The 288,358-nt window shown below is 43.3% G+C and overlaps 2 protein-coding genes across 6 annotated transcripts in view; one reads left to right on the forward strand and one right to left on the reverse strand.

Moving 5' to 3' along the window:
• Positions 1–14,774: 14,774 nt before the first annotated feature.
• Positions 14,775–173,024, forward strand: PDE1B (phosphodiesterase 1B). 3 transcript variants are annotated; one of them, XM_087710634.1, is made up of 16 exons: positions 14,775–15,098; positions 15,942–16,056; positions 141,971–142,084; positions 144,503–144,685; positions 148,866–148,932; positions 150,003–150,119; positions 152,723–152,863; positions 155,397–155,497; positions 156,575–156,700; positions 158,709–158,810; positions 160,482–160,602; positions 161,289–161,370; positions 161,605–161,722; positions 164,679–164,815; positions 166,464–166,581; positions 169,612–173,024. In XM_087710634.1, exons 1-15 carry the CDS (start codon positions 14,981–14,983, stop codon positions 166,556–166,558), a joined length of 1,737 nt encoding a protein of 578 aa, XP_087566760.1. In that variant the 5' UTR covers positions 14,775–14,980; the 3' UTR covers positions 166,559–166,581; positions 169,612–173,024. The 3 variants fall into 3 exon arrangements, with proteins under 3 accessions (XP_087566760.1, XP_087566762.1, XP_087566763.1); XM_087710636.1 differs by lacking the exon at positions 14,775–15,098 and adding an exon at positions 15,483–15,674; XM_087710637.1 differs by lacking the exons at positions 14,775–15,098; positions 15,942–16,056 and adding an exon at positions 102,198–102,422.
• A 3,551-nt stretch (positions 173,025–176,575) lies between these two features.
• PPP1R1A (protein phosphatase 1 regulatory inhibitor subunit 1A) overlaps positions 176,576–288,358 on the reverse strand; it is a 112,257-nt gene continuing 474 nt past the window's right edge. The window contains exons 2-7 of one of the 3 annotated variants that reach the window (XM_087710640.1): positions 233,677–233,737; positions 196,451–196,488; positions 194,665–194,728; positions 191,838–192,044; positions 181,622–181,752; positions 176,576–178,860 (exon numbers count right to left, since the gene is read on the reverse strand). In XM_087710640.1, the coding sequence (XP_087566766.1) occupies positions 181,622–181,752; positions 191,838–192,044; positions 194,665–194,728; positions 196,451–196,488; positions 233,677–233,737 (501 nt within the window). In that variant the 3' untranslated portion in view covers positions 176,576–178,860. Of the gene's footprint in view, positions 178,861–180,891; positions 181,142–181,621; positions 181,753–191,837; positions 192,045–194,664; positions 194,729–196,450; positions 196,489–233,676; positions 233,738–288,358 lie in introns of those variants that run through there. The other 2 variants (XM_087710639.1, XM_087710638.1) reach the window with 2 other exon arrangements.

A 288,358-nucleotide genomic window follows, 5' to 3' on the forward strand; every position in this document is an offset into this window, starting at 1 on the left:
GACTAGATTCTTGTGTTTAGACATGAGCAATACATCTTCTTAACTGGAACTTAACATGTGGTCCTGATTCTTGACAAGTAGCAATAAAGGGCAATTCTCATACTTTCCTACAAACCTTCTGAAAGCATCTGATTGACTAAAATGGGGAAACATCCTGGCCTAAATGGGATTAGGGGTTTGTTCAATTTAGAATACTTTTTGTATTCTTTTATACTTTACTGTTTAGATGTGAGAGCCAATTTGGTTTAGTGATCAAGGCACTAGGCTGGAAACTGGGAGACCGTCAGTTTTTAGGTTTTAGTCCTGCCTTGGGCATGATCCAGTTGAATGACCTTCAGCCAGTGAGTGTCTCTCTCTCTCTCTCTCTCTCTCTCTCTCTCTCTCTCTCTCTCTCTCTCTCTCTCTCTCTCTCTCTCTCTCTCTCTCTCCTCCCTCCCTCCCTCCCTCCCTCCCTCCCTCCCTCCCTCTCTCTCTCTCTCTCCCCTTAGGAAACAAGCAATGACAAAACATTTCTGAAATCTTGCTAAAAATCTTCATGTTCAGTAAGTTGCCAGGGGTTAAGAAGACTGTCTCGGAGGGAGAGAAAGAAAGAAAAAGAAAAGAACCCCCCCCCCAATGTTTCTTAGGAACATAATGAGCTTAGCTCACTTTTCAAAAGCCATTGTATTCCTCCACTTAATTTCCTAAAATCAGAACAGAAGGCTGGTTTACCTGGACAACATGATATAAGATATTTAGAATTCTCTAAATAATTGCCGGAGCATTTAAGGTCTGTTCCTTCTTCTCAAGCGGAAGATCTGACCTGGGATCAGATTCTTCTGCAAATGTAATTTAAGTTTTGCGGCTTGAGCAGAGCTTCTGTATGAAGTGATGTACTCAGTGGGCATTTAACTGCAGCTCACACCTGCTGCCGACTTTGTGTTTGACAGCAATTGAGTTCTTAAAGCCCTGGGCTATTTCAAATTGAGGCTATCATGATCTCGCCAGGATTTTTTTCTTAAGTGAAGTGTGTCTTTGGACCAGTGTTTCTCTTTCCTCCACTGAACTGATTTTTTTTTGGGGGGGGGGAGGGGGTGTCAGGCCCGGAAGCCATCTTTTGCATTGGGCCTTCAGGCCTGATGGGGGGGGGGGATCTCAAAAACATGGATTGGATAACTCTCTCATTTTTCGTTAATATATGACAATGGTTTGAATGAATGCTGCTTGCATAAGGTTGATTTGATTTGTCTTCTGAATTTATAAAAGAAATAAAAGGAGATGGGGGCGGGAGAGAAGAATGTGAACTAAGTGGGTAGTCTCTCAGAAAGCTGCTAGAGTACTAACATGCAGGGAGAGAGAGGGGGAAAAAATCTGTTAATTTTAAGCTTGGTTAAAAGTAGAATGGAGAATGGGGAGAATTGAATAGACCCGTGATGGCAAATCTATGGCACGTGTGCCACGGCTGGCATGCGGAGCCATCTCTGAGGACATAGACCGATTAGATTCCACAGATCTAATAGACCGATTAGATCCCACAGATTAGGCTCCTCCGAATTCCATCCACTGGCCAATGCCGACTGGCGACCACCCGGAGGAGGGCCTTCTCTGTGGCTGCTCCGGCCCTTTGGAACGAGCTCCCCCGTGGAGATTCGAACCCTCACCACCCTCCAGGCCTTCCACAAAACCCTTAAAACCTGGCTGTTCCGACAGGCCTGGGGCTAATGAGCTTTTGTCCCCTCTCGAATGGTATGGTTGTTGAGTGTTTTAAATTGTGGTATTGTTTTGTTCGTGTTCTTTTTTTCCTTATTTGTACCCCCCCCCCCGACTTGGGTTGTGAGCCGCCCTGAGTCCCCTTCGGGGAAAAGGGCGGCATAGAAATATAATAAATTCAATTCAATTCAATTCAATTCGACATGCGAGCCGCTAGATCAGCTGTAGCATGCATGCACACGCTGATGAGCTGATTTTCGGACTTTGAAGAGTTCCAAAGGGCCCGGGAAGGCTGTTTTCGCCTGTCCCAGGCCTCAGGAAAGCCTCCAAAGCCTAGGGAAGGCAAAAAATGGGCCTATCGGGCCTACCGGAAGTTCGGAAATGGGCCAGTTCCAGCATCTGGAAGGTCTCCTGGGGGCCAGGGAAGGCTGTTTTCATCCTCCCCAGGCTTCAGGAGGGTGGGTGGGGAGTGATGCATGCATGCACAGGGGAGGTGAGGCAGTGGGGTGGTGATGAACTGGGGTTGTGAGGGGGGATTGAATTATGGGTATGGGCATGCGCATGGACGCTATCACACACACAAACATGCTTTTGGCACCTGAGCCAAAAAAGGTTAGCCATCACCGGAATAGACTGTATCTCCTAAATTGGGAGGGTAAATAGCATTTTTCTTTGCTCTTTCTCTCCTGGGAATATCAACAAAGCAGTGAAATTAAATATTATTATTTTCTTCCCGTGTCTTTGAAATCTGTCAGCAACTCTAAAACACTTCGGACTGAAGAATTGTTCCTCATCCTCATTGCCAGCATTCCTAATTTTATTCTTAAATGCCGGTAAGAGCAGGAAAAATGTCCAGAGAATTTCCAGCTGAGCAGGTTTCAACTTGCTCCTGTGGCTGTATAACGGCTGCTTGAATGGGAAGAATCAGCATGCAAAGCTTTCTGCAGCTTGGAGCTGTCAGCTTCTGGTCAGTCTTCAGCACTTGACACAGAAGCAGTGACGAGGGGTGGGGGAATAAGAGAGAAAAGTGGCAGGTTCAAGAGAGGGAAAGTTGAAAGCTTTGCTTTTGCTCAGATGATAACGCATCCAGATAGCGTCCAGATTTTCAAATGTTGCTGAGAAGGATGCTTCCCCCCTCCCCTCCCCTCCCATTCCTATTGCTCACCTCCTGCTCATAGCAACAGTGAGGATAGCTGAAGTCTCTTGCCAGCTTCAATAAGTAGAAAAGGTGAGTTATATAAAAGGCTATCTGACCTGCTTTTTAACTGAAAATCGTTGGAGCTAACCACCATGATACAAGGGATCTCTATTTTCTTTTTTAACACCGCCACTTTCAAGCGTCCAATTATCCCCGGTTTCTAAAGAGGAATTGTTCAGCCATTTGAGCCGGTGCTACAGGCAGCATCTCCACTGCCTGATAATGTAGTAGCCGTGTCTCTACTGTGGTTTGCATCTCTAGAAAGAGGGGGACAATCTAGTTGCTTGCTAAAGAAAAATAAGATGGGATTGCATATTTCTTCCTGTTGACCTTTTGTCAATCTCTTCTGGCAATAATGACCCCATGGCTTTCCTAGCCAGACTGCGACCTTTAACGAATACTTGGTGTTAGCTGTCATGGTCACCTCTGATTCTATTTTTTCTTTGTGTCTCTGGACTTTAGCAACTGCTTGCTCAAATCAAATCATTTATGTTGTATTCTCCAAGCACCAGATAACCTTTACATTTGCAATTTGACTTGTGTTCTGCTCTTCTGCTGCCCTTGCTTGCTTTCTCTAGTCAGCTCCATCCATGCCAAGAGGTCCATGCCATGATCTTCCTGACTATTCCCAAGGTGATGATTTAACCAGATGACAGTAGCCTGAAATCATGTCAGAAGCCTCCCTGTCCCCTATAGTAATCCAAATATTAATAGATCAAGGATTGTTGTTGTTGTTAGTTGCGAAGTTGTGTCCGACCCATCGTGACCCAATGGACAATGTTCCCGCAGGCCTTCCTGTCCTCCACCATCCTCTGGAGTCCATTTAAGCTCACACCTACTGCTTCAGTGACTCCATCCAGCCACCTCATTCTTTGTCGTCCCCTTCTTCTTTTGCCTTCAATCGTTCCCAGTAAGTCCTTAAAGGATGCCTGGTTGTAACTCAGAATTTCCCCATCAGAATTTTGTTTTCTCTAACCCAGTACCTACAGTTACCAGTACTTATTAGGTATATGGCCTGCTATTTTGCACAAATTAGCATTCAAGATGACTTCATTGTTTAAAACAAAAGCATAAGATCTAGAATATAAAATTAAAATAAGTAAAATCAAAATTTGATCCACAATCAAATATGTAATGCCTTTATCTAGCTACTGGGAAAGTGGGCGCTAAGAAAGTCTCCCTAGATATTATATAGCATCCCATAAGCTGGGAGCCACACCAGAAAAGGTCTTCTCCAACATATAGGGTAAAAGAGCCTCTGGCAGGTGAGTTTCTTCAAAAGGATTTGCAATTTGATCAAAATCAATTGTCAGATTGATAGAAGAAATAGTCCCTCCAATAGTCAGGTTTTAAACTCTGTTAGGCAGTGCTTCTCAACCATGGCAAATTTTAAGACGTGTGGACTTCAATTCTCAGAATTCCTCAGCCAGCATATTGGCTGGGGGAATTCTGGGAATTGAAGTCCACACATCTTAAAGTTGTTAAGTCGAGGGACTCATGCAATTTATGTACCCTGAATAAATTATCATCAACATTTTGCAGTAGATAATATTCTTTTAAAACCCCTCTGAAGCATAATCTAGACAAGTCATGGATAACCATTACCAAGTCCAACTTTTGCAACTCTAGTCATAATTTGTGAAGGTTCACTTCTTGGTGTACAGTTGCTCAGTTATTTCCTGGTTCTTTGTGATCCAATAGGCATCTGTTGGAAGCTCTTTAAGTTCTTGTAAGTTTCTGTTCTTGCCTCTGCACTATGTGCTTAAAATAATTAAGCCTTAACTTCATTAGTATTGCTTTCAGTGAACAATCTTGTTTCACTTAAATCTAGTACTAAACAATTCATTCTTCTTGCAGTCCAAGGTATTTTCAGCAACTTTCACCACTGCAACTCAAAGGATTCGATTTGTCATTGTTCAGCCTTTTACAGTACAGCTATATGTTACAACTGAGAGAACTATGGCTTTAATAATGTGTGCAATTGTGTGGACAAGTTGTTCACAAATTAGCATTTTCCCTATGTCTGCCATCACCCTTCACAGCACAGTCTTTATTTCATCCTTGTACTTTTATGTCTAGGAAGATAAAGTCTGTTACTACTGTACTTTTAATGACTTTTCCATCCACTGGAATAGCATTGCCTGTTGATATAATCTAGATATACTCTTAGTTGTTTGCTATCTAGCAGAACATTGGAATTTGCATTCTCTTGATCTCTTTTAACCTTCCTTAAGTCTTCCTCTCTTCCAGCATCCAAAGATCTGAGATTGGTGATGGTTTTTCACAGTTCACAAATCCAAAGGCAGCGGAGGATCAAGGAGCACTCAAGGATCACACCTGTGTGTGTGTGCATACAACACTATCCAAAACAGGCCTTGCCTAAAATCCTTGAATCCAATTCCTCCTTACCAACAAACCCTCTATTGTTTCCGGATTTAATTTCAGCTGATTTTTTTTAAATCCAGCTGATTGGTAAAAGGAGGCAGTTGAAATATGATACAGTAATTGGTTTCTTAGAGTTGGCTAGGAAGGGGAAATGGTGATCTAACACTTGGCAATCTTCTCTAATGGTTTCATCTAGCTGTTGAATTAGAAGTGGGGATCAACTGGAACTCTGTGCAACATCAGAAATCTCTGGTCTACATTTCATAGATTACCTATTTTCCTGGCATTTCCTTCTGGTCACAGCCCAACAACAAGGACTGGAAATGCTACAAGCTAGTTGTTCAAGACTCAGCAGAAAGCATATAACCCATAAGGACATCACAGAGGTGGTATTCAGCAGTTTCTGAACAGTTCCAGAGAACCGGTAGTAGAAATTTTGAGTAGTTCAGAGAACCGGTAAATACCACCTCTGACTGGCCCTGCCCCCATCTCTTCTCCGCCTCTTGAGTTCCAGCTGATCGGGAGGGAATGGGGAATTTTTCAGTAACATTCCCCTGCCATGCCCACCAAGCCACATCCACCAAGTCATACCCACTAATCCATGCCACACCCAACAAGCCACGCCCAGAGAACTGTTAGTAAAAAGTTTTAAATCCCACCACTGGGACACCATGATTCACTGTAAAGGAATTGACACATTTGGCAGAGCATTCATATTGTGGGAAGAAATATGTATCTGGTTCAGATCTGAGCTGGGAAAAAGTCACTGGGAACATGGAGGCTGGAGGCTGATTGGAAAGAGGGTCCATTTATTGATGGACAGAACCACCAGGGTTTGTGGTTCTGGTGCAGCTGACTTTCTACAAGATCATCTAATTTCTGTGCAGGTCTTTCACTGAAATGACTAAAACATTTAAAACAGTGTCTCCAGCCCAATCCTAATTGAAATAATCTTAGATAAGCAGCTTCATCTAAAGGAATGGGAAGCTGTGAGACCACCACCTTCTCAATCATCTTGGCCAGGAACATATCAAATGTGGGTTTTTTTATTTTGAAAAGGCAACTGGACTGATTTTTTTAAAGAAAAAAAATATCTGGATGACTGAGAATTTTCATAGACACTTGGTCAGGAACATTTAAAGCTAGTCTCAACACCTTTTAACTGAGCCAAAATAGAACAATGAGTTAAGAATTCTGAGAATTAGTTGAACACATTGGCAAAAAATGATTGGGGAAGCATGATTCAATTATGGAGAAATTACTCTAATTGACTTTTCCCAATGGTAGTGTTGCTTCTTCCACAATAAAGGAAATTGTTAACTAGGTAGCACGACAGGAAGACCAAGCAAGTTTCTCTTTAAAATAAAAATAGTTTGCAAATAACAAAACCAAACCAGCATATCATTGCCTGACATGTATTACCCGACATATAATGGCTGTACATCACCTTATAGAGAGAGTACCAGTGTAAGGGCTGGTGGAAATAGCCAGGAGAAAATTATCCCTTTCAACTTACCTGCCCAGTTTAAAGATAAGAAAAGGTTTCAAGGTTTATTAGCATTTGTATGCCGCCCACTCCCTAGAGACTCTGGGTGGCTTACAGATCAAAAGGGGGACATATAAAAATTAAAAGGAAAACAAACATTAAAATTACACAACATTCATACAGCTTAGAGTGGGGCTGGATAAAATCAACAGCCCCAGGCCTGCCGGAACAGCCAGGTCTTAGTCACTTTACGGAAGGCCGGAAGAGTAGTAAGGGTCCGGATCTCTACGGGGGAGATCGTTCCATAGGGCTGGAGCAGCTACAGAGAAGGCCCTCCCCCGGGGATCTGAAAAGGATCTGAAGGTGCAGAAGGATAGTCCTTCCCCCCCCCCCCCCCGTGTGCCTTTGGAAATCTTATTGAGATTTTACTATATTCTTCTGTAACATGTATAATACATGAGGGTGCTTTCAGGCCCTTGAATATTTAGTCCCCTCTCCTTTCTCTCTCTCTCTCTCTCTCTTTTTCTTAATTCCTGATACAGCTCTGAGCTGGAAACAGACATGGTAGGGCAGCTCTCTTGCTGAAGTGCAATTGTGAGATACAGTATAGAAACAAGCCACCCACCCACGTGTTACATAAACAAGTTACATAAAAGCCCAGCATCAGAAACAATTGACAAAAACTGCAATTTCAAGAAGGAGAAATAACCTGCGGCTCTATTGTCTGCTAATCATTCATTCCTGCACATTAGATGATGAGGACACTGGTGGCGATGACGATGACAACGACAACAACAACAATTTTTAAAGGCAAAGTCATACCAAGCTGAAACCCAATCTTAACACATTCAAAGGCTAAGACATTTGAACATTTTGGGGTCTGATTTCATAAGTTTGTGGAGCTTGAAAGGTTGTCATTAAAATGTTGAGCAGCTGGAAACAAAGCTTTCCTGCGAGATGAATCAGGTATGTTTCTACTTTAAATTTCTATCAAGAATCTAGAAAGAAGATGGCAATTGCAGAAAAACCATGGACGGGGATTGGCTGCAATTACCATCTGCTTTCTAGACTCTTGGTAGAAACTGAAATTTTACGAAGCAGCAATGCTTTTGATATGTTTTTCCTTCTTTCTTAACAGATTTCTGCTTTCTTTAGGTCCATGAATGTGTGTATGATTATTAACCAGCCACAATACTATATAGAAACCTTCCCTGATTTACTTTCAATTTTGTTATGTCCCCATATTCCTAAGTTTGCACGTGGGGCCTAAAACCTCCAAAAATTGTCACATCAGGGGTGGCATTCAGCAGGCTCTGATCAGTTCTGGAGAAGCGGTAGCGGAAATTTTGAGTAGTTTGGAGAAACAGTAAATACCACCTCTGACTGGCCCCGCCCCCATCTATTCTCTGCCTCCCGAGTCCCAGATGATTGGGAGGGAAATGGGGATTTTACAGTATCCTTCCCCTGCCACGCCCACCAAACCATGTCTACCAAGCCACACCACGCCCACCAAGCCACGTCCACAGAACTGGTAGTAAAACATTTTGAACCCCACCACTGCCACCGATGTTAATTTTTAATGAATAGAATAAGAATTATTATGTGTGGAGGTTTAAGGAGTTGTCTTGTTAACTATGTTAACTTAATGTTTATTTAATAAGATGTGTTGATTCAGGATCCACCTAGTTTCTGAAATGCAGAGCCCAAAGGCCATTGTGTGATAAGGGCCCCAAATAGGCTGCTCCCTCCCCATTAAGTCATATTTATTTATTTTATTGATTTATTACATGCATTTGCCATCCATCTCATATTGAAATGACCCTGGGAGGATATATTCTGGAGAGTGAAGTTATATGGTCTATCTGACAACAGATGTAGATCTTTCTTACAGATCCAGCTCTACAGGGGAAGAAAAGGTAAAGGAAATAACAGTTTTGATTTAAAAATAAATTAAATTAGTTACGTCGAGTCTAGTGAAAAGGACTAGGGGTGACATGATAGCAGTGTTCCAATATTTGAGACTGCCACTAAGAAGAAGTGGGGCAACCTAATCCCTAAAATGCCTAAAAGTAGGACAAGAAGCAATGGATGGAAACTAATCAAGGAGAGAAGCAATCTGGAACTAAGGAGAAATTTCCAGACAGTGAGAATGATTAATCAGTGGAACAGCTTGCCTTCAGAAGTTGTGGGTACCCCAACTTCTTTTAATAAGAGAATGGACAGTCATTTGTCCAGGATGCTATAAGTTGTCCTGCCTGAGCATGGGGTTGGACTAGAAGACCTTCAAGATCTCTTCCAACTCTATTATTTCTGTTATTCCTTTCAAGGTGTTTTTGTATCTCTTCATCCCAAACACTAAAGGATTTTAACAGTCATGACTCTAGCTGGGTTTCCCCAACCCCCTTGCCCCAGTCAGTTGAATGCCTATGTAGATTTTATTGTAGAAAATGACAGGACACCCAAGCCAGCTCTTCAGAGAAGGAATAGTTTATTTGCGCAGGTTCATAGCAAAGAATAAATGGCCTGAACACTGAATGAAATTCAGGAACTTCCTTATATAGTGTATCACTTTCAGCTAAAGCCATCTGTTAGTTTTGGAAACACCCCTTAAGATTTGCCCTTGAGTTACAGAAAGTATGTTTACAGGATGTCATAATACATGGGTCAGCTAACGGACATACATAGCATGTATTTTGAGGAACTAACAACGTGTGTCTACCAAACAGATTTACAGCCAAGCCAACAGATGGGCTAAAATAGATGTTTTGCCTCAGCATATTTCATGTACAGACTTCCTTCTAACCCATGTCTAACCGCACTATGTCCTAAAAGCATACCTTGCAATTTCTATATGAACAGTTAAAGCTTAATATCATGAAACCCTAGTTTGGTTCAAGCTTGAGGCCTACCTTGGTTCAGCCTGCCCCCTCAATTTGGTAGACTTAGTGTGTTTTAAGGCTGGAATATGTGCCAACCTGATATTTTGTATATTCTGACCAGCTCTGGGAATGTTTTCAAACTGTTTAATCCAGACGGTTGGAATTTGCTTGCGTTTAACTATACAAGTGCAGGAGCACTGGCAGTCAGTGAGACTTCTTCTTTTTCACAATTATTTAAAACTGGGGTAGGTAACTCATAACTTTCATTTTCCATGCTTATTTTTATAAGCAATTTAACTTCTGCATAACTTCTGTGCCGCCTCCCTTAAACGGTTCCTGGGGGCTCGCATTTTTCATTTGTCTCTCACCTAGTATTGGGCCAAACTGCACCTAGAACAGTCTTAAAGTGTCAAACAAGGATTGTGAGAAAACTCTGACTGACTGCAACATACCAGAATGAAAATGGGTTTGGAATTTATACACTTTGCACTTTAAAATAAACTTCAGCCATATTGTTTAAAAAAATACATATTGGGTTGCAAAGACTGAGATAGCAATGATTTTTTTGTGTCTAGCCTCGTGCTACTCCACCTGTTGTACATGTCTATATTCTGGGGAAAGAATATACTTGCTACAAAAAGGAGCAAGGATAACAGAATGGTTCCATCGGTGGCCATTAATCATTATGGTAGGGAACACAGAAAAGGGATAATCGGGTCGTGGTGAGAAGGAAAGGACTGTCGTCTTTGTCAAGTCCTACTTGGAAATTGTGTTCATCATAGTGGTTCACCAACAAATGCGCGCTCGACAAAAGCGCACTGACGAAACCGTGGCAAGAAAACAGCGAGTTCGAAATCACGCCGACGAATGAGCGCAGAAGCGCACCGACAACAGCACGCCGACAAAAGCGCGCCTTCAACAAAGAACTAATAAACCTAACCCTGAACCTAACCCTGAACCTAACCCTGAACCCAACCCTTACCTTAACTTAAATCGTGCTTCCCTTACCTTAACTTAAATCACGCTTCCCTTACCTTAACTTAAATCGCGCTTTTGTGGGCGCGGTTTTGTCGGTGCGTTGTTGTGGGCGCGTTTATGATGTTGCAGTTTTCTTGCCGCGGTTTTGTTGCCGTGCTTTTGTCGTGTGCGCATTTGTCGGGACACGTATCATAGTGCGAGCAGAGCCAGAAATCATTGCAGAGAGATGTTTAGAGTTTTAACTGAGGGGGAGAAAAGGGATGTCTGTAATTCACAGGGGGGAAAAAAGAAGTATCTAGTTTGTGGCATTTTTCCCAATTCTGTGTGGATACTGGTGAGTCCCAGGTTTTTGAATTTGGCGTCACTCATCTAATGCTCGGAGTGAAAGTTCAGGATCAAATAAAAACTAGTCTTGGATCAATATTGATACCTCTTGTGACAGGTACCCTGAAACTTGTAATATCGATCTGCATTTTTGCCCAACGTAACATTTTTCATTGAAGCCATCGAGACAGCCAACTACCAGAATTTCTTCTGTGTACCTCTAATTATAGGTAGTCCTCAGTTAATGACTGCCTGGTTAGGGACTGTTCGATGTTAGGAGGATGCTGAAAAAGGAAGACCAGTCCTTGAACCTACGATCATTGCAGCATGCCTGAGGTCATGGGCTCACAATTTAAACGCTTTGTAACTAGCACATATTTATGACCATGGGATTACATGCACTTGGGAATTTTCACAGCTGGCTTGCAACAAACAAAATTAATGGAGAAACCAGCAGTAAAACCACAATGTCTCGCTTAACAACAATGGGTGGCTCACTTAATGACCACAGCAAAACTGATGTAAGTCCATCACGGTCATGGGATGTTTTGTTTATCAACTGCATAGCTTAGCAATGGATTGCCAGCCCCAGTTTTAGTCATTAAATGAGGACTACCTGTATATAGCCTCCCATTTTTTCTACTCCTTCCCTTTTCGACAACAATAACAACTCTCTGGGCTGAGAGAAAATGACTGGCCAAAGTCACCCAGCTGGCTTTCATGCCGAAGGTAGGACTAGAACTCATAGCCTCCTGGTTTCTAGTTTCTGCCTTAGCCATAAACTGGCTCTGTAACTCCCCTTGCAGAGTTTACACCAACGGCACCAGGTTATGCAGTCAGCTTCAAAATAAATCTGCACTTCCTTTAGCCCTAATCCAAATATTTATCCATTTATTACACCTATAATCCCACTACATCTGCAGTGTAATGCTGCATACATTTTTGGTCACCATATGTGAGAAATGGGCCTGCAGAGTTGGAAAAGGTACCAAACTGGGTAACAAAGAATATTAGCAGATTGAAGTCGCTTCCTTATGGGAAAAAAAAAAAGAGTACAGTCCTTGACTTACAACAGTTCATGGAGTGACCATTCAAAGTTAGAATGGCACTGAAAAAAAATTGACTTGTGACTGTTTTTCACCCTTACAACCACTGAGCATCCCCATGGTCATGTGATCAAAATTAAGACACTTGGCAACTAACTCATATTTATGACGGTTGAAGTGTGATTCTCTTTTGTGACTTTCTGGCAAGCAGAGTCTTTCTGGGAAGCCAGAGTCACGTGACAACCAGGCTACTAACTTAACAACTGCAGTGATTCACGTAATCACTGTGGCAAGAAAGGTCGTAAAATGAGGCAAAACTCACTGAACAAATGTCTCACTTAGTAACATAAATTTTGGGCTCACTTGTGTTTGTAAGTTGAGGGCTTCCTGTACAGCGCCTGGGGTTACGATGTATACGTAGAAACATGATTGATTGATTGAGTGATAGATTCCACTGAGTCTTTCTCAGCTCTTAGAGACCACATTTTCTCCATAATGATTTGTCCCTAATCCGGTACAGGTAGTTCTCCAGTTAGGAATGTAACGGAGTCTGCCCATTCCATTTGTAACCTGAGGATTCGAGGCAGTGAATCTTGTACCTTGAACGTACACTTTGACAGCCCCTCCAATCCTCCATTTTGGCCTACAAAGTGCAGGCTGAGGCCTGCGCAGACCTAAGTGGAGTTCTGTTTTGGCCAGCAAAGTGCAGGACAAATGTTGCAGAGCCTCTCCGGTTGTTTGTATGGGTGAACAACTATCATGGTGCTGCAAGATTAGTAGTTTCAGGACGTGTTCGTAACCACTAGAGGGTGTTGATTGCATAACTTTGAATGTTCGCTAAGGGAACACTTGTAACTGGGGGATTACCTGTATTTCAGGACGTCCAATGGTACATCCATTGTCACTGTAATTGACTCCATCCCCCTTGATGCTTGTCATCCTCTTCTTCTCTTTCCTTCCACTTTCCCCAGCATTAGAGCCTTTTCCTGAGATCTGGATCTTCATTTAATGTGTCTGAAATAGGGAAATTGGAGCCTGATCATTTGTGAGAACTCTGGGTTGATTTCTTCAACGATCCCGTTGTTGATTTTCTTGGCTTATCAATCAAGTCTTTTGGGTTTCATGGAAAAAGACTTGGAATTTTTTTTGGAACTTTGATCTTATAAATGTTGAAGGTAGCAAGATGCACAAAAATGGAAGGACATTTTGACTTCCACTATGGACGAATAGCTACAGAAGCTGATGGAGTTGGCAGAGATGGTTAAACTGCCCCCCTTTTTTTTAATCAAAGAAAAGAACTTTTGTTGCTACTTGGAAACCGCTGCTGGACTTTGTGCTTCAGGGTGGAAAAAAATGAAACTTTGATTTTGAGTATTAGTGATTAGATTGATTTGTTGTTACAGAAATGGCTAGTTTATATTATTATGGAAAAGTAAAAAGTTGAGGTTCAATGTTAATGCTTTATTCTACTACAAGGAGTCAGAGAGAGAGAGAGAGACAGAAGTCAACACTTTTTTTTATTTCCTCCCTTCTCTCCTCATTTTTCTTTCTCTTCCTCCTCTCCACTGTGTCCTAGACTATTTGTGTTTTTGTATTGATTTCTATAATCTAATAAGATAAAATTAAATTAAACTAAAAAAAAACAGAGTGTTCTCCAACATTAAAGTTTCAAAGCATCAATACTCTCCCTATCCTGCTTCTTCAAAGTCCAACTTTCTCTTCCATAAAGGTGTCACAGGAAGCACCATTATTTGCAAGCTCTTTGTAGGCATCGACACACCATGACATTTGAATCTATTTTCCAAAGATGTTAGTGGCACTGTATATAAAACACAGCTTCCTTAGTACAGGTTGGTGATGACATAGACACATCCCCATGCAGACATGAGGCTGAGGAAAGCTAAGGGGATGTGCTTAGCTCTTAAAGTAAATAATCCTCACTTCTGGACATGTGTTTTAATCGAACTGATGGCAACAATGACAGGCTCTTTGCAGATGCTTAGTGATTTTTTTCCTCCTTACCATCTGGAGCTCAGCTGGGGCTTAAAAATAGCTCAAGTTAAAAAGATTTGGTGGAAGCTACAGATGGCAGTCTCTAGTATGAGACTGTTGAGTTTGACTTCTGCTAACTGCATTGATACGGCTTAGTGTCATTTTACTTGCCAGCAATACAGAAGCGGTTTCTCATTGCCTTCTTTCAAAGGGTTGCTTGTTCCTGAGTCTTGATCTGGTTTGCAACCCAGGCATTTCCTGGTGGTCTCCCATTCAAGAACTAAATAAGCCAGAGACTGTTTTTTTTCTTTAAAGAGCAATTGGGTTGGGCAGGTGCTGCCACCTGCTGAGACTAAAAAAAGTGGAGTTTTTTTCTTCTTCACTTGATTAGAAGTGATGTATATACTGTATATAAAAACTGAAACCATAAAAACTAAATGCTTAGAGATTCAGGACTGATAAAACAGGAAGCCCCTTTGGGTAGAAGGCTGTCATTCAGAGTGATGGAGAAGAAGATCAGGTAGATTGAAGGGGAAATCAGATCAAATAGTTATCCATCTCAAGTACTCTCGGTGGATATGTTCGCTTTCTCCAGAAATGTACGCGCTCCTAAGGAGCAAAACGGAGAAGGGCCGTCCTGCGCATTCCTGAACGGCTCTAGGAAGGTCTTCTTCTGCCTTCGGGCTCCTCTGCACGTGCTCAGAGAATCTGTCGCAACGGGCCGGCTGCTGGCCTTGGAAAACAAACGTCGCTCGCGCGGTGTCAAGCGCCCTGCTCCGAAAACCGGACCAACCAGCAACTGGGTGGCGCTTTGGTTCCTCGCTCGCTCGCTCCCTGCCTGCCCTCCCCTTTCTTCGGCCAGCCTCTCCCTCTAATGTAGCGGCGCAGCAGGCACCGCCGCGTCGCACCTGCCGCAAACAGGGACAAGCCGCCGCCGCCGCCGCCGTGGCGTTGCCCCCTGGCCGAAAGTTGCGCTGCGAGCGATCAAGCTTTAGGCATCCGGATGCGCTCGGAGGAATCAGCAGCACCAGGAGCTACCGCCGCGCCACCTTTGACAGGATCGCTCCGTGTCGGGACGGCGCACCGGGGTCTCCCGCGGCAGAAAGGGCGAGCAGATCCGGGTAACTGGCTAAGCAAGAGCAAGCAGCCAACACTCGGCGGCAAGGCCGGCCCTCGCTCAGACTGTGGATCTGGGCTCGGGGATCGCGGGCAGTCGCTGCGGCAAGGTTGGGGTGGGGGGGGGGTCGGCCGGCGGCCCTGCGCGGGGCCATTTTGGCTTCCATTCCAAGCCCGGGACACTTCTGGGCATCCCCGCAAAGGGAGAGGGTTTGCAGAGGCGGATCTAAACGCGTCTCCGGCGACGAGGAGCAGCGGTGGCCGCGGTTCTTTCCCCCTCCTTCCCCGCGGATCCGCGCGTGGGTGCTGCGGAAGGAGAGGGCTGGATCAGGGAAGCCTGGCTCCCGTGGAGAGGGGGAGAAGAAGAAGGAAGGGGAGGGGGCGCCTCCAAGCCGCCACCCCATTTGAAGGGAGGCCATGATGGGGGAGCGCTCAGACTGGCACTAGGAGCGGCGGGGCGGGGGGATCGGCTGCCAGTCACCCGGCGGAGGATGATTCAGGCCCGATCCCGCCCCTCGCGCCTTTACACCCGCGCCGGCAGCCAGTTCCCGAGACAGAGATGAGCGCCGAGAAATCAGCCGGTAACGCGGCGAAGTAGCGCGCAGGCGGGGTGATTGGAGGGGCGGCAGGGGGCTGGGTGGGTGGGTTGAAGGAGAGGGCGCTTGCGGTCAGGCCGCTCAGCAGGGACGGAGGTGGCGGGGAAGAGGGTGGGTGGCGGGGCTCCCAAGATCACCGTGGGGCGGGAGGTGCGAGCGGGTTCCGTTTGGGGAAGGGGATCGTCATTTCTTTCTCTTTCCTCCCTCTCCCCCCACCCTTTCCTCCATCCCCTCGCCGCTGGCCTTTTAAAGATCCCGAGATGGAACCTCCGCACCTCGAACTGCTGGAGTCCCCGGAGGGCTGTCCCTCCCCTCTGGAGCTCAAGTCTGCCCCCAGTAAGAAGATGTGGGTCAAGCTCCGAGCACTGTGAGTAACCCTATGGCGGCTCTCGGACGATTCAAATCGCTCCGGTTTTCTCTGCGGTTAGTTTTTCCCCCCACCTCTTGCCCCGATCACTTTCCGATCTTCCCTTCCGCTCTTCGGTAGCCTTGGATACTTCTCCAGTTTCTTGCAGTCGGACTTAGCCTGGCAGCTTTGATCGGCGGGCAAGGGTTTGCTACAAGTGTGTGTGTGTGTGTAGTTATGGCAGTGAGAAAGGGTGCTTGGTTTGCAACGTGGTTCCCCTGCCCGACAGAAAAGGGGTCATCCTGTGGTCCCCTGTTGTCCGGTCAACCCGACTCCCTTCTTTGAAGTTCAGTTAAGCTTCCGTGCATCCGAGTGAGTTGATAATGCTGAATTTTGTGCACGGTACTGACATTGGGTATTGCCAGGCTTCACCGCTGGGAGGCTTTTAATTTTTTTTCTCTTCCCTGCCGCAGCAATTAATAGCACTGGCTGAATAGCCTCAAGCTGCTTTGGTGTGGGACTTCCCTCCCCCTTCCATACTCCTGCTGTTGCCAGCCAGCTCTCAGTTGTGTGTGTTGTTGTGGGGTGTGGGGGGAGAGGCTGGTTAGCATGAAACAAGGCATCATGCTGATGGGATGAGTGTGCCTTTAAAAGATGCTTGAAGTCATTTTTGCATCTGAGGATTAAAACCTTGATGTGTGTTCAAACAAAACTTGCCTGCCACTAATTCTGTCATTTAGGGTACACTGTGTGGTGTTAATAATGCAAACCCACCTGCCCCAAAGCTGTATACCTAGTGTATAACACTGTGTTTAAAGTGTATACGACTAAACATAGAAAATCTCTCTCTTTTTGTAATCTGTTTTCAACTCATTACCTCTCACCTGTCTTTTTGTTGTTGTTATGGTTAATTGAAGACTTTAAAGTATTTTAAGGCCTTGGGCAAAGATTGTGCTTAGCTACTGAGCTAAAAAGTCCACAGCGTATGGATTAGAATAGCTGTTTCACTATCTCTGAAAAGTTCCAAGCATGGACCTCAATCTGCATGCACAGTGTGGTATAACAGAGGAGGTACTGAACTACAGATCAGATCAGATCTTGGATGAAAAGCTAAAAGTCTTCAAAGAAAAACAAGAAAGCCCAGTTGCCTGTTGGGGAAAAAAAGCATCTTTGGGACAACTGTGGCCTGGATGACTGAGAATCTCCATAGACATACAGATCAGAGAGTCTTTGCCTGAAATCTTCCTTGCCTTAGAGATGGCTTAGCTAACCTTCTGTCTGTTTAGAGGTTTTCAGTGCTAGTGTTATCATTGTTCCTAATATCTAGAGCAGTGTTTTTCAACCTTGGCAACTTGAAGATGTCTGGACTTCAACTCCCAGAATTCCCCAGCCAGCATTCGCTGGCTGGGGAATTCTGGGAGTTGAAGTCCAGACATCTTCAAGTTGCCAAGGTTGAAAAACACTGATCTAGAGATAACCCAGAGCATTGCATAGTTTAGAGGTGACCTTTACCAGTCCACTCAAGCTAGGAATCCTTTAGCATTTGCCTGGCAAGCAGTCCCTGTTCAGCTCAGTGCAACAGTTCTATGCATCATCACCCCCCCCCTCCCCCAGACCACAAAGAGATCTGGGCCCCTGAAGCAACCTGCTTTTCATATAGAAGGCTTCCCTTTTGATTGATCCAGCACTTAATTTATATCACTGAAACTTGTGGGATGTGCTGTAATCTGCTATTTCCGGACGCAAAATCATTTTAACTTTGCTTCTGAAATCCCCTTCCCACAATCCAACGTTGTTCAGGCATTTTGGATGGCCAGTCCCATCCTTCTCAGCTTGGCTCATCGTTGCTCATAATGGCTAAGTGTGATGGGACTGTAGCGCGATGCATCTGGATAGCTGTGATATTTCCCTGGTTGGAATTGTTAACGTGCTGCCGCTTGCTGGAAACCCATTATTGAAATCATGGAAGTGTAAAGCAAAACGTGACATGAAGGTGTCCTTTCCCCCCACTCTAATCCCTTGCCTTTTTTTTGTTTGTTTCCATTATCTTACCTGTTGTATGCAAACCTGCAGAGATGGCTGGCTAATCTGCAGAGCTCACTAGGTGACCTTGAGCTCTTCGGCATCTCTCAGCCGAAGCTACCTACTGGGGCTGTTGTGAAGATGGACTTCACAACAGCCCCAGTAGTGAAAAAGAAATGGAGAAACGTCATTTAAATCACACTGAGCCCTTTTGAAAATCCAAATGTGACAGTTGAGTTAAAATGAAAAGCAGTGCGCTTGCAGTTTGGATGGCTGAGCCACCCATGTAGTCATTTCTCCGGCTTGGTTTGTATCTTAGCTCTTTAGGAATCTGGTTCTAGCTCAACAGGGCAATTTATCAAGGAGTTCCACAGGAAAAGAAGGCATCCTCTTGCAGGTTGAGTGCCACATATTTAAAATAACCAAAGCACAGATTAACACCTAACTGTGAATAGCTAACACTTTCAAAGGACTGAATGGGACAAATGTGATGTTTTGTCAATAGCTGGCAAATGTAATTAAGTAAAATATTTTAATGTTTAAAAAGAGAAGAAGGCGGCAATGGAATGGTTGGAGTATGAATAGTTGTAAACCTTTGGTGCTTGTTTTTCTGACTTGGAATTCCCCCTCCCCCTGAATTACTGTAGGGAGGCAGTGTGGAACAGTGGTGGGTTACAGAATTACATGCCTCGTAAGGTCAGGATGGGACTGCAGCAAAGTGGGGGAACATCTGCTTTGCCTGTTCTTGGGATGAATCCTTGGCATTTTTAGTTAAAGGGATCTAGTAGCAGATGTTGGAGTAGGATCCTGTTCTGAAATTCTAGAGGATTATAATTAAGTAGAGAAAATCAGAGGCAGAGAATCTGGTGGCCTCCAGATGTTTTATATGTCAGATGCTGTAATCTACATCTGGAGTAGATACTAGGGGCTGACATTAGTGACACTGGCCTCTGTCTCCTAGATGTTGCAGTGAGCGCAATCGATGAACGCTTTGTCCAATATCATCTTGAGAATCATTGGGCTGAATGGCCTCTCCCCATGCTTACAAACTGAAGTAACCCTATAAATATCTAAGTATATCAACTGTAGAGAACCAGTTTGGTATAGTGGTTAAAGTTCCAGTCTAGAAAACGAGGAGATAGTGAGTTCTAGTCCTGCCTTATGTACAAAACTCCCAGGGTGACCTTGGCCAATTCCTCTCTTTCAGTCGTCAACATTGCAGGGACCATTCCAGGCAATCGTCAGGAGTCTGTGATGTTAGATTGGGAATGGCATTGTGATCTCATCATTTCCTCGGTCCTCTTGTCATTGTTAGTCCTTCAGACAACCACCCGATCCCAGATTGCGCTTGTTCCTCAATTATAACCAGGGAAACTGAGAATGGAAAAGCTCACAAGTGCTTTTCTCGACCTCTGTTTTTCCGAGGAACCATATGAAACAGCAAATTGTGAAGATGACACATTCAAGGAACTGGGATTTAATATGGACCTTGTAAAATATCTATGTTTTGGCAAATTTGTATGTGCTGTAGTGAAATGTGTGAATGGATACTATATTTTGTGAACTAATCTTGATTTATTTCTTCCCGTGCTTGTTTTGAGGGAGAAATTGCATGAGGGAGATATTTTATTTCCATGTAAGAATGAATATGTATGTATGTATGTATGTATGTATGTATGTATGTATGTTTGTATGTATGTATGTATGTATGTATGTATGTATGTATGTATGTATGTATATGTGAGTTTACAGTTTTGGTACAGGAGACTTATGAAAAATTTATTTTCATTACATTGTGCTGGGTTTGAATCTGATTAAAATGAGGGGAACTGTGTTCTTTACTTTTTTTTCCTATACCCAGAATTATCCTTCTACCTTCCTCTTGGTTATTCGGTTTTATTTGTTCACATCTTGTGGTTATATTTTCCACAGATATTTCATGCATTGTGTCAAATTGCATTTTCTCCATTTCTGAGTTAGCTGCCCTGTTAGTCACAATGCTTATTCAAATAAGGTATTTTACAAGCGTAGGAAAATCAATACACACTTTATCGTTATTGAGTATTTTACACAGGTCTGCCTTATTTTCTGTAATTTATCCCCCTGACATTTAGAATCTCTCAACATTCGTACTTTTTCCTGGAGGGAAGCTGCTCCAATGTTTTAAATACTTTCCAGTGGCATTTTCTGCTGGGTTATTCTATAGATAAACTTATCAACAAACCATGTCTCTTGATTTTGCAACCTGATTTAAATGTAATTCAAACCGCAGCTAAATCACTGATCTGGGCAAATTTTCCATATGATTTCCTTCTTTGTATATATTTATGCATACATCTTGAGTGGTTAGCTTCTGTACATGTAGCTTTAACTTGCCACTTGTGGATGTAGAACACTGATTGTTGGCCTCCTCATAACATTCATCTGTGTATGATGGAGTCAAGTAGAATATATGCCTTGTAGAATGCTGAAATACATTGCCTGAATTCTATTTATATTGGAACTCAGTCTGTTGTCATTTGTGAGTTTTTCCCACTAGTTTCCTCTAATTTCAACCCCAAGGAACAGGAACTCCATGTTCATTACTATATCTTCCCCTTAATCCCATCCCTCTCGGCTGTAAAAGCATCAGTAGCTTTTCATCAAACCATTTCTTGGTTGAATAAACTTGGAAGGAGGGCTTGAAAGAAGGAAATATTGCAGTCAGTGTCTCAAAATTATAAGGCAACTTAAGGGTCTAACAGTGTGTTAGACATCTTTTAGTTCATGCCTTTCTTTATCTCTTGGTTAGTAGGTATCCTGGGGATGTCTAATTGCAGACCTATAGATGATCAAGCAATATTACAGAAGACCGGGATGGGGAACTGGTGGCTTCCTATATAGATATTACTGCATTTTAGCTTCCAGCACCCATCATAGGTAGGCAATACTGAGACTGTTGGGAGCTTCATATTTCCTCCTTTACGGTAGCTAGAAATCTTGTTGTTTTGGAAACTGAAATATGTGGGCTGAAATTTCACTTTTGTTCAAGGCTTTGGTACTGTTTTGTTACTTAGGGTTCTTTTAAAAAATGGATATGACAGTACTGGATTGCTCTGAAATATTATGAAAGGAATTTTTTGTGTGTGTGTGTTGGGAAATGGAGCTTTGATGATTTCCTAATCATACCTGGCTGTCCATTCAATCTGCATTTGTTTCCTACTGGTCTTGTTTCCTGATCTGCTTCAGACCTGGCAGAGTGAATTTGCTGAAGAATTTATTTATCTGTTTGATTCTAGATGGCTTACTCTACATCATTAAACTGGTTTCATGAAATAAAAACCATAAATAAATACAACACAAACAAAACATTAATGTAAAGTATCATCACCTGATCTGAATGGTTGTGTGTGTGTGTGTGTGTGTGAATATATAAATTAGTATGATAAGGGACCATTGTAATCTTGAGGGCAGAGTATTCCAGAGTGAGGGTGCTACCAAAAAGGTTTGTTTCTGAATTCCAATCCCCTTCATGGATTTGCACCATCCTTTCTTCGCTCAGGCTTAGTCAGTGAGGAGATTCTATTTGGAACAGACAGTCTCAAGGTATCAATGATTGAAGTCAGAAATCTTACAAGGAACTCAGGTTCCATTGTCCATGTCAGTTCTGGGACATTTGTCTTGGAAGAAGACGACCAGTGTTGAAGGCAAATCATGCTGAAGCTATAGCAGCTTCGGATTCAGAGGGCTTTTGCTTGAGTGGGGCTTGGACTGTTTGAATGCCACATATTTGATGGGAAGTTGACTGGCAGCTATGGATGTGCCTTGTGTCCTAACAAGACTTTCCATTGCATTTGTAGCTGTGAAAGAAATTCTGCAGAGGAGAAGACGCGTAAAGAATCCTTCTCCACCACCTTTCCATTGTGGTTTAGCTTTTGATTGGTAGATACTTTTGTAAAGTTTGCACAGGATGGGCAGGTGAGGTCTTTTCAGCATTCCTTTTTAGGATATGTCTGTTACTTCAAGGCTGGGCTTCTTATGTTTCTTACATATATATTTGATCTCATCTTTCTACTCTGTTTTTGAATCCTGTAAACAAAGTAATTTACTACCTATTTTGTGTGTGTTTATGATGTTGTATCTGACGGAGTAGTGTAAGAATGCTCCCAAGATACTGTGTGTGTGCACATCTATACCTGTGTCTTTCATATGTATGTATATGTGTATACATTTTTATTAGTTTGTAAAATTGCATTCAAAGAAAATACAAAAGTAAATAGTAGGAAAAATAGGGAAGGAAAAAGGGAAGAGAAAAGTGAGGGAGAGAAAAGGGGGAAAAGAAAGGAATGGCATTGATTTCGAACTTCTTTTGGCATCAGACCTCAACTTTTTACTTTTACATAGTTTAAACTAGCCATTTCTATAACAAAAAGTCTTTCTAATCGGTAAAACCCAAAACCAAAGTTTCATTTTTTCCCACCTCAAGCACAAAGTCCAGAAGTGATTTCCAAGCTGAAATAAAAGTATTTGTATTTTTCTTCTTTGATCAAAGCAGTCAATTTATACCTGTGTCTTTCTCAATGGAGACTGCAACTGGAGGTTATTCTAGCTACAGCTACTGGCATGAAAAAAATCTGTATCACCACTAGATGACAGCAGATATCTGGTCCTAAAATATCATAACATGTCAGTCTCTATTTTGAGACTGAAGTTTAAAGTTTAAAGTTTAATAACATTTGTATGCTGCCCAATCCCGTAGCACTCCGGGCGGCTAACAATACAAATAAATGAAAAAGAAGAGAAGAAAAGAAAAGATAGATTTAAAAACACACCATGCACTCCGTTCTAAGTGGGGCTGGACCGTATTTTGGGGTCAACAGCCCCAGGCCTGCCGGAACAGCCAGGTTTTAGTGGCTTTACGGAAGGCCGAGAGAGTGGGAAGGGTCCGGATCTCTGCGGAGATATTCTGGATCCTGTTTTTCTTACTTTGGTCATGTGTGGGTTTGGTTATAGGAGGGTGTGGTTCTGACTTAGCATTTTTCATCCCTTATCTCTAGCTTCTATTCTGTATGGTAGGATAGTGATGATTTCACAGATAGATGTGTTAGATATTGTACAAAAGGGAGCAGATTTGTCCAGTTACTCCCATTACCCCATCCCCTCCCCTTGAAGGGAGGAGGATGAAAATTATTCCAGAAATATCAGACAGTTTGGGGGGGGGGAATTAGAGAACAAGCTGAGTTCCTTGTCCAAACATGTATGAGGATTTTAGCAGGGTTAGATGTCAAAAATGAAACTACACATACGGAAATATCACGTAAGGAAATAGCAATTGCACTTAGACTTATATACCGCTTCACAATGCTTTTACAGCCCTCTCCAAGCAATTTACAGAATCAGCCTATTGCCCCCAACAATCTGGGTCCTCAGTTTTATTGACCTCAGAAGGATGGAAGGCTGAGTCAACTTTGAGCCTGGTGAGATTTGAACTGCCAAACTGCAGGCAGCCAGCAGTCAGCAGAAGTAGCCTGCAGTACTGCATTGTAACCACTGTGCCACCACGGCTCATGGGGTTTATAAGGCTATAATTTTCTTTCAATGTAAATCATTATATTGGAACGTTATAGCAGGTGGCAGCACCTAGCCAACTATGGCCCATCTCTAAAAGGTAAACAATGCTGGGCCTGGTTAACACTTGGTTGAGAGAGACCATCAGGCAATTCCAGAATAATAGGCTAGATTGGAAATTGGGAAAAAATAAATATGGAAGAAGATAATGGCGAACGATCTCCATATTTTACCTGTAATCACTGAACTTCTCTCAAACTCTGTAGAATGCTGTCCAAAATGATATAAACTGACTGCACTGGGAGAATATAATCCACCTGCTGGATTTGGGGAATAGCCTTTTCGTCTTAGAGGATCGATCTGTGCTTGAGAAAATATCATTCTACTTGGGTTTTTCCTGTCTTCAAAACCGAGGAGACAAATTAAGTCACTCTCCATTTTCCTAGCCTGCAGCACAGTCTGAATAATTGAACCTGACCTAGGTTTCTGCTGATGCCTTCCATTGCTGTTTCGTTTACGTAATCTAATGGCTGTATGATGCATGTATTTATTTCTTTAAACTGTGTGCGATTGCATCTTTTTGCTGTTCTTGCTTTCCTGTTAATTCCAAACAGCTCATGTATTAGCTCAGCAGTTAGTACATTTTTAAGTTCTGTGTTGGGAGACATTCCTTGCCTGGCTTCCTAATTTCAGTTATTCCTCCTGACAATTGGATGATTGATAGGGATAGAACTGTGCTGGTAGTCCTGCCCAGTGATGTAACCATTTAGGATTCTGGATTGTTGTGGGTGAATGTTAAGAGAACTGAACACTCTAGAACTCTAGAAGGGAACCACTCCAATCTTCTATTTGTTGTCAGTCCTGAATGCCATACATCAGGGGGTCCCCAAACTTGGCAACTTTAAGACTTGTGGACTTCAATTCACAGAATTCTCTATAGAATAGCTATGCTGGCTGGAGAATTCTGTGAGTTGAAGTCCACAAATCTTAAAGTTGCCAAGTTTGAAGATCTCTGCCATACATAATGCTAATGAGGTCTTCCTACATAAACCCACTCCTTTCAGTCTTTGTCTTCTGGACCAAATGGGAGAAGCCATAAAGGAGCAGATGCCACACTTATTTCATAGTGACTTGCATGTGAGAACTGAGTGAAAGCATTACTAGGTAAGTATTATAGACCTTCATGGATCTTGACTGAAATCCTCAGAAGAAAGTCTACGAATACCAAATGATCTTCCTCAACTTCTCTTCCAGAAAAGCCCAGATGGTTTTTATTTTCTTGACTGCCCCATAGGTAGCATCGGCAAAGATCAAGTGACTAGTTCACAATCTCTCCTTTGTCCTTGAGAGCTGAGTGAGGATTTGTATCTGGATCTACTTGAGCTACGCCTGGCTAGTAGCCAATTGCTTCATGGCCATCACACACCACAAGATGAGCAGCACATACATTTGATAAATAAATAAATTAACTTTGCCATTTTCTTCAATCTTCTGGCCTCCAGTTGATTTGGGAAGAGAGGTTCCATTATGGCCTCTTGAGGGCTCTGACTGGTTAAGGCTGTTTTGCTGGTGCTTGGTGGGATGTTCAGAATTTTACTTTATTTTGTCAGAGCTGGAGAAGAGTTGAGCCTGTCAGTAGTTACAGGATGAGGTGATGCTGAGCTGGCTGGAAGACTCTTGTTTGAGGCAATGGGGAGTTAGCTTTAAGATTCATTATCCAGAAATAGGTCTGACAGCTCTTTGACCAAATGAACCCTGGGTTTCAATGAAGTCACAGCATCTCTTTTACAGAGCCAGACGCCATTGTTTCGATCCCAATTCCATGCAGGTAGAATAGCAGAGTTATGCTCAATTGATTCATCCTCTCCCCAGTGGGTGATGGATTTGTGCATTTTCTTCATGTTATGCGAAATAACAGACCCATCAGTGTACGTTTTATGCATTTAAAGGCCTGTTTGAATTGGTTGTAACTATATGCATGATTGGATTGGTTTTTGAAACTCTCTTTGCCTATTAGCCCCTCTGTCCCCTGAACACAGATAGACTTTGAGGCAGCTAGATTCTGTCTTAGTAATTGGGTTTTTCGGGCAGCAATGAGTTTTACATTTAGCAGAAATCAAATTAGACTGGCCAGGTATAATCAGCTGATATGATGTATTGGGATGTGTTTGAAGAACACATCTGAAATTTAGTTTGTAGTATACTTCAGGGATGCATTGTATTTCTTGCTACACTACTGTTGATGGAATCAAGCTAATACACAGCGAACCTATTTGTTACACAGAAGCGGCAGAGCTGGAAACCATAACAGGAAACTTGACACAATATGTTTTTCAGTGTCAAATATCAGGTTTTACAAAATATATCCTACGCATTTTCCCCCAATGGAAATTCTGCTGTAAATTCAGCTAAATTGGGTTTTTCCATTCCCATTTTGACAATTTTCACATTGCACATGTTAATAAATATATTTTCTGTGAGTTGGCCTTGTGGGTTTGAGAAACAATGGTATGAATCCATTTTGCTTGGTCGTGATATCTGTCAACCTGATATCCCATTTACCGCAGTACTGTACAGGGAAAGCCTCTTCCTCTTGTAGAAGGGTCAGTTTGATGGGTAGAGTCTTGGTGAACACATCCCACCTGACAAATGATATAGTAGACCCATTTGCAGCAAAGTCTTGTCAGGTGGTTGGCTTCAGGGAACTGTACAGGTAGTCCTCAACTTACAATCATTCATTTAGTGACAGTTCAAAGTTACAACGGCCCTGAAAAAAAGTAATTTATGATCAGTTTTCACATTTATGACCATTGCAGCATCCTCATGGTCACGTGATCGAAATTTGCTTGGCAACATCCATGTATTTATGACACTTGCACTACTCTGGAGTCATGTGATCTCCATTTGTAACCCAGCCAGCTGACTTCCAAAAAGCAAAGTCAACAGGGGAAGCCAGATCTGCTTTAAAACTGCACGATTCACTTAATAATTGCAGTGATTCACTTCGCAAAAAGGTCATAGAATAGCAACAGCAATAGCAGTTAGACTTAAAGTTAGTACTTTATAGCAGTGCCCCCCCCCCCACCTTTAAGGCATAAAGGACCAGTTCCATGGAGAAAGGTTATTCCTTGGATGGGAGGGCGCATGGTTTTGCATGATGCTTGCATCCCACAGATGGGCCTTCGCTTGATTGCATGGCCTGGGTGCTGGCATGCTGAGGACTAGCGCCTCTGGTTGGGGATCCTTGTTTTATAGCACTCTCAGAGTGGTTTCCCATATTGCCTCCAATAATCCAGGTCCTCATTTTTACCAACCTTGGAAGGATGGAAGGCTGAGCCAACGTTGAGCTCTGTCAGAAATGCATTCTATTGCATTCTAACCACTACACCACCAGGGCCTCTGGTGAGATGCAACTCCTTTAACAACTATCTAGCTTAGCAACAGAAATATTGAACTCAATTGTAGTTGTAAGTTGAGGGCTTTTTGTAGTACAAGAAGTTCAAATTCAGCTACGTAAGCTAGATCAGTACCATGGACAGTTCTTAGTGTCATTTTGGATGTGCCTAATGGCTTGTCCTTGGATAACTATGCACTGCTGCTAACCTGAGAATCTCACGAGGAAGAGTACCAAACAGATTCTATCATGGGAAAGACATAGATCACTTCAGGCGGCATTGAGAGCCTTGTGTCCCTGAAAATGTTAACAGATTTGTTGTAGCAGGAGCTTTTGGGGACAGGAATCCACTCTTTCAGATGGGAAAAATATTATCCTCGGTTAAGCACAGAGAGTTATCTGGGTTATGGGAAAAGATAAGTAAACTGTAGGGCGGAAGAGGCCATGAGATTCCAAAAGATTTACATGTGACATTTCTCTGCAACACTCTGCTGAGTCCAAGATAAGCACATAAGCCATTCTTACTTGCAGTAATTGTCAATAATGCAATCTTCCTGGATTTTTAAAGGGTTAAAGATTTATTACTCTGGAAACATTTGTGGTTCAGTGCATTTTGGCCTCTCAGCAGCATTGAGTGGAGCCAGGTTTGGTTAACCAAACGAAACATCAGTTGCCAGTGATTCATGTGTGTCTGTGTCTGAGTGTGTGCGTGCATTCGTGCGTGTGCACGCACACTTCTCTATAGCTTAGTCCAAGCCAAGAGTGTGACATTGACAGAGTTTGTGAAACTCTGTACAGGTAGTTCTCAATTAACTATGGTAATTGGGACAAGAATTTCCACTGTTATACGATATGTTCATATAGTGTGACATGACTGTGTTTGCTTAATAATGGCACTCCCCATTGTTGTTATCTGAAGATTGCAGATTGTAAAGCAAGTCACACTCGCAAGAAGACCGGTAGGCAAGTAAGTGGATGCTGCCAGAGGTGGTAGAGGATGTGTAATTGGCATAATGTGAGTGCAGTAGGCAGGGGGCAGGTAGGTGCTACTAAGTGGGGGATAATGTCAGTGACTTACTCCACTCTTAGCAACTATCCCTACTGGCTTCTCCATTGACTTTGCTTTAGGACAGAGGTGGCAAACAATGGCCCCTTTATAACATGTGGACTTCAACTCCCAGAATTCCTGAGCCACAAGCCCACAGGTCATAAAAGAGCCATTGTTCCCCACCCCTGCTTTAGGAAAACTGATAGAGAAGGTTGCAAATGGTAATAGCAATAGCACTTAGACTTATATACCACTTCATAGTGCTTTACAGCCCTCTCAAAGCAGTTTACAGAGTCAGCCTATTGCCCCCAACAATCTGGGTCCTCATTTTACCCCCCTTGGAAGGATGGAAGGCTGAGTCAACCTTGAACCTGGTAAGATTCGATCTGCCGAATTGCAAGCCGATGTGTCTGCAGGATGCTGCAACCGTTGTAAGCATGAGCTGGTTGCCAAGTGACCAGATTGTAAGCGTGTGACTGTAGGACTGCTGGGTTAGTTGGATTGCAAAGGACTGGTCATAGGTACCCCTTTGAACAGTCACTGACTGAGTGATTGTTAAATGAGGATTACCTATAGGTTTCTTGGCCCAGTCAACTATTTGTCAACTGCTATTTGTCAAACCTCTCTGGGGGAAGGAACTTGGCAGGCCTGTGAGATTTGTCCTTGATAGTAACAGCAATTTATGATTTGCCTCTGGGTTGGTCAACACTGCAAATAAAGTTATCTAATCCTTCAATATTAATGATGCAGCCAGTAGGCTGACTTCAGAATAAGCCATGGGAGACAGTGGCTGTAATCTTGCAAGAGAAAGATAAGAGGATATTCAAATAGTTTATGTGTTCATAGCAGCAGCATAATAGTTTACCCTGTGTTTAAAAAATTAGTCAGGGATGCCAACCAGCCGCAGGAATAAAAAACCTCCACATTTTCTCTTCCTTTTTTCTGTGTGTGCTTTGGATGAGTTGTTTTGATGCAGTTGTATCTTTGGGATGCAAATGGACAGGCTTCAGGCTTGCAGAACTGCCTTTTATGTTTTTACTAGAAATTAGCCAAGTGGAATCAGGTGCAGAATAAGAGGGTTTGGGGGGGGCGGGACTCATAATTCAGACATAGGATCTAGGTTTTTTAATGACCCTTTTAGCCAATCTAATTTTGTGAGGTTGGTGGGAAAGTGGGAAAAATTATGTGGCTGTTGCTCCAACTTGTGCTAAACAGTTGGTATTGGGGGACCATTGTTTATCTATTGTGTATTAGTGATTGTGATTGAGGGAAAATGCAGTGGCCTAGAGGTGGAGCTCTGGCCTCACAATCAGGAGGTTGTGAGCTCCATCCTAGGTAGTGGCAGATGTAGGGTCTCCTACTTGGGCAAAGGGTTGGACTAGATGACCTGCAAGGTGCCTTGCGACTCTGTTAATCTGATTAGCCATACAAAACCCATGGGAGAATTTGGAACAAATCCTTCCTGAACTGCATCTGATCGAGTTCAGAATTAAGAGAAAGTCTTCCAAATTGCCTCGAGCCATTTTCAAGTCCTCTGGACACTTCAGGAATAATTTGACTATCCACAGATATGCAGAAATTATGCCTTAGAGAAGCCTATATGTTTCATCCTCCAATTTTCTGCAGGTTAATCAACAGTTATAGCATGGTGCAAGAAGTGTGAGTGTTGTGATATTTGGATTCAAAACGCATATATGCTTCCGAAGGCTTTACAGTCAGGCAGGTTTTATGATTACACCGAGTATTAATTTAACACTTTTGGTATGTGTAAGTAGCAGGGTCACAGAATAAAGAACCCAGACAATTGAAGAAGAATGGTATTCATTTTTAAAAAAGAATTATGTCTCATCTTTCTATTCAACCAAATTATGCAAGGAAGCTAGCGTCCAGTTCTTTAAAAAAAAAAAAAAATCATTGCCACTTCCAAGAAAGGGATTGATTATGTGCCATCAAGCCATTTTCAACTTCTATTAATCACTTAGGTATCTTCTTTCCACAAAGATCTGCTCCTAACATGGGCTTTTCAGGTCTTGCAATGGCACATCCATTGTTAGCAGAATGGAGTTCATTCTCTTTTCTGCTGGTTGCCCTCTTCTTCTCTTTCCTTTTATGTTCTCCGGCATTAGAACCTTATCCAGAGAGCTGGGTCTCTGCATAATGCATTTAAAGTAGAATAATTTGAGTTTGCTCAACTTCACATTGTCAGCGTTCCAAGTATCATGTAGAATTAAATCAGAGTCCAAGGCAAAATGATCCCTAAAGTTCCAATTTAATAAAGCAGACATCTTAGCACATCTGTGTTAAATCCCAATTCTGGAAATGACATCCGAATTCCACCCAGTTAAAAGTTCATGATCTTGTCCCCACACCCCAATCCATCACATGGTCCAATCTTCTTCTTCCACGCTGGCGTCTCCACCCAGCTGCTTCCGGTCAGGTGTAAAAGTACGAAGACAAAAGATGACCTCGGCTTCTAGACAAGAATAAAAACAATACATTCCACAATCCTACTCCTGTCTATTCCCCCCTCCCATCAACTATACTAATGAAACAGCATAATGAAATAAGAGAAAGTGTGGCAGGCCAAAATTCTAAAAGGAATATAATTGCAGGCCTGACACATATTTCCTTCTAGGATTGTGCTCCATGACCTTAGTCAAGGATGATGTGCTTTAAATTCAGATGACTCTGTCAGCTGAGTAGAAAATGAAACATAGGAGATACTTTGACGCTGTGTCTCATTCACGATAATTCCCTCACCTTGTGTATCTCCTAGTGACATTTTGCAGGTTAATTTCATGGGGCCACAGGTACAACCTGTATGGAATTGCATTGGTCATACCCTGCTACTTCACAGAATATGTAGGAATACCTCTAAAAGGTATGCATACAAATTGCCTGCACTTAGATGAGTGTAACTGGAAAACTGGGTCTGCAAATTGTATCCAGTTTTAGTCAATAGGCAACTTGGTCATTGCCATGTTTTTATTGGCTAGTGATTAACACTGAAGAGACATCAATGTTCAGTTTGCTCATGACGAGATTCTAATTTGGATTTGAATTGAACTACTTCTCAAAGCAGACTGAGGCAAGTCAGGATGTTTTTCAAATTACTGAAGTCCAAATCAGATCTTGTATAGGTAATCCTTGACTGCAATTGATATTGGAACTTCCATTGATAAGCAAGACAGTTGTTGAGTAACATAACATAACAACAGAATTGGAAGGGACCTTGGAGGTCTTCTAGTCCAACCACCTGCTCAAGCAGGAGATCAAGCAGTATTCTGAGTTGGGGTGTGTGTGTCAATTTTATGATCTTTTTTTGCCAGGGTTGTTAAGTGAATCACCCTGGATGTTAAGTGACTCACACAGTTGTTAAGCGAATCTGGCTTCCCCACTGATTTTGCTTGTTGGAAGCCAGCTGGGAAGGTCACAAATGGCAATTGTGTGACTTTGGAATGCTGCAACTTTCACAAACATATGCCAATTGCGAAGTGCCTGAAATTTGATTCCCCGGCCATGGGGATGCTGCAACAATTGCATAAGTCAATTTTTTCAGTGCTGATATTAGTGATTTTCAGTCACTAAACAAATAGTAAGATGAGAACTACCTATAGTTGCTACGTTTATACTAGTTTCCACCCCGAAATGTGTTAAAATCCAGATTTTCTTCTTCCCAGATATGAAAGATTCTGAACACTCTTACCAGAACGCTTGATTTTTAAGTCGTAGCAGTGCTAGATTCAGGAAATACTTCCTTTTGCTCATACATTTTCACAGTTGCAATAATCAAGAGAATTGGTGATTGCTCCATTGATCAGGATTTATGTTGGAAAGAGAGAGAGGGAAGGAAACTCGCCCAATAATAGCTTCTGCCAAGGGAAAATCCCAGCAATGAAATCCATTGGAAGATTGTTGCATGTGATAAACACCAACAGCAGGGTTTTCTGGTATGTGTGGAGTGTGGATAAGGCTTTAAAGCACTTGTGAGCTTTGCTTTTGATTAGTTTGATCGCTGGAATTTGGGGCCTAGAAATGATCGGAGCCTTTTTCTTTTATTAGTTCTGCTACAAACTTTATACATCACTGATCTGAAAACTGAGCTCAGGTCTATGAAAGGTTATGCCACAATTGATTTTCTTATCCCTTAATAGAATTCATATTGCCACAGCAGAATATGTCAGCTACTTCTCTGGAGTTTAAAAAAGCTGAGATGTCTGGCGCTCATGGCATCATCTGCATTGAAAGTGGGCAGCCATTTTGTGGCCGACTACTCTTAATGATTTTTGAGAGCTGAGGGCCACTATGTGTGAGGAACCATAATGGGCATAGCAATTGGGTTCAACCCCTCCCCCCGAAGGTTTAGGGTGATGTTTGTTTTCTTAACCATAATATGCATATTTTAGATGGCATGCTACAGTTTTCATCTGTTTCCCAGAAAATTATGCCACCAGCTCCTAGCAGTCATGATTAGGAGGGGGTTCTGTGAGTTACAAAAAAGGATTTTTGGGGGCTGCATCCTACTCCGAGGCTGCAAATTTCCTACCCCCAAAGTATACCTATAGGCTAGTCGTTTCCGACTCCGGGGGGGGGGGGGCAGTGCTCATCTCCGTTTCAAAGCCAAAGAGCCAGCACTATCCGAAGATGTCTCCATGGTCATGTGGCCAGCATGACTAAACACTGAAGGCGCATGGAACGCTGTTACCTTCCCACCAAAGTGGTTCCTATTTTTCTACTTGCATTTTTACATGCTTTCAAACTGCTAGGTTGGCAGAAGCTGGGACAAGTAACAGGAACTCACTCTGTTATGCGGCACTAGGGATTTGAACTGCCAACCCGCTGACCTTTCTGATTGACTGTGTCCCGACAAATGCGCGCATGACAAAAGTGCGCCAACAAAACCGCGGCGCTAAAACAGCAACATCATCAACGCGACATCATCAACGCGGTGACAACAGCGTGCCGACAGAAGCACGATTTAAGTTAAGGTAAGGGTTAGGGTTAGGCTTAGGCTTAGGCTTAGGGTTAGGGTTAGGTTTAGGGTTAGGGTTAGGGTTAGGGTTAGGGTTAGGGTTAGGGTTAGGTTTAGGGTTAGGGTTAGGGTTAGGGTTAGGTTTACAGCGCGCTTCTGTCGGCGCGCTGTTGTCGGCGCGCTTCAGCGCTCATTTGTCGGCGCGCTTTAGAACTTGCGGTTTTGTCACCGCGGTTTAGTCGGGCGGGCTTTTGTCGTTCGCCCTTTTGTCGCCCTGATCGACAAGCTCAGCGTCTTAGCCACTGAGCCACCACACCCTTACACCTAGAGGTACACCTGCTTTAAATATAGGATTACTGTGATGCAATGAAGGCTGGGACCCTGGGATCTGTTACCTTCTTAGTCTATGGTGAAGCCTGACTATAGTCTTGAGAACATCATGTTGGATGTTGAGGTTATTGAAAGTCCCAAAGGCTTAGATTCTAATGTCCTTCAGGGCAATAATTCTTGATGAGAAAAACCCACCTGAATTAGGTCACAAGCTGATCTCCATCCAGTCTTCTGTTTCCCCAGGCACCAGGTGACTTCTCAGCAGCCTGTGACCAGGCTATGACATCTTCCCGTGAGTGTTTCCCCATAAAAATATTTCTCTTTCTCTGAGGTTACTACTGTAATATGCACAACCCAATTGTAACGAGACGCTTAGAATGTATGGGGCTAAATTTTCTGAGCCACTTTTGGGTTTGGAGGTCTTTAAGAGGTGAGTTGAGTGTCATAATGCCTTGCGATTGTGGGCTACATTTTAAAAGTATTGTATAAGACTTATGTAAGGTTAGTGAATAAATAAGTGGTACTTGTATGAGCGAGGCAGACAAATTTAGGGATTTCCACGGTGCTGTAGTCATTAGTTACTTGCAAAGACAGGGACAATTTATTGATTGCAGCATATCTGAGAGATAATCTCTTTGAGTATCTTTTGAGGACCCCCCTTTGGTTTCCTTATAATTTATTTAACATGTTGTAACTTTTTGGGGCAATCTTTTCATGTTTAATTTTATTAATGCCTGGCTTACACATCTTGAATTATAATTATTGTCCCAAGAGCAGCAGGTTTAAACAAAAATGAAGACACTTGCTTTTGATGTACAGGTTAGTTTTGAGCTGTAAAATACGGCGTTTTAATGTATGCTCTGCCTAATCTACCCAACGGGAGGGGGAGGGGTTGTCTGATAAATTGACAGTGAAGAATATAATAAACAAATCCCACGTAGTTTGTTTTCTGGGTAGAAAAATGACTGTTAAGTGTGACAAAAATACCCACCCCAGAATGGAATAAAAATAACATTCATATTGATGGCCTTTGTGTTTTCACCTGGAAGGTTGCTTTGGATCCTTTGAACATGGTAAGCACCATGTTACTTTTGTTCCGGTTAATGCGACAAATGGCCTATAGGTGGCAGCATTGGCGAGCCATCTGTCTTGGGGTTGGTATTCCCTTCACTGGATGCTGGAGAAATTGGCACCGAAATTGGAGTGAGGGCTGTGGGGCAGAGGCAAATCGGCCTTGGCATTTAAAATTCACGTCCTCCAAAAGATTGTAAACCCCAGTTGTGTGTCCTGACTCATGTCGCTGTAGGAATTTTGCCATCATTGTGTCTGTTGTTGTTCTTAGTTTTTAGGTGTTGAACTAGCATGTCAAAAGTAGATTTGTCTATCTCCCATAATGCACGAAGTGACCTTGAATAGGGTCTTCTAGCCTGCTTGAGAATTGTTTGAAGACCACGGGAGAAGTTAAAACCGAGAGTCTCTTTGCTTCCCTAATTGATATGCAGCACCTCCTCTTCTCCTGCAGCTGTCCAGCCAGTTTTGGCTTTAGGTTTCTGATGTTTGACCTTCATCTTTTATCTGGCAGATGGGAATGGCTTGTTTGTATTCTTCACCTGTCCTTGCTGAAGGACAGCATCGGGGTGGGCTCTGTTGAAGGGCTAGGTCTTTGCTAGCTTCCTCCTCCTCCTCCTCCTCCTCCTCCTCCTCCTCCTCCTCCTCCTCCTCCTCCTCCTCTTTCTTCTTCTCCTTCTCCTCCTCCTCCTCCTTCTTGTTCGTCTTCTTGTTTTTGTTCTTGTTCTTCTTCTTCTTGTTCTTGTTCTTGTTCTTCTTCTTCTTGTCCTCCTCCTCCTTTTTCTTCTTCTCCTTCTCCTCCTCCTCCACCTCCTCCTCCTTCTTGTTTGTCTTCTTCTTGTTGTTCTTCTTCTTCTTGTCCTCCTCCTCCTCCTCTTCCTCCTCCTCCTCCTCCTCCTCCTCTTTCTTCTTCTCCTTCTCCTCCTCTACCTCCTCCTCCTTCTTGTTTGTCTTCTTCTTGTTGTTCTTCTTCTTCTTGTCCTCCTCCTCCTCCTCCTCCTCCTCCTCCTCCTCCTCTTTCTTCTTCTCCTTCTCCTCCTCCTCCACCACCTCCTCCTTCTTGTTTGTCTTCTTGTTGTTGTTGTTGTTCTTCTTCTTCTTGTCCTCCTCTTCCTCTTCCTCCTCCTCCTCTTTCTTCTTCTCCTTCTCCTCCTCCTCCACCTCCTCCTCCTTCTTGTTTGTCTTCTTGTTGTTGTTGTTGTTCTTCTTCTTCTTCTTCTTCTTGTCCTCCTCCTCCTCCTCTTCCTCCTCCTCCTCTTTCTTCTTCTCCTTCTCCTCCTCCTCCACCACCTCCTCCTTCTTGTTTGTCTTCTTCTTCTTGTTGTCCTCTTCCTCCTTCTCCTCCTCCTCCTCCTCCCCCCTCCTCCTCCCCCCTCCTCCTCCCCCCTCCTCCTCCCCCTCCTCCTTCTTTGAGCAGCATTTGGACAAATAAATAACTTACCCAGAAGTATTTCTGGCATGGGAACAAATACTGAGAGAGGAACTAGATAGAAATGATTTCTGCAGTGCATGCCCAGATTTTGGGTTCTGCAAGTTTCATGGTTGAGTGAGGATGATGTGACTAAATGTTCTGAATTTACTCCAGTGAATGAATGAATGTAAAAGGCTGAAAACAAGACCCTCAGCGAGAAAGTTTCTACTCTTGATATGCTTTTTTTCTGATATGGAGGGAGTTTTGTATGGAGGACCTCATGCACTGCAGGGTCTCTGCTCCTGATTGAATATCCTTAAATGTATAAAACTGAAATAAAATGCTTGGCAATGTTGATACATACAGATGGCTCCCTTCATAGAATTTCCCCTCTCTTGTTCAAGATTTGCTAAACATCACTGATGGTTAATGTGTTTCAAGCAGAGATGAAGCAGTCACTCTGAGTACTGAAGGAGTGTGTTCAGCATCAATGTATTAGCAATGTATGAGTGCTGAAAAGTATATTTAGCCAAATGTCTCCTTTGAATGATTCTATATTTCTGTAACAATACACCGAAACACAGCATGTCTATCTTTCAGGAAGGTGAGACACTATTGGTTTCAAAGCTACTTCTAGATGGATGGACTTTTTTTTCTGAACTTGAGGGTGATGGAAGGACATGACAAGGTGGAGCCATGATGGGGCTTGTTTGGCTTTGCTTTAGCATGTGTGCCAACCTGGCTATTGTATTTTGGCAACTCGGTTTTCTTGCCTAGTGGCAAGTATGAGTTGGGGTTTGTGGAGGACCAGCCTGAACAAATTCTGGTGAAGCTTCCTTGGTGAACATCCACTGAAGTAGAACCAGAACTGGTGCTCCTTTTTCTCTATGGGTGCCAAAGCTTTTATCTTCATAGCAGCAACTTGGTGATATAGATGAGGTTGCAAGGCAGCAACTGGGCATTGAACTCGATGGTTGGTGGAGTCTTGGATCTGGGACACCATGGCCCAAGGTCAGCATTGCATTTCTGCATCTTGGTTCTGTCTGTGAGTCAGAGATTCCTGAGAGGCAATGTTCAGTGGGTATCCAGTAGAAGGGAGGCTAGAAAATGTTACATTGAATAAATAAATACATCTCTTCATCAGACCATGTTCCAATTGTCTGCTTGGCCTGTGAAATGTTAATTGTCTGTCTTTTGTTTTCATTAAGTGCTACTTTAAATTGCTGTGACCCAAAATGAATGAAGTCTTTGCTGCCAATCTCCCCTCCCCATCTCTTCTGTTTTCCCCCCCATACTATCTCCCCAGGAACTGAGTTAATGTCCTAGTAGTTAGAAGATTACCAACAAATCCATCTGAGAGCAATTTTTGTTTTTGTTTGGGTTAGACATTAAAAATAAATAAATAAATAGAAGCAAAAGCAAAAATTGACATAATAAAACAATACATTACATCTCTCCACCCCTAAGAAATAAATAGATAGATAAATACATTTCACATAAATAGGAAGCAAGAAGAGAACAATTTCTTCCCTTTTAATCTTTGCCGGATTGTGTGGGGTTTGCAATAATGCCTTCGCCTTTGAAACGAGAGAAGAATATTTATGTTTTTCTGCATTGTCTGCCTACTAATTCTCCACCAACTACAAAAGAAAGGAGGTATGGGAACAAATCTCTGGGAAAGAGGGCTTAATATCTCTGGCTGCCCAACTGAAGACTAGGAATGGCCAAAGAAAGACAAGGATGTATAATTGGAGGTTGTTTATAACAGTCTGCATGTGGCCTCCCCTGCTTCTTCCCAAAATTATATTACCATAATGCACATCATAACAGAGTAGGAAGGGTCTTCATGTGTCATATAATCTGACTCTCTACTTCGTCATGGCATTTATTGGATTGCCAACTGAGTGTTAGATTTCTGTATAGCCAAAGGGGAAAGTTATTAACTGACAGAGAAAACAAGAGCTACGACTTTAGTTGGTGAAATTAATTCTAGCCTTCCAATTTAATCCAAACTTTAGTGTCACTGCTCTGCTCTTCTACTTTCCTACATGCACCACTAAATGGCTCACAGTCTGAAAAAGCGGCGAGTTTTCACAGAAATGGCTGCTCTTTCTCGTTACTTCTTTATTCAAGCTATTGTTGCTGGTGTGGTAGGGCACAATTTCACATGTTCTAGGTTCAGGCCTTGTGATTTTCCTTTCCTTTTTATAAACATTTTCGTGACCCGTCAAAAGCGCGTTCCACAAAAGCGCGCTCGACGAAATCGTGTATGTGACGTCACCACAACGCAATGAAAAAGATCGAAAAATTGAAATAAAAATTAAATTACAGCAAGCCGATTCACATAAAGGTAAGGGTTAGGTTAAGGGTTAGGGTTAGGGTTAGGTTAAGGGTTAGGATTAGGGTTAGAGCGTTAGCGTTACGTTTAGCGTTAGGTTAAGGGTTAGCGTTAGGTTTTTCATTACGTTAAGGGTTAGGTTAAGGGTTAGGTTTAGGGTTAGGTTTAGGGTTAGGTTTGGGGGGGTTAGGGTAAGGTTTTAGCTTTATTTTTACATTTTTCGATCTTTTTCGTCGCACTGTGATGACGTCACATACGCGCTTTCGTCGACCGCGATTTTGTCGTCCGCGGTTTTGTGGTGGAACCAACATTTTGGCTATAGATAAGCTTGGAGTGAAGCATGTGGAGAGAGGTCCTGTTCTTGAATATTCCTCTGTTTTATATAGATAGTTCTCTACTTACAGCTAAAACTGAGCTCGGAATCTCAGTTGTTGAGTAAAGCGGTTGTTACATGAGAGACCACGTGACTGCTTCACTCAATGACTGCAACCCTGACTCTCCCAGTTATGGTTGTTAAGTGACTGGGCAGATTGTTAAGTAGATTGCCAGGGAGAGAGTCTGGGCCTCCTACCACACCAGAGAGGCCTGGGCCTTCTCCATGCCCCACCAGGGAGAATGATTGCAATAGTGTTGACATTCACTAGTAGCCAGATTTGACATTCATTCTTCTAGCACTTTGGGTGATTTCCCCTCCCTGCATGGAGCAGAGGGAAAATCCCTCTGTGTTCTTGGGGAACAGACTTCAAATCCAACCTCTTCTCCCCTTACAAACTTCCCTGCTGGTTTCCCTATTGCTTTTCTGGGGAAGCCATCTGAGAAGATTGCAAATGGAGATCACATGATCACAAGGCGCTTGGCAATGGTACGAACAAGCTATCTAGTGCTCAAAATGTGGTCATGTGATAGAGAAGCTAAAGCAACTTGTGGCTGGAAGTGATCCAGCCACCCATTCCAAGGCTGTTGTGACTGTGAATGGCTGTTAAACAACCAATCAATAGATGAGAATTATCTGTAGTGCATGTTTTGCTTATTCAGGATGAGTCTCATCATGGTAAATGGCTTTTGGTTTTGAGCAAGGACTAATCGAGTTGTGTGCAAAAATAAAGGCTGTGGGATTTGAAAATTTGAGCACGTATATGGGAACGTTGGTGCACTAGCCCATGTCTCACGCTCTTCTGCTGGTGCTCACAGGCATGGCCTCAGAGCCTTCGTAGATTCCAGCATCTGAAATACTACTTTTTGAAGTGAATTCCAGGAAGTATGGTTCTATTGATGAAAGAAATGTCCTTCTGGGTTCGGCTCCAAGTGGGGAAAAAGACACTGGAGACATGGAGGCTGCTTGGAAAGATGGTTTATTGTGGACAGGACCACATGGCTTGAGCCCTGAACAGAAAAGGTGATCACATGCTTCAATGTTGATGGAGAAGAAGAGAAGGGTTTGAGGGAGGGGCTTGCTAGGCTTTTTATAACCTGTTCAGTCCCACTTCTCTGTTTCCTGTTCCTGTGTAAGAAATGTATTCTGATTGGTTGTCAGACTCCCATAGGACCATGCAGGGGCTACTCTCTAGGCTGTGTTTTGAATCCAGGTTTGGTTGAGTCCTCAAATGCCATGTGGCCAGTTGGGTAAAGGACCATTATCATGCTTTAATCCCATCCCCCTGCAGCTGAAGTGGAGAAGTCTTTATCATGTAAAGTGGACTAGCTTGGCCTTCTTAATGGCCCATTGACAAAGTGGGGATGGGCAGGAAGCTACATGGAGCTACTCTGTCTTTTAAAACATGTTTCTTTCTTTTCACATCCAGAGAAATATTCTGCCTTTTCAATATTTCCTAGGATATTTCATTTTTCTGGGAGAGGGCTGGGTGATAACTTCCTACGCTATTATCAGCCCTTAGGTTCCTTTCTCAAGATGCCTACTCCGGCCTTGATGGAGCACTCTTTGTTGTGTACTAGAAATTTGACTATCAATGCTACAGGTCAGTTCCGGACTACTTGTAGCTCAGAGAAGCTCCTTTGTTTCCTGCAGCATTGTGATATTAGCAGCTTCACTCAAGAGCCCCACGATCCCTCATCAACGCTCTTGCCCTGGAGCTGCTGGCTTCTCACTGTCATTCTTTGATCTTCCCATGCACCCTGCCTGCAATTGATATCGACAGCTTTTTCATATCTTCGAGGCATTTTCACTTTTCCCATTTGTTTTCTGCCCAAAGTCCCAAATCTGTTTGCGTTTTCATTTTTCCCTTTTTTTTGTGAAAGGAGAGGAATACAGCATTTTATAAAATAAAACCTATTTAAACTTTTAAAAGATTACAATTAATACTTTTGGAAGGAACTTTTCGCACTTTTATGGCATTATAGGTGCGTTCAATGATTATACTTATATATTCTGTTTTATCCATGTCCTAACTAAGACACTTTATCCTTTAACTGGGCAAAGCAGTGAATCATACAGCAAAATATTTTTCAACTATGGTATTTCAAAAAGGCTAATTTACAGAATGGGCCCCAAATTTAAGACCCAATGAATTGAAATTTGGCAATTTCATAAAGCATTTGATGACATCGTGTGAAATATCTTAAAACATTTCTCGTGGTCAGCTCCTGGTGTTTCCCTATGCTGTATACAGTTCAACATGGGCTACTTTCAGGGCACGCACGTTTCTGAAGGTCTTCTGAATTTTTTGAGAAATTTTCCAGGACAACAGAAATTCTGCCATTATTGCAGGCATGGAGGAATCTGGTAAGGAAATACAGGTAGTCCTCGACTTACAACAGTTCATTTAGTGATCATTCAGAGTTACAGTGCGCGGCACTGAAAAAAGGGACACACGACCATTTTTCACACTTACGACTTTTGTAGCCTCCCCGTGATCGTGTGATCAAAATTCAGAAGCTTGGCCACTGACTCATACTTATGACCGTTGCTGTGTCCCGAGGTCATGTGATCACCTTTTGCAACCGTCTGAAAAGCAAAGCCAACGGGGAAACCAGATTTACTTAACAACTGTCTTACTAACTTATAAAAGTGCACGCTCACATTGGCGAACCAGTAGTAGATGTCACCCCTGCTTGAAGCCAAGATTGGCTTCAATTGTTCTACCTTCTTTCTCTCGTTTTTGATCTCCTGATGGGTGGCTAAATTGTTCTCATTCGTAGGCAATGGAGGTCTGTACAATTAGTACAGCTAAACCAGTGGTAGTCAACCTGGTCCCTACTGCCCACTAGTGGGCGTTCCAGCTTTCATGGTGGGCGGTAAGGGTTTGCTGTAACTCTGCTTTATAAACTTTATAAAGTAAAGTTGCTTCCCTACTTTATAAATCACCATTACTGTGGAACCGGTGGGCGGTTAGAAAATTTTAATACTACCAGAGATACAAAAGTGGGCGGTAGGTATAAAAAGGTTGACTACCCCTAAGCTAAACAAAGCAATTGTTAAACGAAGCATGCGATTTGGTCATAAAACAAATCTAGCTTTCCCCCATTGACTTTGTTTGTTGGAAGCTTGGCTGGGAAGGTTGCAAATGGTGATCACATGACTCAGCAACCATCATAAATCCATTCCAGTTGTCGAGGTCCCAAATTTTGATCATGTGACCCAGGGGGTGGGTGGGTTCCGACAGGCGCTACTGCCGGTTTGCTCATGGGCAGGCTGTGCGCGCATGCACAAAGCAATTAAAATGGTTCTGCACGTGCGCTGAACTGAAAAACAAGATGGCACCACCTATGGTGCCGCCCAGAGAACCAGTTCGGGGGCGTGGCAGGCCTGTGTCGCTGCCGATTCCAGCGACCCAGGCCGCCAAACCACTACCGGTTTAGCCGAACCGGTAGGAACCCATCACTGATGTGACCTCAGAAGTGCTGAACGGTCATAAGTGTGAGGACTGGTTATACATCATATTTTAAATACCATCGCAATGGTTGCTAAATGAATGGCTGTAAGTTGAGGGGTACCTGTATTGGTAGCAGGACTGAAAATTGTGTGTTGCTGCTGCTGCTGCTGGAAAAAAGGGAAAGGGATCATTGGCACATGCGCACCCTGTGTGTGAAGACAATCTGAGTATCATGGATGGATGGATCATTGACAGTCTGGCACCACAGATGCCTTTCCTTTAAACGTCTGCTTTCTGAATGAAAACATTTTGGCTGTCGTCTTAAAAATCCACTTGATGTTTTAGATGACAGTCTAGTGGCTGCACTGGCTGGCATGACATGCTAAGTTGAGTTAGCCTCATGTTTAATTTGGCTTCAGGGGACTTTAGCATGTGGTGTGAATCCGGCCTTTTTAGTCAATTTACGGTTTAATATATCACACAAATGCCAAAAATTATTTTTACAACCAAGTTAAGCATACATGCACACCAGAGGTGGGTTCCTACCAGTTTGCACCTATTCGGTAGAACCGGTTCGTCAAATCTACCGAACCGGTTAGAAGAGGTTCCACCAGTGGACCCGGAAAGCAGGCCACACCTACAGAAGAGGTTCCAAAATTTTTTGAAACCCACCACTGGCAAGGATCTTGTAACTTGACAGCTTTAAGACTTGCATGCTTCAATGCCAGAGTTTCTGAATAGCTACTTGGACCGACCTAAGTACTAATTCATAATTTCATATCTGGTCACATGGGTGGCAAGCCACTCCCATCTGGTCACATGGGTGGCAAGCCACTCCCACAAAGGAGGCCACACCCACAGAGTAGGTTCTAACAATTTTTGAAACCCACCACTGATGCATACCCATCCTTTGTATGCAGCTCTCTGTGAAATTCATGGTAGAGAGAACCTGTGTGCTAAATAAACCACACATGCTTGGACTTACTTATTCCGCTAAACTTGCAAATAGAACAGAATAGAATAGAATAGAATAGAATAGAATAGAATAGAATAGAAGAGTTGGAAGGGATCTTGGAGCAGAGGTGGATTTCTGCCAGTTTGGCAAACCGGTAGTGGTGGTGGCAGGAGGCCCACGCGTGCACATGGGTGAATTGGTAGTAAAATAAATTGCAACCCACCACTGGCTTGGAGGTCTTCTAGTCCAACCCCCTGTGGACGCAGAACCATTTCAGACAAATGGCTATCCAACATCTTCTTAAAGACTTCCAGTGTTGGGGCATTCACAACTTCTGGAGGTAAGTTGTTCCACTGATTGATTGTTCTAACTGCCAGGAAATTTCTCCTTAGTTCTGAGTTGCTTTTTTCCTTGATTAGTTTCCACCCATTGCTTCTTGTTCTACAATCAGGTGCTTTGGAGAATAATTTGACTCCCTCACCTTTGTGGCAGCCCTTTACATGTTGAAACACTGCTGTCGTATCACCCCTAGTCCTTCTTTTCATTAAACTAGATATCCCCAGAATACCCAGAGATTCCAGCAACCATTCTTTATATGTTTAGCCTCCAGCCCCTTTTTCATTATGTAAACTAATACATTTTCTTTACCGGTCACTATATAACCCTTAAAAATATCTTATGCTTGATATGAATCAATCCTGTATTTGAAGGAATAATAAAATGTGGTTCTTACATTAACCTAAAGTCCAGTATATTTGGTCACTGTATGCTCACAACGCCTGTCGTTATTTTATCTTTTCTTTCTGTCCCTATGAATCACCTACAGAACCTCATGGATTAGCATCAGTGTTTTGCAGATCAAAAGTTAGTAAACAACTTCTCAGTATGTATAGATCACTATGGTTGGATTGATATCATTGTTCTGACCTAGGCTTCCCAAGAGCATAAAACAAACTCTTTGTTCCGACAAAAAACCCTTTTATTAACTTACTGTGAATTCTGCTCGTTCACATCCAGCAAAGTCTTTCAAGGGAGGATTTACAGTCACAGACCTTATCTGGCTTGGAGAGCTGACAGGCCGGTATCTGCAAAACTTGGCAAGGAGTCTTGGAGAGTCACAAACCAATTAAGCGAACTAATTGTATCCTGCAAACTCCACTCCCCTTTCGCTCCTCTTTTATTTCCTCTGGGAGGGGCCATTCATCGTCCACCTGTGGCCTTACTCCCAAGTCGACCCCAGTTCTTTAGCTGTTCCTTTCGTCTGGCAACTCTGTGCATGCGCACACTGGGAATAGGCTCCAGGTATTTGTCTGCCTCACTGATGTCTGACTCTGAAGGCAGCTGATAACCGGCATACGGCTCTTGCCCCCTCTCTGCCTCCGACACAGAGCCCTCATCAGAGCTTTCCCCAGACTCCAGGACTGGCCCATGTTCCTCCCCAAGCTCCTCACTGTCCGAATCTGCTGCCAGCTCCGTTGGCCACTGGCAGGCCACAGCAACCATAACTTAATACAAAACAAGTACAATTTGGCTTACTGTAATGGGTGAAATAAGTCTAGGTTTCCTAAAAGCTGAAAACCATTTGTTGGCTTCAATTAGAGTTATTCCAAGAGAAGAACACTCGGAAGTTACAAAATAAATAAATAAATAACTTGAATGGCAATTTGTGCACTTAAAATCTCACTCCCCACCTCTATTTTCCTTCCTTCTCTATAAACAATAGCAATAGCAATGGCAGTTAGACTTATATACCGCTTCATAGCCCTCTCTAAGCGGTTTACAGAGTCAGCATATTGCCCCCAACAACAATCCGGGTCCTCATTTTACCCACCTCGGAAGGATGGAAGGCTGAGTCAACCTTGAGCCGGTGAGATTTGAACAGCCGAACTGCAGAACTGCAGTCAACTGAAGTAGCCTCCAGTGCTGCATTTAACCACTGCGCCACCTCGGCTCTTGGCACAAAGCCAAGATGGAGACTGATCCCGTTCTGTGATGTAATCAATTGCATTTCTTGCCATGCTGAGAAGGTGTATGGATAGGGTGCCTGTCATAATCTTTAATGAGGATTCCCCATTGACTTGCTTCACTGGGTAAATGAAACCAACCTCAACTCATTTTAAAATTAGAAACGTAGGCGAGCAAACGCTGGAGGATTGTTGTTTGACTCTCACTTTATATTTGGAGGCAATAGAGCTTTGGAGCCTTTTGTGTCACCCATTATTAAATGTATCAGAGGACCCAAGCAGATTTCTGACACTGCAAAGATCAGGGACACGGTGGCTCAGTGGCTAAGACCAGAGGTAGGTTGCAACCGGTTTGCACCGGTTTGGGTAAACTGGTAGTAGCAATCGCAACTGGGTTGCCGAACCAGTAGTGATGGCAGGCTAGCCACGCTCCTGAACCGGTTCCTCGGTTGCCCATGCCATCACCGGCATGGTTTTTAAAAAAAATATTTTATAATGTTCTGCACATGCACAGAACAAGTTACATTTAACTGCGCATGAGCAAGCAATGTGTGGCGGGCACACACATGAGTGAAGCGAACTGGCAATAACGGCAGCAGCAACCCACCTGAGCTAAGATATTGAGCCTGTCGATCAGAAGGGTCGGCAGTTCAGCGGTTCAGATCCCTAACGGAGTCACAGCTTCTGCCAATCTAGCAGTTCGAAAGCATGTAAAAAATGCAAGTAGAAAAATAGGGACCACTTTTGTTGGGAAGGTAACAGTGTTCCGTGCACCTTCGGCGTTTAGTCATGCCGGCCACATGACCACAGAGACGTCTTCGAATAGCGCTGGATCCTCGGCTTTGAAATGCTTTTAGCTTTAGCTTTTATTGAACTTGTATGCCGCCCTATTCCCCGAGGGGACTCAGGGTGGCTAACAAACTAAATAGTGGAAAGGGGAAATACAAAAAACGAAAAGACAGACAAATACAAACAGATTAAAAACTCATCAACAGCCGCAACAATTCGAGTGGGGCTGGGAACTCATCAGCCCCAGGCCTGCCGGAACAGCCAGGTTTTAACGGCTTTGCGGAAAGCCTGAAGGATGGAGATGAGCACCGCCCCCTAGAGTTAGAAACGACTACCACATATGTGCGAGGGTACCTTTACTTTAAAGATCTTTCTCCTAAGCAAAGGGCTAGATTGTTAGATACAATAAACAGAAAGGTTATGTCAAGTTGAATGTTGAATGTTGATTTTATTTATATGCTGCCCTTTTCCCCCGAAGGGGACTCAGGGCGGCTCACAACTCAACCAGGGAAGGGGGGGATACAGACAAAATTAAAAATGACACAAAACAATACATGGTTTAAAACACACAGCAGTCATACCATTCGAGACGGGGGCAACGGTTCTTTAGCCCCAGGCCTGTCGGAACAGCCAGGTTTTAAGGGCTTTGTGGAAGGCCTGGAGGGTGGTGAGGGTTCGAATCTCCACGGGGAGTTCGTTCCAAGGGGTCGGAGCAGCCACAGAGAAGGCTCTCCTCCAGGTAGTCGCCAGTCAACACTGGCCGGCGGATGGAATTCGGAGGAGGCCTAATCTGTGGGATCTAATCGGTCGAGTGGAGGTAATTGGCAGCAGGCGGTCTCTCAAGTTCTTTTGCTGAAATATGTTATTGCTTGGTCAGGCTGGAGATTTATACGCGTGGCACACCAGATGCCTTTGGAAGTCATGCTTGCTTTTTCTCACTGCTTGACACTTGCCGTTCAGATAACCTTTTTAAGATATCAAGTGTCCCAAGCTCCAGGATGCTATTCAGCAGCTCAGTCCTGTTTCTTTTGGATTTTGTGAGTGCAAACCTAGTATGAGTGAATGTGCGCAGAAGTGTGGAGCGTGTGGGTGCATGAGAAAAATCATGTAGCAATCCATTTGAGTTCTTGGCCTGCATTTTCCTTCTTGTACACATTCATCTACAATGGGGGTCACGTGGAATATCTGGAGTACGAGATCCTTAGCCAATTCTTTCTTGCAGCAGGCACCAAACTAAGCCGATAATTGGAAAACAAGAACAGTTGCAGCAAAAAGTTGAGCACACTTGAATTAAAAGAACAGGAAGATCTTTAGTGCTGAAGAGAAAGTGGTGTTGGGAATAGCTTCCTTCTGTGTCCTTGCTATTCTGATTCATTAAATACATGCCATCTTTGTAGCAGCATGAAAGGCAAAATGAATTTGAATTGAATTGAATTGAATTTACTTTATTTGTATGCCGCCCTTTTCCCTGAAAGGGACTCAGGGCGGCTCACAATTCAAGGGAGGGGGAAACAAACAAAGTTACAAAATATAAAGACCATACACAGTTAAAAAACACAACAATCATACCATTCGAAGTGGGGCTGCAAGTCTTTAGCCCCAGGCCTGTCGGAACAGCCAGGTTTTAAGGGCTATGCGGAAGGCCTGGAGGGTGGTGAGGGTACGAATCTCCACGGGGAGTTCGTTCCACAGGGTCAGAGCAGCCACAGAGAAGGCCCTCCTCCGGGTAGTCGCAAGTCGACACTGGGCGCCTGATGGAATTCGGAGGAGGCCTAGTCTGTGGGATCTTATTGGTCTAGTGGAGGTAATTGGCAGTAGGCGGTCTCTCAAGTACCCAGGTCCAATACCATGAAGGGCTTTGTAGGTGACAAAGCCCTTCATGGTACAGTACACCCAACAGGCATATATTCCTCACCCTTAGTTCCAATATTAATTCTGATATTAATTCCAGACTATCTATTATCATTCTGCATCAGGCTTTTCCTCTCTCCTTGAATCAGAAGCCTATCTGATTATTTCTACAATGCTATTTCTTATTTTGATTGGATTTACGCCCTGCCTTTCTATTTATATGTAGTTTCAAAGTGGCTTTTAATTACGTGATTAGGTGGTATCAATTAAGATTATACCTGCCAAAGTGATTAAGAACATGAGCTAAGAAGCTGTTCTTAAGCAAATCTCCCTTTTGCTGGAGACTCAAAACACAAGAGCTCCGGTTCTTTTCTCCTTTTCTTAGAGGGATTTCATTACAGAAATGATGGATTTGGGGTGTTTATAGCTTCTTTAGTATACACCAAACATAGTGGCTAGTTCAAAGCACCCATACCTGTCTGTGAAGGCAGGCCATTTTGCCTGAATCTTTTGATGTGGTTATTCTTCACAGCTCTGTCCAAATATTCCAGTTAGAATTACCCCAGGCATATTTGCCTGAAGATATGTAGCTTTTCACTCCCCCTTCCTCGCTCCTGATGTAGAGATGCCCAGGGATAATCTTGCATGTGGTGTGAAAGTCTATTTAGGAGGGGATCTTTAGATGATCTGTAAGAGCTTCCATGTGACCTAGAACCTGGATAGTCGAGGGTTCGAGATTGCATGGAGGTGCTTTTGTATTTGGCTTCAATATAAAGATGTATCTGCAAAACCTGATATAATCTTATGGGAGAGGCTACATCTGTTGCATGAAACTAGGGCATGAAGTTACACAGATCCCACTTAAGTGTTCAGGCAGATCCTAACCTAGAGGCCTGAAGTTGTTTTTTTCCTCATGCGCTGGGAAAAGTTTCTTTGAAGTGGAATAAGACAGTATTAGGTAAAGTAGAAGTAAAGGTTCCCCGTGCACATATGTGCTAGTCGTTCCCGGGGTGGTGCTCATCTCAGTTTCAAAGCCAAAGAGCCAGCGCTGTCTGAAGACATCTCCGTGGTCATGTGGCCGGCATGACTAAACGCCGAAGGCACATGGAGTGGTTCCTAAGATGGTTCTTATTTTTCTACTTGCATTTTTACCTACTTTTCTAATGTGCATTGAGTTATATATAATTTGATCTGATTGTGGCAGTGGTGGGATTCAGCCAGTCCGCACCTATTCGGGAGAACCGGTTGTTAACTTTCTAAGCAGTTCGGAGAACCAGTTGTTAGAAGAAATCTCCTTTTGTTTTTTTTCCACTTTACAGGGCTAATCCTGTAAGGAAGGCAGGAAGGAAACATTCTGGTGTTGTTTCTAGCCTAATCTTTATTGCCCTGTTTACAGAAACTGCCTCTCCGGTTAACCCTTATTACTTTGTAACAGTGAGTGACGTGAGTGAGTGACATTGAGTTGGCCATGCCCACCCAGTCACATGACCACCGAGCCACACACCCCCAGCTGGTCATTAGGGCAGAGAACCGGTTGTTAAATTATTTGAATCCCACCACTGGATTGTGGGTAGAAATAAATTATGTAAAATGCAAGTGTATATGTGTATGTTTCTCTCTCTCTCTCTCTCTCTCTCTCTCTCTCTCTCTCTCTCTCTCTCTCTCTCTCTCTCTCTCTCTCTCTCTCTCTCTCTCTCTCTCTGTGTGTGTGCTTGATTTCTGTTATTTTCCCTATACAGATAAAACAGTATGCCTGTAGGAGATAACCAGGCTGAGCCTGAGGGAAGGGTCAAACGCATCATTAGTCATGAGTCCTTGCATACTCACAAGAGATCTAAGTCCAGCCACCTTGAATTTCTTTCTTTTCTTAAACTCCCACGAATTTCCCTTGACCATTAGTAGTTCAGATTCTTGTAGAGAGCTTAAGCTTGCAATAAACCTTTATACGCATTTGAACTGCCTGAATCTCCTGCTTTTCCCAGTGCTTAACAATGCCTGGTCAAGCCACGGTGTGGTTGCCTGACTTCTATCAGTATTGGGGGAGGGCAAAGGGAGTTGAGTGATAAAAGCAGTATTATGGTGCGTTATGCAACCCCTGCTTTCTTTGTACTTCTTAGAACTTTGTACACACACCTTAAAGGGGCAAAGCTTGTTGATGCTGATGCTGCCTGCTTTCTTTCACCTAATAGAATTATTGTGTTAGGAACATGAATTTAATGGGCTCATCATGACCTTAACAGCTCCTTGTCTGTCTAAGCTTACAGCAAGAATGGCATTGGAATAAATAATTCACTATTAGCTTTCAAAACATTTTGGGATTATTCCAAATCCATTTACTAAAGGCTGTTTTCTTGAATGCTGAAACCTCCTGGCTGCTGTATGTATGTATTATTTTATTTTATTTTATTATTTCATTCATTCATTCATTCATTCATTCATTCATTCATTCATTCATTCATTCATTCATTCATTCATTTTCCTAATCGTTTTATTGATTTGAGAACTGTAAGCCACCCAGAGTCACTTGGTTGAGTTGGGCATCTGGAGAATAAAGAAATAAAAAAAATCAAGCTTATAGTTTTTGTTCTGACAATGGTCAAAGCTAATGGGTTTTCCAGCATAATCCTCTCCCAGTAAAAAGTAAAAGTTTTCCTGTCTATATTGTCCATCTCTAAAGGATGATGCTCATCTCCGTTTCTTGACCAAGGGACCCAGTGTTGTCCAAAGACAATGTCCATGGTCATGTGACCAACATGGCTATACACAAAAGGCACACCAATGTTGTTTCCTTCCCACCAAAGTGGTGCTGATTAATCTATTTGCATCTGCATGCTTTCGAACTGCTAGATGGGTAGGAGCTGGAGGAACAGGAATGGGAAATCACCCCGGCATTGCACAGAACTCGGGTCTCAAACCCGGGCTTTCAGCTCTCCAGTGTCAGGCTTGGAAGCCATCTTTTACAGTGGACCTCAAGCCTACCACATATTCTACTGTGGGAAACTGGGAGGGGAAATTGTATGGAGCCTGGGAGCTTTGTAGTCAAAATAACATTCCTTCTCAGAGAGTCAAGGTCACCTTACTTCGGCACCTGGAGTGGTGTGACTGGGAGGAATCCCCAATTGGGATGGTGCCTGATTGGCCCATGTGATGGACATATGGGTGCTGGGACAGGGTCTTGAACTTTCAACTGGGGGGGGAGGGACCTGAAAGCTTTCAGATTCAGGTTTTCCCAGATGTGCCAACATGTCTTCTCTAATACATTTGAACTTTAAGGAATCTCTAGCTTGGATTCTTATTTGATTGAGGTTGTTATTTGGAACCCTGACATCCAGCTTACCAGCTCAGTGTCTTTAACTACTGAGCCATCCCGTCCCATCCTCATTCTCTCCCAGTAAGGCAAGATAAAAAGCACCAGGTTTCAAATACTTTTATTAGGCTATGGTAGCCTCCCCTAGTTTCTTTCTCTATTGATTGGAATGAAGCCTCTCACAGTTGAGATCAGCCTGGAGTAGCCTCCTCTAGCCTGGCAATTTCCACATGTGTTAGAAAGACAATTCTCAGGTGATGCAGGAGTTGTATAATCACAATTTATTTCTGTAGACCAGATTTGGAAAAACTCAGGTGTGACTTTTGTAAGTGGGGAATCCTAGACCGAAGGCAAAATTAAATTTCTGTCCAGATAGAATGAACAAACTCTGTCCCTTTGGTCAGGCATTTCTTGTCCCTTTTAAGGTCCTGCTTTTTGTGACACAACTGTTAGCTCTTGCAGGGGGGGAAAGCTGACTTTTATTGCGCTCTCTGGCATGAACCAAAGGTGCTTTTTCAAGAGGCAACTGAATTATCTTTGTTTTTCCTTGAAGACATTTAACTTCTCATCCAAGAAGCTTCTTCAGTTATGTATTCGAAGGGCGTTCATCCCAAAGTGCATAGCTAAACGTCTATGGAGATATGCGCCTACCCAGCAACCAGGCATAGAACCCGTTGCTGAAATTTTTGAAGCCCACTCCTGTAGGGTGATGTTGGGACTAAGTCTTCTTTTCCATTACCTCCTCACAATCGGTGTCCTATTTCCTCAACAGAGTGGGATGGCTTTAGCATTATCTTGAGTCCTAGATTTTCAGATCTCCTCTGAACTGTGTGAAGCACTTGCATTATTTAGTTGTAATTCTAATTAAAAAAAAAACCTTGTGATGTTAACCAGTGTTATTATTTGTCACAACTGAAGCTGGGGGGGAGGGGGCAGCAGCGTGATGAGTTGATTGCCAAGGCAAGGTAGGGAATGAGGGTGTAGCTCTCTCTGAACACATTATGATGCTCGGGCTTTTGATTGCTTTTTCCTGATTACATAACAAAGTAATTGGGTGTCCTTCGTGTGCTGACGCAACCTTTTACCGCTGGTCAGTTTCTCACCCACTTTGTTGCAGTTTCCAGTCCAATATAATCAGTTATTAAAATAGCGATTAATAGGAGCAATTTAATTTGGAGGAGAAAATGCCTAATACACGAGTCAATGAAATCCGGAAGAAAATGTATTCAAGAAAAATTCAGGTAGGTACTGCAGTGAACCTGTGAAACGGGCGTTCCAAATACAGGAGATTATCCATTGTGTTCTTTTCTACAAATTTCTTTTTCATTAGAGGTTTTACAAAGAGCATGAAAACTAACACAAAAATAATAAAGAGCAAAAGCAGAGACAAAAGAAAGAAGAAAGGGGGGGAAAAGCCAATATGCAGAAAGAAAGAACAAAAAAGATGTAGAAAGAAGCTCCTAGTTTTCTTTCAGGGCATATATAAGTAGAGTTACAAAGTTATCTCTTACTACGATTACAAAAAAAAAAAAGCTCACTATTATTAAAGCTCTTCTATTATCCAGAGTTGTTTTTTTTCTTCTAATCATCCAAACCATAAAATATAAAAGCAATTTGTTTCATTTTATGCAAAAAGTTTATAAAAGGTTTCCAGTCAGCCATAGATATAGATATATTTTTTCTCTAGTTAAAGAAGTTAATTTGCAAATTCCATCGTCTTTAACAACATCCCCTTTTGTGGGCATTTCAAACCTTTCCACTTTTAAGCAAATCATAGTCTTTTGTAGCTAATTTCAGAGGATTAAGCTTTAAATTGGCCAAGGTCTGCTAAGCAAGATAAAATATTACCACCACCATTGAACTCTGCACAAAGGAGAGATTCGCAACAATACAAGCCAGAGGACAGGTAGTTCTCTACTTATGACCACAACTGAGCCCAAAATTTATGTTGCTAAGTGAGACAGGCATGGAGTGAGTTTTGCCCCATTTTATGACTTTTATTGCCCCAGATGTTAGGTGAATCACTGCGGTTGTTAAGTTAGTAATACAGTTGTTAAGTGAGTCTGGCTTCCCCGTTGACTTTGCTAGTCGCAAAAGCGGATTACATGACCCAGGGAAACTGCAACCGTCACAAATATGAACCAGTTGCCAAGAGTCCGAAGTTTGAACATGTGACCATGGGGCTGCCGCAACGGAGTGTGAAAAATGGTCATAACTCACTTTTTTCAGTGCCGTTGTAACTTCAAACGATTGCTAAATGGTTGTAAGTCAAGGAGTACCTGTATAAAAAAGTTGTTTACTTGATGATCCCCTATAAAAGCTTCTAGCTTCTTTGCTGGACCAACTTGAAAAAAACAACCCTTTGTATCTTTCTGACCAATGGAGTCTCAATAAGGTAGAGGGAATCTGTGATTTGCTTCTATCAGACTTTCACAGCAGGGATGATAATGTGGGAACCTGGAAGGCCACAGATCCCCTCAGCCAGGGGTGGGCTTCAAAACTTTTAGCAAGGGGTTCTCTGCCCGGTTGCTGGGTGGACGGGGTCTATTCAGCCTCCTGCACCATGGTGGAGGCCCTTTGGAGGACAGAAACAGGTCCATTTCTGGTATTCCCAAACTTTTGGTAGGACTCTTTTTTGCCCTCCCCGAGCTTCTGCGCGCACCCTGCACTTACCTGCATCCAGAACGGGCTCCGTGGAGACTCCTGGGAGGGGAGGGGCGTGGGGGGGGGCAGCCAGGAGTGGGATTTGCAGGTTCTCTGAACTGCATAGAATCTTAGCTAGAGGTTCTTCCGAACCCCTGCGAACCCTCAGTCAAGCTTTACCAGGCCATTCCTTCCTCTCTTTTATCATTTTATCCCACTTTAATTGGCATTTGCTTTCTAAGATGCTGGATGAAAGCCCTCTCAGTAAATCATTTGTGCCTTGATCCAATTAATGAGTAGTGCCAGGGATTAAAGCGTGGTTGTTTTATTACTGTACTTTTGTTGTTGTGAATCGCAGAGGGTCTTTAGCAGATTGCAGTGCCACAGAAGCCAAATAAACAACTCAATGTGCTATAATTGGTGCGCAAAGCCAGCTATGGCCTTTTCCTTTCTCCCTCAGAATTGGAACTGAAAAAAGAAAGTAAGATTGGGTGGGCAAAAGTCACCTAATGCGAAGGGTGGCTTGGGAAGGAGGGATTTATAGGCAGAAACTAGATTTCTGAAAGCATAAATCCCACCTCTTCCCCCAAATCATTGTCACTAGAACAAATGCTCTGGTAATTATTTTTCTCTGGGTGTCTGGCTTGAATAGCCCTGGGGCCAGTTCAGTTCAATTCAATTTATTATGGCCATAGACCAGCTCCCTGGAGGTAGCCTAGCTTTGCTGTCCAAATTCACTTGGAGTTGGAGAGCCAGGCAAGCAAGGCAATAATAAATCTTGATGGGGAATATTATATAGATACTAAGAGGCAGCGAGAACTAAAATTGAAAAGTACTGTGTTTCCCCCAAAATAAGACAGGGTCTTATTTTCTTTTGACCTCCGAAATAAGCACTTGGCCTTATTTTCAGGGGGGTCTTATATTTCAGGTGCAGGAGGTGGTGAGTGTGGTCACTTCCTGGCTGCTGCTGTGTTGCAATATTTTTGGGGAGGGCTTAATTTCAGGGAGGGCTTATTATAGCGCATGCGCTCAAAAGCCCGATTGGGCTTATTATCCAGGGAGGTCTTATTTTCTGGGAAACAAGGTACTAGGCTTCTTTCAAAGATCTTTGCAGTTTGTCTTCTTAGGAGTGTGTGCTACATTATGCATATTCTGAGATACTGCTGATAACTCCTTTGCTTGGAATATTTTTCACTCTGTCACCACAAGCCAACATTTCCATTCGTTCATTTTTATGCTTGGCCCATAGCCGGAAAGCTGGGTGATCTTACTTATCTCCCCAGGACATCCAAGCTTCAGATCCTGCCTGTCCAAGCAGTCCCCTTAGTTTGAATAGCAGGTCTGCTAAACTAAGAAAAATGGAAGATGGTTCCAGAAAAAGTCTGAGGAGAAATAGGCATCCTTCTGAGAAGGGGCAGAAACCCAACACAAGTTAGTTGATATTATTATATACTTTATTCATTAAACAAGAAACTCAGCTAACTGAACATTCAAAAATGCAATATAAATACCATTGACTTATTATATACTTTATTCATTAAACATGAAACTCAGCCAACTGAATATTCAAAAATGCATTACAAATACCAGTGACTGGTACTAATGGTTGATACGGTTTGCTGCCAGCATCCTAGGTATCAACCAAGTACCTTCTTAAAATATAAGATGTTCCGAGTAGCGCAGTTTTTTGCAGTTCCGCTAGTGTTATTGCAGGAAGCTGCAATTGATTGATGTATCTTGTAAAATTCTTGAACATGGTGCCAAGTGCCCCGATGACAATGGGTATCACTGTTACAGTTTTCATCCATAGCTGTGTAATTTCGATGGCCAGGTCGCGATATTTCATTATTTTTTCTAGTTCTTTTTCTTCGACTCTGGCATTTCCAGGAAACAGCAATATCAATAAACTGTACACTTCGCCCCCCTACAACCGTGATATCTGGCACGTTGTGCTCCAAATGATGATCCGTTTGTATTCAAAAATCCCACAAGATCTTCACCTTCTCATTTTCAATAACTTTCTCCACTTTATGTTCCCATGACTTTCTGGATACAGGTAAATAATATTTTTTACATAATGACCAATGGATTAATTTAGCAACTCGGTCATGTCTAGTAGCTTTGTAATCAGTTTGTTCGATTTTGCTGCATTTACATATTAAATGTGAAACACTTTCGACTTTGTTATTGCAAAGTCGGCAGTTTGGGTTGTCAGTGGATTTTTGTATCTTCGCTTTCATGGCATTAGTTCATAGTGGTTGTTCTTGAGTAGCCAGTATTAAACCTTCCGTTTCTTTCTTGATAGTTCCCATCTTAAGCCATGTCCATGTCAAGTTGTCATCACATTTTCCTTCAATGTTTTTCAAGTGCTGTCCATGCAAAGCTTTGGCTTTCCATCTATTTAATCTGTCATCCAGCTGTGCTAGAACGGTAAGATTAGATGATGATTTTATAACAAAGAATTTTTCCTATGGACTTCCTGCATCCTGCTTTGGAAGCTTTAGTAACTGAAGAGAGGGACAAATGCTTTACATGTATTTATAGTGAAAAAGGAGACAAAAGACTGTTTTACAGATTATTAATTTATTTATTTATTTTATTTTATTTATTTGTCTTGTATGCCGCCCACTCCCAGAGGACTCCGGGCGGCTCACAAAAGACAAGGGAAAGGGGGGAACGAGACAAAGACAACATATTAAAAACAAACCAACATTTACAATTTCCGTGGAGGTAGATGCTTCTCAGCTCCCCCCAGCCTGCTGGAACAGCCAGGACTTGGTGGCTTTGCGGAAGACCGGGAGGGTAGTAAGGGTCCGGATCTCAACAGGGAGCTCGTTCCAGAGGGCTGGAGCTGCAACAGAGAAGGCTCTCCCCCGGGGAGTCGCCAGCCGACATTGGCTGGCAGATGGAATCCGGAGGAGACCTAACCTGTGCGATCTAATTGGTCTGAGAGAGGTAATCGGCAGGAGGCGGTCTCTCAGGTACACAGGTCCGATGCCATGTAGGGCTTTATAGGTAGCGACCAGCACCTTGAAGCGGATTCGGAGACCAATAGGTAGCCAGTGCAGCTCGCGGAGGATAGGTGTAACATGGGTGTACCTTGGTGCACCCACAATCGCTCGCGCGGCTGCATTCTGGACTAATTGGAGTCTTCGAACACACTTCAAGGGCAGCCCCATGTAGAGCACATTACAATGAGACAAGTATTTCATTAATAGATGGATTTGTGGGCGATGTTTCTGTACTGTATGCGATACGTAAGAGATTGAGAGATACATTACATTATTTTACTTCCTGATAAAAGTGAGATACAAGGGAAGTAGCAGTAGGTAGAGAAGACACTAATGGACAAAATGTCAATCTTGAAGTTGGACTGGCCGAAGCAATGTTGGAGCTTCACTGCTTCTGCACTGTAGTTGAGGGATTGGGAAGGGGATTAGAGATAGCTGGAGCTGTGTAGTCAAAATAAAATACTTTCTCTTGGGAACCAAGGACATTCTCACACCTGATTGGAAGGGGGAGGAGTGATGTCACCAGACTACCCGATAGAGCCTTGATTGGACCATGTAACTAATTGTTTGGGGTTGAGGGGAATACTTTTACTTTTAATTAGGTGAAAACAAAGGGGCCCCTCAGAGTTGGTTTTCACCAGATATGTGCCAATATGATATTTCCAATAAAGCTATTCTTTGAGGAATCCACCTGCCTTTGAGTTTTGCTTGAAATCTATTTATTACTTGGATCTCTAGTTCCTTTATACCTCTGTTCAGCTTTTGTTCACATTAACTGTTTGAGTATCTTCACTCAGGATGACAATGGCATAGTGAAATCTTTTCCAGCAGATTTATTTTTTCCTTCTCCTTCCTGGTTCCATTCTCTGTTCTGGAAAATTTGCCCCTGCCCATCAACATGTCAAGCTGTAGGTTACATGGTGAAATTCCATGATTTTCTGCATGTAGCTTCTCTGCTTTTAAAAACTCTACTTTGCTGGATCCCAGCCAGCTTTTAAAGTTGATTTAAAAGAAAAAGCATACCTAATGGGACTCAGCTAGAGAATAAGTGAGTTGCCTCCCACGTACCTGCCAAATGAGACTATTTTGGGAAAGAAAAAAATTTATATATATTATAAGCAAGCCTTTAGAACACAATTAAATTAGTTCATTTTGTATAGGAAAGGACAAAAAGAGCATGTGCCCACCATTTCATTTCCTTGCCATCTTTCCAGAGTATGAGCTGATGCTTAAAGAAAAAATGTAGGAGAAATGCAAATCATAATCTTACCTTATAATAGTATGTGCAAAAATCAAAAATCCTCACCCAATCCCCAACCTCTCCCCTCACCCCTCTGTCATGTAAAAAAAAATCATTCTGGCAATTTAAGGCAATATTTAATTATCTTATTAACTTTTTTTTAACCCAGTATAATCTTAAGCCTTAAGGGAGTACTGTGATGGAAAAAAAAAAAGTGGGGGGGGGGAGTAATGTTTAACTTGAATTTTGTCTAGATTTCTATTCTGTCCATGCCTGGCTGATAGGCCCATATTTTACAATTTTAAACGAAAGGAGGGAGAGATGCAGTGGTGGGTTTCAAAAATTTTTCAAACCTACTCTGTGGGTGTGGCCTCCTTTGTGGGAGTGGCTTGCCAGCCATGTGACCTGGTAGGAGTGGCTTGCCTGCCATGTGTTTTCTTTCTCTTTCTCTCTCTCTCTTTCCTTCCTTTTGTCTCTCTGTCCCTTTTTCCTTTTTTTCTTTCATCTCTCCCTCACTTTTTCTTTCTTTTTTCTTTCTTTATTTATTTATTTCTTCCTTTCTTTCTCTCTCTGTGTGAGTCTGTGTGTGTGTGTGTGTCACTGGTGGGTTTCAAAAATTTTTGGAACCTCTTCTGTAGGTGTGGCCTGCTTTCCGGGTCCACTGGTAGAACCTCTTCTAACAGGTTCGGTAGATTTGACGAACCGGTTCTACCGAACTGGTGCGAACTGGTAGGAACCCACCTCTGGAGAGATGTATATTTTTGTGTCAGAGCTCATTATTTAAGTAAACTGTTTTGGGGGAGAACAGAGCTGACATTGCAATCTCGAGGCAAGCAAATTTGAGGCATCGTAAATTGAGATGTACACCTTCAATACTTTGATGACATTCTTTAACTGTTTCTCTAATGGATATGTAGCATAGTCTGGATGATGTAGTTTAGGGATGTTTGATTTATATGGACTTTGAGATACATATGCATATGTCATTTTTAAAAGTCAATTGTCTGTTTTCATGGATGAGGTGATCTGTCTTAATCCAGCTGTTCAAATGAATTGATTAATTTCTAAAGAGAATGGCACACAAATGTTAATATATTCTGGCTGAATTGTGCTTCCTGATCATACCATGTGCATCTATACCCATAAACCCATAAGTAGAGTGTTGTTACTCATTCCCATCAGTTTATGGTGATCTCAACATGTTCGCAAAATAACCTAGCTTCGTGCCCATTTAAGAAATTTTCTTATCATTGTAAGAAATTGTAAGAAATTTAATTTCACCCCATGAAAATAAGTGATTCTAAGATAAAAATTCTGTAGTCTTTCTCATAGTACATATGCAGATCTTAGAATGATAAACCCAGGCTGTGGAATTTTGGTAGTGCTGAAGTCACAATAGTAGTCTCATCGATTTTTGGGTTTGGCTTTCATAAAAAAAGGAATCAAAACTCTGGTCTTCCCATCACCCTGCCTTGGATTGTTGGAAAAAATCCAGCATGTAACTCCTTTTTGAGTGACTTTTGTGCAATTTTAGTTAGTTTTTGATGAATTTTAGTTGGTTTTTGATGAAAATAACGCTTTCTCCTTCACTGAATGGTAGAATTTTGAATTGCATAAGTGTTTCTCAACCTTGGTGACTTTAAGATGTGTAACCTCAACTCCCAGAATTCCCCAGCCAGATTTGCTGGGGTTCTGGGAGTTGCAGCCCACCCATCTTAAAGTTGCCAAGGTTGAAAAAACATTGTTCGTAGGAAATCAGCATCAGATTTGAAAGCTATCCAGATTTCAAAATCTGGATAGCTTTCAAAAACCTGAATCGGGAGGCTCTCACAACAGTCACTCGGGCCCTTGTGACCTCTAGGCTGGAATACTGCAATGTGCTCTACATGGGGCTGCCCTTGAGGAGCATCCGGCGACTTCAGCTAGTGCAGAATGCAGCCGCGCGAGTGATTGCGGGTGCACCCCGATTCACCCGCATAACACCTATCCTCCGCGAGCTGCGCTGGCTACCTGTTGATCTCCGGATGCGCTTCAAGGTGCTATTAATCACCCATAAAGCCCTACATGGCAGTGGATCTGGATACTTGAGAGACCGCCTTCTGCCAATTACATCCCTACGACCGATAAGATCTCATAGATTAGGCCTCCTCCGTATTCCATCGGCCAGCCAGTGTCGGCTGGCAACTACAAGGAGGAGGGCCTTCTCAGCAGTAGCCCCGACCCTTTGGAACGAGCTCCCCGTGGAGATTCGTACCCTCTCCACCGTCCAGGCCTTCCGCATAGCCTTGAAGAACTGGCTCGCCCGTCAGGCCTGGGGATAGGATAGTTACCCGCCCGAATGATGAGTGTTTGTTGTTTGCTATTTTATTACATGTTTTGTCCTACTGTCTGTATTCCCCTTTCCCAGTTTTTGTGTGAGCCGCCCTGAGTCCCCTCAGGGAAAAGGGCGGCCTACAAATTCTAATAAAATTCTAAATTCTAAAATTCTAAATTTCAGGTCTACAGAAGAGACTCTTCTGAAGCTGCTCATACTTCCAGAGATCTTTCTTCTCAATACATTGGTGACAGCTGCTCCTCTGTTGCTTCCAGGCTATGGAATTGCTGTTGACAATTTTTCTGTCTTCTTCAGGAGAGCTGCTAAGACGTATCTGCTCAGCCTTTCATGGTTTGCTATTTTAGCACTGCTTTTTCACTGACGTTTTTGGCTTTTTATGATGAATTGGAAATTTTAGTTGTGGTTAGCCGCATTCATCTTGAATGAATGAATGAATGAGGCTGTAACCCATGAATACAGCAGTCACTTTAATAGGATCTCTGTGCTAATGAACAATTCCAGAAATAATTCGTCTTGGTTCTCCTCTTAGGATTCTGCTTTTCCTTCTCCAAACAGGCCTTCAGCACGCTGCGTGGCATGACAGAAAAAATTATAGCACGACTGGAAGGAAATTGTAGCATGCTGATTTAAGAAAAGTGGAAACCCTCCTATTGATCGTAGTTGCAAATCCTATGTAGACAAACCTGTGAGTAGGTGCTTAGGGATGTTATTTTCTTTTGCTATTCACTGACTGTGGATGGTTCAGTGGCCTTCCTAAAATCTTGCTTGGGGGTTGAGATTTATAACTGTTTGAGGTGGATATACTGTAAATAGACAATTATAGGAGAAACACACTTAAAAAGAATTTGCACACCTTTCAGGGTAACGTATGGAGGAGATGGTGGAAGGACCTGAAGCAAAATGTAGGTTGGACCAACTCCAAAATTAGGTAGACACACATCGACACATTCTTTCCCTTGACACCCCCTTTTTTCTTCCTTCTGGCACATCTTTTCCCTTCTTGTTTCATTGCATTCTTCCCTCACGGCCTTAAGCAGCATGCCACAAAAATGGAACTGTTAGCTCTTATCAAAGGTCTGAGGTGGCTTAAAGCAAAGAAAATTGGTAGTGCATGAGCTGGAGATTGTCCAACCCCTGAGACAAAAAGCTTAGAAATGAACTAGATTTGGGGTTTGGGTTTGTGCTGAGCATCTGCTAAGCAGAAATTCAAAGGGACATTTTGCAGTGGGGGAATTAACAGATGAGGCCACTGCCCTTCTGTCTTTTTCTGCTCCCTGCTTTTCCCTTGCTGTTATCTCTTCCTTCCAGAGCTCTGAAAACATATAAGAAGGTGTTGCAGAAAATGACAGGTTTTAGACTTCTCAGGATACAGGAAAAGTTTATTTGGCAGCCAGGTTCAGAAAGCTAGCCCATGGCTTAGCATTGCAAGTTCTGAACAACCTTCATTATCGAAGCACGCATTCTTATACATTCTCAAAAGCATTGCAACATGGAAATACTTAACACATTTCTTAGTGGTTACCTTGAGGAGAAAGCCTTATAAGGAGATGGGGTCCTACTTCTCCTTTTGTTTATGGAGTACGTGCCATTAACGAACTTTAATTGAACCTTGGACTTTTGACATAGGCTTTTGACATAGACCTTTGACATAGAGACATCTTGTGGTTAGGCACTGGCTTCCTGTTTCTTTTGCAAGCTCCAACTCTGTCTATGTGGCTTTTAATATAGAAGTAAAGGGTCTCTAAGAGGCTGTCCAGCCTGACCCAGTAGGTTTCACACTTAATGTCCAAATCTCACTTTACGTCCGCTTTAAAGGAGATGTTAATGAAGGTTTTTAGATTGCCCCGATGAGTAGAGGGAGAATAAGGCACTTTTGTTAATTTAGCTTTCCTGGATGTCTTTAAATTGAACATAGTCTTATTATTATATACATAAAGTTTAAAATGTTGTTAGCTGGTTGGAGCTTTATTCCAAATATAATGTACAAGTAAAAATTCCAATACATTGCAAAATGTGAGAGGGGGGGGAGGTAAAACATCTCTAGCACTTCTAAGCTGTAACTGTGTCTGTCAGTCTTTTGAAGGATGAGGAGTGATCTAGACATCCTACCTAAGTCTTCAGCTAAGTGTTTGACTTTTCTGCCAGCCAGTTATAATTCTGGCTGTGCAAGCTTTTTGCTTCAAAAATATAAGATGACATTAATACTAATAGATGTTGTCACCCAGGCAAAGCAAACTTGGGGGGGGGGCACTGAATTTTGTGAATGGTGTAAGTTATATATATCTGCAAGTTTCCATAATTTCCTTTTCCTTATGGAGCCTTCAGAAATTGGACCAGATTAATATTACTATTAAAGCCCTTTGGAGAAGAAAGTCACCTTGTTTCATGCTTTATCATGTGAAAGATGGTTCTTGAACATCAGAAGATCTTGACTGCTTGCTCTTTTAAATTTAACAAAAAGAACAATTGCAGGAATTGGGCATGTCTGATTTAATGAAAAGGAGGGGGTGACATGATGGCATTGTTCTAACATCTAAAGGGCTCTCCCACAAAGGAGAGGTGGTCAACCTATTCTCCAAAGCACTTGAAGGCAGGATAAGAATCAATGGATGGAATCTAATCAAGAGAGAAGCAACCTAGAATTAAGGAGAAATTTCCTGGCGGAACCAGTGGTGGGTTCCTACTGGCTCAGCCCAGTTCGGCCAAACTGGTAGTAGTTTAGTGGCCTGGGTCACTGGAACCGGCAGCAACCCAGGCCTGCCATACCCCCGAACTGATTTCCTCATCTTGTTTTTCAGTTTTGTGTGTGGGTGCAGAACAATTTAAGTGGCACTGCGCGTGCGCACATAACATGCACACAAGTGAACCAGCAGTAGTGCCTGCCGGAACCCACCCCTGGACAGAACAATTAATCAGTGGAACGACTTGCCTTCAGAGGTTGTGGGTGCTCCAACACTGGGGTTTTTAAGAAGAGACTAAGCAACCATTTGTCCGAAACGATTTAGGGTTTCCTGCTTGAATGCGGAGGGGGATTGGACTAGAAGACCTCCTAGGTCCCTTCCAATTCTGTTGTTCTGTTCAGAACATGAGCGAGCAAGGAAATGCTAATGTAGATATTTAATTCCATGCCGAATCACCTTGCATGCTGAATCCATGGAATCATGAAGAAGCCCATTCTAGTTTGGAGGCAGTAAAAGTCTCCCAGTCTAACCAATTTTGTGTGTTTCACTTTATGTAGTGTTTGAGCTTGCATGTTCACCTCAAATTCTTAATAGTTCGGGTGGCAATCTGGTGATTCAGATTTGTGCACCTAGAGAATCTGGGAGCGTAAGATACAATGTCAGTAGAAAACTAGAAGCCAGGAATGTACATGGGCTTATTGGTAGCCCTTTGGAAGCAGCATTCTGTGACCCTTGGCCATGCACAAGAATATATCCCTATATATATATGTGTGTGTGTGTGTTTTTTATTTGTGCTGATAAATAAATAAAGGGAGATTAGTATAGATCTATTTCAAGCTATTTAGCTCTCATCAGCTAGCCATACCCTTACTGGGATTTGAACCTGGGCTCTATGACATACTAGGCAGACTTCTTAGCCATTAGGCCACAGGCTCTTATCCTTTATCAGCGAAGCCAGGGTGAAATGTATCTATTAGATTTTTACAACCGCTGGTAAGCCCCAATTATGGGAGGAAGCTAACTGCTTCCATCATCTGTCAATCGGCTATATATATATATATATGTGTGTGTGTGTGTGTGTGTGTGTGTGTGTGTGTGTTTTAATTTATCTGTGCTGATAAATAAATAAAGGGAGACTAGTATAGATCTATTTCAAGCTATTTAGCTCTCATCAGCTAGCCATACCCTTACTGGGATTTGAATATATATATCCCCACCCCATTGGCTCAGCACACAACATTTTCAGCACAACATTTCTCAACATCCCTAGGTTACCTACGTGTGTGTGTGTGTGTGTGTGTGTGTGTGTGTGTGTACGTACGAATGTAGGTAACCTAGGGATTTTGGAAAAATCAACTTGCCTGCTGAAAATGTTGTGTGCCTGAGCCAATGGGGTCATAGATTTCCTGGCAGTCTGCACATGCAAGCTGTTGTGAGGCACGACAGTTACCCTTGTTCCTAATTCTGAATCCCATGGTATCCCCTTCAGATGGGGAATGCCATCTGCTACTGGAACTAAATCCATCTCTCTCCCATGGCCAGACGTCCACAGATCTGCTCCAGAGGTTTGGATATATGTGCAAGCTGGGGGTGGGGAGGTGGGAAGAGCATGAAGGGAGGACCCGGATTGTTGGGGGCAATAGGCTGACTCTGTAAACCGCTTAGAGAGGGCTGAAAGCCCTATGAAGCGGTATATAAGTATAACTGCTATTGCTATTGCTAAGTCCCATTGCACTAGTGGAAATGCTTTTACAAGGGAATATCCTGAGATACAGCCAGTGCGGCAATTTGCAGTAGACTAAAATCTATTTACTGAGTTTCAGTCCAAAAACCTCTACTGGAAATTCTAACCTCACTTGGTACTTGAAAAACTGAAACTACAACTTCTTAAGAAAACAGAAAAACTTCTCCGCATCACTTTTACCTCCTACATATTTCCTAATGAAATTACTTAGTTTTGTGTCCCGCCAACCACCTTCTTGATGTATTTTTTTAGTTTCTATGTGCAGGCAAAGGGATTTATAAAGACAATTAGTATGAATGAGGAAAATTAATTTCTACACATTCATGGAACTGTAAAATGAAAATGAAAGCAGTATGGTAAAAACTATAATGAGGTGCTAATTATTCTGCAGCTGATCTTTTTTTAAAAAAATACTTACACATCTGCAAAGTTTTGAATTGGAGAATGAAAATTGACGTTCTTCATCAATGTCGTTAGATATCACAGCTGTCTTACTGTACAGTTGTATCTCAGTACTCATCCTTAATTGGTTCTGGGAGGCATGATGAATACCCAAAATGATGAATACTAAACACATTTTTCCCATAAGGAACAATGTAGTGATAGCCAACACCAACAAGTTCCAACTTGTGCCCTGAGTACCGAACAAATGATGAGTACCAGGACAACATTTTTTTTCCATTTGTAAAGCTAGATAATTTTAATAAGAATAATTGTTTAAAAGAATTCAAAGCAGCAAGGATTTTTCTCATATTTTTTTAAGCTTCTATAATCCAGATTCCATCAGGCATTCATGTAGAAGATTAATGGTTTTTCCATTTGTTGATCAGAAGCCTTTCCCTTAGGATTTGCAGCAAGGCTGATTGACGTGACAAAGTCCTATCTTCTTTTCAGAGGGATTACATGATCCTTTTCTGCAAGTTCCTTTAGCTTTAATGCATGATCTTGATTCCTTTATCATGTCTGCTTCCCCCAGATCAGAAAGAATCACAAAGGTCAGGAAAAGGAGGACACACCAAGGCTTCATAGTTATGGCGAGTTCAAAGCAACTGCTTAAGTCTTCTCTAGTCCAGTCACCAAATATAGCCTCTACCAGGACAACATTTTCATGTTGAAGTGTGTTGAGTACCAAATTCAATGAGTTTCAGAACAGTTGAGTACCAAGGTACCACTGTACTCCGATATGCTTAACAGTAGTCTTTAATGTAGTTCCTGAAATTCCCATGATATTAGGGTGATCATTAAAAACAAATCATGTACTTATTTAGAAAACTGTTCTGACCCCCCTCCTCTGTCCAGTAACGAAAGCCGAGACACGCTTAATGAGAATGTCTTTTAATAACAAGTCCAGACTCTCGGTGGCTGAAAGCCAAATAAACAAACAGATAAGGACTTTGGCAGCAAGTTTGACAAACCTTGGCAGCAATGCAAACAAACTCTGGCAGCAATCCAGCCTGCCAAGTTTGTTTCTATTTAGTTAAAGCGTTGACTTCTGCAAGAAGGGTGTGGCACAAGCAATCTCTTTTTAGTCTGGAAAGGAGCTTAATGACCATCAGCTGAGCGTAATTACCTCCTGTAATTACATAGTTGTTTTTGACGCTGAGTAGCCCTTCGACGGCATGCATCCCAGAACAACTCACTGTTGATTTCTGGATCACTCTCTCTTGTCTCCTCCCCACTGATCCAAGGCTCAGGCGCCACCTGGTGGCCAACCAGTCTCTCTGCGCCCTTCTCAGAGTTGGAACCCTGTCCAGGGTCCTCCACATCCTCCAGGGCCGACTCATAAGACCCCTCGCTGTCGGAGTCTGGTGGCAGCTCCAACGGCTCCTGCCGGGCCACAACAGAAAACTATACTGAAACCTGTTTAATTGCAACTTAAGAATAGCAAATGGATGGCAACACCCATCACATCTGAGATGATCTTGGAAAAGCTAAGCAGGATTGAATCTGGGTCACATGTAGGTTGAAGGCCACCAGGGCTATTAGCTAATCTAAGAAACTGGAAAGAAAACCTTCTCCCCCAAAGGCAAAGACAAATTGCCTCTACATATGATGTTGTCAAGAAAATCTATTCAGTTGTCTCTATGAAACGGAAAATAACATCAATGGATGTGTGCATATTTGGACCATCCAAATGGGAAATCATCTGTAAAATGACACATGTCTTCAGACAATGCTGGCTGTCTTAGATAGGAAATGGAGATGAGCATTACCCCCTATAGTCAGTCATGACTGGACAGGGGAAACCTTTACTTTTAAATATGTAAGAGACAATTTCTCAGAAATGCTCCAGCAAGGTATGATGGTTAGAATGAATAAAATGTATGTGTTTTTCTCCATTTCAGTACTGTTTCAACTGCTTATGGTAAACAGTCTTGAACTAGGGTTAAAGTCTTTATCCAGTTACTTTGGGAGTCATTGAGCCCATCGAACAGATCTGAAAGGGCAGTTCTGTAAATAAATGTGGGGAAATCTTTACGTTTGTTTAAGCTCTTTGGAGGAAGAGTGAAGCAAATGTATTGAAAAGTTCTTTAGAAGTGTAGTCGGTACAGTAGGAATAATGATTGACTAACCTTCCAGGTACTGAGAACTGCAAGGCTTAAGATACAGAAGGACCTTGACAGACGTGAACATTGGGCCCTATCTAACAAAATGAAATTTGATGATGAAAAAAGAAAGGTTCTACATTTAGGCAACAAAAAACAAATGCACAAGTATAGTATAGGTGGTTCCTGGCTCAATAGTAGTAACTGTGAGAGGGATTTTGGAGTTCTAGTGGACAATCACTTAAATATGAGCCAGTGTGCTGCAGCTGCCAAAAAAGCCAACACAGTCCTAGGCTGCATTAATAGAGGGATAAAATCAAGATCATGTGAAGTGTTAACACCACTTTATAATGCCTTGGTAAGGCCACACTAGGAATACTACATCAAGTTTTGGTCACCACATTATAAAAAAGATGTGGAGAAAACCAACAAAAATGATTAGGGACTGGAGACTAAAACATATAACAAATGGTTGCTGGAATTGGTTATGCGTAGTGTAATGAATTGGTTATGCATAGTTTAATGAAAAGAAGGTCTAGGGGTGACATGATAGCAGTCTTCCAATATCTAAGGGGCTTCCATAAAGAAGAGGGAGTCAATTTATTCTTCAGAGCACCAGAAAGCAGGACAAGAAGCAATGGATGGAAACTAATCAAGGAGCGAAGCAATCTGGAACTAAGGAGAGATTTTCTGACAGAACAATTAATCAGTGGAACTGCTTGCCTTCAGAAGTTGTGAATGCTCCAGCACTGGAGGTTTTGAAGGAGAGATTGGACAACCATTTGTCTGAAATGATAAAGGGTTTCCTGCCTGAGCAGGGGGTTGGACTAGAAGACCTCCAAGGTCCCTTTCAATTCTGTTATTCTATAATCTGTAATTCACATTACCCTTTACTATTGATAATAGTGGGTAGAGGAATTCTGGTTTAGCATCCTTTGAAAGGCAGAGTAGGGTTCTCTTTCTAGGTAAGAAAATCTAGCTAGAGGAAGCTGTGCTTATTAATGTTCATATGGGAGTAATCAGAGATAATGTTTGTGCACATAGAATTAATATGGAGCCTCCCCAAGGTAATTGAAATGTTTTTATTTCTTAAAGATCTAAAAAGCTTTTTGCAAGCGGGTGCTAGTTGATTTAAGACAAACCGAAGAGGTGTTTTCATCCACTTTAGAAAGCTTAATATTCATTACCTCAATTTATTTTTTTCCCTTTTGAAGAAAAAGAAGGAGTCAATCCTGCCTTTGGCATTAAATGATTATCTTTCTGAGCTTGCTAATTGCCTAATACATCTTTCTAAAAGGGCTAATTTATACGGAGCACGTTAGAGCCAAGAAAGAAATATTTTGCCCAATAAGAATTGTACAGAAATTTTTTTAAAAAGCAAAGATAAATTGCTGTGCCTTAACAAGTCATTTCAAGCTGGGCTGAGCACATTTTTACATTTTTACAGGAAAAGGCACGGCTGCTGGGAGGGAGGTAATTGGGGCCATGGGGTTAAATACATTGAGTGGCCATTAGTAACCATCCATCATGTTCAGTTACTGTTCAGAGTAAACTGGGGATTCAGGACTGGATCGAATAAGGACTGGAAATGATTTCCCCTCTGTTTTAGACCTCCTGTTGGCATCTTAAGCTGCTAACCCAGTGGTTCATCTGAGGAATTTTGACCGTCCAAATGTAATAATAGAAGAATTCAGTCAGCAAACTCATATTTGAGCACCTAATAGTTTGATGTTCCATTCTTTTCTATTCCAGGCTGTATTTCTATCAGGGATGGCCATCTCCCAAATCTAGATCTTATTTTGAGTAAAAGGAAAGTTCCATAAAATAGATATTTTAAACTGCAGAACAGATTGCGTTTGTGTTTTCAACCCTCACTTGTGGTGCCAAATGTTATTTCGTTGTTACAGTTAGAGATGCAATCAAAGAAAAAAAAGAAACAGGATAAAAATAATAAAAAAAAGAATTACAAAGATTGTAAAAATTAATGAAAAAATTAAAATGAATTATAAATATACATATTACAATATCTTATGTCAGTTTAAAGTTGTTAAATATTAGAATGTCTATATTAAAACCAGTAATTAGCACTATAATCAGAATGACTTATGTTACAAGTGACAATTTCTGCCTAATATAAGAAATTTGGCAGATTGAATAGAGATCAAATGTTAGTTTTACATTAGGAAAAATAAACTTAATGTGTGCTATGAACTTTTTCATAATTGTATAGTTAAAAATAATTTTCACATTGAATTAAATTCTATTTTGGATTGTTTTCTGAATATTAGTTTAGTTTTTTTAGTTTTATTTGTCATTTATAGGCCGCCCTTTTCCCTGAGGGGACTCAGGGCGGCTTACAATTCGTGGGAAGGAGTGCAAGACAAAACATAAAATATGTGAATAAAATAAAATAAAACAGTAAAACACAACATTCATTCAGCATTTGGGTGGGGCGGATTAGGATCTAATATGAAGTTAGTTTTGACATTGACATATACTCCCATACTTAATTTCCTATCCTTCTATGAAAGTGACTATAATTTCCAATGGAGATGTAAAAAAAAAAATCCTAGCAGTACCAGTACTATCATGCACAAAGCCAGTTGAATATACTTCGTGAGAATATAAAATGTTGTAACAGAAGATATTTATTCCATTTTAAATCATTTTCTAAAATAGTTGGGATTTTCAATCTTATCATCAAATTGAAATCCCACTTCTTCAGCAATTTATAAATAAGCCCCTTTAGTTGATCTGAATTTTGTGTGGTAGCTTTTTCAAATTTAGCCAAATCTCTAAATATTCCACCTTATTTTTTTTTAAAATTCCTTCAGAATTATGCTGTGATTTGTATATCTTTTGGCCAACCTGAAGAAAGGATCTCAAAGGATTTCATCTTTGTCCGATCATAAACAATTAATATTTATTAATCAAATGTATACAGATTGTTATCCCTCCACTGATCAAATTACTTTGTAGATTCTCCTTCATGAAATTAAATGTGTTCCACAATTGTTTGAGTCAAGAGAACATTGTAATCACATAGGCTCTATTTATTTAATAGTGAATGAGCAGATTTTACACATGGAATACATTGCTAGGTACGTTTCTCTATTTGAATGTCATTTTTATTCTTTCAAATTATATCCTGCTTTTCCACACATAGTACAGGTAGTCCTTGACTTACGACCACAATTGAGCCCAAAATTTCTGTTGCTAAGTGAGACATTTGTAAAGTGAATTTTACCCCATTTTACAAGCTTTCTTGACACATTTATTCAGTGAATCACTGTAGTTGTTAAATTAGTAACACACTTGGCTGTCTTTAATCACATGCTGATTGCTGATTGCTCCTCCTGCCTTTGTCCTATCTCAATAAAAGGGGATTCCAGACCCCAATCTTGGTCACCTCATCCCGAGAAGAGCTCGTGTCCGTGTCTTTTCTCAACATTGGCCTCATGAGGCGAACCACGGGAACATCACATTTGGCTTCCCCATTGATTTTGCTTGTCAAGAGGTGATCACATGACCCTGGGACACTGCAACTGTCATAAATATCAACCAGTTGTCAAGCATCTGAATTTGATCATGTGACCATGGGGGATGCGGCAATGGTCATAAGTCACTTTTTTCAGTGCCGTTGTAACTTTAAATGGTTACTAAATGAATTGTTGCAAGTCAAATATTGAAAATGGCTGACAACAGTGGCAATGCACATGCAGCAAAGTGTACAGTTCTACTGCTGAAGTTAGAACTTCCATGCCTTCTTGCATCACTTCTAATAAACACAGAACCATACTGACACCTGTAGAGCATCATGTCTAAAGATAATGGATTACGTGCTTGCAACTGTAAGAATGTCAAGGTAGGGAATTATTTGAGGCAGAATCTTTGCTTTTGTGTTGCTTTTGTGTTTGCACAGCTCTGTAGCGGATGGACCTCCGGGTTTTCTTCACTTCTAAGGCTCTGCGCTGTCTCTTATTATTCCTTGAACGTTTGCTGAATACTAACCACAGAATATATTAGGAAGGCTACACAAGCACCATAAATGTTTAAGACCAATCAGAAATAATAAAGAGTGCCCGTGCCACTCTATTAAACGAAGCTTTCCAATTAAAAACTGCCAGATTCTTTTAGCAGGGGCAAAATAATGAGGCAGAACCACTGTCATCTTTGTTAGCATTTCTGGCCTTTCCATTTGTCTATCTCAAGCATGTAATTGTATGACTTCAGCTGTAGTGACACAGTGGTTAGAATGCAGTACTGCACGCCACTTCTGCTGCCTGCTAGCTGCTTGCAGTTTGATGGTTTGATTCTCAGTGGCTCAAGGTTGACTCAGCCTTCCATCCTTCTGAGGTCAGTAAAATGAGGACCCAGATTGTTGTGGGAAATAGGCTGACTCTGTAAACCACTTAGAGAGGGCTGTAAAGCACTGTGAAGGAGTTTATAAGTCTAAGTGCTGTTGCTATTGCTATTCAACACAGAGATATGAAGTCAGAGTATCTTTTTCCAGTCAGGTGGTCTCCAAAACTCCAGTCTGGAAGAGTTAGGAAAATTGATTGGATGAGGAGAATTGCAATTAAAATACCAGTTTGGAGAAGGTATGGTATGGAGCAACACTAGGAACACTAGGTATGGATCAATCCCTAAAGTATCCTGATCATTGATAGTTTTTAATTAAACCAAAAGGTCAGTTTCTCTGATCAGAATGTATGGATAGCTATCCAGGGTCCTGAAGAATTCCTTGCTTGTTTTCTGATTGATATTGAAACCACCCCTCCTTAATGTGATTCTCTCAAGAGATTTCGGGTTTCAACTTCTATTCAGCTCTGGCGGGAATTGAGACTGAAACACTTTTGATTTAAAATGAATTTTTTACTATGCTTGTGAAGATCAATACTGAATCAAGCATTACAGATGAAATTTAGGAGAGAGGACCATAGCTCTCCTTGGAAGGTCATTTTATAAGTTCTCTGGAGTTCAAAACTGAGTCAGGCATCTTTGAGCCATCTGCCTTTGGAAGCCTACAATTTCTAATAAGTTCTTCTATGCTTCTATTATCTAAGCATAGATAGAATATGTCCCATATCAAAAAGTATTCAGTTTCTTCTTTATCCTTAATAGCAGGTGTTAAATCTATCCATTTCTGCGCAGTCTAATATTTTCTTAATCACATTCCCATCAGACGGGATCTCATCATCTTTCCATTGTTGCAGAGAAGTTTTTTTTCATAGCTGATCCAATTGCTTCTTGTCCTCCCTCCTTGCTCCCCCCTCCTCCTCCTGTGGCACCTGCTTTTCAGGACTAAATTGTAGAGAAATTCTTCCTCCTATTCCCTCTCTCTTTCCAATCTAATTTCCTCTTATGAAAGCAGTTCTAATTTATTGCATGCTGTGCATGCACCTGCAGGGCCCTGGAGAAGAGGGCAGAAGAAATAAGCTGGAACTGATGAAATACATCATAGACTAACTGAACTGAACTGCTTCCTGGAATTCTGGGAGAATAGCTATGGCTAAAGACAACCCCACGGTGAAGCATCATATTTCTATTCTCCTACTGTTGACATTGTGTAGTAACCAGAAAAGCAGGGCTTTTAGGTAAGTGGGATATTTTCATTCCTCAACTACCCATGGGGGAAGCACTGCTTAGATAAGAGTCTAACTTCATGGTAGAGCCCAGTTTTTGCTTAGCTGGTGTCTTCCAAGTGTCTTCCTGTCACCTCAGTCAGCAGATATTGGATGTTTCAGTCCAGCGTGCCTGGACAGCATTGGCTTGAAAAAGACTGGCATTGACCAAGGATTCTATGTCCATACTTACACATGAGTTGCGTGGATAATAATATAAGACAGCTTCCCCCAACCTTTTGGGCACCAGGGACCAGTTTTGTGGAGAGAGGTTTTTCCACGGAGCAGAGGGGCCATGATTTCATGTGTGCCTGCATTCCGCCATGGATGGGGCTTCGCTTGTTTGTGTGGCTCGGTTACTGGCATGCCGTGGACTGGGGGTTGGGGATCCCTAATGTAAGAGATCAACCTGTGCAGATATGGGCCAAAAAATCCAGTGAAAGTGGCTTATCAGGCCTCAAAAAGTATTGGTATAGATTTTCCTGGCTTAACAGCCAGTAATTTGGTTCTGTGTGTGTATGTATGTGTCTCTTTTCTCATGAGCTTTGCATTTTATTTCATAAGGGCAGGAACATTTTTTCCTTACCCAGCTTTTATCTTGTTTTCTCGTAATTGTGTCCATCTATCTTTCCTTTGTCTCCTTCCATCTTCTTTCATCTCCTCAATTTAAGCATCAAGACCAAACCTGGGATTAAGGCAGCTGATTTGTGGCAACTGTTTCCAATCTCTTTTTGGCATCAGCATTAAGTCATGCAAACGGCATATGGTTATTAACTCTACCTTTCAACTTTCTAGACCCAAAAGTGGCAGCCAAGCAAGTGAAATTAGTTGGGGTGGGAAGTCTCAGAAGATTCCACTGTAATGCCATTGTGGATTGATTCTGTGTTTCAGAAAGGCAGAGGAAGTGACAGCCTGGAGCCTCTACATGTCCTTCTTAACAATTATAGGCAGTTCTAACACATGCACCGGAGCACAGAACTCCGGGTCGCTCTGCACGCTGCATATGTTCCTTTGTTCCATAGCCTAGCACAGTTTGTGCCAGCTTGAGTAATATTAGTTTGCGCTGCTGCAATTCCATTTCTATGTCTTCATTGCTAGGAGCATGATTTCCCATATAGTTTTGTTCTTGAGTTCCATGTCCTCTTTCCTTTCTCATTAGTGTGGAAATTAAACTTATGGGAGATCTTTGTGAAAGTGTTGAGGATAATGTGTAGAAGCCAAAATACACACTCTTTCCCTTGCCGTAAGACTCAGGGATGTTTTTACAAGACAGTGGCAATTGTTGAAGTATGGTGGCTCAGGGGCTAAGACGCTGAGCTTGTCGATCAGGAAGGTCGGCAGTTCAGCGGTTCAAATCCCCAGTGCCGCATAATGGATTGAGCTCCTATTACTTGTCCCAGCTTCTGCCATCCTAGCAGTTCGAAAGCATGACCACAGAGACATCTTTGGACAGCGCTGACTCTTCGGTTTGAAACAGAGATGAGCATTGCCCCCAGCAGAACAGAACTTTAATTGCCAGTCTGGGTCGGTAATTAAAAGAAAGTGTACTGGGACTGGCAGCTCCTGTAGGTCCTTGCAGCTGGCTTCTTCTTCCGCAGCTTGTGGTGCAGCCAAGACCACTTGCCGGTCTGCTGAAACGAAAGATAAAGTTTGCTGCCAGTGTCCTAGGAATCAACCAAGTACCTTCTTAAAATATATGTTCCGAGTACCGTAGTTTTTTGCAGTAATAGTATAGTATAGTATAGTATAGTATAGTATAGTGTAGTGTAGTGTAGTGTAGTGTAGTGTAGTGTAGTGTAGTGTAGTGTAGTGTAGTGTAGTGTAGTGTAGTATAGTATAGTATAGTATAGTACTATATACTATATACTATATACTATATACTATATACTATATACTATATACTACATACTACATACTACATACTACATACTACATACTACATACTATATACTATATAGTTATATTTGTGAATATTTGTAAATATATATACTATATTTGTAAATATATATACTATACAATATACAATATACAATATACAATATACAATATACAATATACAATATACAATATACAATATACAATATACAATATGCAATATGCAATATGCAATATGCAATATGCAATATGCAATATGCAATATGCAATATACAATATACAATATGCAATATAATTAATATTTATTATTATTATACAATTGTATCACAGCGGCCAGTTGTTTCGCCGGATTTGGCATTGGTTACTAGTCGGGCCCCACCCAGGGGCCTATATTATTATTATTATTATTATTATTATTATTATTATTATTATTATTATTATTATTATTATTATTATTATTATTATTATTATTATATACTTTCTTCATTAAACATGAAACTCAGCTAACTGAATATTCAAAAATGCATTATAAATACCAGTGACTGGTGCTAATGGTTGATACGATTTGTTGCCAGCGTCCTAGGTATCAACCAAGTACCTTCTTAAAGTATAAGATGTTCCGAGTAGCACAGGTTTTTTTGCATTTCCGCTGGTGTTATTGCAGGAAGTTGCAATTTGTTGATGTATCTTGTAAAATTCTTGGACATGGTGCCAAGTGCCCCGATGACAATGGGTATCACTGCTACATGCTTCATCCATAGCCGTGTAGTTTCGATGGCCAGGTCGCAATATTTCATTATTTTTTCTAGTTCTTTTTCTTTGACTGGCATCTCAAGGAACAGCGATATCAATAACTGTACACTTTGGCCCTCTACAACCATGATATCTGGCGTGTTGTGCTCCAAATGACGATCCATTTGTATTCTAAAGTCCCACAACAACTTCACCTTCTCATTTTCAATAACTTTGATGATGATGATGATGATGATGATGATGATGATGATGATGATGATAATAATAATAATAATAATAATAATAATAATAATAATAATAATTCCAGTGTTCAAATGTTCCAGATGTTTGGGGTTTAATTCTAGTAGCAAGGGACTATAGGTATTTCAATCCAACATAATTGCAGGGTGTCTTGATCTATACCAAACTATTTCTCCATGCCCACATTTTAGGGTACCTCAGGGAGGAGCATGGGGGTGAAGTGCTCAGAGATAGCGATCTGCTCAGTTTCACTTGAATATGGAAGCACCTCCTCCCAGACTACTTGCTGGATACTGCATCTCCATGACCATGTTGCCCTCAACTGCAAGAAAAACCATCAACCTAGTCTCCCCCCCCCCCATTCTGGAATATCAAACTACCTGTAGAGATTGAAAGTTCTATCAGCTGGGAAGCTTGTTCTTTGATGTGATTATATAGATCGCTTGGTGACACAGGGGTTAGAATGCAGTATTGCAGGTTAACTCTGTCCACTGCCAGCATAATCACTGGCTCAAGGTTCACTCAGCCTTCCATTCTTCCGAGGTCAATAACCAGATTGTTGGGGAGAATAGGCTGACTCTGTAAACCACTCAGAGAGGGCTATAGAGCACTGTAAAGCGATATATAAGTGTAAGTGTTATTGCTATTATGTATATGGATGAGTGTGCTGGAGGAGATTGCAAAGCAGGGGAAATGCATAAGACACTTTCATGGAAAGAGAGAAAGAGGAGAGAAAGAGAGAGGAAGAGAGGGAGGGTGGGAGAGAGAGAAGGTGGGTACAGAATGGTAGGTAGGAGAGGGAAGACACTCCATTTAACCGAAAATGTTTCAGGGCAGATAGAATTGACTTCAACCGGGAAAAAGGAATGAAAAATCCAGAGACACAATAGCACCAAGAAGTAGTTTTGACTTCCCTGCTTTGTATTTCAAATCTTATCATTTGATTAAAAATGAGATGAAGAGGTTAGGGGAAAGTTTAAGAGGACAATTACTCTGTAAAAAGAAAGACAGAAGGCACAATTGTATGCCTTTTCTTTTGTGTGTGTGTGTGTGTATGTGTGTGTGTATGTGCGCGTGCACACATGCACATGCGCATGTGTGGTTTCTTGTTTGTCTATTTCTTCTTTTCTCTCTTTGTTCTTGCTTGTTTTCTACATTTTATTTCATTGAAAATTTCTAGTTAAAAATACAGAAAGGCTTAACAATTTTCTATAAGTATATTAACCTGCTATTTCCCTGACACAGGAAAGGAATAATATTATCAAAGAGGCATGTGGTAAATAATGACAGACTGAGGCTTGAACCCCTGGTCTCACCGAGCTGCAGGTTTTGGAGAGGGATGGGTGGTTAGTTTTCCTCTTGCTAGGTGAGAGGGGATGGCAGAGAATCCATCAGATATTACCCTGAAACTACCCTGCAGTAAATTGTGCCAAAGTAACCATACCATCTGGCTTCATTGCTGAGGTGAATTATAGGTGGGCTGCAGAGGTGGGTTCCTACCAGTTCGCACCAGTTCGGTAGAACCGGTTCGTCAAATCTACCAAACCGGTTAGAAGAGGTTCCACCAGTGGCCCCGGAAAGCAGGCCACACCTACAGAAGAGGTTCCAAAAATGTTTGAAACCCACCACAGACAGACAGACAGACAGACAGACAGACAGACAGACAGACAGACAGACTCACACAGAGAGAGAAAGAGAAAGAAAGTAAGAAAGAAATAAAGAAAAAAGAAAAAAGAAAGAAAAAGTGAGAGAGAGATGAAAGAAAAAAAGGAAAAAGGGACAGAGAGACAAAAGGAAGGAAAGAGAGAGAGAGAGAGAAAGAAAGAAAACACATGGCCGGCAAGCCACTCCCACCAGGTCACATGGCCGGTAAGCCACTCCCACAAAAGAGGCCACACCCACAGAGTAGGTTCGATTTTTTTTTGAAACCCACCACTGGTGGGCTATGAGACATTTATTTTGATATACTTCTCTCCAGCTCAGAGATGAGAAAAGTATCTTTCCCCAGAGTTTATCCTGTTGTATTTAGGCTGTAGAAATCTAGACAACTATATTGCCAGGTGGTGCAAAGAATGAGCATGTTCTTTATCTCTTTGCTACCATCTCGTGGTTGTATGGATTTCTTTTTTTTATGCTGATACAATAACCCTACCCAACTAGCTTCATTCATGATGTGTGGACTTCCGAATTCTCATCAATGACTAGGCTAGCTGGGAATTCTGGGAGTTACAATTCTGAAGATGCTCAGATTGGGAGTAGTTGTTCATGTTTAGCCAGTAGCTTCCTGAATTGGAATCTATCTTTGCTTGGCCAGTACACCGGGTGAAATCCTCCCTCCTTTCCTTCCTTCCTTCGTTCCTTTGTTCGTTCCTTCCTTCTCTGTAGATCCATGCCTAAACGGTGGTGTTTCACAGCCAAGACTCCCTGTGCTTGCTTGATTAACAGCCATTCCCAACTATCTGTCCCCTGAATTCACTAGCTCTTTGACTGATGCCCGTCCTCAGAATATTGTTGTCAGGTATGGTGTGAGAGAGATGGGAGTGTTCTGCCAAGTATATGAATTGCCAGGAACTATGCTAGGCAATCAGCATTGTTGTCTCAGCTAAAGCGATGCACAGCTTCTGCTAAAGTTCTAATTACAATGCAAGGGATTTCCCCCCCCAACATTGGCTAGAGTTTTGCACATTCAGACAGCTTTTACCTGGTGACCTTGGCTGAAGTGATGAAGAAAAACAATGGAAAGAGCTTTGAAACCCAGTCCCAGAATTAGTTTTTGAGACTGGAACTTGACAGAGATCTGCAGAAAATCTCCATCGATCTGAGCAGGCAGGTTAAAAGATGCAGATGCCAAAATGGATTGAGCCCTGTGCCCAGAAAATAGCAATAGCAATAGCAGTTAGACTTATATACTGCTTCATAGGGCTTTCAGCCCTCTCTAAGCGGTTTACAGAGTCAGCATATTGCCCCCACAGTCTGGGTCCTCATTTCACCCACCTCGGAAGGATGGATGGCTGAGTCAACCTTGAGCCGGTGAGATTTGAACCGCCGAACTGCAGATAGGAGTCAGCTGAAGTGACCTGCAGTACTGCACTCTAACCACTGCGCCACCTCGGCTCTTATAAAATGATGAAATCATGGCTAATAATCTCGGTGTTATTTTTGTTTTCTGATACAAGCATATTGGTCTGGTCTGAATACACCTGTTCCTTTGTTATTGAAGGAGACTGAGGTGTGAAACAAGAGGCAGCATGGAGCACAGCAGGAAATTCCAAGGTTTCACAAAGCTCAAACAAAAGCATGCTTGTTTTCTCTGTTAATTGGATCAGTTTCCCCGATGTCGTTCATACTATAAACCTATTAAGCCTGCAATCAGCTGTAAGCTTGCAGGAACGATGAGTACTGAATGCATAATTCAGGATGTATTCAGTTGGTCATAAAGGGAGCTGCAGAACAGTTTTCAGGAGTGTTGAAACTTTCTTGGAATAAACCAGAAGATTATTTGGACGTTCACACTTTCTGAATCATGGTTTAGAAAGCTGGGAATGAATGTTAATCCAGATGTTTCTTCTTCTTGCTCCTGCATACTGGCTTTGATGCTGCAGTCATGGTCTGTGGGAGAACTGAAGCTTACGGGATTCAAATTTCATCAACCCTACTAGCATGACCAAATTGGGGTGATAAGATCTGCACTTCCAACAACATCTGAGTGAAGATTTCCCTACCAGTTTGTAGCTATTTAGGTTTTATTTCACTCTTCACATATCGCAGGATAAAAGGTGGCCCAATGCCTGGTCCAAATTGGCTGGGTTCTACACTCATGCCATGCCATGCCAAATACTGCTGTTTAACCCCACTTTGCCAAATACAGTTGGCTTCCCACAGTACCTGAAGTCACATATTTTGTTTGATAATCCAAACACCTTGTGTTAAGTTTATGGCTACCAGATCCATATTGCAAAAACCCCAATGACCAAGAGATGGCAGCAAAGTGGTAAGAGCTCCCTTATTTTGCTAGTCTTTGACCATAGTTTTTGCAGTTCAGTTCTGGGAGCCCTAGCTAAGCCAAACCAGATCCCAAAATGACTTGGCATGCGAAGCCACTCCTTGTTTCTGTAACATGGAAACAGTATCTTTGGGCATCTATAGCTGTTTTTACAAGTGTGGATTTATACGATATTTCTCGCTTACCTGTGCCTAGGAATCTGCGATCTTTCTAATTTAATTTCTTGTTTCAATAATATACACCTCACCGATGAGATTGCTGGTTGTAGTGGCCCGCAATTACATTTAAAATCACTAGTGACATAAAACCAATTAAACGAACAAGCCAACCATATTAGCAGCCTCGGTGAACATCCAGCAGCTGCAGCTCAATTGCCTAATGGAGAGCTGTTTGCAGCATTTCTGACAAACAGTTTCCATTTCCTGCACAATGAAAGGCATGAGGAGTGGGCTGGAGTCCTGAACTGGAACTGCTTCCCGTTTGGGGGACACGGGGGATGTATGGAAGAAGGTAACCCTTTAGGAGCTATAAGTAGAGTTGGCTGGAATGTTTTGGGAGACTTTATACAAGGAGTTTGTTTAGTGCTGCTTTGAGTTCTATTAATTTATGCATTCTATTTATAGCCTCTTAGGAGATCAGAATGGGACACTATAATACCCAGCTGGTCTTCCATCTTCTAAATGGGCTGCATTATGTATTTGGCAATCCCTAAACTTGGTAGAGCTAGAAAAGCTAAGCAGGCTGTGGTTGGTACTTGGATTGAAGACCGGAGAGGTTTTTCTTTTCTTTTTTTTCTTTTAATGCTGGAAATCGTCAAACACTTTCAGTTGCCAAGATAATGTCAGAAGTCATGAGGAGTTAACTCTAGCAAATTGGAGTGTAAACCTGGCCGCCTCTTAAGGATTGATGCATCATCATCTCAAGGCATTGTCTCTCCAGGCTTACCTCTCCTTCATCTGCTGCCTTACTCATCTATCCACTTAATTAATGCCCAGATCAACCTTAACTGATGCCAGCAATGGTCCACCATGGCTCTTGTTTGTAATTTATATTAAATAATACCATTGCTATTGATTTTTTTAACTTGTCTCCTCCTTTTTTGCTGCCAGAGAAGACGCTGGCTGCTGAATAAGACTAAGTGATTCAGCCACTGGGACCCATCATTATTTTTATTTTTTATTTTCTGGATGGCCAGCCTGTGTTAGGTTTCCCAACAGCAGTGCTCTCAGTAATTGCTCTCATTTATAGCTGTGGTCAGAAATCTCCCTCTGTGCCATTAACTGACCACTCTGTTCTAAAGCCAGGTGCCCTTTGCAGAAACAGAATTCCATAGCTTGATTTTTTTTGCAAGATGTTGAATTACTATTATTATTATACAATTGTATCACAGCGGCCAGTTGTTTCGCCGGATTTGGCATTGGTTACTAGTCGGGCCCCACCCAGGGGCCTAGGACGTCGTAACGTATTTTCGTAATATGCGTGCAGATCCAAGCAGTGCGGCTTTTTGCATTTGACTGATGGTGATTTTGTCAATTTTTAACTGTTTTAAATGTAATTCCAGTGCTTTTGGTATAGCACCCAGTGTGCCAATTACGATTGGAATTATCACTGCTGGTTTGTGCCATAGTCGTTGAATTTCGATTTTTAAGTCCTGGTATCTTGCGATTTTTTCATGTTCCTTCTCGGCGACCCTGCTATCACCTGGTATTGCGATGTCTATGATTGTGACCTTATTTTTCTCAACCAGTGTGATGTCTGGTGTATTATGCGCCAGTATTTTGTCGGTTTGTATACGGAAATCCCACAAGATCTTGACCATCTGATTTTCAGTGACTTTTTCAGGCTGATGTTCCCACCAGTTTGTTGCTGTTTTAATATTATAATTTTTGCACAAATTCCAAAGGATCATTTGTGCTACTGAATTGTGCCGCAATTTATAATCAGTCTGCGCGATTTTTTTACAGCAGCTGAGTATGTGATCAACAGTTTCATCAGCTTCTTTGCAAAGTCTGCATTTGGCATCATCATAGGATTTTTCGATTTTGGCTTGATTATTATTATTATTATTATTATTATTATTATTATTATTATTATTATTATCATTATTATCATTATTATCATTATTATCATTATTATCATTATTATCATTATTATTATTCAATTGTATCACAGCGGCCAGTTGTTTCTCCGGATTTGGCATTGGTTACTAGTCGGGCCCCACCCAGGGGCCTAGGACGTCGTAACGTATTTTCGTAATATGCGTGCAGATCCAAGCAGTGCGGCTTTTTGCATTTGACTGATGGTGATTTTGTCAATTTTTAACTGTTTTAAATGTAATTCCAGTGCTTTTGGTATAGCACCCAGTGTGCCAATTACCACTGGAATTATCACTGCTGGTTTGTGCCATAGTTGTTGAATTTCGAATTATTATTATTATTATTATTATTATTATTATTATTATTATTATTATTATGCAAATCCAATGATAAAGGCTGGAGAGAGTAGCCTCACTCTGGAATCTCAGAGTCCGAATATGTAGCCAGAGACCTGGTTCACACATCATCCGGCTAAGCCCTAATGGGATTTGCTTAACTTCAGGATAGCAGATTGTGTGAATCCAGCCAGTGGAGTTTATAAGCCATGGTTTGTGGCTTAGCATGTAGTGGGAAGACAGGTATCAGTCAACCATGATTAAGCCACCTATGGTATAGACACTGGCAAGTATCATATTTTCCAGAGTATAAGATACACGGGAGTATAAGACACACCAAGATTTTGAAGAGGCAAATTTAAAAAAAAAAGTTTTTGCACTCTGGAGACCTCCCCAAAACACCCCATGTTTCACGAAAATTGCTCTGTTTTTTGTCAAAAAAACGCATGCATAGCCTTTAGGAGGCTTGTAGAGTGCTCCTGGGGGCTGGGGGGGGGCACAAATGAGCAAAACATTGCCTGTTTTCTGCTCATTTTTGCCCTCCCCAGCTCCCAGGAGCTCTCTGGAAGCCTCCTAAAGGCTATGCATGGCCATTTTTGCAAAAGGGGTGGGGTTTCAGGAGATTAAAAATGCTGCATTCAGCGTATAAGATGCACCCAGATTTTCACCCTCCTTTTTGAGGGAAAAAGGTGCGTCTTACACTCTGAAAAATACGGTACATCAGAGCCAATAGGTCGGAAGATAAGCATGTCACAAGAGACAAGACAAGAACTATGGTTCCCCTCCACAAGTCTTCAAGAATATGTGTATCTTTCCTCTGGCTCAGGTTATCTGAGGTAACTGTAGCTGATGTCCTTGTCTTCCTGGATGGGAATGTCACCTGCATACCAATCTAAGCTTCTAGACCCTTCTGAGTCATCTCCCTGACATATCCCCTGAATTGCTGTGCACCCAAATGAAGAACAAATTGTAGGAAAGAGGGGCAGGTCCTGTTCTGCCAAATACCCGTCTGTCTGTGTTTCTTGTCCCTCTTGTTGGGCCACAACATTAGCCACGCAGCTACCAAAATTGACAGGGCTGCTGTTCTGTGTCTTCATTCATAGGAAAGGATCTGTGTGCATTCAAGAGTAACATTGCCCCAAGCCACCTCATTCAGGTTTGCATTTAACACTTCCCGTGCTTTTGTAAATATTACAGCCACCATTGTTGCTATGAAGTGTTTGTGGTGTGAAAAGAGATAAATCTCTCTGCCAGCTGGTCTAAAAGTTCTTCAAAATTGTTGCAGTTCTCACTATACAACCAGGTATATTTCTGGATAACCAAGTACTATTCCTTGGAGGGCAGGGAGAACTAATCCAGATTTTCTAGATTGGTGGAACTACAGTTCCCAGGATGCCTCACTGTAGAGCAGGGGTCCTCTACCTGTGCTCCGTGGCCCACTACTGGGCCACAGGCTAATCACCACTGGGCTACATGAGGGGCTGACCTCTGCGCATGGACACAGCCTCACTCACGTGAATGTCATGGGTGCTCGCAGCCCCTCTCATGCAAACCTTGTCACAGGTGCTTGGGGCCTCACTCATGCTAGTATCACAGGTGCTCATGCATGCGCATGGATGTGCACATATGTCAACTCCCCACATTGTCATGGGAGAAAGGAAGGGGGAGTACATTCCACACCTACTATCTGCTGGAGTCGGATCTCAGATTACTGCAGCTTGGGAGGGGTGCATCTTACAGGGGAATGTGACCTATGACACAGAGTGAGGAGAGGGAAGGAACAGGGGTGAAGTTCAGAAGAAAATCAAACAAAGCACAGGCTAAACTGTGAACAAATCTTACCTAATGAAGCTCCTAATAAATCACTGGTTTTTATATTAAACCCTTGGCTTGATGATTATGAATCAATTAGGGCATCTTTAGGAAATTTGACAGACAGTGCTTGCCCCTCTCACAAAATCATCCCCTCCCCCCCACTCCAGGATGCCAACTAGGAAAGGTTAGGGAACTTTTCCATAGAGCATGGTAGTGGATGCTGCTGAGAAATTGCAATTCTGCATTTTCCTATCCTTCTTATGCTGTCATCTATGCAACCTTTACCCTTCAATCCTTTTTTAGCGACGACAGTTGGGATCAGCAACATGGCTGTTAAGTAAAGCAATTGCTAAATGAAATTGTGACTCCCGTTACGATTTTCACAGATTCCAGTTTCATCTGCTTGCCCAGAAGGTCAAGTGTTGCTACAAAATCGATTGCAATTGTACAGAGCGTAATTTGGAGGGTATGTTGGAGGGCTACTTAAAATCTACCCAGTCTGGTCTGGTTCTTGCAAACCAGTGGTTTCATTTTGTTTTATTTTTTGTACTATTTTAAGTGGAGGAGGGCAGTGTTCTTGTGTTGTTATCATTTTTATTAAAACTTTAATAAGATTAAAAGTTAAAAGAAGATTAAAATCTAGAACTAATAAAGTAAGGAAAAGAAAGCATGTGAAAAGAAAGCAAAAAGTACAAGGAAAAAAGTGAAAGAAAAATAGAAGAAAAAGGAGGGAAAGTACTACAAAGGGGCTTTCAATATTCTTCACAGAAGTTATAATACATCAGAGATCAGGTGGGTTTTTTATGACTGTGAATAGGAACTGTTTGTGTCTGTTCAGGTTTCCCCACAAGAACGGGCTTCCTCTCAGCTTGGCCTTTTACGAGGATGTGGTAATCAGCATGCATAGAAAGACAAAGGGGCCATGCGCAGCCCCAGCGAAGGTATCTGATAAGATCACCTCAGAAATGCTGGGGATTTTAAATTGGAGAGGTAGAAGAGGTTCAATGCTGCCTTTTGTAGCTCTTGTTTTGCCAGGAGTCAGTAATCACATCCAGTGGTGGGATTCAAATAATTTAACAACCGGTTCTCTACCCTAATGACCAACTGGGTAGGTGTGGCTCAGTGGTCATGTGATTGGGTGGGCATGACCAACTCAACGTCACTCATGTTGATGGGTGCTTTGCCTTAGCTGTTGCAATGTAATAAGGGTTAACCGGAGAGGCAGTTTCTGTAATCAGGGCAATAAAGATTAGGCTAGAAACAACACCAGAATGTTTCCTTCCTGCCTTCCTTACAGGATTAGCCCTGTAAAGTGGGAAAAAAACAAAAGGAGATTTCTTCCAACAACCGGTTCTCTGAACTGCTTAAAAACTGTTTCTCCCGAATAAGTGCGAACTGGCTGAATCTCACCACTGATCACATCTCTATTTGAGATAGGGCCAGGAATTGAGATCAGTACAGATGGCCCTAAACTGGCACGCCTCCAGTGACTCTTTGAACTTATGATGATGCTGAATGAATGGTACTTGCAACTGGTCTTTCTACTTACTTATTTATCTTGCATATTTCTAAACTGCTCATCTCCCCCCAAAGAAGGGCTCTGGGTGGTGTACAGCGCAATATAACCAATAAATAAAACATAGTACTGGAGATGAAGATAAGACAGACTCATCCCCAACAGCCTGCGCCTGTGTTTAACAGTGAAGGAACACTGGGCAGAGAAAAACATCCTGCAGAAAGCACAGGCTCCAGTTCCACAGTCCTTTCAGCAGTCCTATTTGCATTACGTAGGGGCCCTGAGGACACAGATGTCCAAGTGGACTCAACAACTCTCTAAAAACAATGCAAATGACCAGCTGTCTGCAAGAACTATAAATGCTTCCATTCCCCACTATCTAGTCAGAGCTGAAGAAGCTTCTTGGATCGGAAGCTAATGCTCTTCAAAGAAAAAACAAGAAAGTCCAGTTGCCTTTTGAAAAAGCACCTTTGGGACAACCACGACCTGGATGACTGATAATCTCCCATAGACATAGTACTATATGTCCTTCACAGTATTTTGTAGTTATATGATTGCCATTTGCAACCATCTTCAATAGCATCCTAGTTAATGGGGAAACTGGCAGGAGGTTGCAAACATAACTGCATAGCTACATAACATCTTTGTTTAAAGACCTGTGTTGACGTCGTCGCTTAATAACCTGCAGTAATTCACTTAATGACCGCAAATGGTAGTGCTGGAATTTTCATTGCTAACAACATGGTCACGTGGCATCACATTTTATGACCGTGTCAGCTAATGATGGAAATTTGGGTTCCAATTGCCGTGGTTAAGTGAGGACTGTCTGTAAAGAAGTTAGTGTTGGGGTGAAAGAGAGCTGCTTGGATCCTACTACCTTTTAAAGCTGGGCTCCACAGATTTCTGTGCTGATGCTTCTCTTTGGTGCATCCTTGTTTTATCACTGGATAAAACTCTGTCTGGCTAAGAACAAGCCATTTTAAAATGGATCGAGGAAGCCCTGCTCAGCATCCTCCTCAAATCATTTTGAGACAGAAGCTCCAATGGCCCAGTGTTGTCTCTTGGGAAGCCCGCCCACAAAAGATTGATTGACATGGCGTGGCTGTGCCAGCACTACTGTGCTATTACAAATTCCCACTTGGCTGAACAGGAGAATGGCTCCTAGCTTTTGCCTGTTATCTGTCTCCAGCAGACCCAGGCAGCCAATCCACGTGGCCTTTTCAGTCAAAATCTGCACTTGATTCCAACATCAGTGCTAAAAGTTCTTTTCAGAGACTTCTTTTTCTGGAACTTCAAAGCTAAAGCTGCTTGTTTCTTGGGCAGTTAAGAGCCATTGGGGTGCCTCTCCTAAACAGGGTAGCCAGCCTACAGAACACATGTACCCCATTCCTTTGTTTTTTTGCACTGAGGTATTCTCCAAATTGCACCATTGAAATGTGTCAACCAAACACTGAACATTGAGTAGCACAATTGGTTCTACTGAGAGAGGATTCCAAAACTACAATGAAAACCACAGCAGATCTGGTAATGTTAGAGTTGTTCGTTTTCTTTCAACTATGGATGTGAATTACCATCTACCTGTCTAGGCCTGGAGCAGCTATAACAGCAAAGGGAAGGAGATGACGTGAGCTTGTCGTTGGTTAACAAAGAGGTACTTGTTGCGTTGGGTTCCACCACAAATCCGCGAAGCCCTTCTGCGCGGAGACATAAGCGCGAAGACTAATTTGCGCCGTTCTAAGCGCTAAGGAAAAACACAACCCTACCGCGATGACATAATTGTGGAGGGCAAAATCGCGCATTCCCAAGCACTCACTACCCTAAACCTAACCCTAAACCTAACCCTAACCCTAAACCTAACCCTAAACCTAACCCTAAAACAAGCCCCTAAACCTAATCCTAATGCTTACCTTAAATGAAGTTGGCTTTCTGCCGCGGCGCTGTTTTAAAACGGCCTTATGTTGCCGCGCTGTTGTTGCGGCGGTGATGACGTGCGGTGATGATGTCGCGGCTTCAGCGCCGCGATTTTATCGCCGCGATTTTGACCAGCGCTGTTTTGTCGTGCCACGGTTGCGTTGAGTGTGGCCTAATATCAGTATTGTTAGGATGGGTCACAGTATTGCTCCTTTAGACCATTAACTTTTTATATAAAATGAATCCTTTCGCTTTCTATTTGGAGATCACCCCTCCTCCCAATTTTTCTCTTGTTCTCAGTTAGACTTGGAGTGGCAGTAATGGGAGTGGAACTCTAGAAAACAGAACTTATACCTTAGTTACAGGGAAGTCATTCTGACTATTCTGCTGGTTCTGAACTGAGCTGGTTGCTAAACATATCCTCAGCTCCTATGTACACTTGATTTGTAGGACTGCCTCTGAGAAACATTGGAGGTTTTATGAGTGACTATTGAAGGTGCACCCAAAGGAACTTTTTGAAAGGTAACCGGACTTTCTATGTTTTTTCCTTGAAGACATCTCACTTCTCATCCAAGAAGCGTCTTCGGTTCTGATTTAATGGTGGGGAATAGAAGGATTTATATTCTTTGCAGTCATCCGGTTCTCGACACTTTTCAAGGGAAAAAAAACCCCAAGCCAATTACTAGATGACCTCAAAACCTTTTATTTCCCACCATTAAGTAAGAACTGAAGAAGTTTCTTATATGAGAAGCAAAATGTCTTCAAAGAAAAAATAACATGAATCTTTTGAAAAGCACTTTTGGGACAACCGTGACCTGGATGATTGAGAATCTCCATAGACATTCCAGGTGCAATAAGAGATGTTCTTGTTCTTGTTCTAGAACTTTCAAAGATGAATGTGAAATGTCAGCCTCCCTCTTGTTAAAATGCTGTATGTATTCTACGATGGAGCCTGGGTATAGGAATGTTACTTTCAGGGGTGGGCTTCAAAAATTTTAGCAACGGGTTCTCTGCCCGACTGCTGGGTGGGCACTGCCATGGTGAGTGTGGCCTAGTTGGCCTCCTGCACCATGGCCTATTTTTCACCCTCCCTGGGCTCCACAGGCTTTCCTCGAGCCTCTGGGAGGGCGAAAATGGCCTCATCTGGGCTCTGGAGGCCCTCCAGAAGCAGGAAATGGGCCCATTTCCGGCCTTCCAGAACTTCCGGGAGGCTCATTTTTCATCCTTCCCGGGCTCTGGGGACTCACTGGAGGCTGAAAACGGGCCCATTTCTGGCCTACCGGAGCCTCACGGAGGCCCATTTTTTACCCTCCTGAGCCTCCGCATGGGCCCTGCACTTCCCTGGCATCCAAAACAGGTTATGTGGAGACTCAGGGAAGGGGACGGGTGTGGTGGGCAGGGCCAGCCAGGAGTGGGATTTGGGGGTATACTGAACCATGCAGAATCTTCGCTAGAAGTTCACCCGAACCCAGGCGAAACCGGATCTGCCCACCCCTGGTTACATTTAAACACCAGTTTAACTCCTAGAATATATAGCTAGTGCTAGGGATTTTCTGGAATGGCAGGAGGATAACCACTGTTTTTGACAGTACAGGGTTAAAATGAGCGTTCTGGGATTTTTAGTTTTAATTCTTGTAGGTTTCCACATTAACATGAGTGGGAAGTGCTTGGTGAAAACTCACAAAGAGGGTGGATGAAGTTGAACAAGATTTCCAGTGGCTTGATTTCCGGTTCTTTTCTCCAACTCCGGGAGAAGCCGGGTGAATTATGCAAAATCATCAGTCACATGCAAACCATCAGATCTATACTGAGTTGTTGTGCAATTAGAGCTCTTGGCATTCCAAAAAATTACACCCACAGAAAGCAAATGTACCCAATTGAATTGCACATCTGGTTCTGGCACTGCCCTTGATTTTGGCTGCGTGATGCCGTTAGCTCCCAGTTGTGCTTGAAATCCCGTTAACTAAATAGCATTGCAAGTTTATTGCATGCGGCTGACAATTCTGATTAGTGCTAATAAGGGGGAGCGATGCCAGGGAGCAGTAGACTGGAGGAGCTAGCAGGAAATCACTATAACCCCCCCTTTATTTTCTAATAATCTTTTCATTAGGTTTGAAGCCTTCCTGTGAAATAGCACATTTGATGAGCCACAAGTCATGCCAACCAAAGGGCTCAATCTAAATAAATTAATTTAAAAAAACCCTTTTGTTTGATTTCAGTTTAGAAAGGGACATAGAAGCTTTAAAAGTAAAAATGTTTTTGGTATGATGAGCCATGGTGGCACGGTGGTTAGAATGCAGTACTGCAGGCTACTTCTGCCTGCCTGCTGGTTGCAGCTCAGCAGTTCAATTCTCACCAGCTCAAGGTTGACTTAGCCTTCCATCCTTCTCAGGTGGGTAAAATGAGGAGCCAAAATTGTTGGGGGCAACATGCTGACTCTGCAAACCGCTTAGAGAGGGCTGTAAAAGCACTATGAAGCGGTATATAAGTCTTAAGTACTGTTGCTATTGCTATTATCCATCTCTCATCAGCCCCACACGTGGGGGCATGGTCAAGAAAAATGGGAATGCTAATCTAATGATATCTGGAAGTTTGTGGCTTCTCCCCTCTGATTCTAAAGACTCTAGATTTGATCCCCTTGTAATCTCTCTTCAATCACGAGAAAAATGGAAGAGATCTCTGTCAATTTCCTTTTTATCCTCTAAAAATACCCCTTACAATAGCAATAGCAGTAGACTTATATACCGCTTCATAGGCCTTTCAGGCCTCTCTAAGCGGTTTACAGAGAGTCAGCATATTGCCCCCAACAATCTGGGTCCTCATTTTACCCACCTCGGAAGGATGGAAGGCTGAGTCAACCCTGAGCCGGTGAGATTTGAACCGCTGACCTGCTGATCTAGCAGTAGCCTGCAGTGCTGCATTTAACCACTGCGCCACCTTGGCTCTTAATGACATCTTAGACTTAAGGCACCATTATGAGCTTCACTGTACCTCTATAATCTTATATAGAGGAACCGAGGGCCTGATCCCTTGCTCCTTTCTTTGCTTATAAATGGGATGGAAAAGTTTCATTTGAAAAATTCGGTGGAGTGTTGAGAAGCTGATAGTGCTATAAAATTCACTCTTCCTGCCTTGATTCCCTCTTCCTTTGTGGTTTAAGGCAGTTTTTTCCCCCTTGAGCTGACTGACTTTGGAAATATGAGATGAATAATTCCATACAGTGAAGGATTGAAAATTTTGGCTTAAAAATCATTTTTATCTTGGTTTATGATTCAAGGCAATCACCCACTTCTGCTGGTAATGGATGATCACTCTACAGGGCATATATGGGCTCTTGCTTCAGCTCTTGCTCCCTGTGCAAGGCCCGTTGGGTGATGGGAGGTTCTTGGTTCAGCCCGCAAAGCACTCATTCTGCCAGACGGAAGGAGCAGGAGGGGAGAAGAGGGGTGAGTGTGTAAGAGTTACGTTCAGAAGTTCAGAAAGTGTCCTGTAAACAAACAGCTCATTTGGGGAACTGACACCTTATTCCCTTCAGAATTCTTGGGAAACAAAGTGTAACTTTCAGGGCTGGGATGGTGATATGATGCCGTGACAGAGGAAACCCACCGCATTTCCTGTTCCATATCCCAGCAGCTCAGCTGGGACTCTGAGGTCAGTTTGGTTCATGAGAACTCCCTAGGCAGCCTGGATGGAAATGACCGTCCAGGCTTTTTCAGCAGACAGCTGTTAAGATGTTTGGGGGATGGTATTCGATAGTTGAAAGCTGTTTGGGGGGAAGGCTAAATCGCTAAAAGGCAACCCAAACTTCACATTGGAAATAGTGGTGTCTTCTTCCCCCCCCCCTCCCACCACCACACACAAAAAGGAAATAAAAAGAAAGTGCTGTCAACTTGCCCATTTGCAAGCATATCTCGGGAAAGCTGTTTGCACAGTTCTGTGCTCGTCAACCTCACACTTTTCAAGGAGACTGGAGCTGATGGAACTTTGATGTGATGGAGATCACTCAGCTCTCGATTGAGGGCAACCCCAATGGAGACTGGGGGAAGGGTTCTAGGTTTTACAAGGTTTATCTGGAGAAAGTTTGATCCTGTGCACTTGAGGAAGTGGGCGGGGCTTTTGCAGCTGTTGGCTGAGTTTTGAACTATGCCCACCTTGGTTGGTTAAGGTCACCCAGCAGGAGATTCATGATTGGGTCAGGGTGATGGTTAATAGTTTTCTTGAGGGAGGGTGGTTCTGTCAGCTTTCAGGAGGTGGTGGTGTGCCTCAAGGGGAGTTTGGTTGACCCAGCTAGTCTGGAGAGCTTTCATCCAGGCTCCAAAATCCTTTTGGGGGGATGGTTGTGGAGAAGGTGCAGAGAATCCTGGATGAAGTGGATTATCTAGACTACTTTCAGTCAGGATTCAGGCCAGGTTATGGGTCTGAGATGGCATTGATTGTGCTCTTAAATGATCTCTGGTGAGAGTGGGATGGGGGCATCCTGTGCTTTTCTTGACCTCTTATCTATAACAATAGTTTTACTCGGTGATCATACATATTTATGTTATTTAATATTTTGTTTTTATGAGGTACGCTAGAGTCACTTATTGAGATGGATGACTATAGAAATCAATCAGTGGTAGGATTCAATTTTTTTTACTACCGGGTCTGTGGGCGTAGCACGATGGGCGTGACATCGTGAGTATTGTGGGCGTGGCATGGTGGGTGTGGCATGGTGGGCATGGCAGGGGAAGGATACTGTAAAATGTCCATTTCCTCCCGATCAGCTGGGACTCGGGAGGCAGAGAATAGATGGGGGCAGAGCCAGTCAGAGGTGGTATTTATCGGTTCTCCCAACTACTCAAAATTTCCACTACCGGTTCTCCAGAACTGGTCAGAACCTGCTGAATACCACCTCTGAAATAATCAATCAATCAAACAAAAAAATAGATTTATCATTTCAAACCAAGAGAAATCATACCTTTATACACACACACACACACACACACACACACACACACACACAGTGCCTATCTTTATAACAAAGACAGGTTGTACTTTAATTAGCAATATCTCCTTTTCTTTCTTTCTTTTGAAAGAAGCCAGAAAGGCTGTCAGATTAAGTTTTTTATCAGGGCAAAGGAAGGGAATTGAAGTAGTTCATCAGGATTAGCACCTGGTCAGTGGCTGCCTGAGTCCACAGATTGACAGATTGGTGACTCACTTCCTCTTTTTTGAGCTAGTGCCTTTCTGTGTATCTGTTGGTGCGAAATGTCCTCTTGTACCTACCATCACTATTTTTTTAATGCTCTACTTCTGGCAGCGGCTGGAAACTAACAGCTATGCAGGAGCTGTTTTGGGGAGGGTTGTGCTTGCCTTCCTAACATGAAGAAAAGATGGGGACAATGGAGGAGAAATAGTTCCAGCAAGCAGAGAGATCCACTTTGGCAACTTGCATTCATTTGTCTTGGAGGTGGATTTTATTTTATCAAGGAGTATTAAAAGAAGTAAGATACATCGTCCTCAAGCACATTTTACAGGAGAAGAGGGAAACATAAAAATGTTTGGATCAAATGCAGTAAAAGGTACTTCCAAAGAATCCTTAACTGCGCTAAAAAAAAACCTCCCATTTCTCTTTATTCTCAGAGATCCCTAATCCTTTTTCACAGAAACACAGTTCCCAGGGTCCCTCAGGAGATGCTGTTTATTCATTTATTTCTGGGTTTAAAAAAATACATAAATAAATGATTGCTGTAAACTAGCTTTGGTTAATGGGGAAGATACTCATAATTTCCATGGTGAAATCTATTTTCCCTCCTTTGTGTGCGATTCCAGAAATACTTGCACATGTTTATAACTAGGGCTGAAAAACTATCTCACAAAGATTTAATCTGAAGCATTCTGTACCAAAGAAGGGACAACTAGAAGTTGATTTTATCTTCTAAATGTTCTTTGGGAGCTAGGCTCTAAATCTTGGCTTGATTCAGAAATCTTCTAAGGATCTTAGTAGTTGTGGAGAACACCCTCTGTGCTACACTGAGAAATGTGGGATTGTCACACTCCGGTTAAGTGGGCCTCTGGTGTGTGATTGCCTCCTCCACTGAAGAGATATTAGGTAGCTGTGTACATATCAGCACTGCAGTTAATGCAGTAACTGGTTTTGAAGCTTTCTTTGCTTGGTAATGGTTATAAAATTCTTGGTGAATACTAATTCGGAAGAGCCACACTTGCTGCATTTTCATGCCAGAAGAGAGAAATAATATCTAGGATATAATGTAGATGGCTGTGGTCTTTATCCTCTGTAGGCCTTTTTCACCCAACTAGAAATCTCTATGAACTGGTCTCAAAGGTGTTTTTTCAAGAGGCAAGTGGAGTTTTTGGGTTTTCTTTGAAGATGTTTCACTTCTCATCCAAAAAACTTCTTCAGTTCAGACAAGCAAAACATCTTCAAAGAAAACCCAAAAGTCCAGTTGCCTCTTGAAAAAGCACCTTTGGGACAACCATGGCCTGGATGACTGAGAATCTCCATAGAAATCTATGAAGTGGGGTAGTTTATAAAGGCTTTTTGCTGGCATGGAAATGACAAGTTAGACTGGGGATATTGTACCACCTGTCTTTGCTTCCCAAGTACTCCTCTGACCAAGTTGGTTGTCAAAAGTGGTATTGGAGAACCTCAAGACTTAGCAATAGCAGTTAGACTTATATACTGCTTCAGGGGTTTCAGCTCTCTCTAAGCGGTTTACAGAGTCAGCATTTTGCCCCCAACAACAATCCGGGTCCTCATTTTACCCACCTCGGAAGGATGGAAGGCTGAGTCAACCCTGAGCCGGCGAGATTTGAACAGCCGAACTGCAGAACTGCAGTCAGCTGAAGTAGCCTGCAGTGCTGCATTTAACCACTGCACCACCTCAGCTCGACTTGGGGGTGACTAGAGATCTAGACATTAATTAGATGAATCTAGGAGCAGTGTGTGTGTTTGTACATGATGGAATAGACCAGGGGTGTCAAACTCAATTTCATTGAGGGCCGCATCAGGGCTGTGGTTGACCTCTGGGGGCTGGATGAGTGTGACCAACTGGGAGGCTGTGGTCATCTTGATGCCACTCACTGGGTGTGGCCAACAGGGTGGGCATGGCCAGCTTGACCTCACTCCCCAAACTGCTGGCATGTTTCCTCTTCGCACTGGGTAGACCAGGTCGAAGCTACGCTGGCCTGATGCTTCCTCTTAACACAGGGTAGACCAGACCAAAACAATGCTGGCCCGCTGTTTCCTCTTCACATTGGGGAGGCCAGGTCAAAGCAATGTAGACCGGCCCCTTACATTTTCCAGGATGGCCCTGTGGGCCAGATCTGACCACATCGCGGGCCAGATCTGGCCCTTGGGCCATGTGTTTGACACTCCTGGAGTAGACCCACTGGCAGTAAAGGAGATAATTGACCTGAAACTATCCTATGCTCTGGGCAGATAGCACCTGCAAATGGTATTGGAGGAGAAAGATCTCAACCTTTTTCAGTCTCATTCACATGGAATTGGGGGGGACAAAATTAATTATGGTTATGCTGGTAGCTGGTCATCTAGGGGAAGAGTTTACTTTGTTCAGTCTCTTAGCTGTTTTTGACTCCATGTTTTCTTGGATTGTCTTTAGAGCTGGGGTTGAGGGTGCCATGTTGCACTGTGATGCATCTGATTGCCTGTAATAACATAGGGGTTCTTTAGTTCTCTCTTTGAGGCCACCTCAAAGCCATTGAGGTGACTATTAGCAGTTTTGAAGCTGGGTGTAATATAAATATAATAAATAAATATATATTTTTTTAAAAAACCAGAGGACAGTCTGTTCTATTTTTTCATAGCATCTGGACATGGTGATAAGGTGCATCAATGCCAGTAAACACTAAAATTCATGAAATCATATACTATAATATTTTAGGGATATCTTTATCTTCATTCATCTCTGTATGAATGGAGCTCGGTAATTGTTATCCTTTTTCCCTATCATTCCGTATCTTGTTGTCTCTGTTAATTTTAAGGTAAAGCCACTTGAGACGTGGAAAACATTTCGATGGGATCAAGGATTACAGAGGTGAGGCTTTGATTGCAAATAAGAGGAGTTGTGCCATTTAAGTTAAGGATTTTCTACTTTTTCAAGATTTTGCAGAGGGTGGTTGCTTTTTATTACAGTAAGCCCACTTTACAGCATACTGTAATTTTCAGGTCTTTCTTTCAAAATAGCAGGGAACCACACTCAATTTTTTTTTTTTTACAAATCAGTTGAATTGTTTGAAATGGCCCCAAAGAAGTGCAAAAGATCATATTGGGAACTGCGGGTGGTCTATCTTTAATTCAGCTAAAGTTCCAGTGTGGTGAATGCTTAGTACTTATTTCTCCACCAGAAAATATCTTTGAGAAACGCATTTCCTTTTGGTTTAATTAATTACAGGAGAGAGTTTGTAAATGGAAGGAATTCACTGATTTCCTATTCACTATTCTATGGAACTTGCAGGGATCTTCTCCATTATCTAACCAGGAGTTATGATAAACAGGCAAATGTTTATCAGGGTGATGAGAAATCCATTGAAAAAATACAAGGGCTGCTCAGTAAATAACATCCTACTGGGGCATTAGGATATGCCAGATATTACTCATTCCAGTTCACAAGAAGCAGCAAAGAAAAATAATGCAGCAATAAAAATAGAGCAACAAAGAATGTGAGCTTGCGGAGAACCACTTTTCCTGATACCAACATTCCTCATTTGGACCTCTAGCATGATTAGAAATTCTGGAAATTTTAATCCAGGTCATCTGGAGGGCACCAGGTTGGGGAATGTTGCTGAAAACCACCAAAGAGCACATCAAATCTGATACTATCTGAGCATATTGGAAGCTCAGCATAGTTTTAGAAATGAACATGCAGTTATAGCCAGAGATATTTGGATTCTGTATGATGCTGTTAGTTGCGAAGTTGTGTCTGACCCATCGCGACCCCATGGACAACGTTCCTCTAGACCTTCCTGTCCTCTACCATCCTCTGGAGTCCATTTAAGCTCACGCCTACTGCTTCGGTGACTCCATCCAGCCACCTCATTCTCTGTCGTCCCCTTCTTCTTTTGCCCTCAGCCTTTCCCAGCATTATGACTCTAGTGAGTCCTTCCTTCTCATTAGGTGGCCAAAAAGTATTTCAGTTTCATCTTCAGGTTCTGGCCTTCTAGAGATCAGTCAGGATTGATCTCCTCTAGTTATCGGCTGTGACCAGGGGGGTCTTTGCCCAGGTTCGCCTGGTGCACCAATTGCGACCCTATCTGGACCAGGAGGCACTTCAGATAGTCACTCACACCCTCGTGACCTCAAGACTGGACTACTGTAATGTGCTTTACATGGGGCTGCCCTTGAAAAGTGTTCGAAGACTTCAGCTAGTCCAGAATGCAGCCGCGCGAGCGATTGTGGGTGCACCTAGGTACACCCACATTACACCTATCCTCCGTGAGCTGCACTGGCTGCCCATTGGTCTCCGGACTTGCTTCAAGGTGCTAGTTGTTACTTATAAAGCCCTACATGGCATTGGACCTGAGAGACCGCCTCCTGCCAATTACCTCCCAAAGACCAATTCGATCGCACAGGCTTGGCCTTCTCCAGGTTCCATCTGCCAGCCAATGCCGGCTAGCGACCCCCCGGGGGAGAGCCTTCTCTGTTGCTGCTCTGGCCCTCTGGAACGAGCTCCCAGTGGAGATCCGGACCCTTACTACCCTCCTGGCCTTCCGTAAAGCTACTAAGTCCTGGCTGTTCCGGCAGGCTGGGGGCTGTTAAAGCACCCAGCCCCGTTTTAATTGTGACTGTTCTGGATTGTAAAATTGTTTATATTGTCTTATTTATTCCCTCCCCTGTTTATTGTGAGCCGCCCGGAGTCCTTCGGGAGTGGGCGGCATACAAAACCAATAAACCTCAACCTCTAGGACTGACTGGATTCTGTATAGCTTATTGTATCTCAGGAATACGAAGGTTAGCATGATGTAGTAGTTGGGGATTGGGAGACGCAGATACACGTCTCTATAAGATCAGCAGGGCCCAGTCATTCTCTCTGATAATGTGACCTATTTTACAGGGTAATTGAGACAAAAATTAACAAAATTAGATGGTAGAAAATAACAAGACTGCCTTGAACTCAGGGAGAGAGGGAGGGAGATAAAGAAGGAAAGATCAAACTACATGATAATACAAGTAGAATAAATTTTGCAAAAGGTACCTGAATTGTAGATCAATTTCTTACTGAATAACATGTCTTTAAATAAGTACACATTATTTTCTCTGTGCTCATCTAATTCAGGGATGGTCAGAATTTCAGTTGACATGACTTGAAATGCAGGGATCTTAATTCAATCTATAGGATTGATTTCAAAGGAAGATAATATACATATAATTTGCCTGTAAAATGAAAAGTCATATTAAAGTAATGTCAACTAATATTCCCCACCACCACCCTGTCTGATCTTCCTTTTGATGGATGAGAAGGAGGAGATCATTTTAATTTAGGGTCATTCTCCTTTTGGCTACATATATTCATTAATATGCAGAACTCAAAAGTAACATGGCCCTATCCAGAAGCATTAGCTTCTTTCTGTGAATTTTGGCAAACACATGGAGACTGCATCTTAAGAGGGCCTTCTTGTTCAGTTGGACTGTAGAGATGAATGAATATGGTGTCCTGTGATTGACCTCCATTTTTAAACTTAACATCTGAAAGAGAGACTGTTTAGATAAAGTAGTTCTTTCTATTTACTGTTAGAAATTGTGAGATAATAAACTTTATGCGGTAAACTCAGTTAAGTAGTTATTTCCCTCTTTTGTCATAGAAGGTGCCCAGGGCCTGCTAGAACGTGTAACCTTCCCTTGCTGGTACCTAAACCGAGCAACTCTGAGTAGGAGAGGGGAGAAAGAGATTGCAGGGCTATATAAACCCTGTCCGACAAAAGCAATCCCTTTGTGCGTTAAATTCTGAAGACCCCCCCCCTTCCACTTGGGTTTACTGTGGCAATTGGGAAGGACCTCTGGTGTTGGAATTAATGAGGACAATTTAAATTAACGCAATACTGGGGCCCCTTAGATCTGCTGGCAACACGAGATTTTTTTTAGAAAACACAATAGTTAGGGTTTTCAGTGTGGGATCCCTGCAGGCATTCAAATGGGGCTTCTATAGCAATGCCGCATTGCTATAGAAGTCCCATTTGAAACAAGAATACTGGATTAGACACAATTTTGCTTTGAAGCAGTGGGATCCTGTGTATTCCACTAGCCTGCCCCCCTCCCCCCAAGTCCTGGCCTCTCAATTCTTGTGTATTGTATGCGGTCACTGAAGTTGCACTTCAAGAGAACTGAAATTTGGCTTTCTGTTTTCTGTTCTGGGGAAATGTGATGATAAGATTATGTGGTTCAGATTAACAGCAAAGAATGCACCAGTAGTATGTCTCATAGCATAGCAGTAGTTGTGTAAGTAGGGGGAAGGAGAATGAAAGCCGGCCAGATATTTCCCATCTACTGGCTGGGCTCCTGGTTTTTTTGGTTCCCCAAATTTTTGGGTTCTCTTCCTGTTTTTTTTTTTTCTCTCTCTCTCTACAAAAATCTTACAAGCATATGTAGGAAGGATAGCTTTGTTTACCAGACTGCCCTGGTCAGGAAACAGACATCAGTCATCTCTGTAGAGGTAGATGCTGAGAGACAAGGAAGTGATGGTGGGCAGAAACCTGTGGGCTCCTAAACTAGCCTGCAAGTCATGAAGGACACCATCATTTGACTTGTTTCTTTATGTGTAATGGGAAGGTCTGCAAACTTCTTTTTTTGGAAGCAGGTTATGAGAAGCTAGATGCATCAAGGTCTATGTCCCATGGGAAGCCTTTCATTGCACATATTCAATTTTGTGGAGTCTATTTTTAATTAAAAAAAACATTGAAGGAATATATGAGGATAAGAATCTTTGGGAGTGTGTTTACAGAAAGGACTAGTTCTAGAAGCTCTAGTGATTTTTGCCAACTAGTTAAGGTGGTAGCTTGGGAAGGTCCAACATTCACTTCTGACAATAAAACAGCATTCCCCAACACGGACTTTCAGATATATTGATCTGTCATTCCCAGAAGCAGTTGTCAGCCAGGAAACTCGCCAAAGGGATTCTGGGAATTGTAGTCCAACACATTTTGAAGGTACCATGTGAGGGAATACTGCAGTAGAGCAAATGTGGATCCTTGATGAAACTTCAACTCTCGTTTCATTTTTAACTATGGCAAAAGGACAACTTGCTTGACCCACATTTGCTGATTATGACTGAAGATGAGTGGAATGAAAATGAGGTAATCGGCAGGTTAAACTGACCAAGTATTTCTCCGGTTTTATGGAGTACTAGATGTGAGGTAGTAATAAATCTGGAATGATAAAACTAAGCTTTGAAGGGGCTAAATACAGCAATGTTGGGACTATGATATAGAACAGTGTTGGAAGAAAAATCCAGTCTGGTTCCAAGCTAGGAGAAAGGCACTGGAAATAAAATGGAGGCAGGCTGCAGGAAGGGAAGTCTGTTTATATGGTAGCCAGAAACTAGTGACAGTAGCATGTTTCTGGGGTGACTGACAAAATGGAATTGAGAATAGGTGGGCTTTTATACATTCTTTGAGGCATTGTGATTACAATGCCTGTTCCTATGCAAGAATATGTCCTTTAATATTTTAATGGCTGTTGCCAGATTCCTATGGGCTCATGTAGGGGTCATGGCTGGCTCTACAGGCAAAAGTGGAAATGCAAATCCTAGAGCCGAGGTGGCGCAGTGGTTAAATGCAGCACTGCAGGCTACTTCAGCTGACTGCAGTTCTGCAGTTCGGCTGTTCAAATCTCACTGGCTCAGGGTTGACTCAGCCTTCCATCCTTCCGAGGTGGGTAAAATGAGGACCCGGATTGTTGTTGGGGGCAATATGCTGACTCTGTAAACCACTTAGAGAGGGCTGAAAGCCCTATGAAGCGGTATATAAGTCTAACTGCTATTGCTATTGCTATAGGTATTTGTCTGAGCTAATCTTGTCAACTTTGTCTCCGGGCCAACTGTGTTGCTTATTTGGAGTCTCTTTGCTTATGAACGGATTGGCCCAGTCTTTCTGAATGGATACAAAAGAAAGACCAGCCTCTTCCAGCTTCTGCTTGAGGCTGTTTTCCTATGGCGGGAAGGCTGGGGCTGCTTTCTGCCTTTGTTAAGATTTTTCTCCTCCTTTAGGGAAAATATTTTATCCTGCCTCTTTTTAATATTAAGAATAAAGAATATTTTAATTGAGAGGGGGGAACAATGACAATGGATGGACGCTTCTTACAGTAGGTAGCATGTATCCATGAGCAGAGTCAAGAGTATTTCTCTTGTACTGCGTGTGTGTTTTAAGAAGTAAGGTCTTTTTTTCGTGACCCGTCAAAACCGCGGTCCACTAAAGCGCACCCGATTAAAGCGCATACGTGACGTCATCAGCAGCGCGACAAATACGACCGCGGAGAAAAAAGGGCACTTTACAAAGCGCTTTTAAAGCAAGCCGATTCACATAAAGGTAAGGGTTAGATTTAGGGTTAGGGTTAGGTTTAGGGTTACGTTAAGCGTTAGGGTTAGGTTTAGGGTTAGGTTAAGGGTTAGCGTTAGGTTTAGCGTTAGGTTAAGGGTTAGGTATAGGATTAGGTTTAGGGTTAGGTTAAGGGTTAGGTTTAGGGTTAGGTTTGGGGGGGTTAGGTTTAGATTTACGCGTTAATTTTAAGTTTACCGATCACAGCGTGCTGTTTTCGTCACACTGTGATGACGTCACGTACGCGCTTTCGTCGAGCACGCTTTAGTCTACCGCGGTTTTGTGGTGGAACCCTTCCCCCCCCCCATTTTTTAGCTATGTAAAACTGTTTGGAGGCTTACCAGAGGTGGTATTCTGCTGGTTCGCACCAGTTCAGGCAAACTGTTAGTGGCAGCGGTACTAGGCTCTGCCCACCCACCTTGACATCATCACCTGTAAGTCATCACCCTGATGTCATCATCAGTAGGTCCTGTTCATTCCCAGATGTGCGGCTCCCGCTACCAAGCAGATAGCAAAGATAAGAGGATTTCATGCTTGAGGCTTACCCTACAGTTTCAGGGTTCTTTTTCTTTCAAAAAAAAAGTGAACAGGAGCTGCAGAAGAATGAAGTGTCTGAAAGCAATCAAAGTTTGCCCAATCTTATGAATGAATGTGTGGCAAGTCCAGTTGGTAACTATACAGATCTATCAAAGGCCTGCTTGCAATTGCCGGATTTTGTTCTCAAGCATTCTTTCCCTTCGAATTGTGTGCCTCAGATCTGCTGGGAGAAGTCTGGGACTTTTCTTTTATTCCTTTGGAAAATAAATGCTTACGGGAAAATGGCTGTGGCTGTGCAAACTGCTCATTTTTCTTTTTATGACAGAAAAGTCGAAGCATTTTCAACACACAATTTTCTCCCCTTGGCCTTCAAGCTGTTTTGCCGGGAGAAAGATACGTTGAGATGAACAAAAAAGGCCACCTGAATTTAACCCACTGGCATATCTCGTTCTGCTAAAAAAGAAGCTGATAGCCCCTCAGACCTTTCATTTGTTTCTGGCTGGGTCTAAGTTGTTGTTGTTTTCCTTTCTTTTTTTTGAAAAAAATCAGGGTATTTCCAAAGGCTCCTTTGCTCACTTCTCAACAGAGCCACTGACGCAGCCCGCGTGGCCTCTGTTCAGTAAACGATTCTTTGAGATAAATGATAAATGTTTTCTGACAGGCAAAAATAGCCAGTGGTTGAATCTAGAAGCCTGCCTTTGTATATCCTAGCACATATGTTCACTCCCCTCCCCGCCCCAGTAGTGGCCTTAAATGGTTTCTGTGGGTTTTCCCCTCCGTCTTTGCTGGGTGCTGTTAAACTTCTCTCTCACACAGCTGCTCTCAGTAACTCAAAAGCTTTCGCTCTGTTTGTTCCTGCAAAGTAACAGAACTTTTGCAGTTCTCTTTTCAGTTCTCTTGTGAAAAGAGAACTGCATCCCTTGTGAAGAAGCAAGGGATGTCATTAGCAAATGAGAGATGGACCGGGCCCTGGGTAACTCTACTGTATCCCTCTGGGGTTGAAAGGGGCAAAATCTGAAGCTGTTTATGGATATTGAGACTCTTCTCAATAGCCCATGGAAGAATTTATTCAAATCCAGCGGGTTCACATCCATGGTCCCATCCTAAGGTAAGAAGCGAGTTCCTGCACTTGCAGTTTTTTTCTATGACTAAGTTCTGTCTTCTGAACTATAACTGGAATTTATATGATCAAGTGTTTTCTCTCCTTCTGAGCTTAGATTGGGCTGATTGTTCCAGGGTAGCATTTTGCACCAGGGATCCATTATGAATAGACATAATACATTAATGAAATGGGTTGTAATACATGCCGGCTTTAAACGGTAATAAAACAAAATTGCTTTGTATTTGAAGTGCTTCCAGATTCTTGGTTAAAGTTACTTTGTAAAAGTCATGCATATCGAAGGCACTTAAAAAGAGTGGTTTTGGTAGCTAGGAGACTAATTGCTTTTAGAGATATTGACCATAGTATTATGGATCCTATTTTCTTGCCACAAATTCCTATGGCCTACACCCATTTCTCCAACCTGGCTTCTTTCAATTACAAATCCTATCAGGTTTATTGGAGAGATGGGAATTTAAACAGAATATGTTTGGAACACACCAGGGGTGAAATTCTTTTTTTTTTTAAATTTTTTGAAGATTTTATTAATTTCATGTATACATTTCATATATACACAATTATATGATCTCATAACTGTTATTAATAATATGTGTTTATAACATTTTTTCCCCTACAGTTGACAATATACTTGAAATTGCTTTCTTACCATCCCATAACTCCATCTTATCTTACAACATTCCTACTTCTTCTTCTTCCTTCCTTCCCTCTTTCCTTCCCTCCTTTCTTCTCTCCTACTCTCCTTCCTTCCCTCCTTCCTTCCCTCCTTTCTTCTCTCCTCCTCTCCTTCCTTTCCCCCTTCCTTTCCTCCTTCCTTCCCCCCTTCCTTCTCTCCTACATTCCCTCCTCCCAGGGGTGAAATTCAGCAGGTTCTGACAAGTTCTGGAGAACCAGTAGCGGAGATTTTGAGTAATTCGGAGAACCGGCAAACACCACCTCTGGCTGGGCCCAGAGTGGGGTGGGAATGGAGGTTTTGCAATATCCTTCCCGCAGGAATTGGGGGGGGGGAATGGGGATATTGCAATAACCTTCCCCTGCCATGCCCACCAAGCCACGCCCACAGAACCGGTAGTAAAAAAAATGAATTTCACCGCTGGAACATACCATGTTAGAAAAGGCAGGAATATATCTCAGGGGTTGCCATAAAGAAGAGGGGGGTCAACCTATTCTCCAAAACACTTAAAGGCAGGACAAGAAGCAATGGATGGAAACTAATCAAGGAGAGAAGCAACCTAGAACTAAGGAAAAATTTCCTGACAGTGAGAGCAATTAATCAGTGGAACAACTTGCTTCCAGAAGTTGTGAATGCTCCAACACTGGAGATTTTTAAGAACAGATTGGACAACCATCTATCTGAAATGGTATAGGGTTTCCTGCCTGAGCAGGGGGTTGGACTAGAAGACCTCTAAAGTCACTTCCAACTTTGTTTACTCTGCTATATGGTGGTCTGCTTATCCAACCTATCTCACTGTTCAGAATGAAAGGACAAGACAGGATGCCACATTTTTATGTTTTAGGCAGGAGGAGAAGAAACCAGTTTATCATAGCTGTTGTGGGGAATGGGGAAGAAACAGGGTTTAGGAAGTCGTTGAGAGCAATTTTGAAATCCCAACAGAGATTAAACTCATAATCAACAAAAAAACTCACCATCCCTCATATTCAGCCGACAGTGACTGTATTAATCGCGCGGATTAGCGACTGCCATTATTTAGACCTGGGGGATTCAAACAGGGCCCCTTTTCGGATTAGGCGAACCGGGCGGCTGGCTGTGTGCGCCGTGGCCGGAGCCTTTTCCGGAGGCCCCCCCCCTTATACTTGGCTTGGCTTTTCCATCGATGCCACCTTTTCTAACAGAGCTGTTTTTCTCACCAATGCTGCTCGTTCTATCAACACTGACTTCGTGACCATCGCTGTTCTTTGTCAGCAATATAGCCCCCCCCCACCAGTACTGCTGCTTTTACCGACACTGCCCCCTCTTCCAACGCTGCCCTCTCTACCATCATTGGTCTCAACGTTATTCTTTGAATCGATACTGGTTGCCTGCCACTCTGGACTTTGACTTTGACTGCTTGACTTCCCCTGCCCATACATTCAGAGCTTGTGACCCGGTGTTTCTCGACCTAGACTGTTACCACCACCATTACATTGGCTTTACTCCCAAAAAGAAAGTTCGGACCTGGGCTGCGGGTGGACAGACGGTGACAATGTTGTGTGATTATACCGAACCCCCACAGGACCTTCTGACCAGCAACTCCACAAAAGAAAAGAGGGGTAACAAGACTCTCCCCCGTATAATTTATTCGAAGTGTAATCGGCCCCTAGCCATTTTAATTTCGAACATTAACAGCTAATCCGCCAGCGGAACCCGCACCTGAAATTTTAAACAACTGCGCAATTATTGTAATTTCTTGCTTTTCTTTCATCTTTCTCTTCTTTCTTTGTATGGGATATGCATGAGACTCGTATGAGATGAATGAATGTCCCACTTTTTATATTCATATTGTTGTAAATTTTCTGTGTTTTAATCTTACGTGGGGACTGCTTGAGGGAGTGTATGAGTATGTGTGATTCGGAGGACCTGCCGGGAGTTGCGGGGGCCACGGGGGTGGTTGAGGGGACCAGAGACACGGGAGAGGGTCGGGGTATTGCGGTCGTAACAGGGAGGGGCAGATATGGCGGGGACTTTAGGGCAGGCCATTACCGGGGAAGGAGGGTTCGCTACATTACAGAGATCCCTCCTTCCGGCCCTAGGAGTCCCACTCCAAGACCAGATGGCGCAAGTAGTCAGGACCCTGGTCTCAGGCTGTTGCTGCTAAATGCCAGGTCTGTAGTTCATAAAGCTCCTCTCGTCCAGGACTTAATTTTAGACGAGAGGGCAGACCTGGCATGTATTACTGAGACCTGGCTGGGCCCAGAGGGAGGAGTCCCCCTTGTAGAGCTGTGCCCAGAAGGATTTCAGGTGCTGCATCAGCCGAGAGCCCAGGGAAGGGGTGGGGGTGTGGCCGTTGTTATCCGGGAGTCGTTAGTTCCTCGTAGGGTCCCTGCTCCGGAGATTGTCGGGTGTGAGTCTTTGCTGTTAAAGTTGGACCTCAAGGGTCAAGTGGGTTTGCTGCTAACGTACCTGCCTCCCAACAGCGTTGCAGCGGCCCTCCCCTCGCTCCTCGAGTCGGTAGCCGAGCTGGCAATTGAGTTCCCTAGGTTGATGGTCCTAGGGGACTTTAATTTGCCGTCGCTCGGTGAAAACTCTGATGGGGCGCAGGAGTTCATGGCTTCCATGACAGCCATGGGCTTGACCCAAGTAATTCGGGGCCCAACCCATTCAGCGGGACACATGCTTGACCTCGTATTTCTCTCGGAGCAGTGGATTTATGATCTTGGTCTGAGGGGGAACGACATCATACCCCTGTCGTGGTCAGACCACTGCCTACTGAGGCTCGACTTCCGGAGGCCAAACCCCCACTGTAGGGAGGAGGAGCCGACCAGGTGGTTCCGCCCCAGGCGCCTTATGGAGCCGCTAAGGTTCCAGACAGAGCTTGGGGTTATGCCTGACACTTTCGCCCACAGTCCGGCTGAGACTCTGGCTGCTGCGTGGCACTCGGCAGCGTCGGAGGCCCTCGACCGGATTGCGCCACTGCGGCTCCTCCGAGGCGGCGGATCCCGGAGACCTCCTTGGTTCACCGAGGAGCTCCGGGAGATGAAGCGCCGGAGGAGATGCCTAGAGCACCGTTGGAGGTCCGATAAGTCCGAATCGAACCGAGCAATGGTAACCACCTGCACCAGGGAATACACCAGAGCACTTAGGGCAGAAAAAAGATCACACATAGCCACCCTGGTTGCTTCCGCTGAGTCCCGTCCAGCCGCCCTGTTTAGGATAACCCGCTCCCTGTTGAACAAAAGGGAGGCGGGGGAACCCTTGCAGGGCAGAGCTGAAGAATATGCCCAATTCTTAGCGGATAAAATTGCTCGGTTTCGGTCGGACTTGGACTCCACACCTGCAGTTCCAGCCGAGGCACAGGGGGATCAAGTAGAACAGCTCTGGGTTGAGTTTCAAGAGGTTACCCCCGGGGATGTGGACAAGGCCATGAGAGCTGTAAGTACCTCCACCTGTGTTCTGGATCCGTGTCCCTCATGGCTGGTTACTAACTGCAGTGAGGTGACACGAGGCTGGATCCAGGCGGTAGTAACCGCCTCTCTTCGGGAGGGGAACTTCCCCGCCGCACTGAAAGCGGCGGTGGTGAGACCCCTCCTGAAGAAACCATCCTTGGATCCAGCTGTTCTTAATAGCTATCGTCCAGTCTCCAACCTTCCCTTCCTGGGGAAGGTTGTTGAGAAGGTGGTGGCCTTCCAGCTCCAACGGTCCTTGGAGGAAGCAAACTACCTAGACCCCTTCCAGTCAGGCTTCAGACCCGGTTACAGCACAGAAACCGCTTTGGTCGCATTGATTGATGATCTCTGGAGAGCCAGGGATGAAGGACATTCCTCCATCCTGGTCCTCCTTGACCTCTCAGCGGCTTTCGATACCATCGACCATGGTATCCTTCTGCGACGACTGCGGGAGGTGGGGGTGGGAGGCACCGTGTTACGGTGGTTCTCCTCCTACCTCTCGGACAGGTCGCAGTCGGTGTTAGTGGGGGGGCAGAGGTCGTCCCCTAGGCCCCTAAATTTTGGGGTGCCTCAGGGCTCGGTCTTATCCCCCCTACTATTCAACATCTACATGAAACCGCTGGGAGAGATCATCCGCAGGCACGGGATTAGATACCATCAATATGCGGACGATACTCAATTGTATCTGTCCGCCCCGTGCCAACTCAATGAAGCGGTGGACGTGATGAGCCGGGGCCTTGAGGCCGTTATGGATTGGATGAGGGTTAACAAGCTTGTACTCAACCCGGAAAAGACCGAGTGGCTGTTGTGTTTCCCTCCCAAAGATTTGACTGACATTCCAACACTCAGGCTGGGGGGCCAAATTTTATACCCCTCAGAGAGGGTTCGCAACTTGGGAGTCCTCCTGGATCCACAGCTGACATTCGACCACCACTTAACGGCTGTGACCAGGGGGGCATTTGCCCAGGTTCGCCTGGTGCGCCAGTTGCGACCCTACCTGAATCGGGAGGCTCTCACAACAGTCACTCGGGCCCTTGTGACCTCTAGGCTGGAATATTGCAACGTGCTCTACATGGGGCTGCCCTTGAAGAGCATCCGGCGACTTCAGTTAGTGCAGAACGCAGCCGCGCGAGTGATCGCGGGTGCACCTCGGTTCACCCGCATAACACCTATCCTCCGCGAGCTGCGCTGGCTACCTGTCGATCTCCGGATGCGCTTCAAGGTGCTATTAGTCACCCATAAAGCCCTACATGGCAGTGGATCTGGATACTTGAGAGACCGCCTCCTGCCAATTACATCCCTGCGACCAATAAGATCTCATAGGTTAGGCCTCCTCCGCATTCCATCGGCCAGCCAGTGTCGGCTGGCAACTACAAGGAGGAGGGCCTTCTCAGCAGTAGCCCCGACCCTTTGGAACGAGCTCCCCGTGGAGATTCGTACCCTCTCCACCGTCCAGGCCTTCCGCACAGCCTTGAAGAACTGGCTCGCCCGTCAGGCCTGGGGATAAGGATAGTCACCCCTCCCGAATGATGAGTGTATGTTGTTTATTGTTTTATTATATGTTGTTTCTCAATGTTTGTACTCCCCCTTCCCGGTTTTTATGTGAGCCGCCCTGAGTCCCCTCAGGGAAAAGGGCGGCCTACAAATTCTAATAAAACCTAAAAAACCTAATAAACCTATTCACCTGGGGGATAAGAGAACACACCTTTTCAGCCTGAAGTCCATACTTTTATATGATGCTTTCTCCTCCAAGGACTTAAAGGGCAAGTCCTAGTGACATCATCAATTGGGCAGAGCAGATAATTTAGAGCAGCAGCCTCCAATCTTTGGGGCACCAGGGACCGGTTTCATGGAGAAAGGTTTTTCTGTGAACCAGAGGGGGTGTGGTTTCATATGTTGACTGCATCCCACGAATGGGGCTTCGCTTGTTTGCCTGGCTCAGTTTATGGCTTGCCCTGATTTAGAGCATTTTTTTTTCCAGAACAAAATAAAGGGAGGCAATAAATGAAAAAAAAATAGTTACCGTATATTTTGTGCTGGCATAATCTACTTCCCTTTTTAATTTGCTGGATTAAAACCTAAGCAGGTTGCTGGATATTCCCATTTTCATTTAAATTTTGAGAGTGCAGTCTTGGGATTGGACACTGCAAACTGGGAACCAGAGTGGCGTGTGCAGCCTTTAGGTAGTGATAATCCAATCCTAACTTGAGAGGATCACAGCACACCAAAGCAGGCTCAGACTCCTAAGATTTGATATTAAAAATCTTCCTTTTTAAGATTTGGGGAAAAAATGGCTTGTTATTTTTCCCATCATTTGTCAGCTGTGACCAGGGGAGCTTTTGCCCAGGTTCGCCTGGTGCACCAGTTGCGGCCCTATCTGGACTGGGAGGCACTCCAAATGGTCACTCACGTCCTCGTCACCTCAAGACTCGACTACTGTAACGCGCTCTACATGGGGCTGCCCTTGAAAAGTGTTCGGAGACTACAGTTGGTCCAGAATGCAGCCGCGCAAGCGATACTGGGTGTACCTAGATACACCCATGTTACACCTATCCTCCGTGAGCTGCACTGGCTCCCTATTGGTCTCTGAACACGCTTCAAGGTGCTGGTTATCACCTTTAAAACCCTACATGGCCTAGGACCTGGATATCTCCGTGACCACCTCCTGCCACATACCTCCCAGCGCCCAATAAGATCTCACAGGGTGGGCCTTCCCCGGGTGCCGTTGACTACACAATGCCGTCTGGCGGCTCCTCGGGGGAGAGCCTTCTCTGTAGCTGCCCTGGCCCTATGGAACGATCTACCTCCTGAGATCCGGACCCTCCCCACTCTCTCAGCCTTCCGAAAGTCTATTAAGACCTGGCTGTTCCGGCAGGCCTGGGGCTGCTGATCTTTGACTGAGCTTCAGCCCCACTAAGATTGAGTGCATGTTGTGTCTTTTTTAATTCGCTTTGTCTTGTATTTTAAATTCTTTTAATATTTTTTAAATTGCTTTTATGTAAGCCGCCCGGAGTCCTTCGGGATTGGGCGGCATACAAATCCATTAAAACCTTAAACCTTAAACCAACAAACTAACTTTGCTTTCCCACTGGAATATAGCATTTCTTAGGGAATTAACTGTAAATGTTTATTTTTGATAACAGAATCCCTGTAGTTGCTTGGCAGCTGCCTGTTAAGAGTTTCTATTGACAAATCTGTCCCATTCATCAGGGTTTCTGAAAATGCCATCTTACAGTTTTATTCCTGGGGGCAGAGATTGGCTGTCATTAAAGACTTCATTGTCTGCATCATTTGTGCATTTAAAAAAAAGTTTTTGCAATCTGCCTAGGGAGGACCCTAAATTAATACTGGTGGTGGGAATTGTACAAAAGGCTGATATATTCTATACTTTGGGGGAGTTTCATTTCCCATCAGTCATGTCAGCGTGATCAGGGGTGATGGAGCTGTAGTCCATCAAGATCTGAAAGAATTCCAAGGTCCTCTTTGCTTTATTGCTTCAAGAGAAGACTGTGTACTTGTGGTAGCTAAAAGGTGACAATAGGTTCATTTTTGGCCACTTCTATGAGTTTTAAGGGATGAAGGGTGCTTTAAGCTTCTCATCCAACTCTCTCCATTCCCTCCCTCCTTCCATCTCTATGTCTATGTCTATCTCTGTCTCTGTCTGTCTCTCCACCTCCCTCTCTACCTCTACCTTCATCTCTATCTCCATCCATCCTGATTTATCCTGCCATTATTTTTGTTAACTCAAGGGAGTGTTGGGATCTACTCCTCCCATCTCCTTCCCTCCCCAAAACAACCTTGTGAATGGGTTGAGCCAATGGTGGGATTCCATTTTTTTTACTACCATTCTGTGGGCATGGCTTGGTGGGCGTGGCAAGGGAATGATACTATAAAAATCTCCATTCCCTCCCCATTCCAGGGGAAGGTTACTGCAAAATCTCCATTTCCCTCCCGATCAGCTGGGACTCAGGAGGCAGAGAATAGATGGGGGCGGGGCCAGTCAGAGGTGGTATTTACTGGTTCTCCGAACTACTCAAAATTTCCGCTACTGATTCTCCAGAACTGGTCAGAACCTGCTGAATGCCACCTCTGGGTTGAGCACAGAGAAGGTAACTGGCCCAAATTGTTTCTTAATTCCCCTCTCAAATTCACAGAAATCCCATGTTCCTTGAAAGGGTTTGATGAGTGCAGGAAGGACCCAAAAAATCTGCCCATGACTTTCACTTTAAGATAATGCATGCTTTAAAAATATTCTTATTGATGTATTTGTTTGAATCAAATTACCAGAAAAGAAATACATGAAAAACTACAAGTCTTCGCAGTGTTGGAAATTTAATGATAGGACCAGAAGCATTGAAAACTAGGGGGAGAGGGTACATATATGTTTTAAATGAATTAGATAATGTATCTATTTTTTTTTTGCAAGATGTATCTGAAACTGTAAAATATCAGTGCAGTGTAATTATTTCATCAGATAAATTAAAAGAAATTAATTAAACTTGACAGCAAATATCTAATAAAATGTCAAAAGGACTTACTTCGAGAATGATTGACAGGCAGATCTATATGCAAGTAAGTCCTGTTAAGTCAGCTGAGCTTACTGATGAGTAAGCTTGCACAGGACTATAATCATCCTTTCCTAATCACAAATCATGAAATACTTCAAATAAATGGAATATTGCAAAATGCTATGTATATGAATTGCTTCATAGTTTCTTGCCTCCTGCTCCCGATAAAAAAATATTCTGAAATGGACTGTGGGGAGATGTTAAAATGCTAGGACTCTGCCACCACTTTGCCCTCCGGCTTAGTCTATTTTGTTACATTTCTTCAAAGAAGTGTGAGTTGCTGTAACACTGAAGTTCATGCATAAATTTGGTTTATGTTCTTGGAGCTTTGTCAAAAGGCTATGATGGCTTTGCAAAAAAGCAAGCTAATTTTACATGGGCAGGGATTTCAGCCATTGCTTGGCTGTGTTTTGTTAGCTATATATTCATATAACTCAGGAGTGGACTGCTACAGGTTCGCCTGGGTTCGGGAGAACCTGTAGCTAATGTTATGGCCAGTTCGGAGAACGTCCAAATTCTGCCCCTGGCTGGCCCCTGCCATACTCTAACTACCCTCCCCACCCCTCCCAGGAGTCCCCATGCGGCCCATTTTGGATGCAAGGTGCAGGGCCTGCCTGGAGGCTTAGGAAGGTGGAAACTCCTGAGGGCCAGAAATGGGTTCATTTCCAGCCTCTGGAGGGCCTCCAGAGCCCAGGGGAGGCAGTTTTCACCCTCCCAGAGGCTGAGAAAAGCCTCCGGTGCCTGGAGAAGGCGAAGACGGCCACCCTGCTGTGGTGCAGGAGGCTGACTAGGCCACACCCATCATGGCCATGTCCACCCAGCAACCGGGCAGAGAACCCCTTGCTAAAAATTTTGAAGCTCAGCCCTTTCAGTAGTGGAGCAGCAGAATCCTCCTGAAAAACAGGTGTGAGTCACCACAAATACACAATATGCCTAACTATTTCAAAGGGGCAGACAAATTTCAACTCCAGTTATTGGCTACGCTAATTGGGGATGATGACATTTATGGTCAACAGCATTCAGAAGCACCAGGTTGCTCTGTGGTATTGTTTTGTTTTTATCTTATTTTATATTGACTTACAGATGCCGTTCCCCATCTTGGCTCTCTACATGTACAATAGATGACAAATCTCATTATTCTAGGCAAATATGCCCAGTGACCAGGAGTGATGGATCTTGTAGTCCAGCAATATCTAGGGGTTCTGTGGAAGTTGGGGAAGGTTTCTCTAAATGAACAGGGATCAGTGCCTTGAAATATCTTTGTCCCTTCTCCGCTTGGCTAATGTTTCACATTTTGCCTGTTTAGGATGGCAGAAAAACACATCATAAAACAACCTGTCAAAAAAAGAGAGAGTTCTGGAACATATCATCTCAAAGTGTGCAAACAGAAAGCTAGTTGTCAAAGAGACGCTTGTGCGTTTGGCTTTCTCTCTGGTCCTCTAGATCAGTGTTTCTCAACCTTGGCAACTTGAAGATGTCCGGACTTCAACTCCCAGAATTCCCCAGCCAGCATTCGCTGGCTGGGGAATTCTGGGAGTTGAAGTCCGGACATCTTCAAGTTGCCAAGGTTGAAAAACACTGCTCTAGATTCTGCCTGTAAGATCCTTCCTCCTTTTTTGAGGAAGGACCCAAGCATCTCAATTCTTTCCTTGCTCTTGATTTAAATCAACTCCCAGCAGGGTTGGAATTTTCTTCCCATACTAAAACAGAATGAATAGAACACAAATCAAGGACTTTTTATAGGATCTTGAAACTATTGTAAAGGGTTTTGTGGCTTTTGTCAGCCCTCCCAAGTAAACCAAACAGGATGCATGACTAGATAAACTAATTCTACTTTATTGTAAGGCTACGTTAATTGCACCGTGCAAATATGAAAGTACAGACTTCCCACTGCCACTTTTAATTGCTTGATCCATTAGGGCGGGTCCTTCTTAAGTTTCTTTTTTTTAAAGCCATGAACCCATTAGGGCAGTGGTCAGCAACCTCCGGTTTTGGAGCCGCATGTGGCTTTTTCATCCCTCTGCTGCAGCTCCCTGTCGCTGGTCAGCATCACAATTTTGAAAGGAGCTTCCAGGGTTTTTTTTTGGGGGGGGGGGTAGAAGCACCAGGAGAAGACTCTATGGCAAGGGGCAGGTTTTTGGGTTGGCTCCACAATTGATGGACATTTGGTTACAATAGGGAGAGGAAAAAGGATGCCGGGCTAGGAGGAGACTCTACAGTAGGGGAACCGGACTTCCGGTCAGCTCCAGAATTGAATGGGGGCTTCCAGTTAGGACCTTTGTGGCTCCCGGTGTTTTCTTTTCTGTGGGAATTGGGTCCAAATGGCTCTTTCAGTGTTTAAGGTTGCCAACCCCTGCAGTAGGGACTTCTGCCTCTTTGTCTGCTTGATTCCTAGGCAGCATCACTTCCCCTGCCCCCCCCCCCCAAGGTCACCCACACATTCTATTACAGGTTTGGGATTTCTGCAGGTGAGGATTCTTGTCTGAAACTTTATCCTGTGGAAAACTGAACAGAGTAGGTATCGGCTCTAAGGAGAGAAAAACCGAGGTAGCATCTTATAAACTTTTTGACCTCAGGTCTCTGGTAGAACAATATAGCGGATCAACTCGTGACTGGGGCCCACATGAAGAGACTGCTACCAAAAGATGACAAATGCAGGGACCCTGGTGGGCGTGGGGAGGAATGAGCGGGCTCATTATGAACACAAAGCAAACACTCTTTCTTATGGCAAGCATGCTTGCTGGATCCGTGCTCAGAGCCAGCTTTTCAGTAGTTACCTAGTAACACGACGGGGAGGGAATATGAATCACCATGGCAACATTTCAAATGTGGGACTTAGCAATGCATGTGGGGTCACTTTCCCATCTTTCTTCCATATTCAGTATCCCTAGGAATGGACAGGTCCTCCTTTTGTGGGCGAGGAAAGAGATGTAGACAACAGACACTTAACAGAGTATGTGGCTTTCTTTTTAATCACGAATGCAATTTCTATCTTTTAGTCCCAGGATGCTGCCAAAATCCCCTGGGAGCAAGAGAGAAGCACGGACAGATCTCTCTGGTTCTGATCCATTTTGGGGGACGGGGGACAATGTCATTGCTTTCCCAGTTCCTCATTTTTATCCTTACACCCTAACCCTTGCAATCTCAAATGCAGTGGCCTGCACAGTTTTGTGCAGGCCCTGGTGTGCACATGTATCACCTCTCCTGCAGGAGCTGCATTGGTTGCTGATTTGCTTCTGGGGGCAATTCAAGGTGCTGGTTGTCACCTTTAAAGCCCTTCATGGCTTGGGACCAGGTTATCTGAGGGACCGTCTCTTGCCGGTCACATCTACCTGACCCATCAGCGCATGAAAGCAGGGAAGGTTGTAGGTCCCATCCCCTAGGAACATACACCTGGTGGGACCCAGAAGAAGGGCCTTCTCCGTGATGGCTCCCTCTCTCTGGAACATCATCCCCCCCAGAGATTAGAACGGTCCCCACTCTAGCACTCTTCCAGAAGGCGCTGAGGACCTGGTTCCGTCATCGGGCCTGGGGAACCAAAAGCGGGATGGAGCCCATTAAATGGCTCGTGTGATCCGCTGTTGCTAGGGAGGGAGGGGGCGGGGGGGGGTGATTTTATTACATTCATTTATTTGATGTTTTTATTAGTTTTTCTATTTTTAGATGTGGTTTTTTATATTCTGTAAGCCATCTTGAGTTGGCCTGGGCGAATAGGTGGCAATATAAATTTAATAATAAATAAATAAAATAAAATAAAAAATAAACCCCTACACTGAGGTTCCAAGTTCCAGGTTATATTAATGAAGGCAATGACACCTGATGTGGATTCCAGGGCTGCTTTAAAGTAATGAACAAAAGGGCCAATGTTACCAGTCCACCTGTTTAAAGATAGCTATAAAGTAGCTGAACTCAGCGGTCTGTCTTTATTGTACCTTTAAGTGATGATCAGTTAAAGTTGCCCAAGATACTTAATAGTTATTAATACCTCTAGTCCAGCACTGGTTCCCCTAAAGTGGGCAGCTGAGCAACACTTTCATGGACAGGTCATTAAAACCTCCCCCTTTTGTTTGGCGTCATTATCAAGTAATAAAAAGAAAAGTTGCCCTGTCGTTAATGCCAGCTTCTATGAATAGATTCAATAAATCTATTTCATGTTTTCAAGATGTGACCCTAGATTTTTATTATACAATAAATGCCATTACTTGCTGCTTCAGAATATTCTCTGCCTTATGCATTAAGGCTGAAATCTTGTACCTTCCTATTTAAGAGGGAGCCTCATTAAACACAGTGGGATTTACTTTGGAAGTGATATGATGATTGAGTTGCAATATGCCATCTTCTAGATCAGGGGTCTCCAACCTTGGCAACTTTAGGACTTGTGGATTTCAACTCCCAGAGTTCCCCAGCCACCCCTATTCTAGATAGGATTGAGGCTGCAACTTCCAGAATCCCCATTTGTTACGGGAAGCTGGCAAAGCCAAAATCTGATTTGGCATGCTGAGAACCGTAGTCTCATCATATTTGGAGAAACCAGTTGGGGATGATTGGGTATTTAGAGCTTGTTTTCTGTTCTTCCCAAGCCAACTAAATGGTGGAAAGAAATTATGCAAAAAAGCTCAGACCTCTGTTTGCCAGTTCTGTTCTATTATGTTCTGAAAATGGAACAGAACAGGGCCAAGTGGAGTTAGGTAAATGCATGTGGGCCTGATGGTGAATTGGCAAAAAAAAGAGAGTTAAAAATGGACTGGGTCTAGCCAAAAATAAAAATAAAAATTCTCCCTATGGGAGCGATGTCCTTAAGCACTGGCTCAGAATGCCAATGATTGCTCCATTCTCTATCTTCTAGTCCTTTGACCCAGGACAGATATGTTACTACAGAGAATTCTACAAAACCACCCTTTGCTTCTTAGTGCCCACAAATGGGGGAAAGCAGAAAAACACATGGCTATGACACATATTCACTTATCTGATCCTTCCACAAACCCAAAGAGACATCATGTCTCTATACATCCTGATTAGACCCTTGGAGAAAGTGAAAGTATATGAACAAAAGCTGGTGGAACATTTGGAGGGGGGTAAGAACACATATATAGACAAGCAACGCATATGCACACATGCTGATTAACTCCGGGGGGCAGTGAGGACAGAGGGAGTGCATACCTACGATCAAGGGCATGCAAATACAAAGCAGGAGAGTAGAAATATTCAGAGGTCGAAACACATAGATATCCTCCAACAGGCAACATATTGCTGGATATAGAGTCAGTTTGGTGTAACGATGAAAAAAGATGGTGGCCTAGAAACCAGAAGATTCTTCAGTGTGTAAGCCATCTGGATAACTTTGGGTCAGTCATTGTATTTCTGGTCAACCCACTTCACAAGGTTGTTGTTAGGAGGAAGAAAGACTATCAGGTATGTTTGCAGGCATATATATATATATATATATATATATATATATATATATATATATATATATATATATATATATATATATATATATATATATATATATATATATATATATATATATATATATATATATATATATATATATATACACATACATACATACATACATACATACATACATACATACATACATACATACATACATACATATATATATATATATATATATATATATATACATATATATATATATATATATATAAAGGCAGGATAAAATGCGAGATATGACCTGAGATGGATTGGAAATAATTCCAAACACTGCAGGTTTCCTTTACCTAGTTCTTTTCTTTTTTCATTGGTACCACTGGGGTGGTTGGGTGCTCCAGGTATAGTTCCCAGGGGAGGCTGTACCATAAATTGGGTTACTTACTCAACTTCTTTGTATTCTTATGGAATAGGCTAATCTTTTCCTGTGCAAAAGAATTGTATGGACAGTTCCCCGGATTGATTCAGTTTATGCAAGTACATCATTCTTCCCCGGGGGATTCGTAGTAAAGAAATGCAAACTTCATGACAAAGTCACTTAGATGATATGGGCGGCTATACAAATCGAAATGCTGATGATGCTGATGATGCTGATGATGCTGATGATGCTGATGATGCTGATGATGCTGATGATGCTGATAATAATAATAATAATAATAATAATAATAATAATAATAATAATAATAATAATAATAAACAAACCACAAACCAGCAGTGATAATTCCAGTGGTAATTGGCACACTGGGTGCTATTCCAAAAGCACTGGAATTACATTTAAAACAGTTAAAAATTGACAAAATCACCATCAGTCAAATGCAAAAAGCCGCACTGCTTGGATCTGCACGCATATTACGAAAATACGTTACGACGTCCTAGGCCCCTGGGTGGGGCCCGACTAGTAACCAATGCCAAATCCGGCGAAACAACTGGCCGCTGTGATACAATTGTATAATAATATTGCATACAAAGCCAGAATTGTGAAGATAGCAATAGCTAGTAACAAATCCTGCCTATGCAAAGAAGCTGAAAAATTAGTGGACCATCTAGTTAACTGCTGTAAGATGATTGTACAGACCGACTATAAACCATGACATGACAAAGTAGCAGCAACGGGGAAAAGAAATGCCATTTGCCTCCAAGCAAAAATACTTGTTGGGGGGGGGGGGCACAAAAGAAACTCAACACTTCTACTCCTAATTGGATTCCCTGCAAACTTTTATTATTAGAAATTTTTGCCTAATGTTCCCTTAGAATTCCATGTTTTGTGACATAAGAGTGAAAGAGAACAGGGCATTACTAGTCTTGAAGGGCATACGGGCTAATAGTTTTATCTGGAGTGGAGAATTTATATTTCCCCAAATGCTTTTCTAACATTTTTCTCCCACACAAACGTTTTTCAATCCCCAGCAGTCCTAAGCAACCTGGCCAAAGCTGAAGGATTCGGCAACATCTGGTATGTTTCAGGCTGCTTAGTTTTCTCTAGAGTAAAAGAAAAGGAGGGAGAAATACTTTGAAACCTGCAAGCTTCTGCTAATATAACTTTAAAATAAAGATGGAGCTGGTATCCCTGGTTGTGTTTCTTGTCAAGACTACCTCACTGGGCTAACAAAAATCTGACAGGGTGAGTGAGCATGTTCTGTCCTCCCTAAATGCCATTTGAGGGACCTGGGAGGTTTGCTTACTCTGTTGCGGTGCCTGACCTATTAATCCCTCTGAGATTCAGATGGCTCTTTCCCCATGCTCTTTAAAAACAGTCTCTTTCCAGAAGTGGAGAGATGAAGGGAGGAGAGGAAGGGAGAAAGGCTGAGGGAAGAGGAGAAGGAAGGAGACAGAAGAAGAGGGAAGCAGAGAGGGGAAAGGAGACAGGGAAGTGGAGGGGAGAGGAGGAATAGGAGAAAGGGAAGGAGAGGGAAGTGGAGAAGAGGAGAGGGGAGAGAAGGAGAGGAAAAAGGAGGGGAGGGGAGGAATAGGAGAAAGGGAAGGAGAGGGAAGTGGAGAAGAGGAGAGGGGAGAGAAGGAGAGGAAAAAGGAGAGGGAAGTGGAGGGGAGGGGAGGAATAGGAGAAAAGGAAGGAGAGGGAAGTGGAGAAGAGGAGAGGGGAGAGAAGGAGAGGAAAAAGGAGAGGGAAGTGGAGGAGAGAGGAGGAATAGGAGAAAGGGAAGGAGAGGGAAGTGGAGAAGAGGAGAGGGAAGAGAGGAAAAAGGAAAGGGAAGTGAAGAGGAGGGGAAGGAAGGAGGGAAGGAAGGAAGGACAGGGAAGTGGAGGGGAGAAGGGAAGAGAGGGAAGGAACGAGATGGACTGTCATTGTAAACTTAAATATGTGATGTATTTATAAAGGAATGTGTATAATAGAAACATTTTTTTAAGAAAACACCAGTCTCTTTCTCTAGGCATTGGTCTAGGTCAGGCTATTGGTAAAACCTTTTTTGTGAAGGCAAAGAAAATTATTGTGGTTGACCTGGTATTTTTATTCTTACTGGTTATTTTTTGCTGTCTTAATTTGATATCGGCCTCTTAGACTCAAGTATAAAGACCACCTGTGATTGCATTCTCAACCATTGGTAATCTCATTTCATTTATTTATTTCATTAAATTTATCATCGCTGCCCACATCAGCAGACACTGAGAACTTTACAAAATCTAATACTAAATTGAATAAAAACATAGGCCAAACAACAACCCAGTCTAAAAAGAGCCATTAAAAGACAGCAAGGCAACGTTCCTCCTCCCCCCCGCAATGTATTAATCTCAATTTCTCCCCTCCTGTCAACAGCTGGAAATGACCACAGAGGAAGGAGGTCCTCTGTAACGTTCCCGTGGTTCGCCCATGAGGCCAATGTTGAGAAAAGACAGGAGACAACCTTTCTCGGGATGGAGCGACGACCCAGATTGGGGGTCTGGTAGCCCCTTTTATTGAGATAGGACAAAGGCAGGAGGAGCAATAGCATGTGGGTAAAGACAGCCTGTAAAAGTACAATTTCTAATCTACTGCTCAGTCTATATATGGTCAAATCCTGGACGTCAATGGTAGGGCACATCTCAGAATGTTATGTTATGCACTATCAGGATGTTATGGCGTTCTAGGAGTTTGTTTTCTCCTGTGTGATTCAGCGTGGCTCTGCAACTATCTTACAACAGTCCTCTCCACTCCATGCTTTGTAGCTGATCCAGAAGGATCCTGTGGTTGATAGTATGAAAAGCCTCTGTGAGATCAAGAAGGATGGATGCACCATCCTCTCCTCAGCTCCATAAAAGACATTGACAAGGTGTGACCAGCCCTGCCTCTATATGATAGCCCAGTCTGAAATCAGACTGAAATGGGTTCAGTATGTACTAGTCAGTGGTGGGATTCAGCCAGTTCGCACCTATTCGGGAGAACCGGTTGCTAACTTTCTATAGCAATAGCAATAGCAGTAGACTTATATACCGCTTCATAGGCCTTTCAGGCCTCTCTAAGCGGTTTACAGAGAGTCAGCATATTGCCCCCAACAATCTGGGTCCTCATTTTACCCACCTCGGAAGGATGGAAGGCTGAGTCAACCCTGAGCCGGTGAGATTTGAACCGCTGACCTGCTGATCTAGCAGTAGCCTGCAGTGCTGCATTTAACCACTGCGCCACCTTGGCTGCTTTCTAAGCAGTTTGGAGAACCGGTTGTTGGAAGAAATCTCCTTTTGTTTTTCCCCCACTTTACAGGGCTAATCCTGCAAGGAAGGCAGGAAAGAGACAATCTGGTGTTGTTTCTAGTCTAACCTTTATTGCCCTGATTACAGAAATTGCTTCTCTTGTTTGTTTGTTTGTTTGTCAGTACAAGGAAACAAGTATGAAAACATGAAAAAATGGCACAAATAAATGAATAAGCAAAAGACAGCCATAAACAAATAAAAAGAATACATATAAATGGGACAATAGAAAAGGGCGGTAGGCACGCTGCTGCGCTTATGCACGCCCTCTATGGTTAACCCTTATTACATTATAACAGCTATGGTGAAGCGCCCATTGACGTGAGTGACGTTGAGTTGGCCACGCCCACCCAGTCACATGATCACCAAGCCATGCCTACCCAGCTGGTCATTAGGGTAGAGAACCGGTTGTTGAATTATTTGAATCCCACCACTGGTACTAGCACAGCTTACAACTTACAACAATTCATTTAGTGACTATTCAGAATTACAATGGAAGTGACTTGTGATTGGTTTTCACACTTACAATCATTACAGCATCATCTGATCAAAATTCAGAGACTCGACAACTAACTCATACTTACGACCATTGCCGCGTCCCAACGTCACGTGACCCCCCCCTTTTCTGACCTTCTGCCAAGCAAAGTCAATGGGGAAGCCAGATTCACTTATGTGACTAACTTAACATTGGCAGTGATTCGCTTAACAACTGTGGCAAGAAAGATGGTAAAATGAGGCAAAGCTCATTTAACAACTGTCTTGCTAAGCCACAGAAATTTTGGACTCATTGGGGTCGTAAGTTGAGGACTACCTGTAGAGCATAATAGCTCAGAAAGCGGACTAAGAGTCTCCAGTTTAAATTTTCCTCTTTACATTCGTTCTTCTCTCATACACAGCCCAAGTGGCCCTAGGGGGATTGTAGGAGTGGCATGCTTTACACAAGATTTGTAAGGCAATTCCCTGTATTGCGGATACTCAGCAAAGCTTTTGCATAAATGTATAAAAAAACACTATAAACTTTAACAGCAAAAATAGTGGATGGCTGCAGATTTGATTCAGAATTATGGCAAAGACCCTGTACGGACTCTGTACTGGTTTTATCCCAGTAATCCTGGAACAAAGTGTGGCTGCTTTAATGTAATTTAATGTCTTAATGTACTTGCACTCCTATGTTTCCTACAGCATCTCTTCCAAACCAAATCTAGCATATCACACAGCTCTATGAATAACTGCACTTCTCAGATGTTATCAACAGCACAACCTTGTGCAGGCCTATTAAAAAGAATTCCCCTCGAACTTCCTCTGTAGGAGCGATGGATAACCAGGTACCCTCTCGTGGATTTGGCCTCCTCCCAATCAGCACTATTGGCAAGAGGTTGCAAATATTTGAAAGGCATCTCTGCTGCCAGGGGCAGATTGGGCTGGGTTAAAGTCTCTAAGCTGTAGGAAGATGTAGGAAGCTGCAGGCCTCCTTTTGGCAGGTGCTAACAGAGGCTATGCGTAACAACTGAACATGACAAGGTGCGTAATAAATCTTTGATAGGGTGGAGAACCGAAAGTTCAAATGCAGAAGAAACAAAGCATATCCTAATGAGAATCATGTCAGCTGTATGGAAGGACTTAATTTATGGGGACTTAATTAAGGAGAAAATCTGACATTGGAGAAGCGTTTTCACCCAGTTGGCTTTTATGCCTAAGGAAGCACTAGAATTCAGTCTCCTGGTTCCTAGGCTAGAAACTAAGTAAAAAAAAAAAAGGTGTATGTTCCACATTTCTGAATGCTTGCATTTAAAACTGATTCCTGGCAGGTAAACAACACCGCAGGCACTCCAGAACTGAGCCTAAAATTTCGGTTGTGAAGGGAAACATTTGTTCTGTGAGTTTTGCCCCATTTTATAATCTTTCTTGCCACAGTTGTTGAGTGAATGGCTGCAGTTTTTAAGTTAGTAACAAGTCTTTCAAGGGAAGATTAACAGTCACAGATCTTACCTGGCTTGGAGAGCTGACAGGCGGTTATCTGCAAAACTTGGCAAGGAGTCTCAGAGAGTCACGAACCAATTAAGCGAACTAATTGTCTCCTGAAAACTCCACTCCCCTTTCGTTCCTCTTTTATTTCCTCTGGGAGGGGCATTCATCGTCCACCTCTGGCTTTACTCCCAAGTTGGCCCCTGTTCTTTAGCTGTTCCCTTCATCTAGCAACTCTGCACATGCACACACTGGGAACAGACTCCAGCTGTCTGTCTGCCTCACTGATGTCTGACTCTGAAGGCAGCTGATAACTGGCATACAGCTCTGGCCCCCTCTCTGCCTCCGACACAGATCCCTCATCAGAGCCTTCCCCAGACTCCAGGACTGGCCCATGTTCCTCCCCAACCTCCTCACTGTCCGAATCTGCTACCAGGTCTGCTAGCTGAGGTGGCGCAGTGGTTAGAGTGCTGTACTGCAGCCACTTCAGTTGATTGTTATCTGCAGTTCGGCGGTTCAAATCTCACTGGCTCAGGGTTGACTCAGCCTTCCATCCTTCCGAGGTGGGTAAAATGAGGACCCAGACTGTGGGGGCGATATGCTGACTCTGTAAACTGCTTAGAGAGGGCTGAAAGCCCTATGAAGAGGTTTATAAGTCTAACTGCTATTGCTATTGCTATAGCTGCTGGCAGACCACAACAACTGGCTGGGAAAGCGAGAAGGACCTTGGGTGGTCTGTGCATTGGGAGACATCTTCCTCCTGAATGGAGCCTGTCTCCTTGACTTTGCCCTTGCTGTCAGCTCTGAAACACTCTAAACACTTGCTGTGTTTTTCGTCCCCTTTGGCAGCATCACGGCTTGCCTTCCACCTTCCTGGGCTAATTGAAAAGATAGCAAATCCAGATTGCAGCCTTGCTGTGTAAATTGCTCAGGATGGGAGGCTGAGTTGACAGCCAGCAAGGGAGATGCTCTGGCCGACGAATCAATCATGAGTCTGCGAAGCTGGAAAGTGCAGCTGTGGGTGACGTTGCCCAAGCCACCTCACCCAGTCTGTCCAAGGTAATTATTATTCCCATTAAAAAAACAGGCTGTGAATGCATGATGCATGTTCAGAGTCTGTATTTTTGATGCCATAATCCGAGTTGTCAGCAGCAGCACTCTGCTTTGGAAACAGAACTAAAGAATAAATGATACCCTCTCCTTAATGATGATTACCTATGGAGCCTCTAGAGTGTTAAGTGAGGAAGCCAAAAAAAGTAGTCATGGGAGTTGCGCTTTTAGATAATGGGCAAAATTCAGAATTGTTGGATGTATTTAGTAAAATAAAACTTAGCTTTTTTCTGGATTTCTTCCCCTTCCGCCCTGATTTCTTTACATAATTTTAGGTGAACATTTGCTCTTGTTCTGTGGAGGTGTTCTTACCAACAGGGGACCTTTATTTATTTCTATTTCATTTCATTTCTTCCGAGTCATTCAAAGTAGAGTTCATGGTTTTACTTGCCATTTGATTCTCACTCCAAGAAAGAAATGGACAAAGATGAGAGAGAGGTCAGCCAGAGAACGTCATGGCTCAGAGGGGATTAGAAACTTTATTGGTCAGAGATGGATAGCAATAGCACTTAGACTTAGATACAGCTTTACATTGCTTTACACTCCTCTCTAAGTCGTTTATAGAGACAGCATATTGCCTCCAACAATTTGAGTCCTCATTTTACCCACCTTGGAAGGATGGAATGCTCAATCAATCTTAAAAGTAATAACATTGTGCTCATGCATGTAACAGAAAGAAATAAAGTTGAAGAGTTTAGAACCCTGGACAGATGGATGGATGGATGAATGGATGGATGATTGGATGGTTGGTTGGTTGGTTGGTTGATTGATTGGATGGTTGGTTGGTCAGGGCACAGCTGTAAGGAAGATAAGGTTTACAATAGATCAACAAGAGATTTCAACCTGAATAAAAATAATGGAAAAAGCAACTTTTTCCCTGTCCTTCATTGCTGATTTTAGTGATGACAAGAGGGAAAATAAACAAAGGTACATATATGCATGTATAAACAAGTTATGTTCTAGCTTTGTGTTAAGCAGATATCTAAATATATTTTCGTCAGTGGTTTTTCTTGTACAATTTATTACTTGTTTATATATTTTTCCATTGCCCACCTAGGGTTTTTTTTTTAACCTCACTTGGTTGTGGACATTAAGCTCACAGTTAAGAAAAAAGCAAACTCTCCAGTCCTCAATTTTGCTTCTCTCTGTTAGTGTGTTCTGACCTAGGTTTCCTGAGAAAGCATAAATCACAATCTTAGTCCCAATAACCCTCTTTTATTTATACGGCTGTGAATTATGGTCATTCACAGCCTGCAAGGCTTCACAAACAGTCTGTGAAGATTCCGACAGATGTCCGCTTGAGTTGCCACAGACTTTCAGGAGAATGATGATAAGCACCTATCTTATCTCCCTTGAAATGCTGCCAGACCTAATTGCCAAATTAGTTTTGTAAAGTCAAACTGAGCACAGTCAAACGGAACTTTTCAAAACTTGAACCAACCAGATGAACAAATTGTTTCCTGCAAAGGCTCATGTCCCGTTTGTTCCTCTTTGATGTTTTATGGGAGGGGCCAATCATCTGCAAGTCTTACTCCCGAGCTGACCCTGTTTTCTTAATTGTTCTTGCCTTCTGGCAGCTCTGTGCATGCACACACTGGGAACAGTCTCCCTCTGTTCTTCTGCCTCGCTGATGTCAGACTCCGGAGGCAGCACATACAGTAACTACCAGATGCTTTGGCCCCCTCTCTATCTCCAATGCAGAGCCCTCATCCAAGCCTTCCCCAGACTCCAGGACTGCCCCATGTTCCTCCCCAATCTCCTCACTATCCGACTTTGCAGGCCGCTGGCGGACCACAACACAGTGTTTCAACTAGGGCTATGTGGACTTGTTGAAATACCCATTGCTTCTCTCTTTTATACGTGCCTAATGCTATCTCAGTGTTCTTGTAAGGATGAAGGAGTGTATGTGTTTGGGTTTGTGTATATGTATCTACACAAGTAGAAGATCTGGCACACTAACACAAGCATTTTGGAGGAAGTGTAGGATATACAAAACATAATGTGCTGGAAGAAACTTCAAAATATAGTCAGTGCCTATCAAGATTCATAGGCTTTCTCTTTTTATTAGAGAAAAACAATAACAATAGTGAAATAAACTCATCTTACAACAATTAAGGTCTGGCCAAATCTGGCCCTAGATTCTGTCTGAGGTTTACTTTCCCAATAAGCAACCAAGTTGGAAGATCATTTAAAAGCAGTTTATTTGGGATAAAATGGGATCTCTTTATGAAAAAGAGAACGCCGATCCCTATGTTTCACTCCTTTGTATATAGTTAACAAAGAAGATGCAAGAGGAAAGTTGATTGAACAGGATAAAAAGAACCTCCCATTTTCATAGGAAATCAGTTTACATGTAGTCAAACATGTTACATATTTGCATCCCATAATATCACACATGTTCATTAAAATGAGGTCCCTTGAGATCAGAAGAGGCATAAATTGTAAGGAACAAGGTTGTTTGAAGTTCATGAAAGAGATAAACCAGACCCCAATTTGTAGTAACATACCTTTTCATACCTGGAGCTAGTCTCCAGCCTGTTTACCACTTTAGGAATGTTAAAAGCTAATAAACCTGAACATCATTTTAAAAGAGAGAAAATAAATCAAATTAAAATACAAAGTAACTAGATTAGTTAGCAAGTTACAAAATCCATGCCATGTGCCTCTCAAGACTGAAGCTAGTGTAGGATGGGTTCCTATCGGTTTGGGTGAACCGGTAGTGGTTTGGCGGCCTGGCAGCCACACACTGGAACCAGTTCCCCAGTTGGCGCCATTGGCGCCACCATCTTGTTTTTCAGTTCTGTGCATGCGCAGAACAATTTTAATTACACTGTGCATGTGTGCAAAGCACGCACACGAGTGAACCGGCAGTAATGCCTGCTGGAACCCACCCCTGATATGGACCCATGCTCACATAACAGGTTGTATTAATACAAAGTCACTTTCTGGCTCTTGTGGTTACCTTAGTGAGCAGTGGTAGGATCAGGGGTGGGTTTCAACCGGTTCGCGGCGGTCCCCGCGAACTGGTTGGTCGGCGAACCTGGAAATAAGTAACTTCCGGGAACAGCGAAGGGCCCACCGACCCGCCCGCGCTCCTTACCGGTCTTTGAAGGCTTCTGCGCTTCCACGCAGGCGCATGGCACATACAGTGCCTGCGCGATTCTCCGTGAGCAGCTGGATGGCACATACAGCGCCTGCACGAGTCTCCGTGAGCAGCTGGAGCATCGTGCAAGCGCTAAGATGCATGCGTGAACTGCACGCGTGCACGAGGACGCCACCGGCCCCATTCCAACCGAACCAGTTGGAACGGGATTAGCAACCCGCCCCTGGGTAGGATCATACTGGTTTAACAACCGATTCAGTGATCACGCACTTTGCACACATAGGCGCGCAGTTTTGAGAAAACTTACCTTCTGCATTACTGCTGGGGAGGAAAACAGCTGAGATGGGGCAATCCACTCTGCTATGTGACTCAGCTGAGAGGATATAGGTCAGTAAAACGAAAGGAACTGATCATCGGAGTGAACTGGTTCACTCCCAAACTGGTCCGAACCGGTAGAATCCCACCCCTGGTAGTGAGGATGAAGATGAAGTCTCTCTCCTTCGTGATGAAGAGCGTAGTATCGCTGGGTGGTTTACTATTACTGTTCACTACTTTACTCATTGTTGCATCCAGTTCCTAAAATTGGCAGAGTGAAGGGTTGTGCTGGGTTAGACTGTTAGCTCAAGGAAGAGGGATGTGCTATTTCTTTCATTCTTCCTGTATAGAAAAAAAAAACCTAGCATGTAGTGGCGGAACGTTTAGTCAGCTAGCCCGTGACCCGTCAAAAGCGCGGAGGACAAAATCGCCCTCGACGAAAGCGCGCATGTGACGTCATCACAGCGCGACGAAAAAAATTAAAAATTGAAATAAAATTAAAATTAAAGCAAGCCGATTCACATAAAGGTAAGGGTTAGGTTAAGGGTTAGGGTTAGGGTTAGGTTAAGGGTTAGGGTCAGGTTTAGAGTGTTAGCGTTAGGTTTAGCGTTAGGTTAAGGGTTAGCATTAGGTTTTTCGTTACGTTAACGGTTAGGTTTAGGGTTAGATTTAGGGTTAGGTTAAGGGTTAGGTTTAGGGTTAGGTTTAGGGTTAGGTTTGGGGGGGTTAGGGTAAGGTTTTAGCTTTATTTTTACATTTTTCGATCACAGCGCGATGTTTTCGTCGCGCTGTGATGACGTCAAATGCGCGCTTTCGTCGAGCGCGATTTTGTCCTCCGCGATTTTGTGGTGGAACCAGCTAGCCACCTCCTTCATAAGGAGTTTTTGATTTGGTCTTTTCCCCAATCCCCATTCAGCATAAAGCATGGAATCTTTTATCTACATGGAGCCTAAAGTAACCCCCAATCCAGGAAAAATCTCTGCTCTTTACCCTGGATGGATCATTACCTATCGCATCGAAGGTTGTCATCAGGTTGATATGATAATGGTCCCACTTCACCAAAGACTTTTTTGGAATTTACAGGTCGATTCATTCCAAGGTCCTCCTCTCGTGTTACTTTCATTTTTAAAGATTCATCTGCTTCCGTAGGGAAGCTTACGTAATCAAAAGGGGCAAGGAGGGTTAATGTAGGGCTTGTAATGACTTGGTCTTTGACAGCCTTCACTCCCTTCGTTTCCACTGGACTGCAATTTATGTGCTCTAATGCCCTTGATTTCCCAGCCTCTCTGCTCTCTCTCTGACTGGTTTCCACCTCGATGCCTATAATGGATGAGCTTGTCTGCCTTGAACGAATTTGCCACTTTTAATCTCTTTTAATTAGGTTTTTTTAGAAAAATATGGAATGTCTTTAAGATGGAATATTTTTAATATGCAAACTATTAAATATATTGTGCAAGGTTGCCCATAACGTGCGTTCTCTGGTTCCTTAGAAGATCTGCATGAAGTAATGCCAGGAGAGCTTAAATTGGACATCCAGTTATGAGGCCACTGCCATAACCCCGTGAAAGTAATTATATGGATGGTGTGCATTGGTTTACTTCTCTTCTGTCATGTTATGCTGAGTAAATAAATACGGAAGAATAAAAAACCCTATCTGATATTTAAGACAGAGAAAAGAAAAAAGCAAAGACGCAAAGAGGAAAAAAAAGCCAAAAGTACAGAAGGAAAAAAGAAAGAAAAGGAAATAGCTTCCAAATTGCTTTTGCAATAGATGTAAGGATACATTTACCTGTACTTCTGGCTTTAAGTGTACAATATAACATTTGTTTTTTCTGCTATTATATTCTACTCATCAGACGGATGTATCATATTTTCATTTTTCCCCCTTTTTTATGCAGAAAGTCCAAAAAGGGTTTCCAATCAGCATTAAAATGCATAAATGTCTCTTCTCTAATCAAAGCTATCAATTTCTCCATCTGAGCTTCACCATCCATTCCTCCATTGTAGGTAATATCAGGTCCTTCGAGTTTTTGTGTATATAAAATGTCGCTGCTACTTATCAAATTTAGAAACCAAGTTGTGGAATTCCCCCCCCCCCCCGCTCCAATTTTAGTCTCAAAAGGAGCATCTCTGTTTTCATGCATAGATTAATATTTAAAATCTTGTGAATTAATATGGGTATTTGAATCCACTTTTAAGCTTTCTACATGTAACAAGCATGGTAAAAAGTCCCCTCTTGTTGCTCACATTTCCAACATAAATTTGAAGTACTTTTATAGATTTTAGAAAGCTCTCGCAATCTAACCATAAAACTTCTGTCTTTGCACTTGACTCATGGCTAACAGGTGCCCGGAGATCAAGTGGGTTGATTTCAGGCTTCCTCCTTTGTCTGGAGGAAGTTTGCCATCCAGCAGTGACAGCTAGGCTGTAGTGTTGTCTCTGCTCTTCTGAAACATACCAAGTTGCTATTAACCCTCACTGGAAGCCACATTGCTACGTGCTGTTTAATACGCAGAAGGCCCTGGGGTGGCATTAGGGGTTTCTTGGTCATATCTCAGCTGGCAGTTCATTGGGAATGTCTCATCTTGTTTTCCTTTCCTCCAGATTGGTTGCTTCAGCTGGGAAGTGACTCAGAGCCAGTTGGCTTCACAAAGAGGAGAGAAAACTTCTCCCAGTGCTGTGCTAGGGCATATCTGCAGGTGTGCTTGGATGGGATGCAAACTGGTCTAGTTCAAAACAAGGATGTGAATGTGCAACATCTGCATGTAAATACAGAAGCTTTTCCACTTGGCAACTTGAAGACTTGTGGACTTCAGCTCCACAAGTTGGCTGGTTGAGGAATTCTGGGAGTTGAAGTCCACAGGTCTTCCAAGTTGTCTCAAGTTGAGATCCCTGCCCTAAGTTATCGAGGAGTGCTCTTCATCTCTTGTCCTCTTGAATGAGGAAAAGAGCCCAAGCCACAGTTATGATGGTGATGAAAAAGTAACTTTATGACCAGTCCTTACATTTACCACCTTTGCAGGTCTGTAAAGCAAAGGAAAGCTAGAGAAAGATGATTAGCACAATTATGGTTCACGTAGCAACACAATCAAGTTGCTAGTCCCAACTGTGATCACCAAGTTACCAAGTTACCTGTTTGGGTGTGTGTTTGTGTGTGTGTGTGTGTGTGTTTATGTATATGTATACATTTAGTGTCACAACCCCTGGTAAGCCCCAATTATGGGAGGAAGCTAACTGCTTCCATTATATGTCTATCGGCTCGTCACAAGAGACCATCACGACAGAAGCCCAATATTTTTACTGTTGCCTTTGTTACATTTGTGTTGTATTTGTGCTGATAAATAATGTATATGTATATGTATATGTATATATGTGTGTGTATATATATATATATATATATATGTGTGTGTGTGTGTGTGTGTGTGTATATATATATATGTATGTGTGTGTGTGTGTGTGTGTGTGTGTTATATTTATGCTGATAAATAAATATAACAAATGTAACAAAAAGGCAACAGTAAAAAAATATTGGGTTTCTCCCTGGATGGTCTCTTGTGACGAGCCGAAGGACAGAGAATGGAAGTGTGACCTTCCTCCCATATTTGGGCATACCAGGGGTTGTGACTTTATATATATATATTCTCAGTAAGGGTATGGCTAGCTGATGAGAGCTAAATAGCTTGAAATAGATCTATACTAGTCTCCCTTTATTTATTTATCAGCACAAATATAACATATATATATATATATATATATATATATATATATATATATATATATATATATATATATATATATATGTGTGTGTGTGTGTGTGTGTGTGTGTGTGTGTGTGTGTGTGTGTGTGTGTGTGTTTATTTTTTTATTTTTATATATATATATGTGTGTGTGTGTGTGTATACACACATACATGTACATACACACACACACACGTAACTTGGGACTATATACATATATGTTATTTTTTTTTAAAAAAATCCTGTTCTTTTTCAAGGACTCAAAAGTGGTTTTCTGTACCCAATTGTATTCACAACAATCTTTTGAGGTGGGCCTCACTAACACTATGCATTATGTTGAAGGAGGATTTGAATACCAAGGCTATGAAATAGGCCAAACCAGAACATCTCCTGCAAAAACTGGATGTGAGAGGCCTCTAGAGATTGAATGCAATGAACGGTCACCTCAAAAGTTCTGCAAAAGGCTTTACTTTTAGTTGCTGTGTTTGCCAGCATGAGTTTTAATAGCCTCGGGTATTCTCAGAATGTTGTATCACTCCTCCCCCCTCCAACATGCAAACACATCTGTCCATCCCTGTTCTGTATCTTGAGTCTCTTGGGGTGTTGCCATGGCGATAGAATATGGGTAGCAAAGTCCAGAAGAGCTCATGGAATCCTTGCACTAAAACTCAGCAGTCTGGAATTAAATGCCACTGAAGAACGATTCTCGTTTGGTTCCTGGCTGGATTGCAATTGTGGGGATGGGAATGGAAGCTTGCAGGCATCAGGACTGATATTCCCTCCATATTGTCCCTGGAATTTTTTTTTGCAAAGCTACCTTCTCCTTCCCCACCTTCAGGTGTTTGTCTCATAGGGCCAGACGATGGTAAATCAGGTTTTTGTTTCGTTACATCCATCCTGCCGTTCATTATGTGAAAAAGCAGACTTCCCCTGGCATCCATTTTGTGAAAGTACCTGCAACATGATTCCAAAATTCCATACTGAACGCAAAAATGTTGCCTTCCTCTACTTTGGCCTCTGAAAGACAAGAAGATCATTTGAAAGCTAAAGTAAACTAGTCTCATTTATTTTCTCCATTTTTTCACCCTTCTTGGCTTAGTCTGCAGCATAAAGTCTGCAACTCTGGAACATTAGTTAGGGTCTTCCTCTATTTCTGTAGCCCAGGATAGGGGCTTTGAAGAAACAAATAAACAAAGGCCCACATTTCTTTTTACAACACAGGCTGTGTGTAAATCCTCCAGAAGAGGTGGTTTGAAAGAACAGATATGGTATCAAGACAGCTGGGAAGAGGGGAAAAATACCTCATAGGTTAAAACTCACATACATTCCAATATACAAAACTTCAGCTTGATGGAGGCTAAAGATTCATTAATTGGTGAGAGAAATGTTTGTAACAGGTGTGGGTGTGCACATGTGTGATAGAAAACGGGGGATGGTGGAGGAGGAAAATTATATATCTATTGCAAGAAACAAAGCAGCCATTTAATTCAAGGGTGAATAAACAGAAATTAGTCTAGTGCTCCCTGGCCATTTTCCATACCAATCCGTTGTAGGGAGCAACTGATAAAGAGTATCTAAGCAATGCCTGGTTTTTCCTGATAAGTTTTTTTTAAAGGTATAAATATGTGTTTGGGCTGAACCATTTCACAGTAAAGGTAAAGATAAAGGTTCCCCTCGCACATACAGTATGTGTTAGCCGTTCCCAACTCTAGGGGGAGATGCCCATCTCTGCTTCAAAGCAGAAGAGCCAGCGCTGATGTCCGTGGTCATGTGGCCGGCATGACTAAATGCCGAAGGCGCACGGAACCAAAGATGGTTCCATTTTTTCTACTTTTACATGCTTTCGAACTGTTAGGTTGGCAGAAGCTGGGACAAGTAACGGGAGCTCATTCCGTTATGTGGTGCTAGGTATTCGAACCGCAGACCTTTTTGATCAACAAGCTCAGTGACTTAGCCACTGAGCCACCGCGTCCCTTTTCAGAGTACAGATGCATAAAAATTAGCACAAGAGGCAAAAAGTTAAACTAGATTCCCCTCTGCGCCTAGTTTTTTTTTTAATAGAGGATTTTTTTTTTAGTTATAGTAAATTATGTGAACTGCCACTTTCTGTGAAAAGGAGTATAGTCCAGAGATGAGATTCTGCTTTAAAGAGAGCAATGACTGTGATTTGTTGTAGAATACATTATTATTTGTTAAGCCTTTTAAAACGATTATATCCTTAGAGTATCAACTGTATAAGGAATTGCTACTTCCAAACATACAATCTGTTATCATAAAAAGCAAGACTTATGAAAGCATAACAGGAAATGCAACTGATTAGATCTGTACTGTAATCAGCTGAAACTCTTGTTATACTTTCATACGTCTTCATTTTTTTCCCCTCTAATTACACCCGGTGGTTTTCCTGGCTTGATTATAAGATCAATAATTTTAAAAACTAGCAGAAAAGAAAAGAGAGAGATACATCAGCATTCAAAAAACCAGTTGATTTCATGCAAAATGGTAATTGGAAGTCAGCGTTCTGTTATTGAATCGTTTTCCATACTGAGATGGGTGACATATAAATGTAATAAATAAATAAATTGTAGATTTAGATGAAAAGTTTGTTGGATTGCAATATCCAGCTTCTTCATTGTGAGCCATCCAGTTATGGTTACTGAGAATTTACACACTACCTCTTGTGTGTCCAGCCTAATATAGTGCATCAGGGTATTCAAATATATGCATCAATTTTAAGAAGAGCAATGGACTGGCACTGGGGAGACCCAGTTTAAGCCCATCCTCAGCTATGGAAGCTTACTGGGATGTCTTTGAGCCAGTCATATTGTCTTAGTCCAGGGGTCGGCAATCTTAAACACTCAAAGAGTCACAAAGGTACTAAACGGAAGCCCCCCGTTCAATTCTGGAGCCAACCAGAAGTCCTGTTCCCCCACTGTAAAGTCTCCTCCTAGCACAGAATACTTTTTCGTCCACCTGTCCTAACCAAAAGCCCTATCAATTGTGGAGCTGACTGGAAAACCCTTCCCTTGCCATAGAGTCTCCTCCTAGTGCGCTGTGCTTTCCCTCCTTCCCAACTGGAAGCTCCTCTCAAAATTGTGGTGTCGACCGCCGATAGGGAGCCACAGCAGAGGGATGAAAAAGCCACATGCAGCTCCAGAGCTGCGGGTTGCTGACATCTGTCTTAGTCCACCCTACCTCGTTGGTTGCTGTTTCTGTTGTAGGAAAAAAATGGGAGGACCTTTACATTTTGAGCTCCTGAACAACACAGGTAGGTAAAAGATATGCAACCCAACTAGACAAATTTATGCCGAAACACATATATATTTTTTTTGTTTGGGGTGCAGACTTGTTTAAAGGTGAATATTCTGTATTATGCTGCAAATGGTTAAACTTTAACGTTCTATAAAGGCTGCTTTGGCTGCTTTCAACTCTCTAGATTATCAGATAATGTTCTACATGGTGTTTGTTTTTCTCTCTTTAAATAATACCCCCCTTCCCCCCACCAAATTCCCCTGATGGTGATAAGATGATTGTTTTAAGAACAGTACATTTTCTGGCCAACTTCTAAGCAACGTGGCACCCATGGGGTGAAGATATACATTTTATCATTAAGTGGTAGGTTTACTAGTAGGTTTATTGGATTTATATGCCGCCCTTCTCCCAAGGACTCAGGGTGGCGTACAACATAAAAGAAAACACATATTACAAAAATTAAAAGGGACATTAAATAAAGTGTCCAAAAAAACCCCCAATTGATATTTAGAATAAAAATTTTAAAATTAAATTAAAATTAATTAAGTGGTGCTCCCAAAATAACATGTTCCCAAGCAGAAAATTTTTCTTCATCAATAGAGACAACTGAAATGTCTCCCTCAACTGCTATATATTGTTTACTACTGAAGCTTTCTCTCTAGAAGATGACAAGTGGAGACCAATAGATGGGACCAAATGGTCTTTATTAAATTGGGAGGAGGGCAAGGGTGGGATTCTACCAATTTGGGAGAACCGGTAGCTCCGATGATCAGCTGGGAGCAAACCACTTCACCCTGATGATCAGATGGGCCCACCCGCCCGCCTGCGCTATTTTCCTACCTTGGTCTTCTTAGCTGATTTGTGTGGCAGAGCAGATTGCCGCGTGAATCATCTGCGTTACTCATCCAAAGAAACCCAGAAGTGAAGATTTGTTTAAATAGTGCATGTGCGAGCGCAAATCACGCAATCACCAAACCAGGAGGATCCCACCACTGGAGGAGGGGGCCTTGGCGGAATATAGGGGGAGAAATGTCTAGGGTTGCATGTGGCCTATTGGCTATGGGTTGGACACCCCTGGCTTAGGCAGTGAAAGGCACCATGTGGAAGGCCCCAAATCTTGCAGGAGAAAACTAGGCATCATATGCCCTGCCCTGGACTTCCATCCCCACATTCTATGGACCTTGCTATCAGAGTTAGAAGAGCAGGTCATCCCATTGTCGATGTTCCCATCTGTCATTTTCAGAGAATGACAACTGAAATAACATCCTGAGATAGCCTTCTATAAAAGGAAAATGTCTGTAAGAGATCATCGGGGTGGGTGGGGGAGGAGGCTATTTTTTTTCCAGTTGACAGACAAAGCCACAGCTTTCTAAGTTGACGTGCACAAGTACAATGCTTTGAAAAGAAAGCTGCCATAGCCACAAAAATTGCAAACTGTTCCAGACCACAAGATTACAACCTCTATCACTGCAGCACAATATATGTTAGACTGATTTAGCCAAATGTGGACAAGAGCAATCATTACTGAGCAACAAAAAGAAGCAAGGATGATGACAATCCATGAGATGTTTATTTAAAAAAAAACATTTTCCCCTGGTTAATGACCAACTATTATCTTTCAAGACAGTAGAATCAGCCATTCATTTCTTTTATGTAGACATGTATTTCAGCATGAAGACCAGCAACAAAATGCTTAGAGATCATGTTTTCTGAGTTATTTACCAAATACAATAAAAGCAAATATATAAATAGTAGCAAACAAATAATATGTACAACCAGAATGGAGGGAACTTTGGTTCTTCCCCAGTAATGGTTGCTAAACTGTAATTCCAGAGGAATAAGAGGCAAATATTTTGCGTGATAGAAAGAGAAAGAGATTGGAGCACCACCACCACCCCACCTTAATATTAGAAGGATACTTTTTCAAGAGGTAACTGGACTTTCTTATTTTTCTTTGAAAATGTTTCACTTCTCATCTAAGAAGCTTCTTCAGCTCTGACTGGATGGTAGAGAATGGAAGGATTTCTATTCTTCGCAGACAAGCTGGTTATTTGCATTCTTTTAAAGAGTTGTTGAGGTCACTTGGAGATTTCTCTGGGTCCTCAGGGTGACCTGAGTAGTGCAAATGGTTATGGAGCCTTCTTGGAACTGCTGAAAGGACTGTTGTGGATCTGTGCAGGATGTTCATTGTGGAACAGAGTCACAGGCTGTTGGGGATGAGTCCTTGTTGTCTGTATCTCAAATTAAAGCACAAATAGTTCATGTAGTCTGCCATTTTTCTGGAAATCCATTCAAATTCCACACCATTCACAAGGTGTTCATCTCAAAATGCATAGCTAAATGTCCTTTGGGACAGCCATGACCTGTATGACTGAGAATCTCCATAGACCCCACTCCTTAATAGTTCTCAGAGTACACGGTAGATGTAGATAGGAGACTGCTTCATTTTGGCAAGATTCAGTCTGTAGGTGTGGAACAATAAGTCAGCTTGGAAGAATCACCACATGTCTTCCTTGGGTTTGGGGCCTGACATTATCAGTGTTTACAGATGACAGGCTGATTAGGTATTCCTCAGAGTAGTAATCTCAACACCATGTGAAAGACACCTGTTTGGGGAAGGTGTCTTAATAGATGATGGCATTTTTTCTTGTTTCCCGTTATCGGGCACGCAGGCCCTGCTGCTTTTACATCTAGTGATTTAATTTCTTTGGCATTTGAAGCTCAGTAGATGTTGAATAATTTGGTGGCATGAGTGCTGTCTTTGTGTTGTTATTTAATGGTAATTGAATTTTCAAAGACAGCACACTATACCACGCATATTGAAAGTAGGTTTTCACAATATACTCTTCCCATCAAACTTAATGCCATCCCACCTAGTGCCCCTGTGGATTATCTATACACAAGCAAGCAACCATAAAATGAAACATAATCCTAGAGAGAGAGAGAGAGAGAGTAAAAATTGTCTGCTCTGAGCTAATGAAAGTCTAATCTAGCTTCTCATTGGAAACCCATTCTAGTCTTTCTCTGTTCTGGTTTAAGGACAGCGTTCAATTTCCTGTGCAATGTTCATGCTAGATAGAGCCAAGGTGGCGCAGTGGTTAAATGCAGCACTGCAGGCTACTTCAGCTGACTGCAGTTCTGCAGTTCAGCTGTTCAAATCTCACTGGCTCAGGGTTGACTCAACCTTCCATCCTTCTGAGGTGGGTAAAATGAGGACCCAGATTGTTGTTGGGGGCAATATGCTGACTCTGTAAACCGCTTAGAGAGGTCTGAAAGCCCTATGAAGCGGTATATAAGTCTAACTGCTATTGCTATTGCTATTGCTATGCTCAATCATGTTGAGTTTATTGATTTTGGTTTACTGTAGGAGATCGTGTTTAAATTAAGCTATGGTCAAATATAAGGAAAAATGCAGGTTTCTTACACTGTGATAAGGAAATGCTTGACATTGCCATGGTTGGGAGAAATTGGAACGGCAGTCCTAATAGATTTGGGGTTTCTTTGGGATAAGACCAAGCTGGAGATTTGAGATGACTTTATAACAGTGCCCATGTTTAAAAATGTCTATACAGAGCAGCAGGAGTAGGCAAAGTACATGAGCCCCCTTTTAAAGGCCTTTTAGGGATCTAGAGCAGACGTAATTTAAATCTGAGATATATTTTGCACCAAGATTATCCAGAGTTCGAAAGTGATTTGGAAAAATTAATTTGACTGTTGTACCAGCACAGCCTTTCTTGGCTACACACTGCAAGAGCCTGAGAAAAGATGCTCCTGCTTTAAGCTTAAGTGATTCATAGCACAAGGGTTACTTCGGGTCCCCCGAAGAAAGGACAGCTGCTTTCATGAAGACCTTATTCGAGGTCCAAAAACATGTCTTCCAAATCATCTTTAAGGTCTGTCCAATCCTACTTTATATCAACAAAATCTCCCTCAAGCCGAGATTTGCCTCTGTGGACTACATAAAGCCACCTTTGTGATCTTCTTGACAACTACATGTAACTGACTACTGTTATGTTCTAGGGCGCAGGGGTCTCCAAGCTTGGCAACTTTAAGCCTGGCGGATTTCAACTCCCAGAATTCCCCAGCCGGCTGGCTGGGGAATTCTGGGAGTTGAAGTCCACCAGGCTTAAAGTTGCCAAGCTTGGAGACCCCTGTTCTAGGGTGTTTTTTCAACTTCCCCTACAAACCTAGTTTTTTTTTTCCTGATAGATACCCCCCCACACACACACCCAATTCCAATACTAACCAGATCTTAATCCAGATCCTGCTTAGCTTTTTTTTTCCCCCAGGTCAACTAAGGCTATGTAAGTGCTGCCACCTTTGGTGACTTCCGTTACATAGCATTAAAAAAGAAAAGCATGAGCGTCTCACCCACACTAAAATCTAGAGGGAGAAAAACATGAAAATTCCTACTGCAGTCTTCAGCCCACTCAAAAAAACATTAAGCTCAATCTCCCGGGCTCTCAAAGTTTGCCTCCCGTTGACTGGAGCATCCTCCATCACCTTTGAGGCCCCCAGAGAGCATCCTTCATATTCCCTGCCCCAACATTTCACCCCCTTCCCCATTCTATCTATTACTAGCTAAACCTCCCTTCTCTTTCTGCTACTTCTCTCCCTTTTTGTAATCCAGGCACAGGAAAACTCCTGCTGTGTGGATGCGTTTTGTTTTCATTCTCCCTTCTACTCTATGGTGCCGCCCTTTCTCCAGCAAAGGGGTGGAAATCTCTCCGAAATGAGAGATTTTCCAAGGACGGGGAGATCCATCGCCTGTCATTAGCTAGTTTAGTTTATTGGTTTTGTAGTTTATTGGTTTTGTATGCCGCCCACTCCCGAAGGACTCCGGGTGGCTTACAATAAGAAGGGAAGGGGGATAAATAAGACATAACAACAATTTAAAATACAACAACATTCACAATTAAAGTGGGGCTGGATACTTCAACAGCCCCAGGCCTGCCGGAACAGCTAGGACTTAGTAGCTTTACGGAAGGCCGGGAGGGTAGTAAGGGTCCGGATCTCCACGGGGAGGTCGTTCCAGAGGGCCGGAGCTGCAACAGAGAAGGCCCTCCCCCAGGGGTTCTCCAGCCGGCATTGGCTGGCAGATGGAATCGGAGATCCGCCTAGTCTGTGCGATCGAATCGGTCTTTGGGAGGTAATTGGCAGGAGGTGGTCTCTCAGGTAACCAGGTCCGATGCCATGCAGGGCTTTAAAAGTAACGACTAGCACCTTGAAGCGTGTCCAGAGACCAATGGGCAGCCAGTGCAGCTCGCGGAGGATAGGTATAACGTGGGTGTTCCTAGGTACTCCCACAATCGCTCGCGCGGCTGCATTCTGGGCTAACTGAAGTCTTCGAACACTCTTCAAGGGCAGCCCCATGTAGAGCGCCTTACAGTAATCCAGTCAACAGCTCCCACTGTTGATACTTCATCTGGCACCAGATTGATTTAGGCAAGGAAAAAAATAGATGGAAGCCTTATTCCCCACTGATGGTAAAAGGAAAGATTGGGGAAGGGTGATGAGGCCATGAAAAATTCTTTGAGCGTCCGGCAGTGGATTATGAAACACGCTGAGCTGTTACTGGAAATGGCAGCCCTGTTGCAAGATTGATCTTTCCTGTAACATGTAGCTGATACGATTGTTTTGTCATCATCCTGTTCTGCTTCCGTTTCTCCAGCATAGAACATAGGCTTCCATAAGGAAATGCCTTGAATTGTTCTGTGTTTTTTACAGTAGTGGGATTCAAACCATTTAACAAACCGGTTCTCAGCCCTAATGATTTCTTCCAGCAATCAGTTCACCAAACTGCTCAGGAAGTTAACAGCTGGTTCTCCCAAAGAGATGCGAGCTGGCTGAATCCCACCACTGTTTTTTTCAGCAGCAGTCCCTAAACTGAGTCTCCAGTAGTGTTGGGCCATGCTAGCTGGGAATCCTGGGAACTGTAATACTCTGAAGGATGTTGGATAAGGAAAGCTCCAAGTTCAAAGAGAGGACTCGACTCAAAGCTTCTTGTTTTACTGGCTTCTTTTGTATTGCTGTTGACATGCTGTTTTTGTCCCCAAGAAATAGAATAGAATAGAATTCTTTATTGGCGAAGTGTGATTGGACACACAAGGAATTGGTCTTTGGTGCATATGCTCTCAGTGTAGGTAAAGAAAAATAAAATAGAATACATTCATCAAGACTCATAAGATGTGTGTGCACTTCCCATTTCCTTCAAAAGACACTCGTGTGTTAATGATGTGCTCCTCTGGTTTTGGCGGAAAGATTAAGTGGTGTTTGTTGTTTTCCTGTCAGTGTCTTTCATGCATTACAATAGGACTGATTAATTGGAAGTGAAACATTACAGACGAAGCGCTTGGCTGAGCTTGATGGCCTGTTATTAACTAGCAGCACACGGATAACTGGCCAGAACTACGTGACCTAACCTATCTTTTGCTTTGGCTAGGCTGTTGATATAAGCGCTTTCTCGGCACAGAACAGGTAGGATCATCGTGCTATGAGAGAAATACAATCGGTGGAACAAGTTACAGGAGGGGCATTCAGATGAGAATCAAATCCACTTTTCTTGTTCCCTTTTGAAAGAACTTCTGTGGTTTGAAAAGTTGAAAATCGGAAGAAATGCATAACTAGAAGAAAGGGGGAATGGGAGTTTCTCTAAATGTGTGAGTAAAGCAGACCCCATGTCAGGATTCCAAGTAATAGGTCTCTAGCAAAGAGAACTCCGAGGCAGGTAGATAGCAGACAATAGCTTTATTGGATATGTCATATTGGCACAGGCTGGTGAAAACCGACTCTGAATGTTCCAGCGGTTTTTTAGGAAAAGTTTTCCCCCTTCCCCAAACAATCAGTCACATGGTCAAATCGAGGAGCCATCTGGTTGCTTGGTAACTTTACTCTTCCTCTCTCCAACCACCTGTGGGAATGTCCTTGGTTTCCAGGAGAAAAGTATTGTGTTTTGGCTACAAAACCCTAGCTATCTATATTCCCCCCTCCCTATCCCTCAGCTCCAATGTGGCAACATTGAAGCCTCAAAATGGCCACAGTCATGTCAGCTTCAGGGTTGACACCCCAAAGGTGTCATAGGTGTGAAAGAGCACTTGCAGATTAATCCTATTCTATTTGTTATAAAGGGGTCTTGTTGACAAATAGGTTTGGCCCTTTGCAGGCCTTCTGAGTGTCTTGGGTAGAAGTCATCTTCAAGGCAGGCTGCAGGCTTGTTCGAACTAGTTGAATAAGATAAATTGCCTCCTTTATATAAATATGTAGAACTGTCCATGTCAAACTGAAGAATTTTGGAAGACTCTTGAAAGGTTATTTTGTCCAGTCCCTGAAGATTAGTGTGGAATAGGGCTGTGCTTTGGGATTTAAAGGTGAGAGGATGATCCTGGGGAAAGATGTATTTAGTTTCAAAGAGTCGTAGGCAAGAGCTAAAAGCACTTGCTCACGTGTTCTGAAGCGCCTTTTAGCTTTTGAGACCAAAGCACTGCACAGCACTAATACAGAACTTAAATTCCTGCTTTGCTGTTATACAACCAGCCAATCTCTGTCTAAAGATCTCCAGGGAAAAGATAGCATACCATCGCCAAGTCTGTTCCATTGTCAAATGGCTTTCCAAAGGTTTTTTTACCCCCTAGAGCTGAATTCTGCTTCCTGCCTTAACATTCAGTTGAAATCACGCCTAATCTTTGCTTCCACCTTTACTGTATAGTACAGCAGAAGACCGGCCTGTTCCATATTTTTTTTATTAATAACATAAAATACAAAAAATGCAAAGAAAAAAGAAGGAAAGATAGGGGAGGGAAAAGGGAAGGGAAAAGTGTAAAAAAAAGGGGGGGGGGAGAAAAAGTGTTGACTTCAACTCCCTTTGGTGCAGTAGAATAAGATAATAACATCAAACCTCAACTTTTTACTTTTGCATAGTAGTACAAACTAGCCATTTCTATAACAACAAACCTATCTAATCAGTAAAACCCAAAATAAAATTGTGATTATTTATTTATTTATTTTATTTATTTATTTGTCTTGTATGCCGCCCACTCCCGGAGGACTCCGAGCGGCTCACAAAAGACAAGGGAAAAGGGGGAACAAGACAAAGACAACTATGGTATATCTATGATTCCTTGCTGGTTGGTTCTTTCTTGAGAAGGTGGGATTGCGATGAGAGATGCTTTATGGCAGATGGCGCAAGGAAAGAAGTTTTGCCTAGTCTACTTATTCCCTTCCTCTTCATTTTTTCTTCTTCTTGCATTGCAGGTTGCGGTATATGGTGAAACAGCTGGAGACAGGAGAGGTGAATCTTGTGGAGCTGAAGAAGAATTTGGAATATACAGCTTCTTTGCTTGAAGCAGTTTATATTGATGAGACCAGGTGAGGATGGAAAGGTTGGGAAGCCTTGTGGGTGTCTATCTGGTCCAACGTAATTCCCCCTCCTCCCCCAAAGTCAAAATGAGTGCCCCTGGATAAGCTGCCCATCACATCCCTGAGAATTGCTCAAAATTCTGGAAATCGGTCCGTACACCTGAAGAGCATCCAGCATGAGGAAAGCTGGGATAAACTGAATTATGGGAAGTCCCTAGGGCAACAACTGTCAGGGTTCCAAGTAACACCCCCAACAAAATAAGATGCCGAGTTTCCTCAAAGTTCCATTTTATTAGAAATGTCATAGTGGCACATCTGGGAACACCTGAATCTGAAAGCTTCCAGGTTTTCCCCACCCAAAAGAAGGTTCAAGCCCCTGCCCAGCACCCACATGCCCATCACATGATCCAATCAGGTATCATCCAAGCCAGGAGTTACTTCCCAGCCACCTCATTGCAGCTGCAGGGCCAGTTGACCTTGACTTTCTGAGAAAGAATGTTGTTATGGCTACATATCACTGACACTCTGTATAATCCCCCCCACTGATTTTCCCATAATAGAAAATGTGGCAGGCCTGAAGTCCAAAAGGTAAAAGATGGCTTCCAGGTCTGACAACAACACTGCTTTGGCAGTAATTTGAAGATAGTGGCTGGTGTCATGCTTGGATGTGGGCAGAAACCCTGCTGAGTTTTACCAGCTCTGAAAGCCTTATTGAGTGGATCTTGCTGTGAATTACAGTTCATGTTGGCACTTAGAAGGGATGTGGTTCCCCCTAGTGGCAGCCTAACATATGAAGAATTCATCAACCTTGTATGCATTGAATCCAGAGAGTGAGTCAAGTACTATATACGCTGTTATCTAAAAAATCAGAGCTGGGGACCAGTATCAGTAGTGGCTGTTCTATAGTTGTACGCTCTGCTGGCAGCTGGCTCACAACCATAGAGCGTATACCCAGAGGGGCCACTGCCAGAAGACTTGGTTTGGAAGCCGCCGAAGAAGCGGTGGCAGCGGAAGTGCCCTGGCTCTGCGGGGAGAGCTGGGCCAGGGCATCTTGAGGCTGGGAGGCACGAGAGTGGAACAGCCGCTCGCGCAACCCCCCCTCTCCAGCTGTGCAGAGCGCCGTTCCCTGGCATTTTGAAGGCGCCAAGCTGTGGGAGCTGGGCGGTGGCGAACAGGCACTCACGCGGCTTGGCAATACCCCTAGGTCAGTGAATGGTGCTGTGCCAGGCTGGAAAGGAGGTTTGCCGGGTGGCTGCTTGTGAGTGTGGTCGCTTCATGGCTGCTGTGTTGCGCTGCTACGACAGGGCCACATAGCCATTTGCCCATGAGGCTGTGCCCGGCTCTTTGGGAGCCTGCTCGGAAGAGAGCAGCCACCAGGCAACCCCAAAACAATAAACCCTCCCCTCATAATAAGGCCCAAGCCATGTTTTGTGGGTAAAAAGAAAATAAGACCCTGTCTTATTTTCAGGGAAACACGGTAGGTAGAGGCAGATGTAGGGTTTCCTGCTTGGCCAGGAGGCTGGACTCAGTGGTGGGTTGCCAATTTATTAATTACCAGTTTGGGCACACTCGCAAGCAATGCTTCTGCACATGCACAGAAATGTCCGGGCAGATAGGCGGAGCCTCCTGCTGTCACTACTACCGGTTCGCCCAATCCAGGCCGAACCGGGAGCAACCCACCTCTGGTTGGACTACGTGACCTGCAAGGTTCCTTCCAACTCTGTTAAACTGTTACTCACCTTAAAGCAGCTCTTGCACTTTCAGGGTGGAAACCCTGAAGGAGAAACCTACTACTTTAGTACTGGTGTAGTTGAAATCCTCCCTTTGGAGACTAGAATGGCCCCAACCCTGTTAGCCTTTTGCAAGGCCTTTAAAAACTGGCTATGTTCCCAAACCTGGGTTGTTGAATGCACCAAGGGCCCCGTTTCCTGGCTATATTGATAACAGGCCAAATATCGTGCTCTTGTGTGAATGTTGATTTGGATGTTTTAATGTTTCCTACTGGTTTTATTGTTTTAAAATGTTTTTCACGTTTTTAATTGTAAGGCATGTTCTGAATTGTAAGCCACCCAAAGTCATTGACTGAGATGGGTAGCTATAGAAATTGAATGTATGAATGAATGAATGAATGAATGAATGAATGAATGAACAAATAAGTATGACTTAAGGCAATGTTATGGAGACTTGGGTTAAACATCTCATCATTTTATTTTTTCAAAATTCTTTTTAACATTTAAAAGATGATCCATCAGTGTTGAAAACCAGGCTAAGTGCCAGTGTTACTTGTTCGGTTGGCTTATTTTTTTAATTTGCAGGGCTGGGGGGAAGCAATGTAATTGCAGCTTTTGTCTCCTATTGTGACGCACGTTGCCTTGAATTGCTGATCATCTGCCCTTCCTCTCCCCACTGGCCCCATTCCTGTTTCAGGAAGATTCTGGACACGGAAGATGAACTCCAAGAGATCAAATCTGATGCCGTACCTTCTGAAGTACGAGACTGGCTGGCCTCCACTTTCACCCAGCAGACCCGGGCCAAGGGGCGCCGTTCAGAGGAGAAACCCAAGTTTCGCAGCATTGTGCATGCTGTTCAAGCTGGCATCTTTGTGGAAAGGTTTGGTTCTTCTTGATGCTCCCTGGACCGCCTGGGATTAGGACAGAATAGGGTGTAAAGGATGAGGGATAATTCCTGTGGGATTGAATAAGGAGCGTTTCACATGGGATGACAAGAAAATACTTCGTTCTATGATAGCTTTTCTCAGCTGAGAACCCCATCGCTGATTTCCTTGTCCTGCAGCTTAGCAGGCCTCCTATTGGCATGGTCAGGCATGCTGGTTAGGGGTAGTGGATGTGTAGCCTCATTAGGAGGGCAACAGGATGGAGCAAAGGGAGTTAAATAGAAAAGGTGGATCTGACTTAGTTCTGGGGAATCTGCAGAGGGGAATGGTATCTTAGTTCTCTTGCGGCCCACCAGTGGCCAGCATAGCTGGCAGCAGATTCAGACACTGAGAAGGTTGGGGAGGAACATGGGCCAGTCCTGGAGTCTGAGGAAGGCTCTGATGGGGCTCTCTGTCAGAGGCAGAGAGGGGGCCAGAGCCGTATGCCAGTTATCAGCTGCCTTCAGAGTCAGACATCAGTGAGGCAGACAAACAGCTGCAGCCTGTTCCCAGGGTGTGCATGCGCAGAGTTGCCAGACGAAGGGAACAGCTAAAGAACAGGGGTCGACTTGGTAGTAAGGCCACAGGTGGACAATAAATGGCCCCTCCCAGAGGAAATAAAAGAGGAGCGAAAGGGGAGTGGAGTTTGCAGGAGACAATTAGTTCGCTCAATTGCCTTGTGACTCTCCAAGACTCCTTGCCAAGTTTTGCAGATATTGGCCTGTCAGCTCTCCAAGCCAGATAAGGTCTGTGATTGTAAATCCTCCCTTGAAAGACTTTGCTGGATGTGAATGAGCAGAATTCACTGTAAATTAATAAAAGGGTTTTTTTTCTCGGGGCAAGTAGTTTGCTTCATGCTCTTGGGAAGCCTCGGTCAGAACAAGTTCTAGTTTATGAAAGGGGACTGGGATAATGAAAAGGAGCGAGAGGAAAGGAAGCAATAGATAAAAATGCACATAATAATGATGAAAATTGAAATTGAAAATTATTACACAGGTAGTCCTCAACTTACAATGGTTCGTTTAGTGGCTGTTCAAAGTTACCATGGCACTGACAAATGTGACTTATGACCGTTTTCACACTTACAACCTTTGCAACATCCCCATGATCATGTGATCAAAATTCAGACGTTTGGCAACCGGTTCATATTTCTGACGGCTGCAGGGTCTCAGGGTCACGTGATCCACCTTTTGCGACCTTCTGACAAGCAAAGTCAATGGGAAAATCAGATTCACCTAACAGCCAGTTGACAAGCTAACCTATCAACTGCAATGATTCACTTAATAACCAAGGCAAGAAATGTCGTAAAATGGGGCAAAACTCACTTTTAAAATGACTCACTTAACAACAGAAATGTTGGCCTCGATTATGGTCGGTAAGTCGAGGACTATCTGTAGTATGAAATATAGTAAATTATACGAAAGTATACGCAAGAGATAAAATATTAAATTTTGCACACCATTACAGCAGCGAGAATAGCATGCACACAATGTTGGAAAAGTGATATCAATGCCGACAGACTATTTGGCAATCCAAAAGATTCTGGATTGTGCAGAAATGGATATTCACATTGCATACAGTTTGGGAAAACTGGTATCAATGGATAAATAATAGGAGCATCAAATGTACAGCTTAGAAACATAGATCTATAGATATAGGAACAATTAAGAATATATATTAAATGTATTTGAATAGTAAATAGTTATGTTAGTACTGTCAAAAAGGATTGTAATGTATATAAAACTATTGTTTTTTTTAAACATTTATTTTTATTTTTAAACAAACAAACACAAACAAACATAAAACGTAAAAACCATCCTCCAGTTACATACAGTGTGTCGATTGGTTACAAAACTTCTGTGCCTCCTCACCACAGTCATCACTTACAGTTTATATAAAATCTCATATTATCAATCCTTTATATATGCATACAATTATTATCATTATTAAACATTTATTTAGCTACCACCATTATCATTTCCTTTTATGTGAGATATTCTAAGTTTAGAATAAATTTACATTATGGCATTTCATCATATCATCCTAAAACCATCCAGTAATATTACATCTTTAAATTGTATTCTATATAAAATTGTTTATCTTTGGTTACAGAACTTTTGTGCATCCTCTCCATAGTCCTCACTTACAATTTATATAAAATTTCATGTTATCAATCTAGTATGTGTGCGTGTACATACATACATACATACATACATACATACATACATACACATACACACATACACATACATACATTATTATCATTGTTAATCATTTATTTGACTATAACTATTATTACGTCATTTTATGCATAATATTTTGTTTAACTAAATTAAAATTAATTTTTATTATAGCATTTCATTACATCATCCTGTATCCATCCAATAGTAGTGCAATCTTATATCTCTTGCCATTTGTAGTATTTGTGTTCTAATTGCTTTCTTGGTAGATCTTGTATGTACTTCTCTTGGCAACTTGTTTTTCACTGCATATCTTGTAAAGACTCGAAACCCCTCGTCTTTTCCTTCCATCAACTTCCCTTTGGTTATCGCCGATGCTTCTGCCAGAATTTCTGTCATTGATTCTGCCAAATTTTCTCCCTTTTCTTCTTGTATATTCTGGAATCTGAGGTAAAATTCTGATCTATCGCTCTCCCATTCCATGCTCAATCTACTGTCAATGTTTCCAATTTTCTTATCTATTTGTTCATCTTTTCTTTCAATTTTTTGAAATCTGTCCTCGTATTTCATCATTGTTTGGTGAATATTCTCAATTTTTTCATCTATTCTTCCTGTTCTTTGTTCAATATTATCCATTCTCTTTTCAATGATCTCTGTTCTTACTTGTATTTTTTGAATTTCTTGCATAATCATTGTAATGCCACTTCCTTTTCTTTTTCATGCTGTGACATCATTTATATTGGTCTTTTCCTCCAGATAGTAAACAACTGCCACTATATAGAATCCAAGGCTTTTTTATTAAGTTCCAAGCAAGTTCACTGCAATCTTTTCTCTTTCAAGTCAAGCTTTCTTTTCACTCCAGTCCAGCTACTGATAGTATCTCAGAGAAGCACCTGTATAAACAATCCGTGCTCATTCCGCTATCATTTTCAATAAACAAGCTCAGAGACCTTGAAATGTAAATCAAGTGTTCAAAGGAAGAAAAGAAAAACAATGTCTCCAAGCCTCTAAGTGGCAGTGTTACTTTTTTTCCTCTACTTTTGCTTCCCGCTTTATATTCCAAACTTAAGGGAAAAAAAGAAAAATTCTTAAAAAGAAAATGCAATAGAGCATTGGAAAAAGAAAAAGAAAGTCTTAATCAGTAAGTATTGAAAAAAAGGGAGAAATAGAAGAAAAAAAACCCAGTCCCATTTGAAAAATAAGAAGCATTTGTAAAGATTCCATCAATAAAAAGATTTTTAAAAATTACACACTAGGTTTGACTCAGGCTCAATCTCACCGCTTAACCTCTTCTGTCTTCAATTTTAACTTTACTTTTTATCTTTTGGGGTATTCTCTTATCTAATAGTAAAATTTATCTCACCAATTCAACACACTCTCTCTCCTGCATTTCCTTCCATTTTGGAGCTGTCCCAGCCTCAGCAGCTTTGATGGCTGCTTCTCTATCGCTGGAAAAAAGGGCTTCTCCCGGATCAATCAGGGATTGTGCGATATCCCTGGGATCAGCAGGATGTGCCCTTCTCTATCACCGTCTCTACGGGACGGTTTAGGTCCAAAAGGACTGTCCAGCGGCAGAGATATCGACAGCGAACTTGGAGCTTCAAGATCGCATGTCATATCGTCGCGACATCATCCCTGTCTCTTATACAAAACTATTGTTAAAGGTATTTGTATTTAATGTTTTAAATTCTCAATAAAGTCCCCCCCCCCCAAAAAAAAGTAAATTAGAGTGAGCCACATGAGTCTGGGGAATCTGTGCATGGGTCTGGAATGCTACTAGGCTATTGATACTTAGTATCTCTGGAAAAGAGGCTCCAGTTCGACATGTCTAAATGTATTGCCTTGCCTGGAGAAAGCTGAATGCTCCTTGCATGCTTGATGGGATTTGGAAACTATTTCTAATTGCAAGTAAGCCAGATCTCCCAGGGACTGTCTGACTATGTCCTCTACTGCACAGGATGTTCCGTCGGACGTACACAGCAGTGGGACCCAATTATTCTCAATCGGTCATCAACTGCCTGAAGGTAACAACTCTTTGCCTTTTAACAAATACTATGCTACCTGTGTAAGTCTCTGCTGGATGTAATGAGCCTTTACACTATAGTAATAATTCCTATTTTTTGCATGGGTGGTTTTTCTCCTGCTTGAGAGGAGGCTTCTGTCAGTTGCCCCACCCAATTCTCAAGGCCACTTTTGCCCATCACCTCAAGCCACCCATGGGCTCAATATTTATGACTCACACTTTTCTAGCTATTCCGCTCTGTGTTGTGGTCTGCCAGCAGCTAGCAGACCTGGTAGCAGATTCAGACAGTGAGGAGGTTGGAGAGGAACAAGGGCCAGTCCTGAGTCTGGAGAAGGATCTGATGAGGGATCTGTGTTGGAGGCAGAGAGGGGGCCAGAGTCCTATACCAGTTATCAGCTGCCTTTTGAGAGACATCAATGAGACAGACAAACTGCTAGAGCCTGTTCTCTGTGTGCATGCGCAGAGTTGCCAGATGAAGGGAGCAGCTAAAGAACAGGATTTGACTTGGGAGTAAGGCCAGAGGTGGAGAATGAATGGCCCCTCCCAGAGGAAATAAAAGAGGAGTGAAAGGGGAGTGGAATTTGCAGGAGACAACTAATTTACTCAATTGCACAAACCAAGACTCCTTGCCAAGTTTTGCAGTTATCGGCCTGTCAGCTCTCCAAGCCAGATAAAGTCTGTGACTTTGCTGGATGTGAATGAACAGAATTCACAGTAAATTAATAAAAAGGGTTTTTGTCGGGACCAAGAGTTTGCTTCATATTCTTTCGAACTGCTAGGTTGGCAGAAACTGGGACAAGTAATGTGAGTTCACTCCGTTACGCGGCCCTAGGGATTTGAACCGCCGAACTGCCGACAAGCTCAGTGTCTTAGCCACTGAGCCACCACATCCCTTGGTTCACATTAAGTTCCATATAATAGTCCTTTTTTAAAAAAAACCTTTTCTTTTTGCGCCTTGTCCCAATTTTCCCCCTTCCTACACCAGATGTAAGTCCTTTGCTTAGTAGTTTCAGCAGATTTGACCCTCCTCTCCTGTTCCGTCTCTCACTCTGCCTCTGTTTTCCTTCCTAGAGTCTTGACCTCTGGTTTTTCGATGTCTTTGCACTGAACAGGGTGAGCGAAGACCATGCCTTGCGCACAATTGTCTTTGAACTGCTCACCCGCCACAATCTCAACAGCCGCTTCAAGGTAAGAAACGAATGGGATTAATTCATCATTCCAAATTGTGAGAAGTTAGGGCAGCATTATAATGCTGCTTTTAGAGTAGAAGAGAGGGTGCACTTTTTTGTGTGTGAGGGTCCTATTTTTATAGGGTCGATCAGTTGGGAGGGTCTGCAGGTGAAAGGCTGAAGCCAGAGTGGTCTGTGATCAGATCCAAAGTCCAAAAGTGGGTGGGGTCCTTTCTCTTCTTTCCCCCCTTCCCCTCCCCCCCAACCTGAGCACTTAACAGAATAACAGAGTTGGAAGGGACCTTGAAGGTCTTCTAGTCCCTGCTCAAGCAGGGAACCCTATACGTTTCAAATAAATAGTTGCCCAATCTCTTCTTGGAAAACCTCTAGTGATGGGGCACTTTGGGTAAAGGTTTACTGAAAGCAGGCTGAGGACCAGATGCTACCCCTTCTTCTTTTAATTTGCCAAATTTCCAACAGAGTCAAAAAGATAAAGACTCCCTTGAATCACATATGGCCCCTTTGCTGATCTCTCCAGAAGTGATTTTTTAGGAAGTAGATTTGATCCCACTTAACTTTTCTGGGTTTTTGTTTTTTTTAATATCAGCCAAAGTTGGCCAGATGCTGCAACTTAATGGGACACCCGCAAAGTAATAATTTCTTGCATTAAAACACAACAGAAGTGTAATATGTTGTTTAAATTACCAGGGCTTTTTTTGTGGGGGTGGGGAGGAGGCAGAGGTGGGTTCCTACTAGTTCGCACCTATTCGGTAGAACCAGTTCGTCAAATCTACCGAACCGGTTAGAAGAGGTTCCACCAGTGGACCCGGAAAGCAGGCCACACCTACAGAAGAGGTTCCAAATTTTTTTGAAACCCACCACTGGTCCTTGGATATGATTATTCTACACTATCATGCTCATATTTCTAAAACTCAGTGCCTCTGTGAAAGGTAAGGATGACTACTGCGTTTGTGGTGCAATCAGAACATTGCGTGTGTTGAAGTGGTTTTAACGCAAACCAAAGATGCCTTTTAAAAAATAAGTTTACATCATATTCTTATGCATGCCAGTGCTGTGTGTGAGGTAATTTAAGGTGGTTCTGACAAGTGTCGTCGGCATCTTCATATCCGGTCACATGGGTGGTAAGCCACTCCCATCCGGTCACATGGGCGGCAAGCCACTCCCACAAAAGAGGCCACATCCACAGAGTAGGTTTGAACAGTTTTTGAAACCCACCACTGGGAGGAGGTTACAATAATGGAAACCTGGTTGAAGGTTATACCTAAACACTCCTCATCCTTCATGGGCCAAGCCAGTGGCATACAAATATGGGAGTGATAATACAAAAGCTCAGCAGGCGACCAGCTGCTTCTCCTGCGTCAAATAGTTCAACATTTTCCAGATGAGGTGTTGCTTTGATGAGAGAGAATGCTGATATTCATGATAAGGCTACTGTCGTCTAGCTCTACCTTCAAAACTTCCATTTTTAACAAATGCAGAGCCATAATTTGACTTGCCAGTATGTACCACCTAGGTCACTTTGGCCTTTTCAACAAACCATTATGAGAACACACTGTGACTGATTCCGATCCCAATCACCAGTTGCTGACTGGAGAATTCTGGGAGTTGAAGTCCACACATCTTAAACTTGCCAACTAGATCAGCCATAGATCATATATACCAGTGGTGGGATTCAGCCAGTTCGCACCTATTCGGGAGAACCGGTTGGTAACTTTCTAAGTAGTTCAGAGAACCGATAGTTGGAAGAAATTTCCTTTTGTTTTTCCCCCACTTTACAGGGCTAATCCTGTAAGGAAGGCAGGAAGGAAACATTCTAGTGTTGTTTCTAGCCTAATCTTTATTGACCTGCTTACAGAAACTGCCTCTCCGATTAACCCTCATTACATTGTAACAGCTAAGGCGAAGCGCCCATCGACCCAAGTGACCTTGATTTGGCCATGCCCACCCAAGTCACATGACCACCAAGCCCACCTACCCAGATGGTCATTAGGGCAGAGAACCGGTTGTTAAATTATTTGAATCCCACCACTGATATATACTAAAAGGAGAATCCAGTCTGCACAGAAGCCAAGGTATGGAAAAAGGTTTTGTGCTCAGTCTCCAGAATCTCCAAATTGGACTGGGAAAAACTCCTGTCTGGAATTCTGGACAGCCACCACTACTTAGGCAGATTACATTTCAGACTTGTTAGACTACAACCCCCATCATCTCAAGCCAGACTTCCCATGCTGACTGAGGAGTTATAATCCAACATAATTAGAAGACATGTTTGAAAAGACTAATACAGGTGGCACCAAACTAGATAGCAATAGCACTTATACACCGCTTCACAGTGCTTCACAGCCCTCTCTAAGTAGTTTACAGAGTCAGCCTATGCCCCCTTCCCAATCTGGGTCCTCATTTGACCGACCTCAGGAGCTGAGTCAACCTTCAGCTAGTCAGGATCGAACTGCTGGCAGTCGACAGAATTAGCCTGCAATACTGCATTGTAACCACCGTGGCTTTTCAGATGGACCATCTACCAGACTCAGTAGAAGACATCTAGGCTTGCCACTGTTTCCAGATCTTGCCTAAGGTTACCTTGTCTTTGTTGTTTTTCAGATCCCCACGGTGTACCTCATGACTTTCCTGGATGCACTGGAGGCTGGTTATGGGAAATATAAGAACCCTTATCACAATCAGATACATGCTGCTGATGTTACCCAGACTGTACATTGCTTCCTGCTTCGCACCGGCATGGTGGTAAGGTTAACCTGTAGACTGAGTGCTTCAAGTGATTGTCCCATTGGTTCACCCTCCAGCTGGGAAGTGTTGTTGATATTGCATGCTTAGAAAATTAATTCTGCTTTTTGGGTCTGAAGAAACTTCCAAATCTTGGGTTTTAGTACCTGCCTCTCTGCTATGTTGTCATGAATTACTGTACCTAGGACTAATATCAGCAGGGGTGGGTTTCTCGCCCCGTTCCAACCAGTTCGGTTGGAACGGGGCCAGCGACGTCCTCGTGCACGCGCGCAGTGCACGCATGCGTACTAGCGTCTGTGCAATGCTCCAGCTGCTCCTGGAGGATCGCACAGGTGCTGTATGCGTCCTGTGCATGCGTGGAAGCGCAGAACGTGTCAAAAGCGGGTAAGAAATGTGGGCGAGCGGGTGGACACTTCGGCGTTCCCGGAAGTTACTTAGTTCCGGGTTCGCCGACCAACCGGTTCGCGGGGAACGCCGCAAACCGCCTGAAACCCACCCCTGAATATCAGGAATGCAATTATGTGACCTGCATGCTGTTTTTCTCCCAAATTATTCTTGATCAAACTGAAAGACCATACACAAAATCAACAGTGCCCTCTAGTGGTCTCTCCGGTTTCGCATTAAGCCAGGAATTGGGAAAACTGATGGCAGTCAGCAAATGTTTGAAAAGTGAGTTGTGTGGCTGCCCTCCCCCAGATTGAGAATGTCTTTAAAAATAGGGAATTAAGCAAAAAAAAAATCTACAGGTTATATTACAAGATCAATACACAGTTGTAATTAAAATATAAAATCAACTCAAGTAAAAAAAAACCAAACAAACCCCAAAGTAAATCAGTAACCTGACCTGCTAAAATGCATTCCAGCAAATAAAAGATCTTGAAAATGAAATCTCTCTGAAAAGGGAAGTTCCCATGGCAGGAAGCAACACATTCCAACTAGGGCAAGGCAGAAGGAAGTACTTTTCCCAATATTTTTAAAACCAGGACCAACTTATTTGGGAAAACACAGCCCTTAGATTAGGATGCTTCTCTTTGGGCTTTGAAGGACATAGCCAGCAGTTGGATCTGCATGGGAATGATGCTGACTGAAAATGTTGGTAGTCGTATTCCCAGCACACCTAGAAATCATTATCTTTGAGAGGTTGCAGGAATTGGGTATGTCTAGTTTAATGAGAAGGACGAGAGGTAGCATGATAGCAGTGTTCCAATATCTCAGGGGCTGCCACAAAGAAGAAGGAGTCAACCTATTCTTCAAAATGCCTGAAAGCAGGACAAGTAGCAATGGATGGAAACTAATCAAGGAGAGAAGCAACCTAGAACTAAAGAAGAATTTCCTGACAGTGAGAACAATTAATTAGTGGAACGGTTTGCCTTTGGAAGTTGTGGGAGCTCCATCCCTGGAGGTTTTAAAGAAGAGATTGCACAGCCATTTGTCTGAAATGGTATACGTTTCCTGCCTGAGCAGGGGGTTGGACTAGAAGACCTCCAAGGTCCCGTCCAACTCTTTTATTCTGTTAAATATCAGATAACGGAAATTTTCTTTGGAATGAGACAAAACCACATTTGTGGCAGAAATCCTAAAATGAGAAATGGAATATGTCTTATGTGGTAGCAAATTTATGTTTATATCTGTATATCTTATTTTGCACATATTCAGCAATACATGTGCACGAAAGGACAGTAAGATGGGTGTTGTGGCCCAGCAGGAGCCGTTGGAGCTGCCACCAGACTCTGACAGAGAGGGGCCCAATGAGTCGGCTCTGGAGGATGTGGAGAACCCTGGACAGGGTTCTGACCCCGGGCAGGGCGCAGAGAGGCTGGTTGGCCACCAGGAGGCACCTGAGCCTTGGACCAGTGGGGAAGAGACAAGGGAGAGTGAGCTGGAGGCCAGTAGTGAGTTGTTCCTGGATGCACGCCATCGAAGAGCTACTAGGCGTCAGGAACAATTACGCAATTACAGGAGGTAATTGCACTCAGCTGGTGGTCATTAGGCTCCTCTCCAGACTATAAAAAGCTACTTGTGCACATGTCCATCTTTGCAGAAATCAACACAGAATCGAATGTCGGAGAACTTTGTAGGAGCTTGGCAGGCTGGATTGCTGCCAAGCCTTATCTGTGTTTATTGCTGCCCAAGCTTGTCTGTGCTGGGTTGCTGTCAAGGACATGTTTGTCTGTTAATTAAATGCTGTAATTTATCTCTGGCTCGGAGTGTGCTTTGGTGTGGAATGTGGGGGGTCAGGACAGATGGGTATCTATCTCTGCCTTTTTGCCACTTCTCTTCTTGCCACGTGAAGTGCAATTGTTATAGTGTCCGTTTCCGGGAAAGTAGGTTTTAAGTCAAAATTTATTCCACAGATAGGACAGCAACTGATCTAGAAAGGCTATGGAATCAGGAAGTTTTGGTCATAGGGATGACCTTCTAGCATAGAACTTGTCCTCCATTTGTGGTGGCAAAGTTCTGGAGTTGTTCCCAGACATCACCCTTTCACTCCCAAAGATGCTGACCGTCTCTCCTGCTTCTTCTTCCTCTGCAGCACTGCCTGACAGAGATTGAGGCCCTGGCCATTATCTTTGCAGCTGCAATCCATGACTATGAGCACACGGGTACCACCAACAGCTTCCACATCCAGACCAAGTAAGTAAAGAGGTTGTATGTATGGATGTTCCATTGTTAAACTTACACTGTTGTTTTAGGGGGAAGAAGAGCTCTGAAAGACTTTTGGAACATACAATAACAAAGTCAACTGTGTTAGTTACATGAGGCCTCCATGGCCTCTTTGTGCTAGGTAATTAAAGATACACCCAGGGGTGGGCTGCTACAGGTTTGCCTGGGTTCGGGAGAACCCCTAGCTAACATTATGGCCGGTTCGGAGAACTTCCAAATCCCACTCCTGGCTGGCCCCGCCCACCCCTCCCCTCCCAGGAGTCTCTACGTGGCCCGTTTTGGATGCGAGGAAAGTGCAGGGCCCGCCCGGAGGCTTGGTGAGGTGGATAAAAAGGCCTCCTGGAAGCTCCAGAAGGCCAGAAATGGAGCCTGTTGGGAGGGCACTTTTCGCCCTCCCATGAGCTCGAGGAAAGCCTCCAGAGCCTGGGGAAGGTCAAAACAGCCTCCCCGCCATGATGCAAGAAGCTGGTTCGGCCACGCCCACCCAGCAACAGGGCAGAGAACGCATTGCTGACATTTTTGAAGCCCACCTCTGGATAAACCAGTGTAAGCCATTGTAGGCAGGTAATCCTTGACTTACAACAGTTCATTTAGTGACAGTTCAAAGTTACAACGGGATTGAAAAAAGTGTGCATTTTTCACACTTATGACCGTTGCAGTTATCCCTATGGTCATGTGGATGTGTGGCAAGTGGCTCATATTTATGACGCATGCAGTGTCATCACGGGGTCACATGATCAGCTTCTGCAACCTTCTGACAAGCAAAGTCGATGGGGGAAGCCAGAATCAGTGAACAACCGGGGTGACTAACGTAACAATTTGAGTGATTCCCTCAACAACCGTGGCAAGAAAAGTCTTAAAAGTCCTCTTAACAAATGTTTCGCTTAACAACAGAAATGCGGGGCCCAATTGTGGTCATAAGTCGAGGACTGCCTGTATTTGGAGTTGAGCAAAATGCTGAAAAGTTCACCAGTTCCTCAGAACAACAAGATCCTTCGTCCCTGCCCTTGACGCTTACGTTTGCTTCATGGTTTCCCTCCTTTTCAGGTCAGATACAGCCATTTTGTACAATGACCGGTCTGTTCTGGAGAATCACCACATCAGCGCCATCTTCCGCATGATGCAGGATGACGAGATGAACATACTTATTAACCTGACCAAGGATGAATTTGTGTGAGCCCTCATCCTCCCTTCCTCTGCTGAACCATGTTCTCAGGAAAACCAGCACTGTGGTGGTGGTGGTGGGGGCATGCTTGCACTGACGAATGCTTCAAAGCAGGGGGGGGGGGGTTCCGGGCATTGTGGAGTAGGGCAGAAAACAACCAATGGATGGTGAACTTTGTGGCTAAGTGGAACACGATGGCCTCTTCCTGCAAAATGCTGTGCGTTTATACATAGTTGTGAGAAAGGGCGGCCATTAAGCTGAGCTTCCTCCTCTACTTAAGCAGGCTTGGGTTTATGATCACGTTAACTGCTCCTACGTGGGACTCTTTCTAATTGCCTTTAATCAGTTCCATCTGATATCCATTTATTTTTGGATCTCTCCAGTTTGGGGTGTCAGGTCTTTTCTTACCGAGGATGATTGAAGGAGAGACAGATCCTAGCGTCTAAAAACCAGCGACTTGTACGTAACAGAGTTTGCTTAGATGGCAGCAGAATTTTTTTTTTAAAAAAATAGGCATGATTCTAGACATTTTGAAGCTAAAATGACTCTAAACATACCAAACCTTCCTAGGCAATGCGTTTGTAGTGTTTAGATTCTAAACTTCAGAAGTTCTCAGTTGTTGCTCAGACATTTTGTGGTATGAGGATAAGATAAGACCTCATCTATCCTTGGTTTTTGTAACTGGCCTACTAGCAAAAGGTAGCAAATTGTCTTCTTGCATGATGTAAGGAATTCTGTGTGTGTGTGTGTTTGTGTGTGTGTGTATGTGAGAGAGAGGGGGGGGAGGGAGGGAGAGAGAGATGCTCAGGGAGTCTTGCAATGACTAATAAGCAGTGATGACAATTCATCCCATAGTTGATTGCTCTGTGGCTTGCTCTGTAGCTCTCCTATTTTTCATACCTCTTTTCACTCTTGAGAGATTGAACAAGAGCCTCATTACCATACCAGCACCTCCCACTTGGCTTGATTGACAGCTTCAGCCTTCACACTATATTTCTGCCTGATGTCCAGGTTTGAAACTATGTCCAGATTCAAGACAATATACAAACCAAATATTCTCCACTTAGGCCCATATCTGTTACAATATTCCCTCAGCCTAGTTGAAAGGGCCTACAAGGTTTTGTAAATAATAATTATTATGATAAATTGTCTAATTTTCTTGAAGTTAGCTCCCCTTTCTCTTTCCACCTTTGAGAATCCACTTTTTTGTGGCTTGAACAATACATCTTTAGATTTGATGAAATATAAGATTTGAGGGGGGGAGGAAGGGAGGGGAGGCAGGAAACAGAGCAAATATCCTCTCTCATGTACATGTAATACACTCATTGTGGTGAAGTTTGCATTAGAATTTATACAGATTTTCGAATTAGAATTTTCCGGGATGCATACATTTTTTTGTGTTGTTTGTGTGATTCTAGAAGCATGGTGAAATTAAGCTTTTAAATTCTACTGAATTATTTTTAAGCTCTGCTGCTCAACCACAAAGATGATTACTTATTAAATCCATTCCTAGGCAGGAGGGAAAAATGAAATAAAAGTTGGCAGACTCCTTCTGATAAACATATTACAACTGCGGAGGACTTGCTGGGAAGATAGGATTTCCAAAGATTTCCTGCAGCAAAGCAGTCAGCGTGAAGATATATTATCTTTGGGAATACACTGAATGGACGGAAAGTGTTTGTATGTCTCTAATGGAATTTGAATCTTTCCAGCCCCCCCCCCCTTCCTGGAAAAAAAGGTTAAAGACATGACTGTCATTATCAAACACAATTTGTGTAACAATGTTATTTGATGTTCAAGCGTTTTTGATATTTGTGTCATCTTGGTGCAGAATGTTTCTTCTGGGATTGCAGAGTTTCAACTCAAATGTGATCAATCATGGCAACTGAATGGATAGATTTCTCTCCACCCCCATTCCTACGGGTTTATCTGCAGAATGTATTTGTGTGGGAGTTGAATCACATAAGGAAGAATGTGTTTGATGGCGGCTGTGTTTCTTTATTTCATGGGGTGCAGGGAGCTCCGGTTGCTGGTGATTGAAATGGTTCTGGCGACAGACATGTCCTGTCACTTCCAGCAAGTCAAGTCCATGAAAACTTCCCTGCAGCAGCTGGAACGGTAAATGGCAGAAGGAGGGCTGTGTGCGCACGTGCATGTACGGTATTTTTAAAAAAATGATAGAATGACCTCTGGATATGTAATAGAAAAAATGGATTTGAAAGCATAAGAAACATTGAAAGTTGGCAGATACATATGAAATCTGCAGACATTAAAAAGCTCTTTAGATAACCTCAGGGAGCTTTCTAGTGATGACGCTGATAATTACTGTAAGTCAATTCAGGCTGAGGGGAGGACAATGCTACCTTTACAGAGATAGATGATAGATAGATAGATAGATAGATAGATAGATAGATAGATAGATAGATAGATAGATAGATAGATAGATAGATAGATGATAGATAGATGGATGATAGAGTTAGATATGAGAAAGAGCAAGAGAGAGATATGATAGCTAAATAGATAGATCAATAGATATAGATATACGTGAGAGCCTGTGGCTTAGTGGCTAATGTAACTGCCTAATATGTAACAAAGCCCAGGTTCGATTCCCAGTAAGGGTATGGCTAGCTGATGAGAGCTAAATAACTTGAAATAGATCTATACTAGTCTCCCTTTATTTATTTATCAGCACATATGCAACATACACACACACACACACACACACACACACACAGAGAGATAGATGATAGATAGATAGATAGATAGATAGATAGATAGATAGATAGATAGATAGATAGATAGATAGATAGATAGGCAGGCAGGCAGGCAGGCAGGCAGGCAGGCAGGCAGGCAGACAGACAGACAGACAGACAGATAGATAGACAGAGATGATAGAGAGAGATGATAGAGAGAGAAGATAGAGTTAGATATGAGATAGAGCGAGAGATATGATAGCTAAATAGATAGATCAATAAATAGAGATGTATGTATGTATGTATGTATGTATGTATGTATATACACACACATACACACAGATAGATGATAGATACACAGATGATAGATAGATAGATAGATAGATAGATAGATAGATAGATAGATAGATAGATAGATAGATAGATAGATAGATAGATAAAGAGATGCAGATAGACAGACAGAGAGACAGACCAGAGAGAAGATGGATGGATGGATGGATGGGTGGGTGGGTGGGTGGGTGGGTAGGTAGGTAGGTAGGTAGATAGATAGAGATAGATAGATAGATAGATAGATAGATAGATAGATAGATAGATAGATAGATAGATAGATAGATAGATAGATAATTGAAGATGAAACAGTGGGTGGAACAAGACTTTCTGAGCTGCATGTGGAAACACTTGTCTGAGTAATAAACGGTTCTTTGAGGTTGCCCAGGTTCCTTCCTGGCTACTTCTGGCATGAACAGAGGGCATGGAGAAAAGTCAAGGTCTTCACATGTAAGTGTGGAGCACAAAATAAGAAGTGGCAAAAGTTTCTCCTGTTGCCTAAGGAGTATAGCTGGATGTTTTAAAATCAGCTACAAAACACCAGAGGTCTCTGGGACAAGGATGTACATAAGTAGTGGTAATTCTGCTTCTTGATGGGATGGGTGTTGATACTTGCTAAATCAGGCTTCTATAGAGCAGCAAAGGTGAGAGCCTAGCATAGCAAACGGGGCTGCCTGTCCCAATTGGGACACTGTGCCTTTGCAGGTACATTACGCCAGGGGCAAGATCTGACTCCATTCTTGCTATTCTTGTACTGCTGCTTCCCCAGGATTGACAAATCAAAAGCCCTCTCCTTGTTGCTGCATGCAGCTGATATCAGCCACCCCACCAAACAGTGGCCAGTGCACTGCCGATGGACCAAAGCTCTCATGGAAGAGTTCTTCCGCCAGGTATGCCTGGGGTTCTTCCATCAATGGGGTTATAATGTTGGTGCTCGGATGCCAGGTAGGACTGATGAAATCACGCTCACCTTTCTGGTAGTCACAAACATTTGCTTGTTGAAACAAAGCCATAGTTGTCAGGTATGAGCCACGGTGGTGCAGTGGTTAGAGTGCAGTACTGCAGGCTACTTCTGCTGATCACCGGCTGCCAGCAGTTTGACAGTTCGAATCTCACCAGGCTCAAGATTGACTCAGCCTTCCATCCTTCTGAGGTGGGTAAAATGAGGACCCAGATTGTTGAGGGCAAGTTGCTGGTTCTGTAAACCGCTTAGAGAGGGCTATAAAGGACTGTGAAACGGTATCTAAGTCTCAGTGCTAAGTGCTATTGCTACTGCACTGAATCTATAGAGCTTTCAGTGAAAGATTATATTCCATGCCTGAACTGTGGCTGAGTTTGCACTGCATGTTTTTACACCTGGTTAACCAATTAGCCCATTTTCTGGATTTATACATCATACACTGAATTGTGAAGCACTCCCGAGACTGGGTTGTATGACTTTTGCGCCATAGTCATGCAAATTGAAACTAGCCAAGTTTTTTAACACTTCCCTTGAATATAACTGATCGGGTTACATATGCCGTGTCTCAACCACCACATTACAAGACTTGGTTCTTATCTGACTTGTTTTTTATAGGGAGACAAGGAAGCTGAGCTGGGATTGCCCTTCTCCCCATTGTGTGATCGCACGTCCACCCTGGTGGCCCAGTCACAGATTGGTGAGTGGTAAAAAAATCAACAACCCCAGACTGTATGCCACGGTGGAGCTCTCCTTGACCGCCTCTTCCTTTCCTCCCTCAATGTAGTGGAGATGCTCATGAATCCTCCACTCCCTTGATTTATTTTCTCCTGCCGCAGGGACAGCAGAGCGAACTGTCCTCATTGCACTCTGTGCAATAACCCTTCAGAAGAAATCTCACGGGCTTGTCCCTAACATTCTTTTCCTTCTACAGGTTTCATTGACTTTATTGTGGAACCCACTTTCCAAGTTCTGACAGACGTAGCGGAGAAAATGGTCATCCCCTTAGTGGAAGAAGGTTCCAAGAATAAATCGACCAGCCAGCAGAGCAGGTTTGCATTTACTGGTAGGGATGGGGAATTGTGGCACACAGGGAGATGTAGCCATGGCGGCCGGAGTGAACCTCTTTGGCATTGTTTATTGCGGTGTTTCTTAATCCCGGCCACTTCCTGATGTGTGGACTTCAACTCCCAGAATTCCTCAGCTGGCATGGCTGCCTGGAGAATTCTGGGAGTTGAAGTCCACACATCTTGAAGTTGCTGATGTTGAGGAACACTGCTTTTTGGCATGAATTTTTCCTAGGATTTTGTCCTGCTTTTCCAACATTCGAACTCACTCATCTGACCTCCCTAGTCTAGATCAGCAGGTGGAAGATTGCTTTTCAGTCTTGTTCACAATTCTCGCAAAAATATATATATTACTGTCTCTTAAGAATAACTGTTTTCTCTGGGTCCCTGAGGGCATTCCGACTGGTCTAGCCTTTGAAAACATGATTATTTTTATTATACTGTCTAGTACATTGTGATGTTTGGAGTCAGGCAGCATCAAATAAATGCCTAAAGAAACTGCTCTGCCTCAGCCCAGCTGTAAGAGTCAGTATTTTCTCCAGCAGGAAGGATAGCTTCATCCTCCAGTTAGGAGCTGATCCTGCCTATAGACAGCCACACATGGTCTTTCGCAAGCCCCTTCTTTCGGTGCCTGAAAAGAAGCAGAAAATAACAACAATAACCTTGGAGAGGATTCGATAGGTGGATTAAAAATGCCAAATCCAGTCTAGACATCTGGCTGGCTGTGTGACGAACTATAATAATGACAAGCCATAATATGTCAATTGGATAATAAATCAATTGCAAACGGCAGCTGTGCTTGGAACAGCTCACATTCCGCAACGGCACCTTTGGTTTTATAAAACAGCCACAGCCTCTGCAAGTCCTTGGGGAAGATTAGATAGTTGGATAGAAATGCCAGATTGAGTCTGAACATCTGGATGACTGTGATCAGTCATAGTAATAGTACAATTTGATGGTCTATATAGTCATACACTCCTTCCCCCTTTCCTTCCTCCCTAAATGGATTGGAGAAGGCACGGATCCTTCGCAGCTACCCACTTCCCTACCTATCTGGTGGTCTAGAACAACTTGCTGCAGTCAACTCACCATGGCCATCTTGCCACAGCCAACCCAGCATGGCCCTCTAACCATAGCAATCTCACCCATGGCCAGTTCACCACAGGACAACCCGCTGTGGGACAATCCAAGCAGGATAACTCAATGCAGTAAATGTTATCTGCCACTGTTTTTTCTACATGACCTCCATTTTTGTCAATGGAAATAACGTTGAAGAAACAGTGGTGAATAACTTTTATTGCATTGAGTTATCCCATGTGGAATTGTCCCACGGCAAGTTGTCCTGTGGTGAGATGACCAGGCTGAGTCCGAGGGAGGGGTCAAGCACGTCATTAATCTCGAGTCCATAACCACAAGGGATTTAAGTCCAGCCTACCTTGAATTCCATTGACTTTTATTTACTGCCAATTTGCTTTGATTGTTAGTAGTTCAGATTTTTATAGAGTGCGCTAGAATGTAATTAACCTGGATTCACTTGAACCATCTTGGCTCCTGGATTCCTGGGCTTCAGAGGTGGCGTACAAATTTAATAAATGCATTTGTATGGCTGGTGCAATGTATCTCTAGGTGAAAAGCAGAGTGTACATCATTGCCCAGGGTCAATAGGGAATAGCAGTAATGAATCCTGTGGGAGAATACCTTTAAGGTTTGCTCTCTGGTGGTGAGTCCAGGGCCTCGAGGCCTATTTTCCTCACATATGCTGCCTGTTGATCAGAGCAAAAGATGAGGGCCAAAGGGATTGCAAGCAGCCTGTGAGATCAGGTGGAAACCCCAATTTCCCAGGATGCCAAAGCCTAGCTGGCAGCCATATCAGGCTTTGCATGAATATGCCCTGTAGGATCACAACAAGCAGTAGAGGTTCTTCTGCTGCCTTGTACAGCCCTGACCTGCCCAGTGGAGACCAAGGAAGAAATATTCAGGGCATGTTTCCCAGGCAAAGAATATATTCCTCCCACCCCCCTTGTTAAGGTCAGATGATGCCATTCAATATGATAAAACGTTTTCTTATTGGACTGTTGTTGTTTTTCCCTTTAAAAGAGCAAAGGAATCTTCTCTCACTTTGTTTGAAAATGTGACTTTTGGAAGTCTGACAAAGATACAGTTCAAAATGGAATCTTCAATGTAAAAAATGGAAGCGCAATAGTTATAGAGACGTATCATATAGGGCAGTGTTGGTGAACCTTTTTGGCACCGTGTGCCGAAATGGGAGTGCACACATGCATGCGGGGGAGCAGCAGAAACCAGAAGAGCAGTTCCCTGGCACGCATGCGTTGCCAGTCACCTGGTCTTCCGGTTTCTGGCATGCATGCGTGCATGAAGACCAGTTGGCTGGCCCATGTATGCATGCCAGGAAACTGCTCTTCCGGTTTCTGGTGCTCCCTGGCACGTATGTGCATGCCAGAACCCAGAAAAGCAACAGGCGATGGCTGGCATGCCCAGAGAGATGGCCCTGTGGGCCACTTCCGGTAGACATGCCATAGGTTCACCATCACAGGTATAGGGGTCATCGTCATTGAATTTACTGAATGGGTGAGGAAACGTGGTCAAATGAGGAATGGAATGGGCTGGCTGGATGGCTGGATGTCAGATTCTACATCCCCACTGCCCATCCAAAAGTGTTTCATGCATTGAAAGCAGGTGTTTTAAGGTGAGAATGCGTCTCCAAACTCATACTGTAGAAAAGTACGTAACCAGGCAGTCCCTTAAAAGTACATTGCTAGAGAGCTGTAAGAGAGAGATGTATGGATGACAAGGCGTGAAGTGGAAGAGCTCAAGAGGAGCCAGCACAGGGAAGAGAGAAGGGGAAATGTCCACAGTTGCTCCTTGCTGCCTTCATTCAGGGGATGTGCAATGTGTTCTGACCGTATCTCACTGCCCACAGTTCCACCTGGCGCCAGACTTCTGTAGATGAGCATGCTGAGCTGGGGGACATCAACGCTGACATCAAAAGCTTCCGTTCCACCTGGAGCAAGTACATCCAAGAGAACAAGCAGAAGTGGAAGGAACGAGCTGCCAGTGGTATGGGAATGCTGATGGATTGAGGGAGTTTTGGAGAAATTCTCCCATTCAGGTCCCCTTCAGGGCCTTCTGTCCATTCCTTAAGGCAGTGGTCTCCAACCTTGGCAACTTTAAGACCTGTGGACTTCAACTCCCAGAGTTCCTCAGCCAACAAAGCTGGCTGAGGAACTCTGGGAGTTGAAGTCCACAAGTCTTAAAGTTGCTAACGTTGAAGACCACTGCCTTAAGGTGTTAAGAAAAAGAAAGAAAAGGATAAGTTTTAGATGTCAACATGATGATTAGCCCTGGTTTCTGACTTGTTGATCTCTACACACATCCCCTATCTATAGGCTGCTTGTTCTTTCACATATTTTTTTGAATTAAATTTAAAAAAAAAATTCTCACAAGATGGGACTTCAAAGTTCCATTCCAGAAGAGCGAGACCTCCAAGTTCTTCCTGCCATGCTCTTCTGCGTATTAAAGCAGAAGGCTGGATAGCTCAAGGCATAGACCTTCCCGCCATCCCATTGTTGGGGGCGGGGGGCGGGGGGGAGTTTGTGTGGCAGCCCTCAAATAACTGAAAAATCATCGGCAGTTTCTCTCTGGTCTGAAGCAGGAAATACAAGATAATCAGCATTAGCTGAATATTGTTTTAAAATAAATATCAGTAATCCTAATCTAACCCTAAAGATAGGAGACATAGTCCATTTGGTACCATCACTGGCCTACTATAACCTCCAGTCTTCTCCCTCATTTCCCCCCAAGTGTTGTATATGATTGCAAAATAGCTGCCTATTCCTTTTTTCCTTGGGAACCATTGCTGTGGCTGGCTTTCTTATAAATTCCTGCAGTGTCCCTCTGCCAGCCTCTTCAGTGTCACCTGATCTTCCAAGGGGATTCTCTGTCTGTCCAGATCAATGGATAGATAGATCTAGAGCTGGATCTAAGGGTAGATTGATCTAGATCTGTGTGCAGATAGATCTAGAATTATGAGTAGATAAATGTATATGGAGACTTTCACCACAAAACCGCGGTAGAATAAAGCGCGCTCGACGAAAGCGCGTACGTGACGTCATCACAGCGCGACGAAAACATCGCGCTGTGAGCGGTAAATTTAAAATTAAAGCGAAAACCTTACCCTAACCCCCCCAAACCTAACCCTAACCCTAACCCTAACCCTTAACCTAACCCTAAACCTAACCCTTAACCTAACGCTAAACCTAACGCTAACCCTTAACCTAACCCTAACCCTAACGCTTAACGTAACCCTAACCCTTAAGCTAACCCTAACCCTAACCCTAACCCTAAACCTAACCCTTACCTTTATGTGAATCGGCTTGCTTTAATTTAATTTTAATTTTATTTATTTTTAATTTTTTTCGTCGCGCTGCTGATGACGTCACGTACGCGCTTTAATCGGGCGCGCTTTAGTCTACCGCGGTTTTGACGGGTCACGCTTTCAACCATCCAGGTCATGGTTGTCCCAAATATGCTTTTTAAAGAGGCAATTGGACTTCTTTCTTTTTTCTTTGAATATGTTTCGTTTCTCATCTAAGAAGCTTCTTCAGCTCTCTTGAGTAGGCAGATCTAGATCTAGGTTGAACTGCATCTAAATCTGTAGGAAGATCTAGATCTCTCTCTCTAACCTGGTGATCCCCTCTCGGTCTAGGAATCACCAACCAGACATCTATTGATGAGCTCTCACCTTGTGAGGAGGCCAGCACACCTGAAAACCGGCACAATCAGAACGGCAATGTGGAATAGCGCTGCGTATAGGAGGAGCAAGGTAAGGGCTTCCCAGCTCTTGCTAAAGTGCTGGTAGTCTCTGCTGAAAAGCAGGGAATCAGGAAGACCCTATATTGAGTCTCTGATTCTTATTCCCATTCAGATTTCCTTCTCCTTAAGAGTCTTAAACTTTTTTCTCATGGAGAAGGGTTATTTTGTGTGTGGTATGTGTGTGATACTGGACTCTTCCTTATTTATTGATTTATTTAAACCCCTGTATAGCTATCCATTTTAGACCAAACTCTGAGCAGCTCCCAATCAAAATTAAAACAATATAACTTTCAGGTCCAAAGAACCAAGAACGCCATATGGAGTTACTTTTGAGTAGTTCCTTTATTGCTGTTGACTTACAAACAGAATCTTGCCAGACTAAAGCAGTCACTATAGATCTACTCTCTGATTTTCCGGGGCAGAGTCTGACCTTGCTCTTTCCTGCTCACTAAGCATGCCAGGTTCTGCAGTCTTGAAAAGATCATCTCCCTCCTGCGACTCCAGACAATATCCCACCACAATGACATATCACAGCACAACATAACACAACAATACAACATAACACAACACACAATATATAACATTCCTTCCACCCAACCTTATCTAAGGCATTTACATAGCAGGCAGCTAATAACAGGTAGCAAGCCAGCAACTTGGGAGATAAAATTTCATGCCACTGGAAAGACCATTCCTCAAGATACATATTGCCAAAAGTATTCGCTCACCTGCCTTTACTCGCATATGAACTTATTGTAAGAGACATCCCATTCCTAATCCATAGGGTTCAATATGACGTCGGTCCACCCTTTGCAGCTATAACAGCTTCAACTCTTCTGGGAAGGCTGTCCACAAGGTTCAGGAGTGTGTTTATGGGAATTTTTGACCATTCTTCCAGAAGCACATTTGTGAGGTCACACACTGATGTTGGACGAGTTTACGTGGCCTACCACTTCGTGGCTGAGTTGCTGTCGTTCCCAAACACTTCCATGTTCTTATAATACAGCTGACTGTTTACTGTGGAATATTTAGGAGCGAGGAAATTTCACGACTGGATTTGTTGCACAGATGGTATCCTATCACAGTTCCACGCTGGAATTCACTGAGCTCCTGAGAGCGACCCATTCTTTCACAAATGTTTGTAAAAACAGTCTGCATGCCTAGGTACTTGATTTTATACACTTCTGGCCATGGAAGTGATTGGAACACCTGATTCTGATTATTTGATGGGTGAGCGAATACTTTTGGCAATATAGTGTACCATCTACTGTACATTCTCACTGGATCGCTGATTGGCTTCATTATGCTTTATCTTCGGGGATACTTCTGCCCTTAGCTCACTTTCAGTGCCACTTGTGAACCTAACATTGTTGCAAGAGTAGTGGGAATAGTGGGAGTCCATCAAAACTGGATTATCTGTGGGCAGCACACACAATGCCGGTCAATCTCGCAATGGCCCAGGAAAAGATCTAAGGCTCCAACAAATCCTTAAATGCTTCAAAAAATGAGACAAGGATATAAAATTGTGCCTGTGTGCTGATCATGTTATGAAAGCTATACAGTGTATAGCAGGGGTGTCAAACTCAATTTCATTGAGGGCTGCATCAGGGTCGTGTTTGACCTTGGTGGGCTGGGGCTGTATGCCTGGCCAGCTCAACGTCACTCATTGAGGCTGCATTTTTGGCTGTGACGGCTATCTGCAGGCCTCTGCCAGCAAAAATGGAGCTCCGTTTTCACTGGTAGAGACACTGTGGGCCAGTCATTCACGGTTTCCTTGCAGATCTCACAAGCTGGATCTAAGTACCCTGTGGGCCGGATCCAGCCTGCAGGCCTTGAGTTTGACAAGCCTGGTGTATAGAATCTAGCTTGGAAGTGTAGGGTTATGATGGCGCCTAAGGTCTACAGCAGTGTTTCTCAACCTTGGCAACTTGAAGATGTCCGGACTTCAACTCCCAGAATTCCCCAGCCAGCATTCAATTCTGGGAGTTGAAGTCCAGACATCTTCAAGTTGCCAAGGTTGAGAAACACTGGTCTACAGTGACTTGGCCTAGCCCCTCCATCTGGGCTCTTACCAATGATTGTGGAGGATGAGAGAAACCTCCCACTTTGGGCTCACTGATCAAAAGGCTCCCTTGTCTAACCTTATCTTTCCTCAGCTTGTTAAGGAAGGCTGCTCCAGAAAGACACAGACATGAGACACAGGCATAAGGCCGCTTCTCTCTCTCTCTCTCTCTCTCTCTCTCTCTCTCTCTCTCTCTCCTCCCTCCCTCTCCCTCCAGCTTTAATTCTGTTTCTATTTTTTAAAGATTTTTTTACTACTACGATTTTTTATTAAACAAAAACACAAGGAAAAAAAACATCTTTCATTACATCTTGTAGAAAGCGTGTCAATTGGTTACAGATACATTTTGTGCGTTTCTTCCACAATCATTACATATACTTCATGGAAATTGAGCTGTACACTTTAGAGTTTATGTATTTTACTATCACAGTACCACAATTTTCATTTAATTACAATTACTTAAATGTGTTTTTATCTAAAATCATTTACATTGGAAGAGCCGAGGTGGCGCAGTGGTTAAATGCAGCACTGCAGGCTACTTCAGCTGACTGCAGTTCGGCTGTTCAAATCTCACCGGCTCAGGGTTGACTCAGCCTTCCATCCTTCCGAGGTGGGTAAAATGAGGACCCGGATTGTTGTTGGGGGCAATATGCTGACTCTGTAAACCGCTTAGAGAGGGCTGAAAGCCCTATGAAGCGGTATATAAGTCGAACTGCTATTGCTATTGCTATAAGACACAACCACCTACTGGCTTACTTTCGCAATCTCAATGAGTCTACCATAACTTTATATCTTTATAACATATTCTAAAAGAAAGTCTCTTCCCTCTCTTCCCCCCCGCCCAACTCACAAATTAACGCTTCTGTCCAATTTGCTTTTACTAGTACAACACACCTGTATATATTATTAATACACTACAATAATAACAAGGAAATGTTAATGGATAATATTTAATTCTGTTTCTATTTTTTAACTGGCAGGTTTTTCAACACAGTTTACTCCAAAGTCTTCGATACCATCGACTCAGCACCATCCGCACAGGGAGGGGGCCCCTCCCCAGCTCGAGAAGGGTGTGACATGAATGCGACCATCAATACTACTAGTAATAATATTAATACTGATAAATGCAAGTGTTACCGAGTCAACGATGTCGACATCACACAGTACACACTGCCTGCCCCCATCCCTGAGTTGCAGAGAGAATGAAAGAGAGACCCTCCCTCCCCGTCCCGTCCCATTCTCCCCCTCCCCCTGTATAACGTCCTCCCATCCCTGAGTGCAAGTGGGCAAAAAGGCCATGTGTAGCGCTGGGACTGGTCACCCGAACAATTCCCTCTCGTGCCCAACAGCCCAGGAAAGGCTTTTCACTGCCAACCAGCCAAGCGACTGCCAAGGCAACTTGTCACCACTTTCTGCCCCCCCTCCCTTTTTAAACAAAGAATGGCAGTGGTTGTACTGTAGGTGAAGAGTATGAAGAGGGTATTTCTTTTAAAAAAAACTGAGCATGGCAGGCATGTGTGGGTCTGAGGGTGGGGACTCTCATCCCTGCACGATGGCCTCTGGAGTAGGCTTCAAGTGTCTGGATCCCAGCAATCCTCCACCCCTAATGAAATTCTCCCCATAGGGAAACATCCTGCTGTCTCTCTCTTGTCATCCAGCCTCTTGCATGGGCAAAGGTCATTCCTGGGCTCTTTTGAAGACATCCAATTTTCGACTGCTGTTGCTTTAACTCAAAGCGACTCAGATCTCAAAGGCATCGCCTCTCCCTCCTTTCAGGCAACAGCTTATATACTGTGCCCAGACGCTGAACCTCACCTGCTGTCCCCGCCCCCAATCATTAAATGTTGCCCTCTCCCAACCAGCCACTCCAGGATTTCAGAGAGATAAGCAAGTGAAGGTATTCTCTGAAGCAGCTGCTCTTCAGCCCTGGTCGTGTTTCCTTTTCCTCTTCATCGACTCAATCCCTGCTATTGGGAATTTGCAGTATGGAGGCCAGGACGCTTTGGGCCAGCAACAGATTTTGCAACTGTTAGGACTTGACAAGCAGAAAGTTCACAGTATCTCAGTTCAGCCTTCCCCAACCTGGTGCTCTCCAAATGGGTTGCTCTACAGCTTTGTTCATGTTTATTTGGGATGGCCATCTAGAATTGACAGGGAAGGCGAGGGAGAGGTGGGTGGTGGGAGAGAGAGAGGAGGCTGGCTGGGGAATTAAGTGAATTTTAGTCCAACTCATTTAGAAGGCCCTCAGTTGAGGACCCGCCGGGATAGTGTGTCCTTTGAGACATTACTCTGATCTGTGTGCATCAGGATTTCAACATCTGTTTTTTCCCCACTGAGATTGTGGGTTTAGATAAGGGGTGGGCTCCTGCCAGTTCTAACCTCTTCTATAGAAGAGGTTCCACAAATCTACAGTGCTGTTTAGAACCGGTTCCAGCTTCCTCCGCCCCGCCCATCCACACATCATCAAGATGAAGAGCGAGAAGAGGAATTCTGGGAGTTGAAGTCCACAAGTCTTAAAGCTGTCAAGTTTGAACACCCAAGGTTTTTTCTAAAAGGTTAGGGGTGCAAAGGTCTTGTAACTTGACAACTTTAAGACTTGCACACTTCAATGCCAGAGTTCCTGAGCCAACATGACTGGAGGAGGAATTCTGGGAGTTGAAGTCCACAAGTCTTAAAGCTGTCAGGTTTGAACACCCCGGGTTTTTTTTTCTAAAGGGTTAGGGGTGCAAGGGTCTTGTAACTTGACAGCTTTAAGACTTGCGTGCTTCAAATGCCAGAGTTTCTGAGCCAACATTTTGGTTGCTAAGCAAGAGCGTTGTTAACTGAGTTTCACCACATTTTACAAGTTGGCCACTCCCACCCAGTCACATGGCCAGCAAGCCACTCCCACAAAGCAGGCCACACCCATAGAAGAAGTTCTAAAAAAATTTGAAACCCACCGCTGGTTTAGATGCTCCTTCGACAGAAAGGCTGTATGTGGAGGTTCTCAGTCATGCAGTTTATGGTTGTCCCATGTGTCTTAGAGCACAATTATCACAGGGCAACTGTGAGAAATCTTAGGCATATAATAAGTTCACGAAAAGATGTAGAGCAGCTCAAGAGGACCCTGAGGAATTCACAAAAATCTCCCCAAATCAGACTCTCAATCCATTAAAAAAAAAACCACTAGGATACAAGTGGAGAGAATGTATTCTATGTGCAGGGATATTTATCTTCTTAACTGGGGAGAACAGGATTGATATGATTGGGTGCTAAGTGCAGGCACAAGAGGTTAGTTCTAGGTGTGTTGTCCCAGATGCTTTTACTGAACGCAGAGGCTGATGTTAGATGGTCCTTCCCAAATGTTGGCTTTTTCATTGTGAACTGTGTAAAAAAGGCGAACTAGTTATCCTCTATGAAAAATCAATTGGTTGGGCCAACATGGCCAATGGCCTCTTTAACGTTTCTTTAGCTACGGAGCTCAGAGCATCAAGCCAGCAGGATAAGACTTATCTTATTGCATTTGGCTGCCTAGTTCAGGCATTGCAAGAAGAAAGGGGAAGAGAGGATAAGTGGGTTTTATTTTTTCAGATTAGCCTCAGGGTGGGAACAGCATATTTGGATAAGCTCCAGAGGAGGAAGTTCTATACCGAGATGGCTGAATAACACGAAAAGCCACCATTTAAGTACAGTATACATAAGTAAAAGTAGAGTATCGTTACAGTGACCGTGATGGGAATGAATATCTTGTCCATTTCTTCAAAAGGAACGTCACTCTCCCTGACTCTGCAGTTAGGCCAACAACACAACTAATAGATTCAGGCCTCAGTTCCCCCCTCCCTCGCTTTTCATCCAAGTAGATTCTTCTTTTGAAATGGAGATGTAGCTGAAAATTTGCCCTATACGTATTTCTTCTTCGGTTATGCCACCTAACCTAACATTGTGAATGTTTTCCTAGAGACCAACATGGTTGAACAAGGATCATAGTGAATTGGAGCTATAGTATCTTTGACCCGATTTGGCTAGTTCTCCAAGTGTTCAACTCGGGCAAAACTTCCTGTTTGCATTGCCATCTTCCTTGTCCTCTTCCTTCAGTCCCACAACTTTGTAAATATCTCTTTGTCAAAAAACATTTGGTCCTTGGAACTCTGTATGTATTTGTACCTCGGACATAATTTTTTCTACCATGCAGTAACTTTTTTTTTTCTTTTTTTGGTTGTCGTTCTGTTTCTTGAAGTCAGATTCTTATTATAACACAGCTCCATATTCCAATGCAGAATTCCAAATTATGCGCATGTAAAAGCAACTTTAAAAAGAAGAAACAAATAAACAGCAAAAATAAAATAAAAGGAGGGGGAAAATCAAACAAGCATTCTGACTCCTGATTTGTTTTATCAGAAATTTCATAGAAAAGGGAGGTGGGGGGTCAACCCTTAAAAAAAAAAACGCTTGTCAGTACAATACTTTAGCTCTTAAGCAAATAGTCGTGCAAGTTTGAACAGCTACACGCATTTTCTAATTTTTGCTTTAAAATCTGCACTAAGATTCTCATTTATATACATAGTTTCTTTCAAGTGTTTTTAAAAATATGCTTGAGCATAGAATTCGATTCCAACATTTAGCAATTTAGTGGGAAAGTATCTGAGTTGCCATAGACATGTAATAATTTCATATAATTGTAGAGATTAAGAGAGATATTAGCAAGAGACATTTGCTGGAGTACATATGCAGGTGAAAAGAAGGCTTATAATACTAATTAATATGCTAATTTGGTGTGAAGCAGCAAAGTCAGGATCTTTAGGTAAATTGCTGAAATAAGATTCCAGTCTTAATAAGAAAAGTTGCCAATATTACTGTGATATTGTATGCTATGCAACAGGCTTTGAAAATAGAACTGCCAGGGCAATGCAAAATGAGTAGGGAATAAGCAATAAAGTAGCACGCTGAGCAAAACCTTCCACAAAATTTGATATGGATAAAAGATGGAATTTTCTTTTTTTTTCTCCCTTGCAAAGTGAACTGAGTGGAGAGTAAAGGATTTCAAAAATGTAGGCAGGCCTATAATGTGGAATAAATATCAAAAGGAATATGGTGACACTAGTGAGCATATCAGGCCCAAACCAAGAATGGCACAGAACAATCCAATCAAACTTCACTTCTTTATGTGCTTACACCATACAACCAGAAGCTTTCCAGAGAAAACCTATATTATTATAGTTCTAATGAATATACTCTTAGAAATTCCAGGGAGTGGCTCTGCTAAATCTCTTTGGTTTCCAGTTCAGATCCAGGGTATATTGTCTCTTGTGTCCCTTCCTTGGAATGTGCTCCCTTTTTTCTGGGAAATTTATGCTTCACTGTAGTCCATCATGCCATTTCTCCCTTCATAGACCCAATCCATCCGGGCATGCTGTGCAAGCTGCCCAGTGTGTTCTCTATTGTGTGCCTGATTCCTCTCATGTAATCCTTTCCTCTCCAATCTTTCTTCTTAGCGGGAGAGAAAGAGAGAAGGGGGGGATTAAACACTTCAGGTACAGGAAAGATTATCTATAGAAATCACTTGTCATTTTTCTCCCCCTCCTTTGCCGAATAGAGAGATTGGAGAGGAAGGGATTACAAGAGAGCAGGTAGGCACCCAATGGGAAATAAACGGAACTGTTTGTGAAATATGCTCGGAGCTGCTGGCACCACAGCATTGGTTTCATTGTGTATTCACCATTCTGTGCCTACTTGCTCTCTTGTAATTCTTTGCTCTGGAATGAATGTAAATACAAACATTAAATCCCTTCTTGGAAATTATTCTCTAATTCTTAAGGGAAGTTGCAGTGAAATTGTTAGGAGGCAAATAAAAGATAAAGGCATGAAACCAGTTGATCAGTTACAGGCAGTAGTTGCACCTACCCAGGCACTGTACCAGATTGAGCAACTTCTGGTTTGCTCATAGGGTCAGTTTAAGCCCTCCGGAGGCTTCAGGGACCTTCAGGAGGCTTCCCTGAAGCCTCTGGAGGACTAAAAACCACCTTATGCACTCATAGGGTCCTTTTTATTCCTCCGGAAGCTTCAGGGAAGCCTCCTGAAGGTCTCTAAAGCCTCCAGAGGGCTTAAACCGACGCTACAAGCAAACCGGAAGTGACTTCCGGTTTGCTCGTAGGGTCATTTTTTGCCCTTTGGAGGCTTCAGGGAAGCCTCCTGAAGGTCCCTGAAGCCTCCAGGGGGTGGGGGAGGCTGTTTTTGCCTTCCCCAGGCATCTATAAAACCTCTGGAGGCTGGAGAGCAGAGGTGGGTTCCTACCAGTTCGCACCTATTCGGTAGAACCGGTTCGTCAAATCTACTGAACCGGTTAGAAGAGGTTCCACCAGTGGACCCGGAAAGCAGGCCACACCTACAGAAGAGGTTCCACAATTTTTTGAAACCCACCACTGCTGGAGAGGGCAAAAAAAGCACAGAAAAATGGGGGGGGGGTCGCACCTCTCATGCGTGCATGCGCACTGGGGGGGGGCGTGCGTTGCATTATGGGTGCGGCATGCCCACGCACGACCCCCCTGCGCTCCCCCCTTCTGGCACGAAAGCCAAAAAAAGGTTTGCCATTGCTGTCCTATATCAAATGGCGGTCCAGTATCTTCTTGAAAACCTTCAGTGGTGAAGCACTCACAATTTTCGGAGGTAAGCTATTCCAATTTTTCCTACATAGTGCTTCTGGTCTCAATTGTTGCTAAACGAGGATTACCTGTAACTTTTCTGAGAATGGATTACACATTTTTAATACCACCTCCACAAAATTACAAGGATCTTTTGGCTAAGACCGTGTGTATCCCTGACCCTCCAGACACTACAAGTTCCATCTGTCCCAGTCATCATAACCAGAGCTGTAAATTCAAAGCTCAGAAATATGTGAACTGCAATTGTGATTGCCCAGGTTTAAATCTTCCTTGAAGCCATTGGGTAAGATCACCCTGCTTTATTTGAGGGTGGAGAGGGCTATATTAATTAAATTGCCTTGAAAAGAGAATGTGAAGTCTTCTCATCCTCTTCCTGTTCCATGATCCAGAACGCCACACCCAGCCCTGTCCTTATAGCTTTTATAGCCCAATCCAGTGGTGGGTTGCTCTTGCCCTCGCTACCGGTACGCTGATCCTGGTCTGTTCGTGTACGAGCCTGACGTGCCCTGTGTACGCATGAGCAATCCACCGCCCTTGCGACACCCAGCTGCTTGTTGGGGCACCCGCAGCCACCGCACGCTGTGCACGCGTGCACAGTGTACCTTTTGGCATAAATACAGCTAGAGCACAGGTGGGCTTTCAGCTGCTTCGGACCACTACTGGCATGGCCATACCGGTCAGGACCGGCAGCAACCCACCACTGGCCCAATCCCATATATGTTTTTCAGGAAGCAACTGAAAATTCATTGAATATGTCGATGTCTCTTATAGGAAAGTATACACAGGATTACAGCCTCAGCTGAACTTGGAGTTGTAGGAGCAAATCAGTAGGGGATGCTGAACAACCATCCAGGTTGAAATCATCCAGAGGGTAGCTGCTACAGTATATGCACTTCTTAAGCTTCAAGATGGCAATAGGGAATTTTGTATTTCCAATAGCTGGATGTAAAGTTGGATATATCACGAGCAGACAACTGCAAGCGGTGATCAATAGACAGATCCCTCAGATGGAGCTTTCAAATGCTTTTCGTTGTACATTTTTCAGTTCTTGCAGCCTGAGTTTAGTGTCAGCTTCCTCTTAGACGTGTGTGCTCTTTGTAAGGAATCCTCTGACCACAGAAGGATTTCACTTCCTTTGTGATCAGGGCAGAACCAGTAGTATCAATATTAGGGACCAGGAACCAGTCTTGTAAGTCAAGAGAAAGGGTTACCAACGGTATTCCGAATGATGCTGCCGCACCCATGTGGGTTTAAACACTACACAAACCGCACTGGCAAAACCAGTGATTAAGGACTCAACAAACCAAGCAAAGATGACCCATTTAATAAAGAAGCAGGATTCACAGGTGGGGGAGTGAGGGTGCAGAGTCCAGCATTGTAGTCCAGATACGTAAAACCAATTCAGAGATACAGCAATGTAGGACTTAGGACACTCCCAAGCAGGCAGTTTGCTCTGAACTTTCACACGGTTCTCGATTGCAGCCACCTCATCATCTGGGGGGGTAGGATTATGTTGCGAATAATAATATAAGGAAAGCCCCCCCCCCTCCCCAAACGTCATTGACCAACTATATGTAGTCTACTTCTCATCTAGGCTAAGTTCAACTAGTTCCCTTATTAAGACATGGCAGCCTTGAATGTATTTCGTATTTGAATGGATTATGTAGCCCTTCAGATGCTGTCAAACTACAATTTCCAGCAGTACAACTAAAGGGGAAGAGGAAGGCTGCAAACTGTAGTTCAATATCATTAGAAGGGCTGTTGGTTTTTCACTTTTAAAAGTTTAAAACACTGGTAGTACATCTAAAAGGAGAAAGGGGGAAATGGGCAGCTATTGTGAACACTCCTGATCCTATTTTTTTTTCCTTAAAAAAAATGTATCCCAGTAGTCATAATCTTGTAATACTTGCATGGCAACTCTTGGAGGTTTTGCACATACGTGCAACAGAGGCCTGTAGGTGTGACAGCAGAAATGCTGGTTTGTTCTCAGAAGGCACTGCTGGATGGTACTGTTGGTGTACCTCCACTAGAAGGGGAATTGAGAGGTGTCAGAAAGGATCAGAGCTGCCCAGTTTTCCTTACCTAATAAGGAGGCAGGATTCAGCAGAACCGGAACCAAGAGATGGGCTTGAAGACAGCTAAAGGAGCCCTGCCACAGAACACCAGAAGAGAAAATTCTCTTATCCAGGTCCAAGTTGGTAACTGTGTGGCCCACCTGTGAGTATACTGGGGCCGTGCAGAGCTTCCAAAGTGGGCTTGGCTCTTTTCGATGGAAGGTTTAACACCATGCATCCCGAAGCAACGTTGTCCCATCTCCAAATCCTTTTGCTTCCCATCGCTTTGCTAACAGTTCCAGGAGTCACAAGTGCATTCTGCCCACGTGACACGCACATGCAGACGCTCCCAGACTCTTCTACTCATCTTCCAGCTATTGGAGTGGCCAGAGGAGGCTTTGAGGTGAGGCACAGCGCCATGACAAGAATCACATTGTCTCTTCACCCGACTAGATGAAAAGTGTTGCTTTTGTGGCGTGAAGCACAGCTGCACGCAGGCCTAGTGCATGCAGTCCATCCTGTTTGCCACCCTAAATCTTCTGTACCCATTCTTGCTGCCTTGCGATGCATGCTCAGAGGGAGCTATAAGAGTCCCCAGCATACATAAACGCTATGCTAGAGCAGAAAGCAATACACGGTTCAGAAAACAATAGACAGCTATCAAAATATCATAGAGTGTAGAAAACAAGGCCTAGAGAAACCTCTCTCGGACCAGATTTTTGGCCACATACGACTGCAAACCTGGGGAGATGAAATCTCAAGCAACTTTGGAGGGCGATAGCTTTGGACAGAAAAACTGGCCAAAGGAGTAAAACATTACAGAAAATTCTCCTACTTCTATTCAATGGCAGAGGAGAGAAAAGATGAATTGGCGTTTGAGCCATCATGTTGGCAAGGAGAAACTTCTAATGATTGTCTACAGAACAACACAAAGAATGGCCCATCAGGAGGTAGAATTCCTGGTTTTTTTCCCACGCATACACAGAGTGGGCCAGAGGCAGGGGAACGCACAGCAGGAAATCCAGTCAGGGCCTCACCTTTGGAGTCTACAGTAGTCCAGCTCTAGGCTTAAGCTCTCCCTCCCATCTTTTTCGCCTTCACATATGCTAGGTTACCAATTTCATTACCTCCGTCCAGTGTGGCTCGGAGTGATAGGGGTCATAATCCAACCAGGCAGAGAATTTTCTGAAGGCCTTTATCAGCCTCACATCTGTTGTTTGGGAGATCTAGGCCGCCATTCGGGGCCAAATGCAGAGGCTTTTCCATCTCTGATCAAAATCGACCTAGTGCTCTAGGCTAAATCCCTACTACTGGCCACAAAACTCAAAACAGTGAAAAAGTGTTTTTTTTTTTCACTTAAAAAAAATAAGATGGGACCATTACAAATATATGACTTAGTCATTGAAATCTTTTTTAAAAACTTGCAATCATTTGAAAAGGAAGGGAGGGAGGGAGGGAGGGAAGGAGAGCTGTGGTATTCCTCAGGTATGCATGAGCCCTGTGTCCAGCTGTAACTCTGTGCCTCCAGCAGAGAATCACCTATAAAGGAAAAGATAAAAAACGAGAGAGAGAGAGAGAGGAGAGAGAGAGAGAGAGAGAGAGAGAGACAGAGACAGAGTTATAGACACACTCTTTGCAACAAAACCATGGGGATTTACTGAAAAGGGAGGGGCCATTTTCAGGATGCCACATTCCAAGCCAAGCCATGTTTCTAGATAAGACTTCTCCTTGTTCCTTGGGCTGACCAAAAGGTATGACCAAAGTCTCCCTTGGCTTGTGTAAGCTGTGTACAATCTGTTCCCCCATTAGTAGACTGTGAAACAGAAAGGAGGGATAGATGGACACAGAGATGGAAGCTCCTACTGCTCCAACAAACAGATATGGAGAAGAAAGTCTTCTTCTGCCCGTGGCCCACCCTCTCCACTAACCCCCCTCTCAATAACCAACTGTACGCATATATTTAAAATTCTCAGTTGCTGCCTTGAGAGAGGAATCGATCCAGGGATTCAGCCAGTTCGGATAGGTTCGTGCGAACCGGTAGTTCCGATGATCAATTGGCCCCACCCGCCCGCCTTTGTTTGAAACAGAGCTGATAGGCGCAGCAGAGTGGATTGCTGCGGCTCAGCTGTTTTACTCACTGGGGCTGCAGTACAAGGTAAGTTTTACAGCTGTTTTGAAATGAACTGTGTGTGCTCAGCGAACCGGTTGTTACACCGGTTGAATCACACCACTGAATCGATCCCCTTCCTCAGAGAGGAATCCAGTGACTAGGCATACCCAGTAAGAGTCAGTCTCTTGTTCCTGTCCCCCAAGAAATCAGAGAGTTGCTCTGAGTGTCATGGGCATTTTTGAGCCAGCCTTATTGCTGCTCCCTTGGATTTGGGGAGAGTTTTATGAGATGTATGCGGCTTTAGGCTGGATATCAGTTTGGAAGGGCTCTATGAAGGCCTAGCCTCCTTGGAAGCCTGCTTCTCTAAACCAGTGGTGCAGGGGTGGGTTTCAACCGGTTCGCGGTGGTCCCTGCGAACCGGTTGGTCGGCGAACCCGGAAGTAAGTAACTTCTGGGAATGGTGAAGGGTGCACCCGCCCACCCGCGCTCCTTACCCGTTTTTGACGAGTTCTGCGCTTCCACGCATGTGCAGGATGCATACAGCGCCTGCGCGATCCTCCAGGAGCAGCTGGAGCATCGCACAGACGCTAGTACGCATGTGTGTGCCGCGCACGTGCACGAGGACGCCGCCGGCCCCGTTCCAACCAAATCGGTTGGAACGGGGCGAGAAACCCACCCCTGCAGTGGTGAGATTCAAATAATTCAACAACTGGTTCTCTGCCCTAATGACCAGGTGGGTAGGCGTGGCTCAGTGGTTATGTGTCTGGGTGGGCGTGGCCAACTCAACATCACTCAGGTCAATGGGTGCTTCGCCTTAGCTGTTACAATGCAATAAGGGTTAACCAGAGAGGCAGTTTCTGTAAACAGGGCAGTAAAGATTAGGCTAGAAACAACACCTGAATGTTTCCTTCCTGCCTTCCTTACAGGATTAGCCCTGTAAAGTGGGGGGGGGGAAGCAAAATAAGATTTCTTCCAACAAGCGGTTCTCCAAAGTGCTTAGAAAGTTAACAATTGGTTCTCCTGAATAGGTATGAACTGGCTGAATCGCAGCACTGCTCTAAACCCTACCTCCATCTGAGAAATAAGCGACCTCAGTGACTGGGTGGGCTGGCCAACTTGACATTGCTTCTTTGCCTAAGAGATAGCCTATCTCTTTTGCCCCCTCTGGACTAATGAGTTAAAGAGCTGTCTCTAGACATTCATTTCAGTAAGATTTTTAGAAACCTGCAGTTGAAAGTTCTTCATGTCGCCTTACTGTGAAGGCCCAATTTCATTGGAATTTAATCCCAAGCATCTCTCTCTCTCTCTCTCTCTCTCTCTCTCCCCTCCCTCCCTCCCTCTCTCTCTCTCTCACACACACAATTTAAGCAAATTGTCTTGTTTTGGAGACTTTAGAATCACAGGCTAGAAGGTGCCTTGGAGGTCTTATAGTTCAACCTGCTGCTCAAGGCAGAAGACCTCATATATACGCACGTTCACAGACATCCTGGCTTTGGCTTCAAAAACAACACACTTCCTCCTCCCGCTGCCGCAGGTGGGAAGCCCAATAGAAAGTGCCTGGTCTTGGCACAAAGCCCTCCATGATGGAGCCCTCCCCGGGGAGCAAAGCAAGAACTTACTGATCCGTCCCGAGGGCGAGTTCCAGAGTGGTGATGGTGGCAGTGCTTTGGGCAGGCAGCCTCAGGGGAGGAATTAGCCGGGCTGCATGGTCTGGGCAAGCGAGAGAAGAGAGTACCTAGGCGCAGGCATGACTCTAGTCACTGGCCAAGGCGGGTGAGGTGAGATAGGGCAGGGTGGGGCGAAGTGGGGCAGAGCTGAGCGGGTGGGGCCAGCCAGTGGTGGCATTTGCCAGTTCGCCAAACTGCGCAGAATCTTAACAACCAGTTTGCCTAAATCGGTCTGAACCGGCAGCAACCCACCTCTGGATACAAGTCAAGCCTAACTGATTGATTATTGATTGGTAATATGACTCTGTGCCATCAAGTGACTCATAGTCAAAAATCCATGGATTATCTCCATGATCAAGTCATGAGTTTGGGATGTCCTGTGCCTCAAAATTTGGCTGGCCAACCTGCAATTATTTTGTTCACATAGAAGTAATCCTTTGTTCAACAATATCAAGCACAGTTTGGTGAAATGTCTGAATGCAACCCCACCCTCAACCACCTCCACCCAAATAGGTGGTTATACCTACTCCTTGGGCAGCCTGTCCTTCTCCACGGAGTTCTCCGGTGATATATGAATCCCTTGCTTTTCTGAGCACAAGTAAGACCTCGTTTTGTCAGAGCTCGCTGCACCGCACGCTTCTGTGACTCTTCCCTCTGTTCAAAACAAAAAGAAATTGCATATATATATCTCCATGGGGAGATCAGCAGAAAAGGGCAGGAAGGGGGGGATTTTTTCATTCATTCATAGGGGATCAGGAGGAGGGGAGAAACTGGGAAATGGCAATCTTGGTAGATAACACGAAAAGATATAGAATTCAAAGAAAAGGGCGGGGGGGGGGGGCAAGACAAGACAAGAAAGCTGTCAAGTTCCTGGGAAATCTCTCCAAAACTAGGTCACTGAGAAAAGAAATGCCAAATGAGATGCACTGTTAATAAGCAGGCACTGTTGTGCATAATATCCTGGGTAGGAATGTATACATGGGTTCCAGATGGCTTGTAGCTGTTGGAAGGGGATTGGGTAGACAGCAATTAAAACCCATCAACTAGCGGGCCGTGACCATCAATCCCCATCCCTAAAATTGAGGAGGCAGCCCTACAAGTAACTGGAGACAAACCAAAACAAATCAATCCACACCAGCTCGTGGATGCTCAGACTTTGGACGGGATGCACCCTCTTCGTTTATGTCAATGAATGGAGGAGATTTCAGGTGAGAGCACTTTTGTGAGGCTGCCCGCTGACCCCCCACCCATTCCCCCCCCCAAAAAAGCAAGAAGAATCTGGGAGCACTCCAAGAGTGTAAATACTAGCAAAACAAATCAGAAAAGCCTCCCCATGCTTCTAATTAAACCTACCGTGTAACATTATTTATTTAAAGTATCTAGATGTTGCCTTTCAGAATAAAGGTGGCTTACAAGAGATAACTAGGTCTGCATACATTAGCAGAATAATTGACTTCCCATACTCAGCAGGGAGGTCAGAGTCCCAAATAATTCAGTGTTACGGTTTCTTTCGGGAGAAAATGCTTCAGTGGATAGAGCTTTCCAATTTTGAAAAGAAAGAGCAGAGAGTTAAATGTGGTTTTTTAAAAAAAATTAAATTGAGCATGGAAGGAGTCACTTTTTAGAATAGAGATTTTGATCTGAGCTGTCTTTCTTTTTAGGTGTGTATAATACTAGTATTATACTATTATACTAGTACAATACTAGTGGTGACCTGAACATTTATACACTCATTTGTGCCTCTTTCTGCCTGTCAGACTTCTCTGTCCCCTTCTAGTTTATCAAATCCTTGGATGGGGAAACAAAACTGACTGCAGTGGTGGGATTCAAATTTTTTTACTACCGGTTCTGTGGGCATGGCGTGGTGGGCGTGGCAGGGGAGGATACTGCAAAATCCCCATTTCCTCCCCACCCCACTAACCTGCTTTGCAGCTTCATTCTCCTGTGCAGAACAACAGGTGAAGACCCAGCTGATCAGTTGAGACGCGATCAGCTGGGACAAGAGGCAGAGAATAGAGGGTGTGGCCAGCCAGAGGTGGTATTTGCCTGTTCTCCCAACTACTCAAAATTTCCTCTACTGGCTGAATACCACCTCTGAAACAGAGGGAAGAGTTGGGGGAGGATTTGAGGCTAAGTGTCCTTTAAGTATACCTGTTTTGGGGGTGACTTTGCAATATTGATAGCTGCAAATATCAGGGAGTGAGGTTTTTTATGCATTTATCAGGACTGCTGTGCCAAAATAGCAATGATGCCAATCAGCACGGGGAAAGAAAACAAGAAAACTAAGACACGTTTCTGTAAGCAAGAAGATAAATGGCTGCAGCTTGTATTTTTATACCATGAATAGTATTCGAGAAAGGGAAGAAACTTTCCTGTTTTCTGCCTCTGCCAATGCAACAGAAAATCTTGCTAAGAGCGTATAAGCTATAAAATTGCTTCCCTTCTTTCTCTCCGGGCGCCTCATACTAAGAGCCAAGGTGGCGCAGTGGTTAAAAGCAGCACTGCAGGCTACTGCTAGATCAGCAGGTCAGCGGTTCAAATCTCACCGGCTCAGGGTTGACTCAGCCTTCCATCCTTCCGAGGTGGGTAAAATGAGGACCCAGATTGTTGGGGGCAATATGCTGACTCTCTGTAAACTGCTTAGAGAGGCCTGAAAGGCCTATGAAGCGGTATATAAGTCTACTGCTATTGCTATTGTCTACTACTGCTAAGAGCTGTTGTTTAATTAGCCATTTCCTTTGAAGTAGTTCTCCTTAGGTACTGCTGCAGATATCTCTTTTCCCTGACAGTTCTCTGGGATCAGCAGTGGGACCTGAAGAATAGGGGAGAGCTCCTCAGGATCTCTCATCAGCCACGTCCATCAGCTTACTCTTCCACCCAACCCATCTTGCATCTATGCCAGTGATGGCAAACCTTTTCAGCACTGAGTGTCCAAACCGGAATGCGTGTGCGCGCCAGAGCACCTACAAACCAAAGACCAGCTGGTCAGTGCGCATGTGAGTGCCGGCCAGCTGATCTTCGGGTTTCCAGCATGTGCATGCGCCATGGCTAGCTGGTCTTCATGCACGCTGGAGCGCATGCACCACTGGCCAGCTCGTCTTTTGGGTTTCTGGCGCTCCTGAAGAGCAGTTGGCGATGGCGTGCGTCCCCACAGAGAGGGCTTTGCCTGCGTGCCATAGGTTTGCCATTATGGATCTAGGCAAATTGTTGTTAGAAGAGAGACACAGATATGTACCAGCTACCTGCATGGAGGTTAGTCCTGCAGGAGAATCCTCACGTTCATTCTAGTCTCAGATGGGGAAAGTCCACTTATTGAGGCACCATATTAAGTGGAACAAGTTTGAAGAAAAAAATGCTGTGGGAAGGCCACGCAGCTTGCTCTCCGTTTGTGAAAATTTGGGATAGGGGCTGCAGATGAAAGAATTTGGCGTTCTGAATAAAGAACAGTGCACTGATCTGATTCTACATGGGGCTACCCTTGAAAAGCATTCGGAGGCTGCAGCTAGTCCAGAATGCGGCTGCGCGAGCGATATTGGGTGTACCGAGGCACACCCATGTTACACTTGTCCTCTGCGAGCTGCACTGGCTGCCAATTGGTCTCCGGATGAAATTCAAGGTGTTGGTTATTACCTTTAAAGCCCTACATGGCTTAGGGCCAGCATACCTGCGAGACCGGCTACTGCCGCATACCTCCCAGCGGCCGGTAAGATCCCACAGATTGGGCCTCCTTCGGACGCCCTCAGCCAGACAATGTCGGCTGGCAGGCCCCCCGGAGGAGAGCCTTCTCTGTGGCTGCTCCGACCCTTTGGAATCAGCTACCCCCAGAGATCCGGACCTTACCCACTCTCATGGCCTTCAGGAAAGCTGTAAAAACCTGGCTATTCCGGCAGGCCTGGGGCTGTTGACCTCATTGTTGAGGTCCAGCCCCGATTAGAACGAATGCATGTGTTGTGATTTTAAATCTGTCCTTTTCTTATTTTTTTTTTCTTCCCCTTCTTCTTTTTGTAAGCCGCCCGGAGTCCTTCGGGATTGGGCGGCATATAAATTTTAATAATAAATAATAAATAAATAAATATGGACGAAGTAATGGAAGCAGACCTGGAAGCTATGGAAGAGCTGAACTAGGAGGGATTCTTTTTTCTAAAAAAACCCACCACTTTAAAATAAGAGAAGAAAAACAAGAAAATTGGTGGCAGACGAGGTGCAACTATTGACGTATCTGCAGTAAACCTCTATAATTATTTCTTTGAGTTGCTCTGGAAGCAACTCCATAAGGGACAAATGCTAGGGTTTTTATTTTTAAGTGAATGGTAACATCTCTGAACCTCTTTCATGCTCTGGCAAGATAGCCACGTGCTAATTTATTTTTGTGTTTTCTTTTACTGTGTGCAGCTAATAGATTCTGACCCAGATTGTGTCCTGCAGAGCCAGCCCTATTTTTTTTCCTGCCTCAAGCAAATCAACATTTTGCACTCTCTGCCTTATGTCTCGTAGCCTAACTGCAGAATACTGTCACATTAAATTACAGGAATCAACACGATTACTTCTTTCTTATTTGCATGTCTGACTTTGTATTTGGATGTGCAGTCTTTTAAAATCTAGATTAAATCTTTCTGCCACGTTTTTTGGCAAACATCATTCATATCAATTAGATTCACTATGCTGCCCATTCATACACATGGTTGTGTGTGTGTGGGGGGGGGGAATCCATCTTTCCTACCACTCTTTAAACTCTCTTCATTACATTTGCAATTCAGCCATCCAGAATCTGCTGAGTACTTAAATTAAAATGGTCTGTCTAAAACTTTGATGACAGCCAGTTAAGTGTAGTGGTTAAGGCTCCAGGCTAGAAAACGAAAGGCTGTGAGTTCTAGTCCTGCCTTAGACATCGAGCCTTGGGCCAGTCACTCCCTTTGAGCCCTGGAAAGCAGGCAAGGGCAAACAATGTTTGAAAAAACTTTGTGAAGAAAACTGCAGAGACCTGTCCAGGCACTGACCAGGAGTCAAGACTAATTCAAAGGGACAAATAATAATAATTAAAAAGAGCTTCTGGTTTACCTGGAGGTGCAGAGGAAAAATGCATTGGCCTCAGTATATCCAGCAACCTACCCACCTACCTACTCATCCACTGGAGTGAGATTACTGCAATCTGGTGCGATCAAAGTGCTGGATGGATCCAGGCTCAAATCCCCACTTAGCCATGAATCCCATTTAATGAGTTGGGAACAGTCCCTCAATCCCTTTTAGCTAACCCAACTCACAGCGTCATTTGTGACAATAAACCTGAACGGGAAGGAAGTGCGATGTATATTTCCTGGAGAAAAAGGAGAACATAAATGCAAGCCCTCATCCATGAATGAATGAAGAAAACAAGCCAACAAATAAGAACTTGGCTTGCCGTACACTCTCCTTTACTCATGCACATACCCACCAGAGGTGGGTTCCTACCAGTTCGCACCTATTCGGTAGAACCGGTTCGTCAAATCTACCGAACCGGTTAGAAGAGGTTCCACCAGTGGACCCGGAAAGCAGGCCACACCTACAGAAGAGGTTCCAAAACTTTTTGGAACCCACCATGGCCACACACACAAACAGACAGACAGACTGACACAGAGAGAGAGAGAAAGAGAAAGAAAGGAAGAAATAAATAAAGAAATAAAGAAAAAAGAAAGAAAAAGAGTGAGAGCAATAGCAATAGCAATAGCAGTAGACTTATATACCGCTTCATAGGCCTTTGAGGCCTCTCTAAGCGGTTTACAGAGAGTCAGCATATTGCCCCCAACAATCTGGGTCCTCATTTTACCCACCTCGGAAGGATGGAAGGCTGAGTCAACCCTGAGCCGGTGAGATTTGAACCGCTGACCTGCTGATCTAGCAGTAGCCTGCAGTGCTGCATTTAACCACTGGGCCACCTTGGGATGAGAGAGAGATGAAAGAAAAAAAGAAAAAAGGGACAGAGAGAAAAAAGGAAGGAAAGAGAGAGAGAGAGAGAGAGAGAGAGAGAGAGAGAGAGAGAGAGAGAGAGAGAGAGAGAGAAAACACATGGCTGGCAAGCCACTCCCGCAAAGGAGGCCACGCCCACAGAGTAGGTTCCAAAAAATTATCAAAACCCACCACTGATACCCACTCTTCAATGCTGAAAGCCCATTTCATAGAGTCAAATGGTCACACACCAATCAATGTTTTTGCTCGGATAGGTGTTTCTATATTTGAATTGTGGGTGACACAAAAAAAATACAATGGCTCCTGATTACAGCCGATGAAATGCAGGAAAAGATTGTGTGTCCACAAACTGCTAACTTCCTGCCAATAGTGTCCTTTCTTCAAAGATGTGGCTCTCTTAAAAGATGGACAAATAACTGGGGCACAGGCACCCTTACTTTACTGATGCACTGGAAAGTTACTTAGCCTAGGACTGGATAAGCCCAGACTGTACTCTTTCAGTGACTGATATTTCTCCCTGAACTGCAACTTCCTTCCCCTCTGAAAGGTCAAAGGACATGCTCTCCTGGTGGCTCAGTGATTAACGTATAGTATTGCAGGCAAAATCTGCCCACAGCCTAGAGCCATGATGGCAACCTATGGCACGCGTGCCAGAAGTGGCACACAGAGCCATCTCTCCAGGAACACCAGCCATCACCCGTTGTTCTTTTGGGTTCCAGTGCTCATGTGCATGCCGGCCACCTGGTCTTCACATGCGTGGGAGCACTGGAAACCGGAAGAACAGCTCCCTGGCTTGTATCAGTGTGCTGGGAAGCTGAGTTTCCGGTTTCCGGCTTATGCGCCAGCCAGCTGGTCTTCACGCTGGCGGTGGTGGTGGTACTGGAAACCAGAAGATCAGCTCCCTGGCGCACATGCATGTGCTGGGAAGCTGAGTTTCTGGTTTCTGGTATGCATATGCGTGCCAGTGAGCTGGCCAGCACGCGCACCAGAAACCGGAAGACCAGCGTGCATGTGCATGCTGGAAACTCAGCTTCCTGGTGCGTGTATGCACGCTGAGGAACTGCTTTTCTGGTTTCTAGCGCTCCGGGGAGCTGCTCTTTCGGTTTCCACCCACGCATGCTCCTGGTTTGCCAACACTGGCCTTGATCCTGATGGGACTCAAGGTTGACTCAGCCTTCTATTCTTCCAAGGTCGGTACCAAGAGGCCCAGATTGTTGGGGACAATATGCAAATAATGCTTACATTGTAAATCACCCAAAGAGTACTGTAGTGTAAAGCCCTCTGGGGAGGTATATAAACTTAAATGCTATTGGTATGGTGTTGCTATTTCTGCTGCGATCGTTCGATGCTCATTATCCAGGGACACCATATTGTAGAGCCAGCTCGTGCTGTGAGAATTTGCTAAGGGATTTCAGGCTGATTAAAAAAGAACATTCTGAATGCATTATTTATGGGGATAGCAACGGATCAAAATCTCTCCCCTCCTGGATGCAACCGTGCAAGACACCTGGGGCAAGGGAAGAGCTTGGAATGGCTTAATTTTACTCTCAAACACAGGTACTCCTCCTCAACTTATGGCCACAGTGGACCCTGACTTTTCTGTTGTTGACATTGGCTAAGTGCATCTTGCCCAGCCGAGGTGGCACAGTGGTTAGAGTGCAGTACTGCAGCCATTTCAGCTGACTGTTAGCTGCAGTTCAGGGGTTCAAATCTCACCGGCTCAGCCTTCCACCCTTCTGAGGTGGGTAAAATGAGGACCCAGACTGTGGGGGTGATATGCTGACTCTGTAAACCGCTGAAAGAGGGCTGAAAGCCCTATGAAGCGGTATATAAGTCTAACTGCTATTGCTACTGCTATTTTCTGACCTTTCCTGCCATTGTTATTAAGTGAATCACTGCAGTTGTTAAATCAGCAACCCGGTTGTTAAGAGAATCTGGCTTCCCCATTGACTTTGCTTCACAGAAGGTCACCAAAAGGGGATCATGTGACTTTGGGACCCAGCAACGGTCATAAAGTATGAATCAGTTGCCCAAGCGTCTGAATTTTGATTGCATGATCATGGGGATGCTGCAACGGTCGTCACTATGAAAAATGGCCAGCCACGACTTTTTTTCAGTGTACCACGTTGTAACTTTGAACCGCCACTAAATGAACTGTTGTAAATGGACTCAACCTGTAGTTGAGTCGGGCCAAAACCAACTTGGCTGTCACATTAGCCTTTGGCCACTAGAGGCCGCTGTTTCCCTGACTTATTAAGCAAAAGTAGGTTGTAACAGGCATCTCACAGAATCCAGAGCGCTTTGGCATAGGTGAGAGTGTGTGTTTCTGCCACCTGCGCAGCTGATCAAAGGGATCTGCAGCAATACTGTTTTAACATGCATCTTGATGAAACATTGGCTTATATCAGTGGTGGAGAAATTGCGGCTCTCCCAGGCTGCGGAGCTACAATGCGTAACAACAACAGCCTGCTTGGCCCTGAGGGAACGAAGCCAGAAGTTCCAAATTGGAACCCGTCTTCTGTGCATTGTGTCAAAATGCAGAGCCAAGGTCATGTTCCTTCAATGGCTGAGCTGGAGTCTACAGGCAGGAAAGGCCTATTTTCTCAGCTTTGGGAAGGATAAGGTCAGGGGTGGGTTTCAATTTTTTTTACTACTGGTTCTGTGGGCGTGGCTAGGCGGGGGACATGTGACTGGGTGGGTGTGGACAACTTGATGTCACTCGTGCAGTCAGTCACATCACCCCTCAAGCCACACCCACCAAAACGGTGGTGAAAATTTTTGGGACTCCGATGGAAGGAAAGTGGGGGGGGGGGGAAGGAGGGGAAAAACTCCCAAAAAATAAACCACCGGGAGGATTTAGGGTGTAGAAAAGCCATAAGTTACCTAGAAGGAATTGAAGCATTCAACTTTGCAGCCTGGAGGCCACACCTGTGTTTATAAGCACGGTGGGTGAGTGTGGTGGGGGGAGAGGAAGAACAACGGAAAGGGTGGGAGATAGGAAAAAATGCAAGTGGAGGCGCTGGATTGTGCAAAGAGGGCAGGAGGGAGGAAAGTTCACCTGATCCTGGCTTGGGACAAGGGAGGGGGGAGGAGGAACCGGCTGCCACCCCCCGAAACACTCCACGTCGTGGCAGGGGCTGTGGGAAATCACAGAGCCCGAATGTCAAAACTCCCTACTTCACTGATAGACAAGCGCTTCTCAAGCCGAACCAGTCCGAACCAGTAGGAACCCACCTCTGGAAAAGATACACATCAGGCGTGGGTTACAGCTGCTGCTACTGCCGGTTTGCTCAGGGACGCGGTGCAGCACGCCCATGCACTTTGCACACACGCTTGATGCCCGCTACACACGCATGTGCAGTACTGAAAAAATGCTTCTGCGCATGCAAAGAAGCAAAAAACAAGATGGCCTACCTACTCAGACAAACCGGGCTGAACCAGTAGGAACCCACCTCTAGTATACATAATAATTTAGGTCACCACTGGAAACTGAAGAAATCTGAACACTGTGACCTCCTAGAATGAGCTTTGAACAGATCAATTATTTTCTGGCCCTGCGCTAACTTGCCACGCATATATGAATGGATCTAGTGTATCCTGCCTTGGATTGGCAATTTTTAAAAATCTGCAACAAACTTCTATTTAGACACCCAGAAGCACATCATAGACAAGTACAGACACGTACATATGCATTTAGAAATCTATCTAACACAGCATACATTTCCTTTGAAATAGGTACAGCTTTGAAGAGCATTTTCTCCTCTGAGCCAAAATGGGCAGGGCGATATTCAAAGAAGTGCAAATTTTGAAGAATGTGCTTGGTCCAATGTGTGTGTCAGTATGGGCAACCTGGATCAAAGCATGAAATTAGCCAAGATCAAATCCTGCTCTGCATTCTTATTGTCCCACTGGTGTTGTTAAGTCCTTTTTCTTTTTTTCTTTTTACTTCTCTTGATTGTGGTCCTTCATTTCCGAAGGAAAAAAAAAATAAATCAAAGCCTGAACCTGGGACTGATCCTTCCTCCCAGAGCTGGTGGCTTGGAAGGGCCTTTGGTACTTATAATATTAGGGCATAAATAAAAAGAGCATGCACTGGGTAAACGAAACAAACAAACCAAAAACCAAAAAAAATACATATTTTCCAAAAGCAGTATGCCTCAGGGACTGTTTTATTAAATACTAGCCAATAACCCAGCATTGCCTGGGTATTTATTTATAGGGGGGAAATATCCAGACCAAACGTAATTTCTAATATTGGATATTTCCCCTTGCCAGAGGGAGCCCCCTTGTGGAACATTGTGAAGCCATTACCGTGGCAACTTGTACTGTAGAAGCCATTTTACAGCAGTACAGTAGAAGTCATTTGAAAGCACAACAGGCTGTATCTTAACAGAATACACCCCCCCCCGAGGGGTTTTAGGGGTGTCTTACCCCCACAGTATTTGTTTCCAGAGAGTAAGTCATCTGTTTACCAAGTTTGGTTGAAATTGCTCGAGGCAGTCAAGAGTTATCTCTTTCCTTCTCTGTGGAAAATGAACTTCCCTCATGAAAGAAGAGTGAATTCAAGGGAGTTTCTAAAGGCCAGGCCTGTTGGGAACTGTGATTCAGTAACATCTGGAGAACTTCAACTTTCTTACTAGGCTTGCACTATCTCCTTTGAAGAAAGCACATGTCTGGTCAGGTTGGGCTCAAGACACGAAGCAATTTAGCCAGGCTTCCTTCTTCATTGGAAGTGGGTACAAGTGAGATGCTCCAAGGAGGCCTAGCTCACCCTACATGGATAGGATCATACTCACGTTCTTCAAGACCAGAGTGTGGTTTTTCCTGGGATTCCAGCTGGGCATGGGCTTGAGCCAAAGGGCAACTTTCGGGACTGTGGGTCGGTTCTACGTTGGCATGAGGGCAGCAGCTTGGACTGTGTGACTCCTGTACTTCAGCACTGTCTTCTTCCTCTTCATCTCTCTGCTGCTTGCAAAGATGGTGTTCGACCATCAGCTGGAGCTCTGAAAAATAGGGAAGGGCAGAATTCACGAAAACTCTGATCTCGGGATAACTTGATTCTTATGGAAATGTTTCCTTTTTCAAAGTCTCTGCTGAAAACCGCAAATTGTTCTCGTGCATTAAGGAACGTATCTATTAGTTAATCTTACCCAGTTTAAGTGGACTGCAGTTTTAACAGGATAACAGAGTTGGACGGGACCTTGGTGGGGTCTTCTAGTCCAATCCCCAGCTCGAACAGGAAACCCTACACTGTTTCAGACAAATGGTTATCCAATCACTTCTTTAAAACCTCCAGTGCTGGAAAACCCATTACTTCTGGAGGCAAACAATTCCACAATTGGTTAATTGTTCTCACCGTAGGGAAATTTCTTCTTAGTTCTAGGTTGTGTCTCTCCTTGATTAGTTTCCATCCATTGCCTCTTGTTCTACTTTCAGACGCTTTGGAGAATTGGTTGACCCTCTCTTTCCTTAGATATTGGAATTTATGCAAATCAGCCATAAATGCCTTTGATGGCTAGAGAGTATGGGAAATTGGGCCATACTTATGGTAAACAGGTCCCCCAAGATAGCTACTCACCAATGATTTGGAAACCACTATAGGTGGAATGCATTATTAGGAGAGGATTATTTTATTGACACTCCCCCATTTACCCAAAAATGACCTCCTCAGGTAATAAGGCCAATCGGGCTTTTGAGCTCATGTACTAAGATAAGCCCTCCCTGAAAATATTGCAACACAGCAGCAGCCATGAAATGACCAAGCTTGCCACCTCCTGCACCTCAAAAATAATAAGACCTCCCCGAAAATAAGGCCATGTGCTTATTTCGGAGATCAAAAGAAGATAAGACCCTGTCTTATTTTGGGGGAAACACAGTCTTTAGCAGTTAGCAATAGCAGTTAGACTTATATTCCGCTTCATAGGGCTTTCAGCCCTCTCTAAGCTGTTTACAGAGTCAGCATATTGCCTCCAACAACAATCCGGGTCCTCATTTTACCCACCTCGGAAGGATGGAAGGCTGAGTCAACCTTGAGCCGGTGAGATTTGAACAGCCGAACTGCAGTCAGTTGAAGTATTCTGCAGTGCTGCATTTAACCACTGTGCCACCTCGGCTCTTTGCTCCTTTCCACACTCTTACCACCTAGGCTTCAGACTAAAAGTACAGTATTCCTGATAGGCATTCACTGGTTGACCTTGAAACCTGAATGCCAACGGTAACTCTTGTATCTGTGTCCTGGATTGTGAATTTCCCCCTTTTCTTGAATTCACACGTTCTATTTTAGATAATTCTGGCAGGTTTTTAATGCTGATCTCTGCACTCCTCTGCAGTGGCTGCTGCAGTCCCACCCCAGCCTGACAATTGCATCCTGCATTATATGAGGCACTGCAACACTTCGGAAAAGACTAAGCAGGAGAAAGCTGGTAATTGGAGAGAATGCAGAGGACCAATACAAAGAGACAAAATGCTTTAATGCAAAATTAATGAAAAATGATCCTGGCAGGGATTAGTGGGGGATGTGTGAAAAGTTACAGGGGAGGTAGGCGGAGGGAACAGAGGGGGGGGGAGAAGAGAGGGAAAGACCTTACAAAACCATGGAAAGACTAAAGGAATCTTAGCACTGACTGACAAGTTCTGAATACGGCAAGCTAATGGGGAATACATTATATACAAGCTGGTGACACTCGTCCAAAAATAAACCCTATGCTCTTTTAACGAGTATCACAGGATGCGATGTCTAGTTTAGCACACGTAGCAAAAAAAGAAGATGTCTGTATACCTTTAAAAAAACACAATCAGCCTGTGAACCTTTTAGCAACAAGATGTTATTTCAAGTTCTGTTCTACAGAGACCTGCCAAGCATTTGACTTACTACTCACCTCACCCTCACTTCATGTTTGGAGAATTGAATAGGGCAGCGATGGCTAACGTTTTTGTCATCCTGTGCAGAAAGCGCGCACCACACCCATAATGCAATACGCACATGACCCTCCCCCCACTCCACGCCCCCTGTGCATGCGTGCACGCCAATCGCCGTGCCCCGTTTTGAGCCTACCAGGACTTCCTGAAGCCTCCTGGGACCAAAAACGGTGTGTGGGACCAAAAACGGTGTGTGTGTGTGGGGGGGGTGCACTGCAACCCCCTGCATGACCCCTCTGACCCCATGCATGCACACACATCTCTGACATGCGCCCCACTCCCCGCGCGTGTGTGGCAGAGTCCTGAAAATCAGCTGGCCGGCAGGAGGCGCATGTGCATGCGCAATGGAGCTGAGGTGGGGTGATGGTTCTCGTGCCTGCAGAGAGGGCTCCGCATGCCACCTTTGGCACACTTGCCATAGGCTCGCCATCATGGGGAGAGGGGAGAGGTCAGATTGTGATTTGGACATACAAGAAAGCTGAGCGGGAAGAAAACCCACCAAAGTTTTGTGAGACTACCTTTCCAAATGTATCCCCTTCTTTCTCCCTATCGTTTCAAGAAGGGCAAGGGAACTGCGGGACATAACAGTGAGCCCTTTTGAGGCCGAGAAAGCAGTGAACTCTCTTGTTGCTGCTTCCTAGGCACTGTAGTTACCATGATGGATTCCATCCTTCAATACAGCCACATGGCTTCTGGACCTGTTACCTTTCATGGTGGGAGTGGTGCGGGAGACCTTCTTCCTTTGCCTTGGAGACATTGACAGTCCTGGCTGCAAAGAGAAGGAAGAGAAAGTCCTAAGAGATACAAAATGCCAAAATTCAGGTGCAATGTATAATCTTCCAGCCATGTGTTGCATCTTAGCTCTGGCTACTTGCAGAAGGAACCAAGAATGAATGAAGAAAAAAAGTCCTTGAAGACCTGGAGTTCCAGCTTCTTCTTTGTGATGGGCACATAATCTGGTGATTACCATTTTCTTGGCTCATGCCTTTGCTTGACAAGCTAGAACCAGCCCAAGCCCTCTTAGCTTGTATTCCCTTTTTTCAAGTTTATGATCTGCAGAGGTCTATAATTCTCCCCATTCCCATGGAACAATGGGGAAAAAACATAAGAGCAGGGGTGAAATTCAACCGGATCAGACCAGCTCAGGTGAACCGATAGGGATGATATGAATCATTTCGCCGAACTGGTAAAAATCACCCCTGGTTGGCCCTGCCCACACCCGCCCAGTCGCCTGCTCAGTCACGTGCTTGCTGCTCGCTCAGACCTTTCAGTCGCTCAACCCGCCCACCCAATCCAAACGTTTCTCCCACCATTCACAGCGGAGCTGCTGCAACCTGTCCCTTTGAGGTAGTCTCGGGGAGGGAAGGGGCCGGGTGGAACCATAAAGGGAGCAGCAGCTCCACTGTGAATGGAGGGAGAAAAGTTCGGCTTCTCTTTGCCACAGCATTCACTATGAGCCCTTCTCGTGCTCATACACCAGTGGTGGGTTGCAGGCGGTACGCCCTGGTATGTGTGTACCGGTGCCTGCTGGAAACAGCAGCCACCGTACTGGAACGGTGCTTTGGAGGGCCCACCCACCCGCCCTTGTTCCTTACTTGTATTTGAAGGAGACAGGCCATTTGCGCACGCACGGGCAGCATACGGCACCTGCACAATGCTTTGCCGAGCAGCAGGAGCATAATAGGCGGTGGGTGTGCATGCATGCACAGCGCGTGTGCCCATGGTGCACGCCTGGCTTCTGTTGCAGTGTACCAGTTGCAGCGGGAGCCAAAATCCACTACTGTCATACACACATTTTTCCTACCGGGTTCTGTGGGCGTGCTTGGTAGGGGAGGGGAAGGGTCATGTGACTGAGTGGGCATGGGCGTGAGTGACATTGACTTGGCCACGCCCACTCAGTCACAGGAAAACCCCCACCCCCACCCCCAAGCTTTGCCCACAGAACCAGTAGGGAAAAAATCTGAATGTCACCCCTGGAAAGAGTATAAGGTTTTTGTCTAGTTTGAGCTCTTGTCCTTTCAGAATCAGACATGGAGATCACTTCAGAAATACAATTGAGGCTACAAGATCAAGGTTGGGAAAATCTAGAAAACCACAGAGAGGCAGCAAAGGGCTAGATTTCCTGTACTTCTTTGCTGCCAGCTAGTGTTCACTGGGAGACTTTAAGTAGCCGTAAAATTAATTCCATCTTTTCCCATTATTAAAGCTTATTAATTTGAGCAATGACAGTAAAACACGTTTCACTCCAATGAAGGCTTTGTGTGTGGCACTCTAGGAACTAGTGCTCCGGTCTTCCTGGCATGCTGAAATTTCATCTTTCACTTTTAGTTCTTAGTAAACATTTTTTTAATGGGAAGCATGGACATTCATATAGGAAATGTATCCCCCCCCCTCCTTCCATCATCATCCTGAATAGTTTTCATGTATCACAATATTATTGTGCTAAATGCATAAACTGACTCTATTGTTCCAAGTCTGAGAAAGTGCATACCTTCAGAAGCGGGTTGGGAATCCGGTCTTCATCGATTTCTAGGGTGAAAAAATAGGGACAGAGAAGGAAAAGTTAGGAAGAAGAATACGTTAAAGGCATGGTAAAGCCAACACACCAAATCTTAGAACTCCAGGCTACTTTTGCAATAGAAATATCTTTTCACTGTCTCCCTGGATTTTATTGATTTGTATTCCATTTTTATTACTTCTACAAATAGTTCAAGGTGGCAAATATATCCTCCTGTTTCCCCCACAACCACCACCATGTGAGGTGAGTTTGGCTGGGAGAGAGGTCACCCAGAGCTGACTTTCACAGCTACGGCAGAACTAGAACTTACAATCTCTTGGTTTCTAGCCTGATGGGCAATGCACTTGTTGTTACAGTAGAGAGGAGACAGAGGCTGTTCCCATATGTGACTCAAGAAGTGCATGAAAGAACTAGCTGCAACTTCTGCACTTCTCCTTTGTGCTTCTCTCTGCGTCACCTGGGGTCCTTCAATGCGCTGGACCACCCATCCCGTTGATTAATCATTAAGCATCATTACTAAGATTTGGCAATGCTGGAGAATTCACTGGTTAACTTAGGTAGCTGTATTTTTTTGGGGGGGGGGGCAGTTTTCATATATTTCTATTATTATTAGGGTTGATCACCCAGTCAGCCAGATGTTTCGACTGGATTTGGCATTTTTGTCATCTTTTGAGTCTGCCTGTCTGATTAGCTCTTTCTGTGCAATTTTTAAGATAAATAAGAAATATCATTGGGGGAGGGGAAACACCTCTGGAATGGTATAAAGGTGAAGAGTAAGGCTATTCTGTATCCTGAATCTGTGGCTACAGTAAGCAAGGAGAGACCATCAAGGATAGACCATGCGCTAACGACCCCCCCATCTGTACATTCGTGTGCGATCCCCATGCATGTGAGGCGGGATTTTCACCCTCCCCGGGATCCGGAGGCTTTCCTGAAGCCCAGGGAGGGCAAAAATGGCCCTCCCCCGGCAGCTGGGGAAGGGGCTCGTGCATGCGCAGGTGGGGAGGTCGCTCATGAGCACACATGTAGGTGGGCACGCACGCGCGATAGTGCGCACACACTCAGTTTTGACACACCTTTAGAAAAAGGCTCGCCATCACTGATCTAGAGTCTTAAAGCTACCACCAGCCAAAGAGCCTTTCTATGGTCCAGCCCTCTCCCAGAAAAATGAAATATCCTAGGAAATATTGAAAAGGCAGAATATTTCTCTGGATGTGAAAAGAAAGAAACATGTTTTAAAAGACAGAATAGTTGCCTGTAGCTTTCTGCCCATCCCCAGTTAATGGGCCATTGAGATGGCCTGGCTAGCTCACTTTACATAATAAAGACTTCACCAGCAGCTACAGAAAGGCATGATAATATACTCAACTGACCACAAGGCACCTGAGAACTCATCACAGCCTAGAGAGTAGCCCCCTGCATGGCCCCATAGGAGTCTGACAACCAATTAGAATACATTTCTTACACAGGAACAGGAAACAGAGAGGTGGGACTAAACAGGGTATAAAAAGCCTAGCAAGCCCCTTCCTCAGCCCTTCTCTTCTTCTCCACCAACATAGAAGCATGTGATCACCTTTTCTGTTCAGGGCTCAAGCCATGTGGCCCTGTCCAACAATAAACCATCATTCCAAGCAGCCTCCATGTCTCCAGTGTCTTTTTCCCCACTTGGAGCTGAACCCAGAAGGACATTTCTTTCAACAGTCCTTAAGGCCCCTCCTGACCAGGACAGCTGAAAGCTGATGGCCATCCTTCCTGCCACTTGGAGACAGATGTCAGCTGCTCTGTAAGGGAATGGGACAATTTGACACAGCCTACTCGCCATGGCCAACTCGCTGCGGGAAACAACTTGCTGCGGTATAATTTAACAATTATATTTGATCATTTAAAATAAATTAAAAAACATATTTTAATTTTTGCCATTCACATTTCATTCCGCCCCTCCTTTTTGATTTTGAATAATGATTTTATCCCACCATTTCTTTGTTATTAGTGTCGCTTTTGTCCAGCAGGGAGTTGCTCTATGGCAGTGTTTCTCAACCTTGGCCACTTGAAGATGTCTGGACTTCAACTCCCAGAATTCCCCAGCCAGTATTCGCTGGCTGGGGAATTCTGGGAGTTGAAGTCCAGACATCTTCAAGTAGCCAAGGTTGAGAAACACTGCTCTATGGCGAGAGGGTCGTGGCAAGTTGTCCTGCAGCGAGTTGGCTGAGATGGTTGTGTCAAGTTGGCCACGGTGAGTTGGCCGTCGCGAATTGTCGCAGACCTCTTCTGTAAGCCCTCAAATAGGCACACGCCACTTTTAAGACAACTCCAAGAATCTCCTCCTAACCCTAAGCCTTGCCTATGTGTATTTGATGTTGTTCCTCTTTGCAGCCCTCAGTCCCTATGAAATGCCAACTGTGGCTGTTGCCCACCCCAACTTAACAATAACGAAGTAACCCGACCATCTTGATGCTTGCCCCATCTCAGTAGACCGTTGCCCAAAAGCTAGAGTAAAACAAGCAGGTTTTCCAGAAGCTTCAATGGCAATGGCAGTTATGGCAGTTAGACTTATATACCGCTTCATAGGGCTTTCAGCCCTCTCTAAGCGGTTTACAGAGTCAGCATATTGCCCCCAACAACAATCCGGGTCCTCATTTTACCCACCTCGGAAGGATGGAAGGCTGAGTCAACCCTGAGCCGGTGAGATTTGAACCGCCGAACTGCAGAACTGCAGTCAGCTGAAGTAGCCTGCAGTGCTGCATTTAACCACTGCGCCACCTCGGCTCTAAAGGATTAAAAAGGGATTCAAGGATTAAAAAGGGAGCAAAACTTCAATTCTGGCCCACCAATGAGTAGCTAATCCTATCCACCTGCTCAACTGCAGCCCGTGATCTTTTCCCCCCCGGGGATCTCAAAGTTGGCTTGGCTCACGAAGGGCTGGATGGGGCAGCAGGTGTCATGGGATGTATCTACCAAGCCCTGGTTAGATGCTGCCTGGAAAAACACCTGAGGCTATTTCCCACAATCTCGCCGCTTAAGCACCGGCCTCTGCAATTTGCTGGATCCCTGCCGGGAGCCTGTGATTTTATTTGTCAAAGTGCCTGTCGTGCTTGATTACGCTGCGCTTTTGAGATTTTTAGGATGACTTATGCCGACTGCGGAATAGCATTGCTGGCAGCACCTCCACGCTTGAGTCATTTATTACATTATGATGGAGTTTTATTATTGTTTTATTAGTTGTCAGCTCTGTTATGGGTAAGGTGGGCCAACTGGCCCTACAGAAATTGAGCATGTGAAGCTTTCCATGGTGATAAACCTTTTTATTGCCAATAGAACAAACGGCAATTTGAGGTACAGCAGTAAAGAGCCTTGGCTAAATTGTTAGCTCTTCCCGGGAGGAGACCTCGAGAACAATGGGGCAATCTAGTTTCTGCAGGTAGCTGAATGCTATGCTTTTTTATTTTAACTAGCTGATCACCTTTTCCTCCCTTCTTTTTACAACCAAGCTGGTATTACTGGCCTGCCTGTTTCAGCCAGCAGGGCAGACGAACGGGAAGTATAGCCTGAATGTTAACTCAAAAGACCAAAGAGCAATGAGTGAAGTCGAGTGGGATAAAAGGAGGCAAAGGTAAATGTTCCACTCGCACATATGTGCTAGTCGTTCACGATTCTAGCGGGCGGTGCTCATCTCCGTTTCAAAGCCGAAGAGCCAGCGCTGTCTGAAGACGTCTCCGTGGTCAGGTGGCCGGCATGATTAAACACCAAAGGCATACAGAACTCTGTTACCTTCCCACCAAAGGTGGTCCTTATTTTCCTATTTGCAATTTTACACTCTTTCGAACTGTTAGGTTGGCAGAAGCTGGGACAAGTAATGGGAGCTCAATCCGTTATGCGGCGCTAGGGATTCAAACCGCCGACTTTCTGATCCACAAGCTCAGCGTCATTTGCAAAGATATTTAAAGGTCACTTGACATGGCCCAACTCACTGCGGCAAATTCACTACAGCCAACTTGCCACGGGACAACTTGCCACGGCCACTTCACTGAGGAATAATTCACCATGGGACAAAAGTTACATTAGTATCAAAGAAATGGTGCTATATTCATTAAATAAAGGATGCAAAAGGAAGGACAAAATGAAATGTGAATGACGAAAATTAAAATAAATTTTAAATTATTTTAAATAATTAAATTCAATTGTTGGATTGTCTGGCGGTGAGATGTCCCATGGTCAGTTGGGCATTGCAAGTTGTCCCATCCCATCCCTCGGCTTCTCTTTCAATTGTTGCCTCTTGTTATTGAACTACTTCTATACCATATCTTACCTTTCAATGGCTAAATTAAAATTAAGCGTGAGCCCTGGTAAATTGAATTGAATTGAATTTATTATATTTCTATGCCGCCCTTTTCCCAGAAGGGACTCAGGGCGGTTCACAACCCAAGTCAGGGGGGGGGGGATAGGGGATACAAATAGGGGGGAAAAAAGACATAGACAAACAATACCACAATTTTAAAAACAACTCAACAGGCACACCATTCGAGCGGGGACAGGAACTCATCAGCCCCAGGCCTGTCGGAACAGCCAGGTTTTAAGGGCTTTGCGGAAAGCCTGGAGGGTGGTGAAGGTCCGAATCTCCACGGGGAGCTCGTTCCAGAGGGCCGGAGCAGCCACAGAGAAGGCCCTCCTCTGGGTGGTCGCCAGTCGGCATTGGCCAGTGGATGGAATTCGGAGGAGGCCTAATCTGTGGGATCTAATGGGTCTTTGGGAGGTAATTGGCAGCAGGCGGTCTCTCAAGTACCCAGGTCCAATACCATGAAGTGACGACTAGCACCTTGAAGCGTATCCGGAGACCAATAGGCAGCCAGTGCAGCTCGCGGAGGATAGGTGTAACGTGGGTGTACCGAGGTGCACCCACAACCGCTCGCGCGGCTGCATTCTGGACAAGCTGAAGTCTCCGAATGCTCTTCAAGGGCTGCCCCATGTAGAGTAAAAGGAGAGGCAAAGTCAAAGGCTAAGAGGGGAGGGAAGCAAATCAAGTTATTTATTATTTGTTTGATTTACAGTTTGCCTTTTATTCCAGGAGCTCAAAGTGACATATAAAAAAACTCTCTCCTCCCATTTTGCCTCTTACAACAACCCTGTAAGGAAGGCTGGGTGAAGCAAAACCAATTTGCCTAACGTTGCCCCCTGGAGGAGGATGGATTTGAACCAGGCTCTCTCAAGCCTGAGGTCAGCACTTGAGAATGGCTATAACAGTCTGCTTCTCTTTACAGGTAGACTTGGAGTACAGTGATTCTCATGTTTAGAATATTGGATTGGAGTTTAGCAAGCTCGCGTTTGAGACCCATGTGCTGCTGTGGGCTGGGTGAGCTCCCATCCTTTGGACCAGCTCCTGCTGGGGGCAGGAAAGGAGACCCAACTGTGCGTCCCCAGGGAAACGGTGAGGTCGCTGGCTAATCCTTCCAACCCGGGAGCCTCTCAAGGCTTCTGACACAATTGTGATGCCATACAGGTAGCCCTCAAGTTATGACCTGCAACCGTCACAACTAATGACAGTTATTAAGTGGGTCATCATGTGATCAGACCTGATATTACAACTTTTTGTAGAGGTCATAAATGTTCACTAGGGGGTGGTTTTTGCCAGAAACTGGCAGCAAATGTCAGTTTCTGGCAAAATGATCATAAATCATAGTCGTAGGATGCTGCTGCAGATAGCTGTGTAAGCGGGCTGGTTGCCGAGCACTCAAAATGCAATCATGTGGGAGGATGCTGGATCTTCAAAGGTGGGTCATATAAGTAGCATTTTTGGGGGTGTCTCCCCAATTTGAATGGTCGCTAAGCAACCAGTCATAAGTCAAGGACATGCGGAACCTTGATCGGGTGAAACTAATCACCTCCAGATTGAAATATTTTGACCCGATTTGTTGCTGAAAGATTATTTGAAATTTCAAAACCTACCCAGAACTCTTCACAAAATGGGCATTTCGAAGGCCCTTCCTCCACCGGGGCTGCTCTGGGCTGGCACCATGCCTCAGTATTAATAACCTTGCTGGCCTCAGGCAGCCAAACCAGCCATTGCACGAATTGGCAGCTGAACTAAAGCTAAGAGGGTCTTGGAGGTGGACCAGGAGGTGGACCAGGTGATAATTGGCAGGATGTCTGGCCAATCTCCACCTCCCAACTGTGACATCCTTGGAGCTCCGGGGTCTCCTTCTACCAGGCTTTTTTGCAGGCAGACCAGCTTCTTTTTCTTTTTCTCTCCCCCCCCCCCTACTGCAAGACCAAATGTGGGGATGAAGCAAGGACAGGGGGGGGGGTGTCTCTCACTCGGAGGACAACTTTTTCACCCGTCTTTTAGAAAGCTGGAGAAAGTGCTGGTGAGCTCAGGAATCGCCTCCAACTTTGGTTGGAGAAATGCTCCAAATTGTGAAAAGGAAACAGAGGTTAATGTTTACCAGAACTCACTGGAGTTTAAATGTCCAGGTTTAAATCCCAGGGTTCAATAATCCCTGTGAGGAAGCAACAAATATTTTTGAACCTTTCTCAGGTCCATGCAACTGAATGAACCTGATCTGGTGGTTGGGGACAATATGCTGATTGTTTAAGCTGCTTAGAGCAGGGGTGAGCAGCTACGGGTTCGCCCGAGTTTGGGAGAACCCGTAACTAAAGTTATGGCTGTTTCGGAGAACCTCAAAATTCCACCCCTGGCTGGCCCCTCCCACCCCGCCCCTCCCAGGAGTCTCCAAGCAGCTCGTTTTGGATGTAAAGTAAGTGCATGGCTTGCGCAGAGGCTCGAAGAGGGGAAAAAATGGGCCTCCCGGAAGTTCCGGAAACGGGCCTCCAGAGCCCGGGGTAGACCGTTTTCGCCATCCCAGAGGCAAGCCTCTGGAGCCTGGGGAAGGCGTAAACCAGAGGTGGGTTCCTACCAGTTCGCACCTATTCGGTAGAACCGGTTCGTCAAATCTACCGGACCGGTTAGAAGAAGTTCCACCAGTGGACCCGGAAAGCAGGCCACACCTACAGAAGAGGTTCCAAAATTTTTTGAAACCCACCACTGCTAAAGGGTTAGGGGTGCAAGGATCTTGTAACTTGACAGCTTTAAGACTTGCATGCTTCAATGCCAGAGTTCCTGAGCCAACGTGACTGGAGGAGGAATTCTGGGAGTTGAAGTCCACAAGTCTTAAAGCTGTCAGGTTTGAAGACCCCTAGTTTTTTTTTTTCTAAAGGGTTAGGGGTGCAAGGATCTTGCAACTTGACAGCTTTAAGACTTGCATGCTTCAATGCCAGAGTTTCTGAATAGCTACTTGGACCGATCTAAGTACTAATTCATAAATTCATATCCGGTCACATGGGCGGCAAGCCACTCCCATCCAGTCACATGTGTGGCAAGCCACTCCCACAAAGGAGGCCACACCCACAGAGTAGGTTCAAACAATTTTTGAAACCCACCACTGGCGTAAACGCATGCCCCAGCCTAATCAGGAAGGTGATTAGGCCACACCCACCATGGCCACGCCCACCCAGCGATTGGGCAGAGAACCCATTGCTGAAATTTTTGAAGCCCACCCGTGGCTTAGAGAGGCAGGAAAGCACAGGGAAGTGGTATATAAGTTTAAGTGCTATTGCTATTGTTACCTGGGCAGTCAAAATTTGGATGATTACAATACTGCAGCAGAGGGTTGCTGTCTGTATCTCTTTGTGATCATCTGGTGGTCTTGCAGGCCCAGATCTGGAAGCCCCAACCATGTTCTCAAAATGTTGGCGACAAAATTAAGCCTCTTGTATTAGACCTCGTTTGACTGTCGTAGGAGTTTGCACAATTCCCTCTCCCACGTAATATACCTAATCAGGTTTCGATTTGACTAGGCAACCCCTGACCTCTTGGCTCATTGCTCCAGAGATATTCCCTTATCTAAGCAGAGGAACAAATTAACCACAGACGGGTATTGAAACAACAACAGTGAGAACAGGGGCGGGTTCTAATTTCCTGCCCATTTCCCCATCGACTTTGCTGTGGAAAGTTGGCAGGCAGTGCTGGAAATTAGGATCATGTGACCACTGTTAAAAAGGAAAAAGCAGTATCTCAGGATGGCATGGCAGTGGCCACAACTTTGCCAACGCAGCTGGTCTAAACATCGTTGGAATTTCAATCTTGTGGGAGTAATGGTTTTGGGACACGTTAGTGTTAACTTAGCATATTTGAAGTATACCTGGATCTAAAAATTGTCACCTTCACTCAGTTGAAGGTGACAAACAGACAAGGGAGTTGCAGTAGTACATAAATAGTATGCAGTAGACTTCTTTTGTTGCATTATTCATTCATTCGTTTTTTTTAAAAAAAGCTCTTCTTTCTTCTTATTATGTTTTTTCCCCAAACCACTGCAGGAAGAAGCAGAGTTTCTTGATAAACTAGGCAGCTACCATTTTATTTATCCACAATACTTGAAAACAGGCATTATCTAATTGCAGCTGCCACAGAATAGTATCTCTCCAGGGACAGATTGTTACAATTTATAATTGTGCTCCCAATTAAATAATGTAAAACAGACTGAAATCATAGGAACTTCAGGGGCATCTGCAGTTGTGTGTGTGTGAGAGAGAGGAGGGGAGGGAGAGGGAGAATATGTGAGAAAGAGAAAAAGAAAGAGATAAATAATGTATGTGAGAGAATGTGTGTGTTTATGTGAAAGAGAGAGAAAGAGAAAAATATGTTTGTAAGAGAGAGAGGAAGAGAAAGAGAAATAATATGTTTGTGTGTGAGAGAGAGAATGTGTGAGAGAAAGAGAAAGAAAGAGAAATAATGTTTGTTTGTGTGTGAGAGAGAAATGTGCGTGTGAAAGAGAGAAAGAATATCTGTGGGGGAGGGAGAAAGAAAGAGAAAGAATGTGTATGTGTGTGTGAAAGAGAGAGAGAGAGAAATAATGTGTATGTGAAAAAGAGAGAAAAATGTGTATGGGATAGAAAAAATGTGTGTGTGAGAGAGGGGGGGAGAAAGGGAGGGAGGGAGAAATGTGTTTGTGAAAGAGAGAGAAAGAATATGTATGTGGGAGGGAGGGAGAAAGAAAGAATATGTGTGAGAGAGAGAGAGAGAAAAAGAAAGAAATAATGTGTGTGTGAAAGAGAAAAATGTGTACGGAATAGAAAAAATTGTGTGTATATGTGTGTGTGTAAGAGAGAGAGGGAGAGAGAGAGAGAGGGAGGGAGGGAGGGAGAGAGGGAGGGAGGGAGAGAGAGGGAGAGAAAGTCAAGACAAAGTTTCTGACTGTCCGATCAAAATCCCACCCTTTTTTATGTGCATTATAAAAGGGTGGGGATTTGATCTTATGTGCCTTGCGTATGGACTCATAAAATGGGTAGGACTTTTAAGTTTGCAATCACAATTGCTACATTGATTATTTTGACACACAGACACCCCGCGAATACCCTGATGGACATTGAAGGAACTGTATGTACATAAAATGACGGTTGCTGAAAAGATCTTCATAGCTGTCCATTTTATTTGTTTGCTACAAGAACAGCAAAAAAAATTACGACTATATTTCATATTCCAAAAACTCCCTTAAAGCTCAATGTCAAGATAAATATCACACTTGTACAGGGAGAAGTGGGACAAAGCTTCTGAAAGCTATTTCACTTGTCCTTGGTGACATCAACCCACAGACAACTTGACTGATTATGAATCACCACGATGTCATCTTGTTTAACATCATGATCTGATATGAAGATGTGACTCTTCCCAGGAAGATGATGACCTAGGTTTGTTTTTTTAAGAAAAGAAAAACTGAGCCAAAGAAACAGACCAAGGTCCAAACAATATCGGACCTGCCTTTAAAACAAGAATACGCTTTTGTTGTTTAAAGGGATGGTGGTGATGGTTGAGAAGTTTTCCTCCTAAAAAGTCTTCCTTCTGCTCTGAAAAGCTAAGCAACAAACACCGAAACACAACCTGACATATTCTACACTGTCTAAAAGGTACGTAATTTGGAGCATCTCTTGTCACCCAGGAAACATACCAGGATGTTACCATGGGAACTAGAATTCTGCCGGACTGCCAGGCTCCCCGCTTCTTGACTCTTCCAAAAGCAGCAAGTAGTTCCTAGCTCCCAATGCCACTTTTAAGTTAATCAGCCTAATGGACAATATGCTAAATTAATAGAAAGGTTGGGACTTGGGGGCAAGAAGGAGAACTGAGAAGACTATCTTCAAGTGGAATCTTTGGGAGCTGCAATCACCCATTTTAACAATAAGCAAAACACACGTTAACAATCAAGCCCTGTAAGATTTAAAAAAAAAACAGTTCAAAGTCAGCAACCGCTTCAGATTTTCAGATTTCAGATTTAGTTTATTTGTATGCCGCCCTTCTCCGGGAGGGACTCAGGGCAGCGAACAACTCCGAAGGGGAAAAGGGGACACAAACACAATACACATAATTAAAATACACAAGAGTCATACAGCCCTACAAGTCGAGAGGGGAGGGGAACTCATCAACCCCAGGCCTGCCGGCACAGCCAGGTTTTGACGGCTTTCCGGAAGGCCTGGAGAGAGGTGAGGGTCCGAATCTCTGCGGGGAGTTCTTTCCAAAGGGCCGGAGCTGCTACAGAGAAGGCCCTCCCCTGGGTGGTAGCCAGATGGCATTGGCTGGTAGACGGAACCCGGAGGAGGCCGACCCTGTGCGATCTAATGGGTCTTTGGGAGGTAATTGGCAGCAGGCGGTCTCTCAAGTACCCAGGTCCAATACCATGAAGGGCTTTATAAGTTACGACTAGCACTTTGAAGCGAATCCGGAGACTGATCGGTAGCCAGTGCAGCTCGCGGAGGATAGGTGTAACGTGGGTGTACCAAGGTGCACCCACAATCGCTCACGCGGCTGCATTCTAGACGAGTTGTAGTCTCCGAATACTCTTCAAAGGCTGCCCCATGTAGAGCAAATTCAGTATATTGTGACACTGTCCCCCTGACCACATTCTTCTGTGACCTTCAACCAAGCATGGTAGAACATCAGTTTTTCCTTTTGGCAACTTACGTGGATGCATTCATCCTTGGAGGTTTTTTTTATAGGGGGTAAGGGGACAAGGTGGAAGTAGTCTTCCATTTCTTTCATCCAAGGGGTTTGTTTTGACTCCCCAACCTAGTCTACAGTTTTGGAGTCTCCTGATTTTCTCCTTAGCTTTTTTTTTTTTTTTAAGCAGTCAAGTTTGGCTAGGTGCTGCCACCTGCTAGCGCAATAACATCTTTAAAAAGTCTACTAAAACTTGCCATGGGTAACAGAAGAAGCACCTGTGGGCCAAGTTGGAAACAAACAAAGGGAAATACAGTTCACACACCTTCTTCAAAAAAAAAATGTCTGTGGAGATTCTCAGCCATCCAGGTTGTCTCAAAGGTGCTTTTTCAAAAGTCAACTGGATGGCTTTGTTTTCTTTTTGTCCTGATGAAGAAGAAAATGACATTTTGTTTCTCATCCAAGAAGCTTTATTAGTTCTGGCAGGATGGTGAGGTGATGAAAGGATCATATTGTTTTGAAGTAAACTGGTCATTAGCCAGAACTGATGAAGCTTCTTGGATGAACTACTACTACTACTACTACTACTACTACTACTACTACTACTACTACTTCTTCTTCTTCTTCTTCTTCTTCTTCTCCTTCTCCTCCTCCTCCTCCTCCTCCTCCTTCTTCTGAGGTGGCGCAGTGGTTAGGGTGCAGTACTGCAGGCCACTTCAGCTGATTGTTATCTGCAGTTCAGTGGTTCTAATTTCACCGGCTCAAGCTTGACTCAGCCTTCCATCCTTCCGAGGTAGGTGAAATGGGGACCCAGACTGTGGGGGCAATATGCTGACTCTGTAAACCGCTTAGAGAGGGCTGAAAGCCCTATGAAGTGGTATATAAGTCTTACTGCTATTGCTATTGCTATTGCTATTCTTCTTCTTCTTCTTCTTCTTCTTCTTCTTCTTCTTCTTCTTCTTCTTCTTCTTCTTCTTCTTCTCCTCCTCCTCCTCCTCCTCCTCCTCCTCCTCCTCCTCCTCCCCCCCCCACCTCAGGGGACCTTCTTTTAAAAAGTAAATAGAAGGCAAAGATCAGAGTGGGGGGACATGCACTAGTCCTAGATTTATAGATAACTGTATGCGGAATGATGATCTTTCTGGTATCCTGCCTGCTCATTTATAGATTTAGTACAGGAACAAGAAACAGAGGGTGGGGTTGGGATCTTTTAAGTACGGAGAGATTCCAACAGGTTTAATCCTGCCTCTTTGGATACTCCACATCTTTTTTCAATACTTCTTCTTTTGAACACCAGATCCTCAGATCGTGTTTAGTTGAACAGTAACAATGATGATCAGTGCGTAAAAAGATCTAGTAGGAGCCCCTATACCCACATTTCAGGGAATCTCCCTTCTTTATTTGTTATATTTCAGGTACAGTACATGTGTTTGGGTTGGGGGTGGATGCTCCTGTAAGTTTTAATACTTCAATGTTTATAAAAAAAAAACATTGTTTTTTTAAAATTGTAGATCTGCTCTGAGAAGGACAGGTCAGAGAGAAGACATTTGCTGACCTTACAAGGAGCAGCAATTTTGTATTTTTTAATGCATTTTTATCCTGCCTTTATTATTTCAACTAATACCGCAAGGTGGCAAACATGACTACTATTCCTTCCTCCTATTTTTCCCCTAAAACATCAACCATATGAGGTGGGCTGGGCTGAGAAGAGACTGATTGGCCCCAAAACACCCAGCTAGTTTTTGATGTCTAAGGCAGGAGTAGAATAAATTTCTGCAGATTTGTCTCCCCCTCCCTCTCTTTCTTTTAATGCAACTAACCTGCTATTCCTTGGGCAAAGGAGGGAAAAAAACACATATGCATGTGTGTGACTACATATACACACACATACAGACACATGTGATAATAATGGGAGGTCTTGCAAACAGTTCCGTCCTGCCTTGATTTTTATTCTTCCAAGGAATAATCAGGAATCTGATTTCAGCTTTAGGTTATTGCTTAAGCTGAAAAAGTGACCTATTGCTCTTCCATCTCCCCCTGTCTGAGACCCACCTTTATAGCATGGGAAATGTGATGCGGGCAAAGGCGCGGGGGGGTGGAGGGGAGCAGTGGAAGAGAAAGTCTGGAATGGCTCTCAAATGATCTCTGCTCCATTTAAAGATCAAATACAAGTGCCTGCTGGCAGAAGGAGGCGGGGTGTGTATCAGGCGGTAAGTTAAAAAAAGAAAAGGAGGGGAAAAAAACCCCACTCGCTGAAACTCTAATTGGAGTATGATACCGAGGCCTGTGTTGTTTGCAGGTGGGAGCCGCAATGTTGTTGTGTGCCCCCCCCCCCCCGGCAGCCTGTTGTGTGCAGTACAAAGACTTGGGATTCAGATGCGTGACAGATAGATTGCCCAGCAGGCATAACCTAAATGGTAGTTGGGTTTTGGATACGGCCTCAGTCAACCCTTGTTCTCAAAAGGGCATTTCTTCTAGGATGAAAAATACTGTTTATAGCTGTTTGTTAGGCAGCCCTGCACTTAAATGATTAAAATCAGGACAATTCAATTTTCAAAATGCGCATACAAGACTGGTGCTGGCTCCGTTCAATGCTGTTGCCAGTGACATGCTCTGTAAATGAATGGCTCAGAATCGGCACCTGTATTTCCTCTCGGAGTTTTGGGGTAGCTGGTTATGCTAGTGGATGACTCACAACCATGAGGAAGGTCTACATGGAGATTCTCAGTCATCCAGGACATGGTTGTCCCAAAGGTTTTTTTTTTTTTTCAAGAGGCAACTGGAAAAGAGCTTGAAAAAGAGGGGTCAAAGAGGCCATCTATGTCAAAACTGAACATCCTTCTCTCAACAGAGGGGGAGGGATACAACATCATCTATCTCCAGTCTACAACATAGTCCCTCCAGCAGTTCCAAGAAGGCTCCACACCCATTTCCACCACTCAGGGGACCCTGAGGACACAGATAAACCTCCGTGTGACCTTAAAGACCCACTAAAAGGATGCAAATGACCAGCTGTCTGCAAGGATTATAAATCCTTCCATTCTGCACCATCCAGTCGGAGCTGAAGAAGCTTCTTGGATGAGAAGCGAAATGTCTTCAAAGGAAAACCATAAAGTCCAGTTGCCTCTTGAAAATAGCACCTCTGGGACAACCATGAAAAATGAAAATAAATGTATTCTGACCAGATGCATTGTCTCAAGAAGCATACAGGTAGTTACCGCAACTTACTAACTAAACTTCGTTTAGTTCATTGTTTCTCAACCTTGGCAACTTGAAGACATCCGGACTTCAACTCCCAGAATTCCCCAGCCAGCATTGCTGGCTGGGGAATTCTGGGAGTTGAAGTCCAGACATCTTCAAGTTGCCAAGGTTGAGAAACACTGGTTTAGTGATTGTTTGTAGTTACAACGGCTCTGAAAAAAAGTGACTTGTGACAATTTTTCACACTTTACGACTGCTGCATGTCGCCATGGTGATGTGATCAAAATTCAGATGCTGGATCACTGACTCATATTTATGATGGTTGCAGTGTCCTGGGGTCATGAGATCCCCTTTTCTGACCTTCCGACAAGCAAAGTCAATGGGGAAGTCAGATTCACTTAAAAACCGTGCTACTAACTTAACAACTGAAGTGGTTCACTTTCACAACTCAGGAGAGAAAGGCCGTAAAATGGGACAAAACTCACTTAAAATGGTCGTAAAATGGGACAAAGCAAATGTTTTGCTTAGCAACAGAAATGTTGGCCTCAATTGTGGTTGTAAGCTGAGGACTATCTGTACTGCCTGGTAGGACTAGGAATGAGAAAAACATGGAATACTTATCTAGTCCACTAACAATGACCTTCTCAGCTAATCCAAGCTGGAACAGATGTTACAAAAAAGAACAGCTATCAAAGGCTTTGAAAATCTTGGAAGGATGCTCAAGGCTCTAGAGCAGTGACAGCAAACTTTTCGGCACTGAGTGCCAAAACTGGAATACGCGTGTGCCAGAACCCAAAAACCAGAAAACCAGCTGGCTGGTACGCATGCCGGACAGCTGGTCTTCCGCTTTCCAGGGTGTGGATGCACGCCGTCCAGCTGGTCTTCCGCTTTCCAATGCACAGATACACACCATCCAGCTGGTCTTCCGCTTTCCAGTGTGTGGATGCACGCCGTCCAGCTGGTCTTCTGCTTTCCAGTGCACAGATACACACCATCCAGCTGGTCTTCTGCTTTCCAGTATGTGGATGCACATGGTCCAGCTGGTCTTCCACTTTCCAGTGTGTGGATGCACACGGTCCAGCTGGTCTTCCGCTTTCCAGTGCACAGATACACACCATCCAGCTGGTCTTCCGCTTTCCAGTGTGTGGATGCACGCCGTCCAGCTGGTCTTCTGCTTTCCAGTGCACAGATACACACCATCCAGCTGGTCTTCTGCTTTCCAGTATGTGGATGCACATGGTCCAGCTGGTCTTCCACTTTCCAGTGTGTGGATGCACACGGTCCAGCTGGTCTTCCGCTTTCCAGTGCACAAATGCACGCTGTCCAGCTGGTCTTCCGCTTTCCAGAGCACAAATGCATGCCGTCCAGCTGGTCTTCTGCTTTCCTGTGTGTGGATGCACACTGTCCAACTGGTCTTCCGCTTTCCAGTGCACAAATGCACGCCGTCCAGCTGGTCTTCCACTTTCCAGTGCACAAATGTACGCCGTCCAGCTGGTCTTTCGCTTTCCAGTGTGTGGATGCACGCTGTCCAGCTGGTTTTCTGCTTTCCAGTGCACAAATGCATGCCGTCCAGCTGGTCTTCCGCTTTCCAGTGTGTGGATGCACGCCATCCAGCTGGTCTTCTGCTTTCCAGTGCACAGATACACACCATCCAGCTGGTCTTCTGCTTTCCAGTGTGTGGATGCACAAGGTCCAGCTGGTCTTCCGCTTTCCAGTGCACAAATGCATGCTGTCCAGCTGGTCTACCGCTTTCCAGTGCACAAATGCATGCCGTCCAGCTGGTCTTCTGCTTTCCTGTGTGTGGATGCACACTGTCCAACTGGTCTTCCGCTTTCCAGTGCAGAAATGCATGCCGTCCAGCTGGTCTTCTGCTTTCCTGTGTGTGGATGCACACTGTCCAACTGGTCTTCCGCTTTCCAGTGCACAAATGCACGCCGTCCAGCTGGTCTTCCACTTTCCAGTGCACAAATGTACGCCGTCCAGCTGGTCTTTCGCTTTCCAGTGTGTGGATGCACGCTGTCCAGCTGGTTTTCTGCTTTCCAGTGCACAAATGCATGCCGTCCAGCTGGTCTTCTGCTTTCCAGGGTGTGGATACACGCCGTACAGCTGGTCTTCCACTTTCCAGTGCACAAATGCATGCTGTCCAGTTAGTCTTCCGCTTTCCAGGGTGTGGATGCACACCGTCCAGCTGGTCTTCCGTTTTCCAGTGCACAGATACACACCATCCAGCTGGTCTCCACTTTCCAGTGTGTGGATGCACGCCGTCCAGCTGGTTTTCTGCTTTCCAGTGCACAAATGCCATCCAGTCGGTCTTCTGCTTTCCAGGATGTGGATACACGCCGTCCAGCTGGTCTTCCGCTTTCCAGTGCGCAAATCCACACCGTCCAGCTAGTCTTCTGCTTTCCAGCGTGCGCATGCATGCTGGCAAGCTGGTCTGCATGTGCCAGAGCATCAGAAACTGAAACTGCATGCACACACTGTCCAGCTGTTTACGATGCACGCAGGCACGTGCCGTGCTGGTCTTCAGATTTTTGGCGCTCCGGCACATGCAAAGACCAGTTGGCTGGCACGGATGCATGCAGTGGAAACCTGAGAGGGCTCTGTATGCCACCTCCAGCACATGTGCCATAGGTTCGCCATCACAGCTCTAGAGATTTAGATTCTGTTCTTGTCCAACCTTCCACTACATGCAAGACGACAAGAAAAGGAAGTTGAATATTTCAGGCCAGTGCCTGGCTATGTAGCACAGGTGGTCCTCGATTTACAACAGTTCATTTAGTGACCGTTCAAAGTTACAATGCCACTGAAAAAAGTGACTTGCAACCATTTTTTTCACACATATGACCTTTGTAGCTCAATGAAAAATCAGGAATGGATCAGGAGGTTCATGGTATTGTCTTTACATTAATATTAAAATTATGGGAAATAACTATGAGTTTCATACAGGAAGACAAATATGATTCAATAGTTATAATAAGGACCTGGTGAGATGACATCGTATTCACTGGAATATGATCATTAAGGATATACCGTATATACTCGAGTATAGGCCGACCCGAATATAAGCCGAGGCACCTAATTTTACCACAAAAAACTGGAAAAGTTATTGACTCGAGTATAAGCCTAGGGTGGGAAATGCAGCAGCTACCGGTAAATTTCAAAAATAAAAATAGATACCAATAATGTTTTTGAATATTTATTTCAAAGAAAAACAGTAAACTAGCGGTGTATTCAATGAAATACTTCACTCACCTCATGATGCTGATGTCCCGCTGTGATGATGATGTCCCGTGCAGCCGCGGGAGTGATGTCCCGCCTCCTATGACACACGGCACAGTGATTCCTATCATTGGATCACTGTACCAGAGGGGGTGGGACATCGCTATGTGGCTGCTTGCCATAACAAGGAGGAGGTGGGACATCGTTGCAGAGCGGCAGGAGGGGGAGGAAGGGGAATCGTAAGACAGCCCTGCATTACATTAGAACGTGAGGAGGGGGGATGGTGCGGTGCGCGCTGCGCAGCAAACTGACACAGAGGGAGGGGAAACTCACAGGGGCACTGGGCCATTCACGAGTGTCACCCAGCGGCATGGCCCCGCCCCTTTTTCTCCTCCATTTCAGGCAAATTTTTCACTGACTCGAGTATAAGCCGAGGCGGCTTTTTTCAGCCCAAAAAGTGGGCTGAAAAACTAGGCTTATACTCGAGTATATACAGTAGTTCTGTTCTGACCCCCCTCGTCCCATACCAACACACACTCTGAGCCAAAGATAAGTTACGGCATTTAATTAACAGACAGACAGGTCCTTGGCAGCAAGCCGGCACAGACAAGCTTGGGCAGCAATCCAGCACAGATAAGCCGTGGCAGCAATCCAGCCTGCCAAGCTCACAATCATGTTCTCCAACATTAGTTCCTGTGTTGACTTCTGCAAAAGGGCGTGTGCACAAGCATTCCTTTTATAGTCTGGAGAGGAGCCTAATTACCACCAGCTGAGTGCAATTACCTCCTGTAATTGTGTAATTGTTCCTTGCGCTAATTAGCTCTCCGGTGCCGGGCATCTAGGAACAACTCCCTTGGCTCCTCCCCACTGCTGACATCCAGATCACACTCCCTTGTCTCCTCCCCACTGGTCCAAGGCTCAGGCGCCTCCTGGTGCCAACCAGCCTCTCTGCGCCCTGCTCGGAGTCGGAACCCTGTCCAGGGTCCTCCACATCCTCCAAAGTCAACTCATAGGGCCCCTCGCTGTCAGAGTCTGGTGGCAGCTCCAACGGCTCCTGCTGGGCCCCAACAAGTTCCTTCCAAAGGAGCAATGGCAATGGAAAGCTAGGAGGATTGTTATGTTACTGCATGTTAAAAGCATCTTTTCCAGCCCAGAAATTCAGATGAATGAAACTTGCAATGTTGTAAATAGTTTCTGTATTAAAATAACTAGAAAAGCAAACAAAAGCACTAGTGTGTTACTAGTGTGAACTCTCACCCAGGCAGCCAAGAAAACGGAGCTATGCTTTCCAAACACAAAACTATGCCTTCCAAAACACATAATTCAGATCTCTCAAAGAGACATAAAAGGAATAGTGGAGGAAAATGTCATTCCATCAGCTTTTGAGAAACAGTCTCTGCCAAGCATGGTCCTTCCAAGGAAGTCATGATTTCCCTTGTTAACCACTTTCTCCAGCTGGCTGGAGTAAGGCAGAAGGAATCAGCTCTAGTAGATTTGATACTAATCAAAAGGAAAGACTTAATTAAATCAGTAGATGCTAAGAAGAACGCTGGACAAAAGGACAGTGCATTGTTGGAGTTCTTCCTTTCTTAAAAGAAAAGGAAAACTGAATACAGACAAATGCATATTTTTGATATCGAACAAGTAGATTTTAAATCAACTCAGAGCAGTGATCAGTAAGATCCTCATAGGGGTGTCAAACTCAATTTCATTGAGGGCCACATCAGGGCTGTGTTTGATCTTGGGGGGTCAGGGTGGGTGTGGCCAGGGTGGGTGTGGCTAGGGTAGGCATGGTCAGCTCGAGGTCACTCGTGCTGGGGGTGCCTGTGGTGGCCCGAGCGTTCTGCTAGCGAAAATGGGCTCCCAAGTTCCGTTTCGGCTATGACGGCCTCCTGCAACCCTCTGCCAGTGAAAACGGAGGCCTTCCTGAGTTCCATTTTTGTTGGCAGAGGCACTGTGGGCCAGTCCTTTGCTGTTTCCAGGGTGGTTCCATGGGCCAGAACTAAGCATCCTGTGGGCCGGATCTGGCTCCTGGGCCTTGAGTTTGACATGCCTGCCATAGAAGGAGAGGCTGATGAGAAAAGGAACTGGATGAGATCTTCTAAAGAAGGAAACAGAAAGCCAAAAATTGGGGGGGGGGGGGGGAATAACAGAGGAAGTTAACATGGCTACATTAAAACTTAGTGAAGATCTGAACAGAAGAATAAATAAGTAAAAAAATATATAAAAATGCTAAGGTGACAAGACAGCCAATGCTTAGAATTAGTAAACACCTCCTCACCAGCAATCAATACCCAGAGGTGCAGAAATTAACACTTAGACCAGGAATCAAGAAGTAACCAATTAAGTTACTATCAACAGCAGACAAACAAGCTAAAAGTAAACAACAGATTAAGCAAGGAACTACCAACATCACCCCCATCAAAACTGACAAAGTAAACCACTAGCATATAAAAATAAGAGCAAACCACTCTTTGAGGGGGTTGCAGTGGTGGGATTCATTTTTTTTTACTACCAGTTATGTGGGCGTGGCTTGGTGTGCATGGCATGGCTTGGTGGGCGTGGCAGGGGAAGGATACTGTAAAATCTCAATTCCCTCCCCATTCCAGGGGAAGGTTACTGCAAAATCCCCATTTCCCTCCCGATCAGCTGGGACTCAGGAAGTAGAGAATAGATGGGGGCAGGGCCAGGCAGTGATGGTATTTACTGGTTCTCCGAACTACTCAAAATTTCCGCTACCGGTTCTCCAGAACTAGTCAGAACCTGCTGAATGCCACCTCTGGGTCGTTGGAGATGAGCTTGCTTGTTTTCTCACAGATGGTTCATTACTCAAACTAGGTAACACCATGTCAACCCTGAGTTACAAATATTTTCCTTTATTAAAACCACTCTCTATTAGCACTGGTGATGTTATCTAGTTTGGTAATAAAATCTCCGCAAGAAAACCACCAAACTCAGAGAGCACTAAGGAGCCCACAACTTAGAATTGGTCAATTTGCTAGAGTTTGACACATGGTGAAGGAATAGCTCTTCACCTTGAATGATTTTAAAAAAAATTAAGGCCAAATGAAGTACATTTTAGCATTCTAAAGATATAGGCTGATCCTTTGGCTGAACTTTTATCAGGGGTAGGTTTCTCGCCCCGTTCCAACCAGTTCGGTTGGAACGGGGCCGGTGGCATCCTCGTGCACGGTGCACGCATGCATACTAGCGTCTGCGCGACGCTCCAGCTGCTCCTGGAGGATCGCGCAGGCGCTGTATGCGTCCTGCGCATGCGTGGAAGCGCAGAACTCGTCAAAACCGGGTAAGGACCGCGGGCGGGTGCACCCTTCGCCGTTCCCGGAAGTTACTTACTTCCGGGTTTGCCGACCAACCGGTTCGCAGGGACCACCGCGAACCGGTTGAAACCCACCCCTGACTTTTATGTATTATTTCTGAGAAACTTTGGGAGAACTGGTAAAATAGATGACTAGAAAAGAGCATATATTATTCCTATTTGTAAAAAGGGAAAAGAGATGACCCAGTAAGCTTCAAACCAAATAGACAATGATACCAGGGAAGGGTGTACAATAGGTCTCTTTAGGGAGCATCTTAAAATAATAAGTTAATAAACAGCAGAAAGCAAGAAATTGTTAAGAATAAATTCTGCTGATTACCTTTATCTCATCGTTTGATCAGCCAGCATCACTAATAGACATAATTCAAAAATTGTATTCAAATGATGCACATTACAGATAATACTCAACTTATGACTGGTTGCTTAGCAACTGTTCAAAGTTATAATGGACCCTGAAAAAGTAATGTGCGACTCACATTCAATGGCTATAGATCCCAAAGTCACAGAACCTTATTTTGTGTGCTTGGCAACCAACCTACATTTATTATCATCCTATCATCATGTCATTATAATTTATGATGTTCTTGCTGGAAATCGGCATTTACTTCCAGTTTCCAGCAAAAAATCCACCCCATAGTGAAAACTGGTTTACTTAAAAGCCACAGGGTTCACATAAAGACCACTGCAAAAAAGTTTGTAAAATGGGTCAGTCGTGATGACCCACATAATGATCGTCACAATTTGATTGTAATTATGGGCTCAATCACAGCTGTTATTTAAGGACCCCCCTGTAATGCTTTCTCATTTCATATATCAAGATATATTGTTTAGTGCCACAAAAATCAGTGCTGAGTCTTTTGGTCTTCAGTATGTTCCTTAATGATTTGGATGGAAAGGTAAAGGTGAATACTATCAAGCTTTCAGGTGACATAACATTAGGAAACATAAATTAATACTCTAAAAGGGTTCTAGGCCAATGTTGGCAAACCTTTTCGGCACCAAGTGCATGCTTGCGTGGGGGAGTGGGGGAGAGGGGAAATGCCAGAAACCGGAAGAGCAGCTCCCCGGGGCCCACATGCGAGAGTGCCAGAAATTGGAAGAGCAGTTCCCCAGCGTGCATGCGCGCGCTGGGAAGCTGAGCTTCTGGTTGCCGGCATGCACATGTGCATCGGTTACCTGGTCTTCCGGTTTCTGATGTGCATGCATGCACGAAGACCCAGAAGAGCAACGGGCAACAGCTGGTGTGCCTGGAGAAATGGCTCTGCGTGCCATTTCTGGCAGTGTGTCATAGGTTTTGCCATCACGGTTCTAGGCCCTTCACTTGAGCAAGAATTCACAGAAATGTGAACATATCTTCAGAGAAAGGATCAGGGCAGTAGCAACTAAATCCCATGAAGGGGGACTAAAGGATCTGGATATAACACAATAACAGAGTCAGAAGGGACCTTGGAGATCTTCTACTTGAACCCCCTACTCAAGCAGGAAATCTTTTACGTTTATCCTTGTTTGAAGATGATCAAAAGCAACATAAAAGCAAAAATATGTCCAAAATGTGTCTTTAAAAAAGAAGACTGAAACCTATTCTCTCAGAGGGCAAGACGCCAAATAACAGATTTAAATTCAGATAACTCCCCAATAGATACTTGGCTGTAACACTAAAAAAAATTGACATGGGTGCATCTAATATGAGCTGGAGATTGCCAACTCAGCAACCTTAACCACTATGCTGGATTTAGATCACCTTTAACCATTAAACTGAGATTAGATGTACAAGATGCCAACTCCCCACCACTGTTTCCGGATATACTGTAGCTCCCAACATGACAGTGGTGGGTTTCAAAAAATTTTCGAACCTACTCTGTGGGTGTGGCCTCCTTTGTGGGAGTGGCTTGCCGGCCATGTGACCTGGTGGGAGTGGCTTACCGGCCATGTGTTCTCGTTCTCTCTCTCTCTCTCTCCTTCCTTTTGTCTCTCTGTCCCTTTTTCCTTTTTTTCTTTCATCTCTCTCTCTTTTTCTTTCTTTCTTTTTTTATTTCTTTCTTCCTTTCTTTCTCTTTCTCTCGCTGTGTGAGTGTGTGTGTGTGTGTGTCAGTGGTGGGTTTCAAAATTTTTTGGAACCTCTTCTGTAGGTGTGGCCTGCTTTTTGGATCTACTGGTGGAACCTCTTCTAACCGGTTCGGTAGATTTGACCAACCGGTTCTACCGAACTGGTGCGAACTGGTAGGAACCCCCCTCTGCAACATGAGAAACTTAAGGTGACTTGAAAATAGATTTTTAGATTCTTATCATTCTGACAGATTGACAGAAGTATGACGTCAGGTATCTTAGCCCACACTTTGATGCTAAAGTTAGAGCTTTCTTGTCATCTAACAATTGCAGATTTCGCCCAAAAGCTCTTTCCGCTTTTCAGCCACTATCATTCCTCCTCACGATGGGTTCCCATTCCCAGGGCTGGGAATGATGGTAATTTTTAAACCTACAGTTCTGGAGGGTGCTTGTTTGGGAAAAGATGATCTGTGATGTCGAAAACTACCAAAAGAAGCAACCAAGATTCCCCTTCCCCTTATAAACTCCAGAATTGTACCACCTAGTGTGATTGTTATCTTACCCCATAGCCACAGATTTTCGGGAGACCAGAGCCTTCAGAAATGATTAAAACCGCTAGACTGCTACATGCTCAGCTAGTTTTTCTAGGTAAGGAAATGACAGAGAGATCACTTCAGTTAAAAGATTAAATGCCCAGATCTAAATGCAACCTGGAATCAAACCACTGGGGAAAGGTAGGTGTGAGCAGGTGGCGGAGGAATTATTCTGCAGTCTGAGCATCAAGCGATTTACTTATCATGCTGGCACTGTTCCAAAATTCCATTTGAAAGTCAGAGCTGTCTGAGGATAAAAATATATCTACAGTCAGGTTTCCTCTTAGGAGAGATATTTTTTTTTAATCCATTAGTCTTAACTTTACTCCCACCTCTTCTCTTCTATGCTGCATAATTGCAGGTGTCTTCCTTTGGCAAGGGGTTTGGAATCTTGTGGAATCAAAAGGCGCAAATGGGCCATAAAGCAGATCAACGGCCCCCAACATTTTAGGGATCGGGGACTGGTTCCATGGAGAGAGGTTTTTCTGCAGATCGGAGGTTACAACGGTACTGGAAATAGTGACATGACTATTTTTCCCATTTACGACCATTGCCGCATTCCCATGATCACTTGATCAAAATTCAGATGCTTGGCAACTGATTCATGGTTATGACTATATGCAGTGTCCCAGGGTTATGTGATCACTTTTTGCAACCTTCCGACAAGCAAAGTCAATGTGGAAGTCAGATTCACTTAACAGCTGTGTTACTAACTTAACAACTACAGTGATTCATTTAACATCCATGGCAACGTAAGGTCGTAAAATGGCACAAAATTCATTTAACAACTGTCTCAGCAACAAAGGTTTTGGCTCAATTGTAGTCGTAAATCAAGGACTACCTGTATTAGAATGTACATTACAGTGATTGGTTTTACTTCAGAGCACGAGAGATAATTTAGCCCCGGTGGCATAGTGGTCAGAATGCAGCATTACAGGCTAATTCTACCCACTGTCAGGAGTTCGATTCTGACTGGCTCAAGGTTGACTCAAACTTCCATCCTTATGAGATCGGTAAAATGGGGACCCAGATTATTGGGGGCAATACGCTGACTCTTTAAACTGCTTAGAAAATGTTGTAAAGCAGGGGTGTCGAACACGATTTCATTGAGGGCCACATCAGGATTGTGTTTGACTGGGGGGCGGGGTGGGGGGCCAGGTGAGGTGTGACCAGCTCAATGTCGTTCGGCCAGCCCGAGCTTCGTTTTAGGCTGTGATGGCCTCCTGCAGCCCTCTGCTAGTAATAACAGAGCTCGGGGAGACTGTGTGCGGTCTGCCTGGACTCCATTTTCAGCTGCAACAGCCTCCTGCAGCCCTCTGCCAGCGAAAATGGAGCACGCACACCCTCCCAAGCTCCATTTTTGCTGGCAGAGGGCTGCAGGAGGCTGTTGCGGCTGAAAACTGACCCACTGAGGGTTGCGTGTGCCCTCCTGAATTCTGTTTTTGCTGGCAGAGACACTGTTTGCCGGTCCTTTCCTGTTTTCAGGGCGGCCCTGCAGGCCATATCTAAGCACTCCATGGGCCAGATCCAGTCCATGGGCCTTGAGTTTGACACCCCTGCTGTAAAGCATTATGAAGCAGTATATAAATGCTATTGCTATTGTTTATTAAGCAAGGGTCAGAGATGGGTAGGAAACTTATTTCAGCAGGAATCAGCTTCAGGTGGTATCCAGAACACTGCAATCCCATAATGAAGGGGAGACAGAATTGAGGAGACTGTAGCCCCATCGACTTTCTCCACTCTCTCCTTGTTACTTCTCATCTATCCACGGAAGTTCTTGCTCCTTCCTAATAAAATACATCTGCAACTGCAGTGACTGGAAGACAGAAGATTTCCATGCAAGGAGATTTGAGAGAGGAAGGGAGGGAGACAGATTAAAGATTCTTTTCCATTGTGTTTCTGAAAGGATATTAGGGTGACTAAAGAAAGGGAACAATTATTGTAAAATAAGCGGAACTCACCTGTCAGCTCTAGGGAATAAAGCTTAGCCATGGGATAAAAGGATGTTAATTTATGCAGTCGGAAGGATGGTTTTTTTTGTTTTTTTTTTAAAGTTGAATAGCAATAACTTCTGCTGAATGCAAACCCTTTGAGCCCATTTTTCCTTCCAGTATGGAAAGGCAACTATGGACACAATCTAAGCTGGGCTGATGATCCATCAGCAATGCAAATGATTTTTTCCCTTATTGACATTTCCATTTTCTCTCCTGGAGCTTTTGAAGGAATGGCTACCCCCGCTTTCTTCGAAGCTGAATTCTAATATGTCAGTTGCCAAGTGTCCAAATTTTGATCACGTGACTGTGGGGATGCTTCAATGGTCGTAAGTGTGAAAAATTGGTCACAAGTCCCTTTTTTTACTGCTGTCCTAACTTTGAATGGTTACTAAATGAACTGTTGTAAATCGAGGACCACCTGTGTTACATAACTTAAAAGCCGTAAGGATATATCACAAGCCTTGTCTCATTTAGACCAGTGGCCCTCAACCTTTTGGGCACCAAGGAGCGGTCCCAGACGGGGCATGGTTTTGCATGCTGCCTGCATCCCGATTCCCACGGATGGGGCTTCGCTTGCTTGCGTGGCCCGGTTGCTGGCATGCCATGGATTGCTGCTGATCCATGGACCAGGTTTTGGGGACCCCTGATGTAGGTTACTGTGTACCCAAGACAAGCTGCACATGATAACTTGTCCCTTGAAAAGACCATAGGGGAAACCCTAAGCCCCTCAGTCATATTGAGAATGCGAGTGTAAGTGCTTCTTTAGTGAGGCACTGATTAACTGCACACACACTCTAGTTGACAATATTTTCTAGGAATTGAAAAAGTATATGCTCACAGGATAGAGGATTAAAAAAAAAAACCAAAGAAGGAAATTACATAAGATGCTGAAATTAGATAGTTTTAATGAGATGGGTTTCTTGTGATCTTTAATGAGATGTAATGAGATTTATAACCCTTTGTTGTAAATCTTTTATCTTTTTAAGGTTGGCAGAATTGAGATGCTCTCTTTTTTCCTTTGCTGTAATGTTTAAATGTTCTTTCCAGAGTTTCAGAGAGCTTCCTTCGCTTCTGCTGTTGACTCCAAGCACATTAGGAAAGGGTGAAGAGCATTCATTTCTGTGCTGCAGCTTTGATTTACATGGCTATTATAACACTAGTAACAGTACACATCTTTTTACTTATAAATATGAGCAAGAAATAGCAATAGTAGTAGACTTATATACCGCTTCATAGGGCTTTCAGCCCTCTCTAAGCGGTTTACAGAGAGTCAGCATATTGCCCCCAACAATCCGGGTCCTCATTTTACCCACCTCGGAAGGATGGAAGGCTGAGTCAACCCTGAGCCGGTGAGATTTGAACCGCTGAACTGTTGATCTAGCAGTAGCCTGCAGTGCTGCATTTAACCACTGCGCCACCTCGGCTCAGTGGTTTCTCCTTTCTATGACTCTTAAAAGAAAAGATGGTTAGGATTTTCTTTTGTGCATTAGTGGGATGACAAAAACATATATTAGAGTTTTCCTTGTAGGAGAATTTTTTTTAAAATGTTGCTTTATACGCTTTGGACATACATACACAATCTGAATGCATGTATGAATCATGTTGAGGACAGTCGTAAAATGGATCACCCATTATGATCTTTTTTATGGTGGGCATTACGTGAATGCAGTCCCTGTAAAATGACTACTCACTCTTTAAGTGTTCATTGGTCCCTAGGTTAAGTGTTATTAATTGTTCAGCATGAGTTGGTTTTGCTGAAAACCAGAAACATAGTAAAATGAGGTCATCTGATGTTGGGATGCTACCATTGGCTGTGAATGCAGGCTGGTTGCCAAGTTCCCAAAATGCAGTCATGTTACTCATGTATGTGTGTGTAGGGGTGGGTGGGGGCTGGCTATTGGAACTTCGTAATCAGGTCGTAAGTATCCTGGAGAGGTCCAGCATAAATTTCAACGGTCCCCAAGCAACTGGTCATTGGTCAAGGATTACCCGTATATAACACTGTTCTGCCCCCCACCTTGTTCGTTCAGAAACGAAAGCCAAACAAAGCTTGCAAAGGAATGTCTTTATCAGTCCCGGCTCAAGCTGGCTGCGAGCCCAAAATAAACAGATAAAAGGTTCTGGCAAAAAGTCTTCACTCCAACTAATACCAAACAGAATTACATAAATCAAGACACTTATCTAAATGCTTTCTCAATGGTTACACACGAACGGAGAACGTTGACTTCTGCAACCAGGGCGTGGCACCATCAGTCTTTTTATCCACAGAAGACCCTAACGAGCAACAGCTGCTTGTTATCACCTCCTATGAGTCCTCAATTGTTCCTTATGTCAGTCAGCTCTTCTCCTACGTGCATCCTGAAACAACTCACAGGAGGGTTCTTTGTCAGCCTCTCTTGTCTCCTCCCCACTGATCCAAGACTCAGTCATTACCTGGGGACCAACTAGTCTCTCTGGGCCCTGCTCGGAGTCAGACCCCTGTCCAGAGCCCTCCGCCTCGTCCAAGCATGACACATAGGGCCCCTCGCTGTCAGAGTCTGATAGCAACTCCAAAGGCTCCAGCCGAGCCACAACACAACACTATACACATTTGTTCCTGTAGTCTTAGTGTATGAGCCTTTCAGTCAGTATTGAGTCTGGGCAAATACATGGCCGTACAATTTTCTTGGCAAAATTTCAAATGGTTTGCCATTACCTTTTTCCTAAGGCTGAAAGAGAATGACTGGCCCAAAGTCATGCCACATATTTCATGCCTATGTGAGTGCTAAGAATTCACCATTTCCCAAATTTAGTTTTCTATGTTCTAATTCTATTATAGTCTTCTATTCTATTCTATCCTAGTCTTCTAGAATTCTTGTCTTCTTTCTTTAAGCGTACACTAAACTCGTTCTATTTTGTAGCATTTACATGTATATTATTAAAACATCTTTAAGAATGCCAAAATATATCGCCTTATTTCTTATTTGATTCTCATGAAGGATTATAGATGGACCTTTGATGGAGCAGCTCAGTTCATGGGGCTACTTAATTATATTGCAGAAGCAAACAGGTCATCCCAATTCACCTCAGGAAAAAAAAAAATTGGATGGCCTTGAATTGCTTTGGTACTTTCTTGGTACCACTCCTCCTTTTGTACCATAAGGTCCTCCAATAGGAGGAGGCCAGGGACGTGCAGTCAGGGGAGGCAGGGGAGGTAGAGCCTCACTACTGTCATCATGAAAAGAAAAAAAATGTAAAAGGAAAAAGGCTGAGGTAGTTGCTGCCAGAGTCACCATGGATGACTCTGCTTAGTGCTTAACTGTTTAAAAAAGCCTCTAAAAAAGTGCCCTTTACAGGAAGCGGCAGGAGAAAAAGGTTCCTCATCTAGTCTGACTTTATGATCACTCGAGCAGAGCTAAGCAAGGGTTAAAAGCCAAAAAATTCCTGACGTAGATGAGGCACGTTGTTCTCCTGCCTCCTGTAGAGGGCGTTTTTTTTAGAGGCTTTTTTAAACAGTTAAGCAGAGTCATCCACACGGTGACTCTGGTAGCAACTAACTGACCTCAGCTCTTGCCTTTTTCCTTTTACATATTTTTTTTCTTTTCATGATGGCAGGCAAGAGCAGAGTTGAAATCCTCTCTGAAACAGCTGGAAAAGGTACGTGGTCGGAGGGAGGGGGACGAATTCAAACTTCATCCTCCTGGTGCAACTTTGTGTGTGTGTGTGTGTGTGTGTGTGTGTGTGTGTGTGTGTGTTTGAGAGAGGGAGGAAGGAGGAAAAAGGGGAAGGGAGAAGAAAAAGAAAAAGAAAGAAGGAAACTTATTTAGCAAAGGAGAAAAACAAATGCTGTCGCTTTAAATCAGAATTGAGCATGCCTGGCTGTGGAATTCTGGGAGTTGAAGTCCACAAGTCTAAAAAAATTGCTGCCTCACCAGCCATAAAACTCACCGCATGTCACTGGAGGAGACCAATGGCCCTACTCCAATATGTCCCAAGGTGCTTTTCAAAAAGCCACTGGGCGTCATTGTTTTTTTCCCTTTGAAAACATTTTGTTTCTCATCCAAGAAGCTTCTTCAGTTCTCTGAAGAATTGAAGAAACTTCTTGAATTCTCATTCTCAGCTAAAGGTTTTCAAGGGAAAAAAAAAAAACCAAGGAAATCCAGTTGCCTTTAAAAAGCATCTTTGGGACAATCATGACCTGGATGACTGAGAATCTCCATAGACACTCCTAAAGGTAAAGGAAAAGGTTTCCCTGCACTTGTGTGCTAGTCGTTCCCGGCTCTAGGGGGCGGTGCTCAGCTCCATTTCAAAGCCAAAGAGCCAGCGCTGTCCTAAGATATCTCCGTGGTGGTGTGGCTGGCATGACTAAATGCCAAAGGCACACGGAGCACTGTTACCTTCGCACCAAAGTAATCCCTATTTTTCTACTTGGATTTTTTAGGTGCTTTCGAACTGATAGGTTGACAGAAGCTGGGACAAGTAACAGGAGCTCATGCCATTATGTGGCATTAGGGATTCGAACTGCTGAACTGTCGACTTTCTGATCAACAAGCTCAGCCTCTTATCCACTGAGCCACTGCATCCCCTTAGACACTCCTACTCCACTATTAACTTTCCTCTGGAGCTGGTGAGCGGTTGGGGAAGTCCAGCAGCACAAAAATAGCTTTTCTAGCCTGTTCTCCTTCTTAGTCCACACGTGCCATGTGAAACGACTCTTCCTGCTTGTCACTGACTCTCTCAGCCACTTGGCATCTGGGAAGCAACGTCAAAGAGCTTAGTGGTACAAAAGGAGCTTTTCTGACTGCTTGTTTCTCTCAAGCACGTGAGCGAGTCTAAGGATTTCCAGGAGCCCTAGGAAGCCCCTTTTGTACCATAAGAGGCTGTCTTTTCCTGTGCCCACCGTGTGATTGCCAGCAAGCCACACTGAAGCTGCCATCTGCGAGACACCTTGGCATCTGCTGAGGGCTCTGGCTAACTGCCTCTGGCTTGGGTATTTTGGATTCCCTACCACAATCTACACTGATACTGCCCAGCTTAGCTTCCAAGGAAGTGCTTTGTTCCAGGTTGAATCTAACTGGTACTTCGATTAAGTGTATGTGAGGTTTATGTACTCCTGAAGGACTAATTCAATCTGAAACTCATTGAGTCAGAAAATACAGAGCCAATTTCAAGAGCACGGGGATTTCCCTCTCCCTTTTCTGTTTCTTTACACGTAGTAATTCTCACACATTCGGAAGAGCATTATCACAAATGCAGCCTAGAAGTGGTGGACACACCAAGGGAATTAAAGATCCTTCTATTGCATCTTTGTCCCATAAAGTATATTCTTTACCCATCTATTCCTCTCAAGCAAGTCTAATGAATATGTATCAGGTAAATAATTGCCCGATCCCAGATAATTAAGATAATTACTTGTTGCATTCAGCCGATAAGAATAGAAGAAGCTCTAGAGAACCAAGAAATTTGTAGGAGAATATCTTACAGGAGGTTTTTTGGAAAATTAGCTTTTTCATGGTGGGAGCTGCTAAACATAACAATTCCTGTCATGTTGAAACAAAAGATTTCTTCTTCCCCCTTCACCCAAACTCCTTCCAGTTTTATCCTTACCCTTTCTCAAATCTTTCCTCCCATTGTGACTATCCTTTCCTTGCACTCCCTCTCTATTCAATTGTCTTCTTCTGTTGTTCTGTTCCTATTGAAAAAGGGAGAAGAATAGGTGTGTGTGTACACATGTGTCTCTGCATGTGAGAATGGTTTGCCTGAGAGAAGATTGGAGACACATCCAGGTCAGCATAAATTAATTTTATAAATGGGGTAAGTTGTTGTTCAAAATTGTTATTTTTCATTAATATTTTTAATTCATCAATCTACCTGTCTGTCCCTCCCCCTCTCTTACAGTATTAATTATCTGGCCCTACCCTTTTTTTTGTCTTGGGACGCAGTGGCTCAGTGGCTTAGAATCTGAGCATGTCGATCAGAAGGTCGGCAGTTCAGCGGTTCGAATCCCTAGTGCTGCATAACAGAGTGAGCTCCCGTTACTTGTCCCAGCTTCTGCCAACCTAGCAGTTCAAAAGCATGTAAAAATGCAAGTAGAAAAACTAGGAACCACCTTTGATGGGAAGATAACAGCGTTCTGTGCGCCTTTGGCGTTTAGTCATGCCAATCACATGACTACGGAGACGTCTTCGGACAGCATTGGCTTTTTGGCTTTGAAATGAAGATGAGCACTGCCCCCTAGAGTTGGGAATGAATAGTACATATATGCAAGAGGAACATTTATCTTTACCCTTTTTTGAAGTGTCACATTAGACAGATGCATAGAAATACAAATATATTTGTTTAAAGGAAATATAGTTTTTGGTGCAGGTAATCTTCAGGATCACTTTCAGCTAGTTGCCAATCCCAGGATGACAAAGTAGGGAAGCCAGGATGACAAAGTAGGGAAGCCAAATGCTATACAGCAACGGAGCCTGCGTTTCTGATATTTTCCTATCTACTGATGTTGGAGGATAGTCTTATATTTAGAGTTATCTTTCCATGGATAATACTGATTTCCAAAAGAAGCTAATGGGATTTGATAGTTCATTGAACAGAATTGCTAATTTCCTACTTTGGTGCACCAATCATTGGAGACAAGCTGCAATCCACTCTGCCGCACTAATTAGCTTAGAGGATATAGGTAAGTAAAGCGCAGGGGTGGGTGGGCGGGCCATCTAATCATCGGAGTGAACTGGTTCACTCTCAGCTCATCGTCGGAGCTATCAGTTCAGCCGAACCAGTCCGAACTGGCTGAATCCCACTCCTGCTCTACTAACAGTGAAACCTTGTGGCACAGTTTTACTTGAACAAGTAAACAAGTCTTATTTATGAATTCGTGGAAAATAATTATTACTTAGATACTGAGTTCTTCTAAATTGTGGGATTAAAGTGTAAATATCTCTTAGCTCTTAAAATCTCAACATTTTTTGAAGCATCTTAATTTTACTTTTGGAGATCAACACGCCTTGAATTCCTAGGCATTTTCTAGGAATATTTTGCCAATGTGCCCATCTGCTATGAAAGGTTCCTAAATGTTCAGACAGATGGAGAGAGATGTACAGGTCATTAAAAGGCAGGCAATTACAGGGGCTGCAAGTCTTTTAAAGGGCCGATGCATCTGTTCGAGATTGACCGGACAGGAAAATGAGTGTCCAGATACTGAGGACATTTTCTTGCAATAATTTCCTTAAATTGGGAGCAGGATGGGTAATCATGTTTGGCTGTATCATTAAGCAACCATCAAACGAAGGATTTTCATGCAACTCATTTTATAAACCAAACCATGGGCAGAAATAATCAGAAACTGAGAGGACCTCTTTGCTGATACCACAGACAGAGAAAAGAAAATCTCATCAGCTGGAGAAGAGATGTTGCAAAAATAAAAGCTACAACCAATGTTGCGTCATGCCCATAGGTTGGATGGACTAGGATTAAAATGGCACGGGTGAGCAAGGATGATCCAGAGACAAAAGAACTAGGCCCAAACTGTCCTGGTAAACTCCCCCCCCCCCTACAATTGATTCTCTAACTGAAACATTGGCAAATTGGGAAGGTGGGTGGGTGGGGGGTTTGCTGAAAAATGTACTTAGGTGAATATTCACTACTTTTCCAATCTCAACAAATCGCTAAGGTCCCTTCTTTGCTATTTCTCTTTCCAACTCTCTTCAAATTTACATTAATGAAACCTGTCAGTCAATTAAAAATCCAAATAGGCATGACATAAATTCCATTTGCTGCATTGCCAATCTTAGTTTCAGAAAGATGGCCCTGGAGGGGGGAAAAAAGAGGAAAAGTAAGGATAAGAGAACTCCCATCTCCGACCTATTTTTTTTCCCTAATCTATAAGCCTGAGGGTAGATCTTATCATTTTTATAACCAGTTTTTTTAAATAACTAAACTTTCATAACATAGAACAGAACAGAACAGAATTCTTTACTGGCCAAGTGTGATTGGACACACAAGGAATTTGTCTTTGGTGCAGATGTTCTCAGTGCACATAAAAGAAAAGATACATTCGTCACAGATCATAAGGTACAATACTGAATGATAGTCATAGGGTACAAATAAGCAATCATATCATACTCAGAAACAATCAATATAAATCGTAAGGATACAAGCAACAAAGTTACAGTCATAGTCATAAATGGGAGGATTAACAAATTAATTAACAAATTGAGACCCCAATAAAACTTAACTTCCAGCTAGCTACTGACCAACTACCCAGTGCCTGCTCTACCAACATCCTGGCTCCAATGCCCGGTGGGAGAAATCCACCATCACAGCTTTCCTGAAGGCCAGCTGGGTAGGGGACCATCCATATTCCCAGGGTGTTCTTTAAGGCATGTACTAAGACCAAAAAAAGGGCACATTTCCAAGACCCCACCAGATGACACTGCTTCATTGAAGAGACATGAAACATGTCCATCCTGCTACTTTGAGCAATACAGACAGAAAACTTCAGGAATAGCCAGTTTTGCTAACAACCAGGGCATTAACGTTGTCAGCCAGCACCTACTCAGAACCTTATTGTGAGGCAGTGCATCTCAAACAGCAGTGCTGTTACATGGATGCATTGAGGTGTGCGCACTTCTGCCTATACTACTGTATTGTGGACCAGCTGCAACTTCTGAATACTCTTCAAGGGCTGCCCCATGTAAAGCATGTTACAACAGTCCATTTGGGAGGTGACTCTACATCTTTAGAGTTCCCTCATAGTGCATTGGTGAGGCGGGAGGGGGGCACTGTGGCTTCCTCACACTCCAATCTCAGGAGAGATTGCCTTCTCAGGATGTCACAGGTTGGCTGGACTATTCTCAGGCATTGTGTCCCCCGGCTGGGAAACTATGCTGTTGGCTGCAGACATCAAGATAGCTAAACAATTAGTGTGTCGTCTCCTCACTCTTTGTTCTCTTGTCCAATTGTTCATATCCTCCATTGCCCATTCAGATATCTGGTAATACAGATTAATAGAGTTGAAAGGGACCTTGTAGGTCATCTAGTCCAACCCCCCCATCCAAGCAGGAGACCCTTCACCATTTCTGACCGGTCTCTTTTGAAAGCTTCCAGTGATGAAGCTCCCACAACTTCTAAAAGGCAACTTTTGATCCATTGGCTAATTGTTCTCACTGTTAGAAAAGTTCTTATTTCCAGGTGGAATCTCTCCTTGTTCAATTTCCATCCATTACTTCTTGTCTGGCCTTCAGGTGCTTTGGAAATTAGCTTGACCCACTCCTCTCTGTGGCAGCCCCTCCAATATTAGAACACTGCTATCATGTCTCCCCTGGTCCTTCTCTTCACTAGACTAGCCATGCCCAGTTCCTGGTAATCCCAAACCAGAGGTTGCATCTCTCCTTTTCCTAGCCCCATAACTCAATCCCTTTCTTTGTTCAAAAATGATCAAGAGTCTCAGATAAAATGAAAGGGTTGGAGAAAATTTGTCTCTGTACCTGACCTGGAGCATGAATTTTGTACTTGTGAAGATGTAGCGATCTCAGATGAATAAATGTGTACCTCGTGTTTGGGAGGAAATCCTGACAGTTTGGAATAACATAAATACAAGCTGACTTCACAACAACCTCGTTTAAGCCATTTACCAATATCAGCATCCTGGCTTTCTTTTCATCCTAGATCCCACCAAAAGCAGGATATGTGAAATTCAAACCATTTTGCACACTAAACCAAAATAGCATGGGTGGGGAATGCTGAGCAAAATAGATTAGTTTCCAAATTGGGATACATTTATAAAAACAATTTGCCCTAAATACTTGACTTAATGTTTGTTTTCTAACAGACTCTGAATGTTAACTCTTTTGGTGTCATTCCGGGCAAATACCAAGGTTACCAAAATGTGGGGCTTATCCTCCGCCCGTATCGCCATAGTATCCTTTCCTGCAGACCCACTTCTCTGTATACTATAGGGCAGCAGACCCTCCCTCCATAACCGGCACATACAATCTTCTACAATACCTAGGAATGATGTTGTCAACTACTCCACAATGTTGTGGGAGATTTATGTTTAAAAAACATGGCTTGCAACCACACATTGTCTGGTTAAAACATCCCGGAGAAACAAACCCCAACACAGATATCACAGAAATCCTGTTTCTCTTGAGCTGCTCCACATCAGCCAAATTAGAGGGGACAATCTGTGCTGCTTGCAAAAGCACCTGTTAAAGAGACGGATTTCAGGACTCGGCCTTTTAGGTAGTAGGTGGAATTTGTTATAATGGAGAAAATAATTCCAATAGTAAATAGATTGGATTACAATTCCCACCATTTCTAGATTCTGGTCACAGTGCATGGATATCAGAGTCTCACCCACGTAAGGTGCTACAGTTTTGTTACTCTTAGGTTTGGACTGAAGACAATCTATGAATCTTGTCAAGTGTTTTGAAAGTTGTATTGGGGTGGATGGGTGTCAAAGGCCTTGTCCATGATAAAAGTTACATTTTCTTATACCCACGTGTGTTTTTATTCATTACTTCAATCTCTTCTTCTTATCCCTCTTATTCAAACTTAAATCCGATAATTTGAATTTATTCACTGAAAACCAGGAGCAGTACAGGAAGGGAATGGGAAGCTGGTCAAATGCCCCCCCCACTCCCAGTCTCAATTGTGCATTCATGAACTAAAGCAGGACTGAACAGCCATTATTTACCATCAATCATTCTCTGTTGTCTATTTTTTGCACTGCAAAAAGCAATAGAAAAAACCCTGATCGACAGCAAAGGTTTCAGCAAAAAATTATTTTTTGGAGTAGAAATACCTGACTGGCTCTTAATCCTTAGAGAGTTTCAGCAATAGCAGAAATAGTCTCTTGAAACAATCAGAATGGATGGTATTATGTGAAGCCTCCATATATATCTCTTTCCTCAGAGGTCAGATAAGATGCCTCCATAGTACAATAATGAGCAACATTTTAAGGACAGGTATGGGCAAGAGAGGTGGCCAGCCAGATGTTGATCATGGTCATCTAGATGTTACTAGTTCTAGATTTTGAGATATTACAGGTTGACCTCAATTTACAACCACAATTGACCCAAAAAATCTTGTTGCTGTGAAAGTGTTATTAAGTGAATTCTCCCCCATTTTACAACCTTTCTTGCTGCAGTTAAGTGAATCACATGGTTGATAAGTGAATCTGGCATCCCCATTGGCTTGGCATGTCAGAAGGTTGCAAAGTGGGGGGAATCACATGCCCATTGGACATTGCAACCGTCATAAATATGAGCCAGTTGCCAAAAATCTGAATTTTGATCACATGACTATGGGGATGTTGCAATGGTCATAAGAATGGTCATAAGTGCAAAAAATGGTCATTGGTTACTTTTTTCTGTGCCGTTGTAACTTCGAATGGCACTAAAATGGTTGTAAGTTGAGGACTATGCTGTTTCCCTGAAAATAAGACCTCCCCAGATAATAAGCCCACCCCAAAAATATTGCAACACAGCAGCAGCCATGAGATGACCATGCTTGCCACCTCCTGCACCTCAGAAATAATAAGACCTCCCCGAAAATAAGGCCAAGTGCTTATTTCAAGGGTCAAAAAAAATAAGACCTTGTCTTATTTTCGGGGAAAGACAGTACCTGTATTAGCTCTAGGTATTGAGCAATATTGGCTGCAGCTGCTGAAAAGATATTTCAGTAATACCTGGAGGGCTACAGGTCTCTCCCATCCCTGATTCAAAGCCTTTGCCGTCTCCCGTACAACTATTCTAATTCTTTCCAGGACCTACGGAATAGCAGCAGGCGATTCCAGGGAATCAGAGGGGGGGGGCAATTTGCATTTAATCAAGTCATGCATCTGCTCTCACCGGGTGATGATTGGTCGCTGCTCAAGACCAACGTGGCAGGAGTTGGACGACGCCTTCGGATCTGTAGGCAAAGAGAGATTAATTACAGTAACTGCTTGTAAGGAACTTATTCCAAATGTCCAAAAAACCGCAGGCAGAAGAGAGAGACTGTTATTTCTCAGCAACTCCAAAGGCAGTTCATTATGATAGATGGCACACTAGAGATAGGCAACACCACCAATGCTTTTGCAGAGATGTTTTTTAGACTGTCATTTAAACAAAACACATCAAAGGTAAAGTACTATGAGAATGGAGTTATCTCTGACTGGGAATCTGATGGACGTGTTGAACCGCTATTTCATTATTCCTGTCCATAAAGGCAATAGGGATGGAAAATAGACATCAAAGACATCTGGGTAACCATATGCCCCACCCGTTTTGCTGGTGGCGTTCTTTTCCAATTATTTGACAGTGGAGTAGAAAAAGCTTAATAGAACTATCATCACCACGGAGGACCACAAATATAATTAAACAGAATCATTTTGAGCAAACTAGGTTGGACAAAATAATCCTTTCTCACAAAGGTGAGATTTAATCCTTGGGAACATGATATTATCCCTTTGAGATAGTCCAGGCAGGGAAGCAGATCACGAGTTATCAATACTACTTTTATTGTAAATTTACAGTAACAGCAACCTGCAATTCTGAAAGCACTTTACTTTCCAAAGCTCTAAGGGAGGGTTGCTTCTGAGATGTTTTCTTCACCCTCATTTGGGACTCAGATTTTTCTTATCTGACTATTGCCTAGGCCTGTTTTGGTGAACCTATGGCACAAGTGCCAGAGGTGGCACACAGAGCCCTCTGTATGGGCAAATGCACCATCGCCAGCTGCTCTTCTGGTTTCTGGCACGCACATGCGCGAGGGTCAGCTGGTCTGCGCATGCACCGAAAATCTAAAGACCAGCTGGCAGTGCACATGCATGCATTGATCACCTGATTTTTGGATTTCCGGTGCAGCGCACATGTGCGCATGGACACACATACACACACACACATTCCAGTTTGGCCACCTGGTGCCAAAAAAGTTCGCCATCCCTGGCCTAGGCTGTGGTTCTTCCTCCTTTCTCCCAAGGTTATTTTTGCCTCCATCACAAAACATTTACATTTCAACACTTCTTCTTAGATTACAACTACCTCCAATCTTCAGACAGCCCAGCGGTGCTGTCACCCTCATATCCCTTAAGGAAGACCCCATGTTTGAAGCCCTTCTTCCTCTCACTCAATTCAGCCACCTTGGGGGTGATGAAGCAGGAGGTGTATCAGTTGCCGTTATTGAGATAATACCTCTGATTGAGCTGAAGAAAAAAGTTCTGGATAGAATAGCTAAGAACTCCCTAGTTAAGCAAATTGTGAGTATCGGGCAGTGATGACCATAGCATGACCATGCTTTCTTCAAAAATAAAGAATGTTACTTTTTCGTAATTAATTTTCTGTCTTGCGGAATTACTGGAGAAAAGGTGCTGCTAAGAATCCCTCTGACCAGTTTCTAACACATCCCAGTTGTGTTAAAGTTTGTCTAGTCTGTGTGTGGCTGGGACCCTCTCCAACGTCCTTCAAGGACTAGGGAAAAGCATCTCTTTCGATTCCAACCTGAGAAATCAGTAAATGTGCTTTGCACTTCTTTCCAATTTTAAGTGCTTTCAGCTCGATATTGTTTAAATCCGTAACCGCTGCGTTTAGCTGTTATTTTAAGCCTCGGGTTTCTAGCTGCTGTGAATCATTTTGGTTTATTATTGGGTGTGTTTGCTGTATTGGATATACTACATTTTTTTAAAAAATAAACACAGAGCATTTCATTAACATCAATGGCCATCCATGGAATATATCCACACACACCCAGCCATAACTGGGACAGCAGAAATCCTTTTTGATAGTGGCCCCGCTTCTACCATATTCCCAGGGTGACCTTTTTTATATTTCAAACATCTATGCAGATATTTTGATTTGATCTTTTCTTAAAGCGCTGTGGCTGAGGCTACATTGATGCTATGCCCCAAATGTACTACTGGACTGAAATGTTTATTGTTTCATGGTTTGTTCACTGTGTATATTTTTAGCCTCCACCGTTTCCTTTTTTAGGAAGCTGCTGCACAGACATTCGGTGCAGTCTTACCTGCAACCAAATATCCGAAGGAGGATGGCAGAGGAAGGAGGGGAGGGGGACGATGAAGTCTTTGCTGCCAAAAAGCCGCCCATCTTTTATGGGATGCGTGATCCACAGGCAGGGATGGTATAAAAATATGGGGCATACATGCAATTAATTGATGAAATATTCATAGCTCCATCCCTCTCCCCCTCCTCCTATTTCCCACATAGCCACATCTATTTTTCATGCAGCTCTCTTCATCTCAACCAGACTAACTGCAGAAAACCTCATGCCAAAAATATAGTTCATCCTGCTTTCAGTCTTCAACTAGTCCCGTTTTTCTCGCTGGGGAGGCTGATGGGCTGAAATTGAGGTGAGACAGTTTCCACTTGGGTTTCACTGCTGCTGCTTTTGGGTGGGGGGGCATAAAGGCTTCCATATTCCAATGGAAAGGGGTGCCTAACTTCTCCCATTTTGAAGCTATGGGTGCTTAAGGGTCTTCTAAGTTGAGGCGGGGAACTATGGCCCCTATGACTTGTGGACTTCGACTCCCAGAATTCCTGAGCTAGCCATGCTCAGGAATTCTGGGAGTTGAAGTCCGCAAATCATAAAGGGGCCATACTCCCCCACCCCTGCTCTAAGCTTTTCCAAACATTAGGCTTCAACTGGTTATGGACCCTTACCCAGAGCAATGATCTTAAGTTCTTCCTGAAAACAAAAAAAGGACTGGTAATTGGAGTATAAGCTACTAGAGTTATATGACCTGCATGTCCTCCAAGCCAAAGGATCCCTCCCTGTTTGATCATGGAAAACTGAACAACAGATGTCAGGGTGACATTCATTTCCCCCCTCCCTTCTGTGGGTACAGCAGGTTGTCCTTACTATTGGCAGAAAATAGCTATTTGGCACTGGAAAGGAAGCAAAAGAATCAAATGGCAGCCAACACAGGGGAGATCCTTCCCGGGGCAGCTTTTCCATTAAGGAAGGATTTCCAGCTGGCAGGAGGTGCTTATTACCATATTTTTGGGGAGGGGGACAGGCTCCCCCCACTAGGGGCTCAGCACACGTAGAGCAGCCTCTGTTGTGTAATGATGTTTGGACAGATTTTGTTTAGGTAGCTGCTGCCTTTGGAGGGATCCCCAGCCGCCAGCTGTTATCCTCATTGTTAACAGGCAGTGGGTGATGCTTTCAGCTAGATTATGCTAGCCACTAGAGTCCCTTGGTACAGAGTAGAACAACGGCTCCAGGGGTGGGTTTCTCGCCCCGTTCCAACCGGTTCGCTTGGAACGGTGCCGGCGGCGTCCTCGTGCACGCATGCGTACTAGCGTCTGCGTGACGCTCCAGCTGCTCCTGGAGGATTGCGCAGGCGCTGTATACATCCTGCGCATGTGTAGAAGCGCAGAACTCGTCAAAACTGGGTAAGGACCACGGGCGGGCGGGCGCACCCTTCGCCATTCCCGGAAGTTACTTACTTCCGGGTTCGCCGACTAACCGGTTCGCAGGGACCGCCACGAACCGGTTGAAACCCACCCCTGAACGGCTCCTATTCGGAAGAGCCACTGCTCATGCTCCCATGCAGGGACCTTGTTGGGCTGTACCCCTGAAAGCCTTAGTTAAAAATGCAGATATCAGTTAAAAATGCAGGTGTTAATTAAAGATAAAGCCAAAAAGAAATACTATTCTGTCATACCCTATTGCAGGGGTGTCAAACTCAATTTCATTGAGGACCACATCAGGGTTGTGTTTGACCTCAGAGGGGGGCAGGGGGGGAATGGCAGGGATGGGATGGGTTTGGCCCGGGTGGCCGTGACCAGCTCAATGTCACTCGTCAAGGCTGTTTTTGCCCGCGACGGCCTCTGGCAGCCCTCTGCCAGCAGAAACAGAGCCTGGGAAGGCCGCACGCAGCCTGCCTGGGCTTCATTTTTGGCTATCATGGCCTCCTCAGGGTCCACTTTTGCTGGCAGAGGGCTGCAGGAGGCTGTTGTGGCTGAAAACGGAGCCTGGGAGAGCCACGCATGGCCGTCCCGAGCTCCGTTTTCACTCGCAGAGGCACCACGGGCTGGTACTTCCCTATTTCCGGGGTGACCCTGTGAGCTAAATCTAAGCCATATTCAGAATTTGGAGAGTCCGGGTAAGCAAATGTCTCACGTTTCTGCAATATAGAGATAGGAGAGCTGTCCCTACTTTAGAGGGTTGTTGTTGTAACAATACAGAGGATCTTTTGAATTTAATCTGCTGCTATGTCTCACGTTAAGACTGAGATGGGGCGCCATAGGGAGAATGAAAGAAAATGCACTCACAGGGACTTCCATGCCTCTTGTTCCTGTCCTGGGCACCACTCTCAAAAAGATTCCTCCAAATGATCAAGAAAATTTTTGAATAGTGAATCACTGAATTGTAAGGAGATTGCCCGGAGAGAGGGGGAAAAAAGAGCACTGACTTTGCTCTACTTAGATTAGTTCTGATTCAAGCTAGTCTCTGCATAAAGGAAAATACATGGGGTTGGGGGATGGGGGAGAACGATTAATTATAGGCAAATGCACATCAACAAAAAGGGATTTGGGGAAGCCAAACTGTCCTGCTTTGCTGAGCTTCTCCATCAACATCCCTCATGACCCAAACCTCTCTTACGTTTATGTCTTCAATGTGTACATTTTGTTTATGCATGTAAGAGTGAGAACAACAATTCCTTTTAAACTTTTGCTTTCAGTGACTACACAGGACCAGCCAAGGTTAGTGAGAAGAGGCCCTGAACACCCAAAAGCTCTATCATTTTATTATTAGGCCTGTAAGCAGACTGATCAATCAAGCTAAAGCTTTGCCAATCCATTACACTGAAAAGGGGGCATCTTTAATTGTTATTGTAAGCTTATCCAAAGTTTAATCGCAGTTTTAATCATCCTCCCTGAACTGATTGAAAATCAAGGTACCATTATGAGACTATCCCCTAACTTAAATAGCATGATCTTATAGTTATAGTTATAGTTTATTGGTCTTGTATGCCACCCACTCCCGAAGGACTCCAGGCGCCTTACAATAAAAAGGGGAAGGGAATAAATAGACAAAACAACAATTTAAAATACACAACATTCATAGTTACCGTGGGGCTGGATACTTCAACAGCCCCCCGGCCTGCCAGAGCAGCCAGGACTTAGCGGCTTTGCGGAAGGCCGGGAGGGTAGTAAGGGTCCGGATCTCCACGGGGAGATCGTTCCAGAGGGCTGGAGCTGCAACAGAGAAGGCTCTCCCCCGGGGGGTCGCCAGCCGACATTGGCTGGCAGATGGGATTCGGAGAAGGCCTAGTCTGTGCGATCGGTCTTTGGGAGGTAATTGGCAGGAGGCGGTCTCTCAGGTACCCAGGTCCGATGCCATGTAGGGCTATATAAGTAACGACTAGCACCTTGAAGCGAGTCCAGAGACTAATGGGTAGCCAGTGCAGCTCGCGGAGGATAGGTGTAACGTGGGTGTACCTGGGTGCACCCACAATCGCTCGCACGGCTGCGTTCTGGACTAGCTGAAGTCTTCGAACACTCTTCAAGGGCAGCCCCATGTAGAGCCATCTTGAAGAACCTCCCCCCGGAAAAAAAATCTAGAGTTACCTGAAACCCTTTCTGTACATTATTCTCTCATAGTGAGATGCTTCCTGGTGGTCCCATAAGGATTACAGCTGATATTTTTACAAAATTATTTGTGCTATTGTGTAACACATATCTTACAGGTGTCAATGTTTCTTGTAATTGAATCAGAATGGTTAAGGGCTGATTTTTTTTTTTAAATAGATAGATGAGGCATTTTTTTTTACATTGATGTTTTTTTACATTCATTATATTCATGTAATTGGACGGTTTTATTAATTACACGAACCTCTTTGAAAATTCAAACTGGAGCATGAAAGAAATAGAAAAAAGAACCACGCTTTGTAAAATGTGAGATGGAAGATAAAAGAGATAAATGAAAAGAGAGAGAATTAAATCAAAAGTGGGCTCTTCAAATATCAAGCACAATAAACTAGATGATTGAAGGGGTGAAGGGCTATTGCCAACAGTTTGCAAGGACAACCAGAGAAAGAAAGACAAGAGAGGAATTTAATGGGTTAATTGTGATTACAGAAAACCCTCTCCACCTCTCAGCCATGTGGAGTTCAGAGGTTGATAGGCATGCCTCCTGCAGTACCAAATGTTGAAGTAGATTCATATGAGCAGAGAAAAGCAATTAGATAGCTTGGAATGGTGGTGAGCTATTTAGTGCCTGGCTAGGCAGCAACCAGCATTTTCCACTAGTATTTGAAACCTAGGAGCCAGTGAAGGAGTTGCAAAAAAAAAAAAAAAGGGAAGTCACCTGTTTGATTAACTAGTGCCAATCGTAACATGAGCTGCTGACTCTTTCAAAGCCAGCTAGTGTTAGGGTTAACTTTCAAAAAAAGAAGAAAGAAAGAAATAGCAATAGCAGTTAGACTTATATACCGCTTCATAGGGCTTTCAGCCCTCTCTAAGGGGTTTACAGAGTCAGCATATTGCCCCCAACAATCCGGGTCCTCATTTTACCCACCTCGGAAGGATGGAAGGCTGAGTCAACCTTGAGCCGGTGAGATTTGAACCGCCAAACTGCAGATAGCAGTCAGCTGAAGTGGCCTGCAGTACTGCACTCTACCCACTGCGCCACCTCGGCTCTAAAAGAAAAAGATTGCAATAGCCTAGCATGCAATAACCAAATGTCCGAACGCCCATGTTCAGAATGAATGAAAAATTACCAGTCATAAGTCAGCCTGGTAGAATGTGTCAGGAGGAGCTCAGGCGTGGGTCAGGGGAAAATGGGTGTAGCACAGAGGTGGTATTCAGCAGGTTCTGACCAGTTCTGGAGAACTGGTAGCCGAAATTTTGAGTAGTTCGGAGAACTGATAAATACCACTTCTGACTGGCCCCGCCCCCATCTATTCTCTGCCTCCTGAGTCCCAACTGATTGGGAGGAAAGGGGGATTTTGCAGTGACCTTCCCTTGCCACGTCCACCAAGCCACACCCACCAAGCCACGCCCACCGAACCGGTAGTAAAACTTTTTGAATCCCACCACTGGCCTAGCAAGCAGAAAAAAAGTTTAGCTATTCTTTACTTTTTAATTCACCAGTTGTTTCTCTTTCCCCATCTACCACTCCAGACCTAACATTGCTATTAACATTGCTCAGCTTCGTTTTAACCTATTTAAAAATCAGCAGCAGCTGAATTGCAGATGCTGCACAAACATTCTAAGGCCATGAACTAAGAGATCTTCAAAGCGATGGCTGTATGTAGCATGCGACAGACATACTAGCAATCTTGCAGTACTTTGAGGGCTAACAGGTTGCTTATGATAGAACTGGAGACATTAATGAGCCGTAAGGTGGTGCAGTGGTTAGGGTGCAGTACTGCAGGCCACTTCAGCTGACTGTTATCTGCAGTTCAGCGGTTCAACTCTCACCGGCTCAAGGTTGACTCAGCCTTCCATCCTTCCGAGGTGGGTGAAATGAGGACCCAGACTGTGGGGGCGATATGCTGACTCTGTAAACCGCTTAGAGAGGGCTGAAAGCCCTATGAAGCGGTATATAAATCTAACTGCTATTGCTATTGCTATTATTATTTTTTGGTTTAAATAAAAACAGTTAGGACCTACCTTTCCCAGGGATAACTAAATTTGCACAAAATCTCTCCTAATCTCCACGAAACCTGACTCTCTAAGAGCATGCCATAAAGCAGAGGTGTCAAACTCGCTGTGTTAGATTGTCATCACATATTATTTTGTGATGTTCGCCCCATTCGCGGAGCTGGAGTGGGCCTGGCCTGCATGTGACACATCTGGCCTGCGGACCGCCAGTTTGGCACCCCTATGCCTAAAGTGTGAAATAAGTGCTAGGCTTGTAGATGAATGGGGACCAAGCTTGCTCTATGCAAGTCCTAAAGTTATTAGCAAGTTGAGATTGGGAGGCTACACTTAGCTTAGCTTCTGAAGTTGTCTCTGATGCAGGAGGGGGTGCACAGGTAAACCCACCAGTGGCTGGCCAGGTTAGGTGGTCTTAATAGAATGGACCTTATAAATTCATATTAGCTTGGCTTTTCATTCTAGTGCCCTGGAGTCCCATAGTTGACTTTTAGCTGGAGTGAACTTTCTCCCCAAACTTCCTCATAAGTATTAAAAATAGGGCTGAACAGTGTGGCAAGACCCTGTAAAGGGGGGCACAGGAAGCCAGACGTGGGCGAGAGATAGAACAGAGGTAAAAAAACTGCTGACAGCTTAAGACATTATAGGAACTGCTCTTTCTTGTATTTTTCCTATGTACTTCTCTGTAACCTTCCAAATGAACTTCTGCTTTTCGAAATGTCATGCTTGTCTCGTGTATGGAAACGCCTTGAGAATGCACTGTGTGGAACACGGCATAAAAGTAGGATCCTGGGCAGAGCCCAGGCAGTTCAGATTTTGGTGTGTGAACACGCTGAACTCGATGCATCCAATAAACCTGTTTCTCTCACCTTCGTGGTTTCAAGTCCTGGTCTTTCGTAACCATCATTAGTAATCCATAGGCAGGCATCTGTATTTTTATCTCCGTAACTGAGTAACATGTTGTGTTTATATTTTGCTCTGAGTACGTGTATATGCGGACTGGGAAGCACAAGGTGGTTTACATATGTTCTGCTCAGGGACACGTGAGCAGCAGGAAGGAATTTGGAAGGGGAGCTTTGAATAAATTGAAGAGAGCAGTCAGCTACCCATCTGCCTTTTCCATTGGGATGCAATGGGGGGAATTATTTTGCTCAGCAGATCCTGGGCAGACCTGGTCCATTTTTGAATTTGATTTTTCTTTTTCCTTATTCTTTTGCCACACCGACATTGGGCCTGTTCTGTTCAATTTTCAGAGAATTAGTATACCGACAGATATAGAAAGAGAGCCCCGAGCCTCTTTACATAATCTCTTTGCCACATTCTGTTGGGTTGGAAAGAGTAAAGTGCATGCACTGGAGAGCTGTATGTCCTTTGGAGAATATTACAAAAAGGGAAATGGAATTTAAGAAGGCAGAGATGCGGTGTGGAGCCAAGCCAACAAAATATCACTGGCTGGGTTCCCAGATCAGAATAAAGCATAGGATGGATTCACACAATATGCTTAAGCAGGTTGGTGAGTTTATCCAATGGGAGGAGGGCTGATTACATAATGAATTGACCCATATTTTAACTGGATGACCTGGGTTCACAAAATAATAATAATAACAATTAAGCTGCCAAAAAGAGAAAGAAATTACAAGTGAACAAACAAAACTTTACCAAAATTAACCAAATGGTGTGCAAATGCAGATGCTACCTTTGTGTCTGAACTGGTGCAGTATCTTGGGTGATCTCAGCTTTAAGATGGTTTGTCTAATTTGAACTTTAGGCTTGCATGAATGGCAAGCCCGTGGCAGATAGTTCATCCCTTTAATGGGAACCCAGCCAACACTGAAGCTGCAGTGGCATCAAAATTAAGTAACGACATCATCGGATGCAAACAATGCATGTCGTTTGTGCAATGACATCTCAACAAATGTGAGATCAGTTGCTCTCTACCAGCTATTACATCTTCCAGCCAATTACGGCTTATATAATGTCTCTAACCCAATCACTATAAGTCTTGCACCTGTAATTTTTCAGGACTGGGTCATTGTGGACAGCCAATACATGTTCATCTAGATGTCCCCAAGTCCATAGTCTCTATCAATGCTGGCTAGCTGCCAGGGCTACTGAACGCTGTAATTTTGGAGCAAGACAGGTTGCTTCCTCCTGAGTCCTTTGCAGCAGGATGAAATACATAGCCCTGAAACAGGAGCTCAGATTGCTGAAGTTCCTCCAGCATCTCCCTGCTGGCTCCAGGCTGCACTTGATACGATCAGAGAGTTAAATACACTGAAGTGCTTAATGTCTACGTTGTACACACTCGCTCTTTCTTTCTGTGTAGAGAGCAGCATGGAGTTAAGTGCTGTTAAGCATTAAATGATTAATTAATTATGCCCTCCCTCGCCCCTCCTCTCTCCCCCTCCCCCCCTCTTTCTCATGCTTTGGAGATGAAGCGTACTATGTTAGAGCTATTAATAATGCCTCTGCATTCAGGGAAGCTGGCAAATGGGGGAATCTGGATCTCCAGCTAATGCAGGAGATTATAAATAAGTGCAGTCATTCCCCGAGCGTCCGAATTTATAGCATGTAATTAGCCCATATGTTTTGTGAAGAATCAATATTTCAGCTCAAAAGTCCAGATTTCCTTTTTCTTTTTAAAAGTGAATGAACAGCTGCACGAGATATTATTAGTAGCAGGGGAGGAGGGGAGGGAGGATGAGACTGATCAAGTATTGGGCGAACTTCATCTCTCCATGATCATTAGTGATGACACCTAGTTACGTTTTTGAAAAAAAAAGGGGGAATCACAACCCCAAAAAGCATGCTCGAAGGGCTGTTGCCCCTGATAACTAGTACTTTTCCCCTCCCTTGAGCGATAAGGAATCTTGTCTCTTTGTCTCTCTCAAGAAAGGCACCTATTTGCAAAGCAGCAACGGAACTATTTATTTGAACTCAGAACTAGGCTTAATACATCTCTTTTATTTGAACACTCCTCTATCAGCAATAGATCGATTGAGAATTCTCTGGCTGAACTGCACAATAATATTAGACTAGACTAAAATGGGATGGCTTGGTCTAGATAGATAGATAGACTATCTATCTAGACCAGGGGTCCCCAAAACCCCATTTGTGGACCGGTGTTGATCCATAGCATGCCAGCAACTGGGCCACACAAACAAGTGAAGCCCCATTCACAGGATGCAGGCCACACAGAAATCACGCCTCCCCGGGTCCGTTGGAAAAAGCTTTCTCCGTGGAACTTGTCCTGGTATCCAAAAGGTTGGGGGCTACTGATGTAGACCATACCAAGACATCAACTTACACGAAGGCTGAAATTCTGGGGTGTTTTTTTTTATTTTTAGCAGTTTGATGTAGTTGTTAAGGCAGGCTAAAAACCAGGGGAACTGTGAGTTCTAGTTGTGCCTGAGAGACAAAGCTAGCTGGGTGACCTTAGGGTTAGTCACTTTTTTTCAGACCTAGGAAGAAAACAATGGCAATCCACTTCTGAAAAACCTTGCCAAGAAACCTGCAGAAATTGCTCAAGCTGTTTCTGGGAACTGGACATGATTAAATGGATTGTGGGGGGTAACAGAATTTTTACAAGTATTTCACTCACCCATATACTAGTACGAATTAGGGAAGTTCAGCTTGAGTTTTTTGCATGTTTCCTTCATCTTTCAAAGCGTAGTTTTGCCCCTTGTCACCTTGGCAAAGGATTTGATCTCTCTCTCTCTCTCAAGGTCACCTTTCTCAGTCTGCATAGTTGGTGTCTTAGAATCTAAAGCTTTGAAGAAACTCCAACATCCGCTCAGTATGTTCTGCAAATCAGGTTGCCACAATAATCCACGGTATGGTTTATTTTTCCAGTCTGAAAACACTTTCCCCCCTCCATTGCCTTTACTTTCCTGAGAACTTGGGAGGGTTTCTTCTGAAATGCTTTCTCCACTCCATCCCTCCTTTGGACTCAGATTTCTGTTATCAGACCATTGTCTAGATTGTACCTCTTCTTCCTGCCTCCCAAGGTTATTCTGGCAGTCCATTACATCAGGCTAGGCTAGCGGCCACCCCACTTTTCTCAACCCGTGGGCCCCCTTGAACAACAGCTGCCAGCAATTACTTCTGGCAAAGCCAATGGGATAATGGGAACTACACAAAACGTATCAAGAAAATATTTTTGGGGAAGGCAAGACTATCTACCCCTTTCTGGTTTTAGTGGATCCATCCAAGGTGTATGTTTTACTAGCAATTCCTATATGCCTTTAAAAATGGCTAGCACAAAATGATAATGGGTCCTGTAGAAGATGACCAGGTGGTGAAGGCGAGGTCAAACAAGTCATCAATTTGAAATTCTTACACAATCATAAGAGATCTAAGTCCCCCCCCCCCCTGGTGAATTCTGGTGACTCTTATCTAGCACCAATTTGCCTTGACCATTAGTAGACCAGATTCTTGAACCTAGGTAGCATATAATAAACATTTAGTCCTTTGAACTCAACTCTTGTTCCTGGTTACTTGAGCCTGACAGGTACCAGACACTGATGATAATTATGTGAAACCAAAAAATTCAATAGATTTTGAGACTATACAGCCTTTTCAACAAGAAATAAAATTTTAGAAATGATTTCATTACATTTATGTTGTTGGAGGTGCAGTGTAATTATTGCTTTATTTAAATATATTGTTCCATTTTGATGAGACACAATTACATACCTTAACTGAAGTTTAATATTTTCAATTCCAGGCAAACAAAATTGACTTAAAGTCCAAAGATTTACTATTCGGCATCAGAAAGATAAACACATGACTCCAACTATTCAGTTGTTTGCAAAATTGATTAATATACTGTAGATCAGCAATGGATGATCATAATGAATCATGGTTTCACTGTAGGCTTTTGCTTTTTTTTTCAGCTTTGTTACTGTTCTTCTATAATTATGTGTATTCTTTTTCTTTGTATTTAGTTAATAAAAAAGTACTTAAAAAAGATAATTCTGTAAAATGGGAAAATGCTAATTACACAATGGAAAGTCTCAGCAACCTGGAGTGCGACTGTGTTTGACCCTTGGCTTTCCTGCAACACTAATGACATGGTTCAGAATTGTGTTGGAAATACAAAACACAAGGGAAATAGTCTGATGTTTATGAAAAATTGAGCAATTAGCCAAATACAAGGGCATGAGAATAGTCAGAAAAATAATCTCTCTTAAAAAAACCAATTCTGTTAAAAATGAAACTTTGAAGACTTTGTCTGAGATTGGGCTTTGGGCCATTAGTTCACTTAAACCAATTCCTTTTATTTAGCTGGGATACCAAATATTTCTCCAGTGGTGCTCATCGCTACCTCTCTCTCTCTATCCCATGCTCAACAACCAGCCTGGCAGCCAATACATGCAACTGCATAGGTAAGAATGCACAATGCCAAGCCCCCAAATGTGAAGAGGCATCAAACCATCCACACGTTTTCTTTCTCCATGGCACTTCCTACCAAGGCCTAATTGCTGTTCACACCACAATGATCCGGAGTAAAAAGTAAAGGTGCCTTCAAGCCAGGTTTAATACTTGGGACAGTCACCTCTCTTTTAGAACAAGAATAGTTGACACAATTTTCTTATGGGCCTCTCATGGCCTCGTTTTCATCTTCCAGAGAAGAGTACAAAGGCGGAAAGCTGGGACTAGGGGCTGCAACTGCGTTTTAGCATCTTGATGTGTTCTTATGTAGATGAAGGAGAAATTCACCGGATTTCCATTAAAAACAACTTATTCATTCCACTCTCCTGAGAATTGTTTTACAATCTTTCTTGTAAGTGCATATGAATGAACCTAATGCCCAAAGTGCAATGCTAAAGAAAAAAAATACATGGGAAATAAACTAGGACACAACAAAAAGAATACATGTTTGGAGAAATGCATGGCTGGGCTTATAATTTGGAAACTGATCTACCGCCAGAATAAAGCAAACATTATGAAAACTATATGGAATGTCTTGTTTTCTTCCAATGCTCCTGTCTTCCATTATTCTTCAATCTCACTCTCACATCCTACCTTGCTAGTTTGTCCTGGGACTCTGGCTTTGGTCTGGAGGCTCCCAGCTTATTATTGAATGTGGTTACTTGCCCTGACAACAGACAAGAGCATTGATCTCCATAGCAGAGGTGGTATTCAGCAGGTTCTGACCAGTTCTGGAGAACTGGTAGCAGAAATTTTGAGTAGTTCTGAGAACCGGTAAATGCCACCTCTGACTGGCCCCACCCTCATCTATTCTCTGCCCCCCGAGTCCCAGCTGATCGGGAAGAAATGGGGATTTTGCAGTCTCCTTCCCTTGGAGTGGGAAGGGAATGGAGATTTTACAGTATCCTTCCCCTGCCACGCCCATCAAGCCATGCCACCCCACACCATGCCCACCAAGCCACGCCCACCGAACTGGTAGTAAAAAAAATTGAATCCCACCACCGCTCCATGTAATGTTTAAGTTGAACCCTCCACCCTCAGTATTAGGGACCACAACTAGATTTTAGGCACAATTAACATTCTCTGAAGTGGGACCAACATGAGTGTAATCCTCCAACCAGTTTATGAAATTTGTTGCTTGTGAATACCAGCTGGCTCTTGGGTCCCCCAAGGGCAGGATTTCCTTCATCAGTATACGGCTAGGAAAACAATTTATTAGTTATACTGAGTCCGTCAGAGTCTTTTGAAAATTAAAAATTTAGAGAAGATAGCAAGGACTTTGATTTCATTGGATCTCTTTATGGCACAGAATTCCTTTCGATTCTATTTCAGCAAGTCATCAGGAATAGATCGGGAAGACAAGTCATAGGTAGCACTCCAGCTCAGTAAAATTGCACTATATTTTGTTGACAACATTGTAACGGAATTGGTGCATATTACCCTCTTCTCTGGCAATGCCCAGTTAGTATATTTGGCTTGTAAAGAAATTAAGAAACTCACTCAACAAGCTTTTATAATGAGCCCTGCTGTTGGTTTTATTGTTCACGTTTTTAATGTTGTATAAATTTTTCAAATAAAAGTCAGGGTAGCATAAGAAATTAATTCACTTCCTGTTGTTAACTGCCAAACCAAATAACACAAAAACTGGAGAATTAAAATTCATGTTTCATTGGGAAAGAAGTATTTAAAAGTAAGGGAAGTTACTCTGATTTTAAAATTGGCACAACACACACACACACACACACACACACACACACACACACACAAACAAAATCTGAAACCTCCCACAATTAAGACTAAATGTAATCATCCATTTATTAGTTACAGTATATTAACATTCCCTAAAATGTTGCCTTTGCAAGTAGGGTATATGCCTGAATAGAAACACTGTGCACTGTTTTCTCTTCACATCACAAAGATTCAGCTATATTGTATTCATTTTTGTCCGTGCATTCCCATTTCTCCTTGGTTTTTTTTCTCCTTTTCTTCAGTTACTTTTGATTCTCTTGTGTATTTATTGTTATTTTAAATTCTGTATTTTTGTCATTTGTTCAAACAAAAACAATTAAAGTGAGATTAGTTTAGCAAGCATTGGCCAAACTATAGTAGAAAGCAAGAATAAAGCAAATACAGAAAAGTAGTATCTGTATAGATTTAGATCTAAGTTCTGTTTTAGCCATGAAAGCCAACTGGATGACCTTGGGCCAGTCACTGTCCCTCAGCCCAACCTACATTACAGGGTTGTTATGGTGGGGGAAATAGAAGGAGGAAGGTGTATTGGATATGTTCACTGTCTTGAGTTATGTCAGGGTAATGATGATTTAATAGCTGACCAGCTGCTGTAAGGCTGTAAACCGGGATGATAAAATGGGAATGAGTCAGCAGGGTTACTGCCACTTTAAGAAGCTGTATATATAAGGGAGGCCATGTGAGGGTGTCTCTCTCTCTTGGTGTATTATCTGCATTGTAGTTCTCTGTGTAGAGTAGAAGATTGATTAATTGCCTAGTGTTTGCCTGAAATGTATATGTATGTATGTATAAGTCCTGTATATAAATCACTGTTTGAATGACAAAACCTCTGTGTAATGTATTTTGCCTCTGGGTTGTCTCAAAATAGTAGTCATGCTGTGCATACTCTGACAAGTTATTTGTAAAAATAATAAAGGCAGGACAAAATTTAAAAAAATAAAAAATAAAAATGCCCAGGAGGATGTGTGGCCTCCAACCTTTGGGGCACCAGGGATTGGTCCCATGGAGAGAGATTTTTTCCGTAGACCAGAAAGGTGTGTGGTTTCATGTGCTGCAGGCATTGCTTTCTTGTGTGGCCCAGTTTCCGGCATGCCATGGCCTGGGGTTGGGGACCCCTATTCTAAATGATGATTCCATCAAAGCTGTTGACAAACAATGTGCCATACCTCATTCCCCACAGAGGGGCTTTGTGCCCTTGCCTGCCCTTACAGGAAGCATCGAAAGACTGCCTTCAAAATCTGTGCCTCACCAGCCAGGTAAGCTACTGAGATCTTCACTAGCTGAGTCTTCTTCCCCCAATCATTTTAAATAATTGAAGCTTCATAGTTTTTGGCCCAATGCAAGAACACAGAGTAGGAAAGACAAGGCAAGGCTCTTTCCATTCATGCTATAGGGAAATGATGGCGAACCTATGGCATGTGTGCCGGAAGTGGCACACAGAGCCATCTCTCCAGGCACACCAGCCCTCGCCCGTTGCTCTTCCGGATTCTGGCATGCACATGCGCACTGGCCAGGTGGTCTCGGATGTGGGACCACTGGAAACCAGAAGAGCAGCTCCCTGACATGCATGCGTGCACCGGGAAGCTGAACTTCCGGTTTCTAGCGCACACGTGTGCATCAGCCAGCTGGTCTTCATGCAGGCATGCATGACAGAAACTGGAAGCTCAGTTTCCTGGTGCACATGCTGCTCTTCTGGTTTCTGGTGCTCTCCCGCACATGCGTGTGCGCTCCCATTTTGGCACTTTGGTTTGCCAACACTGGCATAGGGCCTGGTTAGCTGGATAGTGGTCTTTCTCCAAGTGTTTCTGCCCACTTACTACGATTGAGCAGAGTATTGCACTCAAGGTGCCTTCTATTAAAAGTAGTGGAAGGCAACCCCCTACAATTTAGTAATATATTTTGTAAGTTGCCCAGAATCCACTGGAATGGGTGGCTATATTAAATAAAAATGCAGTGCAATGCAATGCAATGTCGCTTCCAGCTTAGGTTGACTCTACATACTAAGGACTTGGCCATATTTTCAGATGGAAGACGCAACCTCTTAGTTAGGCTGGATTGGATCTCCCACAGAAGAGCTCAAACACCACAAGTCAAAGCTATCACAAATGCCATTAAAGATTTATTTTATTTTTTTTAAAAAACCCTCTTTCTGGCACATCAAAGAACTACTGGAACTAGAGGGTAAACTTAACAGTCCAATTGGATTGCTGTAACACGCTCTACATGGGGCTGCCCCTGAAGAGTGTTCAAAGACTACAGCTGGTCCAGAACGCAGCCGCGCAAGCGATATGGGGTGTATCTAGATACACCCATATTACACCTATCCTCCGCAAGCTGCACTGGCTTTCTATTGGTCTCCGGACGCGCTTCAAAGTGCTAGTCGTTACTTTTAAAGCCCTTCATGGTTTAGGACCTGGCTACCTGAGAGACCGCCTCCTGCCACTTACCTCCCAATGACCAACAAGATCGCACAGGTTGGGCCTCCTCTGGGTGCCGTCAACCGGACAATGCCGGCTGACGACTCCCCGGGAGAGGGCCTTCTCTGTTGCTGCGCCGGCCCTGTGGAACGATCTACCTGCAGAGATCCGGACCCTTACCACTCTCCCGGCCTTCCGTAAAGCCGTCAAGACCTGGCTGTTCCGGCATGCCTGGGGCTGTTGATTGATATCCAGCCCCGCTTAGATGGAATGGGTGATGTGAATTTTAATACTGTATTTTTTTTTATTCCTATTTTTTAAATTTTAAATGTTTCTTATCTGTTGTGAGCCACCCAGAGTCCCTATGGGAGTGGGCGGCATACAAATTCTAATAAACTTGAAACAACAGGCTACAATCCTATATAAACCCCCCAAAGAGACTCCCAGAACGTAAGGTATTTTACATTTTCCCTTTTCCTGATACGGGAAAGCAGCCCCAAAGGAGGAAACGTGCTGAGAAGTCACAGACCCTGCTTTAGCTTTTGATACGGCTCTTAACCAACGAATAAACTATATACCCACACTAAAGCTGACAGATGTGCACTGCCTTTGTATGTATTTGTGAACGTGTGTGGGAACTTCAAGGAAGTGCTTTCCTGCCAGGAGAATGATTGAAGGATCCTCTCAAAGTGCCTTCTCCAAGCTGAGCAGTGCTCCTCAAAGCCTCAGATCAGAATGGCAGCTCGGCTTGACAATAGGGGGGTGTTCTGTCCACGTGCCAGTCAATCAAGTCAGACTGACCTTCTTTTGACGAAGTACAGCGGGGAACCCCATTCATGTGAAGTGCCTGGTCAAGGTGGGGCAACGTGCTCCCGTGGGGGAAGCATCTCACCAAAGTGTAATTGGTACAAAATGCAAAACCCACTGCCTGTTAACTGTCCAACCAACAGTCTCATTTAACCCCTGCGGGTTCTGCATTGTTGACTAATAGGCTTTTGTGTACAATTTGAAGCACTATGTATTGATCTGAAAAGCCCTTCATGGCTTGACACCTGCAGTGCTTTCTGCCTCAAGCAAACCCTTCCTATTTGGTGCACTTTTCCCAGCTAGGCATGTTCAGGTTCCTCCTCTGCAGGAAATTCAGGTGTTCTTCTGAAAGAGCGCCTACTCTTTGGAGGAACCTTCCACTAAAGATCTGGATACCATCTTCACTCCTTTGGCCTTTGTATATAGTACCTATTTATTTTTTAAAATTGTTTTTAATTTTTAAATCGTTTCAACTTCTACCCTCAAAGCGAGGCTAAAGGACACTGAACACCAGAATAACTAGGCACAAGGACAGTTTTCCCACGAATGCCATCACTCTGTTAAACAACTAATCCGCACAACACTGTCAAATTATCTACTAAGACTGCATTACTATTATTCTTCTCTTCCTTCCAAGTACCTAGCTCTTCCCACTTATTATTATAACCATGTTCCTTGTATCTTTAAAATTTATTTATTTGTTTTATTTGTTTCCTAGTATAATGTCAGGCCTGCAGCCATATTTTCTTTCGGGTCTTTGGCCTGCCGTACTTTCAATTATTCTGCTATGCATTTTCTATTGTGGGGAAATGGGAGGGGGGATTATAAGGAGTCACATACTACGTAGCCATAACAAAATTATTTCTAGAAAGCCAAGGTCATCTTTTGTCTCTGCACCTCTGCACCTGACCAGAACCGGATGGGTGGAAGCTGCCAGTATGGCAGGGGAAGATTGGACCATGTGATTGACTTGTGGGTGTGGGGACAAGATCTTGAACTTTCAACTGGGTGGGGAAAACTGGGAAGCCTTCAGATTCGAGTTTTCCCAGATGTGCCAACATGGCTCTGTTAATAAATTGGAACTTTGAGCAATACTTTGCCTTGGACTCTGATTTACTTTTGGAAGATATTTGGGACCCTAACATATAATTTGATTGATTATTAGTAACCTATGACTATCACTAAGTGTTGTATCTTATGATTCTTGATGAATGTATTCTATTTTATTCTCCTTATGTACACTGAGAACATATGCACCAAAGACAAATTCCTTATGCGTCCAATCACACTTGGCCAATAAATAATTCTATTCTATTCTATTCTATTCTATTCTATTCTATTCTATTCTATTCACACACACACACACACACACACACAGAGAGAGAGAGAGAGAGATTGATTATTTATTAATTTTAAAGTTATGTGCTTGGATTATTTTTCCATTTTATGGATTCCATTTTCCATTGCCATGCATCCTTAAGAAATATAGTGGGATAAAGCCATTAAGGGGGGGGGGGGGAATGCAGATCACAGCCAGACTAGCATCTCTTATCAGTGTATTACAAGTCATTCAGATGGATTATCTGGAATCTATTAATAAACCACACTTTTTTCTTCTTTGGAATAGCTCCTATGCCCATGTCCATTAAAAAAAAACATTGGCCTTTTGCACTCATCAGTCTGCTAACTCCTTGTAGAGTAGCCCAAGGTCAAGAGATGAGATATGATATTGGATTTCAATCTGATCTGGAAGAGAATCTGGGGGGGAAAAAACCCAGTCTACCAGGCTGCCTTAGGTTAGCTTTTCTTTCTCAAGCATTTTCTACTATGTTTCCTAAAGACAACCCCACTCAGCACATTTTGAGAGTGTTAGATTGTGAAGGCACACTTTTTATAAAAGCAGGTGAGATGGCTATCCTACTGTTGTTGAGTATGAATAAGTGACCCGTTGTATATAGATGAAGCCTTTCTCCTCTTTTTATTTTCATAGGCATTTCTTGCTCTTCTCAGAGAGACATCTAGGGAGTTTCCAGTTCTTAATAGCCCTGTGCATTTCCTGGATCAGCAGGGATCTGAGTCCAATCTTCAAATGGGGACAAATATTATGAACAGCAACAACAACAACAACAGTGCTTCAAAATGTTGGAAGCCATTTGTCATCTGAAATAATGCTACTTCCTGTGACTTCTCATAAGCCTGGCAGTAACAGTTGAGTAGTAAATCTACTATTGGGCCTCAGCACAATCTTAGGAACTTTGCTGTGGTGACTATACTTATGGCAAGGAAAATGATCATTTTAAGATTTCCCAAAATAAGGTTTCGTCAAAGGCCATTAAAAACAATTGCTCCAACCTGGTTTTCAGTTACTGCCATTAAGCAAATGTCTTGCTTTCATGGGATAAAAAACTGGTAATCTTGATGGAGGACAAAGTTGTCATCTTCTTGACAACAGCATGAAAGTAATTTGCCATTACCATCCTCTGGAATGTTTCTTTGATTTCCAAGTTTAGCTTTTAGCCTTGTTTAGGGTGGGATTTTTTAGGCGGGGGGGAGATCAGCCATTGTTGGTGAAATACTGCTGCCTGTTAGTTGAGCCTTCTCTTCCCACTCATTCCCTCCTTTCCTTCTAATGTTAAGCAGGCCTTCAAAATGCTACCATACTATGTCAAATAACAGGATGATCATATGAAAGGAATGTGAAAAATCCCCCTCTGGTTTAAAATATAGTAGCTCCAGAAATTGGATCATCTCTTTCACTGGACATTCCTACAAAGATGATCACATGAAGACAATGATCTATCTCATAAGCCTATTGTAGGAAGTTATTACCCAGCCCTCTCCCAGAAAAATGAAATATCCTAGGAAATATCGAAAAGGCAGAATATATTTCCCTGGATGTGAAAAGGGATGAAGAAACATGTTTTAAAGACAAAGTAACTCCCTGAAGCTTCCTGCCCATCCCCCTTTGCCATTGCCCAAGCCAGTCCCTTTATATAATAAAGATTCTCCCCTTCAGCTCCAGGGGGATGGGATTAAGGCATGATTAGCCTTCGCCCACTCACCACATGGCATCTGAGAACTCAACCAAACCTGGATTCAAAACACAACCTAGAGAATTGCCCCTGCATGGCCCCATGGGAGTCTGACAATCAATCAGAATACAAGCTCAAGATCAAAGGCCAGAGGGGGCATAAAACCAGGGACTCAGCATCTCAGCCCTCCCTTCTCTTCTTCTCCCTTCTCTTCTTCTCCACCAACATTGAAGCAACCTTTTCTGTTCAGGACTCAAGCCATGTGGTCCTGTCCACCATTAAACCATCTTTCCAAGCAGCCTCCATGTCTCCAGTGTCTTTTTCCTCACTTGGAGCCGAACCCAGAAGGACATTTCTTTCATCACTATCAAATGTCATTTCTTATAAACGCTCAACAGCCTGAGGCAGTTAAGACCTGATATGTTACAGGCTCCCAAACTGTGGTTCTGGTGATGCTGTTCTCAAGGGCTCTTCAATCCAAGCCTAACTAAATCCCAAGAGATGTCGAAGTTGACTCTCCATAGACTGCCGGGTCAACCTCCCCATATTATAAGATGTATCTGGATTCAAATCCCATATCACAGCCCTTTTTTATTTTCATTGACAGGTATTAATTATCCTCTCAAAATTGCATGCAAAGCCTCACATTTTGTTGCCCTCTGTTTTTGATGTCCTACATAAAGAAGGGGAGGTCCTCTATCTGTTGCCTATGCATGTTTCCAGGTTTTGGAATCCAATAAAATATTTCTAGCAACCCAATGTGCTGTTTCCTGGGAATCATTTGGCAGGGAGTAGTCAACCTCTACTATCCAGAAAGAGAGAGATGGCCAGCTCAGCCTTCTACAGAATTGTAGTCATTGTGCCAAACACATTGAAATTCTGGACCATTGTAACCCAGATTTGTTTTAAAGTACATATGTGTGAACAACGTGGTTCTGCAGAAGAGGTCTACTTTGTACAGACTGCTTTTGGGCATTCTGCTATTGCTTACAGATTGAGGGCTCCTTTCAGAGGTCTCAATTCAATGCAGGATTTAATACAGGTGTCCCAATCCCCAGTCTGTGGACTGCCAGCGAGCTGCAGCATGCCAGAAATTGGGCCATGCAAACAAGTGAAGTAGGCAGCATGCAAACCCACGAATGGAAACGAATGGAAAATATCTGAATATGGCAAAAATTAATTGTGCTTGCAAGATTTAGTGTAGCCAGAATGTTGATGAGGATTTTTGGAATTACCCAGATTAGCTAAGAGTGGTGTGGTCTGCAAAAGATAAAATTCTTAATGACCTGAATAATCACAATGGTTGTGGGTAAACTTGCTTTTATTAGCAGGAATGTTTCAAAGGAAATAGTGAATAGTGTCAGCGTTAATTCTTTGCGAGATAATAGATAACTAATGTGACAGATAACTGTTGGGTAAGGAATGATGACTCATCAGTTGACATGTTGTAAGTATCGTACTTTCCAAGTTCTTAAGATTAGGCGAATTTTGCAATTTTGAATGAAAATTAGAATGTCCAGATTTCTTTCTTCCTTTTTTTCCCTATTGATGTGAATAGAGCACATTGCATTGCAACAGGCTACTTTATACCAAAGGTTGATCGTTGAAATCTATCCAAAGTGAAGGTACAACTAACACACATGAAATTTATACTTTTGATAATTTTCAGATAAAGATTGTGCTGTTTCCTGACATCCGGCATGATTCTGAGAATTTCTGCACTACAGTGACTCATTTCCCCCCCCCCCCCACTTCAGACGTTCTTAAATCTGTATCTGAATGAATTAACCTACCGGGTCAAGGATCGTTTTGCACATACTTAAGAGATGCCCTTTTACACCCACACTCATTTGCACAGCTATGCCAATGACAAGAATAAAGGGGGGGGGAACAGATGTGAAGAAGCATCCTGCAATTTTCCTCAGGAAAAGATGAGGAGGAGGAAGGAGAGAAAACATAGCAGGAAAAGTGTGATTTCCCCAAAGCTCATGGCACAATCAATCTGTCAACTTTTAAAAGGTGCTTCAAAACACACGCTGGTTTGGTGACACAAACTAAAATTGCTACCTGTCAGGCATTTAGAGACCATTTGTAAATTTCACAGGGGTTTCTCGGCATGGCTGCCCATCGGTGGGCACTGAGGAGAAATGGCGTTGGGGTGTAAGCATTGCCGGACGTGCCACGAATGCCTCACACCCCAAGCATCACTTGGAGATCCTGATCCAAGCTCCCCTGAGCTGTCAATGCCTCTCTCCACTAAAGCATATAAACAATGAGTGAAGAGAGAAGAGGCGAGACACCCTCCTCCGCTTGTTTTGTATTCTCGACAAAGGCAACGTGCAGCGAACGAAATGACACATCTAGGGCACTTGGGAAGGGGATTGAGAAAGCCTTCAGAAGCAACTGTCAGTGCTCTGCCTCCAAAAACTATCACCAGAGAAGAGGTCAAATCTCTTCCTACTCTTCAAAGGCTGTGTATAAAAGCAATCAAAAATGTGCCATTTCACAGCATTTCAGTTCATTTTTTTACACTTACCCGAAAAATAGCAATAGCAATAGCAGTTAGACTTATATACCACTTCATAGGGCTTTCAGCCCTCTCTAAGTGGATTACAGAGTCAGCATATTGCCCCCAACAACAATCCGGGTCCTCATTTTACCCACCTCGGAAGGATGGAAGGCTGAGTCAACCCTGAGCCGGTGAGATTTGAACAGCCGAACTGCAGAACTGCAGTCAGCTGAAGTAGCCTGCAGTGCTGCATTTTAACCACTGCACCACCTCGGCTCCCTAATGAATTCAAAGACGATAATAAGAATAAATAAGCAAGACTGTCCTGTACAGAAATATCCCACAGCATGGGATCACACACACACACACAACACACACAAGCATCATGGTCGCATGATTGCATTTTGGGTGCTTGGCAATCGGCTCCCCTTTATGGCCATTTACAGTGTCTTGTGATCACATGACTGGAATTTTCAGCATTTCATTTTTACATTTCCCTTTGATAGCAATAGCAGTTAGACGTATATACCGCTTCATAGGGCTTTCAGCCCTCTCTAAGCGGTTTACAGAGTCAGCAAATTGCCCCCACAGTCTGGGTCCTCATTTTACCCACCTTGGAAGGATGGAAGGCTGAGTCAACCTTGAGCCAGTGAGATTTGAACCGCTGAACTGCAGATAACAGTCAGCTGAAGTGGCCTGCAGTACTGCACCCTAACCACTGCGCCACCTCGGCTCTTATGATTTCCACTTTCCAGTATAAAACACCCATGGAAAAAAGATGGGTTGGCTTAATGGCTGCAGTGTCCACTTAACCACTGCATTTGCTTAACAATCACTGTAAAAAAGTCTGTAAAATTGGGTGTGGCCACACAGTGATTTGCTTAATGATCACAACTTAGGATCATAATTCTGGGCTCAATGACAGGTGTAACTTGAAGACTACCTGTAAAGACTAGTACAGGTAGTCTTCAATATACAACAGTTTGCTTAGCGGCCAAAGTTACGACATGTATATATCATTAAGCTATATCCATTTTCATTTCATTATTGTTATTATAGTTAATTATTTGTTAACAAATAAACATTTAATAACAATCTAAAACAATCTAAGAATTATTACATTCCTACTTATTGATCACCAAATCAACTATTTTTTTATTATCAACTTTCATTATCAACTTGTATCTTTCTAGTAACAAAACAGTCTTATCTCTCTTGCCAATTGTGGTGTCAGTCTTCTTTTTATCTCCTTTATAAGGTTTTTATAAACTTCTCTCTGCACTTTGTTGCTTGAAGGATCTCTCAAGTAATCTCGATGCCCTCCAGCTGTTACTAAAATTAGCTTGTCTTTGGTTGTCAATCATGCTTCTGAAAGAATTTCTCCTCTTAAATCCATCATCATTACCATTTCTTTTTCTTCTGTATCTTGGAATCTGGGGTAGGGCTCCAGTTCATCGAATTCCCTTTTCCATATTCCCTTCTTTCCACTTTCACCCACATTAGTTCCAGTAATAAATTCATCAATTGTCTTGTCTTTATCTTCTATGTCTTCATTCTCCCCTTTAATTTTGGGGGCTCCAACCCCTTCATCTTTTGCTGTGAGGAAGACTAGTCTTTCCAACTTCTTCTCAATTCTTCCATACCTCACCAGATGGACTCACTTTCTCTTTTCACTTCCTTCCTTCTGGAGCCGTCCCGACTTCATCAGCCTGGGGCCACCTGTTTACCACCGGCTTGAAGTGCTTCCCTTGGGTCAATCAGGGACTTTGTGACGTCCCTGAGACCAGCAAGGCTTCGTCTTCCTGATCACCATCTCTGTGGGACGGTTTAGGTCCCAATGGTCTGTCCCGCGGCAAAAGTATCAACAGCGGTCTCGGAGTGTCGAGACAGCACGTTGTAACATCACGATGTTGGCTCCTCCTTTTACCAGCTCTTCATCTTTGAAAGGAGAAGATCACCACCCCCTAGAGTCGGGAACTACTAGCACATATGTGCGAGGGGAACCTCTACCTTACCTTTACCTTGCCTTTACCTTACTCCAGCCCATCAACCTACATTGGGAAGGAATTGAGGGAATTACCATTCAGAGTAGGAGAAGGGCCCATCTTTGATTTGAAAAATAGCTGGAATCCAAAACACATTCCATCATGTTCACTATTTGGATAGCTGGATAAAGGGAGGATGGAAAGTAAACAAAATGCTGACCCTAGGCAGCTTATCACAGTAGGGTTGTTGTGTGACCATAATGGAGGGGAGATATTTATTCATGCAGGCTATTTAAATAGATGGCCACCTTGGACAACAAATTCTGGCAGGCAGGAAGAGGTCCACAGGGAAACACATAATTTGCCAGAGCCACCTAAACTTGCTGCTTGCATTTAGGTATGTTGGATGACATAAATTTATTGCTAGTCTTAAAACAACCCTGTTTTTGTATATGAAAGGAACTATCATAGTTCGTATCTTAAAAAACAAATGATCTCTGAACTGATAAATTAAGTAGGGCCAACAAGTTGATTGAAGCCTTTTCTGTCCCTAGAATATTACGACTTGATAAAATTCAGATTTATCTAAGCGGTTGCAAAACAGCTGCTACTTGCCCTTGGGAAATTGGGCACTTGCAAAATGGCTAATGTTTCCTTATGATCCATATAAACAAAATGTCTTTCAAAAATTGGCAGGGGTTTCTTACACTTGGCAGCACCAATGTGTGCTAACACGCATTACCTCCATACCAAAGATTATATGTAGAGACATAAAGAGCTGAGTCAGGCAGACTGATCTGGCCCACCTCACCCAAGATTGTCAACTCTGATTAGCAGCTCTCTCTCCCCAGCTTTGCTTCTAGCCTTGGTCCTGTAAGTGGAAACTGCTTAGCTAGAGAAGACAGAGATGTGCTGTGCTGTCAAGCGCCACTATTCCCTGTTGGCAAGGATCTTAAAAATCACTAGGAGGAAAACAGAGCTAATGGCAGGCAACTCAATATTTATTTTAGATGAGGGTTTTTCAAGAGCCCTCTGTGTTTAACCAAATGTCAATCTCTGTGTTAGTTCTAAAGATGTGCCTGCTTTCAGCACTGAACACATAGAGCCTTCTGACACCTGAAATGCTGATCTACATGTTATCTAAGTCTGAAGATGAACATCTATCCACCCACCCATCCAGGCATATACAGTGAGAGTTTGTGTATACAGGCATACAACAAAACAATATTTTTGAGCACAGGATGGGGGAAGCAAAGAGCTAAATAGGGCACTGGAGGCTCATCCTCTAAATAAATAAATAAAAACATGTTTACTTCCTGTGTACATGAATTGCCAGATGTAGGATTTTACTGCAGTCCCCAACTGCTTTCTGTCTCTTCAATCCTTTGAAGGTACAGTGACTTGCTTTTCTTTAATCTCTCTCCCTCACTCCATAATCTTCAGGATGCTGAAAACTGAGACAGTTCTGAAATGCTGCTTCTCTTTTCACTTCTCATGAGCAAAGGGTGAATTAGGAGGCACAGGCTGAACATTGGCAATATTACTCTACTGAGCTTGACTTCAGGAAAAGCCGTACAGCAATAATCTATCTATGGAATTTGTGGGCTCCTGAAAATCGTGGAAAGTTTTTAAGAAGATGGCCAGCCACCACCCAGGGAATGCTTTAATTCCCTTTTCTGCATGCTGTAAAAAGGTTGGATTACATGAGCTTTATGGCCCTTTCCAATTCTACAATACTGTGATGGTTTCTAAGCAAAAAATGCTGGTGGGAGTGGGAGTGCTTACTAGCCGAACCACGCCATTTCCTTGTCTTCAAAATATAACCCTCTTTCCTAATCTGCTATCTCTTAGTCATGTGGGGACTGCAATTAATACCTATTTAATACTTATTTTTAAAAAAACAGAGTCATGAAATCAGGGTATGGAGAAATTATACAGAAATTGTGTTAACTAATCCATTAATGAAACAGGAAAAATTGTCAGCAATACTCCTAGGGTGGAAAGGACCCAGGAGATGTTCTTTGTCCCCAGGTCCAACAACATTGCTGGCATTCAACTGCCTACAGCTTCTTTCTCTCCCTCACTGTGGCCCACTCTTATTTTCTCTTTCTTCCTCCTTGGCATGTTCTTTCTGTACCCCTTATTTTTTCCCACTCGACACATATTTAGATTCAGATGCCCCAGAGGCAAAGCTATGGTTATAGCCAGCATTCTCTTTTCTTTGGAGGGGAGAAAGAGGAAAGAGACAGGGAAAAAAAATTTAAAAAAGGAAAGGAGAGGGAATAGAATAGAATGGAATAGAATAGGATGTTGAATTGGAAAATGCTGGACTGTGGCTCCCTAGCCTTATGTCGACATCACAAAAATGTATCCCAGTTTAATCATAATGTAAATCAGCCTTCCCAGCATAGCATCTTCCGCTGTCTAATGCCATGCTACCCACATCAACCAGAGCAGTTACTCCGGAAGCTACTCATTTGGGAAGGATAAAGGACATCTTTCTGGGAGCAAAAAATAAAATAAAATGCTATCGCCCTGTCAAGCTTTTCATAGCTACTCCGACATGCTGTTTCCCATCCTAAACACATCTAGAGAAAAGATGATTATAGAGGCTTAATCACCATGTTTTTCTAGTCCAGGATGGGGGGGGAATAAAATGCAGAGATGAAAAAGTTGCCCTTGTTCTCCATCTCTTCAGTTCTCTCTCTTTACTGAGCTGTATTTTGGAGCAGCATGGAACTGTTTGGCAACAGGATGTCCTCCTACTGCCGGTCTCCGCTGTTATTTTTAGACCCATTTCCGACATTGATCGGCAATTATCACAATGGCCAATCATCACAACAGGGGCGCCAGAATGAACTGGCTAGAGTTCAATTTGTGCATGCACCGATGTTGGCCGAAGAACAAGAATTAAGAGCCACTTCACCTCCCTCCCAGAACGTACCTGAAATTAACAAATTAAGCAAAACTAGGCCGAAAGTCAGCTGGTTGGCACAACCACCCAAGTTGGGCCACTATTTTAGAATTACAAGGCAACTGGGAACCAAACACAGATGCTACAAAAGTAGATGCTACAGCCCCCACGTTTAAGTGTTTAGCCACATTTAATCAATGTTTTAGTATAATCATTACCAGAAGCGTAATAAACCAGATATAAAGAAAGGGGAAAAAAACCCTTAAATTCTCAGTTGCTTCCCACTTCCAAACAAGTCAGGCTAATTAAACCTTTTTCAGGAGCTTGATTCATATAGAATGCCAAACCTTAAACTGGATTAACAAAACATCACATAAAAGGCTGTGCCCAAACAAATAAACCATGCTAAGACAATGGGACTCAAAAGACTCACTGGAGAAGAGCCTAACGCTGGGAAAGATTGAGGGCAAAAGAAGAAGGGGACGACAGAGAATGAGGTGGCTGGATGGAGTCACCCAAGCAGTAGGTGTGAGCTTAAATGGACTCTGGGGGATGGTAGAGGACAGGAAGGCCTGGAGGAATGTTGCCCATGGGGTCGTGATGGAGCAGACACAACTTTGCAACTAACAACAATAAGACAATGGGCTGGCTTCCCACAGCATACCAAAGACCTCAATGCCCAGGCTATTCTGAGCCCAGTCTGAAAACTGTGAGAATCTATTCACAGTGTCAGCAACCACAAGACCTTTGGAAATCTGCTGACAAAAGTATCCCTGTGCTTTGGTTCCTTACAACTTTAAGCTGTCAAAATCTGTGCCGAATGGACAGTCAAGCTTGAGCTTATAGGAACTGGTGAATTATCTGGTGAAAACACAAGATCATTATGTTCTGATCTGGATAGTTGCATAGGAAATATCCATTTGGTACATTCATTTAAGCATATTGCTCAAATGAAATTATCCTGCAATGAAAGCCAGGGGAATAAAAGAACAATTGCATATCTATATCACACTAAGATAGTGTGAGGTGGATAGTGTGAGGTAGAGCCTAGGTGGCGCAGTGGTTAAATGCAGCACTGCAGGCTACTGCTAGATCAGCAGGTCAGCGGTTCAAATCTCACCGGCTCAGGGTTGACTCAGCCTTCTATCCTTCCGAGGTGGGTAAAATGAGGACCCAGATTGTTGGGGGCAATATGCTGACTCTCTGTAAACCGCTTAGAGAGGCCTGAAAGGCCTATGAAGCGGTATATAAGTCTACTGCTACTGCTATTGCTATAGTATGAAGAGGAAAAGATACTTCAGAAAACACAAAGGAGAGTACCTGTATAGCACGTATTAGCAATTCGTTAAACCAAACATGTCTTTTCCTGGAATTGTGTTGCAGTTGCAAAGTGCACCTGCATAATCTTAAGAAAAGGCACAGCTGCCTTAAGAACTTGCAGATAGCTGTTTGGTGTTTGGTCCCTATGATCTCCAACATAGCTTTCCTTTTTCATATCTGAAGGACTGCATAACCTTGCTTCTCACATTACAACACTGACATCAGTGCTTGCCATTATAGGATGCAGCAATATTCGGTGAGCATACTTCATTTGGGCAAAGCATTTTCTATAGAATCCAATCTGGGTCGCTGGCTGGGACCAAAGGGTTATTCTTCTGAGCTTTCGGACTTATGCTGGAGCCCATCCTCAGGGAACTTCTCTCCACACCAGAATATGAGTTTTAAATAAAGTACAAGTAGTCCTCCGGTTACAATCACAATTGAGCCCAAAATTTCATCACTGAAGTTTTCATTTCCAAAAATTCATCACCGAAATTTTCATTTTCAAAATTTCATCACTGCTATGTAGAGAGAAAGAAAACTATCACAGAAAAAAATGTAAGTTTCTGGTGCTTTTTCTTCCAATATCAGCTAAATAAAAATAATGAGTTTTCATTGTTTAGTATGGTATGTGACAGACTGTGTGTTTGTGTGTGTGTGTGTGTGTGTGTATGTATGTATGTATGTATGTGTGTATATGTATATGTGTATATGTATGTATATATGTGTATGTATGTATATATATATATATATATATATATATATGTGTGTGTGTGTGTGTGTGTGTGTGTATGTGTATGTGTATGTGCATGTGCATGTGTGTGTGTGTATATATGTGTGTGTGTGTGTGTGGTGTGTGTGTATATATATGTATATATATATGTATATGTATATGTATGTGCATGTGTGTGTGTGTATATATATGTGTGTGTGTGTGGTGTGTGTGTATATATATGTATATATATATGTATATGTATATGTATATGTATATGTATATGTATATGTATATGTATATGTATATGTATATGTATATAAGGTTTTGTTGATCCATCACTGATCCTTCGGGATTAACATTGATCCTTTCCAGAGTCAGCTATTACAATTACACTATTTGTAATTGTAATTAGTAAATAATGATTTACTACCAGTAGGCATCTCCCAATGAAAAGTGATGTGGAGAATTTATTAGCAGCCGCTAAATCCATATTGCAGCTGTCCTTCCTATCTTATCTCCTGTGCTGACTGGCTGCTTTCAGGTAACATGGATGTGAACACAGATCAAGAGGAATCCTGTTTTTGTCATTTGGCTCCCTAGCAACTCTTGTTGCACTAAATTCCATTGTTTCCCCTGGAATCTTATTTGGACAGGTAATATGGAATTCAGAGCCTTAGATTGGTCCATTCCATGAGGAAAGTACAGGTAGTCCTCAACTTACAACCACAATTGAGCCCAACATTTCTATTGCTAAGTGAAACATTTAAGTGAATTTTGCCCCATTTTACGATCTTTCTTGCTAGAGTTGTTAAGTGAATCACTGCAGTGATGAAGTTAGCAACAGGGCTGTTAAGGGAATCTGACTTCCCCATACATACGTTCTGAAGCCTCCGGAGGGCTTAAACCAACCCTACGAGCAAACCGGAAGTCCGTTTCCAAACTTCTAGTTTGCCCAAAGGGCCAGTTTTTTGCGCTCTGGAGGGCGGGGGAGGCTCGCCCTCCCCAGGATTCTATAAAGCCTCTGGAGCCTGGGGAGGGCAAAAAATGGCTTTAAAAAAGGCTGAACTCAGCTGGCCAGCTGACAAGGCAACACCTTGTATGCCCTGACAAATGGCTCTGCGTTCCACCTGTGGCACACATAGGTTCGCCATCCCGGGTCTAAGGTCTCCACCCACAGAAAAGTTTGCCTGATGCTGCTTCATAGGATCTGTTTCTCTAGTCTTGTCCCCCTTTGTAATAGAGATAACAAGTCCTTGGGACCTTTCTATACATACTCTGTGATTAGTTAACGAATACAAAGCTGAATTACTCTAAATGTATAGAGGGTGAATTGCCAGGGCATTTCTGCATGAATCTATATTCTGGATTTGCCTGCTGCCATACCTCCTGTTCTCACACACTCCTGATCCTTTGTAATATTTTGAAAAGGGCTCAGTCGTTGACTTAATTCTAGCCATGGAAATGGAAGCTGTGTAGAAAATGTCAGGAAACTGCCCATTTCTCAGATGAGGAAAAGATTACAAGGTTTGTGAGATTGTCTTGTGAGTTTCTTGCTTGATCTCTCGGGACCCTGTTATTTCCCTCAACATTAAAAGCAAATAAGCTCTGAAGTGCTCCCAAATGAAAGAAAACATCCCAAAGTATCAGCCTGCGGTTAAGAGGATCCACCCCCTGCTGCCTCAGCAAGATTAAGGGACAGTTTAATGCAATCCTCCTCAGGCAGCCCATTTCATAAGCCTTCTTGCATTCTGAACACAAGACTCAAGAAGCACACCAAACATTGTCCTTCTTTTTAACAATTTACTTTAATGGCCAGATTCCATGCTAAGACACAACCACTTAAAACCCATCCAAGCTCTTTAACATTGATTCTGGCATTATGTATCTTATTTATTAACATAACAAAACTAATCCCTTGATCCCTGAGAGAGCTTCTCTCCCCTCCCACTCAGGAATCCTCTTGCCAAAATTTCACACTCTCTGTGATTCCTTGTCGGCACTCTCAAACCCACCCCAAAAGATCAGTCCCTCTATTATTTTACCTTTAAGCATCTTACCCGCATTAGCTGGCTAAAATTTTTTCTCCTGCTTCTCCTCAATATCCTTTAAGAACTACATGAGCCGTGGTGGCGCAGTGGTTAGAATGCAGTATTGCAGGCTAATATTGCTGACTGCCAGCAGTTCAATCTAACCGACTCAAGGTGGACTCAGCCTTCCATCCTTCCGAGGTGGGTAAAATGAGGACCCAAATTGTTGGGGGTAAATATGCTGACTCTGTAAACTGCTTAGAGAGGGCTGTAACACACTGTGAAGTGGTATATAAGTCTAAATGCTATTGGACATAATTTCTGTTGCTTTAAGGACAATTTCATCTACTTTCAAATCCTTCTCTAGTTCATTTTTTAATACCCCAACCTTCACTATCTGATCCGTCTCATAATAAAACTGCCAATTTTGGTTCTGCAACCCAACAAGACAGACACAGACTTCAGAGGATAATTAGAACTGCAGAAAAAAAACAATTGCTACCAACCTGCCTTTCATTGAGGACTTGTATATTGCATGAGTCAAAAAGAGGGCTGTGAAAATTTGCAGACCCCTCGCATCCTGGACATAAGTTGTTTCAATTTCTATCCTCAAAACGACACTATACAGCACTGCACTCCAAGACAACTAGACACAAGAACAGTTTTTCCCCGAACGTCATCACTCTGCTAAACAAATAATTCCCTCACCACTGTCAAGCTATTCACTAAGGCTACATTATGATTACTATTAGTCTTCTCATCATTTGTATCACCAATCTCCTCCCTATGTACCCTATGACTATTATTTAGAATTGTACCTTATGATTCTTGACAAATGTATCTTGTCTTTTTATGTACACTGAGAGGATATGCAGCAAAGACAAATTCCTTGTGTGTCCAATGACACTTGGCCAATAAAGAATTCTATTCTATTCTATTCTACTCTATTCTAAAATCGAGCTGGAGTCCTGCAGACTTCATGGTATTCATGATTCTGCCCCATGTTTAATTTTTCATGACCAGCTAAGGTCTAGATAAAATCTCCAGCATAGAATTACTCAGTGTAAGAGAAGTTTATCTCAGATATGGAAAGCCTTCTTTCAAAGGAGTGCTGCATCTGAAATTTAAACAATCCCTTACCATATGGACAAGCAAGAAAACGAATGAATCATTGAACAAAGCAGTCCAGAGTTCTCACTCAAGGCACAAATGACGAGGCACAAAGTATTCTACTTCCAACATATTATGTGAAGAAGCAGCTCTCTGGAGAAAGGTCTGTTATACTGGGAAAGGTTGAAGGAAAGAGAAGAAGAGGTGACCTGCCACAGGGTGGGAAAATTTAGTTACTGTGGTGATGAGTGCAATGCTGGAAGTCTTGAAGGACCAGATTAAGACAGATCAGGGATAGATCTTCATGGAAAAATTTAATTTACCTGGTGGCTGAGAGCTGACACTGGCCCATAATCAGTCAATGTGTAGATGGAGAATTAATTCAGAAATAAATGGAGCAGTATTTCTAAAGTGCTTCCTTAATTTTCTAAAACCTTGATGCCCTCCCAAAGTGTTGAAGCTTATTCTTTCATCTTCCATCCTTAAATAGCTATTGTCATCCAAGAATGGAAGATGAAAGGAATAAGACTCTTAGAAATCTGGGTGAAAGGAATAAGACTCCTAGAGGTCTGGAGAGCACCAGGATGGAGGATACTTTCTGAAAGTACAGTTTTTCTGGTATAAGTCAAAAGGTTTCCATTAGAGATAGAAGGTTGCCTCTGCTAATAGTAGGTTTTATGAAATAATTGATAACGGCTTCAGAGGCTATTGTGGGAACCAGCTGCTTCCGCTTTCTGCCCAAATTCTCAACTTGCTTAAGAAATATTTCTAGTTCTTCAGCAATTTCAGGTTTTTCCAGCTCCAGGAAGATAATTTTGGATGGGAAGTCACCCGAAAGCCCGAGGCCTAAGACTAGACCTGGACCTTCAAAACATCCAGAAGAAGGCACTGGCTAATCAATCTGTATTATTGCCAAGAAAACTATTTAGATGTCTCAATTAAATCATCTGGAATTGTAATCTCTTATAGTGCAATCATGGGGATCAGACTGTAGACTAACTATGCCATTCAATTAAGGGAAAGGCATTATATGGGTCATCTGTACTTTTCATCCATGGTTGTACTGAGTATGCTAAAAGATCTGAACAATGTCCTCTGGTGATCTTGACTCAATTCGACACCCCTGTTGTTCTCTGTTCTTTAAAAAACAACAAATAAGCCCAAAAGTGTTCATGGAATCCAAGTACCACAATCAGCAGTCACCCAGAGTTTCCTGAGTACAGCAGGTAATGATGAACCCAGCTGTTTGCAGCACATTCCTTAGAGATATTCAGATGCCCTTCCTTCTTCCATGTGATTCAGAGCAAACAACATAGCAGGAGGGGATGGTACATAACGGTCCCAGATCCTGCTGGAGAAGGCAGCACTCCCTCGCCTAGCCATATCTGAAATCAGCTGGAGAAGGGCACATGAGCCGAGAGAAATATTGAAACAGATGTGTCGAAGCTTCCCCTTGGTGCTACAGAAAATAGTATATGCACGGTTGCAAACAATGTTTGGAAACGAAGCTGTGCCCAGTGGGATTTCATCCTGTGCCTGACTTAACTCCCTCCTCCTTCCTCTCTACCCTTCAGTTTCTGTCAACAATTCTGCCATTCTCTCAAACGGCTATAAGAACAACATACTATGAAGTTTCAGTGAGGTTCGCTTTGAAAAGAAATAAATCCCAGCAGGGGAGATGTCTAGAAGCCTTTTCTTTGTACACCATCTTTGCGTAATGCCACACACACTATTTGGACTGTTGGCCATTTTCATTTAAATATATATATTTATATTTAGACTTGAGAGGAAGGAGTTAAGAATTCATTCTACCCTTCCTCCACTCTTAGGCCTCTATACTTGGTTCTCCCCTTGCCTAGTTTTTCCTGTCAAAAATCCTGAAAAATTGATGAGTTATCTAAATTACCCAGTGATCTTAATTCTGCCAAATGAATTCCACATTCAAACTCGGGAGGGAGGCTATTATTGGCCTCCAAATATTGGATTCAGTCCCAGCCTCACTGGATTAGGAGCAATGGCAAGATAATTGATTCCCAAACTCACTTTGAGCAGGATTCATATTTTAGGAAAGAGTCAGATCAACTGAAAAAGATTCTGAGAGGCACCAAGAATGATTAGGAGAAACTGAGGCAGCTGTATTCTTAACCTTTCAGTTTCTGGTTATGTTTTAAATTTTTGTTAGTTGCCTTCAATGCATGCCAGAACAAAAACTTGAGATATAAATCCAATCCCATCAGAACAGATGAAATCAATAACTGAATATCAGAGTTAGAAGGGACTACTTGTGCTACTGCATTCAACCCCATACTCAGTGTAGGAATGAAAACAAAAGCATTTAGAGACACATGAGTCCCCAACTCCCATAAGAACACCTTTAAAAAAGGCAGGGTGGATTTTATTTAAATCAAGATGATTTAAATCACAATTTAAAGCGTGACTTAAATCACTAGTAAGAAGGCTTGTTTTAAATTAAGTCAATTTAAATCATAATTTTTAAAGAGCAACTTTAAATGTCATCTCTGTACCATAGCAGTTACTCCTCTAATCCACTATTGACTCACTCACGGTCCCAATGTTGCAGAATATACAGCCTCATGCTATATAACTAAGCTCCATTTTATGCTGAATAAACTAAATTATTAATGTATCTTAAATAGAAAACTATCTTTAGATAGATTTTTACTCCAAAAGCATTTTATTAAAATAAATTTGATAAAAATAAAAAAAATCCGATTTAAATAAAAATAAATCTGATTATTTTTTTAAAAAATCATTGATTTTTATCCAACCTGAAAAAAGGGCAATTTTCCACCTCTCCGGGCTACTGGTTCCCTCATCCTGTGTATTTCTACCCTACGAGATGGTCCAGATCAGGAAACAGATTCCACAAAAAGAGTACAACTATATTTTATTGATACAGGCTATAGTAACAGAATCTCACAAGTCTGACTTGCAGAAAGATAGTCTGAATCTCTTTCTAAGACTTTCCTTTTGCTCTGTACTCAGAACATACTTATTTATGTGTTGTTATTTTAACAGTTTCTGGATAGTTACTCCAAGGTCATCTCCATGGTTCCGACAGCGTGTGATATGCATGTGCAGATATATCCATACCCTTCAAATACTTAAAAGGATGTAAATTGAAAAAGGTTAACACCTTATTCTATCATCCCTCAGGACAAGATGTTGAATAATGAATTGAAGTCATTGGGGGGGGGGGGGAATGCAACTTCAATGGCGGGAGACCTTAACCAAAAGAGCAGTTCATCAGTGGAATTGGTGAATGAAGAAGGTGACAGATTTTACTGGGAGAGGTCAGATTGCTATTTACTAAGAATGCTTTAATTTGGATTCCTCCATGGAACTAAAGATTGGACTTGCAGACTTCAATGGTCCAAACCAGGGGTCCTCAAACTATGGCCCGTGGGCTGCATACGGCCCGTCGAACTCATTAATCCAGCCTGTGCAGGACCATAAGAATGCCCTGTCCACATCGCTCTGCCCACAAGTCGCCCCCCATATTTCGGCCAAGTGCAGGACTTACCTTTTTTTTTAAAAAAGTAATCTTTATTGGTTATACATTTTTTAAAGAGTAAAACATACAAATACAATTTTAAACATACAACCCCCCCCCCGTGGTGACAGTCATTCACAGCCCAACTTTTTTTTCCCCCTTCCTCATTGTTTAGTCTCTAAGCAGCATCTTCTCGTTACAAAATTCAGGGATCTATTACAATACCCATGTTCACTTTTAGTTCCCATTGTTAACAACTGCTACTTAACATTCCCCGTTTTAAGTCCCTGCTGTTCTCCTTGTTGCCCACCTATACCATAGATTCCAACTAAGATAATGTTCCGTTTCTCCTTTGTCCCTCAGCCAACCTGTCATTCTGTCCATTTCTGCACATTCACAGATCTTTTTAATTATGGCATCGTCCGACGGTATGGTAGTAGATTTCCAAAATTGTGCATAGGTTATTCTTGCGGCCACAATTATATGTAGGCTCAAATGCCATATAGATTTACTCATGTTTTCTGGTTTTATGCTTAGTAAAAAATTCTCGGGTTTCCATTCCATGCTTGCCCCGGTAACCTCTTTTAGCCATTTTTGAATCCTTCTCCAGTATTTCGTGGCCTCAATACAAGACCACCAAATATGGTAGAATGTGCCATCCCTTCTTCCGCATTTCCAACACAGTGGAGATAACCCAGGAAAGATTTTGGCTAACCTCATTGGGGGGAAGTGCCATCTATAAACCATCTTGTATATGTTTTCTTTAAATGCTGTAGATATTGTAAGTTTAATAGTCTTACTCCATAGGTCCCACCATTTGCCCATTTCAATCTCATAGCCAAAGTTTCTCTCCCATGCTATTAGAAGGCTTTTATCCATCTCTTCTTTAGCATCTTGACAGGTCAAAAATTGATAAATCTTCGATAACATTTTCTTATCTCCGCCAAACAAAATCTTATCTAGCCCCTGAGGGGTTGGGTAGAGGGAGGGAGGGAGGGAGGGAGGGAGGGAGGGAGGGAGAGAGAGAGAGAGAGAGAGAGAGAGAGAGAGAGAGAGAGAGAGAGAGAGAGACTTGTTGATTGTAAGCTCCTTGGGGCTGAGAAGAATTGCTGCAAAATTGAGTTTCCTGAAGTGGACCACTAGACTCCTAAACTACTGAAGAAATGTTGTAGTAAAAAGAAAAGTCAACTAAAAGAGCAACATGCAAACAAAAACAAATAAAACACCTGACCTCCTAGCCATGCTCACCCAGCCAGTCTGCCCCCCCCCCCAAAGTCTAAGGGACCATGAATTGTCCCCCTGTTTAAAAAGTTCGAGGACCCCTGGTCTACACCATGATTTTTCATGAGGAAAGCAGACCTGTACAACATTTTTTTCTGGGGTGGGGAGGGGGGGGAGAGAGGGCTTCCACTTAATTCATTGAATGTAGCACAGGCCATAAGGAAAAGAATGCAGCCACGAGAAAGCCTAAAATGGTTTTTATTTCATTACAGTGTAGCTGCGATTAAAACTACATTAATGAAGTACAGCGAACACGATTGCTTTCCCACATTTTTAATTCTGATATATTAAATTCTAGTATTCAGGAGCACATTTGGCTATAACCAAGGTTTTTCTGGCAATGGAACCACAGGCCCGATGCCTTTGTTGCTGTCAGACGATTAAACAACCTCATCGGCACCGTATCTCTATAGGAGAAATTTGCAGTTTTGGCTCCTCTCCTGAATATTTAGGCCAATTAACCCTGGAAAAGGCCAAATCAATAGTAAAAGTGGGAAAGAGGGACACTGATTGTCAAAATGAAATCACCGGGTGCCCCTGAATTCTACCACTAAATGTTAGAGAGTCACAAGCTCTCTAGTGAGGGGTATCTATACAATTTAATCTTAAGCAAATGTAGATGGATCTTTTCCAGATACAATTTTGATGTCAACCCATCAACTCTACTGATGGGAAGATGGGACACTTATTTTTCAGAGACTTTGCTTTAGTGACTGCAGGCAGGTAGAAACTCTCAACCATGAACTTATATGGTGCCCTTTTAATGCTGCCTTATCATGTACGTTGATTAGCCCAATCATCCAAACACAAGGGCCGTACAGATAAGTTTTATGTTTATTATTTTTTTTAGGTATGCTAACCCCACACTCACGTACTGGGTGGCCAAATATCTTCAGCAAGTTATACAATTCCACAAAATGTTTAATTAGTTGCATTGTTTTATTGCCCTATTCCCCCGCCCCTTTCCTATTAGCAAATTCTTGTGTTAAACTCTTACTCTTTTTTACTGTAACTTTTTCATGGTAAGTCTGGTCAAAGATCGCAATAAAGAAAAAGGGCTTGGATTTTACAGGAAACTTAACTTTCCCCTGTCTGGCACCATTTTATTTGCAGAATAATTCCTCTGAAATGCCCTTCAAGATTTGAGTAGATTTATATGGAGCAGGAGAAGAGCAATGTATATAGGTTGATCAAAAAGATAATTCTTCTACACTGGGTATTGTTCAAGAAACCAGATATTATATTATGCATGGAAGACACTACCTAAGGATATTGCTGACTGAGAGAAAAACCTTCAGGAAATTGTGTTTTGCGTGGGAATCAAAGATAATAATGGCATTGAAGCCCTAGAAGTGACAGCATCTGGCAGCATTTAAAATTCAGTCTTTTCCCAACTGATCTCTAGAAGCACCCAGAGGAAGATATTTTTATAGCATGACCCATTCAGAAGACCCTAAGTGAATTATAACAGACTAAAAATATAAAATAGTGCAAAACAACATGCAAACCTCCTTCAAGATGGACACTGGTTAGTAATTAGTGTTAAAAACTTAATGAATTAGGACTATTCTGAGGAAGAGGGATCTGCAATCTGTGTCTGTGTCTGTATGTGTATGTGTGTGTGTGTGTGTGTGTGTGTGTGATGTATAACATATAATTGCCCCCAACAACCTGGGTCCTCATTTTACCGAAGGCTGGAAGGCTGCATCAACCAGCTGGAAGCTGGTGAGAATCGAACTCCTGGCAGTGATATGAATTAGCCTGCAATACTACATTCTAACCACTGTGAGACCACAGCTCCTACTGAAAAGGCTACCATTGAGAGCACTTGAACCTAATTTTCATTAGTGGTTGATGGGAAACCCTTCTTAAGGAGGGAAATACCAGATGGGCAGGTCTGATCCTGGCACTCAGGTGCCTGATGTATTATGGTACTGTGCTATATAGGGTAGGTAATTTGCAGAAGTGAATGTTGGTGTATGCATCTGTGGGAGCAGGCGTAGCAGGGAGAAGATTCAACAAAGGAGTCATTTATGGATGAATGTGAAACAGTCAAAATATTTACAAGATAATCAGGTTCAAACTTTATCTTCTTTACTGAAAGCGGCAAGATTTAATCTGGTGAGACTAACTTGTTCTGTTGAGGGGAACAGCTCAGATCTCTTAATTTATTGCATCTATTAACAGCCTTGAGCCATATCCTCTGACACCATTTCACTCAAAGGAGTAAATAAATGGCATAGTTTTCACTATTCAATACCTAGTAGACACACTTGCCAAGGAATCAATTTCTGACATTTATAGTATCTTCATAGCATTGTCCTGTCCTCATTACTATTATTTTGACACAGTCATGATGGGATGATTGTAGAAAATGCTATAAATTGTTAGTGGGAGATAGAGCAAGATTGCAAAAAGCTTCCTACAGAATAACAGAGGTGGAAGAGACCTTGAGGATCTAGTTTGACCCCCTGCTCTATCAGGAAACCCTATACCAGCAATGGCGAAGCTTTTTTGGCTCGCGTGCCATAAGGGGGGAACGCAGGGGGGGTCATGTGTGGCCGTGCTACATTCATAATGCACCGCACGACCCCCCAGTGCGCATGCACGCAAGAGGCTCTCCCCCCATTTTTTGCATGCTTTTTTGCCCTCCCCAAGCTCCAGAGTCTTTATAGGAGCCTGAGGAGGGTGAAAACACCCTCCCCTGTCCCTACCGGAGGCTTCATGGACCTTCAGAAGGCTTCCCTGAAGCCTCCGGAGGACTAAAAGTGATCCTACGAGCAAACCGGAAGTGATTCCGGTTTGCTCGTAGGGCCGTTTTTAGTCCTTGGGAGGCTTCAGGGACTTTCAGGAGGCTTACCTGAAGCCTCCGAGGGACTAAAAAGATCCTACGAGCAAACTGGAAGTGATTCCGGTTTGCTCGTAGGGCCGTTTTAGTCCTACAGAGGCTTCAGGGAAATCTCCTGAAGGTCCCCGAAGCCTCCAGAGGGGTTAAGCCAAACCTATGAGCAAACTGGAAGTGATTTCTGGTTTGCTCGTAGGGTCGTTTTTAGTCCTCCGGAGGCTTCGGGGAAGCCTCCTGAAGGTCCCTGGAGCCTCCGGAGGGCTAAAACTGACCCTACGAGCAAACCGGAAGTCCCTTCCCAAACTTCTGGTTTGCCCATAGGGCTGTTTTTTATGCTCTGGAGGCTTCAGGGAAGTCTTGGGGGGGGAGGCTCTTTTCGCCCTCCCCAGTCTCCTATAAAGCCTCTGGAGACTGGGGAGGGCGAAAAATTGCTTTTAAAAAGGCTGAACTGAACATGCGCACGCCGGCCAGCTGACAGGGCAACGCCTCGCGTGTCATAGGTTTGCCGTCCCGGTCCTATACCATTTCAGATAAATGATTGTCCAATCTCTTCTTGAAGACCTCTAGTTTGGAGCACCCACAACATCTGAAGCCAAGTCATTCCACTTGATCAATTGATCTATTTGTCAGGAAATTTCTCTTTAGTTGTAGATTGGTTCTACATTCATTGCCAATTAGCCACAACATAGTCCTTTGTCTGAAATCACTCCGTTTTGTAACAATACTGCTAAAACAAAGGGGAATACAGAATCCCACAGAAGGATGGAAACAGGCTAAAACGATGAGGAAACACTGTAAAAAAAACTGTACATAAAAAGAAGGGATCCTGTTATCTCCCAGATGAACTGGACTACACTAACTATAAGACCTATAGTTTTAGCATGCTGCTTGAGCTTGATGGGAATTGAAATCCAGAATGCTGGATAGGTCACTGACTTTAGTCATAGCACTTATACACCATTTCATAGGGTTTTACAGCCCTCTGTAAGCAGTTTACAGAGTCAGTATATTGCCCCAACCATCTGGGTCTTTATTTTACCAGGATGGAAGGCTGAGTTAGCCTTGAGCCGGTGAGGATTGAACTGCTAGCAGTTGGTGGAGTTAGCCTGCAATACTGCACTCTAACCACTGCACTGTCACGGCTTTAATTCTAAACTGTAAACTAAACGGTAAACTAGCACTGGAGATGATGTTTTGTTATTTTATTTAAAATGTATTTTTAAAAAAATGAAAATTAATGCATTCAAACAATTTTAAGATGCTAAGCACCTGTTACTCATATCAGATTTTTGTATTCATTGGCTACGGCACAGCAAAGTGTTCCACGGTTATAATTCTTACTGAACAGCTGGGTCAAATCTGTATGCACATTTCCTTCTTATATATTTTATAAAGGCTAGAAACTTGGTTTATTTTAAAAATTACGGCAATTGAAAAGAGCAGAGGCTTAAGAAGTAGCAGGGAAAATAGCAACATTCTCCAATTCCTGCCTTAGCACTCAGATTCAGCAGCTAATGGAAAGAGAAGATTTTATTTTTTATTTTCTTTTTGGAACTTTATTTCTAGTGGAATATACACAATTCATGGAAGATAAACCAGGAAGGTTATATTGAGACATGATTGTCAGTTTTGTCTGTGACATTCGTCCCCCCCACCCCCCACTCTCTTATTGCATGGATTAATGTCACCACTGCTATTATTAACTTTTGGCACTTAGATGGCTTTCTATAGATTTTAAGAGTTCTATTTAATGGGATGCAGAAAGAATGAGTTTCATTAGGTGTTTTGGGAATTACCTTCAACCCCTCCCCACACTCCCGCCAAAACTGCCCTTTGAAATCTTCAGTTTTTGCTGTAGTTGGTTAAATATGTTTACAACCATTGGAAACTGGGTTTAATACACCGCCTTGTCCTTTTGCTCTCAAGAGATCGCATGGCCCTGAAATATGATTATCCCCTGCTATTTCAGCCTGGCAGAAAGGGCTGCCAGTTATTTCGCAACAGTTGGGTCTCTTCCTTCTTAAAGCATAGTGCACTGCCGGCCAGCAGTGTACCGAATCCAATTTCCTAGAGATTATAAATAAATAGTTTCCATTTTATCTCACTTCCAGATATAATGATTAAGAATTAAGCATCACAAAAATGCTGCATCGATGCTGCATTCTGGATATCTATCTATTTATTTCCTTTTACTTCTTTTCATACACAGAGTGGATCGTGATGGAAAAACAGTAAACAATCACATACTTACCAGATAAAATCTACTCATTTGTCCTTGGCTGATGAACTGGAAATATCATCTACACAGATTGTCACCAATGATAAAGCTTCCTTTTTTGACTATGGCGATTCTCAGTCATCCAGGTCATGGTTGTCCCAAAGGTGCTTTCTCAAGAGGCAAATGGAGTTCTTCCAGCTGCCTCTTGAAAAAGCAGCTTTGGGACTTCCTTTTTTGAGGACAATAAAACTTATATATTTTTAAAGCTTGCCTTCAGAACAATGGTGGTATTCAAACTTTTTTACTTCTGGTTCTGTGGGCGTGGCATGGCTTAGTGGGTGTGGCACCCCACTCCAGGGGAAGGGTACTGCAAAATCCCCATTTCCTCCCGATCAGCTGGGACTCGGGAGGCAGAGAATAGTTGGGGGTGGGGCCAATCAGAGGTATTTGCCAGTTCTCTAAACTACTCAAAATTTTTGCTACCGGTTCTCCAGAACTGATCAGAACCTGCTGAATACCCCCTCTGCTTCAGAAGTTGTAGATCCTTCATCACTGGAGGATTTTAAGAAAAGACTAGGCAGACTGTAATAGTATAGGCCAGGGCCTCCTACCTGAGCAGGGGGTAGGACTAGAAGACCTTCAAGGCTCCTTCCAGCTCTATTCTGATTGAAATGCATCTACCTAAGCCCACCAGAGTGGGGAGGCAGCGTATGTTACAGGTCCCCTCTCTTAAGGACCAAGAAGAAGGGCCTTCACTCTGGAACACCAATCCTGCAGAGATAAGATTGGCTCCCACCTTAATGTTCTTTCAAAATGTCTTGGAAACATGGGTTTGTTACAGGGGTGAAATCCAGCAGGTTCTGGAGAACCGGTAGCGAAAATTTTGAGTAGTTTAGAGAACTGGCAAATCCCACCTCTGGCTGGCTCCAGAGTGGGCTGGGAACTGAGATTTTGCAGTATCCTTCCCCTGCCATGCCCACCAAGCCACACCGCACTCACCAAGCCACACCCAGATAATCGGTAGTAAAAAAAATGAATTTCACCACTGGTTTGTTAGTGGGCTTGGGTCTCCAAGGTGATAGAGAGTCCATCAAGTGGTCTGTTTGATGGTTTTTGTCAGAGGCGTGGAGGTTTATTGGGTTTTATATTTGGGGTTTTACTTCTATAGGTTGCTCAGAGTCATCAGGAGTCAGGCGGCCATATAAATCTTCTTAATAAATAAATACCATTCTATACACTGAAGATCATCTCTCATCTGGTATGCTGGGATTCCCATTCCCATAATTCAGAGTCTGAGAATAACAGTCCACAAATCCCTGGAAATGTAATAGTTTATTCTTTGAAACATTTAATTCTCTTACAAAAGTGTTTATGCCAACTATGCTTCTGAGATAGGTTTCAAGACCATCATGACACGGCAGTTCCGTGGAAGACCATTTCCAAGAAGTGGGGGCTAGAAGACTAAGACGAGTGAGGCCCCATAAAAATGTGTGCTGTTCTAAAAAGGGCTCATCCTTAAACTTAATGGCCTTGATATATTAGCACACTGATTTCTTTTCATCCAATTCAGATATATCAGTTAGGGTTATATCATGGCTCATATAAAATGACAGGCCTGGATAAGGATATCTATTCAACCCAGGGGTGAGCAATTCATTTTAGCAAGGAGTCACATGAGAAATTGGGACTATTGTGGAGGGCTGCCCTTGCTGCCCTGCCCTGGTGTCACCCCCTCTAGGGAAGCCAGCACATTCCCTCCACCAACCTCACACCAATGTCCTACCCCTGACATATCCAACATTCAAGCACTGATGCCACCAATGCTGTCACCTGGAATGGGACAGCCCATGAGCCAGATGTGGCTCATGGGCTGTAAAATGCCCAGGTGAGAGAGAGGAGAAGAGAATATCAATTTCTGACCAAAGTATTGATAAAAAAAGGTGTTAACTACAGATGGCTCATACCGGAAGGTTTATTATGTACTTGGCAAGGACAAAGACACAGGATAGATACAATTGAGAAGGCAGAAGCTTTCTACGAAGAATACTTCAGAGAAACGGCGGAGAAAGCTGGGAAAGACGATGCAGTGATACAAATACTGGAACCACCCGTAACCGCGACCGAAAAAATAGAAGGAGCAGTAGGTGGAAGTGAGAAAAAAGGGGAGATAGGGAATGGGAGCTGCAAAGAAAAACGAGAACCTAGATCCACTAGAGCAATAAACCCTGTATATAAAGTATAAACATGGAAGAAAGAAAAATGATTACAATTAACATTAATGGACTCAATTCGGTAGCTAAAAGGACTGATTTAACACAAATCAAGAATTATAGACCAATCTCTTTATTAAACTCAGACTACAAGCTGTTTGCATCTATACTAGCTGAGAGACTTAAAAAATACTTAAATGGCTTCATCCATTCAGATCAAAATGGCTTTTTACCTAAAAGACAAATCAAAGACAATATGAGAATAATTTTGAATACTTTGGAATACTATGAGGCCCATCCAGAAAAACAATTGGCACTGATGTTCCTCGATGCGCAGAAGGCCTTTGATAATGTGAATTGGCAGTTTATGTTTTTGCAACTGGAGCAGATGAACTTTGGCAAGAAATTCACTCAAAGTATACGAACGATATACCAGAAACAAGCAGCAAAGATAATGGTAAATGGAGAACTAACAGAACCGATTGAAATAAAGAGAGGTACAAGACAAGGCTGCCCACTATCTCCGCTACTTTTTGTCCTAACACTAGAGGTCTTAAACAGAAAGATTAGAGAAGAAGAAGAAATAAGAGGAATGAAAATTAAGAGAGAAGAGTATAAACTGCAAGCGTTCGCAGACGACTTAGTTTTCATTCTTGAAGACCCATTAGAAACTGCACCCAAATTGTTAGAAAGAATAGAGGAATATGGAGAAGTAGCAGGCTTGAAAATAAACAAAGATAAAACAAAGATTATGACAAAGAATATCCCAGCTACACAAAAGGTTCAGTTGTCAGAAATGTTGCAGATTCAAAACACAAGTAAAATTAAATATTTGGGGATATATTTATCACCTAGATGTAGCACTCTTAAAGAGGATAATTATACCAGATTAAAACGACAAATAGCAATCGATTTGGAGAAATGGGGAAACTTGCATTTATCAATGATGGGAAGAATTTCTACAATTAAAATGAACATTCTACCTAGAATTTTATATCTGTTTCAGACAATCCCAATTAGACTGGGTAAGGATTTTTTTCTAGACTTAAATAAAATAGTTTTGAAATTTATATGGCAAGGGAAAAAAGCTAGAATAAAGCTTAAATTACTGCAAGATGTTAGATCAAGAGGAGGTTTTGCTTTACCCGATTGGGAGCTATACTATCAGGCAGCAAATCTGATGTGGATTAAGGAGTGGATATCATTAAAAAACTCTAGATTATTGAACGTAGAAGGTCATGATTTGCTGTTGGGATGGCATGCCTTCTTATGGTATAAGGGAACTAAACCGCATGGTTACTTTAGAAGACATTATATAAGGGAGGCATTGTTGTTAAATTGGGAAAAGATTAAAAAATTACATTATTTAAAAATTCCAGTCTGGACATCAACAATTGAAGCATTCTCGTATCCAATAATACATAAAAAGGAACAAACAGTTAGATATATAGAATTATTGAATGCAGAGGGTGAGCTCAAATCTAGTCAAGAGTTGAAGCAAGAAGGGATGGAAATGAACTGGTATTCATATGTACAGATACAATCTAGATATAATGAAGATAGAAAAACTAAAGGTCTATATAATAAAATGACTGAGCTAGATAAAATTCTAACAGGTACCGATGAAAAAGTAATTAAAAAACTATATGGATATTTATTGGAGTTTAAATTGCATGAAGAACAAGTTAAAGAAACTATGATTGCTTGGGGGAAAAATTTTAAGTATGGGATTGATTTAGAGAATTGGCAGAAATTGTGGTCTCAAAATTACAAAATGACAATGTCTACTGCATATAGAGAAAATTTGTATAAGATGTTTTATAGGTGGCATCTACCCCCGACCAGAATCGCAAGAATGTTTAAGAATAAATCAGAAAAGTGTTGGAAATGTCACCAGATACCTGGCTCATACTACCACATGTGGTGGACTTGCACTGAAGCCAAAAGATACTGGACTAAAATCCACATGTGGTTGGAGAAAATGATACATAAACAAATAGACTTTAAACCAGAGGTCTTTTTATTGGGAATTTTACCAGAAACCTACAACAAAGACTTAAAATATTTGATTGTAAATGTTATAACAGCAGCCAGAATTGTATTTGCAAAAAACTGGAAAAATGAAACAATACCAAAAGAGGAAGAAATCATTCGAAAAATAATGGACTGTGCCGAAATGAGTAAATTGACATTTGAAATTAGAGAGCAAGAGGATGAACAATTTTATAAGATATGGGACCTGTTTCATCAATGGCTAAGGGAAAAAGAACAAAATTTTGGAAATGAAAAATGATATACTTATGCTTTAATTGGAAAAAGTAAATGATGATATAATTATGCTGTGAAATAATTCAACAATGATATAAGGAAGTACTAATATAAGGTCTGGTGATATAATGTATAAGGTTAAGAACTTACTATAATGATATTTCGCTGCTGATAAGGTAATTCTAGTAGGGGAACAAATGAAAACTGGTATATATAGGCAGCGATGCCTTGTTGAACAATGAAGGAATAAGATCTCTGTTTGAAGGTATGAAATGCAAGGTTAACAATGAATAGAAGTATATTCTCTGGGGGAAAACAATGCTAATGTTAACTGAATATATATGGTAGAAGGAAAATGAGACCTTTAGTTACATTAGAGGAAATATCTGAGATGGTAAACATTATTTGAAGATGTAGATGTTAAAACAACCGTAATCAAACGACATGCTGCATGTGATGATGGGTTTTTTTTCTTTTTCTTTTTTTGTTTTTTGTTTTTTTTTTGTCTTTTTTTTGTCTTTTTTTCCCCTTCCTTTTTGGACCTTTTTTGTCCTTTTTGGCCTTCCCCCCTCCCCCCACACTTTTTTTTTCTTTTTTTTTCTTTTCCCCCTCTCTTTTTGAATTTTTTTTTTTTTTTGTCCTTTTTTGGCCTCCCCCCCTTCCCTCACCCTTTTTTTTTTTTTTCTTTCCTCTTCCTCTCTCCCTTGTTTTACTTTGTTGTTTTCTGTTTTTTAAACCCTAGCTTATTGTGGTGCTTATTAAATATACAATAGAGAGATACGGGATGTATAAACTTAGTAGGGATGCACCTGTGATTAAACGACATATTGTATGTGAAGATGGGCTTTCACTCCCCCCCCCTTTTTTTTTCTCTCCATCCTCTCCCTTTCCCATTGTTGTCTATGTAACCAAAAAATAAAAATAATTAAAAGGAAAATGCCCAGGTCTGTCATAACCTATTTCTTGTTGATAAAGAAGTTCATAAAATACCAATCTTTCAATCTGGTGTCAGCAAAAGGCCTGTAAAAGGTTGTCATCATTTATAAAATCATGTCTTAACTTTGATCAAATAAATCAACTTTATGTTTCTTCCGTCTATTTCTGAAAAATCTTAATCTTTATTTAAATATTGTCATAGGATATGTTTTTTCTTCAATTCTTCTTTGTTCCACCCCATAGGTTACTTTGATGAAGGCTTTTAACAAACCTCCTTTGTAAATCCAATAAAAAGACATTATCAAAGTCATCACCCTTTCCTCTTTAAGTTTTAAAACTTGAGCCAGTTTCTTTTGTTCATCCAGCAAAAAAATCCTTATCCAGGCCTGTCACTTGTATTCCCATTTTAAATAACTTCTGTTATATATTCCACACTTTTTAAAATCCAATATTTCTGATTCTTCTATTTCTGCATTAAACAAAATTTGTTTCATATTTGTTATTCCTTCATTAACTAGTCTATCCATGGAAACAGACCTTGTAATTGATATTGTTGATTTTGTGGTTACTAATTTCTGGTCCCATTCTTTAATATTTCAAATATTATAATGTGTTGTGTCATTTTGTAAATTCCAATACTGACCAAAATCAAAAGTAGGTTTACACTTTTTTTCTTTTTGCCTGGAATCTTTAATCCCCGCTAGTGTCCAATTTAAATGATGACGTCTATAATTTGTATTGTGACTTACAGTAGACAAAATTAATTTTAGTTATCATGAAAAGCTATTTTATATAATTAGTTCCAAAATTTTATATTAAAAGTTTTGGGGTTTCAAATATGTTTGGAATCTTAACTTGTTCATAATTTTCTTAGTTTAAAATCTTATTTAGCTTTTTGGCATTTTTTAAAAACATCTTTAGGTTCCTAAACTTACAGTTAATTTTTCCTTTGTTCAGAAATAAGATAGACATACTGGATGGCTTTTCAAGCTTGTCGTTTTGAAGTTCTCTAATTGTTTAAGATAGATAAATAAGCAATTTCCAAAAGCAATTAGAAATTAGGATTAGCAAACTTTGAGTCCTTTAAAAGGTTCTGTCATGTTTGTGAGTAACATGATGGCTAATGTCTTCATCACCCAGAGCTCATACCCGAGGAATCTATATCATGCAGTTTCCTTGCACGGAACAGCCTTCAGGAACATATGTGGGTGGTCTTCTGTCCTCTCCTTCTGAAGAACTGGGTAACTCACTGGTTCTTCAGTCTTTGCCATGCTCATTGTGCCTTGACATGGTCCCTCAGAAACCCTGGGAGAACACTAATCCCAATTCCAGAAACATTTGCGTTCAATTCCTGAAATCTCTAATAAAAAGTGTCAAGAATCAGAAGAAGGGAAGGAGCCCTAGCTGATTTGCTTGAAGTTGAACAAACAATTGGCTTATTCTAAGAAATTCATCAAAGTTGATTCACTCAGCATCCCTTTTTCTAATATTTTAAAATAGTGCTGGCTTTCCGTAATAGTTTAATATATACTCAGGTTGCTGACAAATCCAATACCACTTGGGAGGAACTTCTACAAAACCACAATATCCAAACTATGGTAGTTCAGCTGGCTCGGTGACAAGCAAAACTATAACTAAACTAAAAACTAAAATTGAAACACTACATACCATACTTCACCTGCTTCAAATCAAGACCACCCATGCTATTCCATAGAATGAGGCAAGGCAAGAAAGTTAGTTCAATTCCAGGAAATAAAAGGCAAAAAGCAAGGTCCAGCATATACTGTGCAATGTGGCCACAAATCAATAACAGACCAATCAGAGACAGAATGAGAGGCTCTGCTTGTGCTTTGGGTAACTGATGTTGAATTATGGGGTGGCTTTGGGGGGGGGGTGTTGTTGTAATGAAATTTATAGCCCTATTTCTCCCTCTAATTGTAGCCACATTATGTTTTCCATTCATTGCTTGAAGAATTAGAGTCTGGAACCATAAAGCAGACAATTTCTTTCTCTCCCCACTCCTCCCTTCCCTCCTCCCTCCCTCTCCCTCCTCAGACTCCAATTATATTCAACCCTGTGCAGATTGATACTTATCTCTTCCCACCTTTGACGATTGTGCCATTTGCCTACACCTAATATACAGCATCTCTCACTGAAGGACCAAAGTTTCTCAATATACCTATGAAGGAGAATATTTGTAGCTCAGGATTGAAAGCACTGAATATTTGTAGCTCAGCACTGATGATGTTACCTAGTTAGAGTAATGAAACATCTGCAAGAAAACGAACAAGCCCAGAGAGCACCAAGGACCCCTCATTTCTCAATATAGTCAATTCACATATTCACAGCTATGAGTCGCCAAGCTCCAAGTAATCAAAACGGTAGAAAATCAGAATGTGGGGCAAGGATGCCTAAATCAATCCTTCATTTCCAACAAATTGTTCTCACTACTCTTGCTGTCATCCAAAGCTAAACCACTCCACCTTAGCCAAATCACCACACCTCTGAAAAGGTACTCCGTTTCCCTGAAAATAAGACCTCCCTGGATAATAAGTCCAACTGGGCTTTGGAACGCATGCGCTAGAATAAGCCCTCCCCCCAAAAATTAAGCCCTCCCCCAAAAATAAGCCCTTCCCAAAAATATTGCAACACAGCAGCAGCCATGAAGAGACCACGCTCACCGCCTCCTGCACAGAGGTGGGTTTCTGTCGGTTCAGCCCAGATCGGGCAAACCGGTAGTGGCAGCGGCGGGAGGCTCTGCGCATGCGTTGTACATGCACACAAGCGAACCGATAGTAAAAAAAAAATGGAAACCTACCGCTGCTCCTGCACCTCAAAAATAATAAGACTTGAAAATAAGGCCAAGTGCTTATTTTGGGGGTCAAAAGAAAATAAGACCCTATCCTGTGTTTTAATTCCACTGGGAGACCTTCAATCGGGAAACTGCAGGCTGTGGGACCAGTAAAGAATCATGGTGACCCAGAAGACCAAGATGTTCACTCAAGGAAAGAAGAAACCTGGGGAGGAGGTAAGCTTTTGGTAATGCAGCAGAATCACCTGGGTTTGGCTGAATCAAAAAAAATCTAAGTCCAGGACTGTCTACACTGGAAGGCGGCCATCCAGATTTTCTTCAAATACAACTCCCAACCTCCAACTCTTTTAACTGTACTCGAACTTAAGGATATTTTCTGTTCTCTAAAGCAGTGTTTTTCAACCTTGGCAACTTGAAGATGTCCGGACTTCAACTCCCAGAATTCCCCAGCCAGCATTTGCTGGCTGGGGAATTCTGGGAGTTGAAGTCCAGACATCTTCAAGTTGCCAAGGTTGAGAAACACTGCTCTAAAGAAAGAAGCATTGGGCTTTTGTCAGGGCAGTCTTGCTTTCTTCAGGTAGAAGAATGGCATCTAAAACAGGCTTACTTTAAGATTTTAGATCCTTTCCAGAGGATGGTACTATGGAAAGTAGTAGTAGGGGAGGAGGCAGGGAAAGCAAGAGGTCAATTAAATTAAAAAACAGTGACAGTTCTGGGCCACAAACAGTCTACCTGTAGACGAAAGCACTGAGGAGATTTTGGTCTCTTTTGTTCTAAAGGTCAGCTTTTATTAGCTTCTCTCAAAAACTCTCCTCAGGGATACTTCCCCAGAAAGAAACAAGCCTCTGAGCTGTCCCTTGTTGACAGTGACTGCCTGTGCAAAAAAAGCTGGTGAAGTGAAAAGATGGGGAAACCTGCCACAGCTGACTCTCCATCTTGTCTGGACCGAGCACACAGTCAGTTCCTATGCAGGAAATCCACGGCTGCAGGCTAGACCCCCGTTTTCTTTTTTAAATTGTGCCAGAAGGTAACGGCAAATAATTTCCATATCATTAAGAAGAAAACAGCATGGATGTATTTATGAGGTTATAAAAGGTCAAGCTCAACTCAAGAGAGATTTTAACTCCTTTTTTTTTAAAGCTTAAGACAGAATTAATATATCAGCAACAGCCTGTCCTTCAAAATGCAGGCTCAAGCTAGCCTGAGCAATTTCCCTGTCTTCTGCAATGACGGCTATTGCTTGCAGTGATGTGAAGGTTCAGAGTATATTGGGGCTCCTAAAGATGACTTAATCCATAAAGGTGACTTGTTGCTCAGAGAAGGCACCAACCCAGTATAGGATAGCAAGTTCTATCCACCGAAGTGGATCAAAGAGCTAAAAGAAAAAGCACTGCAGCTGGAAAAAAAACATTAACTTTACTATTTATCCCAAGAGCTGGAGAGCAGGGCAGGGGAACCGGGAAGGCTGCAGATTATAGAGGTGTTAATTTAACACCACTGGAGAGACCTTGGATTATCCCCCCCCCCTCCCAACTATTCCCATATGGCTTCCTGTGTATCCATTTTGAAGCTAAGCAACAAAATCAAGCTCATTAGAACCTAATAATGAAAATGCAACAAAGCTAAAACAATCAATATGTAACATAATGAAAAAAGGAAGTGGGAAAGGGGCTAGGGAAGACAACTCTGTTCCCTTAAAGAGCTTCCAACGGAAGACAAGATTATCAGTAAATCGGGGTGGGGGTGGGTGGGAAGGCAGCTTGGATTTATAAGGAGCAGCTTCATCCGCAGGGGAAGCTCCTCACATCAGCGATACAGGCATGATCACTTTCTCTCTCTTTCCAGAGGATGGTACTATGGAAAGTAGTAGTAGGGGAGGAGCCAGGGAAAGCAAGAGGTCAATTAAATTAAAAAACAGTGACAGTTCTGGGCCACAAACAGTGGGAGCTCAGAATTCTGAAGACTTGCAATAACTGTGTAGAAGAGGGGAGTTTGGCTACAGTCACAGAACAATGTATCTCCCCAAATACGCCCCGACTGAGCTCTTCTGATCAAATGGAAGCAGCCTGCTACATTTGACAGCCCCAACCCCATAACATGCCATCTCCCTTCCTGCCGTAACCCAGAAGAAACTCCTCTGGTTAGCTATTCCCTGCTTACAGTGTTAGCAAAGCCTAATCCTAATATATCAGGGCTGTCCACGGTGAGCTCCAATTTCCCATCAGCATACTTGTACCAACATACAGGGGTCCCAAGCAATCCATGATCTAGTGGTCTGTTTTGGCCAGCTTTGTCTTTAACCAAGCCTACCGCTAAACCTTGGTTAATTTTAAGGAGTGGTTATGTTAATTGATGATGATTGTGTGAATCCAGAAGATCTGAATTACGGTAATTGAACCAGGTGAAAAGTCTGTCATGTTGCCATGCTTGGGCATTTGGGTGAGTGTAAGGAAAGGGAGCATCAGAGTAGGGAGAAAATGCTTAACCTGGATAAAACGCCAAGGGAAGACTGCAGCTAGACCTATACCCAAAAGAAGGTCACATTACTGGCAGAGTTTAAGCCAATCTCAATCATTGATTCTAACCAAGATGGCAATGTCAACTCCAGCATGAAAGTCAGCAATATTCTCCAAGCTAGTAGTTGGGAAACATAACGAGAAAGAGGCTATTAAGGGGGTTTTCTGGGGGAAACCAGCAGATTTGGAGGCAACCCACGTGCTAAACCCAAAGACGGACGTTTTGGAAATCCGCCAGGGATCACACATGCTAGGAGTGCAGATACTTTAAATCTGGCGATACAACCATTCTTCTCAGGGATGATGATG

This window comes from Thamnophis sirtalis, unplaced genomic scaffold, assembly GCF_051295495.1.
Source record: "Thamnophis sirtalis isolate CommonGarterSnake01/CBP01778 unplaced genomic scaffold, rThaSir2_p1.2 scaffold_3, whole genome shotgun sequence".
NCBI classification, from domain to species: domain Eukaryota; kingdom Metazoa; phylum Chordata; class Lepidosauria; order Squamata; family Natricidae; genus Thamnophis; species Thamnophis sirtalis.

Bases quoted from the DNA above. Each gene is read 5' to 3' on its own strand.
- PDE1B (XM_087710634.1), top strand. From the start codon at position 14,981: ATGCGCTCGGAGGAATCAGCAGCACCAGGAGCTACCGCCGCGCCACCT. The intron at 156,701-158,708 runs GTGAGCCCTCAT...CATGGGGTGCAG, and splicing joins CTGACCAAGGATGAATTTGT to GGAGCTCCGGTTGCTGGTGA. The intron at 161,371-161,604 runs GTGAGTGGTAAA...TTCCTTCTACAG, and splicing joins GGTGGCCCAGTCACAGATTG to GTTTCATTGACTTTATTGTG.